This window comes from Aotus nancymaae, unplaced genomic scaffold, assembly GCF_030222135.1.
Source record: "Aotus nancymaae isolate 86718 unplaced genomic scaffold, 86718_ANA_hifiasm-v0.15.2.pri h1tg000018l, whole genome shotgun sequence".
Classification (NCBI taxonomy): domain Eukaryota; kingdom Metazoa; phylum Chordata; class Mammalia; order Primates; family Aotidae; genus Aotus; species Aotus nancymaae.
The window spans coordinates 15,530,471-15,805,811 of NW_026988430.1; the positions used below are offsets into that span (position 1 = coordinate 15,530,471).

The following is a 275,341-nucleotide window of genomic DNA, read 5'->3' on the forward strand; positions in this document are numbered from 1 at the left end:
TTGAATATGATTTGATTAGGTCCTGAACCGATATACTTAGAACAAAGACTCTCATAAGTAAGTTCTGAATCAATGAAATTTTATATTTGTTTGTCATCTATTTCAAAGCATTCTGCAAATCCCTAAGGAACGAGGAAATAGAGAAAACAGTCAAAGCAACATGACTTTGATGGTTCTAGTCCTCTTGCCCTCCCATCTCTGAGGCTACAGGACCTTTCTCGTACTAGACATCCAGGTGGTGGACAGGAAGAGTGGGGTTCACGCAGGGTTCACATAGCTCTCTCGGTGGCCTGTCAAGCTGGCCCACCTCTTCTAAGAGCTGAGGCAGGGATGGGTGAAAGAGGGTAGTGGGGAGGAATGGTATTGGAGGAGACACCACTCTCTCTCTCTCATTTCTCTCTCTTCCAGGTCTCAGTCGTCAAAATTAAGATTACCTAACCTTACCGAATATACAACATCATGTATGTTTAAGAGTTGACTCTGGAGGTGGCCCACCGGGTCTCACTCCCCATCTGGGCCTCCCAGCTCTTTGACCCTGAATAACTTGCTACAACCTGGAAGAGGGCCCTCACCAAAACCCAGCCAGGCTGGCTCCCTGATCTTGCTCTTCCAGCCTCCAGAAATGTGAGAAATAAATGACTATTGTCTATAAGCCACTCAGTCCATAGTACTTTGTAAGAGCAGCCTGAACTGACTAAAACCGTAGGTATTCAGTAAAATTCAGATAGTGTTATTATCTTTGTCACAGAAAGAGAGAATTTCAGGCTACAACCATAATGCAACAATTCCCAAATCATCGGTAAAAACAGCTTTACGTTTGAACCTGTGAAACCATATGTAGACTCTTTCGGGTAGGACATAGATATCTGATTTCAAACAAAGGCTACAACATTTTGGCAACCAAGTGCAGGGTCTTACCCATAACATTATCGTAATTATTGTCACTTAAAATTTTGCTCAGAATCCAAGCAAGAACCTACCAAAAGTTAGGTAAGAACCCCAAGTAAATAATTCTGGGAGCAATTGCCAAACTCCCCTGGTGGCTTATGCGCTGGGAAGAGGGAAGAAGAGGCCAGTGGAATGTGCCTGCAGGAATTGCCCTTCCCCCAGGGGAGAGGGCGTGGCTGCTTTCTGGGACAGTCAGCGAAACCAGACTAGCAACTGGCACCGGGGATGACCCATGGTCAAGGCCAGAGCAGCTGCTTTCAGGCGCACCCCAACAAACAGATGAAAGGGAATGGGGCTGGCCTGTGGGAGAGCCTGTGTGTGTGAGAAGACACAGGCCAATGTGGGCAGAGTGCGTGGAGGTGGCTGATGTGTGGCCAGGCAGGCTGCCGGAGAATGTGGAGTGCCCACTCAGTCTGGAGGAGAAAGGGGTGGCTAGAGCTTGAGGCCAACGCTGATGTGGGGAAGGCATGGGATGGCTTACAAAGCCTTCTCCCAAAAGGCTTGTGAAAGACAACACTGTTCCAGGCTGGGCTCGGTGGCTCATGCCTGTAATGCCAGCACTTTGGGAGGCCGAGGCAGGTGGGTCACCGGAGATCAGGTGTTCGAGACCAGCCTGACCAACATGGAGAAATTCCAACTCTACTAAAAATAGAAAATTAGCCGGGCGTGTTGGTGCATGCCTGTAATCCCAGCTACTCGGGAGGCTGAGGCAGAAGAATCACTTGAAACCCAGGAAGCGGAGGTTGTGGTGAGCTGAGATAGTGCCATTGCACTCCAGCCTGGGCAACGAGAGTGAAATTCCATCTCAAAAAAAAAAAAAGTAAAACAACACTTTTTCATTCATCCACTCAGTGAGACTCTATGGAGCATCAGTACACACGGCGTCAGTGCTGAGCTGGGCCCTGGGGAGCAGAAGGGTGTGAACAAAACAGACAAAATTTCCTGCATTCTGGAGCTCCCCGTGCCAGGAGCAGACAGGCCACAAACAAGGGCATCATCAAATGAGCAAGATGCTGTTGGATCGTGATGAGGGCTATGCAGCCCAGAAAGCAGGTGAAGGAGGAAGAGGAGGGGGCGCTATTTAGGATTGTGGCTGCGGGAGTCCTCACTGGAGAGGCAACATTTGTGCTCAGACCTGAATGAAGAGGAGGCAGCCACGTGAAGATCTGGGACAGAACATTCCAGAAGGGGGAAGGGGAAAACGAGGACAGAGGGGCTCCCTGTGGAGGGAGGCAGGCAGTGTGAGCTGGAGACCGCGTCTCACCTCTTTCCACCTCCCCTCTCTCCTCTGCACGCTGGCTGCCCATTGAGCTTTGTCAGTCCACCATGTGGTCTGACTTACAGCCTTGTTGGGTCACATCTCTTGCTTGGTTGTTCTTCCTGATCTCTTTGGCTCACACGGCTGAAGCTTGTTCTGTTTTGTTTTTTTCTAATTTCTTGTGATGTCTAGTAGCTTTTAAATCAAGTTCGTAAATCAAAATACAGTAAAGTTTTAGTTCTACAAAATGAATAAATTCCTGAAATCTGCAGCACAGCACGGCATCTCTAGTTAACAACATGGTATTGTGCACTTAAAACCTTGTTAAGAGGGTAGATCTGACATTACGTGTCTCAGGAGTCACCATCAGCGCCCAGCTTTACAAAACAGAAAGCTGGCGGTCCACCATGACCCCTTCCCTTCCCTCATCCCACATGGCATCCAGCACTGTGTTCTGTTGACTTCACTCCCTGGCAGGCTCCCAGATTGATGGACCCATTTCCACCCTCACCGTCCTCACCCTCCTCCTGCCAGCTCAGCTGCAACTGCGCTTGCTGCTTGCCACACTCCCCTCTGATCTCAGCCCCTTCTGATCTGTTCTCTGCACAGCAGCCTCTTTAAAAAAATATGGATTGCTCAAGTGGGTTCCAAGTCTTTGCTATTGTACACAGTGCTGCAATAAACATGCATGTGCATGTGTCTTTATAGTAGAATGATTTATAATCCTTTGGGTATATACCCAGTAATGGGATTTCTGGGTCAAATGTATCCCAGAACTTAAAGTATAATAAAAGAAATTTTTTTTAATTTAAAAAAATATGGATCACATCTCCTACTGCTTAAGACTCTCCAACAGCTTCCCAACACTCCTAGGAGAAAGATGTTAGCATGATTCTTTGCCCTTCCTCCTCTCTGTCTCAGCCACATGGCCAGGCCATCTACCACCATCAGTGCTTTTGCACACTCCTGCCTTACCTGGGAGCCTCTTCACACCCCTTTCCCTGACCTCACCTGCCCATCCTTTGAATCTCAATTCCAACAGCAGATCCTCAGAGAAGCCTTGGCCTGTGTCCTCTTTATCACATTCTCATAGATTATGGTCGTTCACCTCTGACTGCTAATCTCTGATCTCTGTCATATTTACATGTTACTTTACATGATTAGTTCATGTCTACTTTTCCACTGTCCTTTCTCTCCCCACTTTAAGCTCCCTGAAGGCATGCACCATATTCCACTTGCTCGCTTATCCCTGGCTTTGCACATCTTTAAAGACGTCTCGGCAGCTCAGGAGTGCTGGACCCCAGCTCCAGGAGGAGGTCATGGGTGGAGAGGCAGTTAGGCCTGAGGCTCTGGCTCTGAAGCTGTGGGTGGAGGTGGCTGGGTAGGGCCTCTGGAGTTTGGCCCTGGGCCTGGCTGTGGGAGGAAGGGAGCGACAGCCAAGACCTCTGGCAGCTTAACCGTGGAACTTTGCAAGCAGGCTTTGCACCTGATTACTCCTGGGGCAACCCGGTGATGCCGGAAAATGGTGACAGAAGGATTGGCTTTAGCACCTAACCCATCTGCTCTCATGGTGAAGCTTCAGGATTTCCATCTCAACATCTTGTACAATGTGCCCAGCAATGAACTTGGAGCTGAGTGTGAGCAAAAACAGGCAGCAAAATTAAACGGGTGTGGGGGGGACCCACAATCACAGACGACTGAAGCTTTGGATTTCCCTGCATGATAGGATTTCAAGGTATTATCGTGGAAGCAATTTGATAGGAGGTAGCTGGGAGACTACTTCCCCAGAAATGGGGAGGTGGGGGGAAGAAGAGAGGAACAACACAGAGGGACTTTGAGTAGAGCTGAGTAGAGTTGAGGAGATTTGGTGAAGCAGCCTCAGCTTTTCCAATAAACTGGGAATGTCCCAGGAATTATAAAGAACGAATCTACTCAATGAACACCAGGTGCTGGGCTACCAAGGAGAAGGCAGAGATGCTTCTACCGAAAGGGATGCCAAGCCTCATGAGGGAGCAGAGAACTAAACAAACTACTTCAATCAATGTGACAGGGACTATTATAAAAGCAAATAGGAGTCCAGTTTTCACTTTAGGATAAGATAACTATTATCAAGAAAACCAAAAACAACAAATTTTGGTGAGGATATAAAGAGACTAGAACCCTCCTGGGCCACTGATGGAATTGTAAAATGGGGCAGCCACTGTGGAAGATGAATGGGTTCCTCGAATGAGGATGAGTTCCTCAAAAAAATTAAACATAGGCTGGGCACGGTAGCTCACGCCTGTAATCTCAGCACTTTGGGAGGCTGAGGCAGGCAGATCACCTGAGGTCAGGAGTTCAAGACCAGCCTGGCCAACATGACAAAACCTTGTCTCTACTAAAAATACAAAAATTAGCTGGGTGTGGTGGCACACACCTGTGATCCCAGCTGCTCAGGAGGCTGAGGCAGGAGAATCACTTGAACCCAGGTGGCAGAGGTTGCAGTGAGCCAAAGTAGTGCCGCTGCACTCCAGCCTGGCAACAGAGTGAGACTTCGTCTCAAAAAAAAAAAAAATTAAATATAGAATTACCATATGACTCAGCAATTCTACTTCTGGGTATATACACTTGTACCCAAAGAAATTGAAAGCAGGGACTCAAATGGACATTCATATACCCATGGTTATAGCAGCATCAGCCACAGGAGCCAAGAGGTGGAAGCAACCCTTGGCTAAGCAACTCCACAGATGAATGGATCAACTACATGCGATAAATACACGCAACAGAGTGGCATTTAGCCTTAAAAGGAAGAAAATTCTGACGCATACTTCAACATGGATGAAACTTGAGGACTCCATGCTAAGCAAAAAAGCCAATTACCAAAGGTCAAGCACAGTATGATTTCATTTACATGAGGTAGGTAATTCAAACTCACGGAGACAGAAAGCTGAATGATGGCGGCAGGGGCTTATGGGAAGGAGGTTTAGGGGGTTAGTAGTAATGGGAACAGAGCTTCATTTTGGGACAATAAAAATGTTCTGGACATGGATGGTGGTGATAGTTGCACAATGTGAATGTACTTTGAAAGGTTAAGGCAAGCCGGGCATGGTGGCTCACGCCTGTAATCTCAGCACTTTGGGAGACTGAGGTGGGTGGATCACGAGGTCAAGAGATCGAGACCATCCTGGCCGGCCTGGTAAAACCCTATCTCTACTAAAAATACAAAAATTAGCTGAGCATGGTGATGCACGCCTGTAGTCCCAGCTACTTGGGAGGCTGAGGCGGGAAAATGGCTTGAACTCAGAAGGCAGAGGTTGCAGTGAGCCAAGATCGAGCCACTGCACTCCTGCCTGGGCTACAGAGCGAGACTCTGTCTCAAAAAAAAAAAAAAAATGGTTAAGGCAGCAAATTTTTATGTCACATACATTTTCTACAATTAAAATAGATAATTTTTAATTAAGAAGTTAATTAAAGGCCGGGCACAGTGGCTCATGCCTATAATCTCAGCACTTTGGGAGGCCAAGGTGGGTGGATCAACTGAAGTTGACTGTTTGAGACCAGCCTGGCAAACATGGTGAAACCTGGTCTCCACTAAAAATACAAAAATTAGCCAGGCGTGGTGGCATGTGCCTGTAATTCCAGCTACTCAGGAGGCTGAGGCAGGAGAATCTCTTGAACCCAGGAGGCGGAGGTTGCAGTGAGCAGAGATGGTGTCACTGCACTCCAGCCTGGTCTGGGTGACAAAGTGAGACTCCATCTCAAAAAAATAATAAGAAATTAATTAATTAATTAAATGGGAATAAGAAAGAAACTAACTTGATTCTCCAAGGATTTGGGAAACAATGGGCACAAGGGTTGGGAGCAAGCAAGGGGGAAGAGGAGAAGTGGTGTTGGTATTTAAGGCCCATTAGACAGCAGGACCAGGTTCTAATTGCAGCTCTGTCACCTACCCACTGTCTGAACCTCGGCAACTCTCTTAACAGCCTTCAACTCTGGAAGAGGAACAGCGCTGCAGGGAGGTCAAGGAGATGCTGGATGTCCATTGTACAGAAAGTGCAACACAAATGCATGGAAATATTATTATCTGCTGAAAGGGAGCAAGGGTACCAACCTGCAGAAAAGGAAGGTGATGCACGACAAGGAGGTGGTAATGGGAGGATGCTTTTGAGATCTGGGCAGGAGTCACGAAGGTTCAGGTCAGCCCAGTGGGGAATAAGGTAGGGAGACCAGAGGAGAGGACTAGAGTTTCCTGAGCTGGAGGTAGGGTCCCTGAGTATGGATTCCAGAGGTCTAGGCAGCACACTTTGGGGAATTCTTATAAACCCCCCTGGTAGTCTAACAGAGGAGGAATGAAGAGCTCTGAAAATTGTCAGGGGCCACTAAGATAAGAGTGAATACATTTCTGAAAATACTGACCCTAAATCCCAGCCTGGGAAAAAAGGAGGAGTAAATGAAGATTGATTGGAGAGCATTGATCAGTGACAATATTTTTCCAAATTCTGGCACCACACCCTGGCAGTATGGAAAGTGATTTCCGTTGGCACACAGGCTCACATTAAAAGGCATAGTCATTTCAATTTTTATTCAATCTTTCCTGTGACTTCCATGACAGAGCCGCTGGTTAGTGCTATTATGTTTTATGCACCTCTCTAAACTTTGTAAGTCTTGGGCCTTTATTTGAGAAACAGAGGAATTTCAGTAGGCAACAATGTCTAGTTTGGAAATCAGCAAATCTGGCCTACTACCTGGTTTTGTAAATAAAGGTGTTTTGTTTTGTTTTGTTTTGTTTTGTTTTGTTTGAAGATAGAGCCTCACTCTGTCATCCAGGCTGGAGTGCAGTGGTGCAATCTTGGCTGACTGCAACCTCCACCTCTCTGGTTCAAGCAATTCTCCTGCCTCAGCCTCTTGAGTAGCTGGGTCTATAGGCATGGGCAATGACGCCCAGCTATTTTTTCACTTTTAGTAAAGACAAGGTTTCACCATGTTGGCCAGGCTGGTCTTGAACTCCTGACAGCAGGTAATCTGCCCACCTCAGCCTCCCAGAGTGCTGGGATTACAGTAAATGCAGTCACACTCATTCATTTTCATATCATCTCTGGCTCTTTCACTATGCATTAGTCCGTTTTCATACTGCTATAAAGACATACCAAGCCTGGGTAATTTATAAAGAAAAGAAGTTGAATTGACTCACAGTTCAGCATGGCCAGGGAGGTCTCAGGAAACTTACAATCATGGTGGAAGGTGAAGGGGAAGTAAGGCACCTTATTCACAAGGCAGCAGGAGAGAGAGGTGCCCAGCGAAGTGGGATGAGCCCCTTAGAAAACCATCAGATCTCATGAGAACTCACTGTCACAAGAACAGCATGGGGAAAATCACCCCAATGATCCCATTACCTGTACCTGGTCTCTCCCTTGACAGGTGGGGATAATGGGAATTATGGGGATTATAATTTGAGATGAGATTTGGGTGGGGACACAAAGCCATGACATATCACACTACAATAGCATTGTTAAATGGTTGTTACAAAGACCAACAGGATTGTCTGCAAAGCCCAAAATGTTTACTATCTGGCCCATTACAGAAAGAGTTTGAGTACTCCTGGTCTGATTTAATTATAATTGTTTTGTTTTCAGTGTATTTATTCCCAAGTACTTTCTGTTTGTTATAAATCATACCAGTTTTTCACTGATGGTGACTATAACCAATTGCAGTTTTAAAAAATCCAAAAAAACCACAAAATAATATAATATTAACAAACATGCAATATTCTGTAGTAAGTAAGATTCGTAGATTGCAGGGCATGGTACCCTTATACAATAAGTGAGGCTTGATCAACACTGGATTATGGGAGTAGGGAACGTTGAGGGATTTGAGGATGATGAAGATAAAGAGCCACTTTGGTAAAGGTAAAAGATCTGAAAGACAAAATGGGTCTGGGAAGGGGATTTCATGAAAATAAAGTATTTGTACCCATTTAAGAATGGAGGGACGGCACTGCACATCCTAATAGATTTAGCAAGGGTGGTGTGGGGAGGCCGAGGGATGGGTAACTGCAACCAAGTGATGCCAAGGTTGGTAAAGAGAAAATGATGGTGCCAGGAAGTCATGGATGGATCCCTTCCAACCTGGGGTTTTCTCTACAGAAGTATCATGTCAGAAATGTAAAGATCCCAGTGACAACCAGAACAATAACACTCAGCCCTGTTTATAGAGTGCAGGTTCTAAGCCCTTCACACTCATAAACTCACTTAATCTGCACAGTAACCCAATGAGGAAATTGAGGCACGGAGAGGATAAGTGACTCGCTCAAGGTCACATGGCAGGTGAGTGGCACAGCCAGGCACTCTACTAAGTTCTGCAGCATGGAAAGGCAGGCAGACCTGATGAACAGGCTGGTGTGGCTAGATTCACCCAACATCTGAGCCTGCCATCCAGGAGGTGACGGGGACTTTGTCATTCATAGAGTCAGGTCTGGGATCTGTGACGCTGGGTCAGCTGAGCACCTGGCTAGCCCATCCTGGTCTCAGTCGCCTGTCCTTTAGGATTCGGGTCATGGAGAGGCTGTCATCTGGTGACATCACAGATGACAAATCATGATGACTTTGCCAAGGGAGTGACAAGGTCTCAATTGCCAAGAAGAGGCGGAGCTGTGAGGCAGCAGCAGAAAGACAAACCTTTCAGAGGCACAGGGGTGGCTGCAGCCCCAACAGCCCACAGAAATCTCAGTAGAGGAGCAGAGGGGCCCTACGTGACCAAATTGGAAGCTGTAGGCCAGGGGCTGGGCGTCTGTATGTGCCTTCCACACCATGTTATGGTTCAGAAAGCAAATGTCCAGAGCAGTGTAACAGATACATCCTGTCTCATACATTCCTGTTTTTGCAATTTTTTTCTATCCTATATATCACCATCTGAAATTGTATCATTCACGTGTTAATTATTGCCTCCGCTCTTAGCATGTTATCTCTGTGATGTTAAATTCTGCACTTGGTCTTCATCCTGCTGCCCGACCCCATAGTAGGTGCTAATAATATTGGTTTAATTTAAATCCCACTTCAGCTCAAACTTCTAAATGTGTAGGGGTCACTTAGGGTTACCCACTCATGGAGAATGAGCACCTTGGCTTGGTGAACAGAGGGGACAGCATCCAGAACCCAAGCAGGGTGAGAAGACCCCGCTTTCTCAGCCTCTCTCCCAGGGACACAGGACAGCCAGCAGCATGTCTGTGTCCCCGGGGGAGACGGGGAGAAGTTGACGCATTTCTCCTGGTGCCTGGTGGCATAGTGGGCCACCTTCAATGGGCTGCTGACTTGGCAATTATGTTTGTTTCTGAAAACTTGGTTTGAGAGTCTAAATTTTCTATCTATACTACAGCTAGAAATCAAAGGATGTCCACATAAGCAAACAAACCTTTTAGCTATTGCTATGGGCTGTGGGTTGAATTCTGTCTTCCCAATTTACACACTGGAGTCCTAACCCCCAGTAACTCGGAATGGGACTTTATTTGGAAGTAGGATCTCTGCTGACATAATTAGTTAGGATGAGTTCATACTGGAGTAGGATGGAGTTTCTTATAACAAGGGAAATGTGGACACAGACATGTGCACGGGGACATGCGCACATCTACAAGGCAAGGAACGTCAAAGATGGCCAGCAAACCACCCCAAGCGATGGCCAAGGCCTGGAGCCCATTCTCCCTCACAGTCCTCAAGGGAACCAGCCCTGGAGACACCTTGATCTCAGACTTCCGGGTTCCAGAACTGGGAGACAATCCATTTCTGTTGTTCAAACCACCCTGGCAGTGGTGCTTTTTTATGGCAGCCCTGGCAAACTACGCAGGTATTTCCAACCGTGGATCCAGCCTCAGCAAGTGAGCGAGTCACAGAGGATCCCCGTGGGAAGAAGAGGGTGGCAGTGTCCTTCTTGCTAAGGGGGTGCAGTAAACTGCTCTCTGATCACCTGCCCCTTGTCCCCGCCCGCCTCTGCCCAGCCAGTTTCTGGTTCCCACACTTGGAACCACTCTCCCTCCTCACTTTTGTCTCCCTTCTTTTCTTTTTAGCCTGCCCACCTCCTGGGTTCCAGGCTTTGCATCAAACATCCCAGTTGGTCTCTCCCAGCTGTACAAATACCAAGGCTGCCTCAACACACAGGAGCATCAACTCTGGGAAACAAGAGTAAGAAAGACACATGGGGGCAGAGGTGGAGGGGCACCTCACAGTCTGGCCAGTCACCTGGAGGGGGCCATGCCTAGCGATTTGCCAGATTGGCCAGGTATCATGAGAGGGAATGCAGACTGCAGAACTGAGAGTACGATGCAGCCCATTTATGTAAGGAAGAAAGGACATGTTTATGGTTCTGCTGGATGTATCCCAAGGAGTTCATGCTAATTAGCTCTGGATGCTGAAATAGCCAGTGGTTTCATTTTTACCCCTCTTGCTCGTAAATATGGCATAGTATTTTAGCAGGAAACGTGTATGTAAGCATGTTTGTGCTTGCAAAAATAGTAATACAGTCAGCCCTCTGTATCTGGGGGTTCCATAACTGCAGATTCAACCAACCATGAACCTAAAATACTCAGAAAAACTACAAATATAAATAATAATACAATAAAAACATTAATAAAAATACAGTATAACAACTATTTACATAGCATTTACATTGTATTAGGTATTATAAGTCATCTAGAGGTAATTTAAAGCATATGGAGGGTGCAAGTAGGGTTTTTTTGTTTTTGTTTTTTTTTGTTTGTTTGCGTGTTTTGTTTTGTTTTGTTTTGTTTTGTTTTGTTTTGTTTGAGACAGGATCTCACTCACTCTGTCTCCCATGCTGAAGTGCAGTGGCATAATCACGGCTCATTGCTGCAGCCTTGACCTCCTGGGCACAAGCAATCCTCTTGCCTCAGCCTCCTGAGTTGCTAGAACTACAAGCATGCACCACCACACCTGGCCAATTTTTGCATTTTTTGTGGAGATGGGATATCCCTATCTTGCCCAGGCTGGTCTCAAACCCCTGAGCTCAAGCAATCCACCTGCCTTGGCCTCTCAAAGCTCTGGGATTACAGGCTTGTGTCACTGCACACAGCTACGCATAGATTCTATATAAGGAACTTGAGCATCCATGGATTCTGGTATCCATGGGATCCTGGAGCCGATACCCCACAGATACGGAGAGACAACTGTACTGAAAATCATGAGTAGATCAGAACCTAAGGAATCAGACATTTCAGTGTCTGCATCAAGTGAGGCTGAACTGAAGTGGGGTAGAGGGGGAAGCTTTCTTTGTTATCCGCTTCTCTTTGACCCAGCAAGTTAGAGGAGACTACATTGACCAACCATCCAGATTGACCTAGAACCAAGGGATTTCCCAGCACGCAGAAATCTTAGTGCTAAATTGTTGGCCACGGTGGACTAGAGCCGCACACACAGGACTCTGAAAAGGTACCTGAGAAGCTGTATATGGCTAGACCAGGACTCATCAGCCCAGCCCTGCATAGACACAGTAGGAGTGCTTGTCCTGGCCCTAGGGAGAGGCCATTGCTGTCCATCAATAGTTTTTCCCAAGGGACTTTCTCCTACTCAACACTGAGAACAATACATTGAAAGAGTAATGGCTTCCCCAGCAATGGGAGGTGTTCCTGTAGGTACCTGGCCCCTTCTGAGGACCTAGTGGGACAGGAGGCAAGTACTGGGAGGGAGATTGGCCTCAGCGCTTCTTACTTTGAGATGTTCCAGAGTGTTTACCTGCTTTGGCTCAAGTCTCGTGGAGTTTCAGATCCTAAGAGCTATGGTTTGGGTCATCCCCTGCCACCTTCCCCAAAAGATTTCCTCAAAGTTTCTCTCTCACTCTGGCTTATTTTACACATAGAAAACAAAAGCCAGGCATGGTGGCTCATGCCAGTAATCCCAGCACTTTGGGAGGCCAAGGCGGGAGGGTCACCTGAGGTCAGGAGTTCGAGACCAGCCTGGCCAAGTAGAGTTTGAAACGCCATCTCTACTACAAATACAAAAATTAGTCAGGCATGGTGGCACACACCTGTAATTCCAGCTACTCGGGAGTCTGAGGCAGGAGAATCGCTTGAACTTGGGAAGCAAGAGGTTGCAGTGAGCCAAGATCGCGCCATTACAACTCCAGCCTGGGTGACAAGAGTGAAACTCCATCTCAAAAAAAAAGAAAAGAACAAAGAAATTGGATCTACCTACTTATTCTCACCCTCTGGGGAAAGCAAAAGTGAGGGTGAAAATTATTTTCCTCATTCATCTGGGGAAACCGAGGCCCAGAGAGGTTTGGTGCCTTGTTCGAGGCCCCCTGTGAATCAGGGACAGAGGGTGGCTGTCCGTAGCCCAGCCAAGGGCTGCCACTGCATTTTCCTCATTTGATGTTCGCCCCCACACTCCCTGTGAGCAGCCACGAGGATAAGATGCTCCATTCCATACAGAAGGGATGCAGGCAGTGTCTGGAAGGGCTTACAGGTGCCATCTATTAGGAGAGAGAAAACCTACATAAAGTGAGTCCATGTAGAAAACACGGAGGCAACAGTTCCGGGAAACATCACTTGACTTTTGCCTGGGTGTTGTCTTTTGAGCCACACAGAATCCACTGCAGGAAGAGGCCAGAAGTTTCTTCTCACCCTATTGTCCTCTCTCTGCCCCTTCTGTCCACTCTGTCTTTTCCATCTCTGCCCCTTTCCTGCCCTTATCCTTCCTGTCCGTTATCCTAGGAACCTCAGATCCTTCTGTCTACACAGTGAGGACCCTACAAGAAGTCAAACCTTCTCTTGCTAACACGGACCCATTGTTAACAGCAACACTTCAAAGTCGATTGATGTTACAAACTCTTGTCTATGAGTAAAAATATTGGTTTACATAAAAGCGTCCTTTACATAAAAGCGTTCCCAGCAAGGAAGAGAGTAGGGCAGACAGATGAAGAGAAATGGAGACCCCACCACCCCACCCCACCTTACTAGATGAAGGAGCCGTGTCTCAGAAACAGGGCAGTCAGGCTCTCTGGCTCCCAGGTTATAGAACAAGGCACAGAACAGCCCCTCCCCCAGAATCACAGGACCCCTGACTTGGCAAATTTATCCAAGGGCACCCTGGCTCCTCTGCCACGTGGATTGTTGGTTCCAGCAATGAGCAGCCCAATTAACAGTGATGTCAGACTGTTTGGGTCCAGATCATTCCTGAGCCATGAAATAGTTAAGAAATATCCTGCCCCACTGGCTGCCGTGCTCATAAAGGTAAACCAACGTGTACTTCCTTGTGGCTCCAAGACGCACTGGCTCACTCATTTGCTCACACCCAGCACACCCAGCAGGCAGAGAAGGCAGCAGCAGGCAGGACCGCCACCCTCCCATGCAAATCACCCCTAGGAGTGCAGCTGGGCTCCTCCCGCTCCTCCTGGGCAATGCTCCTGGGGAGTCTGTGGGGAAGATGCCATCCCGGGCGCTGTGCGCTCTTCCTTGTCCTCGCCATCCTGCTCGACACAGTCGGCCTGGTCCTTTTGCTTGTGGGGATCTTGGCCTCCCTGAGTTACTGGGACTTCCTTGTCTACACAGGCGCCCTGATCCTGGCTTTCAGCCTTCTGCTCTGGATCATCTGGTATTCCTGCAACATTGAGGTGTCCCCTGAGAAACTGGACCTGTAGTTTGGCCATGGGAAGAGGAGGAGAGACGCAGCTGCTGTATGCAGACATGTCTGTGAACCTCGGGCTCTTGGGCACCAACACGTTGCAGCTTCTACCTAGCAAGCCCCGCCGGGACCAGGTGAGTGCACACAAGACCTACCTGACAGGGTGGCCAGAGAGGCTTGGACAAGCAGGGGCACAACCAGGCCTCCTGAGGCTGCATGAGCAAGCAGCTGGACACTGCGCCCCTAACTAGGGATCCTGGGACCCTGGCCTCCCGTCCTGCTGGGTGGACCAGCCAAGAGGGTGTGGGGCAGGGGTTTTCTCCTCTGGGTCTTTTTCCTCGCCTAGGCTGGAAAGAGAGTCTCCACAGCCCCTTCCACTTCTGATATGCCACGAATAATCCTGCCTGCCAGGCAAAACGGGAAGTTATCCCTTTAGCTTGGAACTTGGGGGAAAAAAGACCCCATCTGGATTCTCTGCTGGGGAGAATCCCTGCTGGGGAGACAAGTCTTTAGCACAGGAGAGGATGGAAAGTTCCCCAATGGCTCTTGTGCCCTCGCATGCATGAAGGGGTGTGAACTGAGCTGCGGTAAAAGCAAACAGAGCAGAACCACCCAGAACGGTCCCTCTCACTCACTTCCTCCCTGCACCTGCCCAGATGGGATACGTGAAGGCGGGTAGAGACTATTTCCCTCCATGCCCGCTCAGTGCACACACCTCCTCTCGCTGCAGTGCTCCCACCCCACCTTCACTCACTGTCACGCACAGACAACACATGTGCCCAGCCAGCCTCCAAGACCCAGAAGTCAGGAGCCTTGGGCTTCATGGATTTTGTCAGCTGAGTTGCACGTCACAGCTCAGTCTATTGCATGCAGCCAAAGAGGCAGATAGCTGTAAAATTTTTCACATCAAGACAGAGTCCCAAAAGTAGAGTGGTCTGGTCCTTACAACCCTGAATTAGATATGGACAGCTCTCCCCAGGGAACTGAAGTCAGAGCCCCTGTTCACTGGGCAGCCATACCCTCGTCCCCAGGTGGGCCCAACCTGCACACACGTTCTTACTCCCTTAGCAAATTTAAGAGCAAAGGTCGTTGCTGAGTTGGAAGAAGGAAATAATAATTGTGTTTTTTCTGGGAGATTACATCTGACTCTCAGAACTCGGAGAAAAGAGCAGCAAACTGAAGAGGTCTCAGTAGAGTAAGGAAAGCCCATACCTAGCAAATGATGTAGAAAGAGATGAGAAGTCAGTCCCACTGTGATCCTCAACACTTGCTAGCTGGGTGGCGATGGCCAGATTGTACACTCTAAGCCCGGAATTCTCATCTGTAAGATGAAGAGAATATCCCTGGCCCTTATTGCTGTAAGGTTCAAAAAGAGATGAGGCAGGGAAAGGCTCCAAGGTTGTTACAGACGTCAAGCATACAAAACACACAATCTGGGATGAGTTAACTGACCCAGAGTCCAAATGTGAAGTACCTTGGTGTCTCTCAAATTGGCAGTGGTGCGGGTCAACTCACACTTTGCATCATGAAACTTCAAAGCAAAAAGAGACCCCTGATTTGCGTGCTGGTACGTTGGAATGCGTAAGGCACTGTGCAAGACCCTGGGGATACGACATGAGACACACGGGCCGGGCGGGGTGGTTCACGCCTGTAATCCCAGCCCTTCAGGAAGCCGAGACAGGCAGATCACTTGAGGTCACAAGTTCAAGACCAGCCTGGGTAACATGGTGAAACTCCATCTCCACCAAAAATACAAAAAGTTACCCATACATGGTGATGCACGCCTGTAATTCCAGCTATTCAGGAGGCTGAGGCAGGAGGATTGCTGGAGCCCAGAAGGCGGAGGTTGCAGTGAACTGAGATTACACCACTGCACTCCAGCCTGGGCAACACACTGAGACCCGTTTCAATTTAAAAAAAAAAAAAGAGACACAGGACACAGCGGCTCTACTTTTAGGGAGTTTACCATTGGGTGAGAAAGACAGACATTTACTAAAAAGTCACACTGACAGAAGTAAAATAACAAAGTCAGCTCTGTGCTAGGAAGGCGAGGAGTATCCTCCCACGAGATGCTCAATAGAGAAACTGACCCAGAAGGTGGAGTCAGGGAAGGCTTCCTGGAGGAGGTGATGTTAGGCTGAACACCAAAGGAAGCATGAGAGGTAAGTGGAAAGTCTTTCAGTGAGAGACAAAGTCTTGGGCAAATGTGGAATAACAGGAAATAAAAGATGATGGGGAAATTGAAGGGCAGAGAGCAAATGTCAGAGAGGGTTAGGGCCCTGTGGTCAACAGAGGCCAGATGTGCCACAGTCTTGAGGGCCCTCTGAAGGATTTTGGTCATTACTTTAAGAACAATAAGAATCCATTGAAGAGCTGTAAGCAGACGTAGGGGCTTAACATAATAGGACCTATGTTTCCAAAAGACCACCCTGACCACAGTATAGGTTATTATGGTTATGATTATTACCAGTTGAAACCCATTTTGGGAGCCAAGACAAGTGACCGAACAACACAGAGTCCACAGTGTGCGGCTCCGTGCCCTGCACACCCTTTCCTCATTCAACAGAAGTTCACAGCCCAACGTTGAAGAGCATGGGCCATACCCAGACTGCCTGACTTGAATCCAGTTTTATTCCTTTCTGGCAAAGTGACTTGGGGCAAGTTCCTTCACTTCTCCATACCTCACTGCTCCAAATATGTAAAATGGAGATGGTGCTAATAATAGCTGCTACGTCATAAGGAGGTTGCACAGATTAGGTGGATTATTTGTTCAGCACTATGCAAGTGATGACTAAATCAAGCGCCAGTCACGATGCAGGTAGCCAGCACATTACAGAGGGTGTGGTCTCCCTCCAAGGTACACACCCCTTGAAGCGTTAGGATCAATCCTAATGGCAATGTACAGCATTAGGATTTTTCAATAGGTATGAGACTAGATGCTGCTCCAGAATGCCAGGGTTTTATCCTGGTTCAAAGGGCCTTCAGAAGTTGCAAGAAGTTCTTTATTGGGGTCAGGTGCGGTGGCTCATGCCTGTAATCCCAGCACTTTTGGAGGCCAAGGTAGGCAGATCCCAAGGTCAAGAGATTGAGACCATCCTGGCCAACGTAGTAAAACCCCATCTCTACTGAAAATACAAAAATTGGCATGGTGGTGCGTGCCTGTAGTCCCAGCTACTTGGGAGACTGAGGCAGGAGAATCGCTTGAACCCAGGAGGTAGAGGTTGCAGTGAGCTGAGATTGTGCCACTGCACTACAGCCTGTGTCAGAGTGAGAGTTTGTCTCAAAAAAAAGAAAAAGAAGTTCTTTGTTGTATTCTTTATTGAACCACCATCCCCTGCCACATTTCAGGGATGGCCCAGAGTGACAGATTCGTGTGTGCTGAGACCTGATGTTCGGGAGGCTGCTCACTTATGAAGCTGCCCAACCCTCCTCTCACCATGGCCTTGGGCGAGTCATTTTACTTCCCTGTAGAACGAGAGATGTGGTTTCCAAGGGAGTTTCGAACTGTGCTTTGCCGATGTCCCTGGGAGGGGGTTGGGGCTGTGGTGAGGGGCAGAGGGAGGAGACAGGAGTCCAGCAGCCCTACCCACCCCACAGCACACATTTCACCCAGAACAGTGGAGTTCTCAGCAGCTTTGCACATTAAACTGGCACGTAAGGCTTTATATGAATGCAAGCTTCTCATGCCAAAAAATTTTCAAAAAACAACTCATCTCAGTTCCCCTACAGTCTATGACCTTTGGCCTGCATGTCAACACCAGACATATTCACAATTTACGGGTAGATTGTGACTGGCTTCGCCAGCTCTCTCATTCTCAGAGCGGGGTAAAAGGAAAGAATGTGGGCTCCTTGGATTCAGAGTTGATGCCAACGTTCCCAGCTCAGCCTTCAGAGGCTCTCTAAGACAAAGTTGAGGCTGGGTGTGGTGACTCACACCTGTAATCCCAGCACTTTTGGAGGCCAAGGCCAGAGGATCACTTGAGGCCAGGAGCTCAAGACCAGCCTGGCCAACATACTGAAACTCCGTCTCTACTAAAAATACAAAAGATAGCTGGGCATTGTGGTGCGTGCCTGTAATCCCAGCTACTTGGGAGGCTGAGGCAGGAGAATTGCTTGAACCCGGGAGGCAGAGATTGCAGTGAGTCAACATCATGCCACTGTACTCCAGCCTGAATAGCAGAGCGAGACTCTATCTCAAAAAAAAAAAAAAATGAGTTTGATAGAACCTGCTCCCACCCTGCCCCAGAGATGAGGAGGTCCCATGCCTGGTCAGGACAAGCCTTCTGCCCACAGCCTGCATGGTTCCCCAGAGACAGAGGGCAGGGTGGCTGGCAGCTAAGCCTCAAAGGCCCCCCCAAGAAGTTTCAGGGTGAGTGGCTTATTTTTATAGCCCAACTGTGCTCCAAGAGAGACAGGCTGCCATTTGATTTTATCATTTGGTCGCTGTATTTTCAGATTTTTTTTTTCCCGCTCCATTTTCCACTTCTTGGTCATTTCCTGCAGATAAAGATAAGTCCCCAGGCAAAGTCAGATAAAAACTCTTGTCCTTTTATAATAGAGGGTTCAAGACTACACGCCCAAACAATACACACACACTAACACCCCACATGTACACACACATCCCTCCTCTACTGCACATGTGTTCATGCACACACAAACACACCCCCACACACTCACACCCACCACACACACACCCGGAAACACGCACTCACAGAAACAAACACACCCACTCCCACACCAACTGAAGCCAAAAGGCATGGAAGGCTCACAGCCTTGAGCCTTGGAAAATGAAACTTGTTCCTCCACTTCGACTTTTTCCAACAGGCAGCCTCTCCCCACTGCCCACGGAGGAGGCCAGTGGAGCTGCCAAGTCAGCTCAAAGGTGAGCCCGGTAAAAAGCCTTCCTCACCTCCTCACCTCCTGGCCCCTCGCAGATGCGGTGCCAGGGCTGCACGGAGGAGCAAACATTTCTCTAATCTCTCCAGGGATTTTTAATCTAAGGGGAGAGATAAAGCATGTGCATGATACTTTACAAAGTCTACACGGGAAAATGCATTGCGGGAGATAAGCATAGTCTTCCTGTAATCCCAGCACTTTGGGAGGCCGAGGAAGGTGGATCACAAGGTCAAGAGATCAAGATCATCCTGGCCAACATGGTGAAACCCCGTCTCTACTAAAAATACAAAAATTAGCTGGGTGTGGTGGCACGCACCTGTAGTCCCAGCTACTCGGGAGGCTGAGGCAGGAGAATTGCTTGAACCCGGGAGGCAGAGGTTGCAGTGAGCCGAGATCGTGCCACTGCACTCCAGCCTGGCGCCTGGCAACAGAGCTAGACTCTGTCTTGAAAAAAAGAAAAAAAAAGGCATAGTCTTGCCAGGGCTCTGAAAGCGGAAAGGAGGCACAGAGCCTCCTGGCTGGGGGGAAGCATGCAGTGTGCCGTTCTGGCCAGGCTCCTGAGGAACAGGTAAGAATGTGACAAGCAGAGATGGCACAGAGACAGTGGTGGTGGGCTGTGGGTAGGGAGGCAGTCCAGGCAAAAGGAATGACTGCAGAAACGGAAGAATTAGGGTGTTCAGGAAAAGCAGGCACATTTCCCTTTGCGCTGGGGTCTTCAGTGCTGACTGTGCAGGACTTTGAACACCAGGCGAGGATGCTGACACTGGGTGAGGAGGGAGGAGCCTTCAATGGCTTTACATACCAGAGAGAGGCATGATCAAGCTTTGCCTGTGGAAGAGTAACTCAGCATCGTGTGCAGAACGGGTGAGAGCAAAGCAGCAGTGAGACAGAGGCCATTCAGTAAGCTCAGGTGGCAGGTAATAAAAGGGCTCGAGCTGAAATCATGGCCACAGAGGGGAGAGGAGAAGAGCAGAGACTGCATGAGTGGAGGATGGCCCGTCCTGTTCTACAGCAGGTCAGGGGTGGCATTGCAGAAAGTGCCCCCGGGGCATGGAGTGAGGGAGGTCAGGAGGAGGCATGAGTTTGTTTAAAATAATGCATTTTGCCCATCCATGATAGATGGATAAAGAAAATGTGGCACATGTACACCATGGAATACTATGCAGCAATAAAAAAGGATGAGTTCATGTCCTTTGCAGGGACATGGATGAAGCTGGAAACCATCATTCTCAGCAAACTAACACAGGAACAGAAAACCAAACACCACATGTTCTCACTCATAAGTGGGTGTTGAACAACGAGAACACACAGACACAGGGAGGGGAACATCACACACTGGGGCTTGTCAGGGGGTGGGGGGCCTAAGAGAGGGATAGCAGGCGGTGAGGGGATTGGGGAGGGCTAACATTAGGAGAAATACCTAACGTAGATGACGGGGGATGGAGGCAGCAAACCACCATGGCATGTGTGTACCTATGTAACAATCCTGCACGATCTGCACATGTACCCCAGAACTTAAAGTATAATAAGAAAAAAAGAAAAAAAAGACGCATTTTCTTTTGAACATGCAGAGTTTGATATGCAAATGGTGTATGAGCAGAACTACGTAATTGGCATTGACTCTGCAGATTTGAAACTCCAAAGAGAAACCAGGTGTGGAGAGGGAGGTAAGGGTTGGAGACGACTGTGGGTGAGACTGCAGAGGGTGAGCAGGTAGAGAGAAAAGGGATTGGGAGAGTGAGAAAGGGAAGGAAGGAAGAAGGAAGGAAAGGAGGAAGAAAGGAGAGAAGAATACTAAGATTCACTGAATCAGGCCCTAGGGTTGAACATTACCCAATTTTACCCCATCAACAAGGCCATGAGGAAAGTATTATTATTATTATTATCATCATCATCATCATCATCATTATTCCCCTCATACAGATAAGAATAAGGAGGCCAGGCACGGTGGCTCACGCCAGTAATCCTAACACTTTGGGAGGCTGACACAGGCGGATCACCTGAGGTCCAGAGTCCCAGACCAGCCTGACCAACATGGAGAAACCCCGTCTCTACTAAAAATACAAAATTAGCTGGGTATGGTGGCGCATGCCTGTAATCCCAGCTACTCGGGGGCTAAGGAGGAGAATTGCTTGAACCCGGGAGGCAGAGGTTCCAGTGAGCCGAGATCGCGCCATTGCACTCCAGCCTGGGCAACAAGAGTGAAACTCTGTCTCAAAAAAAAAAAAAAAAAAAAAGGATAATAAGGTGTATGGAGGTTAAGTAACTTGCCCATTGTAATGGAACTAGGCAGTGATAGAGCCAGATTGTAAAACAGGGTATATCTGATCCTAATGTTTATGCTCTTTCCACAAGACGGGGGATTGGCAACTACAGTCAACCTCCTGTTTCTGTAGATAAGAGTTTCACTGGAGCACAGCCTGGCTTATTCACTCACGTGTTACCTATAGCTGTTTCATGCTATAGCGGCAGGATTGAGCAGTGGTAACAGAGACCATGTGGCCTGTAGAGCCTATGACATTTGCTACCTGGCCCTTGACAGAAAACATTTGCCAGCCCCTGGCCTAGCCACATATGCTTCCTATAAGAGCCAGGGCAGAACCTTGAGCCATGCCTGCATGTGGGGAATGGGAAAAGGAAGGCAGATGGAAGAGCCCAAATGGAAGTTCCCGGTAATAATAAGGAAGAGACGTTACGCCAATGGCAAAGAGGACAAAGAAGGATGCATTATCAAGAGTGAGGGGAACTGCCCATCAAATGCTTCAAAGCCATCAAAAAAGGCTGAAGCCTGAGGAGAGGCAGTTAGACAGACCTAGCAATGTGTCTTTCTCAGTAAATGGTGGGGACCAGACTGGGCACGGTGACTCACGCCTATAATCCCAGAACTGTGGGAGGCCGAGGTAGGTGGACCACCTGAGGTCAGGAGTTCGAGACCAGCCTGTCCAACATGGAGAAACTCTGTCTCTACTAAAAATAAAAAATTAGCTGGGTGCATGCCTATAATCTTAGCTACTCAGGAGGCTGAGGCAGGAGAATCGCTTGAGCCCGGGAGGTAGAGGTTGCCGTGAGCTGAGATTGTGTAATCATTACACTCCAGCCTGGGCAACAAGAGCAAAACTCCCTCTCAAAAAAAAAAAAAAAAAAATGTTGGGGACAGAAATCAGATGATGCTACTTATGAGGTGGCTGAAGATGTGTGAGGAGTGAGCACACATTCATCTTCAAAGTATTTGGTGATGAGATTAAGAGGGCAGGGCAGTCATCTGCTGGCATAACTGTGCTAAGGTGCAAATTTTTAAAGAAGGGATACGGAGAATTGAGCAAGATGATAAGTGGAGGAGAGAAAGTCAGTAGAGAGGAAAAAAGGATGCTGAAGTGACAGATGAAGATGAACCTGTGATCACATCCAAGGTGGAGGTGGGAGACAGAATTCAGAGACCAGAGAGAGGTAGGCACCAGCTTTGCCTGTAAGGAAGGGTAAGGAGAGGGAACTAAGATTTGATGAGAATCTTGATATATATTAAGCCAATCACTTATTTTCATGATCTCATTCAGTGCTTACAACTCTGTGAGTTAGAAATTCAAATGCCCATTTTGCAGGCAAAAGAAACAGTCTCACATAGTTTCAGGTCTAGCCCACGGTAACAGTGTCATAGAGAGGCAGCTCCAGCATTCAAACCTAAGTCTGGCAACTCCAAAGACTATGCTGGTTTCACCACACGCAGGCTTGAAATTGATGGATTTGGGGTGGGGACTGATCCGTTTTATCTTCGTTTGTTCCACACAGGTCCCATCTGATAAAGGAGAATCCATTCAAGGAGATGAGCTCTCTTTACAGCATACGCTTTAACAGCATCCAGGAGGAACGAGAAGCTGCAATGCGGAGGCTTTGAAAGTATTCACAAGGATGCCCAAGAATGGCCGTGATGCCAGGCTTCTGGCAGGTTCCAGGCTCCATCACGAGCCCAGAATCCCTGCACCAGATCTGACATCGTTGCTGCTGTCCCAGCTGTCTATGAAGGGCCTGAGTAGCTGTCAAGTTGTTATGGCAGCAGCTCTGCAGGGGGCTTAGACACCAAAAGAGAAGTCTCATCCTCTGCAGTTCTTCTTGTCAATGTCCTGGTGTCAGTGTCAAAACACTGAGAACCAAGCACAAGCACCGGAGTCTAAATGGGATCTCCTGCGAGCACATATCAAGCAGTATTGTTGCTGTTTCTCCTCGTTGGCTCTTTGGACAGACTGTGTGGGCTCCTGGAAGGCTCCACTGTATCTATCCTTTGATACTGTCCAGTTGGCACATGGTGACATATTCCAACGTGTTGATTGCAAACGTGAATGTACAGCCAATGCTGTGTGTGGGAGGACTCTCTCCTCCTCAGTGGGGGCCCCACTTGTTTGCACAGCCTGGCCATGCAGTGGCTCATATTGAGCTTTTAACCAGCTGAAACCTCCTGTGCGTTTTTCTGACAAGCCGGCGAGGCCTCTGCTATGCTGTCCTTGTGTCGTTCATGTTATGACCTTAAGGGCAGTACTGTTTTTATCTTAAGTTATGTCTGGTCAAGTACAGCCCAAGGACAGCAACTCTGAGGGTCAAGCCTGATAGGCTAACCAGATAGATATGCTCGGCTTCGTCATCCACCAAAGCCTGACTGCCTCACTAATTTATATTTCCCCTGGTCTAATGTTGTATTTTTTATTTATATTTCACCCTTAGAGTATATGTGTTTCTTATAAGCTGCCTCTGATCTTTCATGGTATGAGGCGGTTACCTAAATAAAGAAGTAGATTTGGTCTTTGTTTTCATGTAACAGGACATATTCACGAGTCATCCTCTTCCCAATTGTTTATCTGGCCCTGGTGCAAATCCTGGAATTCTACCCTTAGTAAGGTGCCTCCGGGGAAGGAACACATAGAACATCATGTGCTAAAGACAGCAAGGCCGGGCGCAGTGGCTCGCGCCTGTAATCCCAACACTTTGGGAGGCTGAGGCAGGTGAATCATGAGGTCAAGAGATTGAGACCAGCCTGGCCAACATAATGAAATCCCGTCTCTGCTAAAAATACAAAAATTAGTTAGGTGTGGTGGTGCGCGCCTGTACTCCCAGCTACTTGGGGGAGGCTGAAGCAGAAGAATTGCTTGAACCCGGGAGGCGGAGGTTGCAGTGAGCTGAGATCTTGCCACTGCACTCCAGCCTGGGGAACAGAACAAGACTGTGTCTCAAAAAAAGAAAAAAAAAGAACACAGAGCACAAGTTATCCTGACACCATGGAGTCTTCTGGCATCTCTGTGCTCTGCCACCAGCCTAGCGTCTCTGAATTGGGCTGGCCTCAGAAACCTGATAAGCTATCACAAAAGAACATTGCAGCTATGGAATTCAGAAGAAATATTTCTTTCCTACTCAGAATCTTCCTCAACCACTTGTAATCCTCTCCATCTTCCCAATTGGACGTCTCTGTGCCTGAGCTAACTATACACTGTGAGGGGCCAGAGCCTCTTACTTGGGGCTCTAAAATTCACAGGGAAGGAAAAGTCGCGTGTAATCAAAACCAGTCTGAAAAATTCCTTGGGAAGACGTTGTGTGGGAGGTCACATGACTTCTCTTAATGAGACCAGCATAGTTGTTTTGCTTTAATTCTAGAAGTGGAACCGTTTTCTGTTTTCTTTGGCTGGGTACCAAATGCAGTCGTTGGCTTTCATTTAGTAGAAGCCAAATTGTTGAAAATCTGCGAATCTTAAAAAACTAGGATCCCACTCTGGCCAGAGCGTATGTTCACATCTAAGAGAGACTGAAGGAGCTGAGTGTGGCTGAGCAGCAGATTCCGACCTCACATGTCACACTCACTCTAGGGAATTTCCCGCACTGTTTACGTCACCCTTTTTCACACACTTGGGCTGTTAGTCTGCAAGTTAAACACAAATATGATGGTTCTCCATATAGACCATTTGTTCGACTCAATTAGAGGCCATGCCGCTTGGGAGAATGACTATAGAATAAATCTGTGATAATAGGAGTAAGAGGCGAATTAAATGCAGTCCCTGCTGATTACTTACTAGTCTTTAGCCTGCAGGAAGAAAAGGGAGGCCCACAGAGGAGGATTTCCTGGAATTTGTCATTGACCACCCAGCAACTACATTAAAGAACTGGAACTCAGCTGGGCATGGCGGCTCACGCCTGTAATCCCAGCACTTTGAGAGGCCGAGATGGGCAGATCACAAGGTCAAGAGATCGAGACTATCCTGGCCAACATGGTGAAATCCCATCTCTACTAAAAATATAAAAATTAGCTGGGCGTGGTGGTGAGTGACTGTAGTCCCAGCTACTCGGGAGGCTGAGGCAAGAGAATCGCTTGAACCCGGGAGGTGGAGGTTGCAGTGAGCTGAATCACACCACTGCACTCCAGCCTGGGCGACAGAGCAAGACTCCATCTCAAAAAAAAGAAAAAGAAAAGAACTGGAACTGAGAAGGGCCACCTAGCCAGTGCATGTGGAAATTGTAGAGAAATCCCTCCCGGGCAAGGCTTTATCCAATAGCTGAGCATCTGCAAGGAGGACACCATTCAGAGACTCCTAACAGTACAGAATTAGAGGACAGGAGCCCTGAAGCCATCTTAAAAACCGCGAAGCCGTGCTTCTCCAACTGTATGCAAATCACTTAGGGATATTGTTTAAATGCAGATTCACTGTGGCTCCTGCTTGGAATCCCAGCATTTTGGGAGGCCGAAGTGGGTAGATCGCTTGAGTACAGGAGTTTGAGACCAGTATGGGCAATGTGCTAAAACCCAGTCTCTACAAAAAAATACAAGAATTAACTGGGCCGGTTAGCATGTGCCTGTAATCCCAGCTACTTGGGAGGCTGCGGCAGGAGGATCACCTGAGCCTGGGGTAGTTGAGGCTGCAGTGGGCCGTGATCGCACCACTGCACTCCGGCTGGCGTGACAGAGTGGGATCCTGTCTCAAAAAAAAAAAACAATACAGATTCAGATTCAGTAGATCTGGGGAGGGGCCCAAGACTGCATTTCTAACAAGCTGCTGCTGCTACTGGTTCCTGAGACAATTTGAAGAGAGAGGCTCTCAAGCAATCCCATCATTTCAGGGGTGGGGAAATTGAAACTGCAGGCAGAGCGTCTTTACCAAGTTCAAGCAACTGAAAAGTGACAGATCCAGGTCTGGAGCCCAGATATCCAGGCTGCCAGTCAAGTCTTCTTGCCTCTCCATAAATGGCTGACTGGTTTCTCCCGAACCCTGCGGAGCCTCAGGCAGAACAAGCAAGCGAGCAGGTCAGCAGCTGCGGAAGTGAGGCACGCTCATGCTGCGGATGAGTCACCCACCTTCACCCCTCGGGCCTCACCCGGGCTGTGCCGCGCACCCAGGAAGGAGCAGGCCTCCACGCTGCTCTGTGTCACTTCACATGCCACAGCGCTGAGGCCATGGATGCTCATCACGCAGGGCAGGGAGGGAGGAGGAAATAGCAAGGGCCACAATGCCACCAGGCAGGGCCACATTAAGCTGGGCTACATCTGATCTGGATTCGTCCTCCCAGAAAGCTCTCCACCAAAGGGTTAGGCATGGGGAGCCTCTTACTGTTCTCCAGCCCCATCTCATGGCCCCTCCTCCTGCCCATTTCCTCTGGAAGCAATTGGGTCTTTTCAGTGACCTGAACTCTGTCCACTCTGCCACTTACAGGCTGAGTGACTACAGGTAGCCCTCTCCTATTAGGAGGCAATCATAATGACATCACAATCACAAATGAGCCAGCACTGGCCTTCAGGACTTCTGCAACCTCCTGAATTGGCAAATACCTTAGAAGGTGTCATTTTCCCTTTGTAGAAATCAAAATATAGAGGTGTAAACCCTAGGCCATCTCTTCCTGATTCTAGGGCTATAGACCTGTCATTTTTAAAGCTATTTAAAGTAAGGTCGGTTGGGCGCAGTGGCTCACTCCTGTAATCCCAACACTTTGGGAGGCTGAGGCGAGTGGATCAACTGAGGTCCGGAGTTCAAGACCAGCTTGACCAACATGGTGAAATCCCATCTCTACTAAAAATACAAAATGAGCCAGGCAAAGTGGTGCATGCCTGTAATCCCAGCTACTCTGGAGGCTGAGGCAGGAGAATCACTTGAACCTGGGAGGCAGAGGTTGTGGTGAGCCAAGATCGCGCCATTGCACTCCAGCCTGGGCAACATGAGTGAAACTCCATCTCAAAAAATAAAAATAAATAAATAAAAATAAAATAAAATAAAGTAAGATCTGCCATAATGATCAAGTTCACATTTCACACAACCTCATCCCCATGGCTTATTGCAGAGATAACCAACAGGACCCACAAAACCAGGGGAAGGTGGTCATACTAGGTGGAAGGTCAGCCTACCCCCCAATCAGTAGCCTCAAAGTCCCTCAGGTTGAACTCATCTCTCAGTGAAATTACAGTACGGTGGAGGAAGGGGAGCTTAGCCTGCCTGGATCACAAACTGACCTCCACCACTGAGGAAGGCTCAGAAATGTATTTGCATGAAGGACTGAAGAGCCTCCTGGGTAAAAACAAACCCTAAGGGTACAGAGAGTCAGGCAAACCAGCTTGGCCTGGTATCAGACACTTTATACAGGTATGTTCAGCTTCCTTTACCTTCCAACTGTGTTTGTTCACAGGGAAAAGGGCTGAGAGAAGGGATAGACTGAATTGGGTTGGGGAGCAGGGAACATACTCTATATGATACTAAGACATAATCTCAGCACTTGAAGGCATCCAACATACGCTTGTGTCCATTCCCGATAGACACGGTAATAATCTGGCAGAAAAATAAAACAATAGGTGCCAACTAGTAGCTGACTGAAGTTGTTTATGAGCTGAATCGGTTCTTCTAAGACTTCCAGAAGTTTCTTGGCAGGGCAGGCCCACAAGGAGAATAGGTACCAGCCAGGAAAACAAGGATAACAACAAACTACGCCTTGTCAGGAATACTGAGAAGAAAGGCTCAACTACCAGAAGCTGAATCTGAATCTGGGAAATGCCAAAGCTTTGCTATGTGAGCAAATACATCTGTGCACTGTATTTCATTGCCTGATGTCCACACTCTTGTAAACTATCGTTTTATGTGTCTTTGTTTGTTGATTTGTTGTTTGCTATTTCAGGCAGGAGCATAAATCCAGTCTTTGTTCTTCCATCTTAGCCAGAAGTAGAGGGGGTCCTTGTTTCACCACCAGGCTTTTGTCTTCACTCAGAGAGAGAAAATCGGAATGGCAGAAAGAGCACTAGGTCAGGAGTCAGCAAGTGTGGGTTCCAGTCCAGGCCCTGTGGCCTCTGGTGAGTCTTTTTACAGCTTAGAGTCATTTTACATCTCAGCTTTCTCACGTGAAGTTTGCATAAGAGTGGTGCCTCACCCAGGTACAGTGGCTCACACCTGTAATCCCAGCACTTTGGGAGGTCGAAGCGAATGGATCACCTGAGGTCAGGAGTTCGAGACCAGCCTGACCAACATGGTGAAACACCATCTCTACTAAAAATACAAAAATTAGCTGGGCATGGTGGCAGGCGCCTGCAATCCCAGCTCCTTGGGAGGCTGAGGCAGGAGAATCATTTGAACCCAGGACGTGGAGGTTGTGCACAGATCCAAGGACTAAACAAAGGGAATGGCCAGCAGCAAGTGCCTCTGACATTACATCTGCCACATGGTCACAGGCTTACATGCATTCCTTTATTCAACAAAGGGTCATCTCAGGCCTCATTCCAGCCTGGGTCCCAAAGACTGCCTCCACCAGAACGTGGAAGGTTCCTTAGCATTTAACGCTGGTAACTTTCAGAAAAGGAAGGGGGAAGTAGGGTACAGATTCCCACTGGGGCCACCCCACCACTGGACCTCTCTGCCATAGCCCATACGGCACTGGTCTGTGTGTACCCAAACCCCCCAAGTCAGCATACGCACAAATAATGTGCATGTCATTTCTACACACCATAAGTTAACACCTCAGAGGCCGAATTTGGCCTGCCTCTGCTTTCCAAGTTTAGGCACCCGGTTTACAATTATCTCTTTTCTTTCCTTTCTTGGTTCTTTTCCTTCAAACTGGCTGCTCCTGCACCAGCCCAAGCCCTCAGGAACAACTCATACCTATTTTACCCGCTTCACTTCCAGCCCAAGCCACAGGCTTTTCCCACAGTGAAAAGGACAGAGGGCCTCCTCCAAAGCTTTTCAGTGTGCTGGGCATACACCCAACACGCACAGCTGCAGCTTGGATGTTCTTTCACCCCTGACCCCATCTTTCTGACTAATCTCCTCCACCCCCCATCAATCTGCGGCTCTGCGGCCCTCCTTTCCCAAGTTCACATCCCTGGCTGCAGCTATTCAGAATCTGAACTCTGACCCCTACCCAGAACCTCTCACTCTGAAGAAGAGTCTGGGGCTATAACACCCAACTCCAGACCTCCGTGGCTCCCTGGGAACAATAGAGCAGTGATTCTCAAAGTGCAGTCCCTGGACCAGCAGCCTCAGCCTTCCAAAGGATCTTGCTAGAAATGCAAAGACTTAGACCAGGCACAGTGGCTCACGCCTGTAATCCCAGCACTTTGGGAGGCCAAGGCGGGCGGATCACCTGAGGTCGGGAGTTTGAGACCAGCCTGACCAACATGGAGAAACCCCGTCTCTACTAAAAAATACAAAATTAGCTGAGCGTGGTGGCGCGTGACTATAATCCCAGCTACTTGGGAGGCTGAGGCAGAAGAATCGCTTGAACTGGGGAGGCAGAAGTTGCGGTGAGCCAAGATCTCACCATTGAACTCCTCCAGCCTGGGCAACAAGTGAAACTCTGTCTCAAAAAAAAAAAAAAAAGAAAGAAAGAAAGAAAGAAATGCAAAGACTTTAGCACTCTATAGGGAAACCAACTCATCCCAGTTTTTCTAGGGTTTTCTTGGTTTCAGTATTGAAAATTCCACGTCCTGATAACTCTGATCAGCCCTGGGCAAACCAGACTGGCTGGTCATCCTAACTTTACCTGGACCTGCTAAAGAAGCAGCTCGGGGGTAGGGTTCAGCAGTGGGTGTTTAACAAGCCCTCCAGGGGATTCTGATGCCTGCTCAAGTGTTAGAACTTCACCTTACAGGTCTTTTGATGCTGAACTTGTGCCTGCCTGGGGGCTGCCCTCCAGCCAAATCCCTCTTTTCCATCCTCTCGCTGGGCACAGAGAGCAAACCTTGTCACCTGGAGTCCTCCCCAGGCAGCACCAGCCCGAAGCAGCTCTATCAGCTGAGAACCTCATGTCCTGTCCAGCTCATACTGTCTTAAGTCACCTGCAACAGGTGTCCTCACCAGCTAGGGGGACGCACTCGTTTCTCCTCCCATCTGTTTTACATTTCAGTTTTCAAGAAAGTCGAGTTTCCCTTTGTTTAGGGAAAAAGTCATGTGGGATGCAGGGAGATTGCTGGGCCTAGTGTACAAAAAAGGCGGGAAGAGGCAGGAGAGGCATCTGGGTGGGGTGGGGGAAGGGGAAAGGTGTTGAGGGAATGACATTGGTGAGGGGAGGATTAAAAGAAGGCTGGGGAGGATTAAAAGAAGGCTGGGAAGGAGAACAGTAGCGGCAAAGCCATGGAGGGGAGAAAGTGAGATGGGAGTAAATGGGAAAAAGGTGATTCTCAAAGTGTGGTTCCGGTGAACCAGCCGCCGCAGCAGCCCCTGGGTACTGGTGAGACATGCAGATTCTCAGTCTCACCACAGACCTACTCAATCAGAAACTCTGGGGCTGGGTCCCCATGTCTGCATTTTAAAAAGTCTTCCCAGCCAGTCACGGTGGCTCAGGCCTGTAATCCCAGCACTTTGGGAGGCCGAGGTGGGCAGATCAGTAGATGGAGACCATCCTGGCTAACAAGGCGAAACCCTGTCTCTACTAAAAATGCAAAAAGTTAGCCGGGCATGGTGGCGTGCGCCTGTAATCCCAGCTACTCAGGAGGCTGAGGTGGGAAGATCGCTTGAACCAGGAAGTGGAGGTTGCAGTCAGCCAAGATTGCGCCACTGCACTCCAGCCTGGATGACAAAGACTCTGTCTCAAAAAAAAACCCCACAGTCTTCCCAGTAACTCTGATGCAGGCTACAATTTGAGTACCGCTGGGAAGAACAATTCTATTTCTTTAAGCAAGCATCTTGCCCGCCTTGAAGCTAGGTTTTCTCCTTGTTTTCAAATTTCTGCCTGGTCATAGTGGCTCAGGAGAGAGATGGGGATTCTTCTAATGTGGCTGTCTCACATAACACCTCTTGCTGCTGACCTAAAGACTTCCCGAATCACACATGGGGACAAATGGCTGTGACATCTGGCTTTCCCTCCATGGCTCTCGCTGTGCTACTGGTCCCACCAGCCTAGGGCAGCTCTAGACTGGGCTGCCTCTGGTGCTGCGTCATTTCCAAATCTCGTCAATATCAAACACTCCCTTATAGTTTTATCTCCTCTCTCCCTGGTCTTGACATAGGTTGTCTGCCAAAGACACTGTAATCATTAAGGAATAATTAATTCATTTCCCCATGATTTATTAATCAAACATATCCATAACCCCGTAACTGAGTATACAAAAAGCATAAGACAGATATATTATGATTTCCATTAGAGTTTTTGAAACATTGAAAACAATCCATTACAATTTCCATAAACCCCTGGGGATCTGGGAGGAACAAATGAAACCAGAGATTCAGATCTCAAAGGCCTATGAGAACAAAGGTAGCAAAAGAAGCAATCAACTAAATGCATGTAGGCTCTTGTCACTCTCCCCCAACCTCAGCTACTCAGGACTTTGTCCCCTTTCACAAACCCCACCTCTTCCCTTTTCTGGGAATCCCCAAATGGCATCTCACATGGGCTCACAAACACAGCCAGTACTAACCCAGTGGTCTGTGGGCTGGCTGCTACTTTGCATGTCCCCGGCTGCTCAGCCTTTCCCAACCTGGCAGCCCCTGCTAGACCCCACTTCTACCTCCTGCAAAATAGGGCTTTATTCTTCACCATTAACTCCACCAGACGGATGCAGCGGCTCATGCACTGTAATCCTCGCACTTTAGGAGGCCAAGGTGGGAGGATCACAAGGTCAGGAGTTCGAGACCATCGTGGCCAACATGGTGAAACCCCATCTCTTCCAAAAATACAAAAATTAACTGGGCATGGTGGCATATGCCTGTAGTCCCAGCTACTTAGGAGGCAGAGGCAGGAGAATCACTTGAACCAGGAAGGTGGATGTCGCAGTGAGCTGAGATTGTGCCACTGCACTCCAGCCTGGGCGACAGAGTGAGACTTCATCTCAAAAAAAAAAAAAAAAAATCCACCAGAAAATGCCAGACTTCATGGCAGTGTGGCAGAGTAGGGAGGCAAGGTCCTGTGCCCCAGTGGTCCCTTCTGTCACAGCAATCTCAGAGTCACGCTGCTTGGGCCACAGTATGATTCAAGGTGCTAGAAAACTATATTTCCCATTTCTACCCCCAGGGCTCTGATCACACAGGAACTCACGGCAGACTGGAGCAGGGAGGCAGAGGGAGTTATGGAGACCGTGTGCTCAGGATCCCTCTTCCCCTCCCATGACAAAGGCTTTGCCCCTGCTTCCGCCTGTCCCCTCCTTGCTTGGGATACTTGTCAACCAACACATCTTAATAACAGAGGAGAGAAGAATCAAGACCTGGGGATGGAAGTGGGAGACGCCTGCCTCGAACAAGGAATATCTTGAAAACCTCTTTTTATCATTAAAATATATGACTGTTACCTTTCACTCCGTCATACACTTGTGCTTGTTCACTATGTTTTAAATGTCCTCAGATCTTCAAGTAAAATGGCATTGATCTACCTGTGAGTTTTACTTTCCTCCAGCAAAGTGATGTGGACCCCCAGATGGCCACACAGCATGGCTGAGAAGGAATTCTCATGGCTGGCAGCAATTCTCTGTCGTAGGCTGATAGGCTGTTGATTAAGAAGTTTCAAATTAATTAGGGCTCAAGATCAAAAGGCACCACTTTTTTTTTTTTTTTTTTTTTTTTTTTTTTGAGATGGAGTCTTGCTCTGTCACCCAGGCTGGAGTACAGTACATGATCCCAGCTCATTGCAACAACCACCTTCCGGGTTTAAGCAATTTTCCTGCCTCAGCCTCCTGAGTAGCTGGGATTACAGGTGCCCACCACCAAGCCTGGCTAATTTTTGTATTTTCAGTAGAGGCAGGGTTTCACCATGTTGATCAGGCTGGTCTTGAGCTCCTGACCTCTGGTGATCCACCCGCTTCAGCCTCCCAAAGTGCTGGAATTACAGGTGTGAGCCACCACGTCCGGCCAAGGCACCATGCTTATGCAAGCTTCACGTGAGAAAGCTGAGATGTACAATGACTCTGGTCTGTAAAATGACTCACCGAGGCCACAGGGCCTGGACCGGAACCCACACTTTCTAACTGCTCACCTACTGCTCTTTCTGCCATTCCATTCTCCCTCTCTGAGTGAAGGCAAAAGTCTGGTGGTGAAACAAGGGAAACAAGGACCCCCTCTACGACTAAGCCAAAGCACCTGGTCAGTGCAACAGAGGGGTGAGGGTGTGTGCCTGGGCAGCCTCGGTGTGCCTCTTCTATGGAGTGGGAACATTAATGCCAGAACTATAGACTCTAGATGATGGCCCCAGACGTCTGCTCAGTAGTAACATCCATACAAGGCTTTGGAAACATGTAAGTATGGAACAAAATGGGTTGTGGCTCTTGATACCCCTGCCGGGAAGGCTTGGGTGAAGCTTTGCTCCTTCCAACCTTCTCCCTCCTCTTGCCCTGTTTACTGCACTTCCTTCAGCAAACACATGGGGTGGAGCGTGGGGAGCTCAGGAAAGCCAACTCTGTAACAAGGATGGCAAACACCTGGCCCATGAACCGGCCACACTCCAATGCCAGTGTAAGGCATCAATATAGGATCTTATAACTGCACTGCTGGGCACCGACATGGCCTCCACCCATGACTGCAAAGCCACCACCAGGCCATTGAAACTGGCTCCAGAGATGAAATCATTTATCATCACTATTTCTTGGAGTTCATAAAAGCCAATTGCCAGGGGTCAATTATGCAGGTGAACTTAGATCAGCTGCCATAACGAGGGAACACCAACAAATCACTCCTCCCACACCCTGTGCCGCAAGTGATTCAAACTGGAAAGAGCCCTGATTAATCTGAAACTTATTAATCAATGTGGTCCTACATTACAGGCATAAGGCTGGTATTTGTAGTGTCCTTCATTCCAAATTCTTCTCTTTTTTGTGTGTGTTTTGTTTGTTTGTTTTTTTTTTTTTTTTTTTTTTTTTTGAGACGGAGTTTCTCTCTTGTTACCCAGGCTGGAGTGCAATGGCGCGATCTCGGCTCACCGCAACCTCCGCCTCCTGGGTTCAGGCAATTCTCCTGCCTCAGCCTCCTGAGTAGCTGGGATTACAGGCACGCGCCACCGTGCCCAGCTAATTTTTTTTTGTATTAATAGAGACGGGGTTTCACAATGTTGACCAGGATGGTCTCGATCTCTCGACCTCGTGATCCACCCGCCTCGGCCTCCCAAAGTGCTGGGATTACAGGCTTGAGCCACCGCGCCCGGCCTGTTTTTGTTTTTGTTTTTAATAATTTTTGACCAGGACATCCAACCAAATTCTCTTTGATCTAGTTTACATGGTGAAAATCTTCATGCTTTTTATGCATAACTTTTTAAATGTGCTTGATAGACCCTCTACTAAAGAGGAAAAAAAATACCGTTTTTCCCAGAAGTCAAAGAAGTTTAAAAAGAGAACTCAACTCAGAGAAGTCTGGAGATGGAATTAAAGGGTAAAAGCATGAAAGGGTAATTAGAGAGGTGGATTATTTGAAATAGGCAGTTAAATGCTTCAAGCCTGAACCAAACAGGTAAGTTGAGTGGCTCAGGGTTGCGTGACTGTAACTTACCTCGTCTATAAATAGATCCTATTCTGTATTACAAATAGCTTTACACTTGAAGAGTTTCTGAATGTGCCGTACATGGAACTGGGGATCAAAGTGAGGGACATAGCAAAGGAACCAGATCATAAATCCAGAGTCCTACCCTCCCTCCATAGATACACATACTTCCAATTTCCTAAATTTTGAATGCAGGGGGCATCAGTGGAACTCCTGCAACAGGGCATTTAATTTGGAATGCAGTCTAGGACTTAGCATAACATAAAACCCCCTAGTTTGGAGGAAATCTCCACAAAGTTAAATGATAGAGCTGACTCGTCCCTCATCCAAAATGTAATGCAAATTTTCCCCTCATTAATGCAAACACACACACACACCTGGGGTTCCTCTCTCCTTGCTGGTAACCCTCCACCTTGATATCAGAGTCAACTGAGGAAAGAGAATGCTTTGTACTAGAAGTCAGACCGGGTTCCTGTTTCAGTCACTTGCTGGCCAAATGACCTTGTGACTATGCCTTCCTCCAAGGCTCCAATTTCATCTGTAAAATGGGCAGTTCTAACTATCAAGGAATAAAGTACATACAATAATAACTAATGCCTACTGAGGGCTTACCATGTGCCAACATAATTTATTCCCCTTAATAGGTATCGTAACCTTACTTGTCACTAATTGTAATCTCAGACAAATATTCTAACTTCTCTGAGCTATATTTTTATGATAGATAAGAGATTACACTAGTGACAAGTGGAGATGGGACTGAAACCAATCAATCTGACTCCAGAGCACTTTGAAATCTATAAAGAAGACAATTGCAAGCCAAAGATGGAAGGATGTCTGAAGTCAGCACTTCTGAAATTGTGGCCAGAGTACTTCACTGAAATGCAGATCATTTTCTCCCTCTGCAGACATCATATTGCTGTGTGGGAGCATCTGTACTTTAACAAGCTTCATCAAGTGATTCTTACATACAGCAACTGCAGACCTTCTGAATGAAGATTAGACCCTAAAGATCCACTTCTGGCTAAGATGGAATAACAAAGACTGGATTTATGCTTCTGCCTGAAATAACAAAAAAAAAACAAATTAACAAACAAGACATATGAAATGATAGCTCACAAGAGTGTGGACATCAGGCAATGAAATACAGTGATAAATGAAAGATGGGGAAAAAAGTGAGATTAGCCCAACCATTGCACCAGGTTGCTGCATTAAGAGTTTCCAGACCACAGTACAAGGAAGGGGAACATAAATGGGGGCTGGAAGACCCCCCCAAGTTAAGAAGGAAGTGAGAGGCAGGGTACAGTGGCTCACGCCTGTAATTCCAGCACTTTGGGAGGCCGAGGCGGGTGGATAACATGAGGTCGAGAGTTAGGGACCTGTCTGACCAACATGGAGAAACCCCATCTCTAAAAATACTAAATTAGTCAGGTGTGCTCGAGCATGCCTGTAATCCCAGCTACTCGGGAGGCTAAGGCAGGAGAATTGCTTGAACCTGGAAGGTGGAGATTGTGGTGAGCCGAGATTGTGCCATTGCACTCCAGCTTGGGCAACAAGAGTGAAACTCCATCTCAAAAGAACAAAAAAAAAAAAAAAAATGCCGGTGCGGTGGCTCACATCTGTAATCCCAGCACTTTGGGAGGCCGAGGCAGGTGGATCACCTGAGGTCAGGAGTTCGAGACCAGCCTGGCCAACATAGTGAAATCCCATTTCTTCTAAAAATACAAAAATTAGCCAGGCATGGTGGCGGGCACCTGTAATGCCAAGCTACCTGGGAGGTTGAGGCAGGATAATCGCTGGAACCCAGGAGGCAGAGGCTGCAGTGAGCCAAGATCGCACTGCTGCACTCCAGCCTGGGCAACAGAGCAAGATTCCATCTTAAAAAGAAAAAAAAAAGAAGGCAAGTTAGAGTCCAGAGAGAAAAAGTCAGCTATGGTCCAAAGGGCAAAGTAACAGATAGGAGGAGAGAGCTGCACAGATAGAAATCTGCAGAGTCCCAAAAGATTATTCAGCAGAGTACTGCTTGGCATGTGTGTATGAGGAAACTACCCAAGGCTGGGAAAAGAACCATGGAAACGATTAGAGGGGAGAGTGCCAGGTGTTCAGCAGAAGCAGGAAGGATGCCTGGTCCAACAAAACACTATAAAAACTCAGTGATTCATGCATTAAGTGAAATACTCAGTACTTAATAGTGCAGAATAATTACTCCTGCTACTCTAGTCTTGCATAACAAGTCTAGAAACAATCCCCGTCCAAAGGAATAAATTATTTCCAAGTAATTTAACTGTGTCCCAGGACAAAGCTCAAAGATGTTTATAGAAACACAAAAATATCTAGCACCACCAAACAAGATAAAATTCCCAATGTCTGGCCCCCCCCAAAAAGATTATCAGACATGCAAAGAAGCAGGAAAATGTGACCCATAATGAGAAGAAAAATCAAACACAAGAACTTGAAGCAAGCTATACTAAGGCACATCATAATGAAATTGTTCAAAACAAATAAAGAGAGAAACTTAAAAGCACCAGAGAAAGACATGCTACAGAAGAACACAGGTAAGAATGGCAACATATTTTTCATCAAAAACAATGTAAACAAGAAGACAATGTAGCAATATCTTTAAAGTACCGGGGAAAAAATTACAACCAAAATTTCTTTACCCAGCAAAGATATTTTTCAAAACCAAAGGCAAAATAAAGATTTCTCAGACATTCAAATACTAGAACAATTCATCACTAGCAGCCCCACACTACAGAAAATAATAAAGGAATTTCCTCTGGCAGAAGTAAAATTACAGATGGAGATACAGATCTACACAAAGGGATAAAGAATAGCCGCAAGGTAACTTCTTGGGTAATACATAAGACTTTTCCTTTTTATTTAAATCCCTTTAAAAAATAAGTAGATGTTTAAACAAAAATAAGAATAGTATATTGTGGTACTTATATGCATAAACCCTTCTATATCTACATCTGAAATAAATGAAAACTAAATAACACACTTTTATGAATTTGTGAGTCAAAGAAGAAATAAAGAAATGAGAGAAATTGGAAAGTATTTTGAATTAAATAAAAATGATACACAGCTTATCACAAGTTGTGGGATGCAGCTAAAGCAATACTTAGAGGGAATTTATAGTTGGAAATGCCTATTTAGAGAAGAATTTGTTGAATCAACAACCTAGAATCCTATCCTTTAAAAAGTCAGCAAAATTACTGCAAAAGAAACCCAAATGAAATAGAAGAATGGAAATTACAAAAATCAGAGCAAAGACCAATAAAATAGTCAATTAAAAAATAGAAGAAATCAATGAAACCCAAAGCAGTTTCTTTGATAAGTTAAATTTGTAAACCACTAGCCAAATTGATTAGAAAAAACAAGAGACACAAATTACCATTATTAAAAATGAGAAAGGTGTCATGCTGAAGATTCTGCAAATAGTAAAGGATACTAAATGAATATTATGAATAATTTCATGACAATAAATTAGACAAATAAAATAAAATAGATTATCTGGGAAATGCAAACTATAAATTCTTAGGAAGAAATAGATAACTATCGGTAGCAACTATTAATAACAGTGACTTATTAGTTACTATTATTGATAATAGATACCAGAATAGCTCTCTATATATTAAATAAATTGATTTTTCAGTTTAAAACCTTCTGAAGAAGAAAGTTCTTTACACTGAGAACTATAAAACATTGCTGAGAGAAGTTAAAGAAAATCTAAATAAACGGAGAGACATATGATATTAATGTGTCAGAAGATTTAATACTTTTGAGATGTAATTCTCTCCAAATGGATATATAGATTCAAACAAACCCAATAAAAATCTCTGCAGGATTTTTTTTTTCTTCTTTTTCTTTCTTTCTTTTTTTTTTTTTTTTTTGAGATGGAGTCTTGCTCTGTTGCCCAAACTGGAGTACAGTGGCACGATCTTGGCTCACTGCAACCTCTGTCGCGCAGGTTCAAACAATTCTCCTGTCTCAGCCTCCAGAGTAGCTGGGACTACAGGTGCATGCCACCACACCTGGCTAATTTTTGTATTTTAGTAGAGACAGGGTTTCACCATGTTGGTCAGGCTGGTCTCAAACTCCTGAGCTGAGGTGATCCACCCATCTCAGCCTCCCAAAGTGCTGGGATTACAGGAATAAGCCACCGCACCCAGCCACTCAGCAGGATTTTTTAAAGAAATTTACAAGTTCATTCCAAAAATTCACATGGAAGTACAAAAGAATTAATACTACCTGACCTCATGACTCATTATAAAGATATATTAAACAGGATCATATGGTATTGGCATTAAGAAAGAAAATTAGATTAACATGACAGAATAAACAATTCAACAATTGAGCAACAGATATTTAGAAAACTGATTTTTCACAAATTTGCAAAGCTAATTCAGTCAAAAAAGATAGTCCTTCCAATAATTGATATTGAGATAAGCAAATATCTACATTTCTAAAAAGAAACTTTGATTTATATGTGACACCAAATACATAAATTAATTCAAAGTGAATCACACACCTAAATGTAAAACCAAAAATAATGAAACTTCTAAAAAAATAGGAGAAAATGTTTGTGAACTTGGGTTAGGCAAAAAGTGGTTGCATGTCACATCCAAAGCATAATCCAACTTTATTATGTGTTAATTTTTAAAATAAAATAAATTAAATCCTTGAGTTGTTTAGGTTTTGTATTTCCTGAACTCTGCAAAAGGATCTCTACATGTGGGCCACAGCAAAATGTCTTTGAAATATGCTTTCTCTCCCATCTATTTACACAGTCTGTTTGTAAACCTTTCTCACACTTCATTTTCAAATCCCTCTATCTGGTGCTAAAGGGGATTGGCGGATAAGGCGCCTCCCACAGTCTCATCTCCTTATTCATTTTTTAATATTGACCATAGCCATGCCCAATGTCAAATGCAGTCTCGAGTTCCTCACTATCAACTTTTCTAGCCTCCCATGCTTTCCAGATGGAGATCTGGAGCAGGCTATTGTCCCCAGCCTTCCCTTTCCCCTGTATCCTGAGTCTGCACAAGTTTAAAAGAATCCTTCTGGAGAAGCAGGACCTGCAGTGGGTGTCGCGGGCTAAGGCAGCATCCCCTTCAGACGACATGGGGATAGTGGGATTTAGAAATCCACCTTAACATGGAACGTGTGCATTCACATGAGTCCTTCAAACAGCCAAGCTGCAAAGCTGCAGGCCTGAAACAGTCATGCTGCTGCCACTGCCCAAAACATCTCTAAGAAATTTTTTTAACATCCTCCAAGCTAGTATGTACTGCACACGGACTCCAGTAATAGCCATGAAGATCCTAGCCACATACATGTATATATAAATACATATGCAAATTCATTTCATCTTTGCAACAAATCTATGAGGAAAATATTTGTTTAATCCCCATTAGATAGGTGAGAAAAATAAACTTGATGAGGTCTGTGCTGCTATTTTAAGTGATGAAGATTCTGCTTTGAACCCAGGCAAGGTAGCTCCAGAACCCTAGGGTCTCCACTCTGTCACCTAGGATTGAGTGCAGCGACACTGTACACAGTGTACACTCTACAGTGACATCATTGCTTACTGTAAGCTTGAATTCCTGGGCTCAAGCCATCCTCCTACCTCAGCCTGCCGAGTAGCTGGGATTGTAGGCACACACCACTGCCCCCAGCTAATTTTAAAACATTTTTTGTAGTGACAGGGTCTTGCTATGTTGCCCAGACTGGTTTCAAACTCCTGGCCTTCAGTGATCGTCCTGCCTCTGCCGCCCAAAGCTCTGGGATTACAAGCATGGGCTACCATGCCCATCCCAGAACCCACACTCTTAATCATTGCAGCTTATGTGTATATCCAGTGTCCTCATTTTATATAAATTATTGGATTTTTCAATCCCAAATTACATTAATTACTTGTTTCTGACTGAATTTTTAGCCTTTTCTAAAGAGTAATATTCTCAGCGAAAAATTACCAACATAGAAGAAATTCAGAAGAATTTGCGGCAAGCTCTGGAAGTGCTCCCAAAGAAGTTTCACAACTGCTGTAGTAATGGTAGCCTTCCAGAACTGTGTGTTCTGCCGAAGTACCCTGGATTGTATTATTGACTCTGGTATGCTAGTTAAAAATAAGGTGGCTCACGCCTGTAATCCAAGCACTTTGGAGGTCAAGGCAGGAGGATCACCTGAGGTCGGGAGTTCAAGACCAGCCTGACCAACATGGTGAAACCTTGTCTTTATATTAATTTTTTTAAAAAAGAAAATAATAATAATAATAATAATTCAGCCAGGCACGGTGGCTCACACCTGTAATCCCAGCACGTTGGGAGGCTGAGGTGGGTGGATCACCTGAGGTCAGGAGTTCAAGACCAGCCTGGCCAACATGGTGAAATCCCGTCTCTACTAAAAATACAAAAATTAGCTGGGTGTGGTGGCACGCTCCTGTAATCCCAGCTACTTAGGAGGCTGAGGCAGGAGACTCGCTTGAACCTGGGAGGCGGAGGTTGCAGTGAGCCAAGGGCATGCCACTGCACTCTAGCCTGGGCGAAAGAGTGAGACTCCATCTCAAAATACCAATAATAATAATAATAATAATTCACCACATTCCTTTATTGTCATACTTCAAGACAAGCAGGCACATATATGGCAGGTGAATGGTGCGTCTTCCAAGACCCTATACCTACTTCCTTCCCTGGAGTACTCAGTGAGATGTGAATCAAATTCCCAAATGCTCCTCCCTGCCTCAGACATGCGTGATGAACAACTCACCATCTAGTTAGCCCCAAAGTAAGAATATTTCTTTCTTTTTTTTTTTGAGACTGAATCTCACTATCGCCAAGCTGGAGTGCAGTGGTGCATTCTCAGCTCACTGCAACCTTCACCTCCTGGATTCAAGCAATTCTCCTGCCTCAGCCTCCCGAGTAGCTGGGATTGCAGGCGCCCGCCAGCACGCCCATCTAATTTTTGTATTTTTAGTAGAGATGGGGTTTCACCATGTTGGCCAGGCGGGTTTCAAACTCTGGACCTCAAGTGATCCGCCCGCCTCGGCCTCCCAAAGTGCTGGGATTACAGGCATGAGCCACTGCGCCCGGACAGTAAGAGTATTTCTGCCCAATGTCTTTGGTGCCCTCCAAGCACTGGGGTGGAAGTCAGGGGATAAGCAAAACGTTGTTCAGCTATCAGCACCTTCTCACTCCTCCAGGCTGGAGTTATGCCCACCCTGAGGCTTTACTCACTCCTCTCCCTTGTTTCCAGATGAAACAACACCTTTCAGATCCATGGAAACTCTACAGAGACCCTCACTCTGGGACTCAAAGGTGTCTGGGACCAGGCTGGACATGGCAATGGAAGCAAGCTGAGGGAATGGGGAGAGAGGGTGGGAGTCAGGAGACCTGGGATCCCAGAGAGAAAAGCATGAGCTCCCTGGGAAGTTGCTAAAACATAAGGATTCCTGCAACTCCACCTCAGGCATCGTGAGGTCCAAGCATCAGAATTATTAAAAGCTCTCCAAGATGATTTTCCTAGGCAGCCAGAGTTAAGGAGCTTCCCTAGGTCAGGGGTCAGCAAAACTCTTCCATAAACAGCTGGATATGAAACATTTTAAGCCTTGCAGGCCACATACAGTCGCTATTACTATTTCTATTTTTCCTTGTCCTCTTCCTCATCCTCCTCTTCTTTCCTCTTCTTTTGCTCCTCCTTCCCATCTTCCTTCTGTTTGTTCTACTTTTCTCCTTCACCTTCTTCCTCTTTCACAAGCCTTTTAAAGTATTACAATCTATTCTTATCTCATGGGCAGTACAAAAGCAGGCATAGTTTGCCAACCTCACCCTCGGTCAACAATTCTCTGGCATTAGTCTTTGGGTCAGAGATGAGCAGACTTGGTGGCGAGCAGGTAAACAGGCTCTCAAAAGCCCTAATTTGTAGCATTTGCTGATATCATGGTGTAAATACTCCCACTGTGCTCCATTTCAATCTACCAATGCATTGTCACTGGACACAGAGTTGGGAGAAGATACTCAGAAATGGCTCTCACCAGCCAGTGCCAGCTGCCTCCAGTACGTCACTGTATTGGAATTACCTGGGAAGCTGGTTAACAAAACACCCCTGGAAATTCTGGTGTTGCCACGTATGGTAGACACTGTCCTCGGTTACATGAGGAAACAATAAATGGATGTAATCATTCAACAAACGTTTGTACAAGGCACTGTGCTAAACTTTGGGGATCCAAAGGTGTATAACACACGTCGTCAACCTCACGGAGGCCACAGTCTAAAGGAGGAAACTGTACAAACAAACAGGTATTTACAGGATAAAAAGAGACGGTGATAAATGAGCTCAGGCACTATGGCAGCCAGAAAGAGCAACCCTTGCCTTGGGCTTGTGGTCAGGGAAAGATTTGTTTAGGAAAATGATCAATGACATAGAAATAAGAAAAAAAATGATTATGTGACCTATCATCCATGCTAGAGCATTTTCTTTTTTTTCTTTTTTCTTTTCTTTTTTTTTTTTTTTTGAGATGGAGTTTAATTCTTGTTGCTCAGGTTGGAGTTCAATGGTGCTGTCTTGGCTCACTGCAGCCTCCACCTCCCAGGTTCAAGCGATTCCCCTGTAGCTGGAATTACAGGTACCCACCACCACGCCTGGCTAATTTTCATATTTTTAGTAGAGACGGGGTTTCACCATGTTGGTCAGGCTGGTCTCAAACTCCTGACCTCAGGTGATTCGCCCACCTCTGCCTCCCAAAGCAGTGGAGTTACAGGTGTGAGCCACCACTCCGGTTTCACCATGTTGGCCAGGCTGGTCTTGAACTCCTTACCTCAGGTGATCTGCCCACCTTGGACTCCAAAGTTCTGGGATTATGGGCATGATCCACCATGCCCAGTGAGCATTTTCTAAAAATCCTACCTGAGGGTCATCTGACTATCTTTTAGGCAATGTACCTTTATCTGATACATTCTTGGTAAGGGCCTAGACATAAAATAAAAAGTTAACTTGTATGAAATTGATAAAGGGGTTTTCTTTCTGTCCAGTAAAGAAGTGTAAAGATAAAAACTGACACTGAGACTTTCTCATTGCAGTATTATTGCATTCTTTATCTACTACAGCTAGAAAAAAAAATTAAGCAAAAATAACAAAATCTTCCTGCCTGGCTCAGGTCACCTACATCACAAAACCTTGGCAATTTCCTACAAACCTAGGCTCTTTAACAAAATCATCTTTTCCCTGATTTTTGTTATGCTGATATCTGAAGATTTGCTGTGACCTTTGGGATTATGAGAATGAGATGAGAAATATGATGTTTTTCACCATGAAAACGTTCATGTAAACTTTACAAGTGGTCATTTTGTCTTTTTTTTTTTCTTTAAATGCTCGTTGTGTTTTGTATTTGGCAAGCCAGTCCTTCTGAAAAGCCTGACTCAGTGACGCTCTTTAAAGATAAAAGTTTTCTTTCATTTCGTAAATTCCACCATCTCTGAGTCTTTGAGATAACTCCAAAGGTTACTTTTTATTGCCTGGTTAGGTATTAACCAGTTTTACACAGAATTTTGCAGTCTTATTTCAACATTCTTTTTTCCCTTCACTGTATAAATCCCAGTTCCTCATATCTTCAATGAACTAGTTTGCTGTTTTTTTCTGCGATTCTCTCATGTATCAGTCAGCCACAGCTATGTAACAAAGTACTCCAAAATTGAGTGGCTTAAACAAGAATGCTTTCTTTGTTGATGATTTTGTGTGCTGGGAAGTTCTTCTGGTTGGGGTGGCTAATGTCTGCTAGGTTGTTTACACATCTATAATTAGCTGGCAGGACACTTGGAAACTCATTGATCTAAAATGCCCTCACCTACAGAAGGGACAACTAGTCCCTGTGACTCTCACTATCTGGCAGGCAGGCCTGTGATTTTTATGTGCTACTTGCTGGGTTCCAAGAACAAGAGCAAGAGTAAGCAACAACATCCAAGTACTTTGAGTGTCGGCCCATATTTTATTTGTCATGTCCCATGGGTCAAAGCAAGTCACATGGGCAAGCAGGGTGGGAAGTTGTAGACACAGGGAGGTGTGGATAAACTGAAGACCATTACTGTAGCAGCTCACCACACCTCACTCGTGAGTTGAATAAAAGTCTGGCATGTGCTAACAAAATACTTTGAGAATCATGCATTTCCAGGATGAAGAGATGACCTGAAGGAACCCTGTAAAAAGAAAGGAATGGGAAAAATGAAGGGATGGTGAAGGGAAGGGTGCTCCGAGCAGCAGGAATGGCAAGTGCAAAGTCCTAGAAATGGGGTGGGCCACACCTGCTCCATAAAGCTGCTCACTGTGGCCGGAACAAAAAGAAAAGCAAATACACCTTGATTTATAACTTTGGTTTTATTCAGATTCGCTTTTATTTAAACACAAAGAAATAGGCTATCGCCAGACCGTTGCAATATGAAACTTAAAAGGTTGTGAGATTAAGACCTGCCTGCCTTAAAGAAGGAAGATCTGGTCTTTAGTGATTTCGAGTTAGGTCTAAGAGGTCATCATGATCTATAATGAAAGAACAAAGCCAGGCATGATCGTGCGTGCCTGTATTCTCAGCTACTCAGGAGGCTGAAGCAGGAGGACTTCTTGAGTTCGGGAGTTCATGGTTGCAGTGAACTGTGATTGCACTATTGCATTCCAGCCTGGGTGACAGAGTGAGACCCTGTCTCAAGAAACAGAAAAAAAGAAAGAAAGAACAGGAAGGAGAGAGGGAGAAAGACTTGCCTCTGGAGAAAGGAAGAATTTCTCAGAAATGGAAAAGGAAACTCCAGAAAGAAGGGAAGAGAGAAAGCCAGGTGTTATCAGAATGGATTGACAGAGAGTTGGGTGAAGATCCCACAGAATTTGCTCAAGCAGGGGAAGGGAATCCAGCTGGGAAGAAGTCGGGGGAGTGGGAAAGATGGCAGTCAAGGGTCTTGTTCTAGAGTCCAGAAACTGCATGGGCTCATGTCTACACCGGGTGACCACAGACGCTTTTCCTCCCACTGGAGCCCATGAGGACTTTACTCTTACAGCATCTGGCATCCAGCAATTTGCCCAGTGGCCTCCTTCCTTGGTTTCTGAGTACCTGACCTGGAAACCCCACTCTATATTCCCGTGAAGCTACAAGAAAGGATAGCTGGGGACCTGGTCTGCTTGTGTGACCATAGGGTGAGAGAAGTCCCCTCCCTCTAATCCTTTTCTCTAAGACCTGAGGGAGTGAAGATAAGATGGCATTGAGTCACCTAAAGTGCCCCAAGCTCCCTGCCATAGAAGATTTGCTATGAGAACATGAACCAACTCAAACATCCAGTCTCGTCCCCAGAGGCAATCATTGTTCATCCTTCCATGTGCATCCTTCCAAAAAGTTTGTTTTTATTTATACCAGCTGACCCATAACATCCGCAATTGTGTATTTCAGATGTGTTTTCAAACAGCTAAAAAAAGAGGGAAAAAAATGAACAAAAAAATTACCTAGACTCTTAGAAGAAAACCGGGTAGCAGTCCCTGGGTTGGTTCTATGAAAATATCGAATTATTTTATGCAAAATAACTTGTACCCAGGGGTGAGTTTCAAAGGCAGGGGGAATGAATGATTTGGCTTAGTTGCCAAAGTCACGCTTCCCTAATTGCAGAAAGAAAACATGTCAGTCAGCTTTTACAATTACCCTCCTTGACATCTACATCCCGTTTTCCTGATCACAGAAAGGAAAGAAAGCTAAAGTGGCTTGCAAAGAATGGGCCCCTGGGAGCAGAAAATGAGATTCTCTCCTTAAAAGCAAGGGGGAGGGAGGAGCGGAGAAAGCCAGATTGACAGAAAGAGCAGCTCAAGAGCTAATTAAGTCTGCAGAGGAGCCAGATAGGCCTCCTCCCTGGTTCACTGCCAGCAAGCAAAGCTTTTTGATGTTGCTCTGGAATCTGAGTGGGCAGGCCCCACTTCAGGCCCAAGAAAAGTTTTTATTACAAAGGCCAGAAGAATCAAGAGAGGAGGAGCATAGGAAGGGATCTTGGGCAGAATGAAAACCACCATCCGACTGCTCAGAGAGAGTGTGCGAAGGGCATTTAAACTCTCACCTTAATATCTAAATGGCTGGTGTAGTAAATTATTTATTTTTATTTTTATGTATCTTTTTTTTTGAGACGGAGTCTCGCTCTGTCGCTCAGGCTGGAGTGCAGCGGCACGATCTCGGCTCACTGCAACCTCCGCCTCCCGGGTTCAAGCGATTCTTCTGCCTCAGCTTCCTAAGTAGCTACAGAGGTGCGTGCCACCAGGCCCGGCTAATTTTTTATATTTTTAATAGAGACGGGGTTTCACCGTGTTAGCCAGGATGGTCTCGATCTCCTGACCTCGTGATCCACCCGCCTCGGCCTCTCAAAGTGCTGGGATTATAGGCGTGAGCCACCGCGTCCGGCCTATTTTTATTTTTTTAAATACCACATCTCACTCTGCTGCCAAAGCTGGAATGCAATGGCATGATCATAGCTCACAGCAGCTTTAAACTCCGGGGCTCAACAGATCCCCCTTGTATACTGCTGGGGACAACAAGAGGGAGCCATTCAGCCCAGCCAAAATATTTTAACCAAAGGGAACAGGAAATTGTCAAATGAGAGCTTTGCCCTCGATGCCGTGAATCGGGCACCACCTGGTGTCAGCTTCTGGAATTACAAGCATAGGCGTTCCTGGTTTTGGCTGGTCTTGGGAAAACTAAATTAAGAGTAGCAGGATGTGCCCCTTGGCTTTTCTTTCACTATGATCTTGTTGTAATTGTACACACACCTCTGGTCTCATTTTTTTGTTCTCTACAAAGGGCTAACCCAAACAATGCTAATAATACTTTCTTGCATTCTTGTATCCTTTCAGAATGCACAAAGCCCTTTCACACATTTGACCTCACAACCATAGGCAGGAGGCAGGCAGAAAGGTGCAATTATCTGCATCTAACCAAAGAAAAAAATATTAAGGAATCAGAAAGAAAAAGTGACCTGCTCAAGGTCAAAGACAACTTAATGATGGAGCCAGTACCCAAACCTCTAGGCTTCAATTTTAGTGTGGTTCCCCCTAAACCTTACTAAAAGGTCTCAGCACACACCTTACAGCAGTTGAAATTAGAGTCACATGTCAAGGTTCAGAAACATACCAGTGCCCTGGTCCCACGTCCAGAGACTCTAATTTAACTGGTGTGCCGTGAAACCTACACACCAGTATTTTATAAAGCTCTTCAGATGGGGCTAATGTGCAGCCAGGGTTGAAAACCATTGTTAGAGAAATAAAACAGGAGGACAGAAAGCAATTATGCTTATATCTCAGAGAGCTATATTGCCACTAAAACACCATGCACACCAGAGTCCATCTCGAATGCCATGGACAAGGAACCCAGAACTGCCCCTCAGATCCCCATTTCTTCAACACACAGAGACACACACATGGACACACAGACACACACACAGAAACACACACAACCATGGACACATGCAGCTGACAACGTCACAATATGCGAGGGACACAGCCTGCTTTCCTGGCTAGGACTCTCCCTCCTATAATCCACACCCAAACCTAACTGGGAGTGCCCTAGGTTCCTACTCTCCCACTCCAAGATTAAGGATCTCCTTTGTGTTGATTGAACACTATTCATCACACTTGTTTGTCAGACATCAGAATTCAGGAAAATCTCCCAAACCTCAGTCTATTCTCTGCTATCTCTGATCGGAGGGATGAAACACCCAGAATGATCTCAGGTCAAGCAACACGTGCCACCCAGGAAAATGCTCCCCCTCAGTCATCCACACAGAAAACGGGAGCAACTGGATTTATGGAACTTTAAGTTTCACTGGTGCAAGTCATACAATGTTTTCTGTATGTGGCAAACACCGGGTTAAATTCAAGTCTCCAGTCAGACGCCTGCCTTCCTCCCAAGACCTGTCTAGCCAGGCCCCTGGCCAAGCTGGAGCAGGCTCTGGCCATACCTGCCTTGAAGCCAGTGATGCTCAGGTTAAGGGAGATAGCCGTATGTTCAAATTCAGGCTCACCTCCACACTCAGGGCTCGGATGGCACCAGCATCAAGACTGCAGCTCCCCTGAGTATGAATGCCAGTCATCCATGCATTCATTCAATAAATATTCACTAAGCACTCCCTATGTGCCAGGTACAGGGTGCATAGCAGCAGACCAAACACACACAATTATGGGAGTTCCATTCTGGTTGAATGGAAAGACAGAAAACAAGATAAATAACAGTACACACACACACACGCGTGCACACACACACACACCAGCTAGTGATCAATGCTAAGAAAAAGCAAGAAAAAGCAAAATGAAGAGTTGGAATTTAAGGCCGAGCGGCAGAGGAAGTGCCATCTGAGTGAAGGTGGTTAAGAGGCGGTATGCCTGTAAGGTTTGTTTTTCGGTTCTCACCGCATTTAAAATGAAGAAACTGAGGCCAGCATGAAAACAATCCAATGTGAAGGAATTTATTCAGGCTCCCGCGTGAGGTTCTGCGGTCCGGATGGGAGGGGCCGCAGAAGTCGCGCGGACTCCTCTTAGACGTGGGGTTTTATAGGGAGTGGAGGCGTTTGATTGGTTGTGCCCAAGGTGAGTGAGACAAAAATGGACGGGAGTGGGATCCGGATGGAACAAAATGTCAGGGAGTGGGGCCCAGATAGGACAAAATGGTAGGTAGGGAGTGGGGCCCAGATAGGACAAAATGCTATCAGGTGGGTCCCAGGGGGACCCCCCGGGGGGGGGTGTCCGAGCTCCTGGCGAGGGAGGCGCGGTGTCCGAGCTCCCGGTGAGGCACCCGGCCTTACAATGCCAACATCTGGGCAAAGAATGGAGACAGGATATGCAAAGATCCTGAGGCGGCAGCCGGCCTGCGGTGCTCAGGAAACAGTAAGAAGATGAAGTCAGAGAGAAAACAGACAGGATAGCAGATCAGTTGAGGTGCTTCAGCTTTGCAAGTTTTCGGCTTCTTCTTGAGTGAGCAGGGGCCACTTGGGGGAGACAAGCAGAGACAAAGGGGGAAATGAGAAGGAGAGAAAAACAAAGCATGGAAAGAAAACTATGCAGAGGTCCATGTCTGAGAGGAAGGCAAAGGGGAGACAGCCAGTGGTGCCAGCTCTTCTCTCCTGCTTCCCACTCTCCTTCCCTCTGCGTCCTGTCCGCTCACCCCGAGACTGCAGAAAGCCTGAGCAGGCTCCAGCCATCTCCTTCCCTCGCAGCCCTCAGCACTGCCCAGGAGGATCCTGTTCACCTCCAGAACTGGATGTGGCCCCCTGGTCCCTGACCTCTTTTCCGATGGACCAGTTCTTCTTGGATGTTGGAAAGCAAGGAAGAGTGAGGGGAGTAGAAGGGCTGAGGAGTCTCTGCTGTCCCAGCTAGAGTGCCCAAGGTTGGGTTCCACCTGCTGGAGGTTGAGTCAGGAAGCCAGGGAGGGCTTCATCCCACACCACCCTCTTTAAGGGTCTCACCCACACCCCAGCTCTTAATGGCCATGGGTTGAAGAAAGAATCTAAGCTGAGAAGAATCACTCCCCAACCATCTTCCTCACCCAAAATGGAAAGATGGATTGGGGTCCTTGTTCTCCTGGCAGTGACCCATGTTTGCTGAACTCCAACATCCAGATCCAGTGACAATTTTTTTTTTTTTGAGATGGAGTCTCACCCTGTTCCCCAGGCTAGAGTGCAGTGACATGATCTCTGCTCACTGCAACCTCTGCCTCCTGGGTTCAAGCGATTCTCCTGCCTCAGCCTCCCGAGTAGCTGGGATTACAGGCGTGCGCCACCGCGCCCAGCTAATTTTTGTATTTTTCGTAGAGACGGAGTTTTACCATGTTGTTCAGGCTGGTCTTGAACTCCTGACCTCATGATCCGCCCGCCTCGGCCTCCCAAAGTGCTGGGATTACAGGCGTGAGCCACCACACCGGGTCCCCAGTGACAATTTTAAGGTCACCCTGGCCAGAAGGTAGAGGAGGGGACCAACCGCTGGCCAGGACCAGCATGACTAACTAGGCCCAAGGAAGAAACAGATGCCTTGAGGTAGATAGAAGCCTCGTAGTGAACGAAAGGCCATACAGCGTGTGAAATGACTCGATAGGCAAATTCACAGAGACAGAACACGGATTCATGGTTGCAGGGATTGGGGGACGGGAGAAATGGAGAGTAATTGCTTAATGGGTGTGGGGTCTCCATTGGAGGTGATGAAATTGTCTTGAAACCAGATAGGACTGATGGTTGCTGCCGCTGATGCAGAGTTGTGGCCTTGTGGGAAAATGCAGGCCCAGCTCTGCACCCTCAGACAGCAGGCAGTGGGCAGGGGTGGCTGAGGGCAGCAGTGGTGACTGGTTGGCCTGGCCTCCCAGGCACAAGGAGTGGGACTGTGTCTTTTAGGCAGCAAGGAGTCACCAACCACGGGCCCCAGGAGCAGAGACTGTTCGCCTCCTGTTCCAATGCCTGATTAAACTGACCTTTCTTTTTTTTGAGAGAAAGAAAGAGAAAGAAAAACGGGGAGAGAGAACAGGATTCTTGCTCTATTGCCCGGGCTGGAATGCAATCTAAAAATATGTATTAAAAACCTCTTTTATGCTGATAATTGTGCTTAACAACGGAGACAGGAAGGAATAAGGGAAGAAAATAACAAACAAACAGCCAACCAATATTTCATTTAAGTCTGTGAAATGCTATGCAAATGCTGAAAAGTTATTTACTTCCAATTTTCCAATTATGTGGTCACTTTCAAAATAGGTGTCATGTGATATTGAGAAAAATGTATGTTCTGTGGACCTGGGGTGGAGAATTCTATAAATACTCACTAAGTTTACTTATTCTAGGTCTAAGTTCAAATCATAGATGTCCCTATTAATTTTCTATGTCGTTGATCCATCAAATATTAACAATGTGGTGTCAAAATCTCCCGCTATTATTGTGCGGGAGTCCAGGTCTCTTTATAAGTCATTAAGAACTTGTCTTATGTATCTGGATGCTCCTGCATCGGGTGCATATATATTTATAATCATTAACTCCTGTTGTTGCATTGATCCTTTTACCATTATGTAATGTCCTTCTTTGTTTCTTTTAGTCTTTGTTACTATTAAAGTCTATTTTGTGAAAGACGAAAGTTACAACTCCTGTTTTGTTTTTTTTTCTTTTTCTTTTTTTTTTTTGCTCTCCATTTAATTGGTGAATCTTCATCCCTTTGTTTTGAGTTGCTTGTGAAATAGATCTGGATACAGCATACTGAAGGGTTTTGACTTTTTTATTCAATTTACCTGTCTGTATCTTTGATTGGGGCATTTAATCCATTTAAATTTAGAATTAATATTAATATTTGTGAGTTCAGGATTGTCATTTAATGCTAGCTGGCTATTTTGCCCATTAGTTGACGTAGATTCTTCATTATAGAAATACTCTTTATGTTTTGGTAAGTTTTTGGGATGACTGATACTGGCTGTTCCTTTCTGTTTGTAGTGCTTCTTTCAGAAGCTCTTGTAAAGCAGGCCTGGTGGTGATGAAATCGCTGAGTGCTTGCTTGTTTGCGAAAAATTTTCTTTTTCCTTCACTTATAAAGCTTAGTTTGGCGGGATATGAGATTCTGGGTTGAAAATTCTTTTCTTTGAGGATATTTAATATTGACCCCCACTCTCTTCTAGTTTGTAGGGTTTCTGGTGAGAGGTCTGCTGTGAGTCTGATAGGCTTCCCTTTATGGGTAACGTTACCTTTCTCTGTAGCTGCCCTTAGAATTTTCTCCTTTATTTCAACCCTAGTGAATCTAGCGATAATGTGTCTTGGAGTTGCTCTACTTGAGAAATATCTTTTAGGTATTCTCTGGATTAGCTGGAGTTGAGTATTGTCCTGCCTTACTAGATTAGGAAAGTTTTCCTGAATAATATCCTGAAGAATATTTTCCAACTTGGGTTCATTCTCTTCATGACATTCAGGTATACCTATCAATCGTAAATTAGGTCTTTTCACATAGTCCCATATTTCTTGGAGACTTTGCTCATTCCGTTTTACTCTTTCTTCTCTAATCTTGTCTTCTCATTTCATTTCATTAAGTCGGTCTTCGACTTCTGATATCCTTTCTTCTGCTTGATCGATTCGACTGTTAAAACCTGTGCATACTTCACGGAGTTCTCGTATTGTATTCTTCAGTTCCATTAATTCACTTATATTCCTCTCTAAATTGTCTATTCTCGTTAGGATTTCTTCAAACCTTTTTTCAAGGTTCTTAGTTTCTTTACATTGGGCTAGAACATGTTCTTTTAAGTCACTAAAGTTCCTTATTATCCACTTTCTGAAGCCTAAATCTGTTAATGGAACACACTCATTCTCCATCAGGTCTTGTTCTCTTGTTGATGAGGAACTGTGATCACCTGTAGAAGGAGAGGCATTCTGATCTTGGGTATTCTCAGCCTTTTTACGCTGGTTTCTTCCCTTCATTGTGAGTTCATCCACCTGTCGTCTTTGTAATTACCTACTTTCAAATTAGGTCTCTGAGTGGACATCCAACTTGTTGATTCCCAGCGCCGAAATCTGAGCAACCCACTACGCCAGCCAATACAGCGGCATCAAGATTCATGGTGCTTTTCTGCCCGGGAATCTCCAGTCTGGCTTCCCTCTTGAGTCCCTTCTTCAATCAGGTAAATGGGCAACTCTACCTTCCCGGAGCTCCAAACATCGATCAGTCCCGTTTACTCTGCACCAAAAACCACCGCACAGGGGCGCTGGCAAAACCGCAACGCCGACCACAAGAGTCGCCCTGATGACCCGTGGGGCTCCTCCGCTGGGAATCTTCCGGTCCGTGGGTAACAAAAATTTGTCTGAAAGTGTGACGTTCTGTGCACTTTCTCCGGGAGCTATAATCCCAAGCTGCTAGTGATCAGCCATCTTGGATCTCTCTAAACTGACCTTTCAGGACAACTGGGAAAATACCACAGAGGAGCCTGCTGAGTACTGGTTTCAAATGCAGGCCAGATTCTATCTAGGAACAGGGCCCACTTGGGAGCAAGACTTTGCCAGAGATGAAAGAAAGGTATTGAAGGAGGAAGGAAGGCCAGGATGGTGAAGAGCTTGAGAAGCTTTCTTTCTAAGAGGAAAGGCCAGAAGAACAGCGAGGTCTTAACCAGACAAGGGGAAAGTTCAGGGAGTCCATGAGTGACGTCTTCAACCATCAAGACACCAAAAAGAAACTAGATTAGTTCCACATGAACCCCAGACAATAGAATTAGGACAGGAAATTAAAGAGTGAAGGTTTTACTCAACACTAAGAAAAACACCCTGGCTGGGTGCAGTGACTCACACCTGTAATCCCAACACTTTGGGAGGCCAAGGTGGGAGGATCACCTGAGACCAGGAGTTCAAGACCAGCCTGGGCAATACAGCAAGACCCCATCTCTACAAAAAATAAAAAATAAATTAGCCAAGCATGGAGGCACATCCCTGTAGTCCTGGCTATTCAGGAGACTGGGGCAGGAGGATCACTTGACACCAGGAGTTTGAGGTTACAGTGGTCTATGACAGTACCACCACCCTCCAATCTGGGCAACAAAGCAAGATCCTGGCTCTAAAAACAAAAACAAAACAAGAACAACAAACATGTTCTAGAAACTTAACATCTGTGAGCAGGGAGGCAGCTAGCCCATAGCATGTCCCTGTAGGAAAAAGGAAATGGTGCTCCCCTGGCAAGACCACTTACAGAAAGGCACCCCTTCAGGCTAACAGAGCCCTTAGTTCTGGACCAGGTGAGCCCAGAGCCTATGCTGAGCCAAAGCCTGGGTGAGCAGCCCTGTATGTGAGCATAATGGGCTGTCCTGGAAGCAGTGAATTCAGGATGTACCAGTTACTATGGCTGCATAACAAACCATGCTGAAACTCAGTGGCTTAAAACAATAATATCATTTATTTTGCTCAGAAATCTACAGATTGGACAGGGTTCCACAGGGATAGGTTGTCTGTGCTTACTCAGCATCAGTTGGGATGGCTTGCAGGCTAAGGCCTGAAGTCATCTGAAGGGCTCTCTCTCTCATGCATCTGGTGGTTGATGCTGGCTGATGGCTGAGATTCAAGCTGGTGTGCCTGCCAGAACATTCACAGATGCTTCTCCATGTCACCTGGGCTTCCTTACAACATGGCGGCTAGTGTTTCAAAGGTAAGGGTGGCTCAGAATAGAAAGAGCCAGGTGGAAGCCATGTTGCCTTTTAGAGTTCGTCTTGGAAGTCACATGATATCTTTCTTGCTGTAGTCTATCCATTGAGGCAGTCTTAAGGGGAAGGGAAATAGACTCCACCTCTAAACTGAGAGACTGACCGGGCTCTAGAAGCATAGGTGGGACTGGAAATATTGTCGAAGATGCTTTTTGGAAAATATAATCTGCCACAAGGAGGAGGCGATGTGATTACCTGTCTGGCAGGAGCCTGGTTGCACATATGAAGGGGCAGCTACTGCCTCAAGCCACCCAAAAAGCCAGGTTCCTGAGAGACCAATACTCTGATACTCCATTTCTTCCTATAGGCTATCACTGCAGGGTACCAGAGCCCCACCAAAGCAATCAGTACTAAGGGGTCTCTTCTTTCCTATGGAGAGGAGATCTCTGAGTCTGCATCCTGATACCTCCGCAGTTATTCCAAAAGTGTGGGCTTTGGAGATAGCCCAGATTGGGTTCAAATCCCATTCTGCTGCTGTGTGCCTTTGGGAAAGCTAGTTGAATACTCTGAGCCTATGTCCTTGGCCTATTGTGAGGATGGAATGATATATTCTGCATGTCCATATATAATACAATGATATATCCTTGCATCGGAGCCCTGATGAGGTCAGGTATGGCATTGAGAATGGTGCTGTTGGGGGGACTTCTGCAGAGAGGGAAAGTGGTACCACCTGGGTATACAACTGTCACACTGGCCCATCCAGATTCAGTCCTGAAAACTTCTGCTCCATTCCCACCACACCATGGCCACACTTGCACCACATCCAAGGAGCAGCTCACCCAGAGGCAGCATCCCTGGACAGGGAGCTGTCTGCTCCAGAAGTTTCCCTTCTGCAGCAGTCCCACAGGAGCTGAGGAGACCAATAGGATTAGGTTAATGAGGTCCTGGTCTGGGTGACCTTCCTGTTTATTAGGTGGCTGCTTTTTCCAGACAGTGATTAAGAGGCAGGCCCTGCAGGGTGGAGGTCCATTCCTTCCCAAGTAATTGAATCTCCTCCCAGTGGCCAGCTAAGGCATGGAGAGGTTAAGTACATTTCCCAAGATCACAAAGCCAGCCAGGCTGCCATCTGAGCTCCTTGGGGACAGTTCCCAGATGCTGGGAAGTGTCAGATCCTTTAAAAGTGTGCTTGATTAGAAAGCTACTTCTGCCAACTGGTGGCCCACCTGGCATAAACTACAGATGAAACCCCAGCCCCTTCTCCCCAGCATCCACCCAGTGCTGTCCACAGCAGAGGCTTTGAGCTCAAAGTGCAAGACTGTGTTCTCACTGACAGGGGTGATGGGAATGAACTTGGAGGTGGGAGTGGCCTGGGGTTGGGGCGGGGGGACTTCAGCTGAGCTGCTGGGAAGCAGGGGCAAGAAGCAGGGGGAGGCAGCATGACTAGGTGGTGAAGTGCAGGATTCTAGAATCCAAACACTGCCATTTACTAGCTCAGTGACATTGAACAAGTAAGGACTGCTCTACCCCACCTCCCTCATCTATAAAATGGGTATAATAAAGATATCTCACAGATAAGTAATTTTATTATACCCATTTTATAGATGAGGGAATAATTTTATTATACTCATTTTATAAATGAGGGAGGTGGGGTACAGAACCTCTATTTTGTCTCATAGATAAAATTACTGATCTCATAGGTGTACCTCACCTCTCTCATCTATAAAATGATAAAATTACTTATCTCATGTGGTAAACATTTAAAAAGTAGTTGACACAAAGCCCTGGCCAGGTCTGCTGCTGGACTGCTCTCTTGGCCTCTGGACTCCCAGAGGTTTTGCCATTGCAACTATCTACAAGAATCCAGGTTGCACTTCACCCCTTTCTCAGAACTGAGCGGGAAGACAGCAGCAGCATTAGTTGCTCATGTCTGAGACTCCGTGGGATGTGTGATAAGCACTTACTATGCTCCAAATACCGAGCTAGGTGTTTACTTACAAAGTCTAATGTTCCCTTTATGACGTCCAAGGCAAGTGAATGTTATATGGGAACAGGCTGAGACACTTGGGAGGTCAGGACCTTACCCAGGGCCTCCCACCTACAGTCAGCGAGTGAAGGGGCTGGCATTCAAACCCAGGTCTTTTGGACTCCTGTGTTCATGTTCTTGCCTATAATTGATGGTGGTCATATGTTCCAGGAAGAATCAACAGGAGAGTAGTCTGAAGAGGTTTCATTCTTCTTTGTCAAGGGAGCACATGAGCCTTAAGAAAGGAAGAACAGCCTATACTATTAACATGTAATTTTTGTCTGCATTGCTTTGCTTTACTTCTTATCCAGAATTGACCCAGGAGTCCGAATATTCCTCACATCACTTTGTTTGTGGTAGACAATAAATTTCCAGGAGGATCTGACATATTAAGGCAAGCTGTCTTTAATAAATGAAGGTCTGGTTTGCAATGGGGAAAGCACAAAAAGCAAAAGGGACTTGCCAATTTCACTAACAGTTACCACAAGTTTTCTTCATCTCAGCACTACTGACATTCTACTGCAGATAATTCTTTGTTGTGGGCGACTATGCATTACAGGATATGTAGCGGCACCCCGGGTCTGTAGCTACTGGATGCCAGTAACACACACTCCTCCCTCCTCACTACTAGTTAAGACAACCAAAAATGTCTCTACACAGTGCCCAACATCCCCTGAGGGGCAATGGTGGTTGAGAGCCACCGTGCTAAATTTTAACACTGTAAGTATGAGCCACTACAATCAGACCAGAAAATGAAATAAAGTTAGTTCACTTCCTTACATGACATATTAAATTAAACTTCAGATGAATTAAAGAATTTAAGGCTCTGGTTGGGTGTGGTGGCTCACACCTGTGATCCCAGCACTTCGGGAGGCCAGGGCGGGAGGATTGTTTGAGGCTCAGGGGTTCGAGATCAGCCAGGGGAACAATGTGAGACCCCAATCTTTATTTGTAATATATTCATTTTTAAATTTAAAAAATTTTAAAAATTAAAAGTAATCAAAGAAGTAAAATAATAATAATAATAATCAAAAAAGTAAAAGATATAGGTGAATGTTTATCTGGCCCCATGGACTTAAAAATTAGGATGTCCATAAAGCAAAAACATCATAAACAAAAGTAAAATTCAATATGACAGATACTATATGACACATAACATATATGCATATCTGACAGTCTACATTCTAAATGACATATAAAGGATTAATAACCCTACATTATAAATAACTTTTACAAATAGATAATGAAAACCACTTCTCTAACAGGGGAAAAATAAAATGCAAGGAGTATGAATTGGTTATGTGTAAAAGAAGAAAAGCAAGTAGACATTGTGTTTGTTTTTTAGTAACCAAAAAATGCAAATTAAAACAATTGCAATGTACCTCCCTGCATATGCAATTGGAAAAAAAGATGCTTCTAAATAGTAATATCCCATTGTTGGGAAAATGTGCAGAATCTGGCACTGCAGATGTGAATTTATGCAGTTTTACCTTTGCAAAGAAGAGTTTGGTGTTAAAATGGGCATATATTTTAACCAAAACATTTTATTTCTATAAATTTATCTAGAAAAAAATCATGAAGGTGTTCAAAATGTATCATCAAGACTGTTTATCACAGCAGGAGGCTGGCTGGTGCATTAATGATGTTACATCCGTAAAGGTAAATTCTATGCAGTCTGTTAAAGGGATGTGTAGACAGTGTTTTGCAAACTGGCCTTTTCTGAGTCCAAGTGGCTCCCTGAGGTGTTTCGGTGGTTGTGTCTGGTGGGAGGGTGCCAGGGGACAAGCACACGTGACTGGCAGCTTCGCACTCGTATTTGAACCAATCCGGTTCAACTTTCGTCTGTTTCACCTATTAAGCTTCTGGAAAAGCTCCCTTAATGCATTCCAGAGCTAAAAAGAGCTTGCAAAACACTGTTATAGAATAATGTAATTATGGGAAGAGCATGAGTTTGGAGTCACACAGATCTGGCTATCATCCTAGTTCTGCCACTAATTTGATTGTGACACTAAGCAGTATACTGTCTCCCTCTGTGAAATAGAATAGCAATGGTTCCTATCTTATCATTACTGTTGTGAGAATTGAGATAATATGTGAAGTGCACAGAGCCCATCGCATAAAAAGCAACAGTGGCCTGGCACGGTGGCTCACACCTGTAATTCCAGCACTTTGGAAGGCCAAGGCAGGCAGATCACAAGGTCAGGAGAGCGAGCCCATCTTGGCTAACACAGTGAAAGCCCATCTCTACTAAAAATTAAAAAAAAAATTAGCCTGTTTTGGGGGCACGCACCTGTAGTCCCAGCTACTCAGGAGTCTGAGGCAGGAGAATCGCTTGAACCTAGGAGGCGGAGGTTGCAGTGAGCCGAGATTGCCCCATTGCACTCTAGCCTGGGCGATAGAGCGAGACTCCATCTCAAAAAAAAAAGAAAAAGAAAAAGAAAAAAAAAAGCAACAGTGAAGGTTAGTTGTGATGATTATTTGCAACGAAATGCAAAAATGTTCACAGAGACACTGAACAAGACTTATACACAGTATGATCACACGTGTGGAAAGGTGTACACGGATCATGTGTGAGAAAGAAGGTATATATAAAAGCTGCCATTCATTTTTGCTGGGGGGTTGACTTATCGGTGGTTCGTAGATAACTTTTTGCTTCCTCTCCTAGAAAGTGCTTTTATAAATTGCTAAGACAGACCCTGCATCTCTGTATCAGCAAGGGAGGTCATCTGATACTGACCCACATTCCTTTCTGCTATGTCCCCACCGTCAGACAGAGCTAGACTTACCTCTAGCCTACATGAGAGGTAGGATTTATGTCATCTTCAACACTCATCTTGTCCACTAATGCTGGACATGTAGGAGATGATATATTCATGTCAATATGATATATTTGGGGATTGCTTAAACCCAACAGAGAATTTCTCGTGGGAGCTGATGGAAGGGTGCTATACATCACAAAATGCCAGAGTCTCCTAAGCCCTGAGGACAGATTTCTCCAAAATGGGGTGGGGACAAGATTGCCAAATGTGCCAGTTACTTTTTCTGTCTGCTTTGACATAAATGCTTTTATTTATTATGGGATGTCTTTGATATTGTGATAGGAAAGGACAGAACAGAAAAGGGATTTTAGAATGTGAGAAAGGGCATGGGCCATATAAAACGATCTCAGTGCTGGGCGCGGTGGCTCACGCCTGTAATCCCAGTACTTTGGGAGGCTTAGGCAGACAGATCACTTGAGGCCAGGAGTTCAAGACCAGCCTAACCAAAATGGCAAAACCCCATCTCTACTAAAAAAAAAAAAAAAGCCGGAATTATGGCAGGCACCTGTAATCCCAGCTACTCAGGCGGCTGAAGCAGGAGAATCGCTTGAACCTGGGAGACAGAGGTTGCAGTGAGCAGAGGTCACGCCACTGCACTCTAGCCTAGATCACAAAGCAAGACTGTCAAAAAAAAAAAAAAAATCTCAGTTTTATATGAGGCTACATTATCTGGCAGCCATCAGGAGGTCAATGAAATGTTCTAAGAATTTTCAAATCAGTCTGACCCCTGTCCTCTCTACCCCAGGAACATCACAACTACTGATGGGAGTGTGGGTGAGTGTGTTTTGCAGAGAATTCAAGCGTTGAAAGGATCCAGGTCAGGTATTCAGGCCTAGTGCAGAACTGCCCAACAGAACTCTCTGGGAGGGTGCACATGTTCTATATCTGTGCTATCCCACAGAGCAGCCACTAACCACATGCAGCCAGTGAGCACTTGAATGTAGCTCACGGAACTTGATTAACTTTTTGATGTTTTTCATGTTAATGAACATATATTTAAGTAGCTGTATGTAGCTCGTGGCTACCTTATTGGGTAGCTGAACATAGTGGTTAAAAACACTCTCTGAATCCAGATTGCCTGGGTCTGAATGGCAGCTATGCTCACCTGTATTACTTTGGGTAACTTATTTTACCTCTCTGTGCCTCACTTTTCCCAATCCTTAAAATGGGAATAATACTAGGCCAGGCACAGTAGCTCAGGCCTGTAATCCCAGCACTTTGGGAGGCCAAGGCGGGTGGATCACGAGATCAGGAGTTTGAGACCTGCCTGGCCAACATGGTGAAAGCTCGTCTCTACTAAAAACAAAAACAAAAAATTAGCCAGGCATGGTGGTGGGCACCTGTAGTCCCAGCTACTTGGGAGGTTGAGGCAGGAGAATCGCTTGAACCCGGGAGGCGGAGGTTGCAGTGAGCCAAGATCGCACCACTGCAAACCACCCTGGGCAGCGGAGGGAGACTCCGTCTCAAAAAAATAAAATAAAATAATGGAAATAATGCTAGTACCTAAGCAGAATCACATGAGTTTTCATACACACTGTGCTTGTAACAGCTCATAGAAAGCCTTCTCTATGCTGTTGTGTGGATTTTCTCTATTTGCCCCTTCTGATCCACTCTCCGCTCCTCTCTGCTCTGTGCCGCAGTAAGTTAGTCTTTATGGACCACATCAGCGGTGCTCATGCCCTTGGACTTGCAGCTGGCTGGACCAGTAAGAAGCACTGACAGGAAACTGAAGGCAGGAGGGAGGAGACAGAGGTCAGGGTATTTACTTCCCGTTCCCTCCCTGCCAGGTCCCAGTGGTGCACCACTCCATTCAAGGCCACAGCCCCAGCCAGGCAGCCCTCTCCTCCAACAGTCCTCTCCAGATTCCAGTTCCAGCTCCATCTCCTTGTCTAGGAGTGGTAGGGATTGGTTCCTGGTTATTGTCCGCCCTGGTGCTTCCTCAAAACCCTTAACTGGCTTCTCTTCATCCTGTCCATACCTTTGTAAAGAGTTCCTGTGGCTGGGCGTAGTGGCTCATGCCTGTAATCCCAGCCCTTTGGGAGGCCGAGGCAGACAGATCACCTGAGGTCAGGAGTTTGAGACCAGCCTGGCCAACATGGAGAAACTCTGTCTCTATTAAAAATACGAATATTAGCTGGGCATGGTGGCAGGCGCCTATAACCCCAGCTATTCAGGAGGCTGAGGTAGGAGAATCTCTTGAATCTGGGAAGTGGAGGTTGCAGTGAGCTGAGATCATACCACTGCCCTCCAGCCTGATGATACAGCAAGACTCTATCTCAAAAAAAAATTTTTTTTTTTTTGAGATGGAGTTTCGCTCTTGTTACCCAGGCTGGAGTGCAATGGCGCGATCTCGGCTCACCGCAACCTCCGCCTCCTGGGTTCAGGCAAGTCTCCTGCCTCAGCCTCCTGGGTAGCTGAGATTACAGGCACGCACCACCGTGCCCAGCTAATTTTCCGTATTTTTAGTAGAGACGGGGTTTCACCATGTTGACCAGGATGGTCTCGATCTCTTGACCTCGTGATCCACCCGCCTCGGCCTCCCAAAGTGCTGGGATTACAGGCGTGAGTCAAAAAATTTTTTCAAAAAAGAGTTCCTTTACTAAACTCTCCACAATGGCCCCATTTGAGGGTGCTTTTCACTTTCTGCCAGACCCCGACATGGAGTTATTGTTCTGCAACTGTTACCATTTCACCAGTGCTCAAACAGCAAGGCAGCCAGTGAGTGTGCAGGGGCCTTAGAGGCATCCGAAGCACTGGTTGGCTTTCTCTTTCTGATGCACTTCTAAGTCTTATTCACTGATCTCAGCTGGTTGGCTGGGGACCTTTAGACATGGGAGATGATCATCAGTGAGAAGAGGATGTGTTTTCTCCACGAGAATCCCTATCTCCAGAGGACACAGTTGGATGCACTTAGTTCGCCAGCCAAAGCCACAGACATTCTAATTGCTGCTTTTCTGAGTTTTACATGGGGATATTGAAAGCCTAAATCCATTTATCTATTTTCCCTGCCCCAGTGGAAGCAGGTCTGTACCCCCTCCACAAGACTGCCTGCCTGTCACACCCTTACCCATAGCCATCCTGAGGACAGATGGGATTAACTATGTTTCCCTAAAGAAGACACACAAGCTGTGACTCTGCCATTGGGCCTTATTGGCTGGAATGACAAAGCCAGCAGCCAAGGTGAAGGGTGGTTGCCAGGTGCTTGAGGTGGGGCCAAGGGTGAACTTAAATGAGATTGAGATGAAAGCTGGAACGGCAGCACTGAGCTTTGGACTGATTGATCCACTGTATCAGCAAATATTTACCATTTGCAAGGCACTGGTCTATCTGTGGGGTTTCATATTTGTAAATGTCAAAGAAAGTCCACTCTGGTAAACTTAAGGAGAACGGCCAGCAGTGGTGGCTCACACCTGTAATCCCAGCACTTTGAGAGGCCAAGGCGGGTGGATCGCAAGGTCAAGAGATCGAGACCATGGCCAACATGGTGAAAACCCGACTCTGCTACAAATACAAAAAATTAGTCAGGCATGGTGGCATGTGCCTGTAGTCCCAGCTACTCAGGAGGCTGAGGCAGGAGGATCTCTCGAATCCAGGAGGAGGAGGTTGTAGTGAGCCAAGATTGCGCCACTGCACTCCAGCCTGGCAACAGAGCGAGACTCTGTCTCAAAAAAACAAAACCAAACAATAAAAACAACAAAAAGGAAAGGATATCGAGTGGGTCCCCAAATGACCACAGAACAGAATCTGGAGAGCCAGATTCTGAGAATGGGCAGCTGATGGGGAGGCTAAGGCAAGCTCATGCCAAAGAACCAGTCACCCTCCCCTGCCATGTGAGCGCTGGGGTCCCCAACTCACCACACCTGCTGTGGCTTCTGGGGACTTGACCCTTGTAGATGCTACCACCAAAGCATTCTCCACCCTCTCTGCTGCTTTGGGTCACCAGCTCCCAATTCAAAGGCTCAGGCTGGTGAGACAGCTTGGCTGAGACAAGACCACGTGCCCATGTCCCCTGTGCCAGGGGACCGGGCAAGCAGAATTTTTCAGGTTGTATGGAGAAATGAGTTCTGTCTCCCATCAAGATGCTATGGCAGGATTAGATGCACATGGTGGCACACACCTGTGGTCCTGGCTATTCAGGAGGCTGAGGCAGGAGGATCGCTTGGGCTCAGGAGTACAAGGCTGCAGTGAGCTATGACTGTGCCACTGCACTCCAGGCTGGGTGACACAGTGAGACTCTGTCTCTAAAAAAATATATAAATAGGCCAGGTGCGGTGGCTCATGCCTTTAATCCTAGCACTTTGGGAGGCCGAGGTGGGTAAATCATCTGAGGTCAGGAGTTTGAGACCAGCCTGGCCAACATGGTGAAACCCCATCTCTACTAAAAACACAAAAACTAGCCAGACGTGGTGGTGGGTGCCTGAAATCCCAGCTACTCGGGAGGCTGAGGCAGAAAAATCGCTTGAATCCAGGAGGCGAAGGTTGCAGTGAGCCAAAATCATGCCATTGCACTCCAGCCTGGGCGACAGAACAAGACTCCATCTCAAAAAAACAAAAGAAAGAAAAAAGAAAAAATAAATAAATAAGTAATAATTTTAAAATTAAAAAGTAAATTTTAAAAAGATATGGCAGGGAATTCCTCAAGAATAGGACAGGGTGAGATGTTGGAGATCCATTACAACAGCATGTAGGTAGATGAATACAGAGCCAGTAGTAACATGGAGGAGCTGACAGTCCAGACCTGTACGTCTCCAGTGTTAACGTGCATGTGCATAAGAGCACCTGGGTAGTTCAGCTGATGTCCAGATTCACCGCCCCACCTGAGTAGGCCTATGGCAGGGTCTGGGAATATACTTGACTCTGAGACAGGTAGTTCCCAACTCAAGGTCCTCTGAGAGTACAGACGAGGCTCTGACCTATCCCAAGGAGATAGGCTGAGTCTTAAAGAAGAAAGGGGGCAGAGGAAGCGAAGAGGAAGAGGACAATTCAGGCAGGTGGAATGCGATGAGCAAAGGCACCAGCGTGATTCTTTTATGTGCCCTATGCTGGGTACATAAAGGAATCATAAGGAATTCAAAGAGACAGAAACTTATAAGAAACGAAAACAGCAAGAATGGGTGAGGTGTAGGAGGTGAGTAGGGGCTGGGTTACCAAGGAGGCTTCGATACCATTCCAAAGGAGTTTGGCTTTATCCTTTAAACCAATATTTTTCACACAGATTGTGACCCTCTGTGGATCATGAAATCAGTGTACTGGGTCCTTGGCCAGCAGTTTTTCAAAGTGATACAGAATATAAACTCAAACTCAGGTCAGTTTTTATTTGTTTGTTTTGAGATGTCGCACTCCGTTACCCAGGCTGTGCAGTGGCATGATCACAGCTCTCTGCAGCCTCGACCTCCTGAGCTCAAGCGATCCTCCCACCTCAGCCTCCCCAGTAGCTGTACTACAGGTACACACCACCACACCCAGGTAATTTTTGTATTTTTTGTAGAGACAGTATGGTAAACATACTGCCCAGGCCTGGTCTTGAACTCCTGGGCTCAAGCAATCCTCCCACCTCAGCCTCCCGGAGCGCTTCGATTACGGGCATGAGCTACTGCACTTGGCCTCAGGTCAGTATTGATTCTTCTAAATTTTATTTCTGTTATATAAATAAGTGTATTGTAAAATCAGCTGCAATGTAAAATAAATTTCTTTCAGTGGGTCAAGTTCACAAATCTGTGAGCTTCTCTGTGCCCTTCCCATACCTGTCCTTTTTGATTAATTTTGCCAAAGCCATTTTCTTACCACCAAAAAAAAAAAAAGCCATTCCTTACCGCCCAGCCTAGTGAAAAACCTGGATTGGTAAGAAACGCCCACTCTGTTGACCTTGTACCTGTGGGTGGTGATTAATGAGCTCGAGTTTCAAAGGGCCCTGCAACTATTTAGTGCTGAATGGGTGTAAAGAATTAGAATCAGCCCACACTACCATCTCCCCTAAGTCCTTAGGATGCCATTTATTCATTTGCTCACTTGGAAAATACTTACTGTGAACTTCCAGGGAGGCACTGTGGTGCTAAATTTGTCTATAAGAGTACAGAGATGAATACTGCGTGGTTCTGAAACCACGCACACGCACAACTGCTGCCCACAGTCAATCGTGATCTATGATCCCCCTTCGCAGATGAGGGAGCATTTGTGTGGCTGTGAAAAAGCCAAGGTGGGATTTGGATTTGGAGGGGCCAGGAGACAGGAGGAGGACAGTGACCAGGCAGAGGGGACAGGCATGAGCGATGTCCCAGAAGGGGCAACCCTGCCGGACTACTCAGTGGCTGCAAACAGCTCGGCATGCATTCCTTGTGCTCTGGACAAGAGAAACAGCGTGAGGAGGGGCCAGCTGAGGCCTCTTTGATGGGGGTAGAGGGCTAAGCTCAAGGGGGTATGAAAATCAGGGCACAGACTTGAGCTGATACATAGCTGGAGCACTTAGGAATGAATCTGAGGGGCTTAAAAGCTATTACATGAAAGGGAGGGGAACAGAGTAGAATCGTGGCTCAAAAATAGGTATTGAGTGTCTTGTCTTCAAAGCCCTCTCCAACTGTACTAGCAGGGCTGGGTTAGAGCCTCCTCCGTGTCACCCCTGTGCTTCCCCAGGGTAATCATCCCTTCCTTACTCATTTCCCCCACGCTGCAAAAATCCAAGAGGACAAGAACTGTATCTTGTTCACTTGCCCTTTATATGGCACCTTGGATTCAGCAGCTGCTCCCTAAATGTCAAATGAATGAATGAATCAACTGGCCCAACGTTCCTCTTCCCCAGTCTTTCCTTTGACACATCACACCCAAATGCTACATACACTTCCACTCTGCCTCAGAATCTACCCCCTTGGTTCCTTCTCCTTGGGGCTGTGTGCAAAGTTCTCGTTTATCCTGTAGATAAGCAGAGCCCAGGTCTGGTCAAAGGGAAGTGAGCACATGGCTGTGAACCAGGCAGTGCTGGAAAATCCCGGCCTGGTCCCAGGCTGCTCCGCCCAGTGCCGTCCCCAACCCCCTTCCCGGCACACATGGGAAACTCCTGGGAATAGAAGACCTTCAGGGGCATGAGGGCAGTCTGGGTAGGAAGAACAGGGTGATACAGTCCTTCAGCCTGGAGGACTACTCTTCCCTTGGATGGAAGACAGTGGGTGGGCATGCCTGCCCAGGTTTCTTCTACCACATCATATTCCACCAGACCCCTTCAGAGTCTGAAAAGGGGTTGGCCAACTTTTTCTGAAAAGGGCCAGATAGTGAATGTCTCAGACTTTGCAGATCAGACGGCCTCTGTTGCAGCTACTCAGTTCCACCCTTGTAGCAAGAAAGCAACAGAAAAAAGATGACAATGGAGGGGCGGGGCTGTGTGTTCCGGGAACCCTTATTTACAAAAGCAGGTGGCTGGCCTGAGCGGCCTTGAGGGCAGTCATTTAGAACTTGGTGCTGCCAAGTCCCCACAAAGTCCACTCCACCCCCGGGAGAAAGGGTTCTAGAGCAGCAGTTCTCAACGTGGGGGGATGTTGCCCGCATAGGGGACATCGGACAAGGTTTGGGGACATTGCTGGTTGCCGCATCTGGAGGGGGATTACTACTGGCATCTGGTGGGTCAAGGCCAGGGATGCTGCTCAGTCTCCTACAGTGCACAGGACGGTGCTCACAACAAGGAATTTCCCAGCCCAGAGGGTCCACAGCGCCCAGGTTGAAACACCCAGCTCTAAAGCAGTGGCTCTCAAAGCGGGGTCATTATCACCTGGGAAATTGTTAGACTTGCAAATCATCTACCCATCCCCTGCACTGAATAGGCAACCCTGGGGGTGGGGCCCAGCAAAGTGTGTTTGGACAGGCCTTCCAGGTGATTCTGATGCTTGCTAAAGCTTGAGAACGCTAATGCTGAAAGAGACCAAGAGGGGTGGAAGAGAGGAGTGGAAGGACAGGGAGGAAAGGCAGGCAGGACGGGCAGACGCAGAACCCCCGCCGCCGTTTGCCAGGCTCTGAGCCAGGGAGGGGCCTCCAGGGCAGTGAGACGTTGACAATTGGGAGACACAGAGAGAAGCCTCAAGGTGGCAGCAGGTGAGGTGGAGGGGCATGGAAAGGGCCCAGGCGAGGCTCCCGGGATGAGAGTGCTCAGCTAAGCCTAGAGGAGATGGAGGAGATGCCAGATCAAGGGGGTGAGGGCAGGCTGGGTGGGAAGAACAGGGTGATATAGAAAGGCAGAGAAACCAGAGAGAGAGAGAAAGGGAAAGAGTGGGGGAAAGGAAAAAGAGGGGGGAGGGGGACAGAGAAAGGGAGAGAGAAGAAGGGGGTAGAGAGGAAGAGAGAAAGGGAGAGAGAGGAGGAGGAAGGATGAGAGAGGGAGGAAGGGAAAGGGAGAGGGAGGGAGAAAGGAAAAAAGGGAGAGAAGGAGAGAGAGGGAGGGGAGGGAGATGATGGAGAGAGGAAGAGGGGAGGGGGTAAAGAGGAAGAGAGAGAAAGGGAGAGAGGGAGGGAAAGGGAGAGGGAGGGAAAAAGAGATAGGAAGGGAAAGAGAGAAGGGGGAGGGAGAGAAATGGGGAGGGATAAAGAAGGAGGGAGAAAAAAGGAGAGAGAGAGGAAGGGAGAGGGGCAGAGAGAGATCCCTCTGGGAAACTGCAAGATGCTCAGCAGCCTCTAAGAGGCAGGGCTGCGAGGCAGGAGTTGGAGTGAAGCCAGACAGAATGACAACAGCCAGGACAGAGGGGCCCTGTTGTTGGCCAAGCAGCCTACAGTGGTTCTCAGCCCTGACTCAACCCATGAATTACCTGGGGAGCTTTAAAAAACATAGCCAATGCCCTAGTCTCACTGAAGATCTGCTGAGTCAGAAAGGCAACCAGACCACAGGGCAGTGTTAAGATTTTGTTTGTCTGTCTGTTTTGAGACAGAGTCTTGCTCTGTCGCCCAGACTACAAATCCAAAAAATTAGCCCAGCGTGGTGGCGCACCCCTGTAATCCCAGCTACTCCGAAGGCTGAGGCAGGAGAATCTCTTGAACCTAGGAGGCGGAGGTTGCAGTGAGCAGAGATCTTGCCATTGTACTTCAGCCTAGCGACAGAGCAAGGTGTTTTTAAAGCCCCAGGTGATTCTTCTAGGCAGCCAGGGTGGAGAGCACCTGAGCTGTAGCTGAGGGAAGAGAAAGACATTCAAGGGAAGCAATGCACACCCACTCTTTCCTTTGGCTCTCAAGGCACTCCATTTCATAAATAAAACATCAAGGCTCAGAGAAACTCAGTGACTTTTGCAAAGTCACAGAGCAAGCTGGTGATGGGACGGGGATTTCAGAGTCGTGGGACTTAAAGATCCCGGGGCAGGCAGGAAGAGCCCAACAGAGCTCCTTCGACCGGCTCTGGGGTGGGCAGGGCTTAGTGATGGAGAAGGGTACAAGAGGATCTCATATCCAACCACAGGGCGAACAGCGTGAGCTGGCAGAGGCCTGGGCTCCCTGGCATGTGGCCTTTTGGGACTCTTCTCCAAAGTGGCACAAAATGGGCTCTGCATCCACTCCTTCCCCCATGCCTCTCTCTACAGGCTGGACCTGGGCATGCTTCACTTTTTGGTGAGGCTGGTTCAGTTTTGCTACGACAAATGCAGCCCTCACAGCTAAGGGGCTGTTGGAAGCTCTTTGCAGTTTGCAAAGCGATTTCACTGGCATTAAGAGGCGTCCCGTGGGCTGGCTCTGTGCTCAGAAGAGGATTGTACAGGCGGTCAGCTTTCCAGTATAAGACATGGGAATGTCATGAGATAACAATGCGACCAAGGGTAGCCTCAGGTGTTCCAAACGGTACGGGTAGATGAGGTAGAGGAGCCTCCAAGAGTGCACACAGACTCAGAAACCTGCTGAAAGGAAGGACAGCTTGAGAAAGGAAGAGCAGGGCCCCCAGATGGAAGAGGAGGAAGGGGAAGAAAGGCCTTTTACATAGTCTTATTTACTCCTCACAACAGTCCTGAAAGGTAGGGCTATAGTCTCTATTTTATAACTGAGAAAACCGAAGCTTAGAGAGGTTATGTAACTTACCCAAGGTCACACAGCAAGGACCTGGCAAAGCTGAGACTCAGCCTCCTCAGGAAGAAGCCCATGCCCTCTGCTGGCAGCATGGAAGTGACTAGAAGTCAGGAGGGGACTTGGAGCATGGCTTTTACCTTAGGGGCCTGCAGAAAGACAGAGAGCAATCCAGTTACCGAAGTAGCCAGAATATCTTCAACACACCTCCCTTCCCCATCTCAATTTCTATAATTTCTCCTTCAGAGGAAGATCAGCGAACTGAGGCAATTATTCCAAGTTGCAAACAGACATAACCCTGGGAGGTGAGGACTCTTGTATAGGTCTTTTCTTTGTGAGGGACTTCACAGGGGCCTCCAAGATAACCATTCCTGTTCTTCTCCCCACCCCCTGCCTGCCCCTGCTGATATCCTAAACTGGAAATACTTCTGATTCGAATATTCTCCCTGTGTCAGTTTTCTTCCCTGGCATGCTTTCTGTGAGATTTCAAGAGGGAACCAAAGATGTCTATCTTTGCAATTTAATTAAAATGTGTTTGCTTGATGATTAATAAAGCAAGCTTCATCACTGCTCACACCTTTTTCTGTGCACTTTCCTAGCCATTTGAAGCATCCCCTCGATGGATAACTGGGCTGGGCAGTTATCCAAGGGAGTAGGGATCTGTCCTGCCAGAAATGCAGCAGCCAGAGCCCCAACCGCCTGAATGATGTCAGTACAGGACTCCCTAGTTGGGACCTAAATTAACCAGAAAGGAGGACATACTGGGTGCATTAGAAGAGCAAATAGCAGCAGGCACGGTGGCGCACTCTTGTAATCCCAGCAGTTTGGGAGGCTGAGACAGGCGGATCACAAGGTCAGGAGTTCGAGCAGCCAGGCCAATATGGTGAAACCCTGTCTCTACTGAAAATACAAAACAGTTAGCCGGGCATGGTGGCACACGCCTGTAATCCCAACTACTCAGGAGGCTGAGGCAGGAGAATTGCTTGAACCCGGGAGGTGGAGTTTGAAGTGAGCCGAGATCATGCCACTGCACTCCAGCATGGGTGACAGAGCAAGACTCCATCTCAAAAAAAAAAAAAAAAAAGAAAAGCAAATAGTGCAAATGTCATTCTCTCTCTGCACAAAAGTAAATTGCCCAAGCAGCGGACGTTTCCCTTAATGGGTGGCTTTGAGATCATGGGAGAGAAAAATGGAAAGAGAGTGAGCAGTCACTGTCTCCCAGGCAGTCCTTCCCAGCCAGCCCCTTGGGAGAAAAGCACAGACTCCTGGAAACAGCCAAAGTGCCAGGATCTGCACGGTTACCTGGAACAAAGAGGGTCAGAAAAAAAGTCAGCAGCCAGTGTCCCAAAACACAAGCCTCCTGGATTATGTTCCTTATCCAAGCTGACTCGCACACCCTCGCCAGGCCCCACCCAGCCCCACCCAGCCCCATCCAGCCGCACCCAGCTGCAAACCAGCGAGTCCTTCATGTGGTTCTTAGAGTGAAGGTATGAGACAGACAGAGCAGATCAAACAGCCTGAGTAGTCCAGCCAGCCCCCAAGTTCAAGTACGGACTTCACTTCAGACTTGGCTCTTAAAAGAGCATATTTTCTAGAAAAGCGGAGGAGGAGGGAACATGAGGACAGCAACTAGGAAGCAAGTCGGAGAATGTTTGGAGGCAGCCAGGCTGGCTGTTACAGAAAAGGGGGTCAAATCCTCGAGTCATCAAGCCCTCGTTGTCTTCGGCAGAGGCATTATATTGGGGCATGTTCTTCACTTCTCCAAGCTCCGCATTCCTCATCTGTGGAATGGGCCAGTTAAGCTCTTCCCAGTCTGCACGGGTGCTAAGGGGCTCCCATACGTGAGCACACAATAAAGGCTGCTCCTCCCTTGCTCCATCCTCCTCCATCGCAGGCGCTGGTAATTTCTCCCGCGTGCTCCTGCTTTATGGAAAATTCATATTAGTCCTTAGCTTTCCTGAGAGTGGATGGGGCTCCCAAACCAATAAAAAAAACTACTGGAGGTGGGCACAGTGGTTCACGCCTGTAATCCCAGCACTTTGGGAACCCAAGGTGGGCAGATCACCTGAGGTCAGGAGTTCAAGACCAACCTGGCCAACATGGTGAAACCCCATCTCTACTAAAAATACAAAACTTAGCTGGGCATGGTGTCAGGTGCCTGTAATCCCAGCTACTCGGGAGGCTGAGGCAGGAGAATTGCTTGAACCCGGGTGGCAGAGGTTGCAGTGAACCATGATGGCACCATTGCACTCCAGCCTGTGCAACAGAGCAAGACTCTGTCTCAAAACAAAACAAAAGAAACAAAAAACGACTGGAGGTCAAGGAATTTTAAATTCCCCACTGTTGCACAGTATATTCAACCCGTGTCTCCACAAACTTAATATTCCCAGAGATGTACATATATTAGTGGCTCAGTAAATAGACACAGGAGAGGCACAAGGTATACCTACTGAACAACTGAATGAATAAGTGAGTGAGTGAATGAATGAATGAATGATGCCTCCTCCTCACCATCCTTTCTCTCGGCCTTTGCAGCCCAGAGCTCTGAGTAATGGCTCCAGTAGGTTGGGCAGGGCCCAGGTTACTGTCCTCCAGAGAGAAGGGTCACAGCACAGCATGTCCAGGAGCTCCCCAGAGTAAACATAAACACTGACACAATGCTCACAATGAGGATGGCAAGACTCTTTGTCTCATGTGCCCTTTGTCCATGGTTCATGTGCCCTGGGGCTGCTAGGAGCCTGTGCCGTTACTAGGGAACCACCTCACTGAGCATTCAGGAAAGAAGGACCTTCCAGGGGTCAGAGGCCCAGGCCTGCTCCCTGCTGTTGAGAGGACCCTGTGGGGATTAGTGATGGGATCAGATAAGCCCACACCTGGACCATCCCTTGTACTAACTGAGAGCTTTGTCCTGTGCCCAATACAGGTTACATAAGGGACGGAGTTAGATGCCCAGGTTCTCCTGGAAGGAAACAATGGCTGCCAGGCCCTCCCTTCCAGAGAGAGAGAGCAGTGGTGCTGAGTCCCATCTAGTGAGGAAAGTGATGACCAGGCCGCAGCCTCAGGGAGGCTGGGAAGTGTTGAGTGGTGTTTGTGCCTTGATGTGTAATCCCCAAGGAAATGGATACGTGTTTTTTCCTGCTCCCTTTTTTTAATTTAAATTTTTTTTTAAGAGACAGAGTCTTGTTCTGTCACCCAAGCTGGAATGCAGTGGCATGATGATCATGATTCACTGCAGCCTTAACCTCCTGGGTTCAAGCAGTCCCCCCTCAGCCTCCCTAGTAGCTGGGACTACAGGCATGAGCCACCGCACCCAGCTAATTTTTAGATTTTTTTGTACAGATGGGGTCTCACTGTGTTGCCCAGGCTGGTGGTCTTGAACTCCTGGCCTCAAGTGATCCTCTTGCCTCTGCCTCACGAAGTGTCAGGATTGCAGAAGTGAGCCACCATGCCCAGCCCCCTCTCCCTTTTTAAAACCACTGATTCTCCGCCAGGGGTGATTTTGACTCCCCCTCCTCCACAGGGACATTTGGCCACATCTGGAAACATTTTTTTATTGTCCTGACTTGGAGAATCTTACCAGCATTGAGTGAGACCGGGAATGATACTTAAACTTCCTACCACGAACAGCACAGCAACCCACAGTAAACAATTACACAGCCCAAAATGTCTCTAGTGCTGAGGTTCAGAAACTCTGACCTAAGTAAGTGAATGAATGCATGCACACAACTGATATCTGTGTGCCCTACAAAAATGCAGGTATCTATATCTATGTACCTATCTTTTGGACCATTTTTGTGTGTGTGTGTGTGTGTGTGTGTGTGTGTGTGTGTGTGTGTGTCTCTCTCTCTCTCTCTCCCCCCCCCTCTCTCTCTCTCTCTCTCTCTCTCTCTCTCTATATATATATATATATATATATATAATCTCAGCACACACATAGCACCACAGTAAATATGCGGCAGAGATGGGGATAAGTTGACGAGCAGAAGAGAAGATAATATTTATTGAGCATCTACTATGTGCTAGGAATCACACCAGGCTGCCCCTGGTAAGAGGCATGACTTTGGGACAGGCTTTTTTTTTTTTTTTGAGATGGAGTCTTGCTCTGTCACCAGGCTGGTGTGCAGTGGCGTGATATCGGCTCACTGCAATCTCTGCCTCCCAGGTTAAAGCGATTCTCCTGCCTCAGCCTCCCCAGTAGCTGGGACTACAGGTGTGCGCCACCACACCCAGCTAAGTTTTGTATTTTTTAGTAAAGACAGGGTTTCACCATGTTGGCCAGGATGGTCTCAATCTTTTGACCTCGTGATCTGCCCACCTCGGCCTCCCAAAGTGCTGGGATTACAGGCAAAAACCACCACACTTGGCCAGGACAGGCCATTTTTTTCGGGTGAGACAATCCAGGGCTGACAGCTGAAAGCCACCTCTGGCAGCACTCCCAGGAGCTGGGCAAATAAGTCCTTCATTCCTGAAGAAAGGTCTGAGGCATTTCACAGCATCTACCAGTCACCTCACTAATAAAGGCCGGTTGTGGAGTTGTGTCCAGATCCTCTGCTTGCCTCTTCCCTTTACCCTCAAGTCTCTGCCTTCAGTCCCTGATTTACAAGGGGACCAAGAGGGTCAGGATTGACTGAGACCAGAGTCAAGACGGCATCGCAGCTCAGCGTTTCCCGGCCCTTCCTAGCAGTCCTGCACACTGAGCTTTGTCTCAGGTTCAGCTTCTCTGGAAACCCAACCTGCAACCCTGCTCTTCAGCAAGCCCCTTCAGCATTGTATGCCTCAGTTTCCTCATCTGTAAAATGGGGATTATCTTGACCACACTGTATGCTATTGTAAGGATTTAAAACACAAAGTTCCCAGGAAAAGAACTCAAGAAGTCTCCGTGACTGGAGTTCAAGCTGGACTAGAACTCAGCTCCAGGAGTGAGGGCTGGACGAGAGAAGCCCAATTGTGGAGCTTAGGACGGTGCAGCTGCAGGGCCCAGAAAGAGAACTCACTCCTGGCCACAGGATGGACCACCTTTATGCCCTCAGACCCCATAGTCTGACTTGGCCCCCTGCACTCTCTCTCCCTCCAACCCCCTACAGACCGACCCTTGCAAGATGGTTCCATCTCATTGTGCAGGACTCAGAACCTAGAATTTACATCACCATATAGCACTGGAAGTTAGTAATCTCCAGTGTTTTCAACTGAGGAGTGGAAACCCAGGTGTGCACACTGTGTTCTCAATAACATGTGAGTAACTCCTCTGGGGACACAAAGCTAGAGGTGGGACTCGGACCCAGGTATCCCAATTCCAAGGTCCTGGCACCAGGTGCCATGACACACTGCAGCAGGCAGCAAGGGAGAGAGACAGAGTTGCTTTACCAGGCACTGCCTTGGCCTTCCCTCTCTATGTTCATCCTCCTGTACTCCTCAAACAGTGTGGAGGTAGGCTGGGCACAGTAGCTCACGTCTGTAATCCCAGAACTTTGGGAGGCCAAGGCAGGCGGATCACAAGGTCAAGAGTTTGAGACCAGCCTATGGTGAAACCCTATCTCTATTAAAAAATACAAAAAATTAGCTGGGTGTCGTGGTGCACGCCTGTAGTCCCAACTACTGAGGAGGCTGAGGCAGGAGAATCGCTTGAACCTGGGAGACGGAGGTTGCAGTGAGCTGAGATCAAGCCACTGCACTCCAGTCTGGTGACAGGGTGAGACTCCATCTCAAATAAAAAAGTGCAGAGGTGAAGACCTCCTCGCCCATGAGCTCTGCTCATTCCTGCTCATTCTCGGGTCTCCTGTTCCCTAGGAGGTTTTTTGGACACCCCCTCCACGACCCAGGCTAGGTCAGTTCCCTCCCCATTCCTCATTTTATTCTCACATGACATGTTGTAATGATCCGTCATGCATATGACTGTTGTGGTTAATCATCCACTGTGCAATTGCTTATTCAATGTCTGTCTCATTAGAATGTAAGCTCCTGTGACTGTGGGACCAGAGCTGTGTTATCCCAGTGTGCTCTCTACCACCGAGAATGACTGAACTAATGAAGAGTCCGTGCTGTCTTATATGTTTTCCAATTCTTTCATTTCTTAGCCATGGTTGTCCTGACTTTTTAGACACACGTCACATGCCTCAAAGGTGCAGAATGAGATTTAATGAGTGTCCCCACCTCCTCAGCACCTAGTCCAATGTCACACAGCGTGGCCAATCTCTGATTGAGGGATGATTGCTTGCTGCCTGGGCTTCTGTAACATGCTGCCAGGAAAGGGAGTGAGAGATTCTTGTGCTTCTGCAACAACTGAAGGGCAGAGGCCTCAGAAATTTCTGGACTGAGCCTTGGCAGCGAGGAAGGAATTAGCTCAAATCACATTAACATGGTTCTCAGGAAATGGCTGCTGAATTAGACATTCCAGCCACAGCAGCAGCCTCTTTTTAATAGGACATTAATGCTCATTCTGAGCAATTACTGTATTTGCAATGGTTTCTTAATGTTCAGCTTCTAGAGCCCTGAAAGGAAAGGGCTTTGTGCTTCCTTCCAGTAACCAGCAGTAAGACAAAGGAATGAGCTGGGGAAATGCTCCCGGCCAGATCAGGGAGCCAACGCCCCAGACGGTCTGGAGAAAGGGCCAGGGACTCCTTGCTCCTGTGCCTGCCTTGTCTAACCAGCTGATACCCCCAGGGCCTTGCTAAGGGTCTCTACGCATAAGGGAGCCTCACTGAACCTTCTCTTCTGCTCCCAGCAGTTATGCAGCTGCCTAAATCCAGTCCCTGCTAAGTGCTTCTAACAGCAGCCTTACCTCTCCCAGCACAATGCTTACCATACTTACCATTTTGATTCTAATAGCATTTCCTCTCTTGATTTTAGAGTAATTAAGGTTCACTGCAAAAACAAAGCGAAGTGTAAAAGAAGCCAGCAGATCACATCTCTAAGGTTTTCCTATGCATAGACACACATAAAGATATGCAAAGACTGGCTTCTAAAAATGGAGCCAATCCAACCATCCACTCTGCTTGGAGACAATGGGGTGACCACTTTTGTTTTAATTGCTTATGTAATCGTCTGCCCTTCCCTATAAGATGTAGTCTCAGCGTGGGCAGCACCCAGGCAGGCTTACTACTGCTTGTTGGCAGACCACCCAGCACATGGCAGTCACCCCACAAATGATAGCTGGCTAAATGGCGTGCAGGTAGGATCCTTTGGGTTGCAAGCAACCCAGTTAGAGCACCCAGTTAAAACTGGCTAAAGAAATGTAATAGCTAAAAAATCTTGGATGTTCAGAAATAGTTCTAGCTTCAAATGAGACTTGATCCAGTGACTCAAACCACATCATCCAGTACCTAATCAACCTCTCCCTTTCTCCCTCTGTCTCCCACTCCCTCCTATCTTGTGTGGCTCCTTGGATTGGCCCAGAACATCCAGGCAGACAAGATCTTATTCTTACACCACATGGTCCAGATAAGAACCAGCTCTTAGGGCCAGGCGCAGTGGCTCATGCCTGTAATCGCAGCACTTTGGGAGGCTGAGGTGATTGGATCCCAAGGTCAGGAGTTTGAGACTAGCCTGGCCAACATGGTGAAACCCTGTCTCTACTATAAATACCAATAAATAAATAAATAAATAAATAAGAAATTAGCCAGCTGTGTGGTGGCACATGCCTGTAATCCTAGCTACTCAGGAGGCTGAGGCAGGGGAATCATTTGAACCCAAGAGACGGAGGTTGCAGTGAGTCTAGATTGTGCCATTGCATTCCAACGTGGGTAACAAAATGAGACTCCATCTCAAAAAAAATAACTAGTTGTTCTCTCATTAGCCTAAATTGGGGCATGCGACTTTCTCTGAAGCCATCCCAGTGGCCATGCAATGACTAGATATGGGGTGGAGTCAATCCCACCAAAGGCCCATGGGAGGAAATGGAGAAGGGAAAGGAAAGCAGATACCCACTAGCAATGAAAGACGGCTAGACCAGTGCAGCATTCTCTCTCTCGGGAATCTGACTACGACGCTAGGAGTATGGGAATGCGGCAGAAGAGGCAGAGAGGCCGCAGACAGGAGATGGTAGCAGGGAACAGAAGAGAAGAAGCCGGCGGGGGGGCGGGCGGTGAGGAAGCCTCCCCATGTCCTCCCTGACATGCCATCTAGCCAGCTAGCATTTGTGGGGTGACTGCCATGTGCTGGCTGCTCTGCCCACAAACAGTAGTGAGACTGGCCGGGTGCTGCCCATGCTGAGACTGCACCTCATAGGAAAAGACAGACAATACATAAGCAATTAAAACAAAGTGGTTGGGCCTGGTGTGATGACTCATACCTGTAATCCCAGCACTTTGGGAGGCTGAGGTGGGCAGATCACCTGTGGTCAGGAGTTCGAGACCAGCCTGGCCAACATGGCAAAAACCCATCTCTACTAAAAATACAAAAATTAGCCAGGCATGGTGGTAAGCACCTGTAATCCCAGCTATTCAGGGGGCTGAGGTAGGAGAATCGCTTGAACCTGGGAGGTGGAAGTTGCAGTGAGCCGAGATCATGCCATTGCACTCCAGCCTGGGCAACAAGAGCAAAACTCCATCTTAAAAAAAAAAAAAAAAACAAAGTGGTCACCCATTGTCCCAAAATAGGGGCATGAGAATGAGTGGCCAATGGACTGTTCCAGCAAGAAGCCACCAGCTCCTGCTTCTGAAGACCGAAGGGGACGTGGCTGTTCCACCTCCAGGAGCCACACCGCACCGGATCCTGCATTCAAGAACCCACTCTTTTACTGTTCTGAGATTTTTGTCTTCTCTCTTTGCCCACTATTATGCTTATAATGATTGCTATATCCCCTGTCCTGTTTAACTTGTTTCTTGAGCTATCCAGAGTGATGTTTTCTTCCTTCCAACCAAAGGAGCTAACCCAATAAAATGTCTTCATTAATTTGACCAAGCATCAATATTAAGAATAAAGTTATTGGACTGATAGAACTAGTTATTGAAGGAAATGTTAACTTCTCCTTTGATTAGCAGTTAGCAACAGCTGCTTAATCTAACCTGAGTTCCCCATCTCTGAATTAACAGTTACAAAGGCAGTTACTGAGTGCATTTTCTTTCTCTCTCTTTTTTTTTTTAGATGGAGTTTCACTCTTGTTGCCCAGGCTGGAGTGCAATGGCGCAATCTCAGCTCACTGCAACCTCCGCCTCCTGGATTCAAGTGATTCTCCTGCCTCAGTCTCCCGAGTAGCTAATTTTGTATTTTTAGTAGAGACGGGGTTTCTCCATGTTGGTTAGGCTGGTCTCGAACTCCCAACCTCAGGTGATCCACCCGCCTCGTCCTCCCAAAGAGCTGGGATTACAGGCATGAGCCACCGTGCCCAGCCCAGTGCATTTTCTAAGTGCTTCACACATATCCACTCGTAACACTCTCAACCCTAGGAGGTACATCTGCTTCCACCTATCCACTTTACAGATAAAGAAATGCAAATCGTATGAGGCATAGCTGAGATTTGAGCCCATGGAGTTCAGTTCTAGATCTGTGTTCTTAGTTACTAGGTTTTACAGTCTCTCAGTGTGGACTACCCTTTCGAATGTACCCTACAACTGTTGTATTTTCAACCCTCTTTTTTCTGTCAACCTATTACAAGATCCGTAATGCAGAAAAAAAATTCTGGTGTTTCAATCTGCCATCTGCAGTGGAACCACCACCAAAATAGAGATTTTTAATAAAAAATCTTTATGAGGCTGGGCGCGGAGGCTCCTGCCTGTAATCCCAGCACTTTGGAAGGCCAAGGCGGGCGGATCACCTGAGGTCGGGAGTTTGAGACCAGCCTGAGCAACATGGAGAAATCCCATCTCTATGAAAAACACAAAAAATTAGCTGGGTGTGGTGCTACATGCCTGTAATCCCAGCTACTCGGGATGCTGAGGCAGGAGAATTGCTTAAATCTGGGAGATGGAGGTTGCAGTGAGGCGAGATCATGCCATTGCACTCTAGCCTGGGCAACAAGAGTGAAACTCCATCTCAAAAAAAAATATATATATATATATCGCCGGGCGCGGTGGAGCCTACCTGTAGTCCCAGCTACTCAGGAGGATCAGGTGGGAGGATCGCTTGAGCCCAGGAGTCCTGGGCTGTAGTACGCTATGCCAACCAGGTGTCTGCACTAAGCTCGGCATCAATATGGTGACCTCCCGGGAGTGGGGTACCACCAGGTTGCCTAAGGAGGGGTGAACCGGCCCAGGTCGGAAACAGGGGAGGTCAAAACTCCCGTGCTGATCAGTAGTGGGATCGCGCCTATGAAGAGCCACTGCACTCCAGCCTGGGCAACATAGCAAGACCCTGTCTCTAAATATATATATATATATATATATATATATATATATATATATCTTTATGGGGAAGACCATCACCCTCAAGGTTGAACTCTTGTATATGACAGAAAATGTAAAGGCCAAGACCCAGAATAAGAAAGGAATTCCTCTTGATAAGCAAAGGCTGATCTTTGCTGGAAAGCAACTGGAAGAAGGTGGATATGCTTTGACTACAACTTTCTCTCTCTCTCTCTCTCTCTCTCGTAAGAGAGAGAGTCTTGCTGTGTCACCCAGGCTGGAATGCAGTGGTGCAATCTCAGCTCACTCACTGAAACCTCCGCCTTCTAGGCTCAAGTGATCCATCCTCCTACCTCAGCCTCCCGCATAGCTGGGACTACAGGCACACACCACCATGCCTAACTGATTTTTGTATTTTTAGTAGAGACAGGGTTTTGCCATGTTGCCCAGACTCGTCTTGAATCCCTGAGCTGAAGTAATCCCCCAGCTCGGCCTCCCAAAGTGCTGGGATTACAGGCATCGGCCACCATGCCCAGCTGACTACAACTTTCAAAAAGCGTCTACTCTTCATCTTGCGTTAAGACTTCATGGTGGTGCTAAGAAAAGGAAGAAATCTTACACCACTCCCAAGAAGAATAAGCATGAGAGAAAGAAGGTACACTGGCTGTCCTGAGATCCTATGAAATGGATGAGAATGGCCAAATTAGTTGCCTTCTTTGGGAATGCTCTTCAGATGAATGTGGTACTGGAGTGTTTATGGCCAGCCACTTAGACCAAAATTACTGTGACAAATTGCCTGACTGATTGCTTCAACAAACCAGAAGACAAGTAATTATGTATGAGTTAATAAAAACACATGAACTAACTTTTTTTTTTGAGACAGAGTCCCAGTCTATCCCCCAGGCTGGAGTGCAGTGGCGCAATCTCGGCTTGCTGCAACCTCTGACTCCCGGGTTCAAGCAATCTCCTGCCTCAGCCTCCTGAGTAGCTAGGATTACAGGCACATGCCACCACACCCTGCTAATTTTTGTATTTTTAGTAGAGACGGTGTTTCACTATGTTGGTCAGGCTGGTCTCGAACTCCTGACCTTATGATCCACCCGCCTTAGCCTCCCAAAGTGTTGGGATTGCAGATGTGAGCCACTGCTCCCAGCCAACATTTTTTTTTTTAAGTCTGAGCAGAGCTGCTCTGATTAAAGATGGGCCCGAGAGTCACAGCTGCTTCGGTGCCTCCCTCCTCCCCCGCAGGAAGCGTGGTTTGAAAGTGTGGGCAGAAACAGGGGAGCTGAGAGTCTGAACTGTAGGATTCCAGGGGAGGTCCCCACTCCACTCGCTCTGGGATCCTGGCAAGCCATGTCACCTCTCAGATTTGAGAGTAACCTCCTACAACTCACAGAGGACCAAACTCTCCCTGCCCATCCCAGGGTACTGCTTGCTGGTTCGGCCAGGCTGGTGACAGATTATTTTCTGCCCAGATAGGCTAGAAGCTAAAAAGAGGAAAATGAAAGGAAGGAAATAGCAACTCTTACTCTGCCCCTAGCTCCCAGCTCACCAAATAGGTACAGGAGTGAAATACAGTAACGCCCGCAGCCATCATCAGCTGGAAGCCTTTCCATCTCTCTCAAATTCGAAGAGTTATTTTGTCTCTCTCTCCCTCTCTCTCCCACCCTTTTCCTCCCGTTCTTTCCCTCTCTCTCCCCTCCTTCCTGTCTCTCTCCCTTTGTATCTTCCCCCTCTGCAATCTGTGTGTGTGTATGCGTGTGTGTGCATGTGCGTGTGTGTGTGCATGTGCATGTGTGTGCATGTGCGTGTGTGTGTGCATGTGCGTGTGTGTGCATGTGCATGTGTGTGTGTGTCAATCTCCACCTCTATTTTGCTCCTTTCCATCCAGTATTTGAACCTCATCCAACAGTCACCGTACGATCAGCAGAGTAGGCACCGTATATTTGTTCTGTGATTGTAGAACCTACAATCTCCTTTCTGATAAAGGAATCCTACTTGTTTCCATAGACTATGACGTCCTCAAAATACACTTACACAGAACATAATTCAATTTTTTAAAGAACTATAAAGCAGGTCTCCCCACAGAGATCAAAGGCCCACTTCCTGGCTGTGGTACATGGGGCCGTATCTCTTTGTCTGCAGAGATAAGAGGGTCCAATATCCAAGCAGAACTAATTTCAAAGCCTGCTCAGCAGACTTCTGATAAATGTCTTTTAACGGCTTTGTTGAAATGTGTAACAGCACTGTCTTTTATTTTTTATTTTTTTAAGAGATAAGGTCTTGCAGCCACTGGAAAGCTGTAGCCTGGAATCGCCGGGTGGTGGTATGCTCATGCTTAGGATCATTTCAAATAAATGCATACAGGCCCCAACTTGGGCAACATAGCAACACCTCATCTCTACGAAAATTTTAAAAATTAGCTGGGCATGGTGGTGTGCGCCTGTAGTCCTAGCTGTTTGAGAGGCTGAGGCAGGAGGATCACATGAGCCCAGGAGGTCAAGGCTGCAGTGAGTTTTGATAGAAACACTGCACTTAAGCCTGGGTGACAGAGTGGGACCTTGATTCCCCAAAAAAAAAAAAAGAAGAAGAAGTAGAAGAAGAAAGAGAGAAATAGGAAGGGAAGGAAAGGAAGGAAGGAAGGAAAGAAGGAAGAAAGAAGGGAAAGAAGAAAGAAAAGAAAGGAAGGGAGGGAGGGAGGGAAAGAGGAAAAAAGAAAGAGAAAGGAGAAAAGAAAAGAATGCACTTTAGGCAGAAAAAAGGAATCTGGAATCAGGTGAGGAAGGAATTTAGGCAGGAGAACAGAACTATTGGCCAGAATAGTTCTGGGCAGTAATTTCTGGGTCATGTAATGACCTATCTTCCAGGCCAGAAAAGCAACCTCTGACTCACACTAATAATGAAACTGCCCAAAGGATTAAGTATTTTTCCATTCAAGATTTTTAATTTTAATCAAAATCAAGTCCTTCCCCTCTAATTCTGCCCATTTTCTCCATAAAGGACCATTATGATGCTACAATAATCATTTTGTGGGTGCATTTTCTAGGCTAGGCACTAAGTGAGGCATATTTTTCACTCACTCATCCATCCTACAAATCTTTATTGGCAAGCCACCTGGCGCCAGGCTCTGTCCTAGGTGTTGGGAATACAGCGATAAGGAATATATTTGAAGTCCCTTTTGTCATGTGGCTCATGTTCCTGTAGGAAGACACATAATTGTTTTAATGAGCAAATAAATACACCATGCCAAGAAATAAGAAAAGCTAAAAAAAAAAAAAAAAAAAAGCAGAATGAGGAGATTGAAATAGGGTGCGATTTCAGATAGAGGAGTCGAGAGAGACTCTAAGATGAGGTGCAGTTTGAGCAGGAATCTAAGAGCAGAGGGAGATTCAGTCTTCTAGATATCAAGGGAAGGGCAATCCAGTGGAGGGCATGGCACAGGGAGAGGTCGTGGGGTGGGAGCGCACTGGTTTGTTGGAGGGGCAGCTGGGAAGTGAGCGGTGATGGAGCAGAATGAGCAGAAGCAGGGCATGAGTCCAGCTCTGGGAACATCCTGGGGACACGGATTTTATTCTGAAGCTGTTCGAGAGCTTTGAGATGAAGCAGAGTCATGATATCTATAGGTTAAGAACAATTCTCATTACTGTGAGGAAAACAGGGTTTAAGCAGGCAAGCGTGGAAGCTGAGAGACGGGTTAGGCAGCAGATGCAACCGTCCAGGTGAGAGGAGTTAGGGTTTGGGTCAGGCTGCTAACCGTGACGGTGGACAGGAGTCGTCCAGTTGCAGATATGTTTCCAAAGTGGAAGCAATGAGACTGTTGTTGAATTAAGTATAGAAGAGAAAAAATAGGTCAAAGGATGATTCCAAGATTTTGGCTGGAAAAACCAAGAGAATTGATGGTGCCATTTACAAAGAGAAGACTTACAAAGAAAGGTTGTGGGGAGGGTGTCCAGGATTTGACTTTGGACCTGTTTGAATGGAAATCGCATAGGAGCTGGGGCTGGGTGTAAGAAGAGCCCAGAGGAGGGCTGAGGACTGGGCCCTGGGGTTAGCCCAACTTGTGATTTGGGCAAAGAGGAGGATTCACCAGAGAAGGATTCAGTAAAGGAGGCTGAGGAAGAGTAGCCTGGGAGGTTAGGAGAGACCTAAGAGAGAGTAATGTCCTAGGCAGAGAGCAGCAGGTGTTTCAGGGAGGAGGGCCTGATCAACTGTGTCACAAGCCACCAACGAAGGGAGCAGTAGGGGACTGAGGCTTGACCTCAGATTTGACAACACACAGCTGACCTTGATAATGTCATCATCTGTAATTCTGATACCAACCCTGCAAGCTAAGTATGATTGTCTTTGTTTTACAGATAAGGCAACTGAGGCCAGGGGAGGCTCAGTGACACACCCAGGGCCACATAACCAGTGAGTGCTGGGGACCAGATTACGATGCCCATGTCTCCAGCCTTCTTCTACCACTGACGCCATCACATTGACCATCCGGGCAGGCCCCTCCCACCACCCCTTAGAGTGCAGGCTTGATTTCACTGCCAAGTCGGGAATGTCAGCAACAGCACTTACAATGTTGGACCATAAATCAAGCCAGTTTTGAGAGCGAACTGCCACCCTAGAGGCCTCAGGGAGGAGGAGGTTGCCCTCAACGGTTCAGTCTTATATTCTGTAACCTCTCTACCCTGAAAAGGATCCCACCACCTGCCTCTTCTTCCAGATCTTCCAAGAATTAGGCATCTCCCAACCCCACTCCCAGGCCCCTACACATCCTCCCTGCCGAGCATCCCCTTTAAACTAATTTAAAAACAAAAACAAAAACAGCGAATAGGCTGGGTGTGGTGGCTCACACCTGTAATCCCAGCACTTTAGGAGGCCGAGGTGGGCAGATCACTTGAGGTCGGGAGTTCGAGACCAGCCTGACCAACATGGTGAAAACCCATTTCTACTAAAAATATAAAATTAGCCGGGCATGATGGCACGTGCCTGTAATCCCAGCTAGTCAGGAGGCTGAGGCAGGACAATCGCTTGAACCCTGGAGGCAGAGGTTGCGGTGAGCCGAGATAAAGCCATTGTATTCCATCCTGGACAACAAGAGCGAAACTCCATCTCAAAAAAAAAAAAAAACAGTGAATAATTTTCTATCATACATCTTTGGATTGTGGATTGATTACCATAAACATCAGCTGCTTTTTGAAATGCATTTTTTCAGCTTACCATAGTTGGCTTTTTTTTTTTTTTTTTTTTTTGAGACTAAGTCTCACTCTGTCACCCAGGCTGGAGTGCAGTGGCTTGATCTCGGCTCATTGTAATCTACGCCCCTACCAGGTTCAAGCAATTCTCCTGCCTCAGTCTCCCCAGTAACTGAGATTACAGGCACCCACCACCACCACGCCGAGCTAATTTTTGTATGTTTAGTAGAGACGGGGTTTTACCATGTTGGCCAGGCTGGTCATGAACTTTTTTTGACATTTTATAATGAAAATTTTCAAACATACAGAAAAGTTGGAAAGTTTTGAGCAGTGAACAGCCATACTCCCCCCAACCAGACTCTATACATAACATTTTACTCTCCTTGCTTTACCCCGAGTCTCTCCATCCATTCCTCCCTCTGTCCACCAGCGTCCATCTTATTTTTGTTTTGTTTTTTGTTTTATTTTGTTTTATTTTGAGACTGAGTCACCAGGCTGGAGTGCAGTGGCACAATTTCGGCTCACTGCAACCTCTGCCTCCTGAGTTACTGGGATTACAGGCACACGCCACCACACCCGGCTAATTTTGTGCTTTTAGTAGAGATGGGGTTTCACCATATTGGCCAGGCTGGTCTCGAACTCCTGACCTTGTGATCTGCCTGCCTCGGCCTCCCAAAGTGCTGGGATTACAGGCATGAGCCACCGTGTCCGACCCCATCTTATTTTCTAAACAAGCTGCAGATGTCAGTATACTTCACCCCCAAACACTTCAGCATGCCTATCGCCTACTAGAGTTCAGTATTGGTTTAAGGGTTTGTTTGGTTTCTTAGATAAACTTTGCAAACAGAGAAATTAACACATCTCATGAGTATGGATGCTGAATTTGGACAAATACATACACAAACGGATTACTGAAACCTCCAAAAAGATACAGAACATTATCATTGTCCCAGAAAATTCCCTCATGCTCTTTCCCAGACACTCCCTGCCTCACCCCAGAGGCAACCACTGACCTAACGGCTCTCACCAGCCATGGTTTTTGCCTCTTCTGGAATTTCACGTAGAGCCATACAGCATGTAGTGTTCTGTATCTGGCTTCTTTGGTTCAGCACATTTTTGCAATTCATGGATGCAACAGCATGTTACTAGTAGTTTGTTCCTCTTTTTTGCTAGTGGTATTCCATTATGTAATTATATCACATTTGTTTATCCATTCTCCTGCTGTTTGCAATAATTATTTTAATAAAATAAAATCATTCTTTAATGACTTTCTAGTTAGGATGCTTCTGACTTTCTTTTAAGAATTCTCTCATCATCTTAAGCAAAGTGGGCTTGAGTCATGGCTTTTTAGAGCCTGATCTTTGAAATCAGAAAGCTCTGAATTTCTTTCTTTCTTTTTTTTTTTTTTTTTGAGATGAAATCTCACTCTGTCACCAGGCTGGAGTGCAGTAGCGCGATCTCGGCTCACTGCAACCTCCGTCTCCCGGGTTCAAGCGATTCTTCTGCCTCAGCCTCCTGAGTAGCTGGGATTACAGGCACATGCCACCACGCCCAGCTAATTTTTGTATTTTTAGCAGAGATGGGGATTCACCACATGGTCAAGCTGGTCTTGAACTCCTGACCTTGTGATTCACCCACCTCAGCCTCCCAAAGTGCTGGGATTACAGGTGTGAGCCACAACGCCCAGCCAGAAAGCTCTGGACTTCTACTTCAGTCTCCACTGTTACTAAGACGGTAACCTTGGGCCAGTTACCTAACCACCCTGCACCTGTACCTTCCTTTTACATCTATACACTGGGCACAAAAATACCTAACGGATGGGAGAGGCTTTTTAGGATTTAAATAGTTCATTTATTCCTTGACTCTTTCCCGTAACAATAGTTCATAGGAACCCACTGCGATCAACCCTGCTAAGCCTGGGAAGGTAGCAGGAAGCAAAAGCAGAGAGAGACATTGTCCTCATGGGGCTGTCAGACTGTGGGCTACACAGACGCTAAACAACTCGTTGTACAGTTAATTATTTAATGGTCATTGTGATCAGTGCTGCAAGGGAGATGTGACAGCCGCTAAGAGCCTGTGACAGGCTTACTTAAGGAGGCTGAGAGTAGAAAAAGGACAAAGTAGGCAAAGAGTGACCCTTCCAGACAGAAGGAACTGCAGTGTCTGAAAGCTCTCTGGTGGGAAGGAGCGCTGCCCTTTGAAAGGACTGAAGAGGCTGTGTAGCCACAGGGCCTGGTATGTGTGACTGTGTGCGTGTGCGTGCACGTGCGCGTGTGTGTGTGAAGTGGTAGAGAAGGAAGGTGAACTGGAACCAGTAGAGACTGCCCAGGCTGTATGCAGGGCTTTGCAGATCAGGTTCAAATGTGGGTCTTTAACCCCAGAGCCATAGGCAGCCAGGGGTGCTGGACTGCAAGCTTCACACAAGAACATCTGGTAGGAGTTACCTGTTTTGTTCACTGCTATATCCCTAGTGCTTAGATGAGTGCCTTGGATCCATTTGTGGGAGAAAGGAAGGAAGGGAGGGAGGGAGGGAGGAAAGGAGGAAGGGGAGGGAAGGGGAGGGGAGGAGAGGAGAGGAGAGAAGAGGGAGAAGAAGGGAGGAAAGAGAGAAAGGGAGGGAGAGATGAAGGGAGGTAGGGAGGGAGAGAAGAAGGGAGGAAGGGATGGAGGGAGGAGAGGAAAGGAGGGAGGGAGAGAGGAAGGGAAGAAGGGAGGGGGAAAGAAGGAAGGGAGGAAGGGAGAGATGGAGGGAGAGAGGAAAGAAGGAAGGAAGGGAGGAAGAGAGGGAGGGAAAGAGGAAGGGAAGAAGGGAGACAGGAAGGGAGGGAGAGAGGAAGGAAGAGAGGGAGGGAGAGAGGGAGGGAGAGAGGAAGGGAGGAAGGGAGGAAGAGAGGGAGGGAGAGAGGAAGGGAGGAAAAGAAGGAAGGGAGGGAGAGAGGGAGGGAGAAAGGGAAGGAGGGAGGGAAGAAGGGAAGAAGACTCTTAAGCAGAAGTTAGAGATTTGTGTCTCACACAGTCACTGGCTACAGTGTGGAGACCGGGTGGGAGGGAGCGCAGAATGAGTATTCTTCTCCTCGGGCTGCCCAAGTAGTATGAACTAGGATGCTTCAACATTGATTGCCTCACAGCTCTGGTGGCTCTAAGTTTGAGATCAAGGTTCTATCAGGGTTGGTGTCTGCTGAGGCCTCTCTTCCTGGCTTGTAGATGCCTCTTCTTGCTGTGTCCTCACACGGACTTTCCTCTGTGTGGGCCAGGAGACAGCGAGCTCCGGAGTCTCTTCCTTGTCTTGTAAGGCTGTAAGAATACCAGCCCTGCGGGATTAGGGCCTCACCCTTATTGCCTCATTGGCCTTCATTATCTCCTGAAAGGCCCTATCTCTAAATAGTCAACATTTGAACTTGGGGGTGCAGAGGGAGCACAATTCAGTCCATAATAGGGTGGATGCAGGCAAACCAGTTAGGAGGTTTCTGTGCTCAGAGGGGGACCAGTTGTCAGCAATAAAGATGGGGGACTATTGAGCAGAAAAGTCACCAGAATCAGTGGTGGACTGAGAGGAGGAAGGAAGAGGTGTCAGGAATAACTCGCAGGTTTCTACAACGATCACCGTGACTCCACAAACACCTGTCTGCATCCTAACCCCTGGAACCCCTGGGACCTGTGAATGGGACCTTATTTGGAAAAAGGGTCTTATTGAACATTGCATTGAGGATCTCAAGATGAGACATCTTGTGTTGTCCAGGTGGGTCCTGAATCTGATGATAAACCACCTTATAAAAGAGGAGCAAGGCCGAGCTCGGAGGCTCACACCTGTAATCCCAGCACTTTGGGAGGCTGAGGTGGGCGGATCACCTAAGGTCAGGAGTTTGAGACCAGCCTGGCCAACATGGTGAAACCCCATCTCTACTAAAAATACAAAACAATTTAGCCGGATGTGGTGGCGCGCTACTGTAATCCCAGCTACTCAGGAGGCTGAGGCAGAAGAATCACTTGAACCTGGGAGGTAGAGGTTGCAGTGAGCTGAGATCGCACCATTACCCTCCAGCCTGGGAACAAGAGTGAAACTCCATCTCAAAAAAAATAAAAAATAAAAAAAAAAAGAAGAAGAAGAAGAGCAGAAGGACAGACACAGAGAAAGTAATGTGAAGAGTTTGGAGTCATGTAGCCACAAGGAGCCACCAGAAGCTGTCAAAGCAAAAAAGGACTTTACCCAAGAGCCCTCAGAGGAAGTACAGTCCTGCTGATACTTTAACTTTGGATGCCTGGCCTCCAGAACTGTGAAAGAATAAATTCCTCTAGTTTTAAGGCAAGCTTGAAGAAGTCTAATTTCTGACTCACTTATTTCTTTATAAGGCAAGTGTGATCATTTGCTAAGGCAGCCCTAGGCAACCAATACAAGCAGCTCTTGAATAGGTGGTGGTGCCATTCATAGAGGGGGGAAACCGGAGGGGCTCAGGTCTTGTGGGATAGGAGGATGAGTATGAGTTCACATGTGGAAATTCAGACATTGTGGTGCCTTTCAGATGTTAGGAGATGAAACAGCAGTAGCCGGGCTTACAGTAAATACTCAGCAATTCATAGTTGTTACACTCTTAGAGTACTCCTACATTAGAAGGGATTGCTCCTCTCAAGCATATCTGATTTCCTGGACTACGGGCATGGCAAACAGTTTTAAGCTGTGCCAGCACTACAGCAAAGCCTAGCGCTTTTCTTGCAACATCCTTGTTTGGGCATAAATATTTCCTGGTACAAAGTTCTATTTGAATCTCTTCTCTGCCTATTGACTAAAATCAAGTGTAAAGTTCTGTTTGCACTTCTTCACCTCAAGCTGATACCAACCTCGTACCCACCCAGAAGTCTACATCATAGGCTTCCTGGGAGAACCGAGGGGAGGCACAGCCCACTCTCCTCTCCTCCCCTCCTTCGTTCCACGCTCACACGACTCCATTCCCAGCAGAGTTCCGCCATCTGGTGGACACACACAATTCCAACAGCCCAGGTCTAAATCAGAAAGTCAAGATCACGGAGAGAGAAGATGGCTTCAAAGTCACTCAACTTCTCTTCCTACCTCCAAATACAGCTTCAACTAATTGGCTCTAAAAGTCAAGAGCATGAGTGAAGATGTAATGGTCTTTCAAATAGCTAAGATGTTAAGAAAAATGGCATCAAAGGAGATCCTCAAAGACCACCCCTTCGGCCTTTGGAGAATTGAGCCCCTGGTCTACAGATGGCCCCTTCCACCCTCTCCAGTTCATGGAAACAGAGAAGCTGTTGAGTGAAATATTCCACTCTCATGAGAGAGAGAGAGAGCCCACTTCACTCACTGCCTTCGTAAACCTGCAAGAGGCCTCACTATGAGCTTGAAGAAGTCTCGTTTCTGACTTACCTATTTCTTAATCAAAGTACTTAAAAGCTAGGGTATGCCCTTGTTTCTCTATCTGTAAAATGGGGTAATAGTATTATCTACCTAACAGATGTGTTGTGGGCACAAGATGAGTTAATATATATGAAGTGATTAGAATATTGCCTAACTCAGTAAAATCAGGATGTTGCCCATTATATCCCCCACCACCAAATGCAACGTTCCTACAACGTTTCAATGTATCCCCACTCACCTTGGATATTGTTGATATCCAGGTATATCAGGTGTTATTGGAGAGAAGGAAAAATTAATAGGTTTTAGTCCTTACCTCCTGCAATTTGTGGTATAGTCTAAGAGTATGAACAACACACATACATATACACGGAACATAATTGCGAGATTAAAACTAAGAATTAACATTAAAGGGGAAAAAAAAGCAAAAGTATAAGGAGAAGAGCATTCACAGTCTCACCTAAGGAGATCAGGTGACTCTAATCGAGGTCAGGTAGCGGCTAGCAAAGGCTGACACTCAGGGATTCTGGATGGAACAAAGGCAACACGGGAAGGGCTTTGCCATTTCCTTGAAGAGCTCACTACCTTCTGCAGTCTGTCCTCAGCTATGCAGGATCAAAAACTTGTCTTTTTAAGTGACTTTCTATCAATTATTTTTATTTATTGTGTAATCTGCCATGTATGATTTTGAAAATACTCTTTTTTTTCTTTAATGGGTCTTGCTCTGTCACCCAGGCTGGAATGCACTGGTATAAATCACAGCTCATTGCAGCCTTGAGCTCCTGGGCTCAAGCAATCCTCTTGCCTCAGCCTCCCAAGAAGCGAGGACCACAGACACATCCCACCACACCCAACTAATTTTTAAATTTTTTTGTAGAGATGGAGTTTTTCTATGTTGCCCAGGAGGTCTTGAACTCCTGGGCTCAAGTGATCCTCTTACTTTGGCCCTTCAAAGCACTGGGATTACAGGTGTGAGCCATAATACCCAGCCTCGGAAACTTAATTTTGTCATCAGATGAGGAGTGGAGGCATTTTTTTATTCCCTGCATACGGCCCAATTGACTTTATCTCCCCAACATCGCTCATTCATGTTTCTTTTTCTCCACAGCCACTGCTACCCTGAGAGCCCTGGCCAGCATCATCTCTCTCCTGGCCTACTGCACGCACCTCATGGCCAGTCTCTGCTTCTTCTCTGGGCTCTCCCCAGTGCATCCTCCTCCACAGGGCAGGCCAAGCACGCCTCCCATCATGCACTCCCTGCGCAGTGCTCTAGGGGCTCTTCAGCACACTTGGGATAAAACCAAACTTTTTCCCTGCACCATGCCAGCCTCATCTCGGTCTACTTGTACTCTCATTCCCTGCTAGGCCCTGAAGACCTTCAGGATTTGGGGTCTTCTCATAAGCACTTCTCTCTCGGCCTTAAGTACTGGTCCATTAAGTCTTCACCTGTCCTCACCCATTCATCTTTTTCAGGGGACACCTGAAAATTACCTCCTCAAGAGGTTTCTGGAGCCCCGGGAAGAGGTCAGATTTCCTGTTTTCACACACTCTCATAGCAGCGATCCCTTCTCCTTCGTAGCTCTCACCACCATTGCTGGCTGGAACCCCCACCTATTCGTGTAATTGTTGTTTGGCCTATAAGCTCTACAAGGGCAAACACCATGTCTCTTGAGTTCGCAGTCACAGCCTCAGTTATTAGCATAGCGCCTGACACATAGGAAGTCATTCTTTTTTTTTAATGACAGAGTCTCACTTGTCACCCAGGCTGGAGTGCAATGGCACGATCTTGGCTCACTGCAACCTCTGCCTCCCAGGTTCAAGTGATTCTCCTGCCTCAGCCTTCCAAGTAGCTGGAACTACAGGCGTGCACCACCACGCCCAGCTAATTTTTGAGTTTTTTAGTAGAAACAGGGTTTCACCATATTGAACAGGTTGGTCTCGAACTCCTGACCTCACGATCCACCCACCTCGACCTCCCAAAGTGCTGGGATTACAAGCGTGAGACACCATGCCTGGCCATGAAGTCTTGACTAAATGGATGTGACTGGATAGAATAAATGGCTCACTGAGTGTTTCATGCCAATGAAGAGAATAGAGTGGATATAAATACATGCAGGGGGTTCATTGAACCATATTCTCCTTCCAGTGGCATAAGGGGATATTTGAGGAACATTATTCAAGCCGAGTGGTTTTCATTGTCAATCAATATGTGTAAGCTTTAAGACTTCCACAACATGGGCTATGTTTTGCTAACAGTAGAAACCCGAGTCCTTCCTAGAGACCAGCTGGGTTTTGTGAAAGCAAATCAATCCTTGCTGTGCTGAGGTGCTTTTCTGATTTCAAATACTTTAGCAGAAGCGTCTGGCCCCTGGTAGAATACCCCCACTTCCTCTAATAGAATTCCTCCACTGTCCTATTCCAACCCTTTCCTGCTCCAACACTTCCTTCACATGCAATCAGCAGAGCCTGGAGACAGCACGGCCTGGCCTTTGCTGATTGGGTGTGCTGGACAGAGGAAGGTAGATGGCCCAGGCAGCGGTTTCTGATCCTTGTAGCCCTTGTTCCCAATATGTCACCTTAGGACCATCACCAGCACACACACTGCGGACATCCAGCAGAGGCAGGGTCCACTCACTGGTGATGACACTGTCTCCGACTTTGTCCAGCCTCCACTTTCACAACATTCCAGAGTAGATAATGGAGACTGCTACAAGAAAAACAAGCCTATAAAAGAGAATGGCGGGAGCATTCTGTTGATGTACACTTTGAAATACAAGTGCGCATATTCGAAGAGCCACATATTCTCCACTCTGTAGGCCACCAAGGTGGGAAGCCAAAGTCTCTAAAATTGACCTTCTGGAATCACAGCAAGGGGAGGGTTGAGCTTGTGAAATTTTCAACCCACGTCAGCCCCCAAGAGGTTGGCCCGACCAAGAAAATGTGTGTCCACACCTGGGGGAGCAAAGCACCCTCTCCAGTCTGTGCGAGGATGGACTTGGTCTACGCTTGCCTTCCAGATGACGTAACTTTGGGTCTCCGAGTCCATCAGTCCCCATTTGCTGACATTCTTCTTTTACGTATTTTCATGCATTCATTCTCTCTCTCTCTCTCTCAATCCTGTGACCCTGGGAGGCCATTTGTGCCTTTTTATGAGTTTCCTGTCTCTCCTCCATTTCTTAGCATTGAATTAATAATTCCTACTCACAGGAAACAAGCAAGCACCTCTATTGCCAAGTTCTCAGAGGAGAGATGTCCAGCCATTCTCGGGATCCAGCACAGAAGTGAGTCCAGCTCGCCTTGCTCCAGTGCCTCCAATTGCTTTTATGATGCTTTCACTGATCAGGCAGCCAGGGAGTGCCCAGCAGAATAAAGGGTCCTTTGTGCTGCCCTTTCTGCAGAGGGAAGCCGGCTTTGACAAGACACTATTCCCTTGAAAACCTCATCTTTTCTGCAGTATTGTAACATCGCCTTTGTTAAAAAAGAAGACGAAATTACCCTTTAAGCAGAGCTGTCTGAGATATTGGATTCACTTAAACATTTTTCTCATTACTTTTCAGACTAAGCTTTCTCTTCCGTGTATCTGCAAAGTCTGGACAAACTTACAGCAGGAGGTTTGAGAGGATTTCATGCATTGCCTTAACTATTGAATCACAACTTTACAAGTCATCATTCTTTGCTGCAAATTACAAAGAACCAGTTCACACGGGCTTATGTAAAGAAGAGACTTTGTTGGTTGTGAGATTGTTCCAGCTTCAGGCATGGCTGGATCCAGAGCCTCCAGCAATGCCATCAGGTACTGCCTTTATCTCAGGTCCACTTCCTCTACAGTGACTTACCCGTGGAAAGCCTTGCTCCCTGCATGGCTTTCTCCTGACAACTCTAGAATCACATTCTACCAGCTCCACACATTCAGCACAAAGAAAGCTTCTCTGTAATAGTCTGACTAGGGTTGCCAGCTTTAGCAAATATTTGGAACACATCCTTGATGATCCAAAATTCAATTTAACTGAGGTTGTCCTTGATTGATAACCTTAGGTCCCATATAGGTCCTAGGATTGAATCTGGGCAATTTGGATCCTACACCCATCCTAGACCCAATCACAGTGGTCAGCAGAATGGGATATGTCAGCCAGCAGGCCAAAGTCACCTGCCTATTCCCGGAAGGAGGGGAGTGTGGTCAGCCCTGTGGTCCACATGCACCCACAGTGCATGTGGTAACCCACAGAACTAAAGACACGGATTGTAGAAGAAAGGGGACTGAACCCTGCAAAGGAAGAAACCAACAGACACTCACTAAGGTGACTTTAAAAGTCCCAGAAAACAGCAGTGAAAATTGTAAAACTTCATGGTGGCTGGGCCAGGTGTGGTGGCTCACGCCTGTAATCCCAGCACTTTGGGAGGCCAAGATGGGTGGATTGCGAGGTTAAGAGATCGAGACCATCCTGGCCAACATGGTGAAACCCCATCTCTACTAAAAAAACAAAAATTAGCTGGGTGCGGTGGCATGCACCTGTAGTCCCAGCTGCTCAGGAGGCTGAGGCAGGAGAATCAATTGAATCTGGGAGGCAGAGGTTGCAGTGAGCCGAGATCGCACCACTGCACTCCAGCCTGGCAACAGAGTGATACTGTCTCAAAAAAAAAAAAAAAAAAAAAACACAAAAAAAAAACCTTCATGGTGGCTGTACGACATTCAAGAGCTTAAAAGCCTTCCATGCCATTTTCTCCTTGTGGGTATTATAATCATTCCCTGTATTAATGTGCTAGGGCTGCCCCAACAAAGTACCACAGACTAGGTGACTTAAACCCCAGAAATTTATTTTCTCACAGTTCTGGAGGCTGGAAGTCCAAATTCAGGATGTCGGTGGGTTGGTTTCTCATGACGCCTCTCTCCTTGGCTTGCAGATGGCCGTCTTCTCCCTGTATGTCCATGTGGTCTTCCCTCTGTAACTGTCCCCTCTTCATATCAGGACACTAGTCGTATTGGATTAGGGCCCACCCTAATCACCTCATTTTAACTTAATCATCTCTATCAAGTCCCTGTCTCCAAATACAGTCCCATTTTGAGGCACTGGGGGTTAGGGCTTCAGCATATGAATTGGGGGTGCAGGGGGAATGCAAGTCAGTCCCTAACACTCCTGCTTTCCTTTTTTTCTTTTATGTAAGTGTTATATGTAAAATTTTCAGTGCCACAAAAGAAGTAGCACTGGAATATGAATTTCTTCAGCAAGGCAATTTACTTCTACAGAAGGGTGCAGCTCACAGATGGAACAATTGGCGAAGGCACACCTGGACAAGGGAGGGGAAAGGGTACTTACTCCTGACGGAGGTCGCCCCTACTGCTATGTCATTCCCCTATTGGCTAGGGTTAGACCGCACAGTCTAGTCTAATTCAGATTGGCTATTTTAAAGAGAGCAGGAGTACAAGCCAGAGTGGTGGGGTGGGTAGTTTGGTGGGAAGGATGGTTCTGGGCAGGTGAGAGCATGTAACCAGGGATCAAAGCAGGTGACCAGAGCAGGTGACCTGGATGAGTCAGGAGACAGCAGGGGAGGGTGGGGGAACAGATGTGAACTATTGAGTAGAACTAGTGGAAAAGGTTTTTACTGAAACTACAAGGAAGTTAAACTTTGAAACGGAGAATTAAAGAATAAGAGAGCTGAGCATACTGACATACTGATTCTTTGAAGAGAAACTTGGAGTTCACTATATCTAACATAAGGAAAAGGACAGCGAGGGTGGTCTTGGCTTGTTTCCAATCCCAGGGCTGATTTAGTGGTGGAACTCCACCCAGTGCTGGTCCCGCTGTCCCAGTCACACCTCTGCAAACACCGTCTGCCAGCCGCCAGGCTCCCCGCCTGGTCCCAGCACCAGCACAGAGCAGACAACGTTCTTGAAATAAGAGTTTCGTGAAAAGAATGAAACTGAGAGGGAAAGAAGAAAAAAAAAACCTAGACAGTTTTAGGAGATTTAGCTCAAAGGAAAGGAGGACAGGCACACAAGCTCCTGATTTGAAGCAATAAAGGCTCTTCAGAACAGCAGGAATGAGGCCTATGGATGTGTAAATGAGCCCCAGGGAATAACTAAGCAGAAGGGCAAATCACAAAACAGAAAAAGAGGAAAACAGACTGGGGGAGAACAGTGAATATTTCAGTGTCTTCAGTTCATAAGAAATTCATGAGCGATTTTAGAAATTTTGTTGGTTTTGGTGGTGGGAGAGAATTGTAAATATGTACAATATGTAAATATCTTTTATAATAAAAGCCCATGAAGATAAATGAGCCTGTCTGCGGAAAAGCTGTGAGCCGTATAAGATGTTAATATAACTGTCGTCACTCTACAAATTACCATAATGCTTACAGGGATTTCAAAGTTCCTGAGCTAGTAAGGAAATGCATAAATACTAAACAGAATACACACACACACACACACACACACACACACACACAGTCTCTCTCTATTTAAAAACAATTTATTATTATTACTATTATTGAGACAGAGTCTCACCTTGTCGCCCAGGCTGCAGTGGAGTGGCACAATCTGGGCTCACTGCAACTTCCGCCTCCCGGGTTCAAGCGATTCTCCTGCCTCAGCCTCCCCAGTAGCTGGGATTACAGGCTCCTGCCATCACGCCCGGCTAATTTTTTGTGTGTTTTTAGTAGAGACGGGGTTTCACCACATTGGCCACTCTGGTCTCGAACTCCTGACCTCAGGTGATCCGCCCGCCTCGGCCTCCCAAACTACAGGCGTGAGTCTGTGCGCCCTGCCCTTTCTTTCTTTCCTTCTTTCTTTTTCTCTCTTTTTTTTCTTCCTATCTCCCTGTCCTCCCTCCCGCCTTCCTTCCTTCCTTTTTTCCTTTTCTTTTTCTTTTTTAAAGATGAGGAAGGTAGCTTTAGTGAAAACAGGCTTTGGAGTTGAACCTATATGGGTTCAAATTCGACTTCCGTCCTCCGCCGAGACACGTGCGACCTTGGGCGGGCCCCGCGCTCCCAGTGGGACTCGCTTTCCCATCTGCGAAACGGGGACGGCGCCGCCCACCCCTCGCGGCCTTCGGGGCGGGCTGAATGGGACTGAGTTTGGCTCCAGCCACGCCCTTCGCTCCCGTCCCGGCGCGGACCGCGGCCACTGCAGCGCCCCCTGGGGACCGAGGCTGGGGCGAGGTCTCGGTCCCTCCGCAGAAGGAAGAGGCCGGCCCGGACGAGGCAGGACTTGCCGTCCGGCCCCACGCTCCCCGAGCCATGGCGCCGGCCCTGTGGCGGGCCTGCAACGGGCTCATGGCCGCCTTCTTCGCGCTGGCGGCCTTCGTGCAGGTCAGGCGGCCGCGGTGGGAGGGGGACCCGCTGGGCTCCCAGCTCCACCTGGCCTGGCGGGCGGTGTAGACCGGCGAGCCGGTAGAGTCGCAGGGGCGCTCTGTTTATGGGGAGGACGGGACTTGGGATTCTGCTTGGGGAACCCCTAGCCTCTTCACCGTCTAAGAAACGCGGTGTGTTCATGGAAGCGAGTCACACCCTGGGATCTGGCCTGGCAAGCCCCTCCCGAGCTCACACCCTGGAAAGGGCTAGTTCAGCGCGCGGAAGTTCCCAGGGGACCTCAGCAGAAGCGGCCCTTACACCTGCCTTAACGTCCATCGGGGGAGGCACAGAACACATCTCAGGGCCTAGGAGACGAAGCAGGACAAAACCCTTTATAGCATCGTTAGCCCTTCAAGTCGGCTTGGGGACCCTCTTCATAATAATTTCCCTCATTTCTTGAGACTGGTGGGGGTGGGGGTGGAGGGCCCTTAAAATACCCATTCTGGGTTTGAAGAGTCCTCTCCAGAGCTCCTGTGAAGGCTTTTCAAAAGCATGAGGCTGCCTGTTAAAAACATCTGTTGTGTCAGCCAGAAAGAAACCCCTTCACCCATCCTCATCTACTGGACTATGTCCTGTTCAGATTTTGTATCCATGGTGCCTACTGCAGTGTCTGGCACTTAACAAATTAATTTTTTTTTTAAGTACTTAACGAATGAATTTAAAAGGAATGGAACAGGACAGGAGGATGTCTGCTAACACCTTGGTGTTCTGGCATTCCAGGTAAATGACCCAGATGCAGAGCTGTGGGTGGTGAGTATGAGCCTCTTCCAGGCTTCCATTTGGAAGAATTGGGGAATGGCACAAAACACAGGATTTTATGTCTTTACCTCTGCTCCCTGCTTAATTTTCTTAGAAACTTAAAAATCAAACCCTTGGTAAACTCTTTTTCCTAAAATATCAGTAGGCAGGATCAGAGTTCTAATGTCATGTGTGTGTCAATTTCGAACTTTCTGGAAACAGGTCTTTCTGCAGTAATCCCTTTGGGTAGATGGCTCAACTGAGGACACTTTGTTTAGGACCTAGAGTAGGCCTCTCAAGACCAGTTGAACCGTTTCTTACTAGTTTCTAGCCAGAAACTCAATGCAAACCTTTGACCAGGAAATAGCAGGCTTAAGTTCTGTGGTTCTGCTAATTCAGTTACTTATATTTATAGAAAGTATTAACTCCTGGTTGGGCAAAGTGGCTCGCGCCTATAATCTCAGCACACTGGGAAGCCAAGGCAGGTGGATCACTTGAGGTCAGGAGTTTGAGACCAGCCTGGGCAACATGGTGAAACCCCGTCTTCACCAAGAAATACAAAAATTAGCCAAGCGTGGTGGCATGCGCCCGTAGTCCCCAGTCACTCGGGAGGCTGAGGCAGGAGAATTGCTTGAACCCAGAGGCAGAGGTTGCAGTGAACCAAGATTGTGCCACTGCACTCCAGCCTGGGCGACAAAGTGAGACTCCATCTCAAAAAAAAAAGAGAGAGAGAGAAAAGAAATATTAAATCCTGCAAAACCTACAATCTTCATAAAAGCAGTGCTTTGATTTGAGCCATTTGCAGGAGGGGGACATTGTCCCATACATCTTCTAAATACTTTTATCTTCTAAAATATCTGAATTTTGCCCAATTTCTCTCAATATAGATACACAAGACTGTATAGTATCACCAAGGAGACTATTCTTAGGCTTTAGAATAATATTGACTGAGGAGTAACAAGGATGACGGCATTTGGAATTATAACACGATATTCTATCCAGTTTTTTTTTTTTTTTTTTTTTTTTTAGTGCAGTAAAACCACATTCTGATATTTCTTATCCAGATCACTATGCCTCTGAATCAAATCAAACTGCCTTTGCCCTGGCACCCTGGTCCTTATCTTGAATTCCAAATATTATTTCCCTGCAGACAAGTCTCAGACACCCAGCTTAATGGTGAATTTCCAAAAAACTGCTATGTATATTCACCTTCATGTCACCCTGCTCCTCAAATATCCGCAAGGGCCTACCTAGCATCTTTCCCTCCAAAATCTATTCCTTCTCCTGACTCACCCATTTTTGTTATCAGCAGAATCATTCTCTGAGTCATCCTTGTTCAGAATCTCAGTCACTGTTAACATTCCTGTGTTCCTTACCAATGCCTTGGAGATCCCCTCAAAAAACAAAATAAATTTGAGCTGGGCATGCACGGTCCGTAGTTCCAGTTACTCAGGAGACTGAGGCAGGAGGATCACTTGAGCCCAGGAGTTCAACGCCAGCCTGTGCAACATAGCGAGACCCCCATCTCTAAAAAATTAATTAATTAATCGGCTGGGTGTGGTGCCTCATGCCTTTAATCCCAGCACTTTGGGAGGCAGAGGTGGGCAGATCACCTGAGGTCAGGAGTTCGAGACCAGCTTGACTAACATGGAGAAACTCCCTCTCTACTAAAAATACAAAATTAGCCAGGCATGGCGGCACACGCCTGTAATCCCAGCTACTCGGGAGGCTGAGGCAGGAGAATCACTTGAACCCAGGAGGCAGAGGTTGTGGTCAGCCCAGATCATGCCATTGCACTCCAGCCTGGACAACAAGAGTGAAATTCCATCTCAAAAAAAAAAATTAAACAATCTAGGTCTAATTGCTTACCTATATAGTACCTGCACATTTTGTCTTTCATTCATGCTCAGATGATATAATAGGAAGAATAGACCCCACATCCCCATAGACATCCTCCCTCATTCACAGTTCAGCCCTCCACTACCTCCCACATGGAGCCCTGGAACCGCTTCCCAACCCTTCTGTCTGCCTGCCTCTAATCTCTTCTGTTCCTAGAGCATCTCCTGTATGTTACTTTCTGCTTCAAATGCTTTTGTCATGTCCCAAGATCTCTAAGTTGAAACTCTCCAACTTGGATTCAAGGCCCACCACAGAATGGCCCCAACCCACCTTCCCGGCTTGGTCACTGAAGCCTAATCCAGCAATAACAGTTACTGTGCCTTGCCCTGGAATTCCTGTATACCATACTCTCCCCAAGCTTCAATAGCTATTGCAAATGCTGTCTCACCCAAAAAATCTCTCTGCCTTTCTCCTGTAGGCTCCAGCCATTCTTCCTTTGGACCTTTTCTGTTGTGCTAACACATTGGGCTTTGCATTAGAGTTGGCTGTGTGTGTGCCGGCTCCCGCAAGGACAATAATCATTCTTCCTTCTTCTTGATAGTCTTCAAGCAACCCTATTAGAGCATCCCTTATAGAAATCCTTCCTGTAGTGACTCTTGAATGAATGCAAGAATGAATGGGTGCACCAGTGAGCAAATATTAGGCCTTGGGGGCTGGCCCAAGTCATTTCTGTGTTCTCTGCTTCACCTTACTCATGGAGGGTATTTGTATCAGAATGCATACAGCAGCAAATAATGGGAACTTGACCAGCATCAGTTTATTAAAATACAGAGTATCTCACTTAAGAAGTCCGGAGGTACCTATTTAAATCAACAGCGTCATCAAGAACCTGAGCTTTCTGCCTTTCTTCTCTGCTATCCTTAATCATTCGGTGATATCTCCTCTTATGTTCACAGAATGGCTGCTGCAGCTCCAAACATCTCATCCCCAGAAAAGAGCATCCCAAGTAGGAAGAAGCAAGGCAAGAACAAAATAAGTTTTCCTCCTGGGCTTTTTCCTCTTCTGTCAGAGAGGAAAACGTTCCCAAGAAGCCCCTTGGCCAGGGCTGCTATTTAGTTTGTATATACCCCTATGGCATATTCTTAGGGTTCCATTCTGATTGAGCTGTATCCATGCATGTTAACTGTTAAATGTTGTATGGGCCTTGTCCCTGAAAGATTTCTCCTCCCATCTCACTACTGAAACATGACCACCCCTACCTTCAAGAAGTCCAGAGGTAGCTGAGAAATTGACTTTTTCAGCTTTTTTAGTGGCAGGTGGACAAGGAGAGTGATATTAGGAATGACTGCCATAGTACTCAAGGACTACATGTTGAATTAAACTAAATATTGTAAATGAATACTATGATATACTTAGTTTTTGTTTGTTTGTTTTGGTTTTTGGGATAGAATCTCGCTCTGTTGCCAGGCTGGAGTGCAGTGTCGAGATCTCCACTCACTGCAACTTCCGTCTCCCGGGTTTTTAAGTGATTCTTCAGCCTCAGCCTCCTGAGTAGCTGGGATTACAGGCATGCACCACCATGCCCAGGTAATTTTTGTATTTTTAGTAGAGACAGCATTTCACCATGTTGGCCAGGATGGTCTCGATCTCTTGACCTCATGATCTGCCTGCCTCGGCCTCCCAAAGTGCTAGGATTACATGCATGAGCCACCATGCCTGGCCTACTTAGTTTTTTTTAATCCACCAACAAAAATGCAAAAGACCATTATAAGTGGGTTCCACTGATCACATTATTATTGGTACTGTGCATGGGTTTTTAAATTCTTCTTATTATTATTTCTTTGAGATGGACTTTCGCTCTCATTGCCCATGCTGGAGTGCAATGGCGTGATCTCAGCTCACCGCAACCTCCACCTCCCAGGTTCAAGTGATTCTCCTACCTCAGCCTTCTGAGTAGCTGGGATTACAGGCATGCGCAACCACACCTGGCTGTCCTGTACATTTTTTAACTTGTGTATTAGAAACAATTATTTTCAGTCTCTCTGGCCTCAGATTTTTAAATTTTCATTCAAGATAGAGAAAAGCATTAACAGGATTAAAAGGATTAACAGGTCACAACTGCTTGGGAAACTATTATTTAAAGGATTGTTTTGTTCATGTTTACAATACGAAGACAATACAATACAATATAATATGAAAAAAAAGATTCTTTTGAGACAGGGTCTCACTCTGTCACCCAGGCTGGAGTACAGTGGTACAATCACGGCTTACTGCAGCCTTGACCTCCCAGGCTCAGGTGATCCTCCCCGCTCAGCATCAGCCTCCTAAGTAACTGGGATTTTGCATGCACACCACCATGCCTGGCTAATTTTCTGTATTTTTTGTAGAGATGGAGTTTTGCCATGTTGCCTAGGCTGGTTTTGAACCTCTGGCCTCAAGCCATCCTCCTGTCTCAGCCTCCCAAAGTGCTGGGATTACAGGCATTAACTACCATACGTGGCTTTTTCTTTTTTTATTTTTATTATTATTTTTTGAGAAGCATTTCTTATAGAGAGCACATAAATATTGCATGATGCTTGTGTGTATGTTTGTATGCGTGTATTTAACACTCTCTCTGTGGCTGTCATGTAGTTTTTCACAGGGAGAAAAGTAACCTCTTACTGCTCTAAGTGTGGTCCTTGGGTCAACAGTAACAGCAGCCCGACAGCTAACGAAACTCAGAAACTTGTGCCCCGCCCCTGACCTCCAGCATCACAATTTACATTTTAATAAGATCCTCAGCGATGTATGTCCACCTGTGAGTGATTACCTGACATGGAAATGTCAATATGGGCCAATATTCCAATAACCATTAGAGACAGAATGGGAAAGATGAAGACAGAGTCTGTAATCCAAACACTTCCTCTCCCCTGGGTCGAGATAGGCGTGTAGTAAAATCAGATCACTTAAATGTGCAGCTCTGACAACTTCCAAATAAGCTAATGGTCTCTGACATAAGCACCAAAAGCCCCATCCTTCTTATAAACCCACCCTCCTTACTTGCTCCCTGCCAACAACACATGCCCACACAACAGTAAGTTTGGCTGAAGCCTACTTGCTATGAGCAAGGCTTAGGAATAGGGCCTCGTTAGGGCCAGTCTTCTCATTTCCAGACAATTTATCAGCAGTTTCCAAAATGAAGAGCCTGACCTTATTACTGGGCACAGGTGATTGTGTATGCATTCTTAGAAAACTTTCTGTGGTCTCACAGAGATGCAGTACTGGGCTGGATGGTCCACTGGGTCAAGCCCAGCAGGGCTGTCTAGCATCGTGGCTGCTTCTAACCTTCTTTTCAAAGAACATTTTCTTTTATGCAAGTGGGGAAAGGCCAATATTTGGGCATGAAAGTTGCTTGGGAGAAACTGGAAAGTTAGCGTGTATTTTTTTTTTTTTTTTTTTTTTAGTAAAAGGAGATTTATTTGTTATGAAGGGAAACCCAGAGGATGTTAGAGTGTCTTAAGACCCAAACTCTGTGCTCAGTGCTAGAGGTTGAAGATGAATAAGGCCGGATACAGTGGCTCACACCTGTAATCCCAGCACTTTGGGAGGCCGAGACAGGTAGATCACAAGATTAGGAGTTCGGAACCAGACTGGCCAACATATTGAAACCCCATCTCTACTAAAAATACAAAAAACAAAAAAAAAAAATTAACCAGGCGTGGTGGTGCCTGTCTGTGATTCCAGCTACTTAGGAGACTGAGGCAGGAGAATCACTTGAATCCAAGAGGCGGAGGTTGCAGTGAGCCGAGATCAAGCCATTGCACTCCAGCCTGGGCAACAGTGTGAGACTCTGTTTCAAAAAAAAAAAAAGGAAGAAGAAAGAAGAAAGAAAAGAAGAAGGAGGAGGAGGAGGAAGAAAAGAAGAGGAAGAGGAGGAGGAGAAGAAGAAGAAGAGGAGGAGGAGGAGAAGAGGAGGAGGAGGAGAAGAAGAAGAAGAAGAGGAAGGAGGAAGAAGAAGAAGAAGAGGAAGGAGCAGCAGCAGAAGCAGCAGCAGCTTCTGGAATAGCCTACAGTCTAGGAGGAAGGTAGATAAAATTGCAGGCAGACATGGTAAGTGGCACAAAAGCAGAATCTACCACTTTGTCCATCACCATTGAAACCTACAAGCAAATCACGAAGCACAGCAGCCACTGATCTCATCTTTCTTTACTTCCTACATATCTCTGAACATCTCATGTATTGGGCATACATCTTAACTCATGTAATTTTCTCTGTTTGCTAACAGGTGGTGTACACAATACCTGCAGTACTGACCCTGCTTGTTGGACTTAACCCTCAAGTCACAGGTATAAGACTTTCTTTCTAAATGGAGCAAATCGGATTTCCCATGATAATGCGGGTCTATCTGCCCAACTCCCAGGAGTAAAACGGAGCTCTCTAGGCCTTTCTTCTCATTTCTTATAATAAGAGGGGCTAAATCTAATCATCCTCACCCATCTTCAGGAAAACGTCAGAATGATCTGCTGTAAAACAGCATCTTCTGTTTTATAGAAATGACAGGACAGATTCTTCCCTTTCTTTAAAATAGCTTCTCCTAGTGGGGCTCGAATGTTCTCAGGGGTCTTAGAATAAAGACTAATGAGTCTCACCATGGTGGGGAAAATTCTAGTTCCCTAGATGCCTGGGCTTCTTGTACAGGCTCCTAGAACTCCATCTACATCTTTAAGGTAGATCAGTTAGGGCTCCTTTAAATACAAACTAGAAAAAGAACTCAAATGTGCTATGAGCTAAGAAAAGTTGGTACAGCTGACTGAAAAGGTGAAGAGTGGTGCTGGCATCAGGCTGGTGGACTGGGAATATCCACTTCTCTCCACCTCTCAGTTTCACCATCTGTCATGCTCACTTCACTCCCGGGCTCCACACAGTGGCCTTGCAGCCCCTCCCCATTCACATCTTCACGATACCACACCCCATGGAATATAGCCTGTGTTTCGTCACTCTACCAAAGTCTCAGAATGCAGTTGCTGGCTCTGATTGGTTGTCTGTTTGTGCTGATCCAAATCACTGTGGCTGAGGAGATAACATGCATTGATTGACCTAGCCAAAGTCCAGTTGGCTGGGAAATGTGGGCTGGGAGTGTTAGTGTGGTGGATCCCCAAAGAAAATAAGGGTAATCGGGCCGGGCACGGTGGCTCATGCTTGTAATCCCAGCACTTTGGGAGGCCGAGACGGGTGGATCACCTGAGGTTGGGAGTTCAAGAACAGCGTGGCCAACATGGTGAAACCCCATCTCTACTAAAAATACAAAATTAGCCAGGCATGGTGGGGCATGTCTGTAATTGCAGCTACTTGGGAGGTTGAGGCAGGAGAATCCCTTGAACCTGGGAGGCAGAGGTTGCCATGAGATCGTGCCATTGCACTCCAGCCTGGGCAACAAGAGTGAGACTCTGTCTCAAAAAAAAAAAAAAAGAAAGAAAAGAAAGAGAGAGAGAGAGAAAGAAAGAAAGTAAGACAGAAAGAAAAAAAGAAAGAAAATAAGAGTAATTGTCAGAGGAAGGGGAGCTGCTGAGCAACCCAAACAAGAAGTGGCCATTGCAGTTTATAATTACTGCTATGACCTCTGTGTTGTCCTAAAAAAAGGGTGCCATGGGGGTGAGGGGGTCGGAATGTCTTTCTGAAAGCCAACTATGGCAAAACATACAAAAAGATCACTTTTCTGTGGGCTGTGATTCCATGATTTAACAACATCAGGATGTCTATTTTTAGGTAATGTTATTTGGAAAAGTATCTCTGCAATACACATGTTCTTTTGTATGGTGTGGGCTGTCGGCTTGGCGTACTACCTCATGCATCATACACAACAGAACATCTTACATGAGGAAGAAGGCAGGTGAGCGGGGGCTTTTGCCCTGTGGAGGGGTGTTGGGCATGCATGGGAACATATTCAAGCTTCTGTATAAGGCATGTGAGGTCAGGGCATGGAAAAATACTGAGGCACTGTATATATGTTGTTTGTGCATGAGTCTATTAGATTTCATTATCAAGGCTACTAGCAGTCATGACATATATGATATTACCATCAGGCCATTGGACTTTGGCCCCCTTGTCACTAGGAAGGGTATTATACAGTAATACTCAGTCCAGTATAATATGGTGATGACTCTGTCAGACTGATTCAGTTCTGGTTTAAGCCAGAATCTTATCTACAAGTATGATCAGCCATCTCAGAGGTCAGTACTTTAAGTCAGCCTGTTAGATGCGCCCTGGTATAGCTTTTATCATCTCCTTGTCATGACCACTTGCTCCTTTTTTTTTTTTTTTTTTGAGATGGAGTCTCAAAACAACAGTCTGCACTATTGTCAGGCTGGAGTGCAGTGGCGTGATCTCGGCTCACTGCAACCTCCGCCTCTGGGGTTCAAGTGATTCTCCTGCCTCAGCCTCCAAGTAGCTGGGACTACAGGCATGCACCGCCATGCCTGGCTAATTTTTTTTTTTTTTTTTTTTGTATTTTTAGTAGAGACGGGGTTTTACCATGTTGGCCAAGATGGTCTCGATCTCTTGACCTCGTGATCCACTCACCTTGGCCTCCCAAAGTGCTGGGATTACAGGCGTGAGCCACTGTGTCCGGCCCACTTGCTCCTATTTTATCACCTCTTCCTTTGCTTCCTCCCACCCTTGTCTCCGTAGGCTTATGAACAGGTCCTTTCCTTTCTTTTCTACCCCTACTGACATCTGCCAACAATAAAACTCATAGACCTGTAAGTTAAACATCACTGAAAAGGTGATTCTTTGCTATAAGCCCCAATCTTTAGAAAACTGGAAAGCCAATCTATAGGTTGAGTCTATAGCTGAGAATGTAGACCAGATGGGCTGAATCATTTCCAGCGTGAAGCCCATGAGTTATAGTGAACTCAGGGTGGGCTTCTAGTGGTACTATGGCTGAAGTGATTGCTTTTTATTCTATGTAAAAGATATGTACTTGTAATACATATATCTAGAAGCATACACCCACCCCCAGATTATTAGTCTGATTTGTACTACGAGTCATTCCTCTCCCCTAAGAAGTGATCCAATCTCTTGCAGGATGTACACAGATTATGTATTGGTTTGAGCTCATTCTGCCTAACACTGAAACCTCTTTAAAAATGTAAAAACAGTGACTGATCAAATCTGGGATTTTCTTAGTTGCACTGTTTCTTCCAGCGACCTGAAAAAAGTGATATATCTGTGGTTTTTAAAAATATTCATTTTGGGGTGATCCACTTATAAATTGGGGCATAGTCAGGGATCTCATATCTGCCTTTTAAGATGAAATGTATTTTCATATAAGGCTTTAAATTTCCTGAAAAAAAGTAATTTATGAATCATAGTCAGACTTGAAACTATGCCATGGATTCCATAGATCTTGAGGGAGAGTCACCCAGTCAGAATGCACTATCGGGTGGTCATGGAGACAATGTGATGATATGCATCTCACTTGTAGCCACTTCCAAAACCTGAAATGTATGCCATTTTATAGGGAGCTGTCTGGTCTGGTGATTATTACAGCGTGGATGATCCTGTGCTGCAGTTCCTCAAAGTAAGTATTCAACTCATTAGTTAAAATCACATCTTCAAGGCTGATAAAATCAGGTAGTAAGTGAACATACTGCCATACAAGTAAAAACAGGAATCTTTTGGCCGGGCGTGGTGACTCACGACTGTAATCCCAGCACTTTGGGAGGCCAAGGCAGGCAGATCACGAGGTTGAGAGATTGACACCATCCTGGTCAACATGATGAAACCCTGTTTCTACTAAAAATACAAAAGTTAGTCAGGCATTGTGGCACATGCCTGTAGTCCCAGCTACTCAGGAGGCCAAGGCAGGAGAATTACTTGAACGGGAGGCAGAGGTTGCAGTGAGCTGAGATCACACCATTGCACTCCAACCTGGTGACAGAGCAAGACTCTGTCTCAAAAAAAAAAAAAAAAAAAATCTTTTGAAAGAAATCTTCCTTTTTCTTAAGGGAAGCTAATAATAGTTTATTTAAAAGTTTCCTGGTCACTGTTGTCCACGAAAACCATAGTTTTTTACATGGCCCATTGTAGTCATAGGCAGTTGTCAGTCTAAAGGATGTTCTTCAGGGTGAAGGAAAATGATCTCAGGAGGAAGCGTGGAGATTCAGGAAAGAATGAAGGGCAAAGACAATATAAATGTGTGTGTACATATCAATGAATGTTAACTAAACATACCTAGGATAAAAATACATGACAACAGTGACATAAAATCTGGAAAATAGTGAATGGAATTTAAGTTTTCTAAGGTTCTTTAATTGTGTGAGAAGTGGTGAAAGCATCCATTTATATTAGACTTCAGTAAGTCCAGGATTCATGTTGTAATTGTTAGAGTAACCACTAATGGCATTAAAATGAGTACAGAAGGCAGGAAAAGGTGAAGGGGGAACAGAAAAAAATGAGGACCAATAGGAAACGTGTTAAGATATAGATTTAAACCCAGAGATATCAGAAATTACATTAAATGTAAAGATTTCAGTTAAGTGCCAAAGATTTTCAAAATATATAAAAAGATTTAAAACCCAACTTTACACTGCTTACAAAAGATAACCCTTAACTATACTGATATAGAAAGATTTAAAGTCAAAAGATGAAAAAAATTTACAAACACCAGCCAAATGAAATCCAGTATTGCAATTTTAACAACAAAGTAGAATTTAAGGCAATTATTGGAGGAAAAAAAACAACTTTTTATGAATATTTTTAATTTTTTGATTTTAACTATTTTGAATTTTCAAATATATATAAAAGCAGAGAGATTAATATAGTGAACCAGATGTACTCATCACCCAGCTTCAGCAATTATCTAAACTTTATCCACGCCACACTTCAAACTTTTTTTTTTTTTGAGACAGAGTCTCACTGTTCCCCAGGCTAGAGTGCAGTGGGGCTATCTTAGCTGACTGCAAACCTCCACTTCCCAGTTCAAGTGATTCTCCTGCGTCAGCCTCCCAAGTAGCTGGGATTACAGGCATGTGCCACCACACCTGACTAATTTTTGTGTTTTTAGTAGAGACGGGGTTTCACCATGTTGGCCAGGCTGGTCTTGAACTCCTGACCGCACGTGATCCACCCACTTCAGCCTCCCAAAGTCCTGGGATTACAGGCATGAGCCACCATGCCTGGCTTGCTAAACTATTTTGAAATAAATCCCAGATATCATATTGTTTCCTTTGTATATCAGAATGCATCTCTAAAAGATAAGCGCTTAAAAACTACCACCATCATACAAAAAATGAAGGAATAACTTCAGTATTCTGAGTTTTAAATGTTCGTCCTTCTGTGCCTTATATTTTCTGTAAATTGGTTGTTAGATCTAAAGACTTGATGAGATTCTGGCATTGTTATTATTATTGATTACTTCATGTTAAGTAATGATGTTATATATTCCCATCATAATACACATAACACCCAGCTGCTTATCTGTGATGTTAATAGTCTTTGATGAGTATTGCCTAAATCCATTAGTTGGTTTGGTTTGCAAAACTGTGATATTCTAATTATAATATATCACTACTTGTTTATTAGCTGGAAAATGTCTATAAAGAGAAATGTCCACTTATTTATCCGTTGGCTACTCCAAGGTACAAATCATCAGAAGAAAATGAAAGAAAAAGAAGTTAATTCTCTCCCTTAGTTAACAGTTTCCTTTTTTTTTTTTTCCTTTTCTTTTTTTCAGACAGAGTCTTGCTCTGTTGCTCAGGCTGGAGTGCAGTGGCATGATCTTGGCTCACTGCAACTGCAACCTCTGCCTCCCAGGTTCAAGTGATTCTCCTGCCTCAGCCTTCCAAGTAGCTGGGACTACAGGTGTATATTACCATGCCTGGATAATTTTTGTGTGTTTCTTTTTTTTTTTTTTTTGAGACGGAGTCTTGCTCTGTCACTCAGGCTGGAGTGCAGCGGCATGATCTCGACTCACTGCAACCTCTGCCTCCCACTTTCAAGCAATTCTCCTGCCTCAGCCTCCTGAGTAGCTGGGACTACAGACGGAGGCCACCACTCCCGGGTAATTTTTGTATCTTTTACTAGAGACAGGATTTCACCATATTGGCCAGGCTGGTCTCAAACTCCTAACCTCAAGTGATCCGCCCACCTTGGCCTCCCAAAGTGCTGGGATTATGGGCAATTTTTGTATTTTTAGTAGAGACATGGTTTCGCCATGTTGTCCAGGCAGGTATCGAACTCCTGACCTCAGGTGATCCACCCACCTTAGCCTCCCAAAGTGCCAGGATTACAGACATGAGTCACCGTGCCCGGCCTAGTTACCAGTTTTTAAAATGTATTGTTTCTTACCTGGGCATTCTCCAAAGGTGACCAATGAGTCTTGTTTCTTTATTTTTGTTTGGTACCATTAAAAAGTCATGGATTTAAACATACTTTTTTTTTTTTTTCAGACAGAGTCTCACTCTGTCACCCAAGCTGGAGTGGTGTAGTGGCAGGATCTCGGATCACTGCAACCTCCACTTCCCAAGTTCAAGCAATTCTCCTGCCTCTTGAGTAGCTGGGACCACAGGCGGACACCACCACACTCAGCTAATTTTTGTATTTTTAGTAGAGACATGGTTTGACCATGTTGTCCAGGCTGGTCTCAAACTACTGACCTTATGATCGGTCTGCCTCAGCCTCCCAAAGTGCAGGGATTACAGGTGTGAGCCACTGCATCTGGCCAATTTAAACATATTTGATGTGTTTCAGTCCATGACAGTTATTGTCTTTATTGATGCTCACATCATCCCATTTTTGGCCAGTGGCACTTAATCAGGTTGGCTCCTGAATTCTTTCTGACATGACCCTAGTAAATCTTTGATAGCTTCCTTGCTTTCTGGTATGACAAGATGTGAAACCAGAAAGTGCATGTTATACCCAGGATCATGTTTTACGCCACAGACCTGGAATCAGCAGTGTTTGCAATGTTTATGAATTTATATATATGTCATAAAGGTATATGCATAGATACATATATATGTACATGTATACATTTAAAGTATCTTATGAGTTTATACTAACTACTCAAATTCAGAGGCACCAGTTCTCATTAACCTTATTGGACATTTTATATCTGTATCTCCTTTTAATCATGGCAAAATCTCTAGTCTCAGTGACCTCAACATAATCACCCATTTGATTTATTCTACAATGCAAACGCAATCTCAAAATAATAATATGACTAATGAAAACAGGTTCGTTTGTTTTTGTTTATTAGAGTATAACCTACTAAGGGATGTACACTCAAATTGCTGGGCATAATTGTTCTGTATGCTAATGCCGCCAATTGAATACACAGGTTCATTTATTTCTAGGGATAACTGTATTGAAAATATACTGATATTATTTTATAATTATGTAAAATATCTGCATGGCTTGAAAGTCAAATCTATAAAATAAGATATATTAAAAGAAATCTATCCAGTAAAACCAGGTGGAAAGAGAAAGAAAAAAAAAAACAAAAGAAATGTAGCTTCTCAAGCCCCCAACCCTGTATCTTCCCTTTCCCTATGGGGGAAACTTTTTTCAGTTTTATAGTTTATCCTTTCATGATTTTTCAGTGGAGCAAATGTGTGCAGTTAGTTCTATTCCTGCTTATCTTAGGTAACTGGCAGTGTATTGTACACAGTTGTATTCCACTTGCTTTTCCACTTACATCCTGGAGATCATTCTATAGTATAGAAAAACTTTTCTTATTCTGCTGATAGCTCCATAGTTTAATCACCCAGTCCCCTGCTGTGTAGAGAGTAGACAAAGCATGACTCTGTCTCATCAGATAGTTAAGGCCAAGGCGGGTGGATCACAAGGTCAGGAGATTGAGACCATCCTGGCCAACATGGTGAAACTCAGTCTCTACTAAAATAAAAAAAATAAAAAAATAAAAAAAAAAATAGCTGGGCATGGTGGCGTGTGCCTGTAGTCCCCGCTACTCAGGAGGCTAGGCAGGGGAATCGCTAGAACCGGGAGGCAGAGGTCACAGTGAGCCAAGATCGCTCCACTGCACTCCAGCTTGGCAACAAAGCAAGACTCCATCTCAAAGAAAAAAACTTTCTATTTACTCCCAAATTCCCCTTCATATGGCTCCTCCATTTTGCATCCCCACCAGCCATGGCTAACAGTGTCTGTTTCCCCATAGCCTTGCCAACAGAGTTATATTATCAAAATCTTGAATTTTTACTCATCGGATAGTTGAGAAAGGGGTAGTTTTAACTTACATTTCTCTTATTAAGAGCAAAAGTGAGCACATTTTCAAATGATTAAGAGCCATTTGTATTTATTTTTCTATAAAAAATCTTGGTCTATCTCTGAGCAATGTAGGTTTAACCTGATTCTAAGGTTGTTAGTCTTTTCTGTTTTTAGAAGCTCCATCATCTGTGATGTAAGCTGAAAAGATTTTTTTGCAGTTTGTTATTTTCCTTTAACTTTGCTTAGGCAAAGGCTTTGCCATGAAAAGGTCTTTTTTTTTTTTATCTTTTTATTTTACGTAATTGTACTTATCAATTCTTTTCCTTAATTGCTTCTGAATTTGGAGTCATAGTTAGGAAAACCTTCTCTCTCTCAGGTTGTAAAGTAACGTACCTAAGTTTTCATCTAATACCTGTATGGTTTCATTTGTACATTTAAATATTTGATCTGTTTAGAATTTACTCTGGTGTAATGGTATGAAGAACAGGTCCAATTTTATATTAGAAAGTAGATTTAATATGCCAAAGGAAAACACTTTTTTTTTTTTGAGGCAGAGTCTCGCTCTCTCAGCAGGCTGGAGTGCAGTGGCGCAATCTCGGCTCACTGCAACCTCCACCTCCCAGGTTCAAGCAATTCTCCTGACTCGGCCTCCTGAGTAGCTGGGACTACAGGCGTGTGCCTCCATGCCCAGCTAATTTTTGTGTTTTTTTGTAGAGACCATGTTGGCCAGGATGGTCTCGATCTCTTGACCTTGTGATCTGCCTGCCTCAGCCTCCCAAGGTGCTGGGATTACAGGCGTGAGCCACTAAACCTGGCCCAAGAAGACACTTTTTAATGACAAAAGGTTCAGTTCATCAAGAAGATATAACAATACTACATTTGTATGGACCTAATAACACAGCCACCAAATAGATACAACAAAAATTGACAGAACTTAGAAGAAAAATGGAAAAAGCCACAGTCATTTTGGGAGACTAACAACACACTTCTCTCAGTTACTAACAAACAAACACAAAAAATAAAAATAATGATATAAAAGATTTTAATCACACAATATGAAACCAATAATGGCAGAATACACATTCTTTTCAAGTGCACATTGAGTATTTTACAAAATGACTATATGTTTGGCCATGAAATAAGTGCCAACGAATTTCAGAGGACTGAAATCCTACAGAGTATGTTCTTTGACCACAGTGCAATTAAGCTAGAAATCATTACCAAAAAGATAATTAGGCAATTCCTGTATATTTGGAAGTTAGGAAATACAGTTTCAAATAACACTTGGGTCAAAGAAGAAATCACAATAGAAATTAGAAAATATTTTGAACTGAATAAGGTGAATATTATATATCAAAAAGTGTGAGATGCAGCTAAAAATCATGCTTAGAAGGAAACATATAGCCTTAAGTACATTTTTTTTAAGCTTCCAGGAGTTAGGAATTTTTTATTTCAAGACATTAGGAAAAGAACAGCAAGTTAAACCCCAAAGAAACAAGAAGAAAATAAACATAAAAACAGATATCAGTGAAATAAAAAAATCAACATAAAAATAGAGAATTAAGGTCAAATATTGATTATCTGAAATGAATTATAACACTGATAAGGACTGACAAGACAAAAAGGAAAAAAAGATCACAAGGAAGTACAAATAACAAATGTCAGGAATAAAAAAGAATACTACCATGTATCTAATAAGTATTGTAAAAATCATAAGTGGATATTATGAAGAACTTTACACCAATAAATTTGAAAATATAAATTAGACAAATTTCTTGAAAAAATACAGTTTACCAACATTTACACAAGAAGAAATACTCAGAATGGTCCCATAACTATTAAAGAAATTGAGTTCATAATTTAAATTTTATAGCTGGAGAAGTCTACATAACATTTAAGGCAAAAAATAACACCAACTTTCAATAAATAATTCCAGAGAACAGAAAGAAAAGAAACACTTCCCAACTAATTTTATGAGGACAGATAATCAAAACTTGATAAGAACATGACAAAAAAAGAAAAAAAGAAAGAAATTACATGGCAATCTCACTTATGACCACAGATGGAAAATTCCTAAACAACACATTAGCAAGTCAAATCCTGCAATGTATAACCCAACCACCAAGTCTGGTTTATTCTAGGAATGCAAAGTTAGTTTAACATTTAAAAAACCAACCAGTGTTTTCCACCACATTAATGGAATGAAAGAAGAAAATAAGTTATCTTCTAGATCCATAAAGAAAGAGCATTTCATAAAATTCAACATCCATTCATGTTAAAAACTCTTAGAAAGTGAGTGTAGAAGGGAACTTAACCTGATAGAGGATATCTGCACTAAAGCCTGAGACTTAATGGTAAACAGTTGAAAACTTTCTCTCTGAGATCAGGAATGAGATGAGGTTGGCCATATTGCCACTTCTATTCAATGCCATCCTAGCTTTTGTCCCAGCCAGTAAAATAAGGCAAGAAAAAGATATAAAATGCCCAAGGATTAGACAAGAAGAAATAAAATTTTCATTATTTCTGGGTGACATGCATAGAAAATAAAAAAGAATCTAAATAATTACTAGAATAAGTGAGTTTTGTATGATCAGGATACAAAAATCAACTGCATTTCTATCAGCAAGTAACAAGTGATAAAACAAAAAATTACTATTTATAAAAACATTCAAAAACTCAACTCCCTAGGAACAAATCTAGCAGAGATATGCAAAATCTCTACACAGAAAACTATAACACATTATGGGAGAAACTGAAGAAAACTGAAATAATTGGAAGGCTAACCATATAATGGCAAATGGATGAATAAATAAAATGATAGAACAGAGTAGAATTTAGAAACAGATCTATACATATGTAGTTTTGACTTATGACAAAGATGGTACTTCAAGGTAACAAAGAAAGGCAGTCTTTTCAATAAATAGGCTTAGATAAATTCAATATCCACTTAGAAAAATAGTGAAACAACCCCTACCTTCACAACTTCATAAAATCAATTCCAAGGGGATCACAGATTATAAAAAAGCAAAACGATAAAACTTATACTAGAGAATAGAATACCTTCAAGACTTTGGTGAGGGAAATTCTTAAATGGAACTGAAAAATCATTAGGAAAAGATCAACTTTACCACTGTCAAATTAATCAAGGACTTCAGTTCCTCAAAAGACATCAAGTGGGACAAGGTATTTGTAACACATATAAACAAGGATTTATATCTAGCATATATATAAAGAATTTCTACAAATTAATGAGTTATATTTCTATAAAACAAGTGAGATGAGAACATACTAAAATGTAACTATGTGTTTTATCAAGTCAATCTTTATACTTCTTTCCAAAGCAATCCATACTTTTTATTGGATTTGTATTTATAATAATTTTTGTGTCTTTATAGGAATCCAGCTGGTGGAAGAATTCAATTGGCTATTGCCATTGTAATCACACTTTTCCCATTTATCTCATGGGTCTACATATATGTTAACAAGGAAATGCGGTCCTCCTGGCCAACTCATTGCAAGACAGTAATTTAAATAAATTCAAGAATTTCGTTTTTAAAATGAGTGTTTTCGGTCAATTTTTTATAAACATTAGGGGAACAAGCCAGTTTTCAGTTTATTTCAGGTAATTTGGGCTAATAGAGTTTTTAAAAATTCCAAATAACTTTTTAAGGCTGCACACAATTTATTTGATATAAGATTGGATGGGACAAGTGAGAAAAGGTCTGATATTTTCTGGAAGCCTTTCTGCAGGGTCTTGTGTCATAATGTAGTGGAAAAAGCTAGAGAATAGAAGTTTAAATGCAAGTTCTAATTACTCACCTTTGTAACTATTTAATTTCGGCAAATATATAAATCCCCTGGTGGGTATTTCTTTATCTACAAAATAGGATTAATACCAGATCTACTTATATAGTTGCAAGGATCAATCTAGATAATGTAAGAGCACTCTGAAGATACAAAGTGTTCAGAAAGATTACAGAGGGCTGCAGGTGATTAAGATGGAGGGGAGCAGGGATTGGGTAATATACTGAAATAGAGGATCAAGAGAGGGTTACAGCCCCCATCTTTTTTTTTTTTTTTTTTTTTTAAAGACAGTCTCACTGTCACCCAGGCTGGAGTGCAGTGGCATGATCACAGCTCACTGCAGTCTTGACCTCCCAGGGTTCAGGTGATCCTTCCGCCTCAGCCTCCCAAGGAGCTAGGACCACAGGTGTGCACCACTAATTTTTTAAAATTTTTTGTGGATACAGGGTTTTGCCATGTTTCCCAGGCTGGTCTTGAACACCTGAGCTCAGGCGATCCGTCCACCTCAGCCTCCCAAAGTGCTGGGATTATAGGCATGAGTCACCCGCCTGGCCTCTAAAATCTTTCACACCTCCACATTTTTCTTCCATTGTTCTCTACTTCACACAGCTCAGAAAATTCTAAGGGCTCCACACCATCTGGCAAGTTAAAGTCTAACTCTTGGCTCATCATTCAAGACTCTCCGTAATATGGCCCCAGCCTATCCTTTTCTGCCATATTTCTTGCCGTATCCGCCTGCCTCCAACCTGGCACCTTTTTGGTGAATCGTCACAGCATGACTTGCCACATCTAACTTCAGTATACCTTTTGATGCCTCTGCTTTTGCTGTTCTACTTGATATACTCTTCTCCACTTATTCAAGCCATTTTTCTTCATTTTGCATGTCATCCCCAATCCCTTCAAACAAAATTAATCTTCCATGTTCCCTTGGTCCTTTGTGTGACCACAAATTTCACATATTTAAATCATGGATGTCTGTTTAATTCATGGTAAGGTCTATGAGTGCAGGAGTACATTATAGTCACCTCTGTGATCAGCTGAACAACTATATCCATGTCCTAATCCCTGGAACCTATGTTACCTTATATCACAAAATAAATTCTGCAGATGTGATTAAGCCATCCTGAGATGGGGGTTACCTGGATTATCTGGTTGGGTCCCAAAGGTTACTACAAGTGTCCTCGCAAGACAAAGGCTGAAGTAGATCTGACTACGGACAGCAGAGAATATGACGACAGTACAGAAAGATCTGAAGATGCAACACTGCTGGCTCTGAATGTGGAAGAAGGGGCCGTGGGCCACAGAATGCAAAAGTACAGCTCTGGAGGCTCAGAGGATTCTTCCTAGACCCTCCTCAGGGAGCATGGCCATGTCAACACCTTGATTTCAGCCAAGCGGAAATGATTTCAGACTTCTGACCTCCAGACTGCAAGAGAACAAATGTGTTGTTTTAAGCCACCAGGTTTGATTTCTAACAGCAGCCATAGAAAGCTAATACTCCTTTATACCCCTATAGTGCCCATGTATTCAACTGGCATGCTTATTTCTTATCGTGTTTTGGGCGCTCCATCAATTTTTCTCCACACCTGAGTAGTCCCCATTTGCCATCTAGTGTTTCTGCACATAAGCCTTAGCATATATGAAAACGGTGTTAAGCATCTCCCATTAGTGTACAAAGGGAGTCAGTGTAAAGTCATTTACCTGCTGTAGCTTCACCCAGCACTAGCTGGTGACCCAAAGAGACCAAGCTGGCTGGCACACGGCTGCACTGCCACTTGGTCCTATGAATCACAAGAGGACAACATGACTTTTCTGAAGGCCCTTCTTACAGGGATGGGAGCGCCACACACTCACCGTGAAATATCTGTTGGTAATTTTGTTTACAAAATGGGAATACAAGCCTATAAAAATCCAAGTGTAGGTGTTCTGAGCAAAAATTCTCCAAAGCTCAGTTACACAGCAGGGTGAACAGAAAAAGTTTACCTGAGCTTATATGGTGAACTTGAAGTTACATAGTTAATAAACGTGAATACATTCTCCCTATAAAAAGTTAAAAAATCAGGTTAGGCCAAATAAAATCCCTCATGAGGACTATATGCCTCTTATGAGGACTATATACCCCTGCTCAGTCTCCTCCCTAGTTTACTGTGTTTCTAACTTACAATGGATACATTATCCAAAATGACATTTCTGAATACTTTATCAACCAACACACACTGAAACTATGAATAACATTTTGTTATGCAAGCTGAATACTAAACAATGAGACTGAGCATTTTTATTTTTTTGTTTGGGGGGACAAACACAAAGCTCATTTGCTATCAAGTTAAACAAAATAAATTAGACTAACAATGGAAGGCTCTTCCTTTTTTTTTTTTTCTTTTTTTTTTTTTTTTCTTTTTGAGACAGGGTTTCACCATGTTGGCCAAGCTGGTCTCGAATTCCTGACCTCAGGTGATCCGCCCACCTCGGTCTCCCAAAGTGCTGCGATTACAGGCGTGAGCCACCACTCCCAGCCTCTTTCTTGTAATTCATAATTCTGTCTGGAACTCTGCCTCTCCCTTTCAACAGCATTTTGTCAGGATAGACGTGAACTGTGCCAAAAGCTTGGCTGTCTGGAGCTGTTTCAATAACTCCTTCTAGGTTGACGTGGTATACACCAAAAGGATCCTCAGAGTAGCCACCATCATGGGTGTGACCAGCAAAGAAACACACCACACACTTGTGAGACCAAATGACTGCCAAGGCATCTCTGTAGTTCCAGGCCAGACACACACTGTCAGAGGCGTCAGGGTAAATGGGAAGATGGCCTGTTAGTTAAAGAAAAGAAGAGTTATGAGCCAATTAAGAAACCTCTCTTCTATAAAAACAAATGGCTAAAAGCTAGCGCTCAGAAAAAGAAAAAAAATTGCTATCTCATTATGCAAATAAACTGAGACCAGAGGGAATTCACACCCAGGAAAACACTAGGCCACCTACAGCCACGTCTCTAAAGCATGGAAGAAGGGTGAGACAGTTCACAAGATGTGCAACGAGCTGCTGTAGAAGCAAAACCTGAACCTCTGAGGCCTACGTCATCTCAAGTTGCCCAAACACCAAGGAAGACTGAGGGTGTCCTATGCGGGACAGTCTGCAGAGGCAGCCAGAAATTGGGCAGATGCTGTGCTGGAATCCAATCCCACTGATTTCCTTAAATGTGAATGAATGTTATATACACATAATTATGTAACATCAACTAAACGAAGAGGCCAGGTGCAGTGGCTCATGTCTGTAATCCCAACACTTTGGGAGGCCAAGGCAGGCGGAACACCTGAGGTCAGGAGTTCAGGACCAGCCTGGACAACATGGTGAAACCCTGTCTCTACTAAAAATACAAAAATCAGTCAGGCGTGGTGGTAGGTATCTGTAGTCCCAGTTACTCAGGAGGCTGAGATAGAAGAATTGCTTGAACCTGAGAGGGGGTGGTTGCAGTGAGCCAAGATCACACCACCACACTTTAGCCTGGGTGACAAAGCGAGACTCCATCTCGAAAAATAAAAATGTAATATAAATGAATGAATGAATGAATAGTTTAGGGAAGGACCATGGATTATGTGTCACTTATATAAACAGTGTCGCAGAACTGATTTATGGGATTTTAAACACACATTACATCAAGGTAGCCATACCCACTTTACAGATGAAAAACTGAGTTAAAACAGAGAAGATTTATTCTGGCGTCCACAGGAAGTATGCGGAAGCAAAGTTTCAAATTTCTAACGGCAACACATCTATGAGCTTATACCATACATCAGGCCATGGTGCTTACTCTGAAGTACAGCTCACATTGCATCTTCCCATTAAATCACTTTTTTTCTATTACTGTTCATTTTTATTCTAAAATTTAAACATACTTCTGCTTAATACCTGTTTGTAATACAAGGTTTTTTTAAAAAGTGCTTACATGCGCTGATTACCACCTAATGGCTAAGCATCCAAAGGCATGTGAGTATCTGGAAGCCATACTGACTCATCTATCAAGTCCTTGCAGCATTTGACACAATTAGTTGTTCCCTTCTCTCTGAAAAACTTGGCTCTCAAGACACCACTGTTTTTCCTAGTGGTGTCTTCCTAGTTTCTCCCTAACTTCAATGGCCACTAATTTCCAATCTCCTTTGCTGGTTTCCTCTCATTTCCCCAAGGTCTTACCAGGAGTGCCTGAATGCTTGGTCCTTGGACTTCCCTATGCATACCTAATGCATTGGTGATCTCTTAGTGATTTACATGCCTTAAATGTCATCTATATACTCTTTCAATTTCCACATTTATATAGCTAGCCCAAATCTCTATTCTGAATTTCAGACTTCTAATGTCTGAACTGCCCACTCAGCATCTCCAATGATGTCTAGTAAGCATCTGAAACTTACATTTCCAAACCTGAACCCCTGTCCTCTCCACTCAAACCCCTCATCCTGCAGTGTCCCCTATCTCAGCTAATGGCAATTCTGTCCTTCCAAATGCACGGCCAAAATTCAAAAAGTAGGATGACCTCGGAGTAGCCACAATGAAGGTTAAGAAATCTATTACACTTTAACTTTTAAACTTTACTAAAGAAAACTTGAATATTCAGTTGTTAAGTTTGCTTTTCCAGTTTTTAAGCTTACAGCAAATAGTAGAAGAAACTTAAGAGATTGCTAAATTAGATAGGATTAGGTAGGTGTACTGCCATGAATTAAAAAAAGGGAAGAACCCAGCATCGCATGGGAAAGGGGACTGAGACATAAAGCATGGATTCTAATCACAGTGCTGTCAGTAGCTGCGTGACTCTGCTATGCTTCAATCTCTTCGGGCTTCAATTTCTTTATCTTTAAAATTCAACAAGTTGGCTATATGATCTCTAGGTTCCTTTCAGCTCCAGTACAGGCTGGCAGTGGAAAACTTAAAAGCAGACACAAGAAGTATCCTAGTTTCTCGGATGACTTATTATAGAGCCAAAAGGAGTCACATCATTCCAACAACCCGAGGGCGCGCATCTCTTCCAACCTTTGAATGACACTTGGTATTCCAATGGTAGCAGAAACACTTCTGCTCCATCTACATGTTTTTACCACATCAGTGGAAGATTAATAAGGAAAAACTACATTTATAGATAGAAATATAGGTTTATCTAATCATCTCTCTGAATGCCCTATCATTTTCAAAGGGGTTTCATATTCATAATTTCATTAGATACACTATTGAGAACACTGCTGTTTGTAGGTTCACTATTTGCCCAGGAACACAGTTCATAAAAACAAGAGCCAGAATGGCATCCTGTCCATCTGGCTCTCAGTCCAGTCTTCTAAACTATTATCCAACACCATCTAATTCTAAAACAAGGGCTCTAATCTCAACCTCCAAACCAAGTCTCCCAGCCATGCTGCAAATTCAAGTTCAGTTCTGTGTATGCGTTTTCACGCATGTGCGCACACATATGTATGTTTTAAGCACCCCTAGATTCCTACAGTCTCTGATGGCAGTGTATCCACTAAAAACAATTCTAAATGAAAATAATATAAATCTAACTTCCTTATGACCGTGTGGGAGGCACAGCTAGAGAATGGAAAGTGCTCACTGCCAGCTAAGCCTGTACCACACATCCCCTGTGGTACCATTTTTACTGATCTAGGCAGCAGTGGCCTCTGTTCGGTGGCCACTTTGCTGATAGGCAGGTCTCTAAGGCTGAGATTTGGTATGGGCCCAAATTGAATTTCTCACTTTGAAATTACTTCATTAGAGTTTAAGAAACTCAGGGCTTCTACTTTGAGGAAAGGATCCAAGCCCTGGTATTGACTTCCACTAATAAATTGTTTAGTGTGGTGTCTCCTTTATTAAGCTGATCGCAACCTGGATTCCACACATTAGAATTCAGCTTGTTTTTCTTTTGTTTTTGTTTTTGTTTTTTTGAGATAGGGTCTCGCTTTGTCACCCAGACTGGACTGCAGTGGCATGATCTCGGCTCACTGCAACCTCTGCCTCCCAGTTCACACGATTCTCCTGCCTCAGCCTCCCAAGTAGCTGAGACTACAGGCACGTACCCTGCTAATTTTTTCATGTGTTTTTAATAGATATTGGGTTTCACCATGTTAGCCAGGCTGAATTCAACATGTTTTAATTTTGAGTCAAGTTTCTTGGCAATTTTTATGTCTTGGTTATCACGGTGAAGTCATTTCACCTTTTGGTTCTTGCTTCTCTTATGGAGAGAAGGTTTAGAAAAACCTTCTCTAAAAAACTTGGAAGGTTTTAGAAAACTTAGAAGGTTTAGAAAAACCTTCTCTAACAAAAAAACTTAGAAAAAGCCAAACTTTTGGAGTTTTTATTTTTGTATTAATGTCAATATTCTGCTTGTGATATTATACTAAAGTTTTAAAAAATGTTAACATTGGCGGAAATGGGGCAAAACAGCTAAGTGATTGCTCTGAATTATTTCTTTTTCTTTTTCTTTTTTTTTTGAGACAGAGTCTAGCTCTGTCGCCAGGTGCCAGGCTGAAGTGCAGTGGCACGATCTCGGCTCACCGCAACCTCCGCTTCCTGGGTTCAAGCAATTCTCCTGCCTCAGCCTCCGGAGTAGCTGGGACTACAGGTGTGCGCCACCACGCCCAGCTAATTTTTGTATTTTTAGTTGAGTCAGGGTTTCACCATGTTGGCCAGGATGGTCTTGATCTCTTGACCTTGTGATCTGCCCGCCTTGGCCTCCCAAAGTGCTGGGATTACAGGCTTGAGCCACCACGCCCTGCCGCTTTGAATTATTTCTTACAAATGTATGTCAATCTACAATGATTTCAATAATAATATTAATGTTTAAAAAAGAAGTTACTTCATAAACTGACCTCATTTGAGGAAATTCGACTTAGAACCTAAAGGGCCAACTCACAGGCTCCATATATGGCAAGAAGTTTCTGTTATTTACGTTTCTTTCTTGATTCATCCTTAAATGTTCATCTTACATTCAGGTGGTTTCTAAATAAAAATTTTTAAAGTGTCCATTTTATAGAAGGAGGATATCGAAACACAAATATTGTTAGTACGCTTTAATGCCTAACTTTTCTGAATCTCTAAAATGTTAGTGTAATCAGGTAATTTAAATACTTACTCACAATCACCACCTTTTCTTGGTTTGTATCAGAGAACGTAAGCACTTCATTCAACCAGTTTAGCTGTTCTTGGCTGAATCCTCCATTAAACTGGACAAACTGGGGCTCAGAAAGTCCTGAAATGAATTCAGTAATTTTAGACCCATCAAAAGTCATTTTTCCCCTCATTTGGACATGCAAATTTAGTTAATGTAAGGATGCTTGTTTTTCTTTAGGAATATTTGATTAGCAACAATCAACTTAAAATAGGAAATCACAAGCATTTAGAAAAATATATAAATGAATCACACTGCATCTCACTCCTAATCTTGACAGTCCCTACTAATTTGGCTGGCTTTCCATTATATTAAAAATGCAAACTTCTTATTAAGTCCACTGAGCCACTACATATTCTTGGCCCTGTTTACACTCCAAAATCATCTTGTACCCCACTGTCCCTTTCCTGTAGTCTTCAAAAACGCTCAAGTCTTAGTCCATTTAGTGCCTTTGCATGTTTTTCCCTCTGTCTGCTAAATCCCTATGGCCATTCTTTCCAAGGAAGACTCCTCCTTGTCATTTAGGTCTTGGCTTAAATATCCTTCTCCTTGGAGACGCTTTCCCTGATCACCTAATCTAAAATAGTAACCCTAATCCTTTTTGATAACACTCTATAACATCATACTCTATTTCCTTGGTAGCACTTATGACCGTAGAAATAATCTTGTTTCTGTTTCATTTATCATCTGCCTTGCCCATTTATTGTGTTTGTTCCCTCCATTCCATCCATCAAAAAAGTGGTATTGTATTGTTTACAGCTCTGAATAGCAAGCCCTAGAAAAACTGCCTGACCTAGAACAGGCATTTAAAATATCTGTTTGATTTTCAATCTTGAATGAACTGTAACCAATCCATGTGAGAGCAGGCTTGTGAGAAATCCTGACCCTGAACAAGTGACAATATACTTTTATCTTAATTGTCCATCTTCCTGCTGAATAAAAGGTAGCTGAAGAATTTAAAGACAATCTATTAGATTCTCAGCTCAAAGGAATAATTCACCTTGAGGACTATTCAGTTCCGTATTTGGATTGTGCTCCTTCAATATCTTCATACACTGCTGGTATTTTGGAGAAGACTGATCCACGCCCAAGACACTCAAGTCATATGCATCAAGTAAAATGAACCGGAATTTAGGGAATGGTACAAAATGATAAGCATAGTAATCCTCTGAAGGCATGGTCTCGGGATGATGTTCAATCTGGTCTTCTAGAAACTTTGTGTTAAGTTTAGAGTGTGTTAAATACTCTCTCCTGAAGTTATAGAATTCATGGTTTCCCCACGTATGATGAACTGGAACATTAAGCTTCTTGAATGTGTCCATAACAACTTTTAAGGACTTTTCCGATGCATTATACTGTGCATTATATCCATCGATTATATCTCCAAGCTGAAGGACACAACAGGGTGTGCTGCTTTCATTATTCCAGACTTCAATGGCACCCTGTAAGTGAAGAAGACTATGCCTGTAGTATCGCCGCCTGGTTCCTTGGAAATTAAAGCCATCTTCCAAGTCAGCATATTGAATATCTGCGATAACTCCAAAGGAGAAAAGATGCTCTGAATTCTCATTTAGGGCTTCAGGATTGGGTTTATCATCCATAACCTCCTAACAGGTTTCTAAATAAACTAAAGTAAAAAAATAATAATAGTAACTAAATTATAAACATTTTAATTTCCCAATTTCACTGAAGAAAATGATAGAGAATATTAAAGGTTAATTCCTTAGGCAGCTTGATACAGGAAAAAGTATATGGGTTTTAGAGTCCAACAGTCTTCGGTCTAAATTACTAAGCCTCTAAAATGCTTGTTTTCTCTTCTGTAAAACAGATGATAGTATCTATTCTTCAGAATAGTAACAACTGATAAAAGGGTAGTATCCTATCAATAAATAGGGATTCTAATGCTAATAAAGACAAATTTAAATCTGGAATTGCTGATTTTTGAGAAATACATACTCATTTTAAACACACACACAGACGCAAAACCCCTCTCCCACAAACACCAAATAATTCTATCAAAACTTCAAGATTTTTTTTTTTTGGAAAGCTATATATGACATTCATTCATTGTATGTATGTTGTAAAAGATTCCTATTATGCATTATTTTGTGTCGGGATGAGTCTTTTCTCTTACTTGGTGAGAAGGTCACCCAAAATAAGTTTCTCACAGTTTATATCTGAAGTAATGGATGAGGGAGAAGCAATAAATTCTCCTGAGCTTAAAGCTAAATCAAATTGATTTTCTGTTATTTGATATCAAAAGCCTCTCAAATACACCTTCCACTGGAACACAGTTCAGTTTAGAAAAACTCAAAGCTATCCTAAGAGTTGTCAATTTTTAAGGAAAGTTAAGCAATGTGGAGAGAAGCACCAAGGGGCACACACTTCAAAATAGCAATGTGTTCTGGGGGAAAAAGAAAGACCCAAAGTGCTGCATACATACAGCTTTTAAAAGTAAAGTTAGGGGTAAGGAGGCAGCCATTTAGACAGGCTGAGTATCCCCTTATCCAAAATGCTTGGGACCAGAAGTGTTTTAGATTATGGACTTTTTCAGATTTTGGAATATACTTAATAGTTGAGAATTCCCTTTTTTTTTTTTTTTTTTTTTTTTGAGACGGAGATTCACTCTTGTTGCCCAGGCTGGAGTGCAATGGTGCAATCTCAGCTCACCAAAACCTCTGCCTACTGGGTTCAAGCAATTCTCCTGCCTCAGCCTCCAGAGTAGCTGGGATTACAGGGGTACGCCACCACACCCGGCTAATTTTGTATTTTTAGTAAAGACAGGTTTCTCCATGTTGGTCAGGCTGGTCTTGAACTCCCGACCTCAGGTGATCTGCCCGCCTCAGCCTCCCAAAGCGCTGGGATTACAGGTGTGAGCCACTGTGCCTGGCCAAGTTGAATATTCCTGATCTGAAAATCCAAAATCCAAAATGCTCCAATGAGCATTTCCTTTGAGTTTCATGTTGGTGCTCAAGTTTCTGACTTGGGGGCATTTCAGATTTCACAAACGTATTCAGGGACAGACAGTCAGGATCAGAAGTGAGTAAGGCAGGGCAAAAAGAACCAAGTGGGCAGGGAATTGACTCTCCTGGCTAGTTCAGCCTTTCCTTTCATGGTTCAGGGAGATGCTGGGGGAGCTCAGAAAGATTGGACCTGGTGAACAGAGAGATCAAAAACTCAAAACCACCTCCAGCGAGGAAACTTAGAATTAATAAGCATTCTAATGTCAGGAAATTTTTTCAAAATAGCCCCCTCCCTCTACCAAATACAGACACAAAAAATATCAGTGAGTAGAGGATAATTGAAGTTAGAAATGGGTAGATAAGGTTTATTCTAACTACTTTTATGTGTGTTTAAAAATGTGTATGTAAAGTTTTTTTAAAAAAAAATTCAGGCCGGGCACAGTGGCTCATGCCTGTAATCCCAGCACTTTGGGAGGCCAAGGTGGGTGGATCACGAGGTCAGGAAATCGAGACCATCCTGGCCATGGTGAAACCCAATCTCTACTAAAATACCAAAAAAAAAAAAATTATCCAGGGGCCTGGTGGCACGCGCCTGTAGTCCCAGCTACTCAGAAGACTGAGGCAGGGGAATTGGTTGAACCCAGGAGATGGAGGTTGCAGTGAGCCGAGATCGTGCCACTGTACTCCTGCCTGGTGCCACTGCACTCCGGCAAGACTCTGTCTCAAAAAAAAAAATTTCAAAAATTTAGAGAAAATCAAATCTGGAAAAATTAGAAGACCTAAGGAAATATTTTGCTTTTGAATAGAAAGGAGAATGGCAAGTTTTTCGTGAATTTTGTTTTCAAAGTTTGCCTGCACCATTTATTATATGCTACATTATCTAAGTTTTAAAGAGGTATTATAAAGTGCTGAAAGCTATGAAATTAAAGACCCAGAACTGAATTATAGTCCCCATGCTTCCTAGAGCAAAATAACCCTCAACAGGTTATAGTGAGATTCAACTGAGTTATGATCACAGTAAACTATTACTTTGTAAATCCCCATAAACCATAAAGTACTATATGCATGTTAAGAAAATAATTTTTGAATTAACATATCTGAAAATTGTCTGTCTAATGAGCCTCAGATAACTGAAACTACTGCAACATTTTAATAGAAGAGAATAATGTAGAAAACTTTATAAGAGTTTCTCTCAAATTCCTATCAAGTCATGGTACAGGATAAGCAGCCAGCATTTTGTGAAAACCGCCTTAGGCATAAGAGATTTTTTTTTTTTTTTTCTGTGGCAGGGTCTAGCTCCATTCCCCAGGCTGGAGTACAGTAGCGCAATCATGCCTCACTGTAGCCTCAACTTCCTGGGCTCAAGTGACCTCCTAACTCACCCTCCCTGATAGCTACAGCTAGGATTACAGGCACGTACCACCACACCTGGCTTTTTGTTTGTTTGTTTGTTTTTAGAGATGGGGTTTCGCCATGTTGCCCAGGCTGGTCTCAAGCTCCTGGGCTCAAGTGATCCATCTGCCTGAGGCCTCCCGTACCCAGGGATGCTTAATTGCTGAAAAGCTGCTACAAGATCATAGTAAAAAAACTTTTCTAATAAAGACTGGCAGAAGGCTGAAGTTCCTTGTGGAAAGCCTTCAAGCATCAATAATGAACTTGTGAAAGAAGGTAGCTCTACCCTGAAATACGTATGTTTCCTTCACTCTATTGTCAAAGGTGAAGGGGGCAGCAGGGGAAGTCCAGAGATTAATAAAGAGAGACTTTGTTGAGAGAAACTATTGTAACAGAGGGTCCTAGCCTAAGGGTGCAGGAAGGTGGGTGAGCAAGCCTTTTATAAGCAGAGACCATACAAAGAGAAAAGGAAAGTTGGGGCAGGAAATGTCTGTGGTTAGGGGTTAGGCGCAAGGGGCAAGGGTCTGGAACAAAAATGAAGCAAACACATTACGGTGCTGGGAAGTTCACAAAAAATTAGCCGGGTGTGGTGGCGAATGCCTTGTAATCCCAGCTACTTGGGAAGCTGAGGCAGGAGAATCTCTTGAATCCAGGAGGCGGAAGTTGCAGTGAGCTGAGATGGTGCCACTGCACTCCAGCCTGGGCAAAAAGAGCAAAACCGAGGTAGGGGCGGGGAGGGAGTGATTAGTATTGCGGATATTGAGACATAAAGGCAGAAAGAATGAAGTTAGACTTTCACCAAGAACGAAAAACCTACGAATGCTCTTAGCCTCATTAATATGGGGATGTACCCACGTAACATAAGCAGTTCCAGATGAGGAACCCATTAACAAACTTCAAATCGCGAAACTGTAGGGAGCAAGGTAGTCTGTGAGAGTATTTTAAGAAACTGGGTCGCAGAAAGACTAAGTTAAGGGATGGGGTATCATGCCGTCTACACTTCTTTATACACTGCTATGCTTTATTAATCAGGTTACATTATAATATTACGCGACTACAAGTGCTGGGCATTTAAAGTCTTCCAGGCCACCCTAACTACTCAAATTATCCTAATTAGCAATTTTTTTAAGTTAAAAATGGGAGTTCTAAATGAGTCTGTTTCTATATCAAGGACGCAAAGGAGTCAGCAATCTTGCACTTCCTCTTGGCCGGCAGGACGAGGTTAACAAAGCTGGCCAGACATGGTAGGGTTAACGGGGCTGCCAAGTCCCGCGGGCCTCTAGGCAGTGTTTTCTCTCTTCTGAGCTGTGGGTGTCCCCGGGGCGAGAAGCCAGCTGCGCTCACCTAAGCCCGCGAACAAGGCGGGGCGCCTCCAGCGCTCGGGGCTGCCGGGCCTCGGCCCAGCCGCGCAGCCTGGACCCCTAAGCCAACCCCCTTCCCAGGGCTCCGCGGTCCCCAGGTCCTGCGCCGCCCAGCCAGCGCCGGACCCGCCTCCAGCCGCAAGGAACTACCTACCGTGCGTCGGCCCCACGGCTGAAAGGCCCTGGACTACCAGCTATGCAACCACGGCACCATCTAGCGGGACGGACAGAGCGGCTCCTTCCGACTTCCGGAGGAAGCGGAACGTTACCGGAAATCGCGGGGAGGGTCAAAGGAGACCTGTCTCCGAGGCTCATGGCGATGCTGGTCCTAGTACCCGGGCGAGTTATGTGGCCTCTGGGTGGCCAGTTTTGGCGCCGCTTGCCTCGCGGTTTCGAGCTCTGGGGCCCGGCCGAGGGGACTGCGAGAGTCTTTCTCAGGCAGTTCTGCGCGCGGCAAGAGGAGGCGTGGCGGGCCTCGGGGCTTCCTGGCTACTCTCTGGGAAGTCGGCCCCTTTGCACGGCCACGCCGCCACCCCCAGGGTCGTCCGGGCCCGAGCAGAAGATCCGCGGAGACCCCAGGCGCCCCTCGAAGCCCGGGGTGAGTGCATAACCCTTCCGATGCTTGTCGCGGCTGTCGCCAGCCTAGCAGCCACATCTCACTTGGTCGTAACCTCAGACACTACCCCGCCTGCCCTGAAGTTTTCCTCAGCTTGGGCGGGTTACCTGGGTCAAGGAATCTCATCCTGCATTTCCCGTATTTTGCCGGGAGTCCCAGTCCTCAAGAGAGAACTTGAGAACTTACACGCTCTCCACGTGGCTAGGTGCCTGGACTTGGATTTTATGTTAGCTTTTCCGCCAAAAAATCAAGTTTTGTGTTTTCTTAAAGGTGTGAACCTGAAGTTTACCGTGATTGAAGAGTCAGAACACTTTCATAATTTGTCATCTGAACCCCCTCCAGAGGTTCCATGTATACGTTGAAATTGAAACAAAAAGTGGAACTTAGTTATGTGTGGATATGCCTTTTTTGGGGGGTTTCTCTCGAATTCTAGTTCTGACCCAGAAAGAACTTGAGAGCCACTATCCTCTGTTAAGAGAAGTGGGTTTTCGGAGCTGTGGGAAGGTTAATGAGTTAGGCCTAGTTCCCCAACATCTTCCTTATTTGGGGACTTGAATAAGGGTACAAAGAATTAATGCGTGTGATTTGCAAGAAGCTCCACTTTTACATGCCCCTTCTAGTTTGGATTTGTTACTTCTGGAAGTCAGAGTTAGGTTAACCTCCCAAATTTGGTTTGGTTTATTTGTATTCTCAGTATCAGCACAAGCAGATAATTATTTTTTTGTTTGTTCGTTTTGTTTAGTTGTTTTTTTGTGTGTGTGATGGAGATTTGCTCTGTTGCCCAGGCTGGAGTGCAGTGGGGGCGACCTTGGCTCACTGCAACCTCCGCCTCCCGGGTTCAAGCTACTCTCCTGTCTCAGCCTCCCGTGTAGCTGGGTTTATAGGCGCCCGCTATCACGCCCGGCTAATTTTTATATTTTTAGTAGAGACGGGGTTTCACCGTGTTGGGCAGGCTGGTCTCTTAACTCCCGACCTCAGGTGATCCACCCACTTCGGCATCCCAAAGTGCCGGGATTACAGGCGTGACCTACCGCTTCCTGCCATAAATTGGTTTTTAAATCACAATTGGAGCCAGGGTCACACATAGTCACAATTATGGTACTTGAGCTTTTGGGGGTTGTTTTTTTACTCGAAGAGAAACTGACTTACGGAACTTTCCTCTGGAGATGAGTGTCTTTATAATTCAGGTTTCAAACGAAACTGCATCCACAGAAACTTTGGGCATTTTCTCATCCCTGAAGCATTTTGCACATTTAACAACATCGTGGCCTGTGTATATGTATATTAAAAACCACTGTCGAAAGTTTATATGGTTAAATGTTTGCATCTTACTAGAATTTTTATTTTTGAAATCCCTGCCCCAGTAGCCGGTTTCCTGGAAGTCATTAGCAATCACATTTGCTGTTGGAGGAGCTTTACTGGCTGGAATGAAGTACATCAAGAAAAAAAAGGCAGAGGGTAAGCAGATATCATCTGGTCAGCGCTGAATAAAGTTCTTCCTGGCTATGGACTACCACCTTTTTTGTTGTTTTTAAGCTTTTTGTTTTGAAACAACTTTAGATTTACCAAAAAATTGCAAAGATAGCATAGATTCCATATACCTTTCACCTAGCTTCCCCTAATACTAACACCTTGCATAACCATGGAACATTTTTCATAACTAAGAAATTTAAAATGGCACACAACTATTAATTAAATTACAGATTCTATTTGTATTTCACTTGTTTTTCTGTCAGTGTCTTTTATCTGTTCCAGGATCCAAGCTAGGATACCACTGCCTAACACTATTAAAAGATATACAGTGGGCAGATTTGACTGGGCAAGATGAAGTCTGGAGGGTACAAAGATGACTAAGATGCAGTCGAGTCTTTGAGGTGCACATGGCAGGAAAACAGACAAAGAAGTAAAGGATTTTACTAGATGCGATTCTGCCAGGCCAGAAGGAAGCTTAGCATGTTCTGTGAGCAAAGGAAGCCCCAGCCTTGGGATTTGAGAAGGCTTCCTAGGGATGAGGCAAGGAGCATATTGTGAGTAGATACTGCATACACCCTGTGAATAAAGGGGAGGTGAAGAGAGCCTGATCAGGAAATGCCAGGAACTGCTCTGGATTAGCGTCTTGAAATACTTAGAAATTGTTTATAAGAACTTTATATTTTAGTGAATATCCTAGGACTTTTAAGATTTGGTTTAGAAGTTTTTAGGTAAATCTTTATTGTTTAAATCTTTCTGTCCTTTGGAATCTCTAATTAGCAGTAAGTTCCTTTAGTTTCACAAAGAAACAAAAGCTAAGAAATTTGTGGCGGGAAAATTCTAGAATATAGAAGTTTTTTTTGACTTTAGTTTGGAATTTCAAGTGCAATGTTAACATTGGTTTTATTGAAAAAATGTATTGTGAAATAATCTTTAAAGTCTTCCTAAATAATTCAAGAGTGTTTATTTACTGACATGTTGCCTCATCAGTTCCAAATACTTTTTGGTGTATTTCCTACAAACAAGGACCTTCTCCAAAATAACCACAGTACAACCATCAAAATCAGAAAATTAACACTGATATTTTACTACTGTTCAGTCTTCAGATAGTCTTCAGGTTTTGATTAGAGTTCAGTCTTCCAAGTTTTGCTACTTCATGTCTTTCATAGCAAAAGGATCCATTTCAGAACCATATACCTTGTACCTAGTTGTTAGCTCCTTAGTCTCTTCCTAGGCTTTAACAATTTCCCAGGCTTTAACTGACTCCCATGACCTTGACAGCTTTGACAGTTACAGGAGAGTTATTTTGTAGAATGCCCCTTAGTTTGGATTTATCTGATGTTTCCTCATTCAGGTCATTCAGGTTGTGTACCTTTGGCAGGAGCATCACAAAAGTGATGCTGTGTTTTCCTTGCATCTGGTCACATACCACATAGTACCAGTTGTCCCATTACTGATAATGCTCAGTTTGTTCACTTGGCTAATGTGTGTCTAACAGGTTTTCTACTGAAAAGTTACTCATGTAATTAATGGTCTTTTGTGATTTGTATTTATATGTGTGTACTCACATATTCTATTCCCCATCAAACTCTCAGTGTATTCATTTATTTATATCTATGGACTTGTTTGCGATGTATTCATTTAGTTTTAATCCATATTCTCCTTATTTTGATGCTCAATTTGTCCCAGATTGACTAGTGGGAGCCCCTTCGTGCAGGCTTTGTGTTTCCAATGTTCTCTGAGTTCTGCTTTCCTTCTGCCACAACAAGAGGTTCTAGCCTCATTTTACACTTTCTTTGCTGCAACACTGATGTCAGCCATTTCTCCAAACAGCTGTTTCCTTTTAGTGAAGAATGATATTTAGAAGTCAGGGTCTAGAGAGATCCAAGATGGCTGATCACTAGTAGCTCGGGATCGTAGCTCCCAGTGAAAGCGCAGAGAACGAGAGGACGCCACACTTTCAGACGAATTTTTGTTGCTCGCGGACCAAGATTCCCAGTGGAGGAGCCCCACGGGTCACCAGGGCGACTCTTGTGGCTGGCGCGGCGGTTTTGCTGGCGCCTCCGTGGCGGCAGTTCTTGGTGCAGAGTCCAGAGATTCCCGGGCAGAAAAGCACCATCAGTCTTAACACCGCTGTTTTGGCCGGCGCAGTGGATTGCTCAGATTTCGGCACTGGGAATCAACAAGTTGGACGTCCGCTCAGAGACCTAGTTAGAAAGTCGGTAACTACAAAGACGACAGAGGAATAAATATATAATGAAGGGAAGAAACCAGCCTAAAAAGGCAGAGAATACTCAAAATCAGAATGGCTCTCCCTCTACAGGGGCTCGCAGTTCCTCATCAGCAACGGAACAAGGCTTAATGGAGAACGAGTATGTTCCATTATCAAAAGCAGGTTTCAAAAGGTGGGTGATAAGAAACTTCTGTGAATTAAAAGAACTTATTCTAACCCAACGCAAAGAAACTAAGAACATTGAAAAAAGATTTGGCGAAATGTTAACGAGAATGGACAATTTAGAGAGGAATATAAGTGAATTGATGGAGCTGAAAAACACAACACAAAAACTTCATGAAGTATGCACAAGTTTTAACAGTCGAATTGATCAAGCAGAAAAAAGGATATCAGATGTCGAGGACCAGCTTAGTGAAATGAAACGAGAAGACAAGATTGGAGAAAAAAGGATAAAAAGGAATGAGCAAAGTCTCCAGGAAATATGGGACTATGTGAAAAGACCTAATTTATGTTTGATAGGTGTACCTGAGTGTGACGAAGAGAATGAATCCAAGCTGGAAAATACTCTTCAGGATATCATTCAGGAAAACTTTCCCAACCTAGCAAGGCAGGGTAATATTCAACTCCAGGTAATACAGAGAACACCACAAAGATATTCTTCAAGAAGACCAACCCCAAGGCACATAATCGCCAGATTTATTAGGGTTGAAATGAAGGAGAAAATACTGAGGGCAGCCAGAGAGAAAGGTCAGGTTACCCACAAAGGGAAACCTATCAGACTTACAGCAGATCTCTCAGCAGAAACCCTACAAGCCAGAAAAGAGTGGGGACCAATATTTAACATCCTTAAAGAAAAGAACTTTCAACCCAGAATTTCCTATCCAGCCAAACTAAGCTTTACGAGCAAAGGAAAAATTAAATCTTTTGCAAACAAGCAAGTACTTAAGAGATTTCACCACCACCAGGCCTGCTTTATAAGAGCTTCTGAAAGAAGCACTATACATATAAAGGAACAACCAATATCAGCCTTTCCAAAAATATATCAAAAAGCAAAGAGCATCAACACAGTGAAAAATTTACACCAACTAATGGGCAAAACAGCCAGCTAGCATCAAATGGCAGTATTAAACTCATATATATTCAAATTGGATAAAAAGCCAAAACCCATCGGTATGCTGCATCCAGACCCATCTCACATGCAACAATACACAAAGACTCAAAGGGATGGAGGAAGATTTACCAACCAAACAGGGAGTAAAAATAAACAAATAAATAAAAAGCAGGAGATGCAATTCTCGCCTCTGATAAAATAGACTTTAAAGCAACAAAGATCAAAAGAGGCAAAGAAGGACGTTACATAATGGCAAAAGGATCAATGTAACAAGAAGAGCTAAGGATTCTACAGATCAGCGAGACAGAACAAGGACATCCAGGACTTGAACTCAGACCTGGAACAAGTAAACTTAATAAACATTTATAGAACTCTCCACTTCAAATACACAAAACATACATTACCACCTCACACCTATTCCAAAAGTGACTGCATAATTGGAAGTAAATCACTCCTCAGTAATCGCATAGCATTTCATAGGTTTAAATGAAATATTGGTTGGCTGCTTGTTTGTTATTTTCTTCCCTGATTCCTTCCTGTCTACATCATTAAGTATAATTATTGGTATTAAAGAGGTTCTCAGTACCCATTTCTAAACTGCATTCTAGCCTGGGCAAGAAAGCAATACTCCCATTTTCTCTCTCTCTCCCTTTTTCTTCCTCTTCTTCATTCTTTTTTTTTCTTGCTTTCTTCCTGTTTTTTTGTTTTTTTAAAAAAAAGAAGTCAGGTTCTGGGCTCATAGTTCTTGGTGTATGTCTGCTCCGTGTCCTCTCAGTGGACATGGTGAGAAAATAGATGTATTTATGTACATCTGTATTTCTTTTATATGTATATCTATATAGATAGAAGCTCACACTAGCACCTCCAGTTTATTTCCAGTACTAGTTGACTCCCTTTCCTATTGTAACTCTTTTGTCTTTAATATATTCATTTATTTCATCAATTTCCTATGTGTAACTAAGGTCCCATCACCACTCTCCTCTCCTCATGCAGTTGACCTCCTCAGCACCCTCAGGACCAGACTCCCTATGCCCTGTCACCCACTGCACCCTGCTTGGGTTCAGACATTCAGCTCTAGGCCACCGTGGCTCCTCCCTGCCCCAAGTGTGGACACACCTAATGGCTTAGGAGTCAACTGTTGCTGAAAAAGAAGAAATTTTTTTACAACATGCCATAGCATTTCATTTGATTTTATTGTAATGTTTTGTGCTTATTTTTCTGAAAAGATTTTTTTAGCTTGAAAACTGAAACTAGTTTTTCCACATTTTATGCCCCCAATGTGACTAGCATAGTACTAGCCATGTGTCAGGTATTTGAGTACCTCTGGTTAAACTGACTTTTTTTTTTGGTGTGTATGTTTGTGTCTCTTTAAGAGGTAGAAAAGGAAATGCACCGACACATCGGCAAGCCTTTACTCGGGGGACCATTTTCCCTCACAGCTCATACTGGGGAGCCTAAAACTGACAAGGACTACCTGGGTCAGTGGATATTGATTTATTTTGGCTTCACTCATTGCCCTGATATCTGTCCAGAAGAACTAGAAAAGATGATTCATGTCGTGGATGAAATAGGTAAGAAAGCCATCACTAACTATACAAAGTATATGTTTACTCAGTTTTGCTGTGTTTTTCACATTCTTGTTTTATTGTTAGGTGGGGTTTTGCAATTATGTGATTTGTGAGAACATAAAATCTCAGCATTTGGCTTGTTTGGCATAATTAGTGGTATTGATAAGATTTTCATAGTCTTAATAAGCAATAAGTTCCTTTAGTTTGAATCCTGTGACCTTATTCTCCACTGAAGGAAGCTTGTTAAATGTTAGATCACTTAAAAAAATGTCAGCCTGGTCTCCCTTACCTCTGCTTTTGTGTCCCTTCCTTTATTGTAGCCTTGCATCACTGATACTGCCATTGCCTCTTCCCCAGTGACTGTGACAATTAGATTAGGAACCTTTGCAATGGTCTACAGTCTGTGGCATTTTACTAGTACTAGTAAGGAGGAAGGGTGCCTCCTCCATAAAGTGAATTATTTCAGGATATTCAGTTCTTATTAACAGTTTACCTTCTTGCCCTTGAGATACAGTGGGAGTGAGAAAACCTACAGATATTGGATTGGATTACGAGTTAAGTAGCCACGTGATATTATCCAGGGTAAGAACATTTAAGCACTGGTGCAGGCATTTGATAGGATGTGCATCCTTCTATTATCCACCACAGATAATACTACCATATATGGGTCTGCTTCTCCTAAAGGCCATCCCATCCCTTTCCTCTTCCTCTTCATCTGAATGTTAAGATGTCCCTCTGAGGCTGGGTGTGGTAGCTCATACCTGTAATCTTAGCACTTTGGGAGGTAAGGCGGGTGGATCTTCTGAAGTCAGGAGTTCGAGACCAGCCTGGCCAACATGGTGAAACCCCGTCTCTTAAAAAAAGTTCCTGTTTCCAAAACACCTAGCTGTCTAGCACATCCAATACTCTCCTCTTATTGCTGGTTTTGTCTTTTCCCTTAGGGTATGAATACTGACTAATTGGAACTCTCTTTCAGATAACATTCCAACTCTGCCAAATCTAACTCCACTTTTCATCAGCATTGACCCAGAGAGGGACACAAAAGAAGCCATCGCAAATTATGTGAAAGGTATGTTTTATTAATAATACTTTACATTTATTTAGTTCTTTGAGTTTTTGAAACATCAATTCACTTGAACCTTACAGTGCCTTGTGAAATAGGACATATGGTATTATCACCAATTTTATGGGCGAATAAAAAGTTGAAGCTAGAAATTGTTATTATGGATAGTCAATGCATAAATAAGAAACGGGTTTCTCAATTCCTGATACGGTACTCTTTTTATTTTACCAGAGAAAAGATTTGAACTTGGCCTTCATGTATCAACTAAGTTAATAGAGCCTTGAATTGAGAGTAAGGACACATTGCTTCTAATTCAGTGCTGTGGCTCATTGTCTCCTTTTTAGAATTAGCACAAACATATATTCTGGAAGTATGTTCATTGGGAGATTAAAGATGAATAATTAAATATAAACATGTTTTGAACTCAGCACATGTTTTAAAATGTAAAACATTTATTATGACAGGCTGAGCATGGTGGCTCACGCCTGTAGTCCCAGCACTTTGGGAGACTGAAGTGGGTGGATCATGAGGTCAGGAGTTCGAGACCAGCCTGCCCAACATGGTGAAAGCCCGTCTCTACTAAAAATACAAAAATTAGCCAGACTTGGTGTTGTGTGCCTGTAATACCAGCTACTCAGGTGGCTGAGGCAGGACAATTGCTTGAACCCAGAAGACAGAGGTCACAGTGAGCTGAGATCACACCACTGCACTCCAGCCTGGGTAACAGAGCAAAAACTCTGTCTTAAAAATAAATAAAACATTTACTATGACAAACACATAACTTGTTTAATTGACACGTAACGGTTGTACATATTTATGGGGTACAGAGTCCCTGTCCTCCCCTACCCTTTCCAGCCTCTTGTATCCACAGTTCTCTCTGCTTCTATGAGCTAACTTTTTTAGCTTCTACATATAAACGTGAACATGCAGTATTTTTCTGTGCCTGACTTTTTTCGTTTAACATATTAATAGTATCCTCCAGGCTCATCTGCATTGCCACAAATGACAGGATTTCATTCCTTTGTATGGCTGGATAGTATCCTGTGACATATGTATACCACATTTTCTTTATCCATGCACCTGTTGATTATTGTTGGATTTCATGTCTTGGCTGTTGTGAATAGTGCTGTAGTAAACATGGGAATGCAGACATCTCTTCAATATACTGATTTTATCTCCTTTTAATATCTACCCAGTAGTGAGACTCCTGGATTGTATTGCAGTTCTGTTTTTAGTTTTTTGAGGAATCTCCATACTGCTATCCACAATGGTTGTACTAATTTACATTTCCATCAACAGTGTGTATGAGGTATCTTTGCTCTGAATCATTGTCAGCATTTGTTTTTTTTTTTTTTTTGTATTTTTGGTGATATTCAAATTGGGATGAGATACCTAATTGTGGTTTTGATTTGCATTTCCCTGGCGATTGGCAATGTTGAACATTTTTTCATGTACTTGGCCATTTGTATGCCTTAAGAAATGTCTATTTAGATCATTTGCCCTTTTAAAAAATGTTATTTGTATTTTTGCTGTTGAAACGTTTGAGTTCCTTGTGTGTTGTGGATATTACTTCCTACTCAGATGAATAGTTTGCACATATTTTTCTCCCATTCTTCAGGTTGTCTCTTCATTCTGTTTATTGTTTCCTTTGCTGTGCAGAAGGTTTTTATTTTGATAGGATGACATTTGTCTGTTATTGCTTTTGTTGTCTGTGCTCTCAAAACTTTATCTATAAAATTTTTTCCCAGATTAATGTCCTGAAGTGTTTCCCTATGTTTTCTTCTAGTAATTTTGTAGTTTCACGTCTTAAATTTGTCTTTACTACATTTATATTTGATTTTTGTATATGATAAAAAATAAGGATCTAGTTTCATTCTACTACATAGAGATATCCTGTTATCCCAGCACCATTTCTTGAAGAGATTGTCCTTTCCCAGCATATGTTCTTGGTGCCTTTGTCAGAAATCAATTGGCTTAATTTCTTGGTCTTCTATTCTGTTCCATTGGTCTGTATGTCTGTTTTTATGCCAGTACCTGCTGTTTTGGTTATTACTATGGCTTTGTAGTATGTTTTAAAGGCAGGTGGTGTGATCCTGCCAGTTAGTCTGCACTTTCTTCTTTTTGTTTAAGATTGCCTTAGGCTATTATGGGTCTGTGGTGCTTTCATAGGAATTTTTGGACTGTTTTTTTCTACTTCTGAGGAAGGCATTTACTTTCGATGGAGGAGTTTCAATCAAACATCTTTGTACGTTTGTTAAAAGCTGTTAGGCACTTTTAAAGACTATGCATTATAGTAGAATTAAGGATGAATGCTTAGATTCTAATTCAGCTGTGAGAGTGGGCAAATTTAACTTCTCTAGACTCAAGTTTCTTCAGCATATGTGCTTAAAAATCAGGAATCTGGGCTAGGAGCGGTGGCTCATGCCTGTAATCCCAGCACTTTGGGAGGCCGAGGCAGGTGGATCACTTGAGGTCAGGAGTTCAAGACCAGTCTGGCCAACATGGTGAAACCCCGTCTCTATAAAAAAATACATACATATATGAAGAAAAAAATCAGGAATCTGAATTTTAATTATGGTAACATTGATTTAATAACTGTAAGCACTAAAGAGTAGTTTTATATTTATGTTTATTCTATGATACATTCACATACATATCTTCTAAAACTTTGAGGTTATTTAAAAATATGTTTTATGAAGGATCTGCTGTATGTATAATTACTTTTAACACATTTATGAAGGTATAATTGACATGCAATAAAGTATAGATATTTGAAGTATATAATTTGTTGCCTTTTGTAACTGAAACCATCCCACAATCAAGAGAATGAACATACCCTGTTACCCTCAAAAGTTTTCCTTTCCCTGTGTTAATCTCTCCCATTTTCCCTCCCCAGCCGCCTGTCTGCAGAACTGCTTTCTGTTGATAAAGATTAGTCTGCACTTTCTGTGTATCATAGTTCATTCCTTTTTGTTGCTGACTAATAAATAGTCCACCAATGGACATTTGAGTATTTTGCATTTATTGGCTATTACAAATAAATCTGCTAAGAACATTCATGTACACATTTTTGCGTGGACACATGCTTTCATTTCTTTTGAGTAAATACTTAGGATTGGAATGGTTGGATCATATGGTAGATGTATTTTAACTTTCTAAGACAGTGAGAAACTGTTCTCCAAAATGGTATATTTCTACATTTCTGCCAGCAGTATGTGAGAGTTCCAGCTCCTCCACAGCCTCACCACTCTTGGTGTGGCCAGTCTTTTTAACTTTAGCCACTCTAGTAGGTGCTTAGTGATGTCTTGTGAGTTTAACATACATTTTCTTAATGACTTAATGTTAAGCTTCTTTTTATGCTCTTATTTGCCATCTGTATTACTTTTAGTGAAGTTCGTATATTTTGACCGCTTTTTATAGAGTTCTTTGTTTTTGCATGTATGTGTATTATTTATATTCTGGATGCAAGTTAGATATGTGATTTGCAAATACTTTGTGCCAGTCTGTGGCTTATCATTTCAGTCTCTTAACAGTGCCTTTCAAACAGCAGTTTTCAATTTTAATGAAGTCCAAATTTATTAGTTTGTTGTTTTAATATAGTGCTTTTGGTTTGGTATGTAAGAAATCTTTGCCTAACCCAGGGTTACAAAGGTTTATGTTTTCTTCTTGAAGTTTAGAGTTTTTACTACATATACTTAAGCAGAATTTATATCTACAGTTTACAAGTTTGTCAGAAATTTGGGCAATAGCATAGTCATTTCATGAAGCAGTAAAAACCAGGTATTTATGAACTCATTGAGTTATACACAGTCTTTAATTTAAACATGTGTTACATCACAAAAATCACATATTATTAATCAAACCATAATATCCCCAAATGAGTAGACATTTGAGTTGCTGTACCTAAACAAAATACCAAACTTTATGGTAATTTCCAACAGCACATAGTGATTGATGATGTAGTCATTACTAGTTGCATTTTGGGGAGATTTTTAAAACTTTAAGTTGGTATTTAGAAAAAGTGCAGTTTCAGGAATTTAGTTTTTAAAGAAGTTTGAATGTGCAGCTAACTCAGGCTTCGTTCACCTTTTTCTTTATTTACTCAGAGTAGGAAAAAAAAGCCTGTCTTTTCAGTATCTGAACAATTTATCATTTAGAATGAGTTCATCCAAGGAAGAAAAATTAGCATCTGTACCTAAGGAACTACTGTTAAACGTTGGGCTGTCATTTCAGTAGTTTGATGAAGCCAGGTGTTTTAAGTGACCTTTACCAGTTCACTTACATAAATTCCAAAAACTTAATAGCAGATACATGCTATGAATGATTTGCCCTTATTTCAGAACTTTGTTATGATTGCGATTTGGGAACGATTAGTATTAATTAATTGACCAGTTCTTTATCAGAAGTAAAGAGTAGAACCTGATACCAGTGTTGAAATTATTTGCAGGAAAATAAGATACAGGTATTTTGACCTGATAAGAACTTAGTTGTGAAGTAGATTTTTTTCCTCATATGTTGCTGTAAAAAATTATAGTACTTAATTTATGATAATATTTTTAAGCTTCAGTATATCTCAGAATTACATGTAACTACTTTTTAAAAATTAATTTAAAATGTGATTTAAGTAATTAGAAAATATTCCCTCCAGATCTTTACTAGATAGTCATAAAAGGATTTGACTTACATATTACAAAGGAGAATTTTCATTTGCTCTTTGTGAATTTCTTTTTCTTTGAATCATGAAGAAATGTTTGTGGACTCACAGGAAGAAGGTGGCAGTAGACCTGCTTTACAGCTGATACATTTTTTTGAAGTAGAGATGATTGTTTTACTAGCTTTTCATTTTTCACTGTTTCTCTCATTGTTTATTTAGAATTTTCTCCCAAACTGGTTGGCTTGACTGGCACCAAAGAAGAGATCGATAAAGTGGCCAGAGCTTACAGAGTGTATTACAGCCCTGGCCCCAAGGACGAAGATGAAGACTACATAGTGAGTAAATAAATGCCCAGGTTTTAACCCATGCACCAGCTTCCAGATCCCAGATACCCATACATACAGCTTTAAGTGACTGACTGGGTTCTCAGAAGAAGGAAAACCTAAGATTATTGCAAATTCCTTAGGATATATATTTTTTTGAGATGAAGTCTCACTCTTGTTCAGGCTGGAGTGCAGTGGCGTAATCTCAGCTCACTGCAACCTCCTCCTCCTGGATTGAAGCGATTCTCCTATCTCAGCCTCCCGAGAAGCTGGGATTACAGGTGTACACCACCACACCCAGCTTATTTTTTATGTTTTTGGTAGAAAAGGGGTTCACCATGTTGACTAGACTGGTCTTGAACTCCTGACCTCAAGTGATCCACCGGCCTTGGCCTCCCAAAGTGCTGGGATTATAGGCATGAGCTACTGCACCCAGCCTCCTTAGGAATTTTGAATATTTGAAAGGATAATAGAAGCATTTTTCTTATTTTTTATTTTTTTGAGATGGAGTCTCACTCTGTCACCCAGGCTGGAGTGCAGTGGTGTAATCTCTGCTCATGTCAACCTCTGCCTCCCGGGTTCAAGTGATACTCTTGCCTCAGCCTCTCACATAGCTGGGATTATAGGAATGCGCCCCCATACCCAGCTAATTTTTGTATTTTTAGTAGAGATGGGGTTTCACCATGTTGGCCAAGCTGGTCTTGAATTCCTGACCTCTAGTGATCTGTTCACCTTGGCCTCCCCCAAAGTGCTGGGATTATAGGTATGAGCTACTGCACCTGGCCAGAAGCATGTTTTTTAAAAGATGCTTGTTTGATTTATATTCATTGTTCTCATAATTTAATTGCCTGTTTTTCTCTTATAGTGGCACATAGGATTTTAGGGCAATTTTTTAAATCAGGTACTTGGGTGCCATGTTGGACATTAAGAAGAGCCATCATTTGGAACAACACTTATTTTAAAGAGATTGTATTGGTTCTCACTATGTCCCCAGTGTAGAGGTATCAGAAATTGCTCCTTTGGAGAACCAGTTTTAGGCCATGGAGAACTGCATTTTTAGGTTGAATCAGAATTCTGAAAAGCAAAAGATAAATTATCGTAAGATAGACTTTCTGTATGGTTTATTTGCCCATCAACTATATGTCTTGCACAATTAGGTGTTTAATATGTGCTTTTTAATGATAAGGAACAGAAATTCTGTTGTACTTGTGTAGCTCTTATATTAAAGAACTATCTTCATATTCATCAGCACTGTCCAGAAGCCTTAGTTAGGGTCATGCTCAAGTTATTTTATTACTTATCAGTGGTTCACAGTGAAGCACCAAAAAAGGGCATTAGCACCACCACTATCCACCAATTTTCTTCTCAATTTAGACATTTTTCTCCTCTCGGATTAAAAGTTGGCATTGTATTTTAGCATTATTTCAAGTTTTTTTCTTTGTTGTCATACTCTGTTTTTTTCTGTAATATTGGTTGGGCATTGTAATCATAAGAGTCTTTCTAGCTGTGAATCTGGTTTTGTAGAAAGAAAGATGGGCAAGACTCTGAATCACTGATCCACCAGCTCCCCATGGCCCATCCCAATAGTGAGATGCAGAGGGGATGGGATGTCTCACTGCAGTGCTTTGTCTCTACAGCCCACTCTGGTTTCTCTGTCACCTTTGAACCTGGAACACATGTGCCCCTGGAGCCTACAGCCTAAATTAAAAGCAAACTTCTGGCCCATTTACCTGAATTAAGCCTACATAGTAATCCTGTCTTCCAGGTGTGCTGCTTTTATTAGAATTAGGGAATTAGGGAAACTTGGATTCCTTGGAAAAAAAACGAGCATTTTCCCTTAAACCTTAAGTGTAAGGAAAGTAGAGGGACCCTCCTCTGTTTTCCACTTGCTGTTCTAGCAGAATGAGAGAAGAGCAGAGGGCTGCAGTGGCCAAGAGAGGAAACCATAGAAAAAGGACTTCCCAGACTTCTTTCTTTATAGAGAGTTGTATTAACTGGTTTTGAGTTTATCTGATGATGATAGTAGGAATAGGTGACCTCATCAGTCTGATTTCCAGTTAAATGAGTTATATTAAATTGTTTAAATGTATACAATCCTAAACTAGGTAACACTCCTTAGTCTTATGCTTAGATCTCATAATTCAGAGTCAGAAAGTCATAAGTCAGAAAGCAGTTGTACAAATAAACAGCCTGTAAAACTTAAATTTAAGACATTCAGTTACAGTGACGAGATTTTGCGAAACCAAAGTGCTGCTTACCACAAGAATGAGCTTTTGGTCAGACTGCTATCAGATACCCAGCTCTACTCAACTGCCCCTCTGCATTTTCAATTTAAAATACTTTAACAGTATTTTAAATTGAAGTTAAAGAACTGTGTAGCCTGCCTTACCTGGTTAGTATTGATTCGGCAAGAATGTATCGTTCATGTCTGCCTGTAACAGCAGTGGACAGTTAGGTGCCAGTGAGATCATAAACAAAGCAAACAGGCCTGGGCACTGAAATGTATACTTACAAGGCAGATAATCCAGAATATGGATATTAATTTTTTTAATCTTACAAATGAAAATGAAAATATATAAATCTTATGGACACTTCTTAGACCTTTTATAATGTATTTTTGACCGCATTTTGAGAAATACTGGCCTACTGCCATAAGAATTTGACTTTTAATGAGATTCAATGAGAAATTCATTGCTGTACATTTGCTAAACCATCCAGTAGGGGGAGACACTCTCCAGCTCCTTAGGTTTTTCATTAGTATGACTTCTGTCCCTTGGGGTCACAGATTTTCATCCATAGAATAGTTTGGGAAACTTCTGTTAACATTTAAGGACCTGCAGGAAGTAAGGGGGTACCTTCAAGTTTAACCTTGAGATGTAGTGGAATGAAGTTTTCTTAATCTCAAACAGCAGCAACAGAAAGTAAACTTCTGGCTTCTGAGTAGACTCTTCAGACTGATTGAACTGGGTTTACCAAACATTTGGGACACCATAGAAAGGTGGATCTGTACATTATTGCACTATATATATATATATATATATATAAAATGCAACAATATTACATAGGTATTAGAAAATACTTGTCAAAAAAGAAAAAATGGCTTTCAAACCTAAATGTTCAGTTTCATAATAAAAGAAATGTGAATTGTATAATGAGGTAACATTTATCATCTATTAGCTCAGCAATTGTTAGAAGATTTGAAAATTTATTGTCAAAATTAGAAAAGCAGAAATATACCATTGGAGTGAATTTGGAACAACAGGCGGCACTCTCATGCACTGTTGACAGGAATTAAATTCATGCACCCTCTTCAGAGGGCAGTTTGACAGTATTTCTCACGTTTAACGTGATATACTTTTTAGGCCAGAGATTCTACTTTTTGGACTTTATCTTACAAATATACCCTATGGCATTGTTTGTAAAGGGAAAAGACTGAAAATCCAGTAACCATTTTTTAAGTACTGTATATAAACTAATATAGAACAATGTCCAATATATTGTTAAATGAGAAGGCAAGTACTGTATAATGTATTGTTACTTGTGTCTATAAAAAAAAAATCAGTGGTAATGAATATATACATGTGGTAGATGCAGAGAATTTCTCTGGAAGAACACAGAAGGACCTGGTGGCATTGGTTGCCTCTGAGAACTGAGGCACTCTGGGTGTGAAGAGGGTAGGAACATTTTCATTGTATAAATCTACTGGGTATTTTTCTATGTGCATATATTACCTTTTCAAAAAATAACACTCTAAAACGTAACTGCACATTCGAAAAACTGAGTTGCTGCTCTCCAGTAGAATTGGAGCTAGAGGCAACATGGTGATAAAAGTTTGTGGACTTTGAAACTGGACAGATCCTAGGTTTTAAAATTAGGTCTGGCACTTAGCATTTGTATAATTTGCTCTTTCCAGTGTGTGATGTCATTTGTGGAGGAGAATACCTGTTTGATGGCTTAAGATGACATGTGAAAGAATTTGTCAGTGAATGCTAGTGTCCTTTTTCTATACAAGGAAGTACTAGAACTTGGAAGACGTCTATATTAGAATAAATGTCAGTTTGCTCTGCCACAATCCAAAGGAATATTGAGGAGTGACCTCTGACAAGTTCAACACATACAGGTGGAACAATATTTTTATTGTGTACTACGAAGTAATTTATATTAAGAACACTCAGAAAATAAGCCCCGTATACTGCAATTTGTTTTTTTAACAGAGAATAGAGGAAAGGAAGAAATCGAGAGAAAGACAGATGTAAGCTACAGAGTAAGAGAACTGGAGATTTAATTCTGATTTCTGTATCAAATGTGTGGAGAAACATAGACCCTCTCTCTTGCTCCTATAGTGAATTATTCCACAGCACTTGGAATCACCAGTTGTTGGTGCTCTTTTGGTATACATTCTTTCCTTATGTGGGTAGGCAAGTGCTCTTTCCATTTGCTATCTTAGGAATGTGTGTATAAAAAAATAATACCCTCACAGACATATAATGCATACTGGGGTATATTTGGGAGGTGTCTCCAGTTTGGTATGTGTAGTCACATTCCTGTCTTTCTTTGTCTCTCCAAATAGCAATCAAGCCTGCAGTCAATTCCAAGGATTCTAAGTGCCAAATCTCACTTAAGATTGGATTTTATGGAAGTGTCTAACTAAAAAAACTGATGACTAATCTAAATTAAAGTTAGAGCTGGGAATATTTTAGGACTTTGTGGGGAAAGTGGATGCTGAGTTTAAGATGACTCCATGGTTGAGGGGCAGCATTTATGGCTCCCAAGGATTTGCCTTCCAGGTGATTGATTGATTTCAGATAGGATTATTCAGTGGAGAAGGAAAAAATATCCTTGGGGAGAAAAATGTTTATTTTCCTGTTTCTATTTGAATTACTAATATTAAAATTAAATATTATTCAAATATATAGATTATTTAAACTAGTGGTTACTTTTCTGGTTTCTTCTCATAAAGTATGGTAAGCAGAATTTTGGCAGTAACGAGTGACAACCAGTTTTTTCTAAAACATAAAGGAATATACCCAAGAACTTACTAAAGAAAGCAGTTTTTCACCAACACTTAATTCCACGTGATGTCTTTTTGTAACATGTTTAGGGTCTGAGGAGATATCTTGCTCAAAAATAAAGGTATTTCCCAACAAGCATTGCTATTCCACAAACATTGACTGCCTTATGAAGGCCTGCGGCAGCTATTTCTTAAAAGATGAATTCTTTTCTCAGAGAGTGTGTGGATAAATATGTTAAGGATTAAACCAAAGGAACTTCAGGTTCTAGCTGATGCGACAAGCAATAGCCAGTGCAGATGTCTAGAACACAAAAGATTTAGACAATCCTTGTTAGAAATTTGCTATAATAGGCTTAAACCTGTTCCATAAATAATAGATGCTACAAAGGTTATTTAAGCATTAATGTAAAGTTCTCTTACCTTGCAGCATATATTCAGTAAAATAAGCAACTTATTTTGGTAATCTTTGTCACATCCTCCCCCCTTTTCTCTGCAGGTGGATCACACAATAATAATGTACTTGGTTGGACCAGATGGTGAGTTTGTAGATTATTTTGGCCAGAACAAGAGGAATAGAGAAATAGCTGCTTCAATTGCGACACACATGAGGACGCGCATGAAAAAGAGCTAGTCGAAGCAGTGTTGCTGGATGCAGTATTCTCTTGCTAAAGAGGAAGGACGCTTTGTCTTACATAGGAGCCTTTATAAATATAAACATATGTACATGCAGTCTACAGAATGGCCTTCATGCCATGAGAACATTTCTATTTTGGATGGGGATGTTACCCTTGGGTTCAGCCAAAATAGATTCTTGAAACTGTAAAGATGACAACCCAAAGTCTCCCGGGAAGCTGTGGTGAGACCAGAGGACCAAGTTGAAGTGCAGCCAGTGAAGAGCAGACCCCACAGAAGGAGCAGGGAGAGGCACAGCCGGTGCATTTCTGCCTGTGAACAGCCCTCCCAGCAGCTTTGCTGCGTCTCCATGTCTTGGACCCTTGCTCAAATAGCTGTGGGACTGAATTTCATGGAAAAGAAGATCATGTCCCCAGTGCTCTTGCTTCCCTCTTCTTGAGTTCTTTGTTTTTCTGGGTTCTTGGTGGCTAGATTAGGGTCTTTGCCATTCAGAGTTGATACTTGAAAACTTGAGTTTTCCTTTTTAATGAATATCACTATCAGATTTAACTAATGAAGAGAAAATTTATGGTTTGGGGGAAAAAAACATCAGTTTGATTTCTCTAGGGGAGCTTTCATGTGATTTTTAGCTAAGCGGTATACCAGGTTTTCAGTGACATACCAAATGGAAATAGGAAGATATTGATCATGATTGTGATGGTGAGTGCCTTTCTGCATATACGGGATTGTACTTTGTGTAAAATAAACGTATGTTCAGTTTTGCTTTTCAGACAAGCATGATCTTTCTCATGCGTGATGGGTGGATGCATAGATGGCCACACACAGTTCTCAGGGAAGAGACCCACAGGCTCCAGAGGGCAGGTGGATCGGATGCTCGCTGAACTGCAGGTTCCCAGACCCAGAGCTGAATTCACTGAGTCTGCAGTATGATGCAGAGAACTGCTTCCATAACATATCCCAGGTGACTCAGGTGCTGGTAGACCGGGCACCATGCCCTAAGAATGTGTTTTCTGGGGAAATAACTTGTTTAGCATGATGGCTAATGCCTATAATCCCAACACTTTCAGAGGCCAAGGCCAGAGGATTGCTTATGATTGCTTCAAGACCAGCCTGGGCAACACAGTGAGACCCCCATCTCTACAAAACTTTTTTCTAAAGTGGCAAGGCATAGTGGCACATGCCTGTAGTCCCGGCTACTCAGGAGACAGAAATGGAGGATCATTTGAGCCCAGGAATTCAAGGCTGCAGTGAGCTATCATCACGCCACTGCATTCCAACCTGGGCAACAGAGTGAGACTCTGTCTTATGTAGAGATACATAAGTTAATTAAAACTAATTTAAAAATAAATAAATTTGACCCATCTTTTGGTGTGTCAGCCATTAAAGAAAATGATTATTGAGTTATAGAATCTTGGCTTTTGTTTCTAAATTTAACTGCCATGGATGCTAGGGTTTGGCCTTTTTCCGCCAGAAGCTGCTGCCCTGGGGGCAAAGGTTTCTGAACGTTTTTCAGTAAATCCTAAGATGCAACAAATATAATGCCTAGCTATACAACACATTCTTTTTACATGTTTCTACCTGCATATGAGACAGGCCTTTTGGCTTCTAAATTCTCTTCTCAATACTTACACGTTAAACCTAACTATTTATATCAAACTGAAAGTACGTGAAGAAGAAAAAACTATACTATAGGTTGAATAATGTCCCCAAAATTTATACATTGAAGCCCTAATATCAGTACTTGAGAATGTGACTGTAACGAGATAGAGTCTTCAAAGAGGTAGTTAAAATGAGGCTGCTAGGTTGGTCCTAATTCCATATGACTTGTGTTCTTAAAAGAATAGGAGATCAGCTGGGCATGGTGGCTCTTGCCCATAATCCCAGCACTTTGGGGGGCCGAGGTGGGTGGATCACCTAAGGTCAGGAGTTCGATACCAGCTTGGCTAACATGATGAAACCCGGTCTCTACCAAAAATACAAAAATTAGACAGGTGTGGTGGTGGGCACCTATAATCCCAGCTACTCGGGAGGCTGAGGCAGGAGAATAGCTTGAATGTGGGAAGCAGAGGTTGCAGTGAGTCAAGATTGCACTCCAGACTGAGCGACGGACGAGTGAGACACCATCTCAAAAAAACACAAAACAAAAAAAAAGGGCCGGGTGCGGTGGCTCATGCCTATAATCCCAGCACTTTGGGAGGCCAAGGCAGGTGGATCACCTGAGGTCAGGAGTTCGAGACCAGCCTGACCAACATGGAGAAACCCCATTTCTACTAAAAAGTACAAAAATTAGCCGAACATGGTGGCAGGCGCCTGTAATCCCAGCTACTCGGGAGGCTGAGGCAGGAGAATCTCTTCAACTCGAGAGATGGAGGTTGCAGTGAGCCAAGATCACACCGTTGCACTCCATCCTGGGCGGCAGGGAAAGACTCTGTCTCAAAAAAAAAAAAAAAAAGAATAGGAGATTAGGACACAGACACAGTGAGATGACCATGAGAAGCCAGAGAGAAAACAGCCATCTACAAGCCAAGGAGATAGGGGTTGCCAGATAAGAAGAACCCACCAACACCTTGATTTTTGCCTTCCAAGCTCCAGAACTGTGAGGAAATAAATGTCTGTTGTTTTAGCCACCAAATCTGATAAGGCGGCCCTAGCAAACTTACACAACAGCCTGCTCCTTAATAAACATGTGCAAGATTTAGTTTATAGAAACCAACTCAGAGGCAGTTGGTTTGGAATGACTTTCCTAGGAATCTGGTTAAGAAAGTGAGGAACTTACTAAAAGACTATTCTCATTTAACAAGAGATTAAGTATCTCAAAGGCCAAATCTTTAAAAAGATTATCTGTTTTAAGCCACAAAACATTTGTGTGGATCCCTTTGCAGCAAGTTTGCTCTTAGATAAAACTCTCAGCTGTTGCAGGTTAAGGCTTGTGCAATGATCCAAAAAGGGAACAGCAGCTTTTGGAGAAACCTTTTATTTATTCTTCATTCTAGTGTCAAGTTTAAAGACTTGAAGTCAGGATGTTAGAAGTGGGGAAGGGAACCTTAGAGATAATGTCTTCCAAATGTCCCTGTTTATGCACAAGGGGCCAATCTCAGAGAATTAAGGTGCAAAACTCAGGCCCTGGTTTCTAAGTAGGTTCCTGCTTGTTTTGCTGCTATAGTGCGCTTATGGTGACTATGTGAATCCAACCATAATGGAGGTGCCATGTGTCAGTGGGGCAAACTTTTTCAATGTGAATCTTGGGAAATCAAAAGCAAGACTGTCTTTCAGTGGAAACGTCTTGCAAATCTTTACCTAGGAGGGTTAGAGTGTTTTCACTAGACTTTAATAGAATTAGTATTGTAAGAAATGCCATTTGTTTATTTGAAAATTACAAGAATCCTGTCAATGCAGTAGGCGTGAATGTACTTCATGAGTCTGGCTGTTCATGAAGCAGCTGATATCTTAAGTGTAAGAGGTGAGATTTACTGACTACCAGTAAAACCGGAGTTGGGAGGCTAATGTGTACCCAGTGAAATGATTTTAAGTTGTAAATGCATCTGTATAAGATTCTTTAAAATAGATTTTATTGTTCTTAAATTTATGCTTAAAAGAAATTAATATTTCCAAACCTTTCTTGTTTTATATTTAGCACAATTTAAATTTCTGTATATGTGTATGTGAGCTATCTTTAAAAGAGCAGTCACCATGCAAGCATTTTTTTACCCATTTCATTTGTACTTTGTTTTTTTTCTTCTGAGATGGAGTCTTGCTCTCTTGCCATGCTGGAATGCAGTGGTGCAATCTTGGCTCACTGCAATCTCCTCCTCCCAGGTTCAGGCAATTCTCCTGCCTCAGCCTCCTGAGTCGCTGGGACTACAGGTACGTGCCACCACACTTGGCTAATTTTTTGTATTTTTAGTAGAGACAGGGTTTCACCATGTTTGCCAGGATGGTCTCTATCTCCTGGCCTCGTGATCTGCCCACCTCAGCCTCCCAAAGTACTGGGATTACAGGCGTGAGCCACCACGCCCAGCCTAGTTTGTACTTTTTACTTACCAGTTAGGGGTTATATTACTCTGTAATGAAATGGATGGTTATTTCTATTCATTAAAAAGATACAAGTAATAGCCTCTTTAGCCACATATTCCTTAATAACACCTTTAGAACTTATGGGGGTAATTATTTTTTCTTCACTTTTCCAATGTATTTGAAAGTTTGTTGATTCTTCCTCCATAATTATACTATATTCTCAGTAAAGAAAGTTTGGTATACAGAAAAGTTGAAAGAAGAAATTTTTAAATCACTGTTGTTCCACTACCAAGAAATAATACTTGGAGGTATTTCCCTTCAATCTTCAACATGAAGATGCTAATGTCCCCCCTCATAAGGAGTTTTAAAGTCACTCAGTCTGTGTACTATTTCATGAGAACATTTATGTGGGTATTTAACTGAAAGAAAACTTGAGTTTTCTTTTTTGTTGTTGTTTTGGATATTTTGAAACTTATTCAAAAAGTGGAATGGTTAACTAATTAACTTCATGTACCCATCAGCAAGCTTCAGTATTTACCAACATCTAATTTTGTCTGCACCCCTACCCACTGCCACCCCAGCCCATTCCCAGCATGCGCCTCTGGAAGAGACCAACTCTGTCTTTTACAAACAACCACAGTTAGCCAGTCGCGATGGCTCACACCTGTAATCCCAGCACTTTCGGAGGCCTAGGTAGGTGGATCACCTGAGGTCGAGAGTTCGAGATCAGCCTGACCAACATGGAGAAACCCTGTCTCTACTAAAAATACAAAAATTAGCCAGGCGTGGTGACACATGACTATAATACCAACTACTCAGGAGGCTGAGGCAGGAGAATCTCTTGAACCTGGGAGGTGGAGGTGGAGGTGGAGGTGGAGGTGAGCCGAGATCGTGCCATTGCACTCCATAGTTTCACCAGCACAGCAAAAAGGTTTTTGTTTTTGCTCTTGGATTTGTTGTTTGGTATCACCAAATAGCTAGTCAGTGAAAACTTGTTTATAATTTGGTCCTTTAATTTCAAGGAACCACGATACAATTCTTTGTGGAGGCATATTATCTCCATGTCATACATGTGACTGTGTCCTTGTTTGCACCCAGTTCAAGGAAGACATAACCCTAGCGAAAGACACCCCTCTGGCAAGGCGCAGTGGCTCACACCTGTAATCCCAGCACTTTGGGAGGCCAAGGTGGGCAGATCACAAGGTCAGGAGATCAAGATCATCCTGGCTAACAAAGTGAAACCCTGTCTCTACTATAAATAGAAAAAAATTAGCCAGGCATGGTGGCACACACTTGTAGTCCCAGTTACTCAGGAGGCTGAGGCAGGAGAATCACTTGATCCTGTGAGGTAGAGGTTGCAGTGAGCCAAGATCATGCCACTGCACTCTAGCCTGGACAACAGAGTGTGACTCTGTCTGAAAAAAAAGAAGAAAGACAACCCTCCCCGCCAAGCCTCTCTTCCCATTTTTATACATAGGGTGCTGGTATTCAGGTTGGACCAGATTAGAAAGACTAACCCACTTGTCTTCATTGTTGGGTCTTTTTTTTTCTTTGAATTTGTACAACAGGAATAATTGTGTTAGGATGAAATATGACGCTATGAGAACAGGGAAAACTAGCCCATGGTAATAGAAGTCAGAATAGTGCTGACCTCTGCCAGGAGTTGGGATGATTACTAATTCAGAAGCGGGTGCAAGGAAAGCTTCCAGAGCTATTGAAATGTTCTGTAGCTTGATCTGGGTGATGACTTACATACTTAAAAATGTATTAAACGTTGAACTTCAGATTTATGTCTTTTACTGTTTGCACCCTATAACTCCAAAAGAAAAGTGGAGGGGAAAAGAGTCCCTGCAAAAGGCAGGCTTGAAAGAAAAGTCTGTGATGTGGAGAATGCATTGGACAGCTCTCAGCAACTTGCTGTAGCTTAGGCAGAGTGATATAATGCTAATGCCAGCATCAGGTTGCCCAGGCGAGAGAAGGCCTGAAGGAAGACGGCATGGAGGAAGTGTGGGGGCCGATGGTAGGAGAGAAGGCCTGGGGTGTGGTATGGACAAAGCATGGTTGCCACCCTTAAGCCCCAGAGACAGTGTCTTCTCATCCCCACTTGAAGGGACAGGAAATCATAGTTCGAGTGCCCCCCAAGCTGAAGGTTGGGACCTAAAGCTGCCACAGCTTTGAGAGGCAAAGAAGTTTGCTCAGAGGCTTTTTTTTCAAGACCGAGTCTAGCTTTGTCGCCAGGCTGGAGTGCAGTGGCATGATCTTGGCTCACTGCAACCTCCACCTCCCGGGTTCAAGCGATTCTCCTGCCTCAGCCTCTCGAGTAGCTGGGACCACGGGCACATGCCACCACGCCCAGCTAATTTTTGTAGTTTTAGTAGAGACGGGGTTTCACCATGTTGGCCAGGATGGTATCAAGCTCTTGACCTCGTGATCTGCCCGCCTTGGCCTCCAAAAATGCTGGGATTACAGGCATGAGTCTCCGCGCCCAGCCACTCAGAGGCTTTTAGAGGCTTCTAGGGCCCTGGGACCCTGACACAGAGGGAGGAACAAGCTGAAGGAGCAAGTGGGCACATTCCTCGTCTGCTGTGTTGAGCAGGTGGTCATTGTCAGTCAAGCTCCGGACCGCTCTGATGATGCTCACTGCATTTTGATGTAGTAAGCCAGGGATATTACCACTGTGCCTGAGCCATCTGAAGTATTCCTGGGTGGGTCTACAGTTGGCAGCTCATGATCCTTTTTCCATTCAAGGATGACGCAAAGGTAAGGGGCCAAGGCTGAACTCTGCAGATGCCTGTGAGAGCCTCCTGGTCTCAAGAGGTCATACCGAGAGGCTTGGCCACCAAGGTTTCGTGAGGACCTTGAGGTGGTTCAGCCATCACAGTGTCAGACGTGTTGGACGCCATCCGGTATGGCCTCATTGTATAGAGGAAGAAGTACCCAAGTGGTTTCTTATCTATAAGCTTGTAGCAAAGCTAATACTAGAACTCCCTCTGCAGCTTTGCTACTCAATATAGTCCATGGTCCGGGAGTGTTACACCACCTGGGAACGTACTAGAAATGCTGCATCTCAGGCTCCACTTCAGCTCTGCTCAATCAGTCTGTATTTTAACAAGATCCCCATGTAAGTCATGCACATTGGTTCTGTCCCACCCCCTGTACCACAGAGTCTATTATTTACCCAATAGGGAAGGGAAAAATGTCAAAGAATAATGAAGTTAATAAGGTAATCTTTCCTCTTCCAGGAAGCTCTTTATTTAATTTTGCTCCCATGAAACACAATTTGAAGAGTCTCTCAGGTAAGCAAAGTCCATTTTCTGATAATTATTTAATTGCCCCATTTTTAAAATTTTTCATCAAAGATGACTGTCACTCCCTGTCAGAATTTCTATTCGGCACAGGATACCAAGCATTTCTCCATTGAGTTGATGTAATATGATCAAAAAGCAGAGAGAGATGCTGCTTGGTCACCCCGTGGGGCCTTATCAGGGCTCAATGCAGTCTTTCCATGTAGGCATTCTCAAATAGTTGAAACCAGATTGAGGATCATTTGATCTCTGTCAGCCCTACTGCAGTAGGCGGCCAGTGTAATAGACTGAGAGAGACTAACTGCCTATATCCTTGTCAGCTCAGGCTCTGCAAAGGCACTCTTAGTTACGGAAAAAAGTGGGGCCATAGAGCCCTGCAAGGATTAAATTCCACTCCTGATGGGGACAGGCAAGTGTTTAGTGCCCAAAGCAGGGCAGGCCTTTGGATGGCTCACTTTTCCCTCAGCCAGCCTCAGCCCCATACGTTCAGAAAGCCTGGTCGAGAACATGAGGGATCAGAGCACAAGACAGTCATTCACTGATTCATTGATTGCATCAACATTGCTGAGTACCTATGTTAGACTGAGTACGAGGGATATAAAAACTGGGCCCCGGATCATGAGGTCAAGAGATCAAGACCATCCTGGTCAACATGGTGAAACCCCATCTCTACTAAAAATACAAAAATTAGCTGGGCGTGGTGTGACACACCTGTAATCCCAGCTACTGGGGAGCTGAGGCAGGGGAATTGCTTGAACCCGGGAGGTGAAGGTTGCAGTGAGCCAAGATCACACCACTGCACTCCAGCCTGGTGGCAGAGCAAGACACCGTCTCCAAGAAAAAAATTAGGCCCTGGGGCTGGGTGCAGTGGCTAGTATCTGTAATCCCAGTACTTTGGGAGGCCAAGGTGGGCAGATCACCTGAAGTCAGCTTGATCAACATGGACAAACCCTGTCTTTACGAAAAATACAAAATTAGCCAGGGTGGTGGCGCATGCCTGTAATCCCAGCTGCTTGGGAGGCCGAGGCAGAAAAATTACTTGAACCCAGGAGGTGGAGGTTGTGGTGAGCTGAGATTGTGCCATTGCACTCCAGCCTGAGCAACAAGAGCAAAACTCCGTTTCAAAAAAAAAAAATGAGACCCTGGAGAGTGCCTCTGGGATGCAAATAACCAGACGAGATAAAGAATAGTTCAGCTTTTAGACATGATGCCCAACCAAAATGCCAAGTAGTACACCTAAGCTTCTACTCCTTTTAAGTGTTTTATGTATCTAGTCAGCATCTAGTTATAACTATGCAAAAATCAGTGTCTACTGTATTTTTAAAAATTCACAATCATCACACAGAATCTATAATAAATAGAGTAAATTTAATAATGATTCAGATCCAGAGGAAGAAAATTGTAAAATTTTGGAGAAAATGTTGAGATATTAATGAAGAAGACAGTTTGTTCCTTGGTGAGAAGACTCGATGTAAATATGTCAGTTTTCTCCTAACGTAAGTTTTCAACACGGGTTTAATAATACTGCAGTGGCAAATGGTTGCCAGGGGCACAAGGGAATTTTAGGAAGTGGTGAAAATGATCTGTGTCTTAGTGGTGGCTGCACAACTGCATACATTTGTGAAAATTCACTGAAGTGCACACTTTAAAAGGGTGAATTGTAATATATATATCTCAATAAACTTTATTTAAAAATTACAGCTTTTTTTTTTTTTTGTAGCTCAACAAAAAGATTCTAAAATCTGAAAAAATAAGAGCAAGGAGGAAGAACCTGCCTTATCAATAGTAATGTATGTTGCTAAGCCATAATTTTTTTTTTTTAAGACAGAGTCTTTCTCTTGTTGCCCAGGCTGGAGTGCAATGGTGCAATTTTGGCTCACTGCAACCTCCGCCTCTCAGTTTCAAGCGATTCTGCTGCCTCAGTCTCCCGAGTAGCTGGGATCACAGGCACCCACCACCACGCCCAGCTAATTTTTGTATTTTTAGTAGATATGGGGTTTCACCATATTGGCTAGGCTGGTCTCGAACTCCTGACCTCAGGTGATCCACCAGCCTTGGCCTCCCAAAGTGCTGGGATTTCAGGTGTGAGCCACCGCACCCGGCCATAATGTTTTTTTAAAGTGTAGTACTTACATAGCATTTAACAGAAAGATCCAGTTGGAAATAAAAGAATGAAAATAGATCCATGTTACATAAAACTTTACTATGTAACAAAGAGTATACTGATCAAGATGATTAAAAATACTGGAACAATGATGAATGAAATGAAACAAGTTAGATTCTTAGTCTGTGTCCTCCCTTAAAATGAACATGAGTTTTACAATACCCACTGTCTCCTTCCCTTCTTTCTCTGAAGGTTCAGAATGACCCTGTTTCTTGTAACCATGAAAGTCAGACTAAAATAGTAGGGATGGTTTTTGTGAACATGGCAGCCAAGGCAGAAAGCATAAAGTAAGCCATTGCTAGGCTTGATGAAAAATAAGAGTTACTACCACCAATATATAAGCAATGTTTATAAATCCTTAAGGAAATAAAAGATGAACACCCTAAGAAAAAGCAGGGCAAAGGACACCAACAGCTTCAGAAAAGAGGAATACAAATAGTTAACAATTTAATTCAAACTGGAATTTTTGTCTCCATTTGACAAAGCACTAAAAGAATGATGTTACGCATTGAGGATGGTGGTGATATGGACTCTCCCATGGAAAGCAGTGGAATATGAAGTGTGGCATTCTTTCTGGATAGCAATTTGTTGATATACAGCAAGCGAGCTATTCCATCTTTTTGCATTTATTAACAGAGAGAAGCAGAGATATGCACAAGAATTTGTTCACTGCAGTATTTTTGTAATAATCATGGAAATAGTAAATGGAAAGCAACCTAGATGCCCAACTCTAGGGCATCCATAAGATATGCAGCTACAGCAGAGGCCGGGTATGGTGGCTCACGGCTGTAATACCAGCACTTTGGGAGCTGAGGCAGGCAGATCACCTGAGGTCACGAGTTCGAGACCAGCCTGGCCAACATGGTGAAACCCCTCTCTACTAAAAATACAAAAAAAAAGAAAAAATGAACTGGGTGTGGTGGTGTGTGCCTGTAGTCCTAGCTACTCAGGGAGGCTGAGGCAGGAGAATCGCATCAACCTGGGAGGTGGAGGTTGCACTGAGCCAAGATGGTGCCACTGCACTCCAGCCTGGGTGACAGAGGGAGACTCCATCTCCAAATAAAACAAAAACAACAACTACAGCAGATAAAACAGTGGCACTCTCATAAGTGGAATGCCATAGAACCATTAAAATCAGCTACTGATTAATATTTGATGATCTGAAAAGATATCCAATATGTACTTCGAGTGAAGAAGTAAGCTGTAAAAGTTTGATCCCATTTTTTGCATAAGCCCAAAAAATACCCAAATCTTAACAGAGTTAATAATGGTGGTATGTTTTTCGATGATTTTTATTTTCCAACCCTTCCTAAATGAACATATATTAACTTAGTAGTAAGAAAGAGTCATTACTAACTGGGCACTGTGGCATGCATTTATAATCCCAGTGACTTGGGAGGCTGAACTAGGAGGACTGTTTGAGCCCAGGAGTTCAAAACAAGCCTGGGCAACACAGTGAGACCCCCATTTCAAACAAACAAACAAACAAAATGTGAATTTCACTTGGAGAAATTGAAAGTGAAAAAAAATATATCATTAGGAAAAATAGTCTAGTGCCAGTAAGATAGTTTATCCCTGGGTCAATTTCAATCAAGTCATTTGCTTCCTACCAAAAAGCACTAAGTAGGATTATGAAGCTGTGGCCAGGCTCAAATGTGTGCTGTGATCCACTAGTGATGCCTGCAGGGGTTGTGGGAAAAAGTAGTATCTCCCTTGATTTACTACTCTTCAGCCATGAAACAGAAATGCTGGAGTTTATTGTTGCAGTGTGTGCTTGATTGCTTTTGGTTAAAGCGAGGCATTTCCAGGACTCAAGCCTATGAGGAAAGTGCTGTTGGTAACGTGCTGTCATAGACATTCACCCTGGAGAATGTCATACATGGGACTGATAACCCGGCCAGCTCCCCGACTCCACCTTCAACATACACACGCTTTGAGATAAAGACAGTGCTTCCATCCAAGTAAATCTCTCTTGTGCCTTAAATCACAGAATCAGAAGACAGCAGAGCCGAAGATGACTTTTATTTTATTTTATTTTTTATTTTTTGTAGAGACTGGGTTTCAACATCTTGGCCAGTCTTCTTGAACCCCTGACCTCATGATCTGCCCACCTCGGCCTCCCAAAATGCTGGGATTACAGGCATAAGCCACCATGCCCAGCTGAAGATGATTTTTTATTTTATTTTCTTTATTCCTTTTGAGACAGGGTCTCACCCTGTCACCCAGGCTGGAGTGCAGTGGTGCTATCATGGCTCACTACAGCCTCAAATTTCCACGTTCAAGCGACCCTCCCACCTCAGCATCTGGAGTAGCTGGGACTACAGGCATGCACCACCACACCCAGCTAATTTTTTTGTTGTTTATTTTTTGTAGAGATCAAGTCTCGCTATGTTGCCAGGGCTGGCCTCAAATTCCTGGGCTCAGGTGATCCTCCCATCTCGGCCTCCCAAAGTGCTGGGATTGCAGGCGTGAGCCACTGCACCCAGCCTGAAGAGGACTTAAGAGGTCATTTAGTTCAACTCCTCTTTTTTTTTTTTTTGGTGAGAGAGGAGGATATTGAGGCTCAACTATGTAAGAAGTTTTAATTTGTATAGGGAAAAATTATTTGTCCCCTAATTTTAAATGATGCCATTGGGACTCCCATCCCTGCAGGGCAGTAGGACATCCTGGTGCGTGAGGTCTTCCCACAGCTCTGTTTCTCTGGGCAAACATTCCCCATTGAATCATAGTTTCCCCATCAATCAAGTGGGGATAATTCCACCTGCTCTGCCTAACCCCTGGGATTGTTGAGAGGTTCAGAGGAGATAAGAAACAAATGGGGAAAATATCCGCAATATACAGAGTGATGACCAAAATCTTTGCTATGTGAAAGTTCTCAAAATAGAAAAGCATTAACATCTGAAGAGAAAAAGGGCAAAGGATATGCAGACTATTCACAGAACTACAAATGACCAGCAAGTGTGTACGATGAGGTTCAACCTCACTTGTAATAAAAGAAAAGCAAATTCACGCATCAGAAAATTACTGATGTAAACTCATCTATTTTCTTTTTGTTTGAAGTTTGTCGTATTAGTTATCTTTCTCCAAATATTTCAGTCGAAAAATCCTATAAGTAAGCTCGGTTTCCTTCATAACCGTAATGCTATTTACACACTTAAGGAAATTAATGAATTGCATGCACATCATTTAATATCCAGTTTATATTCAAATTTCCTCAATTCGTCCTCCAAATGCCTCATCAGATTGTTCTTTTTTCCCTTCCATTGTTTCTTCTTTCTTTTCAATCTAGGACCGTCTCTACTAAAAATACAAAAATTAGCTGGGCGGGATGGTGCGCACCTGTAATTTCAGCTACTCAGGAGGCTGAGGCAGCAGAATCACTTGAACCTAGGAGGCGGAGGTTGCAGTGAGCCAAGATCATGCCACTGCACTCCAGCCTGGGCAACAGAGTGAGACTCCGTCTCAGAAAAAAGAGAACTGCAAAGAAATTTGTTCATGTAGTATTACATTTTGTTCTATCTCTTTGCTCTCTTTCAACCTAAAATAGGCTCTAGAATTAAATAGAATGATAGGTAGGGGGGGAGAGAGAGAGAGAGAGAGAGAGAGAGAGAGAGAGAAATAAGATTCATTTTGAAGTATGTGGGCAAGTATTTTGCATAATGTCCCATGTTCTGGATTCGACTGATGGTTTCTTCACTTTCCTTCATTTCCTGAAAACATGAAGTTGTGCCTAGAGGCTTAATTAGATTCAGATTAAACTATTCTTTCTTCCCTTTCTTTCCTTCCTTTCCTCCTTCTCTTCCTCTCTCTCTCTCTCTCTCTCTCTCTCTCTCCCTCTCCTCCCTCTCCACCCCCCCACCTCCAGGCTCAAGCGAGTCTCTTGCCTCAGCCTTCCAAGTAGCTGGGACTACAAACGCACACTGCCACACCCGGCTATGATTTTCATTTTTTTGTAGAGATGGTGGCTCATCCTGTTACCCAGGCTGGTCTTGAAATCCTGAACTCAAGCGATTCACCCCCCTCAGCCTCCCAAAGTGTTAGGATTGCAGGTGTGAGCCACCATGCCCAGCCTAAACAATGTCATAAAGGATCGTGCGGCTCAGATTGCATCCTACTAAGGTGTCAGGCTGTCCTCTTCTCAGCGGTGCTGTTTCATCACCTGCTTAAGGCGGTGAATATCCTTTCCCCAAGACCCTTCACCCAGTGGTTTTAGCATCTATTGTTGATCCTTGCTTGGATGGGTTTTTATATTGAGGATGACAAAATAATAATTTTTCTAATTTTATCAATCTATGTTTAAGTGGCATTCTTCTGTAAAAAAAAGAACTTTCCTTCCTCCCTACTCCCATTCCCCCACCCCATCTCCCCACCCCATCTCACCTTAGGACGCGCAGGTTATTCTCTAAATGTGCTGATAATCAAATACAGTCGTTATGTTTTCAGATACCCGAATTGATCCATACTAATCAGTATTTTCTTTACCATACACTGACGAAAGTTAAAATCAAGGTTCTAGCTCCAGAAAAAGAAAGTGTTGGTATTTTTATTGGGACGGCATTAAATTTATATATTAGCTTGGGGGTAGTTGACATCTGATAGTGAATCACCCTATCCAAAGCAAGGAATGTCTATTTTTGTGTCCTTCAGCAGTTTAAAGTTTAGCACATGTCTTGTTAAGTTTATTCTTAAGGATTTTATCCTATCTGTTGCTATAGTCTTTTCTTCCAGAAGGGGTCTTATGTCCCAGTTGTTCATACAAAGCTTTATTCTTTTTAATGGCTCCTCAGGTGATTCTAAGGGATAGCCAGGTTGAAATCACTGCTTTAAATGAAAATTCAGTGTTAACTTAAAGGTTATAGGCTGAGTGCAGTGGATTTCACCTGTCATCCCAGCACTTTGAGAGGCTGAGTTGGGTGGATCACTGGAGGTCAGGAGTTCAAGACCAGCCTGGCCAACATGGTGAAACTATCTCTCTATTAAAAATACAAAAACTAGCTGGGCATGGTGGTGAGTGCCTGTAATTTCAGCTACTCAAGAGGCTGAGGCAGGAGAATCACTTGAACCTAGGAGGCAGAGGCTTCAGTGAGCCGAGATCGTGCCACTGTGCCTTAGCCTGGGTGACAGAGTGAGACTCTGTCTCAAAAATTAAAAAAATTAAAATTAAATAAAGGAAGACAACCAGGCCGTCTCCATCTGTATCTCCCTGGAAATACCAGGTACTGTGTCTGGCACATAAAATGTCCAATAAATAATGGATGGCTTACATTTTAATCAACCCCTCCCCTGCAAATTGGCCACCTTTCTTCCAGATTCTCTATTATCATGGTCCCAGTTGCTCCCGATTTCATCCCTTTGGTAACCTCACAGTGATCTTTGATCTTTCCCTTCCATGCCTGATATATAGCTGGGAGACTAATGTATCTGCTTCCTTGTCTATGGCATCATTCGGGTTCATCCATTACCTTTAATTCCTGTCTCCAAATCCCCTGGCACAGTTCTAGGCCATGCCTGCTTCCATTTTTTCCCTTGGAATCTGTCTTCACCTGTTCTGCTCAAATCATTCTTTTCTGCTTCAATCATGTTGCTCTGTGCTCCCTACCACAAGGGTCCCATCAATCAACTGAGTTCAATGCAGCCCGCGACGGTGGCCGCCACCTGCCCCACCACAGATATGAGGTCATCTACTTTTTGCCAGCCAAGTGTCTTGGACCTGACTTGCTCGCTCGTCTTGAGTCCTCTCCTTAGGTTTCCCCGTGGCGTCTGTGGAATCAGCTCCTTACTTGTTGACCTTTCAGCACCAGCTCTCCCTGTCACTTACAGATTGAGGTTTGACATTTTCAGGAAATTTACTCTGATTAACTTTGCAAACTTTCCAGCTCATGTCATAATTCCTGAACCGTCCATCCCCTAATCTCTTCTCATATATTAATAGTTACAGAGGTGGTTCACTGCAGGGTTCTGACATCAAACTGGACTCCAATCCTGGCCAGTCACTCACTAGCTACATACCCCCAGCAAGTTTCTCTACCTGTCTTGTGCCTTTCTTTCCTCTTCTGGGATATGTAGCTAATCATAGTGCCTCCCTCGCAGAGTTTACATGAGCTTTAGATGAACTCATGCTCACGATATCTTTAGCAGCGCAGAGATGAAAATGTGCTAGCAATTTCTACTCCTGCATTGACAATGAGTACTTATAAGATGCTACATAACCTTCTTGAAAGCAGGTATAATCATTTTTATTTTATTTGCACGGTGAGAAGCATTTTTCATACTAGACCTTTTTTTAAAGTGTTAATTTTTGAAATAGGTAACACATATACCAAGCACATAATTCAAAAGTTACAAAAAGGTAAATAGTAAAAAGCCAAAAGACCTGTAATCCCAGCACTTTGGGAGGCTGAGGTGGGTGGATCACAAGGTCAGGAGATCATGACCATCCTGGCCAACATGGTGAGACCCTGTCTCTACTAGAATACAAAAAAAAAATTAGCCGGGCGTGGTGCAATGCACCTGTAATCCCAGCTACTTGGGAGGCTGAGGCAGGGGAATTGCTTGAACTGGGAGGCGGAGGTTGCAGTGAACTGAGATCTCACCACTGCACTCCATCCTGGCGACAGAGCAAGACTCCATTTCAAAACAAAAAAAGGCAAAAGAAAGTCTCCCTCCTGCCCTGTGTCCCCTCAGTCACCCATTTCTCCTCCCAGAGGAAAGGACCCTTCTGAGAAATCAGTCAATGTCTGATGTCTGTCGACTTGGCTTTTGCTGTAGCACTGCTTTCCAGGAGGCTTTGTTTCCTGGGTCCTCTGTGAGCTTTCCCACTTCCGCCTTTATCCCTCCTATCCCCCTGCTGAGGATGCTTTCCTGCGGCCTTGACTTCTCAAACACTCTTCCTACACGAATGCCTCTTCACAGAGTGCCCTTGCATTCCTTCCCTGGGGCTACCTTGTCCCGTGAGATGTTCTTTCTCCCTCATTCGAAGGCCATCGGCTTGTGTGCCTTTTTGATCTACTCAACACCTTAATCTTGTACCACACAGTTCATTTGGAGGAATGCATCCTCCTCTTCTCACCCTTAGACACGAACACCTTCTCAAAGACAGGGACCAGGCAGTCTCCATCTGTATCTCCCTGGAAGTGCTGGGTTCTGTGGCACATAAAATGTCCAATAATGTTTATTTCAGTTTATTTCATTTTGAGGCAGTCTCACTCTGTCACCCAGGCTGGAGTGCAATGGCATGATCTTGGCTCACTGCAACCTCTGCCTCCCAGGTTCAAGGGATTATCCTGCTTCAGCCTCCCAAGTAGCTGGGATTACAGGCACCCACCACCACATCCAGCTAACTTTTGTATTTTTAATAGAGACGGGGTTTCACCATGTTATCTAAGCTAGTCTTGAACTCCTGACCTCAGGTGATCCACCCGCCTCAGCCTCCCAAAGTGCTGGGATTGGTGTGAGCCACTGCACCCGACCCCAATTATTTCTATATTACTGAAAAATAAATAAGATAGAAGGAATGATCCAGACTAAAATGAAAGAGTCATAACCACCAAGTATAACACGTTAAAGAAGATTATATCTTTTTTTTGAGACAAAATTTCGCTCTTGTTGCCCAGGCTGGAGTGCAATGGTGTGATCTCGGTTCATTGCAACCTCCGCCTCCCAGGTTCAAGCAATTCTCCTGCCTCAGCCTCCTGAGTAGCTGGGATTACAGGCACCTGCCACCACGCCCAGCTAATTTTTGTATTTTTAGTAGAGATGGGGTTTCTCCATGTTGGTCAGGTTGGTCTCAAACTCCCGACCTCAGGTGATCCACCCTCCTCAGCCTCCCAAAGTGCCGAGATTACAGGCTTAAGCCACTGAGCCCAGCAAGATTCCATCTTTATTTAGGGAGTGGGGAGAACCCAGCTATACCATTGTTGGAACAACTGGACAAATTTACATGCAGACTGCATAAGAGATGACATAGAATTATTGTTAATTTTATTTGGTAAAACAATGGCATTTTGGAGACTGTCCTTTTTCTTAGGAGATACATACTGAATATTTAAGGGTGAAGTTGCATAATGTCTACTACTTACTCTCAAACGGCACAGCAAATTAAGGCTTAGCTACAGAGAAAGAGAGAGGAGGGAGGGAGAAAGCAAATTGGCGGAGTGTTGACAGTAGTCGCATTTAGATACGGATGTTCATTTATTATGCTTTGACCTTACCTATATGCTTAACATTTTTCATGATAGAAAGTTGAGGGACAGCCACAATGGCTCTTGCCTGTCACCCCAGCACTGTGGGAGGCCTAGGCGGGTGGATCCCTTGAGGACAGGAGTTTGAGACCAGCATGACCAACATAGCAAAACGCTGTCTCTACTAAAAATACAAAAATTAGCCTGGCATGGTGGTGCCTGCCTGTAATCCCAGCTACTTTGGAAGGTGAGGCATAAGAATTGCTTGAACCTGGGAGGCCAAGGTTGTAGTGAGCCAAGATCGCACCACTGTACTCCAGCCTGAGTGACAGAGTGAGACCCTGTCTCAAAAACAAAAAAAAAGGAAGTTGGGGGAAGTGCATACAGTCGAATTGAACTAAAAGGAGAGAGTTATGGCCTCTCTCTGTTTGACTTTCTTCTTGGGCCTCTGGGCATTGGCTTAGGACCCCCACCCTTCACCTCAGTGCCAGGGAATGGTCTTGGCTCAAGATAACCAAGTTCCTCATTTCCAGTGACACCTAATCCCCATCAGAGCGGGGCATGGAGAAGGCACTTGATCCAGGAGCCATGTGCTCTCTAAGGCTGACTTCATGCTCTGGCAGAGAGCAGTCCTGGGAATGCTGCTGTGAGGCTGAGAACCTCAAGTGTCCATTCTCAGGACTGAACATCAAACAGTGGCAGTGGAGGAAAATAGCTGGGCAGGAAGTGACCGGGCGTTGGGAAGGAGAGGGCAGCTGCCTGACTTGTTGCCTGCTGAGCCGGCCTGCATTCTTGAGACACAATACATACCTTTTCCAGCCCATCAAGGGATAAATGCAGCTCTCTGCCTTGGCTGTGGGATTATCCTGGGCTGTGTGATGGCTGAAAGAACAAGGGCCCCTTCTGTCCCCAAAAGCTGGCCAATAATATACCAGTAAGTCATCTGTCCCCTGTTCATCAGAGGAGGAATTCCAAGAGACGATCCAGTTCACTCCTGAAGCTGCCTCTTGAAGCAGCAAGAGGTTCTCAAGATTTTTTTCTTTGGTGGATTTTTTTTTCAAGATGGAGTCTCAGGCCGGGCGCAGTGGCTCACGCCTGTAATCCCAGCACTTTGGGAGACCAAGGCAGACAGATCAACTGAGGTCAGGAGTTCGAGACCAGCCTGACTAACATGGCGAACCCCTTCTCTACTAAAAATACAAAAATTAGCCAGGCACAGTGGCACATGCCTGTAGTCCCAGCCACTTGGGAAGGTGAGGCAGAATTGCTTGAACCAAGGAGGCGGAGGTTGCGGTGAGCTGAGATCACGCCATTGTAGTCCAGCCTGGACAAGAACGAAACTCCATCTCAAATTAAAAAAAAAAAAAGATGGAGTCTCATTCTGTTGCCCAGGCTGGAGTGCAGTGGCAAAATATTGGCTCACTGCAACGTCTGCCTCCTGGGCTCAGGCAATTCTCCTGCCTCAGCCTCCTGAATAGCTGGGATTACAGGCACCCATCACCACATTCAGCTATTTTTTTTTTTTTTTTTTTTTTAGTAGAGAAAGCGTTTCACCATGTTAGCTAGGCTGGTCTCAAACTCCTGACCTGAAGTGATCTGCCTGCCTCAGCCTCCCAAAGTGCTGAGATTACAGGTGTGAGCTACCACACCCGGCTGGATGGAATTTTTTTTTAATATTACATGTGTCTCTTTCTTCCTCCCCATCTCAATAAGACATATATTCAGTGTAATTTACTCAGGGTTCTCATTAAGAAAACCAGTCACGCTGTGCTGTAATATCTTCAAGTACAGAAGAAAACTTACACCTGGCAAACACCTGCAATTGACCAAACACAGTGTGAGGCGTGGTGTGCCCGATGTTGGGGTATCCCACTGAATGCACATAACGAGTCTGTGAGGCAGGTGTGTCACCCCCATTTTACAGAGGAGAAGATGAAGACTCAGAGAAGCATACTGCCTGCCATCACGTGGTGTGCGAGCGGGCAAGCTGAGGTCCACACCCAGGCTCCATACTCCTCTGCTCTGATCTGCCACTGCAGAGCTCCATGCAGTTCTAGACGTTTCCAAATGGCCAGACCTTGTGATTCCTGATATCCAGCTTTTCAACTGCTGCTCAGACTGTGATGAGTGCCGTCCCTCCCAGCCACCCGGGATTTCTCCTGGAGAGCTGACCTCCATCCCGGACGCTGGCCCTCTTCCCACAGCCTCCAGCAAGCTTCCTGTGGCTGCTGCCTTCGATTTCCTCATCTGAAGAGAGAGCTCAGCCAAGGAGATCGTTCAGCTGGACGTTGTTTCTCCCTCATTCAAACACCATCAGCATGTGTGCCTTTTTGATCCACTCATCACCTTTGATCTGGTACCACACAGTTCATTTGGGGGAATGAGTCCTCCTCTTCTCACCCCTGCAGATGAACGCCTCCCTGAAGGCAGGGACCAGACCATCTCCAGGTGTATCTCCCTGGGGGTGCTGGGTTCTGTGCCTGACACATAAAAAGTGTCTGACGTTGTTTATATTACTGAAAAATAAATACGATAGGAGGAACGATCCTGACTAAAAGAAACTGCCAAGACCTCACAGCTGAACACTCTAGGAATCTACAACATTTTCTCCTAGATTCACTTACATTTGTTTGCTGAAGATGAAGGATTCTGATGAAGAGAAGGAAGGAACGATGGGTCAGTGGGGAAAGCCGGGCAAGAAGTCATCAGCATTCTAGAGCTTGTGTTCGGTACTAATGTGATATGGGTGCTCTCTTAAGGGAACTGAAAGAAATGTTGAATGGAGTATTTCTTTTTGAGATGGAGTTTCGCTCTTGTTGCCCAGGATGGAGTGCGATGGTGCAATCTCGGCTCACTGCAACCTCTGCCTCCTGGGTTCAAGCTATTCTCCTGTCTCAGCCTCCTGAGCAGCTGGGATTACAGGCATGTGCCACCACGGTCAGCTAATTTGGTATTTTTTAGAAGAGACGCGGTTTCTCCATGTTGGTCAGGCTGGTCTCGAACTCCCGACCGCAGGTGATCTGCCTGCCTGGGTCTCCCAAAGTGCTGGGATTACAGGTGTGAGCCCCCACACCCAGACTTGGAATATTTCTTTTCTGTCTCCTGGAGGTGGGAATGGATGTGGTTATATAGATAGATGAGTAAATCGGTCACTGTAAAAGGGAAAAAGCAAAACTGCCCCATATTTCATTTCCACACAGTTCCTCCTGACAGTAGGTCTGGGTGTTGAAGTAGGAACTGCAAGCACCAAAGCCCACCCCCGCCCCACCCACGGCCTGCCTTGCAAACGCCACTGCCGGAGATGTAGCCAGGACCACTTGCACTGTCCCCTCACCCCACGGAGCCAGTTAACACCACTGCTCCCCTCGGTGATATTTACCTGTCCGTGGCTGTCCTGACCAGGTCTCCCAAGGAGACAGCCCGCCAATCACACAGCAGCCTCAGCCAACGCATCACTGGACCCACAGGGCAGAGCCCCAGGAGACCACTCCCTTCAGGACATGGATGGACACTTCGGGAGTGACAGTTACCCTCTTCTTGGATGATGAGGGGCTCCAAGGATGGATGGACATGTCAGTCTCACCTGGAGGAAGAGGGACAGTGGGCAGGGGCAACTCTTGGTGGCTGGTGGGCAGGCAAGGGGTGAGTGAGTGCTGCTCAGCTGACTCCCTTGGCAGCCACTGGCTTTGCCTGGCACTCAAAGAACAGGCACTTCATAAACATGTGCTACTTTGACATGAAATCACCTCAATTTTGTAAACGAGTCTGTAGCGTCCACGGGACTCATCATCTAGAATACAAACCATTAAGGGTAAAGGCTGCATCTTCCCTGTCCTCTGTGTCTTCTAGAAGCACTCTGTGTAGGGTGTAGGGGCCAGAGCACAGTGGGTGTTTCGAACATGTACCTTCACCCTGAGACCAGAGCCCTGCCTCCCCGGTCCCACGCACATCTCATGGAGTGGCCTCCACATCTGGGCTTGGTACCACTGTGTGCGGGGCTGGGGAGGTGCGGTTTCTATTCCCAGTTGGGAAACATTGACACACAGTTCTATTTAGAATAAACAGCCACAGGATGCCCACCCAGCCATCCTCCCAAAGATTTGTCAAGAAAAAAGAAAAAAGTAGAAGGAGAATGGGCAAAAGCCTCTGACATACTCTTTTCTTGAGGCTTTATTTTCCCACTCCTGATTTAGAAATGACCACATTTGTTAGACAGCCCCCCTTGTCCGCCCTTTCTCCGCAGGCCACCACCGTCCCCCCTACCCCATCCCTGCCAGCAGCTGGTCTTTCCTAATTGGTAATCCATCTTAATAGCCATGGGTCCTCAGGCAGCTGTCGCAGGGAATTCGAGCTGGCGGCATAGCTCCCTCTCACTAATGCACTCGCTGGTCCTATTAGAGCTTAAGAAATAATTAAATTAATAATGATACTGAGAACATTGCATAGGAGAAAAGAAGAGGAAGGAGGAGAGTAGAAGGAGGAGAAGGGAGAAGAGGGCAAGGTGGGAGGGGAATTATTACTATTAATCATTATCATTAATTATTCCTGTCACAGGTTTTGCTATCACAACCCAAGGTTGTGACAAAATATTGCTCAAAATTCCAAAAGGATTTCAACTTTGCATCCTCAGTCTTACTCATTTTTCTGTGTGATGAGATTTCTAAGCAAGCCGCCCGACTTCAGTCCTCGGTCCACATGAGCTAGGGGCTTACACCGGGTTTAGGATGTGATGACCACCTGAGAATGCAGGCTGCTGCCCGCCCCTCTCAACCAGCAGCGAGGCTATCCCACCACATCAGGTGGGGGAGCACCGGCCCCAAGTTCAGAGAAAGGCATCCCAAACTCCCGACGTCCTACAGTCGGAAAACGGTGATGGATTCTGCTCATTTCTAATTATACCCCTTTCCCTTGGCAACGACCAAAATACGTGTGGAAGAAGCTGGTTCTCGGCTTGTGGGGCTGCTCATCCTCTTTCCAAATATAGAGAAGGAATGAGCCACGGGGGTTAGCAATGGCCTATAAAAGCCTGGGGAGCGGCCAGCCCTCTGTGGCTCGCTCGTGGGTGGAGGTAAGTCACAGGCTCCTCTTCTCGGTCTCAGCTGCTTGGAGCACACCCACTCGGTGAGCACATCCACACCCTGTGCATGGTGCCCTGGCCCTGCCTGGCTTTGGTAAGGTGGTGCCTCATCCCTCTCTGAGTTTTCTTTTCTTTTTTTGAGATGAAGTCTTGCTCTGTCACCGAGGCTGGAGTACAGTGCCGCGATCTCAGCTCGCTGCAACCTCCACCTCCCGAGTTCAAGCGATTCTCCTGTCTCAGCCTCCAGAGTAGCTGGGACTATAGGCACATGCCACCATGCCTGGCTAATTTTTGTAATTTTAGTAGCGACGGGGTTTCACCATGTTGGCCAGGATGGTCTCATCTCTTGATCTCGTGATCCACCCGCCTCGGCCTCCCAAGTGCTGGGATTACAGGCATGAGCCACCGCGCCCGGCCTCCTCTCTGAGTTTTCTTAGAATAAGCTCGGTGTAGAGAGCGAGGTTTCCCTGCGCCCAAACACCCAGCACCCTCTGCCTCCAGCACCTTCCACAAGCAGGGGCCCTGCAGGTTCTCTTTCCCCACCCACTCTCCCTGTCCTCCTCTCCATGTGTCCTCTTTGGCAGGATCCTTTTGGATGCCCCCTGGGCCCACCTGCCGGGGGTCCAGCTGCCATGACTGACGTTCTCCCATTGTCTCTGTGACCCGGGAAGAGTTGACGGGACTGGGGGCCTCGCCCTGCCCTCACCATCTCCACTATTTGCCAGGTGTCTTGTCCTCTCAAGACCACCCTGGCTGTGGCCATTGTGTGTAGATTGATCTCAGAGATATTGCCTGCTCACAGGCAAGGAGACCTGCCCCTGCCCTGAAACTAGAGGCTTTTTAGCTGGGATGCCATCTCTGGGGTCCGATTCTAAACAGGAGGCAGGAAGACTGAAGCAGGCGCCATTGCAGGCTGGGAGAAACCAGATTTCTGCACAGCTGAGGGTGTTTCCTCCCTGCATGGCTACCTGTGGGTCATGTCCCATCTGCTCCTCCAGCCTGTGTTTTTGTTGTTGTTGTTGAGATGGAGTCTCGCTCTGTTGCCCAGGCTGGAATGCAGTAGCATGATCTCGGCTCACTGCAATCTCTGCCTCCCGAGTTCAAGCGAGTCTTCTGCCTCAGCCCCTCTAGTAACTGAGACTACAGGTGATAGCCACCGTGCCAGGCTAATTTTTATATTTTTAGTAGAGACGGGGTTCCACCGTATTGGCCAGGCTGGTTTCGAACTCCTGACCTTGTGATCCGCCTGCTTCGGCCTCCCAAAGTGCTGGGATTACAGGCGTGAGCCACCATGCCTGGCCCCAGTCTGCCTTTAAATTATTAGTCCTTTATCCTTTTGAGTTAACTCATCAGAAGCTGATTCAACATGGAAGCAGCCACCCCAGGTGCCGCTAAGTTGGGTATGTGCCTATTATTCCAGGTCCGGGACCTCCTGGCTGCTGCTGCTTTTGGCTCTCATCCTATAGGTGGGACTCTCAGGTGAGAAGCTGGGCCCTGTCCATTGGCTGTTGGAAGTCTCTAGGTGATCCAAGCTTGCCAGTTCCTTCCTCCTCCCACCGGCCATAAAGCGACAGACAGAGAGACAGAGGAACTAGCACATTTAGACAAGGACAGGTTCAGATGGGAGAGGAGGTGGCATTTGGGGGACTGTCAAACAGATGCTGATGTTAGATGTTTGCTTTTGTTCTTAGCAACCCAAGGAAGCAAAAGGCAGGTTCCCTGGTGAGAGGATGTAGCCACCTTGATTGAAATGGTTCAAAAATTTCTTTGCTATTTGCCATTAGCACGCTATCTTTGAAGAAGACATGCATTTTTTAATGGTGTTTATTTTATTTGCTTGTTTATTTATTTATTTTTGAGATGGAGCTTTGCTCTTGTTGCCCAGGCTGGAGTGCAGTGGTGCAATCTTGGCTCACTGCAATCTCCACCTTCCTGGTAAACGATTCTCCTGCCTCAGCCTCCCGAGTAGCTGGGAATATAGACACTTGCCATCAGGCCCAGATAATTTTTGTATTTTTAGTAGAGATGAGGTTCCACCATGTTGGCCAGGCTGGTCTCAAACTTGTGACCTCAGGTGATCCACACACCTTGGCCTCCCAAAGTGCTGGGATTACAGGCATGAGCCACCTCCCTGGCCTGGTGTTTATTTTTAAATAAACAGCAATACCTGGGTTTCACAGAAGAGGAAAACGAGGTCCCAAGAGGGGTGTTCACTTCCAAGGTCCCTTCACCAATTCAAGCCTCAGACGCTTGAGGAGCTTGGGTTAAATAGGCTGTAAGCCTGTCGCACAGAGTAGCCCCTCAATAAACATGTGCCTGTGTGATTTCCTAGCACTGAAGCTCTTTGGGTGGAGCTCCTCGAGGCATGAGGACAGCCTTGTTCCTGGGACCCTGACTTTGAGGGCTCCTGTGACTGAAGTGGGACAGAGCAGATGCTGAGACAGCCTGGAGCTGCCGGGCGCCCAGCAAGGGGGCAGCTGAGCTCACTGGGTGGGTTTGCTTTCCAGCTGACACCATGAGCAGTGACACTGAAATGGAAGTGTTTGGCATCGCCGCTCCTTTCCTCCGGAAGTCAGAAAAGGAGAGGATCGAGGCTCAGAACCAGCCCTTTGATGCCAAGACTTACTGCTTTGTGGTGGACTCAAAGGAAGAATATGCCAAGGGGAAAATCAAGAGTTCTCAGGATGGGAAGGTCACCGTGGAAACTGAGGACAACAGGGTAAGACTCCGCACCCTCCACAGGCCGCTGGTCCTCCACCGAGTTCTTGTGGTTGCCTTGGGTATGCATCTGCCCAACCCCAGCCACCTCCAGATGTGGCTCCAGCACTGGAATGCCACCTACGACGTAGCCTGCGGCTTCCCAGGTGTCTTCAGAGAAAGCAGGGTGGATACCGGCCTCAGGTTCACGGGTGGGAATAGAGGCTGGCTGTGGCTGATGAAAACAATTAGTTTTCAGGTATTTTTGTCCATGTTCACTGTAGGCCAGAGGTGCCCAGCTCAATTCGTCCCAAGGGTGTGGAGGTGGGAGTTCAACACCAATGAGAGCTGTTTTAGAACACCCTCCTTTGATAGCCTAGATTTCTCCCAAATTCTTCTAGCAATGGCCATCTAACTAAGGAAGAAAGGAAAACAGGTAAGGGATCCTAGGAGACCACAAGCTCAATGAAATAGCAGCTTCCTTGTATCATGAAGGTGATGAGCACTGCAGCCCGATACATTCTGGCCCGAGCCATTGTGGGGGTGCCGTGAGAAATTCTGGACCTCGCTAGTTTCTAAAACCTAGACCAGGAGAATCTGGAAATGTCCCAAGAAGGAAGGAAGGGAGGAAGGGAGGAAGGGAGGGAGGGAAGGAAAAGAGGAAAAAGAAAATGCAAGAGACTAGTAAATAGTATCATTGGATTGGGCATAAAGGAAAAAGGCATCGAAAACAGCCCGGCAGTGCTACTAAGCATTGGCGCTCCCAGAAGGTGGCTCTCTGTGTATTTCAGATAAGGAGCTAAGAATGGGCTCCTAATGCGTCAGTGAAGGCGGAAGTTAGACACAGTGAATGATAATCTAAGATGAGCCCAAGAGGCCACCATAGACAGTGAGGGCGCCTTGGTGGGGATGGTTTGAATGAATCCCTGCTTGAAGGCAGGGAAAAGGCAGGTTTCCTGTTCACACTGCCCAGAGACAGGACCAGGAAAACTGATCCTTTCAGAGGAGGTCACAAAGAAAAAGGATGTGAGGACAGGGCAGGGGAGAGGAAGATAAGCTCCCTACCCCCAATGCCTGGGGTCCTCTAGCCCCAGGAAGCCGGAGGGTGTGGGGGTTGAGAGAAGTGGAGAGGAGACACCTGCCTTTGCTCAGAACTCTCATGGTGCCGTTTGCCTGGCTTATAACACTCTGACCCCCGAAAGGACAGGAAAGGAGTGAGGGGGCGGCTGGGGGGCCCTTTCATAAGCATGCTGGGGGTGGGTGGTGAAGGTGGAAGATGTGGGCTGGGGACTAGACAGCTGCTTTCAGAGAGCTCAGAATGTTGGCAATCTGCGGGCACCAGCCTGGCGATCCAATGCCCCTCATTCTCTTTGGTCTCTGCTTCAGGACTGCAGGGGACATACGTGTCATTTTCTCTAGTAGACGACACAGAGCCAGCTGCTAGAGCTGGATTTTGGTCCAGGCAGTGTTACTGACAGCTGAAAGTTTCCTGTGGCTCCCGGTCCCAGGCACCATTACCCACATCCACCCACAGAGATCCTCTTTTCCCACTTCTGACATCTGTCTCTCACCTCAGGCCCACTGGAGAGGAAAAAGAAAGCCCTGAGTAACAGAGACAAACCCCATTCCATCAGCACCTCCACAAGCCGCCCCAAAGCCTTTCATCCTTTTGCTGAGAGCTGGGCTTGCTCTAGCACTCGGCACTTCCCTCTCAGCTCGAGAGTCTCTTGGTCTCCTCGTGGAGGCAGCAGACAAGACGTGCAGAGAATCTTAGTGAAGCACTGTGACTCTTCCCTTTTAGACCCTGGTGGTCAAACCGGAGGATGTGTATGCCATGAACCCCCCCAAGTTCGACAGGATCGAGGACATGGCCATGCTGACGCACCTGAACGAGCCGGCCGTGCTGTACAACCTCAAGGACCGCTACACGTCCTGGATGATCTATGTCCGCGAGGGCTTTCCCCGTGGTTTCCCCGGGGCATTTGACTTGGGGGCGGGGGAGGGAGGCTGAGGTATGTGTGCGGGCCATGGGATTCTGGAAGATGAGTGCTTGCCTGGCTGATGAACAAAAGACAAACAGGGAAGAGAAAGAAGGCAAGAAAGCCAGAGGTGGATGGGCTGGAGGAAGGAAGGTGGGGAGGAGGATCAGGAGCCGGAGAGCAGGGAACCTGGGGCCAGGCTTGGTCATGGGGGCGCTGTGACTTACCAATTGTGGGAGGGTCGGTTACGCCCCTTTTTGAGTCTCAGTGACTCATTATAAATAAAAATGGTAGCTTCCCCCCTTTACAAGTTTATCCCAACAAAACATGAGGTAAGAATAAAGGCAAGGGGTTTCACATACCCACAGACATGCATATACACACGTATGTGTTTTTCCTCCCACAGACCTACTCGGGCCTCTTCTGTGTCACCGTCAACCCCTACAAGTGGCTGCCGGTGTACAACCCCGAGGTGGTGGAAGGCTACCGAGGCAAAAAGCGCCAGGAGGCCCCGCCCCACATCTTCTCCATCTCTGACAACGCCTATCAGTTCATGCTGACCGGTGAGTCTCCCAGGAGGAAGCATGGGATGCTGGGGCAGGGCCTGCATGGAGAGGTGCAGGGCAGCTGGCCCTGGGTCCCAGGCTGGTCCCCATCTGGTGTTTAGCACAGGGAAAGGAGGAAGGAGGAGCCAAAAGAGGCAGAAAGAGGCTGCATCATGTAGGGCCCCACAGGCCAAGATGATGAGTTTGGATTTAATGCAAGTGAGAACATGCAAAACTGATGTTTTCATGGGTTAGAACCCAAGACTGACCATTGTATATAGTTCAGCTTAATACAAAGAGAAGCCACTGGCTGGTTCTGAGTAGAGACATGACCTCTCTGAGTCTCAGTCTCAATAAGGAGGCTCTTGATGTTGACCAAAGGATATGGCCGGACAGGAGGAATCTGTGCTGGTGATCTGTCCCACACAAGGGAGACTCTAGACTCTGCTAGGTAATAATGCATTGCACAGTTTGAAAAGGCTAAAATAGTATATTTTAAATGTTTTCTCCACAAGAAATAAGTATGTGAGGTGATGGATTTGTTAATTAACTTGATTTAATCATTCTGCCATATATATATCTATCAAATCATCACACTGTACCATATATATATATATATATAATTATTATTTGTCAATTAAAAATAAAATGAAAAAGGCAAGGCATGGTGACTCACGCCTGTAATCCCAGCACTTTGGGAGGCCAAGGCAGACAGATCACTTGAGGTCAGGAGTTCGAGACCAGCCTGACCAACATGGCGAAACCCTGTCGCTACTAAAAATACAAAAACCAGGCCAGAGTGGTGCCGCATGCCTGTATTCCCAGCTACTTGGGAGGCTGAGGCAGGAGAATCGCTTGAACCCGGGAGGTGGCGGTTGCAGTAAGTCAAGATTGTGCCATTGCACTCCAGCCTGGGTGACAGAGCAAGCGTCTCAAAAAAAATAAAATAAATAAAATAAACCAGATGGAGGCTCTTCAGATTCCTACCTAAAGCTAAATAAAAAATTTAAAGGAAGAAGAATTGTACAGTTTAACTCTGTCTGCTTGACAGTTGAGTAGAATCAGGAGCCTTGTCTTCTAAGAAATCCCAGGATCTAGTTGACAATCTTTTTATATTGCCATCAACTATTTTATTTTTTCCTCTGGCAGATCGTGAAAACCAGTCCATTCTGATCACGTAAGTATCCCTGGCATAGAGTGGTTTCATAGCTGTGACCAAATATGCTACTGGCTCTATTCTCTTCATTAGAAAGTATTTGGAGCAAAGACTATAATAAAAAGATCAATTTGGGGATGGGCAGGAAGGTCTGCATAAGGCCTCAGAAAAATGGAATGACCCATCCTTGGGTCAACTGAGCAAGTGGCTGTGGCATCTGTGCCCTGGGCTTCTGCCTTCTCGAGTGATCTGTCACATTAGTTTGGTAGGTGTGTGTCAGAGGTGGCTCAGACCATGCCCAGGCCCCAGTATGACATCCTGGAAAGCCTGCTGATACTAACAGACTTCTTTCTTTCTCTCTCTTTCGATCACTCTGCACAGCGGAGAATCCGGGGCAGGAAAGACTGTGAACACCAAACGGGTCATCCAGTACTTTGCAACAATTGCAGCTACTGGGGACCTGGCCAAGAAGAAGGACTCCAAAATGAAGGTACGGATGGGAGAGAAAGGCTTGCTTTGCTTCCACTTTTAACCGTTGTCTTAATCTCTGAATGAGGGAGCCAAACGTCCTCACATTCCTCCCTTTTCAGGGAAGGGAGAGCGGGCTGGGATTTACTGTCTTGAAGGACAGTTAGTCATCTTAGATGAGGAGTTGATCCTGTAGGACTAGATCCCAGGATTTCTTAGAAGACAAAGCTCTAAGGCTAAACTAATAAAGGTCAATCTGCAGACAGCTCAGAGAGTTTGTTTTTTTTTTTTTTTTTGAGATAGAGTCTCACTCTTGTCCCCCAGGCTGGAGTGCAATGGCGCGATCTCGGCTCACTGCAACCTCTGCCTCCCGGGTTCAGGTGATTCTCCTCCCTCAGCCTCCCAAGTGGCTGGGATTACAGGCGCCTGCCACCATGCCTGGCTAATTTTTGTATTATTAGTAGAGACGAGGTTTCACCATGTTGGCCAGGATGGTCTCGAACTCCTGACCTCAGGTGGTCTGCCCGCCTCAGACTCTCAAAGTGCTGGGATTCCAGGCATGAGCTACCATGCCCAGCAGAGAGTGTGTTCTTTTATGGCAGAATCACATACACCAACGTGAGTGAATCACAGCATATCCTGGCCTTTGGAAACAAATGCATTATAGCAGTATGAAATGAATATGGACAACTGACTAGAGAATCAAGGGATCGGAGTGTTAGAGGAATGTTCAGTCAAGACACCCAACTGTAGCGCCAAATATAACAAAATGGCAAAAGTGTTTTGAGTAAGACATACTTTGATTTGGTTGGCCTCAGATTGGAAAGTCAAGGAGGGTGGGGCTCTATCAGGACAAGCCAGAGTCACAGAGTGGGTGAGCAGTTTTTACTGTCATTTTGTGGCTTACAAAAAAAATATTTCCTCAGGCCGGGCATGGTGGCTCAGGCCTGTAATCCCAGCACATTGGGAGGCCGAGGCAGGCGGATCATCTGAGGTTGGGAGTTCGAGACCAGCCTGACCAACGTGGAGACAGCCCGTCTCTACTAAAAATGCAAAATTAGCTGGGCGTGGTGGTGCACGCCTGTAATCCCAGCTACTTGGGAGGCTGAAGCAGGAGAATTGCTTGAACCCGGGAGGCGGAGTTTGCGGTGAGCTGAGATTGCTCCGCTGCACTCCAGCCTGGGCAACAAAAGCAAAACTCTGTCTCAACAGACAAACAAACAACAAAATGTTTCCTCGTCCTCACTCAATTTCTTGCATTAGGGGACTCTGGAAGACCAAATCATCAGTGCCAACCCCCTGCTGGAGGCCTTCGGGAACGCCAAGACTGTGAGGAATGACAACTCCTCCCGTTTTGTGAGTCTGAGTTTGGTTATGGGGCGATTTGCTTTGTGCCTCACAAGATAGGCAAGAGGCCTGTCCTCAAAGAGTCACCAGGGGTGACAGGTGATGAGAAATGAAACAACTCAAGACCATTTCAGAAATTCAGGCCAAGTTCATTGAACAGCGTGTGTGAGAGAGGAACTGGGAGCCAGGCTCACTTTAGGCAGGGTGGGCAGGGAAGGTCTCTCTGTGGGGCTGGCTCGGGAACTGAGACCAAAGCACGAGAAGGCACCTGGCTTGAAACTACAAGGGCAGGGGGCGGCGGGCGGGGATAAAGAAAGAACAAGTTCATTCCCTGATGTGGGGAAGGGCCTGGAGCAGTCAGGGCACCTACAGAGGGTCCGTGTGGCTGTAGGGAGGAAGGCAGGGGGGCCAGTGCCCTGAGATGAGGTGGAAGAGAGAGAAAGAGATCTGGTCATGTGGGAGCTGTGAGCCTTGAGAAGAAGCTTGGATTCTATTCCAAGTGTAACAGGAAGTTACTGAGGGATTCTGTAAGCCAGGGAGTGATAGGATTCGATTTACATGTTGAAACAATCACTCTAGTTGCTTTGTTGACTAGATACGTTGAGATGGAGGAGAAGCATAGAATAAAAGGGATAAATAAAAGGAAATAGGCTGGGCGTGGTGGCTCACGCCTGTAATCTCAGGACTTTGGGAGGCTGAGGCGGGCGGATCACGAGGTCAACTGATCGAGACCGTCCTGGCCAATGTGGTGAAACCCCGTCTCTACTAAAAATTCAAAAATTAGCTGGCGTGGTGGTGGGCGCCTGTAGTCCCAGCTACTCGGGAGGCTGAGGCAGGAGAATCACTTGAACCCCAGAGGTGGAGATTGCAGTGAGCCGAGATCACACCACTGCACTCTAGCCTGCTGACAGAGCAAGGCTCTGTCTCAATAAATAAATAAATAAATAAATAAATAAATAAAATTTTAAAAAATAAGAAGAAACACTAAACTGGAAAGAGAAGAAGAGAGAAGAGGGAGGACATATCTAATTTCAAACTGTAGGGGGAATGGGCTCCTGTATACATTGCCCAGGAGACAAAGGAACTATCGGGCCATGGTGGAACCTGGTCTCCTCCTCAATCCCACCCCGTACAGGGCAAGTTCATCCGAATCCACTTTGGAACCACGGGGAAGCTGGCCTCTGCAGATATTGAAACTTGTAAGTAAATCCATGGGGATTAGATGGGGTCTCAGAGAGGCCGGGAACAGTTTGAAAGAGAGTCCCGCGTTTGTGTTCCAGATCTGCTGGAAAAATCAAGAGTCACTTTCCAGCTGAAAGCTGAAAGAAGCTACCATATCTTCTACCAGATTCTTTCTAACAAGAAGCCTGAGCTCATAGGTGAGAAAGTCACCAATGGGGATGGCCTTTTAGGCAGTTTGACTCTGGTCACTAGACTGAGAAGAGTTGTATCTACATATGGTGACTCCACAGTCAATAGAAAAAGTTTTATTATTTACTTTGAGATAGGGTTTCACTCTGTTGCCCAGGCTGGAGTGCAGCGGCACAATCACAGCTCATTTGCAACTTTGACCTTGCCAGGTTCAAGCAATCCTTCAGCCGTAGCCTCCTGAGTGGCTGGGACTACAAGGTGCATGCCCCCACACCCAGCTGCTACCTTTTGTATTTTTTGTAGAGATGAGGTTTCGCCATGTTGCCCAGGCTGGTCTTGAACTCCTGGGCTCAAGCAATTTGCCTGGCTTGGCCTCCCAAAGTACTGGGATTACCAGCGTAAGCCACTGCACCTAGCCAGGAAAAGTTTATTTTAGAAACGGGATGTGACTATCTTGGCAGTGACATGCCAATTAGAAAAACCTGATCAAATGGAGAGTAACAAGCTCTGGTTTATAAAAAACTTCTGATCAACTGAATATCTAACTGTCCTTTGGCGCCCCCTTCTGTTCTGGCACAGAAACAACCTATGGCCGAACGCGATACCAAAGCAAACAGCCAAGCCCATGCAGGCACTGCACGCTGCCCCTTGTCAGCCCCTCACAGAGGTCTCCATGCATGCTGCTTTCCTTGCTCTTTGGCTGTGTTTGCTCAGCCTTCTGGTCTCCAGCTTGGAAACAGGCTGCAGCCTTTCAACAGATTTTAGAAAAAAGGCTATAATTATACCAAACGACCTGGGTGGGCCCTTGTCCTGACCCACATTCAGCCAGTTTTCCCTATTAACTTCTCCCAGCTGACACTGATAATGCACCATTAGTGTGCAAGGAAAGGGAATTTAAAGGTTCTCTCTAAGGTCCTTCAGCTCCATTGTGTGGGCGACTGAAAAGTCTTCCCTGGACTATATTTTCCATGACAGCCTGAGTATTGTACTGCTGTCCAAAATATTTTTCTTTTTTCTTTTTTTTTTGATGGAATCTCGCTCTGTCACCCAGGCTGGAGTGCAATGGTGTGATCTCAGCTCACTGCAGCCTCTGCCTCCCGGGTTCAAGCAATTCTGGGACTACGGGCACCCACCACCATGCCCAGCTAATCTTTGTATTTTTAGTAGAGACGGGGTTTCACCGTGTTGGCCAGGATGGTCTCGATCTCTTGACCTCGTGATCTGCCTGCCTCGGCCTCCTGAAGTGCTGGGATTACGGGAGTGAGCCACCGTGCCCAGCCTGTCTAAAAGTTTTTTAATTCCAAGTTCAACTTGGGCTCCAGCGGTAAAAGTTCCAGCCCAGGGTGCAGGAGCTCAGGTCCATTGGATGGGTTTTTTTCTTTGCATCTGCATGGCCTCCTGGAACTACTTGTCATTTCAGAGCTGCTGCTTATTACGACCAACCCCTATGACTACCCATTCATCAGCCAGGGGGAGATCCTGGTGGCCAGCATAGATGACGCAGAGGAGCTGCTGGCTACGGATGTAGGTGGAACCAACAGAAGGGGTGGGTGGGTGTTCCTCCTCCATCACCAGGGCCAACTGACTGATGCACTGCCCTTTCCATGCCAGAGCGCCATTGATATCCTGGGCTTCACCCCAGAAGAGAAATCTGGGCTCTACAAGCTGACAGGAGCCGTGATGCACTATGGGAACATGAAGTTCAAGCAGAAGCAGCGAGAGGAGCAGGCGGAGCCGGACGGCACCGAAGGTACAAAATCAGTGTGGCAGGCCACAAACCAGAGTGGGTGGTGGATCCACTGAGGTCACTCGGTGCTGCTTTTGAAAGCAATTAATCCACTCAGGCGCAGTGGTTCACACCTGTAATCCCAGCACTTTGGGAGGCTGAAGGAGCCAGATCACTTGAGGTCAGGAGTTCGAGACCAGCATGGCCAACATGGTGAAACCCCATTTCTACTAAAAAAAAAAAATTAGCTGGACATGGTGGTGCATACCTCTAATCCCAGCTACTCAGGAGGCTGAGGCATGAAAGTCAGACAGAGTTTTGCTCTGTTGCCCAGGCTAGAATGCAGTGGCTTGATCTCAGCTCACTGCAACCTCCTTCACCTGGGTTCAAGTGATTCTCCTCCTCAGCCTCCCGAATAGCTGGTATTACAGACACACACCACCATGCCTGGCTAACTTTTTTGTATTTTTAGCAGAGACAGGGTTTTACCATGTTGGCCAGGCTGGTCTCAAACTCCTGACCTCAAATGATTCGCCTGCCTCAGGCTCTCAAAGTGCTGGGATTACAGGTGTAAGCCACCATGCCTGGCCAGCATGAGAGTTTCTTGAACCCAGGAGGCAGAAGGTTGCAGTGAGCTGAGATCACGCCCCTGCACTCCAGCCTGGGCAACACAGTGAGACTGTCTCCAAAAAAAAAAAAAAAGAAAGAAATTGAAAGCAATTAATCCTTCTTCCATCCAGAGAAGTGAATGACCCTTTCTGGGTCTCAGATGCCCATAGCTATTGTTACCACTCGCTTTTGCTGAATCACTAAAGTGCTCTTATTTCAGATGCAGTGAGGGATGACCAGGGCTTTCTGAAGCCCAGCCCTGCCTTTTCATCAAGTCCATCATATTCTCTGAGTCACCTAGCTTCCCTTGGCCATGTATATGCGGTTCAGCCACAGGGAACACACAGCATACCGAGATGAACCTAGCCAAGCTTTGAAACATCTGGGTGATATTCCAAGTGGCTCTTCCCCGTTTCTGAGCGCTGTCCTTGTTTTCTCACCAGTGGCCGACAAAACAGCCTATTTGATGGGCCTGAACTCCTCGGACCTCCTGAAAGCTTTGTGCTTTCCCAGAGTGAAAGTTGGGAATGAGTATGTTACCAAAGGTCAAACTGTGGATCAGGTAATGGCTTTGAGGCCGGGAAAGGGTGCGGGGCTGTGCTGGCCACTGCCTTCATACCCATTAGCTGATCTTTCCCTGGATAGGTTCATCACGCCGTGAATGCTCTTTCAAAATCAGTCTATGAAAAGCTGTTCTTGTGGATGGTCACCCGCATCAACCAGCAACTGGACACGAAGCTGCCAAGACAGCACTTCATTGGTGTTTTGGACATTGCAGGCTTTGAAATCTTTGAGGTTTGTGTTACTTCCATTCATGTCTTCATATGGCTTCATATGAGGGAAACTGGTTTTCATGATCCTCAAGGGAAGATCGTAAGGTGGCTTTTTTCCTATAGGAAACTAAACTTGTATTAGTTCTGTTTTTGGCTTTTTCTTTTTTGAGACAGTTTCACTTTGTCACCTGGGCTGGAGTGCAAGTGGCACAATCTTGGCTCATTGCGACCTCCGCCTCCTGAGTTCAAGTGATTCTCCTGCCTCAGCCTCCTGAGTAGCTGGGATTACAGGTGCATGCCACCATGCCAGACAAATTTTTGTATTTTTAGTAGAGACAGAGTTTCTCCATGTTGGGCAGGCTGGTCTCAAACTCCTGACCTCAAGTGATCCATCCACCTCAGCCTCCCAAAGTGCTGAGATTATGGGTGTGAGCCACTGCACCCTGTTGGGTTTGTATTATTTTTAAAAAGAGAAAGATGTCTATCAAGTGGAATGTTAAAGGACATTTTCAAATGAATAAAAGAAAAAAGAATTAAATGCAATTACTAATTTAGGGACTGCCAAAAAAGAGAGACAGAGAATTTGAAAAGTTAATCACACACTATTTTCTATAAATATCCCACTGGTTCTGTGTTAGACGTGCATAGCCACTCATCAAAGTATATATTTAGCGTTTACCAGGTGCAAGACATGCAGATGAAAAAAAGATGAGCTTGTAGTCCAGTATTCTCTAGTAGAGAAGAAATAGAAGTCTATATGGCACATTGAAGAGTAACTACAAATAAAGTACACAAGCGATGCCCAGCCCGCGGAACTCAGGAGAGGGAGAAACACCTTCTAACTGGAAGTCTACAGAAGACTCCAAGGAGGAGGTGTGACCTGAGGCAGGCCTTGAAGACTGTGACTGTATCTGAGAGTATTAATGCATTTGCCAAGAGCCTGGGCAATGAGGAGGAATGTTGATGGTCTTTGATTTTGAAAGAAGTCTAACTTTGCACACAAACATTGTATTTTGTTGTTAGTATAACAGCCTGGAGCAGCTGTGCATCAACTTCACCAACGAGAAACTGCAACAGTTTTTCAACCACCACATGTTCGTGCTGGAGCAGGAGGAGTACAAGAAGGAAGGCATCGAGTGGACGTTCATTGACTTCGGGATGGACCTGGCTGCCTGCATCGAGCTCATCGAGAAGGTAACCTGTTCCATCCCCACAGTCAGCTCTTCTCATAGACTCTTCTGCTGGTTACTACAGCTCATGTTTACCCCTATGCACTCTGCCTTGCCTTCAACCCAGCCCATGGGCATCTTCTCCATCCTGGAAGAGGAGTGCATGTTCCCCAAGGCAACGGACACCTCCTTCAAGAACAAGCTGTATGACCAGCATCTTGGAAAGTCCAACAACTTCCAGAAGCCCAAGGTGGTCAAAGGCAGGGCTGAGGCCCACTTCTCACTGATCCACTATGCGGGCACTGTGGACTACAGTGTCTCAGGCTGGCTGGAGAAGAACAAGGACCCTCTGAACGAGACTGTTGTCGGGCTGTACCAGAAGTCCTCCAACAGGCTCCTGGCACACCTCTATGCCACGTTTGCCACGGCGGATGGTAACAGGAGTGCTGTGTGTTCATGTGGTCTCCCTCCCTTTGTGCCACGGTAACAAAAAACCTTTTAGATTCACCTACAGCACGTGCCCTCCTTTATTGCTTTCAGCTGACAGTGGGAAGAAGAAAGTTGCCAAGAAGAAGGGTTCTTCCTTCCAAACTGTCTCTGCCCTTTTCAGGGTAAGAAAAAGACAAGTTTATTTGCTTTTAATTGGTTTAAGTCATATCAAAATGAGCAGTGTTGAGCTTCTAAACTTGACCTATTCAAGAGTAGTAGTGTTGTCTTGATCTGATTAGTGTCACTTACTGAGGTGAAGTGACAGGTAATAAAAGATAATAAATATGGTCTAACCAATGTGGGATGAGAATATCACTATTATCTTTTACCAAACATAGCTGAGTTGGCTGGTCTGGGGGATGAGTTTCCAGGAAAAACTGTCCAATTTTCCTAAAGGACACCAGCAATAGACCTCACACCCCCGGTGGATCCATACCCTGAGTTGATTTCAGACAGGATTTTGTACTTGGCGAGCCTCTGGCTCACTGGGAGACAAAAGACAATTGTATCAGTTACTAGCCTAGACCTCCAGCCACAGGACCATTAAAAGATAGAGCTAAATCATTTCACTATCCTTTAGAACTTACGATAAATTTTAAACACAGATCTTATTTTCATTACAATGGATCTCTGTCTTCATAAAAACCTCCAGTAGAATGGCAAATGTCATTTTTTTTTTCTTTTAGGAAAACCTGAACAAGCTGATGTCAAACTTAAGAACTACTCACCCTCACTTTGTGCGTTGTATAATTCCCAATGAAACCAAAACTCCAGGTGAGACGCCTGCTGGCTCTCCATGCGGTGCTCGGTTTTTAAGAAACTCTGTGTAAGGCTGACATCTTGCTTCTGTTCCCAGGGGCGATGGAACACAGCCTTGTCCTGCACCAGCTGCGCTGTAACGGCGTCCTGGAGGGCATCCGCATCTGCAGGAAAGGATTCCCAAACAGGATTCTCTATGGGGATTTTAAACAAAGGTGTGTACTAAAAATGTTCTATATGCATGGTGATGAAATGTACAGACACAGGAATTTGAGAGGGAGAAAGATTGGTATGAAAAGACCCATTTCAAAAGAACAGTTACAGACCTCCATGTAAACTGAACAACTAGTCATTTGGCCGAGGTATACATATTTGTTTCTTGCACGTTTTTCTCTGGAATTTATCAGATGTACAAAATGGTAGGAAAAGCTCCAGCCAAAGAGTCAAGAGACCTAGATTCTAGACTGCTGTCTAGCAATGTGACTCTGAGCTGGTGTCTTCATCTCCCAGGACCTTGGCCTTCTGCCTATGGGAAGAGAGGCCTGAACTGCATGATCTCCAAGGTTTGTGTGTTTGCCAACAGTCTGTGATGATTTCCGTGTCTACAATGCAGATACCGAGTGCTGAATGCCAGTGCGATTCCCGAGGGACAATTCATTGACAGCAAGAAAGCTTGTGAAAAGCTTCTGGCATCCATTGATATTGACCACACTCAGTACAAATTTGGACACACCAAGGTAATGCGTCAGTGTGAAGAGTAAGACAGATACAACAACAAAATAAAAGACAGATGCTGGCCTTTTCGTCCTCTCGACACAGCCTCTCCAGGAAACTGACTCATGTCGCCCTTCTGCCCCCTCAGGTGTTCTTCAAGGCTGGCTTGCTGGGAACCCTGGAAGAGATGAGGGATGACCGCCTGGCCAAACTGATCACCCGGACACAAGCTGTGTGCAGAGGGTTTCTCATGCGTGTGGAATTCCAGAAGATGGTGCAAAGGAGGTCCAGCAGGGTCTTTGTTCAAACATGAGCTCTTTGGGGAAGGTGGGGGGTTCTCTCTCAGAAATAAGCAAGGTCTTGTTTTTAGGGAGTCCATCTTCTGCATCCAGTACAACATTCGCTCATTCATGAACGTCAAACACTGGCCCTGGATGAAACTCTTCTTCAAGATCAAGCCCCTCCTCAAGAGTGCGGAGACTGAGAAAGAGATGGCCACCATGAAGGAAGAATTCCAGAAAACGAAAGATGAACTTGCCAAGTCGGAGGCAAAAAGGAAGGAGCTAGAGGAAAAACTGGTGACTCTGGTCCAAGAGAAGAATGACCTCCAGCTCCAAGTACAAGCTGTATGTGTTTAGCAACCTTTTTTTTTTTTTTTTAACTCTTGTAGATTTGATTATTTATTTAGAAAAACTGGGATTTTGATGGGCATTTTTGCTTTTGTAGTTGAAATGCTTCATAAAGAACTTCATATATAACAAAACGCTGGAATGTCATAAGCCTTATATCATTAAAGGAAATTATTATTCTTTTTTTTTAAGGAAAGTGAAAATTTGTTGGATGCTGAGGAAAGATGTGATCAGCTGATCAAAGCCAAATTCCAGCTCGAGGCCAAGATCAAGGAGGTGACAGAGAGAGCCGAGGATGAGGAAGAGATCAATGCTGAGCTGACAGCCAAGAAGAGGAAACTGGAGGATGAATGTTCAGAACTCAAGAAAGACATTGATGACCTTGAGCTGACACTGGCCAAGGTTGAGAAGGAGAAACATGCCACAGAGAACAAGGTATTCTCCTTGTAGGTGCGTCTAGGTTGATATATTGCAAACTAAATTTTATGCTTATACTTGCTTGTGGATTCTTCTTAGGTTAAAAACCTTACTGAGGAACTCTCCGGGTTAGATGAAACAATTGCAAAGTTAACCCGGGAGAAGAAGGCCCTCCAAGAGGCCCACCAGCAGACCTTGGATGACCTCCAGGCTGAAGAAGACAAAGTCAATTCTTTGAACAAAATCAAGAGCAAACTGGAACAGCAAGTGGAAGACGTAAGTAAATAATGCTTATTGGGAGTCCCAGAACGCCAGGGTTGGAGGAGCTCTCAAGGGTCCTCTTGCGAAGCATTTGTTCCCAAAAGGAAATGGTGCCTTTTTTCAGCTGGAAAGCTCCCTAGAACAAGAAAAGAAGCTCCGCGTAGACCTGGAAAGGAACAAAAGGAAACTGGAAGGAGACTTAAAGCTTGCCCAAGAGTCCATATTAGATCTGGAGAATGACAAGCAACAGCTGGATGAAAGGCTCAAGAAGTATGCCCTACAACCACTGGCTTCCATTCTGCGAGTTCCTGTGTATTTTGTCTTCATGCATTCTACATTTCTCTTCACAGGAAAGATTTTGAATATTGTCAACTTCAAAGCAAAGTGGAAGATGAGCAGACACTGGGCCTCCAGTTTCAGAAGAAAATCAAAGAGTTGCAGGTCGGAGGCCTTTGCATCTCTCTTTTCCATGTGGGGTCACTTACAGTGAGCTGGGTGCTGTCTGCTGTAAGCCATTTAGAGCAAGTGGACGAGACTGTGGGGCCACCTGCCCCGTGGTTCCCTTTCTGCTAGGCTGGCCTGGCAGTGATGAACCGTTTTCCCGTAACATCTGACAAAATCCATAATTAAAGTGTTCGAGGTCACTGGTTTGATCACTGCAGGGGTAATTACTATGTTGGGGCAGAAAAAATTCATGTGAAAGGAAATTTGCAATATTCACTGGGGGGAGTCTAAGACTCAATTTGTCTAATGGGAAGGGAAGCCAGCCTGTTCTTGACAATGAGTCCCTGTGGGGAAGCGACTGCCTGCCGGGTAAATGGCTGCCCTCCACAGGCTCGAATTGAGGAGCTGGAAGAGGAGATAGAGGCGGAGAGGGCGACCCGTGCGAAGACCGAGAAACAGCGCAGCGATTACGCCCGGGAGCTGGAGGAGCTGAGCGAGCGGCTGGAGGAGGCGGGAGGCGTCACCTCCACGCAGATAGAGCTCAACAAGAAGCGGGAGGCGGAGTTCCTGAAGCTGCGCAGGGACCTGGAGGAGGCCACCCTGCAGCACGAAGCCACGGTGGCCACGCTGAGGAAGAAGCATGCAGACAGTGTGGCCGAGCTTGGGGAGCAGATTGACAACCTGCAGCGGGTCAAGCAGAAGCTGGAGAAGGAGAAGAGCGAGTTCAAGCTGGAGATTGATGACCTCTCCAGCAGCATGGAGAGTGTGTCGAAATCTAAGGTGCTGGGGGTGTGGGGAGGCGCGGGGGCGCTCAAGGCCTTCCGTCAGAGAGACTCCATGGTCATGCAAACCTGACTTTGCCGACTGACTTTGTTCCCTCTTCCGAATCCTTCAGGCAAATCTGGAAAAAATCTGCCGAACCCTGGAGGATCAGTTAAGTGAGGCCCGGGGCAAGAATGAGGAGATTCAGAGGTGCCTGAGCGAGCTGACCACACAGAAGTCTCGTCTGCAGACCGAAGCTGGTGAGCCACATGCAGGAAACCCGTAGGGCCAAAACCTCCTGGCACCCAGCAGCGCAGCTGGCTGAAACCAAGGGCAGGGTGTGTTTGGGGGAGAATCTCCAGGGAGACATCTTTTCAGGAGAAGAAATTGAAATAACTCACAGAAAGAGCCATTTGAAATACCCCGAAGGGAGAGAATATTGAGAATTGAGTAAGAACAAGAGAGAGAGACGTAGACCAGAATGAGAAGGGGCTCAAATTATCATCTCATTCAAACTCTTTCAAAATTAATATAGACTTGTATCAAACAGACTCTGATGGGCAGAAAGGAGACTAGAAACTAAGAGCCATGGTCTTCTACTTCTTTCTGCACATTAATTCAGATATGCACTGTCTGCATCCAAGTTTTTGAGAACAAAGAGAGAAACGTGGCCAGTGTTTAAAGGTCTTGGTGTATAATAAAAATGTAAGGGAGGCTGGGTGTGGCGGCTCACGCCTGTCATCCCAGCACTTTGGGAGGCCGAGGCGGGTGGATCACCTTAGGTCAGGAGTTCGAGACCAGTCTGGTCAACATGGAGAACCTCTGTCTCTACTAAAAATACAAAAATTAGCCAGGCATGGTGGTGGGGCACCTGGAATCCCAGCTACTTGGGAGGCTGAGGCAGGAGAATCACTTGAACCCAAGAGGCAGGGATTGCAGTGAGCCGAGACTGCGCCATTGCACTCCAGCCTGGACAACAAGAGTGAAAGTCCGTCCACCTCTGCCCCCCTCCAAAGAGTAAGGGAATGTTATTTGGGGCTTCCGCCTAGAAAGTGTGGCTCCACCCAGCCCTGGTGCATCCTCACAGGTGAATGAATCCTTGGCTGGCAGTCACAGCCAAGGCAATGAAGAAGAGAAATTTGGTAGCCACTTTTGCACTCATGTTGTGGGGATTCACCTCTGGAGTCATAAAGCCCCATTCCACGTTTTTCTCTTACCTCTATGTAAGCATATAAACTTGAACTTACCCTAGTCACCCAAGAGTCTAACTAGAGATACAAAGCTCTAAGTATTTCTCTAAGTATTTGTTAACAAATCAACAAGCAGCTGGAAACACCTGTCACTGGGGAAGTCTGATGGGAGTAATTAGGTGCTCCTGGTAATGTTTACATTTACAGTTCTTCTCAATGGATTTTTTTTTTTTTTTTTTTTTTTTGAGATGGAGTCTTGCTGTGTCACCCAGGCTATAGTGCAGTGGCACGATCTCAGCTGACGGCATCCTCCACCGCCCAGGTTCAAGCGATTCCCCTGCCTCAGCCTCCCGAGTAGCTGGGACTACAGGCATGCACCACCACGCCCAGCTAATTTTTTTGTATTTTAGTAGAGATGGGGTTTTACCATGTTGGCCAGGATGGTCTCGATCTCCTGACCTTGTGATCTGCCTGCCTCTACCTCCCAAAGTGCTGGGATGCCCAGCCAGATTTTTTTTTTTGACCGAATTCAGTCCCACCTTCCAGTAGTTTACAACAATATCTTATCAGTTCTGCCTTCAGTTTCCTTTTCAGAACAATAGAACTTTTCCCTCAAGAAAAAAGCACATCTTATTTCTTCTCTCCCTAGATCTTAGCACAGTGCCTTACACGTAACAGAAACTTGGTGAGTGAATGAGTGAATGAATGAACTCAAAGTATTTCCTTCTGAACACAGGTGAGCTGAGTCGTCAGCTGGAAGAAAAGGAAAGCATAGTGTCCCAACTTTCCAGGAGCAAGCAAGCATTTACCCAGCAAATAGAAGAGCTCAAGAGGCAGCTGGAGGAAGAGAACAAGGTATATCTTCGAAGGGAGGCTTCTTTGCTCTTATTTTCAAATTATCACCTGCGGGAGGAAAAATAAAAGGCAATTTCATTCAGTAGCTGGTGATAGAAGGAACAAACTTGGATTATATCATGCACTTGTCACTAGATATGTGAGGCGCTCTTCTCTTTTTGACTTCTGCAGGCCAAGAACGCCCTGGCACACGCCCTGCAGTCCTCCCGCCACGACTGCGACCTGCTGCGGGAACAGTATGAGGAAGAGCAGGAAGGCAAAGCCGAGCTGCAGAGGGCACTGTCCAAGGCCAACACTGAGGTTGCCCAGTGGAGGACCAAATACGAGACGGACGCCATCCAGCGCACAGAGGAACTGGAGGAGGCCAAGTGCGTAGCTCTGTTTGCTTTAGAAGAACTACTGGGGAATGAATTCAATGAATTTGTTTTTGTTACTAGATGTTTCCCATCTTATGTATCTTTAAATGTGGTGCTGAACCATCCGAGGGACCTGGCGTTGGCACGTTTTATTAAAACAAACAACTTTGATCTTGGTTAGACACAAAGCAAGTTATCGATCCCGAGTTTTGAGTAGACGGGAAATTCTCCTGGGCGTTTAAAAACACATGGGCGTCTGACTCACACAGATGAGTGATTCCAGCTTGATGAGTCGTGATGTTCAAGTGGATGGAAACTTAAATAAACAGCTGCTTCTCTTTCATATTCTTTAAGGAAAAAACTTGCTCAGCGCCTTCAAGATTCCGAGGAACAGGTTGAGGCAGTGAATGCTAAATGTGCTTCGCTGGAGAAGACCAAGCAGAGGCTGCAGGGAGAGGTGGAGGATCTGATGGTTGATGTGGAAAGAGCCAACTCCCTGGCCGCCGCTCTGGACAAGAAGCAGAGAAACTTTGACAAGGTGTGGGGTCCGCTCTGTGCTGGCTAAACGCCATGATGTAGGGGATTTCTAGTAGCTGTGGAAGGAAGGGAATGCATCCCAGGCCTGACTGCCCTCACCAGCAGTGTGGCCTTCAGACAAGTGCCTGAACGTCACTGGACTGTAATTTCCTCACCTGCAAAACAGAAGGAATGGGCTGGGGGTAGAGGTCCCTTTCAAATGTTGCCTGTGGAAACAACCCAATTTCTACAATGTTGTGCAGCCCTAAGCATTTTTCCTTTCCCGATACTGCTGGTCTGTCTAAGCTGAGGTCCCATTGGGAGGCTTTCTGGAAGCCCTTCTTTCAAGATGGCAGATAAAGTTGGTTGGAACCAAAGCTTTAATGAAATATTTAGAAGTACGGGGCCATTTTCATATTAGGAAACGGGCAATTATACCCAGCTAATTCCTTCTTGAAGAATCGATTTGCTCTTTCAAGATGGCAGTTGTCCCTGACTCATTACCTTGAGTACATTTGTGGAACAAAGTCTTGATTAGCCCCATAATCAATAACAAGGAGCCAGGCAAGTGATGCCAAGGGTGGCCCTAACTCTACATTTAATTTAGTTATTTAGAATTTAGTTAGAAACCTAGAGGAGAGCTCAGAAACAGAGAGACTGTCCATCCCGCTGTTTTCAGGTGTTGGCCGAATGGAAGACAAAGTGTGAGGAGAGCCAAGCAGAGCTGGAGGCATCTCTGAAGGAGTCCCGCTCCTTAAGCACGGAGCTCTTCAAACTGAAAAACGCCTACGAGGAAGCCTTAGATCAGCTTGAAACTGTGAAACGGGAAAATAAGAACTTAGAGCGTAAGCCATTTGAAACCATCTGAAACCTTTTCCTTTAGTTCTCTTATTGCCCAAGAGCATGCTGGCATGGGTGTGGCTTCATCATTCAGATTCCTACACACATGTGCAATAATGCACACACAAAGTGTTCACCATCTGATGGGTTACTTTTTAGTCTGTCTCTATACGATATCTTATCCCCAGGAAATAGGAAACCTTAGGATGATAATAAAAACTAGGTAAAAAGCATGGAGTCAACCCTTTGCATGTCTGGAAACCCATGCAGAGGCGCTCATATGCAATTGAAACTTATTTCTTGGCAGAGGAGATAGCAGATCTCACCGAACAAATTGCTGAAAATGGTAAAACCATCCACGAACTGGAGAAATCAAGAAAGCAGATTGAGTTGGAAAAGGCTGATATTCAGCTAGCTCTCGAGGAAGCAGAGGTGAGCGCTGGGAGGTGAGCGCTGGGAGGTGAGCGCTGGGAGGTGAGCGCTGGGAGGTGAGCGCTGGGAGGCGGGTGCAGACACAGTCGTGGTGAGCGGCTGCAGGGGAGGCAGGCTGCTCTGTGATGTGTCTTCATTTTTGCCTCTGTCAAATCACAGTCCTAAATCCTGCTCATTTTCTGTCATTTAGCAAAACCATGAGGCTGAATAATACCTGTGAATTATATTTATTGGAGAAGACTGTCATATTAAAATAGGCTTAATGATGAGATTTTACAAAATCTTAGATGAATTAAAAATATCTAGAAAGTGCTTTACGCACCTAAGAAATATGACGATTTAAGCATTACTATTGGTTGACGGCATAATCAAGACCAACAAGCAATGAAACATAGTTTTGTTTCTGCATTGAAGATAGATTTGGGACTTTTAAAAGTGAGTTGTGAGAATCATAGGGTTAGATTTAGGATTATTCCACTGAAGCGTTGTTACCCTGCAGGGTAGTGGAGCTGGCGCTATACCAACGCGGACACTATTTGATTTGGTTTTGCTTCCTAAAGGCTGCTCTTGAGCATGAGGAAGCCAAGATCCTCCGAATCCAGCTTGAACTGACGCAAGTGAAATCAGAAATTGATAGAAAGATCGCTGAGAAGGATGAGGAGATCGAGCAGCTGAAGAGGAACTACCAGAGAACGGTGGAAACCATGCAAAGTGCCCTGGACGCCGAGGTGCGGAGCAGGAATGAAGCCATCCGCCTCAAGAAGAAGATGGAGGGGGATCTGAATGAAATCGAGATCCAGCTGAGCCACGCCAACCGCCAGGCTGCGGAGACCCTCAAACACCTCCGGAGTGTCCAGGGACAGCTGAAGGTTTGAGAGAGCTCCGTGGGGAAAAGCCTCCTCCCATCCTCATATATTCAGAGATGCAGGCTGGGCACAGTGGTACACGTCTATAGTCCCAGCACTTCGGGAGACTAAGGCAAAAAGCTTGCTTGAGCCCAGGAGTTCAAGACCAGCCTGGGAAATACAGCAAAACCTCATCTCTACAAAAAAAATTAAAAATCAGCTAGGCATGGTGGCACGAGCCTGTAGTCTCAGCTACTTGGGAAGCTGAGATGGGAGGATTGCTTGAGCCCAGGAGGCAGATGTTGCAGCGAGCTGAGATCATGCTACTGCACACCAGCTTGGGTGACAGAACAAGACCCTGTCTAAAAAAAAACAACAAAAAAAGAAACTCAGAGATGTAGATGAGGCTCATGGTCCTAATGCCTCAACTTCAAATAGAATGTTCCTTTTTCCTCTGGCTAGGATACGCAGCTCCACCTGGATGATGCCCTCCGTGGCCAGGAGGACCTAAAGGAGCAGCTGGCGATCGTGGAGCGCAGAGCCAACCTGCTGCAGGCCGAGGTGGAGGAGCTGCGGGCCACTCTGGAGCAGACGGAGAGGGCCCGGAAACTGGCGGAACAGGAGCTCCTGGACTCCAACGAGAGGGTGCAGCTGCTGCACACCCAGGTGAGGGAAGGGAGAGGAAAAGAGGTGAGGTTCCAGCCTCAGACGCACCTGGGTAACAGCTCTCCTCTTGACCTAGAACACTAGCCTCATCCACACCAAGAAGAAGCTGGAGACGGATCTCATGCAGCTCCAGAGTGAGGTGGAAGATGCCAGCAGGGATGCAAGGAACGCTGAGGAGAAGGCCAAGAAGGCCATCACGGACGTAAGGCATCTCCTTCCCGCTGCTCTCGGGCTGCCAGGATTGCACTGCGTTAAAGTTCCCACACAGTTAGACAGGTGGGGTCTCCCCCAGACACACCTGGTGCACACTCTGCTCCCCAAGCTCTCCCATCTCCGCCAAATCTCCTGGTCCCACCTGCACTTTAGAGGAAGGGCATAAGAAAAAAAGGCAGGAAGGGATTATATCCTAGTAGTTCTGCCTGGCTCAGAGAGGTGTGCGCATCTTTCTGTCAACATCTGACTTATTCTAAATATGAAAACAAGATCCTGGCTGGGTGCAGTGGCTCACGCCTGTAATCTCAGCACTCTGGGAGGCCGAGGCAGGTGGGTCACTTGAGGTCGGGAGTTCGAGACCAGCCTGACCAACATGGAGAAACCCCGTCTCTACTACAAATACAAAATTAGCTGGGCTTGGTGGTGCATGCCTGTAATCCCAGCTACTCGGGAGGCTGAGGCAGGAGAATCACTTGAACCCAGGAGGTGGAGGTTGTGGTGAGCTGAGATCACACCATTGTACTCCATCCTGGGCAACAAGATCGAAACTCAGTCTCGAAAAAAAAAAAAAGAAAAGAAAGAAAACAAGACCCGGAGGTGTCAATATCCCACACCTTTCTCCCTTCCTGGGTCTCCGAGGCTGTCTCCTGGTGGCCCACAGCACTAATGGTGCCACCTGCTGCCCAGCGGAAGAACTTTACCTCAAAACGACTGTTGTTTCTGTACAGCCTTAATTCTCCCAAGTCAGACTACTCTTAAGTCTTAAGCTCCTTTGAAAATATATATTGATGATAATTAAAAAAAGAATTTCCCTGGGGCAGAGGAGGCTTTCAAGGAGGCCAGCTTAAGAAGGGGAAGAAACTGTTTCCCAGCCTGTCCCTGAAGGTCTCATTGCTTAGGTTATTTTATCTACTGGGTGTAGCTCTGGCCCTCTTCCAGGGTAGCAGGGTATACTTAGTCACAGTCTCACCTATTGTCCTTTATCTTTAGCACGGTCTCTGGTCCTCTGAGGTCCCTGGGTTTTGACAGTTCTGAGGCACTGGAGCTTCCTCGGCATCCTAGAGAGTCCCATGTGCTTTTCAGGCTGCCATGATGGCCGAGGAGCTGAAGAAGGAACAGGACACCAGCGCCCACCTGGAGCGGATGAAGAAGAACCTGGAACAGACGGTGAAGGACCTGCAGCACCGTCTAGATGAGGCGGAGCAGCTGGCCCTGAAGGGTGGGAAGAAGCAGATCCAGAAACTGGAGACCAGGGTGTGTGCAGGAGGAACCCTGCCTGTGCTGCCCTTTCCAGCCTCCTGATCATGCTCCAGCCCCAGACTAATTTCCCCACCCTCTCCCCCAGATCCGAGAGCTGGAGTTTGAGCTTGAGGGGGAGCAGAAGAAGAACACAGAGTCTGTTAAGGGTCTGAGGAAGTATGAGCGGAGAGTCAAGGAGCTGACGTACCAGGTAAGCGGAAGGCAAATGCCATGATCATGTCCTCTGTGAAGTGCAAATGCCACCGAACCTTGGGAAGAAACATGTGAGCCCAGAAAGCGGAGCGCGCCACGTGCAAATCTGCCCCCTCCTCTCCCGTGACATCCCCACTTTCTCATTTAGAGTGAAGAGGACAGGAAGAATGTGCTAAGATTGCAGGATCTGGTGGATAAATTGCAAGTGAAAGTCAAGTCCTACAAGAGGCAGGCCGAGGAGGCTGTAAGTGAGATCAGTGCTGACTGCGGCACGCAGCCCAGGCTGTTTCCCACAGGGAGTTCTGTGCTGATCTAACCTGCCTGGGCTCTTTGGTTTTAGGATGAACAAGCCAATGCTCATCTTACCAAATTCCGAAAGGCTCAGCATGAGCTGGAGGAGGCCGAGGAACGTGCGGATATTGCAGAATCTCAAGTCAACAAGCTCCGTGCTAAGACTCGAGACTTCACCTCCAGCAGGGTGAGGCGCTGACTTGGCAGAGCCCCCAGGGACTGTACAAACTTCTGAGCTGGAAGGAACCTCAGAGAACCCCTTACTTTAGAACTGGGGAATCTCAGGCTCAGGAAGATAAAGTGCTTAAAGCCACTTAGAATCCACTTAAAGCCACTTAGAAAGCCTCACTAGAATCCAGGCTGTGAGTCATAGTGAAAACCACCATCCTGCACATACACACCATGGAATACTATGCAGCCATAAAAAGGAATAAGATCATGTTTTTTGCAGGGACATGAATGAAGCTGGAAGCCATCATTCTCAGCAAACTAGCACAGGAACAGAAAACCAAACACCACATGTTCTCACTTATTAGTGAGAGTTGAACAGTGAGAGCACATGGACACAGGGAGAGGAACATCACACACTGGGGCCTGTCAGGGAGTCGGGGAGAGGGGAGGGAGAGCATTAGGACAAATACCTAATGCATGCAGGGCTTAAAACCTAGATGACGAGTTGATGGGTGCAGCAAACCACCATGGCACATGCATACCTATGTAACAAACCTGCACATTCCGTACATGTATCCCAGACTAAAAATTAAAAGAACAAAAAACAAAATCCTGCCATCCTGAAAAGGAGCGAGCGGGTCCCACTGAGCTCGTTCACGCGCCCCCTGCTGGTACCAGAAGGCTGCTGCAGGCGCTCCCTCCAGAGCCCGCTGAACTCAACATCAGACTGTAGGTTCGGGCTGCCCAGCTGTCCTGCTTTTCAGGGCTTGCTCTTTCGGAGGGCCAGTTTCTCAGGCTATGGAGTGACTCCATGTATACAATCGTGCATTTTCCCCAAGGTCCAATGTCCTGTGTCCCACTGAAGTAGGCAAGCAAGCAACTCCCTGATGCCAGCCGGCAGAAATTGGGGGCGGGAATCTCTGCCACCCGACTTGATTCCAGGTGTCTATTTTATTCCCAGATGGTGGTCCACGAGAGTGAAGAGTGAGCCAGCCCTCCTGAAGCAGGACAGAAGATATGCAAAATGTATATTTTCTTGGTTCCTGACCCTCGATACCTAATGTCCATGTGACTCTTTTTCACATGCAATAAACTTTGCTTTGTTTCAATCTGGGGCTGTTTTGCCGTATTTATTTTCCTCTTCCCCATGTGGAAATGGTTACTAGTTTGATGGTTTCTGTGCTCAGAGGTAGAATCTCTGTGAGCAGATGGCTTGGTAAATTCCACTGGTCTGTGTATGTGCGGAGGGAGAGATGGCTTTTTTACTTAAATCAAAAGGGGGGGAAAAACCACTTCTAGGTTAACCTTTGCTTTGGTGGGGAGTGGCGGGGAGGGCTTTTCAAAAGAGTCATCTCTTAATATGACATGAAGGAAACACAAGGTAGGTTCATGAAAAGCGCTTGTCTCAGTTGAATAGGGTTATAAAGCGAAGGCCCACATTCCCCTTCTTCACATTCTACTGGGGAAATACATCTGAAATCTAGTATTTGTTGAGCAGCTGTTCATGCAATCTCTGTGCTATCAGGGATACACGAATGAATACAAAAGAGGCTGACCCTTCAAACACTCAGTCTAAATCACGACTGTTATCTTAGCTAAATGTGCACTATTTCAGAGCTGCACAACAGAAAATCTTGCCCCTGACCCAAGGTACTCTTGTCTTTACCTTAAGAGGGAAGGGGCTGGGCATGGTGGCTCACGCCTGTAATCACAGAACTTTGGGAGGCCCAGGTGGGCAGAACACCTGAGGTCAAGAGATCAAGACCATCCTTGTCAACATGGTGAAACCCCATCTCTACTAAAAATATAAAAATTAGCTGGGCGTGGTGATGCGGGCCTGTAGTCCCAGCCACTCAGAAGGCTGAGGCAGGAGAACCGCTTGAACCAGGGAGGCAGAGGATGCAGCGAGCTGAGATCGTGCCACTGCACTCCAGTCTGGTGACAGAGTGAGACTCTGTCTCAAAAAAAAAAGGGGGGGGGGCAGGAAGTCAAGAAAGAGCATCTTGTAGCCTGGGATCCTTTGTTTATTGTCATCATTAAATTTATTATCAGTAGCTGCCAAATTCCCTTCTTTGTCTGATTCCAGGAGTTTAGGGGACCCAGTTTGATTCAGGTGAAAATTAAAGGCCAAGGGGTGTTCTCTTCAGCCACCAGCACCAAGTTTAGCATTTCCTGGGATTTGCCATTATAATAGAAAGGGGTCACTTATCCATGTCAGATTTGGCCTGTCAGTGACTTCAAGTTGTTTTTCTCAAAGACCACATCACTTGCTTTCAATACTTGATGGCAACACTGTGACTAAAAAAATGGCATGTCCTTCTGGTGATGGCTGTCGCCGACAGGAGATCGCCACAGCGAGAACAAGTCTGACCCATGCCCTGGCCAGAACCAGTGACACAAGGACTACAGTCACTCAGGTCCTCTCGGAATTTATGAGGACTCTGTAGACCGCCTTCCAAGGAAAGCCAGCAATAGAGAAAGCAAATGGAATTTCTCATTACAGAGGTATTCCAAATGAGAAGTCAAAAAGGAATGGAATAACGAATATCACCAGAATTCGGAACGCTTAGTGAACTGTGGCTACCAGCAACACAAAAAAATAGACAACCAGGCATACGTGACCCCAATGGAAGTACACACCATCACCTACAAAGAATTCCATCCACCTTGAGTCTGCTCACGCCTCTAGATGTGACTACTACCAATTTATAGGAAATCTGGGGGACAGAGACACAAGATGCAAACAATAAAATCCAGGATGTGGGGGAACTCAACAAATCGTCTAGCTTTTTCAATACATTAATTGCAAAGAAAAACGTATAAAAGAAATAGAAGGGGGACCTGTAGATTAAAAGAGACTTAGTAGACATAACCACCAACTGCACTGTGTGGACCTTGTTAGGATACTGCTTTGTACAAACACGCTGTTAAAAAGTAGACACACACACACACACACACACACACACACACGCTCCAATTGGTAAATTTGAATATTGAGTGGATATGGATGGTGATATGAGATTATTCTTCATTTTAAGGTAGAATGTGATATTGAGATTATGTTTTCTAAGATAGTCCTTATCTTTTAAAAATACGTGATAAAGGCCGGGCGCGGTGGCTCACACCTGTAATTCCAGCACTTTGGGAGGCCGAGGTGGGCAGATCACGAAGTCAAGAGATCGAGACCATCCTGACCAACATAGTGAAACCCCATCTCTACTAAAAATACAAAAATTAGCTAGGCATGGTGGTGTGTGCCTGTAGTCCCAGCTACTTGGGAGGCTGAGGCAGGAGAATCACTTAAACCAGGAGGCGGAGGTTGCAGTGAGCCGAGATCATGCCACTGCACTACAGCTTGTGGACAGAGCTAGACTCTGTCTCAAAAACAAAAAACCTGGTAAGGCCGGGCGTGGTGGCTCACACCTGTAATCCCAGCACTTTGGGGGGCCGAGGCAAGCAGATCACCTGAGGTCAGGAGTTTGAGACCAGCCTGGCCAACATGGTGAAACCCCGTCTCAAAAAAAAAAAAAAAAAAAACAAAGGAATCTGAAAGTCTGAGATGACAGCAGGAAGAAGGTTTTATGAGTCCGTAAGTTGCACTTCTGTTGGCATGCCTAATATGTCACGTATTTATGTGTTGTGTACACAATGTTTCACTACTGAAAACATATTTTTAAAAAAGAGCTCTAATTAATTGGCTTAAAGAAAAATAAATAAACACACATGGCAAAATATGTACAGATCAGAAAGGAAGAGTGAGAGATTTTTGAAGTTAACTTTTTTTTACAGAATTTAAGACTTAAAGAATGAATAAAAGAGCCCCCTGATGCATTTTATGCAGAACTGGAATGCCTCTGAACTTGCAAACATCTAGGGCCATGGGACCCCCATGTCCACTTATTGGCAAAGTGTGACATTTCCCACAAAGAAGAGGGTGTGGAGTTTGATGCTGGAAGTGACCCATGACTATCTCTATTAGGTTCTGATTTTGTGAAGGATATAAATGAAAAGATTGCTTTTCTAGGAGTGAATATTATGACCAAAGTCACTAGTGTTCATTTATTCCATAAAACAACAGATGCCCACTACTACAGAAAATGTAAGCTGCATTATTAAGAAGTTTAATATGAAAGCACGAATTCCATTCCAAATCAGGAGCTGCTGTGCCATATGAGCAGGGCAGGGGGTCTCGTCCATCCATGGAGAGGAGGATGAAATCAGCCACTATTTAGTGAACTCTACACACGTGCCCTCGGCACGCAGACTTGGTGATGAAGAGATGGACCTATCACCCCGCTTTAAAGATGAAGAAGAGATGAAACATTGAGTGATTTGCTCAAAGTCAAAATGGCAGAGCTGGGATTCTCTCTAGATCCTGACTTCTTTACCCAACAAAGTATTAACCTTCTACCAGAGCAGCTGGCCGCATAGGAGAAATCCCTAAAGGAGGTGGAGCACAGGGAAAGGTGTGTTGAAACTGGGCCGATAGAACCCAAAGCATACTTCTTGTTTTCTCTTTGATGACTGTTTCTGTTAGCATCTTCCAGGCGTTTCCCTATAACCCACCTCTTGTCCACCAACCCAGCCCACCCCATCCTCAGAGAGCCTCTCTTAAGACAGGACCTTCGACCATTCGGTAGGAACTTGAGTGACTTTAGCTCATTTGCAATATCCACCGGCTCTTTCTTACATGGGTTCCAGAACAGGGCGGCAAAAGAACGACGGGCGCCTTCTCTTCAGGCTCACTTCTTTGGGTGGAATCCCACTTTCTCCAAATTAATGGCCATTTCTTATTTTATTTTTTTATTTTTATTGAGATGGAGTCTTGCTCTGTTGCCCAGGCTGGAGTACAGTGGCACGATCTCGGCTCACTGCAACCTCTGCCGCCTGGGTTCAAGCAATTCTCGTGCCTCAACCTCCTGAGTAGCTGGGACTACAGGCGTGCGCCATCATGCCTGGCTAATTTTTTTGTATTTTTAGTAGAGACGGGTTTTGCGATGTTGGCCAGGCTGGTCTCAAACACCTGACCTCATGATCCGCCCACCTTGGCCTCCCAAAGTGCTGGGATTACAGGCGTGAGCCACCATAAGGTCATTGAGGGTCATTTGTAATTGCTTTTCCCTTTCATAAATAGCCTTGCTTTTTCTCTTTTATTCTTTTTTTCTGGTGTTGAGGCATGGAATTCATTACCTTTCTCCCTGTAATCCTCACACTATCCCAACCTCTGGCTTTCTGAATGTTTTTTATTGAGTCTTAAATCTCTTAGCAGTGGATTTGTATTTTTTATTACCTTTTATAATTTTTTAATTACATAAGAAATACATGGCCACGCACAAAATTAAAAAAAAAGATCTGTCAACTATAAAAGGCCCGCCAGCTAGGAGGGTAGATTCTTTATTTGGAACAGATGAGATCTTGATTTATGATTGGCAGATAGATGGCCCCCTTCTTAAGGACATGTGAGGGATGTGGTTTCTAATAGGAGTAACATGTCCTTATGGGGGAAAATTGGTTGCCATTTGCAGCCCTGCCACCAGTTGGTGAAGGCGGCCTTTCATTTCTCCAGGCCTGGGTCACCCGACAGCTGAGAGCTTTAATAAAATGAGAGTGCCTAGGAATGTGGGGCGAGTGAGCCACCCAGAGCACAGATGTCTATTTACACCCCTACCAATAATCCCGGTGCTAAAAACAACAGCGGCAGGGAGGTTCTGAGGCTGCTTGCTGGACCCGAACAGCTATCAGATTACCCTCAGCAATGCTGAGATACTCTGGAGGTGGTCCTGCCCAAACTGCAGGCCATCTGGAGCCAGGGGCCTAGGGTGGCTCAGATTATTTTTATCGAAGACGTTTCAAGCTTTCCATGACAGTGAAGAGCAAGAACTCCCAGCTCCGGGGCTTTGATGAGTCTTCTTTGTGTTATATTAAATGGGACATGGCCCTTGTTCCAAAGCCCTGGGGACATTTAGGAGGGGGATGATAGACACCCTTAGGTTGCCTTCATGGGGAAGCCTGACTCGAGCTTGCCGAGAGAAGGGGCAGCTTAGGAAAAGGACATGGAGAGATGTCACTGACACAGACTCCTCAGTGACTCACGGATACGGAGGCAAGACAGGTGGAGCCTCACACTCAAGGACGGTAAAGGCAATATAACTTCCTGAACAATAATGATGAAAGAACCAAACCCAAACCATAGGAGTCCTGTGTGATGGATGACAGCGACAGTGACATGCTTTTATAGTCGGAGACCAAAAGAAAGCCCACCTCTTGGGTTGAGTTCCTAGCAGGAAAAGTAAAGTGTTGGGGCAATCTGTGTGCCCTTGGGGAAAACAAATTCTTTCTATGTTGACTTTCTGGCTCCCCATTTCGGTAATAAAGAGAATAGGCCAGGCGCGGTGGCTCATGCCTGTAATCCCAGCACTTTGGGAGGCCGAGGTGGGCAGATCACCTGAGGTCAGGAGTTTGAGACCAGCCTGGCCAACATGGTGAAACCCCATTTCTACTAAAAATTAAATAAAATAAAAATAAATACAGAGAGAATAATAAGGCAGAAGCAGTAGTTCCTTACAAATTTGTGAGCAATCCTGGCCCTGAACTTGGTTTTCTTGGCCTGGGGAGTGGGCATGGCTGTTTGCAATTCACACTGCTTGGAAGCCTAAAGAGAGTATCATCTTGGAAAAGCCCTGGGGGAGAGGTGCTGCCATGAGAAGCCAGGACACCTTAGCAAAAAGCCCAGGCCAGCCAGAGCTTCCTGCTCCAAGCTGTGCTGCTAGAAATTTCAGGTCTGTGTTTTCTTATACCTGTATTCATTCATCTGTCACCAACTGCCTATGACATGCCCAGGGGATGGGAGAAGCAGAGATACCCAAGAAAGACTGGGAAGAGGGATTGAGGAGAGAGCTCACATCTTAAAGCCCTAAGGCTCTGAATGAGGTTGGGAGGAGGGATGGAGGGAGACATATTTCCAAATATGACCCAGTCTCGGCTCCAGGAGGGCGAGATAGCAGCTGTGCCTATTTTGGGCCTGGGGTCTCTGTCCCAAGGACAGCAGGTGTTGAGACCTGAAGCACAGGGCATTGTACACGGGCGTTTATTTTGGGGGGCTCCCTCAATGGGGCATCATTTCCAGAAACAAAGGCCAGCTTTTCAATTCATTATCTCCAGCTGGAATTCCTTATCTGCTTCCCTAGCGGCCCACCAGCCTGTGGCTATCAGAGCCTGCCTCACCACACAGGTGCACTCAGCGAACTTGCAGCTTTCTGGGAAGGGGATAGGTTTGGGCTGTGTGCCCCGCTCTGCGCTGGTGAGGGTTGAAACACACATTCTCCTCACAATCACATTCTGCTCCTGAGAAGGCCACATAGATACAAGCCGGCCCTCGCTTGCCACCCCACCCCAAGGTCTGGTACCCCCAGCACCTGACTGTGCTGACAACAGAAAGACAACAGCAGCCACTCGCAAAGAATGCTATATAAACACGAGGATAATTTCCAGCACCGTCCCACAAGGCAGGCAGAGGCCGCGAGCCTTCAGGTGTGATGTTCCCTGTTGAAAGGTAGATTAAAAGGACATGAATTTTTACCTTTTTAAGTGACTTGCTTTCAGCCCCACAGTAAATCCCGGCTGTATCCCGGTCTTTCATGCAGTGAGTGACCCATAAATACACACTGATTACACCTGATACGGCCACAGTTGATCTCCCGTGGCCAAGAGCACGCAGCCCCGTGGGGCTCACTCTCAGCCTTTGACAATGAGGGTCATTTTCTCTGGGAAGCCGGCTCTGCAACCTCAGCGGGTCCTGTTGCAGGCAGAGGGAGTCCTCGAGGGGGTGTTTTCTGATCCCTATTTCTTCTCCCCGCTACTTCTCCTGTGCCCACCTTACGGAGGGATCAGAAGGGCAGTGCCAGCCCCAAACCTGGAATGGGTGCAGCAACAAGGGACCCCAAAATTCTAACGCCCAGAACAGCTCTACAGGCTGGGATTTGAATTCCTGGCTCACAGCCCAGGGACATTTCCACCGCTTCCCAGCTCAGGGCGTTTCCGTCGCTTCCCGGCTCAGGGACATTTCCACCGCTTCCCAGCCCGGCTCAGGGACATTTCCACTGCTTCCCAGCTCAGGGCGTTTCCATCGCTTCCCGGCTCAGGGACATTTCCACCGCTTCCCAGCCGCTTCCCAGCCCGGCTCAGGGCGTTTCCACTGCTTCCCAGCCTGGCTCAGGGCGTTTCCATCGCTTCTCGGCTCAGGGACATTTCCACCGCTTCCCAACCCAGCTCAGGGACATTTCCACCGCTTCCCAGCCCGGCTCAGGGCGTTTCCACCGCTTCCCAGCTCAGGGCGTTTCAACCACCGCTTCCCGGCTCAGGGCTGAGCAGAGTCGACATTCATTCAACCTCAGTTTCCTCCCAGCCTTCTTCAAGTTCCGTCTTGCCTTGTAATCCCGAGAAATCCATTGCCTTTGTGTCATCGTCTGAAATATGGGAGTGGAGATGAACGTGGGCTTTTGTGTGTGTTTGTTTGGGTGGCTCTTGCCACCTCTGTAAGGAAACGTTAATACTAGGTCTATAGCTTCAATCATCCCGTGTTGCTGAGTTAAAAAGACAGTTTGAATATTGAGTGTTATGGAGAAAGGAAGAAGCCATTTTGGCAGTCTCTCACTGCATGTCATGGCTCAGCTGAAACCACTTTTTGGCTTTTAAAGGCTGGTATATGAAGATCTGGTGGTCTGAGGTACACATGGTTCACCAGCCATTTGGCCCCAAGTGTGTAGTGTTCAAGACAAACAATATCACAGCTGAGTCCATTCAAGTTAGTTAATAAAACTTAGTCCTCCTTAGTCAGGCCTGTTTGAAACACAACTCTGACCCATCACTGCTCTGCCAGACACTGTCGATGCTCCGCCCGGCCCATCAATCACTACACTTGCTTCAGACGGATACTTAACTTGGCCTTCCCCGAGTGCCTGCGGACTTGGCTCCCCAGTGCTACTCCCACCCGGCCACCTCCACCTGCAATCGTAACATACCTCAGGCTGTCTTGGTCTTCCTCACCCACCAGTGGTTACGCCCCTACCCTTTGTGCACCTTTCTAGGGGCATTTTTAAAAATTCCCTCTGCCGGGTGAGGTGGCTCACGCCTGTAATCCCAGCACTCTGGAAGGCCGAGGCAGGTGGATCATGAGGTCAAGAGTTCAAGACCATCCTGGCCAACATAGTGAAACCCCATCTCTACTAAAAATACAAAAATTAGCTGAGTGTGGTGGTGCGTGCCTGTGGTCCCAGCTACTCAGGAGGCTGAGGCAGGAAATCACTTGAACCCGGGAGGCGGAGGTTGCAGTGAGCGGAGATTGCACCACTGCACTCCAGCCTGGGCAACAGAGCGAGACTCTGTCTCAAAAAAAAAAATTCCCTTTACTCTCCCTGAGTAGCAGTCATGACTTACACTGTCTTACTTACCTTTGTTTGTATGACAGTTCCTATTTCCAATACTTTGTATTTTCCAAAGCTACACACACACACACACACACACACACACACACACACACAGTCACTGGAAGAACACTCAAGTAGGAATGTTCTGGTCTTAACTTTCCTTCCAGTTTCTTTCATAATCTTTGGCAACTCACCCTCCAGGTTTCCGGTTCCTCACTTGAAAAAGGAGGGGCCTGAACTATTCCAAGGGTTTCTAAACCTAGCTGGGCATCAGCACTGCCTGGTTTACTTTTTTTAAAAGAATTCAGAATGTAGGGCTGCACCGTCAGAGATTCTGATTCCGTAGGTTGGGTTGGAGCCTGGGAATCTGCATTTAAAGGCTCCCGGGTGATTCTAACGATCTGCCTAAAGGTAAACTCTTAGAGTGGATGTTTTAAAAAGCAGATTCCTGGGCCGGAAGCCGGATCCACAAAACAGGCATTTCCAGGGGAGAGACCTGGTAACTCGTATAGTTCATAAGTACTCAGGTGACTTTCATTATAAAGCTTGCCTGGGAAACACAGGCCTAGATCCCTGCTACACAAAATTTTGCAAAGACCTGCTGGGTCTGTCCCGCAGACCCTGGCCGACCTACGGATGAAATGAGTACTCAGACACAGGTATGCAGTGTAAGAGCAGCTAGGGGACAGTCCGGCTCTAGTGGCCAAAGAGCAGCCTTGAGAAGCTGGAGCTGCTTACTTTTATTCAGTCCAGGCACAATGCTGAAAGCATGGAGCAAACACAGTCTGCGGGTAATTAACATTTATTGTTCCCCTTTTAGGGACCATCAGCATATGTTCAAAGGTCAGTTCCTGGACAACATAATAAACAAGCCTGTTTAAGATAAATTCCCCTACACTCCCTTGTACTTGCTCCTTGCCCTCTGCCTCAGGGTTAGCGAACAGTCGCCTTCAGCTATTCTCCCTGGAAGCTTTGCAGAGCCTTCTGACCTTTCCGAAGGCCTGCTCCTTTTCCTAGTTTCTCCCACCACACTGACCCCGATCTCCTACAAAGGCCAGCAGTATTGTGTTACCTGGGAGCTTGCCAGAACTGCAGAGTCTCAGACCCCTCCCTAGGCGACTGAATCAGAATCTGCATTCTAACGAGATCTCTGGGTGACAGGCAGGCACAGAGGGGTTTGAGAAGCATGGCTCTGAATCAGTGATTCGCAAACTTGAACATGCCTCAGAACCCTCTGCGGGGCTTGTTGGCTGAAACCCACCTCACCAGAGCCCACCTTCCAGGTTCTGATTCTCAGGCCTGGAGTGGGGCTCAAGGTTTTACATTTCTAGCGAGTTCCCTGGTGATACTGATGCTGCTGGTCCAGGGACCAGCCTTTGAGAACCAGGCCCTGGAGGATTTCTCAAAACTCTACATCCAAGAGTGAATCCTCTCCATGTAGAGTCCAGGCCTGCAGGGTCCTATGAGCCCCTCTCTGCAGGTGTGGAGACGAGAAACTGTGGAAATAAAAGACATGAGACACTGAGAAAGAGAAAACAGAGTTTGGGCCTGGGCTCCACAGCCAACCAAAGCACAGAGTCCAGCAGTGGCCCTGAGTGCCTGGACATTCTGACTTTTACTGAGTACAAAGCGGGGGCGGGGTAGGTAGGGTGAGGTAATGGTGGTCAGTGATAGGGTCAGGTAAATCACGTGTCTTGGAGGTAGGGGTCCAGGTCTATCAAGTAGCCGAGGGGAGGAGAAAACCTAAGGCGTTAGCACTTTTTTTCATACTTGTCAAGAAATAACAAGGTCATTAAGATTTATGTTACTATTACTAATTCTTACCTTCTAAGAAAAAGAGGAACCAGGTGCAGAAGCAGAACTTGAAAGTAGACATGGAACGTGACCGCTGAAGCACAGCATCACACAGAGACAGTTAAGCCCCCAGATGTCTGTGGGCCTCCCTGACAGCCGTCAGGCCTATCACAGGAGCTTGGGGGAGCGGAGTTTTCTCCTAACTCCCCCAAGGAAGGAGACGTCTCGGACATTTTGGATGTCTCCTTCCCTAGCTGACTAAACAGCAGGTGCTTTCCCAGCACGGCCGCTGCCGCACAGCCAAAGCACCCTCCAGCAGCCCTTATGCGGGCGTGACAGAGGGCTTAGAGCATCTTGCCTTAGGATCACTTTGTTCATAATGTCACCTCAGTTCCATACTTCATTACTCGATAATCATCAGTAAAAATAAAAGGTTGTATTGAGTATATATGTATATCTTTATGATTACATGTGAATAACTAAATGATTATATATGATTACATATAGCAATAACTATGTGCTTATAGTTCTAACTGTTTTCTAATTCAATACTCATATGGGAAAAGGCTGAGGCTTCAGACCCTTGCCTTGGCATTTGCGGGGTTCCCCACCCCACATCTCCATTCTGTTTTTTTTCTCTTGCTCACGACAAATCCACTCTCCTGGACAGCTCCTGGCCCTCTCTGTTGCTCAGTCTGGCATCACCCTCCATGCCTTGGCACCAGAGCCCGCCACTAGGTGGCACTGCTGCTCTGCTATGGATCTGGGTCCCCAGCCTGGCTTCACCCCGAGTGGGAAAGTTCTTGAGGCGCCAAAGCTGACTGGTGGCTCTGGCAAGGTGTGGGTGAAAAGTAGAAGACTCCCTTAGAGAAGTCCAGAGCCCTGCTGTGCCACAGAGGGGTAAAGGCAAGAGAAGCCAGTAACACTTATCCCGTCTTAATTTAAAATTCTGTTCATCATGGGTGCTTTTTGCATTAACCTTGATTTTTTTTAAAATTGCAATACAATATAATTAATTTTGATTACTGAGGTTTTTTTTTTTTTTTTTTTTTTTTTCCTGATATGGAGTCTCACTCTGTCACCCAGACTAGAGTGCAGTGGCACAATCTCGGCTCACTGCAACCTCTACCTCCTGGGTTCAAGCAATTCTCCTGCCTCAGCCTCCCAGCTGGGATTACAGGCGCCCGCCACCATAGCTGGTTAACTGGCTAATTTTTCTATTTTTAGTAGAGAACAGGTTTCACCATGTTGGCCAGGCTAGTCTTGAACTCCTGACCTCAGGTGATCAAGGCCTTGGCCTCCCAAAGTGCTGGTATTACAGGTGTGAGCCACCGCACCCAGCCTTGATTACTGAAAGTTTTTTGCAGTCCCCTTAGATTTTGTGCCTGAAGAGGGTGGCTTACTTGCCTCCCTCTAGTCCTGGCTCAGGCCGCAGCAATGTGGTTTGTGTCCTAGCATCTTGAAGAGTTATGGCAATAGCTATTTTCTGCCCTTATGGAAGGCCCTTCTCTCTGTGAGATCCCAGCGCTGAGCTGGGGCAGATGTGAGGGCAGCCACCATGCCTCGGGACAGAGGCGTTGGGCTGGGTCGGTTCACTCTCACTGGCTGGAGCCAATTCCCCAAAGGGTAAGTCCTGCCTCCCGAGGCCCCTTATTCTCCCTGTGGCTCCCCTTCTGCCAGCCCATACCCGCAAGTCCCCAGAAAGTCCCGAGTTCCAGAACTGCCACCGCCTGGCTGCATGTTGAAGCCACTGCCATTGAAAGAGGTCTCTGGCCCCTAGCCGGCGTATGACCCGGCCTTCTGAAGCATTCCCCTGCCCTCTGCCTGGCTGGAGTAAGTTCACTTCCTGGGGGAGTTAAAAGCCTGTAACTCCTTCATGGGCACTGTTTAAGCTCCTGTTTCTTTCTTGTTTTTACAGGGACCTATTTTATTATCTCTATCTTAATGAGTTGGTATGTTTTGTAGCTTCTGGTGACATCTCTTTTAATGCTCCTACTTTCTCTCTGTGGGTCCAGTCTCCACCTGCGTCGGTCCTTTCTTCTACAGTGAAAGAAAATCAAGTGAAACAATCTGCCCACTGAACCCACAGAAATGGTAGGGTCTAAGCACTCAGTCACTCTGAACCTTGGCTTAGAGCCACCTGAGGAGCTTTCAAAAATCCCACTGCCCCGGTCCCACCTACAACCAATTAAATCAGAATGAGGTGCGGCCCTAAGCATCAGTAAATTGCAATACCCTGAACTTCCAGATGAAAACAATACGCAGCCAAGGGTGGGAACCAGGACACCAAAAACAGACCCAGGTCTTACAGAGCCAAGGCTGCCCCCTACAGGCAGGACTGGGTGCTGCAGCCCACTGGTAGGATCACAGATTGGGAGAGCAGACTATCAAAGGCTTTGCTGTAGCGTAGGGTACAATCATGGCCAAAGCAGCCTCAACCTCACAGGCTCAAGCAATCCTCCAGCCTCAGCCTCTGGGACTACAGGTGCACGTCACCATGCTTTCTACAATTTTTTTGTAGAGACAGAGCCTCACTATGTTGCCCAGTCTGGTCTTGAACTCCTGGGCCCAAACAATCCTCCAGCCTCAAGTCTCCCAGAGTGCTGGGATTACAGGCATGAGCCACGGCACCCTGCCATAGCTTTAAGACTTTAAAACCCAGTCTTCTCCCCACCACTGACTCTCCTGTATAAACTCCCCAGTAACTTCCAGCCCAAGCTCTTTCAAAGTTATCCCAACTCCACAAGCCCACTTTTTCCACCAGAGGGCAGCCCCTCCTGGCAGCAAGATGCTTTGTCACACAGCTGAACTCCCCTTTCGAGAACTCCACCTCTTGGCCCTGGGTCTGGGCGCTGGAGACACACATGAAATAAACCTGCTCTCTTGGATCTTCCATGGTCGTTAGGCAGCTGTCGTATTTCTACGAACCCCTGTTCTCTCAAGGTGAAGGAGCCCCAGTTCCTATATCCTGCCCCTTCCTTCCTAAACTGGCAAGATTCCTTCATCAGGGATGATACCCAGAATTTAGTCTAAAATTTTAAAAAGGATTATAGAGATGAAATATGCTCATCATAAAAATATATGTGTAAAAAATATAAAGTAGAAAGTGGTCCTCCCTGTTCATTTTCCTCAATCCCACTGTCTGAGGGATAGGGTGGGGTAAGGTGGGGATGTACCCTCATTAAGAGATTGGTGGCACCAGGGCCAGGTGCAGTGGTGCACGCCTGTAATCTCAGCACTTTGGGAGGCTGAGGCAGGTGGATCACAAGGTCAAGAGATTGAGACCATCCTGGCCAACTTGGTGACACCCCGTCTCTACTAAAAATACAAAAATTATCTGGGTGTGGTGGTATGAGCCTGTAGTCCCAGCCACTTGAGGGACAAAGGCAGGAGAATTGCTTGAACTGGGGAGGTGGAGGTTGCAGTGAGCCGAGATTGCGCCACTGCACTCTAGCCTGGTGACAGAGTGAGACTCCACCTCAAAAAAAAAAAAAGAAAAAAAAAGAGATCGGTGGAACCCAGAACTGAAGGTCACATTCTATCTATCAATCTATCTATCTATCAATCAATCTATCTATCTGTCTATATGCAACAGGGTCTCACTCTCTCACCCAGGCTGGAGTGCAGTGGCGCCATTTTGGTTCACTGCAGCCTGAACCTTCCTAGCTGAAGCGTTCCTCCTGCTTCAGCCTCCTCAGTAGCTGGGACCACAGACACACTCCACTGGGTCTGGCTAATTAAAAAAAATTTTTTGTATAGACAGGGTCTCACTATGTTGCCCAGGCTGATCTTAAACTCCTGGGTTCAAGAAATCCTCCCCTATCAGCTTCCCAAAGAGCTGGAATTACAGGTGTGAGCCATTGCACCCAGGTGAACGTCATATTCTTGCAGCAAGAGTGAGAGTTCCTCTCTGAGCCTCAGTTTCCTCCTCTGTAACGTGTGAATAATTATAGTACCTACCCTCAAGGCTTTCTGCTATGAAGCAAATAAAAGGCCAAGCACGATGCCTGTCACGTTATAACTGAATTGTCTCCGACAATTATGGAGGCTTGAAGTACATTGACTTTTCCTGCTTATTACACTCACGTCACAGCAGAACTGGGTTCATGTGGGTTAGTAAAATTAGTCCCAAAGCCCCAGTGCTGAGGACATCCACTAAGTGCTAAGGAAAAGGAGCGCCCAAACCAATCCTTTTAAACCGAGGTGCAGTTGATGGAGATGACCACCAGAGGGCAGGGCCGCATCACTTTTGAAGGGAATTACTTGAATTACTTCATGGTCAGTCAAATGCAGGCCCACCAGGGTAGGTAGCTTCGGGGGAGGCTGACTCAATTCTAACCGTCTTGGGTTGAGCCTGGGGGTGTCCTGTCTGCTAATCTGCCCCGGTCTGAGCTCAGCAGAGTCCCTTAGTGTCAGGTTATCCAAAAGTGGATGTGCCCAGACTCTTCTCTTGTTCCCATCTGCAATTGAGGGCCACTTCGGTATCTTCAGACCCCAGTTCTGACGTACACAACGGGTCCTGCACCTGCATCGCGCCCCTTCCACTCACTCACTTGCACCCGTGGCAGACCAATCATCAATTACACCATTTCCCGCCAAGCCTGGCCTGAGAATCTTTCTCAGCATCTCATGCCAGACGGTGGCTAACGACTGCTCAGCGACATTGGCGGCACCATCACTCAGCAGATATTTCTGGTACCTCTACGTGCCAAGCACTGTCCTACTTGACATCCCTTCCCTAGTCCAAGTCAGACCCAAGCAAGGGTTGGTTTCTCTGACAGACTGAAATTTCTTGGTTTCTCCAAATTCAGAATGAACCTGGGCTACTCTCTGCAAGGGTGTCCTCACACTTATGGGCTTACCCTGACAACAGGCACAAGATGAGAAGCCCCCAAACCTGAAATTCCCATACTATACTTCTAGTTTGACGCTGTCATGCTCCCTTAGCCAAAATCAGAAGAGTAACTACTCCCTCCCTGCCAAGCTGACTCATCCAACCCCATAAGAGTCTGACCCAGAGCTGTGACAATGCCCTAAATCAGACTCTTCTTCCTTCACTGTATTCCTACCAAGAAGTAAAGAAATACTTACAGAGACTCTACTTCCCATGACAGGTTAGATGTCAAACATACTCTCCCTTCAAACATTCAAATGCTCTTGGAGTTGGCAGATAGATGCTGTGCAGGCTTAAAGGCTGCCTGCAGGTTTGGATTTAAGAATGTTTTGAGAATGTTTGCTCCTCAAGGAAAACAAAGGAAAATGTTCTTTTAGGATGATGCAATTTAGAGAAAGGGAAGCTGATAAGGTCCTTGACATGAGCGCTGCAGACTATTTTAAGAAAGGGGAGAGGAAGGATACAAGGAATCAAAGTGTTTAACACTGCTTAGATCAGAGAGATCACAAAATATTTGTGGGGGATTTATCACTAAGATGGAATTTAGCTGACTGAATGATACAAGATGCTGAAGATAGCAATACAAGAAGAAATGATTTCAGCCTGTTTAATCACTCCAGGAGCAAGACAGAAACACCCCAGAGAGGTTCCCAGGGCAGTTACCTTATGAGGTTGGGTCAAGAGAAGGCGTAAGGGCTGAGGCCTGATCTCATTTCTGTACCTATGAGCCAACTTTGCAGAAATAGGGGGAACCAGAAAGGAAATGATGGTTAAAATGACGGTCCAGGATCATAAGACAAACTGTTCAGCTGTCACCTGGTGGCCCAGCCACAGAGCCCAGAGGGAGCCACGTGCGCATGAATGGGCCATGGAATCTCCAAGAGGCAAACAGGGCCCCATCTAAATATTTCTTCAGGTCGCCATGAGCTTGGCACCATGTCAATCATAATAGGCCTAAATCATAAAGGAAAAGCAACATGGTATTAACTGCACTCTGTTTAAGAGGTTAGGACAACAAAAGACCACACATTGTATGAGTCTAATGTGAAATGTCCAGAATAGGCAGATCCACAGAGAAAGAAACAGATGAGTGGTTTCCAGAAGGAGAGAGAAGGGGAGAATGGGACTGAGTGCTTTAATGAGTGCAGAGTTTCTTTTCTTTTCTTTCTTTTTTTTTTTAGATGGAGTCTTGCTCTATCGCCAGGCTGGAGTGCCATAGCATGATCTCGGCTCACTGCAATCTCCGTGTCCTGGGTTCTAGCGATTCTCCTGCCTCAGCCTCTCAAGTAGCTGGGACTACAGGTATATGCCACCACACCCAGCTAATTTTTGTATTTTTAGTAGAGACGGGTTTCACCATGTTGGCCAGGATGGTCTCCATCTCTTGATCTCGTGATCTGCCCGCCTCAGCCTCCCAAAGTGGTAGGATTACAGGCATGAGCCACTGTGCAAGGCTGAGTACAGAGTTTCTTTTGGGGGTACTGGGGGTGTTGAAATGTCCTAAAATTAGTTCGTGGTGATGGTTGCACATCTCAGTGAATATTCTGTGCTAAAATCCACTGAACTTTTAATAGGTGAGTGTTAAGGCATGTGAAATGTGTCTCCTCAAGCTGTAAAAGAGGAGGGAGGGGTATGTAATACAGCTGTTAAATATTCCATTATAAATTACTTCAAATCTCAACAACATAAAGGGATTAGATTCATTTACCTGGAGAATTCAGTGTGGGTAATTTCATTCTCAGGTAACGCTAGAAAAATGAAGTGTTTCTATATAATCATCAGAGTTGAATTCAGTAAAGTAAAAAGATTAGAGAAAGAAAATATAGAACATAGCTCCAATTTAGTGGCAATGCAGATTCTTACAGATGGGACTCAGAAGATCATATGGTCATGCAGATCTAATTTCTTATTTTATTTATTTATGTATTGCCTCCCAGATTCAAGCGATTCTCCTGCCTCCACCTCCCAAGTAGCTGGGATTACAGGCGAATGCCACCAAGGGCAAGTCTGGCTAATTTTCTGTATTTTAGTAGAGACAGGTTTCACCATGTTGGCCAGGATCGTCTTGATCTCTTGACCTCGTGATCCTCCTGCCTTGGCCTCCCAAAGTGCTGGGATTACAGGCGTGACCCACCGCGCCTGGCCTCTAATCTCTTATTTAATGGAAGAAAGAACAGTCTAAAATGGCGCAAAAGATCTGAAAATAAAAATAGTTTCTTCTGTATCCCAGTTCATCCATGCCCCTCCTTAAAGTACTGTTTGCAGTTTCTGGTATGTCCTTCCACGAATGTTCTGTTCACGTGTAAGTACCTACACACACACACACACACACACACACACACACACACCCTACAATCCAGTCAGACTGAAGGTGTAGGAGAAAAATATATAAATTAATTTCCAGTAAAAGCTTGCTGAATGTACGAGCAAGTCCTCAGAGTTAATCTAACATTTTTACATGGTAGAAGTCCTTCCTTTTATTTAAATACACTCAGAAACAGGCAGGGAGTGGCGGAGAACCACAAGTTTCTGCCTGGAATCAGAGCTTGGCAACCTATTCACACACGAATGGCTCTGAGTGACACACCACTGCTGGAGTCAATGGCATGAAAAGATGTTCCTTGTGCACAGCTCCGAGTGGACCTGCAGCTACACCTTCCACACTTTTCTCCAGACAAACACCAGCTCCTAGGCAACACAATACATCTCTGTTTCTAGGCAACACAATACATCTCTGATTCTCTGATCCTAGGCTTATGTGGAAGACCTCAAGTTATACTGCTGGGAGTGGAAGACGGAGATGGTATGTGGAGGATTGTGGCCGACATGCATGGATGGAAGCTTCCATTTCCATGAGGGAAAACACAGCCCAGGCATGGTACGTGGGGAAGGTGGCTGAATCTGAATACGGTGGCTAAGCAGTAAAGGTGCTGTCAGGAAAATCACTCTTGGGTACATTCAAGGGGCAAGGCTAATCACAAGGTTTCACGTCAAGACTGGCTTCCGATCAACTAGAAAGTGAAATATTCCTCTGGCAGGTAATGCGCAGCCCAACACAAGACCAAGGCTATTGCCTTGAAATATGGTACCAGAATAGAAGGAAGACAGGCCAGCTTGCAAAGTCCCCTTGAAGATTCTTCACCCTCCAAAGTATTTTTAGTCATGGTAATTGTAGATGACAGGCAAAGTGCTACAGCCCTCAAAATAAGATGGCTCTTAAAAATCTGAGGTCAGCAAATGCCATCTCCGTAAGTCAAGCCTGCAAGAAGGATGGGATTAGCTGTTTACAGGGCAGCTTTCCAGAAGTAACCCGTCTTTCAGAGTGATTTGGAGTGACCTTGCAGAGGAGATTAAAGTGTTTCTCTTGAGTATGTTATTAGCAAGCAGCAAAACAATCCAACACTTAGGAAACTGTGTGTTGTGGTAACAAGAGTGTGAACGGCAAGGTGGTGGTCGTATGAGTATTTGCAAAGCGGAAGCTGGAAAATGAAAATCTATCAGTGTGTCACCAGGAGGTCCAACACAAACTCCGGTTCTGGATGACTGATCCTGACCCTTTACATAAACACAGGCTTACAGAGAAGGAGGCCCAGCCATCAGACCTTCAGAGCTTGACGGAAATTGCACATAAGAAGCTCTAACTTTTGGCCAGGTGTAGTGGCTTGTGCCTGTAATCCCAGCACTTTGGGAGGCTGAGGTGGGAGGATCACCTGAGGTCAGGAGTTTGGGACCAGCCTCGCCAAAATGGTGAAATCTCTACAAAAGTACAAAAATTAGCTGGGTATGATGGCGGGTGCCTGTAATCCCAGCTACTGGGGAGGCTGAGGTGGGAGAACTGCATGAACCCAGGAGGTGGAGGTTGCAGTGAGCCGAAATCTCGCCACTTCACTCCAGCCTGGGTGACAGAGAGAGACTATGTCTCAAAATAATAAAAAAAAATCTTCTGATATTGTTTACTACAAAGAGAATGCTCTGGAACAGAGTTTGGTTTCACTTCCTAGATCCAGAAGAGTTCCCTTTATAAGCTAACAATGAACAGGAATTCTGGTAGAAAAATCAGTGTCTTGTGAGTTTGAATAGTATGGACCAATTTCTGACCACTCGAGCAATTCCAGATGCCCTAATAAATCACGTTCCTGAACTTCAGTCTATCATTCTTTCATCTAACATTTATTGAGCACCTATTCTCTACCAAGCACTATCGTAGGAACTGGTAAAACCCAGATAAAGGACACAGAGTCTGCCCCCAGGGAGCTTCCACACCAGTGTTGACCCAGTCCTGGAGTGTGAGTAAACATAACACTTGTTATGGCTGAGCCTGAAAGAGACAACGAGCCTTCTCCGCTGTTACTGATTCAGAACTTCCTTTGCATTTACAGTCTATCCATGGGACCAGAAAATCAGTCAACCTCAGATCTGAAAGGAACCTCAGACATCACCTTATTTAGTGACTCTTCAACGCTACCTACATATGACAATCACTCAATCACTGGAGGAACTTTTAAAAAATACTGATGTTGGCTGGGCACAGTGGCTCACGCCTGTAATCCCAACACTTTGGGAGGCCAAGGCAGGTAGATCACGAGGTCAGGAGACCGAAACCATCCTAGCTAACATGGTGAAACCCCATCTCTACTAAAAATACAAAAATTAGTTGGGTGTGGTGGCATATGCATGTAGTCCCAGCTACTTGGGAGGCTGAGGCAGGAGAATTGCTTGAACCTGGGAGGTGGAGGTTGCAGTGAGCCGAGATGATGTCACTGCACTCCAGCCTGGGTGACAGAGTGAGACTCCATCTCAAAAAATAAAATAACATAAAAATTACTGATGCCTGGCCTAACCCTATCCCCACCTCAAATTGTTAATGAAATTGGTTTGAAGAGGGCCCCAAATGCCAGTATTTTTCATATTTGTCCATGTGATTCAAAGGTGAAGACAGGACTGAGAATCCGTGATCTGGTCCAATGCCTGTATTTTCTGAAAGAATGTGCCCAAACAACATTCACTCACATGAATTCAGGGACTTATCTAGGACCCTAAGTCAGAGTATACTTTGTATCAGTCTATGTCGCCTAGATCTAGTCATTTGAATACAGTCTTCACAATACTGCCACAGCCACCTGCATCTCTATGTACTTTTAAATTTATTAATTAATATATTTGTTTGAGACAGAATCTTACTCTGTCACCTACACTAGAGTGCAGTGGCGTGATCTCGGCTAACTGCAACCTCTGCCTCCAGCGTTCAAGTGATTCTCCTGCCTCAGCTGAATCCCAGAGTAGCTGGGATTACAGGCATGTGCCACCACACCGGGCTAATTGTTGTATTTTTAGTAGAGATGGGATTTCACTATGTTGGCCAGGCTGGTCTCAAACTCTTGGCCTCAAGTGATCTATCCACCTTAGCCTCCCAAGTGCTGGGATTACAAGTGCTCTATGTACTCTTAAAAAAAAAATGATTTTAAAAACGTAATGCTGTTTAGCGTTGTCCTTGGCAATAAAATCTGTAAAAGACACCTCAAAAATTAAGGACAATTAAAATGTGATGGACTTAGCAGTCGGCCACCTTAGCTCCTGCTGCACATCACGCCTTGTGCGTGTATCACACTTTGAAACACAGAAGACTGAGGTACTGGGAGTGCTGGGAAGATCTGGGAAGGTCTAGGGCAGGTGTTGTAGACGTTTGCCCTGAGTCCCTCACATGTGGGGCTGAAGAAACTGCAGGTGACCACAGGACCAGGAAGCAGCTGGTCCTCATGGAGTCTGTCAGTCCTCGGCAACACTCAGATCCTGAAACCTGAAGGTTAATGATGGGACCGGGCCGAGGAAGGAGGAAGCGACAACCGGAGGGTTTACTTTACCTCTCCTGGAAAGGCTACGGGTCGCCCTGTACCAACAGACTATTAAAATGAAGCTGCCTATCCATCACCTGGAATCTGCTGATACAAACACGCTGAAATTGATCTAGCAGGAGGGGAAAAATACCATTACAGAAGGCTCATAAAGTCACAGCGCAGGGCTGCACTCACACCAGAGGCCGTCCTTCAGCCCGGGTTTAAAGATTCAGAATTTCAAATTTATCATTCTACTTACCAGGACTTATTTTCTTTTTTGAGTAAGTTCATTACTCTTGATACGTTGTTTAATATACTCTAAAGTAATATGCAATATTCTGAGAGAAAGAGAGAAAAAACAACGTAGTCACCGGTGTCCCTCTCGGTTCAGCTTCAAGATAAGTTAGTTCTCTGAGTTTGAACAAATTCTCCATGATCAGGGCTTTAATGAAGAGGTTTCCCAGTTTTTACATTGGGGAGAACAGCGATGAAAGGAATTGGAGAAGTCATACTCAGGTACAATGAGATGACCTAGAATCCTTATCTAAATCGTTATCCAATCTAAAGAAAACCTAAAGACTTTGTTCATTTCTCTTTTTCTCTCTCAGTTTTATAGTTAAAAAGACTTTTCAACTAACCTAGCAATTCCACTTCTAGGAAAGTCCCTTGCATGGATTCTGATTCAACTGCACAAGAAGACATGAACAAAGATGTTCAATGCTGAATTTTTTTGTGTGTGTGGATCACCTGAGGTCAGGAGTTCGAGACCAGCCTGACCAACATGGTGAAAGCCCCCTGAATTTTTTATAACAGAGAAAAATTAGAAGCACCTTCAATGTCCATTAACTGGATAAACAGAATAGATAAATTGTGGTAGAGTCATATATGAAATGCTATACAGCCATGAAAATGAATGAACAGCCAGGTGCGGTGGCTCACGCCTGTAACCCCAGCACATTGGGAGGCTGAGGCGGGTGAATCACGAGGTCAGGAGTTTGAGACCAGCCTGGCCAATGTGGTGAAACCCCGTTTCTACTACTAATAAAAAAAAATTATCTGGGCATGGTGGCAGGTGCCTGTAATCCCAGCTGCTCAGGAGACAAAGGCAGGAGAATTGCTTGAACCTGGGAGGCGGAGGTTGCAGTGAGCCGACACCATGCCACAGCATTCCAGCCTGGCCAACAGAGTGAGACACTGTCTCAAAAAAAAAAAGAGAAAGAAAATGAATGAACAAGTGTTACATATGTCTCCAAAAAACTGATGAAAAACAGCAAAAAAGTTATATATATATATATAGAGAGAGAGAGAGAGAGAGAGAGAGAGATAGTGGCATACTATTTTGGTATAGTTTTAAAATAGAAAACACTTGTGCATAGTGCTTATGGATATAAACACATACAATAAAAGTGTAAACATTGGGCAGGAAGATACACACCAACTTTAAGGACACAGTTGCCTCTGGGATGTAGGCAGGAGATAACTCCAGTAGTTTATTATCGCAATTATTTTAAAGATCTGAAGCAAATATGAAAAATTATGTTTGTTAAATCTAGATGGTGGGCCATGGGGACTTGCTAAATTATTTTTTTCAAACGTTTCTGTCCGTTTGAAACTTCATAGTTGAAAAATAAAGTTGTTTAAGCCATTGAAGCCTCTGGTTTTTGTTGTTGTTGTTGCTGTTGTTGTTGTTGTTGTTGTTGTTGTATGGAGTCTCGCTCTGTCACCCAGGCTGGAGTGCAATGGCGTGATCTTGGCTCACTGCAACCTCTGCCTCTCGGGTTCAAGCAATTCTCCTGCCTCAGCCTCCTGAGTAGCTGGGATTACAGGCGTGTGCCACCATGCCTGGCTAATTTTTGTATGTTTAGTAGAGACAGGGTTTCACCATGTTAGTCAGGCTGGTCTTGAACTCCTGACCTCGTGATCTGCCTGCCTTAGCTTCCCAAAGTGCTGGGATTACAGATGTGAGCCACCACCCGGCCAGCCATTGAAGGCTCTGAATCAAAAATATATACATGAATTCCTCGGATAGGAATATCTGATGATGACAGAAAGCCTGTATTGTCCTATTGAGAGATAAATGCAAAATTTAATTTTTCTCAGGTATGCTGACACACAGAAAACTGGCAGAAGGAATCTGCTAAGGGTTTAATAAAACAAAGTCCAAGGGCCAAGCATGGTGGCTCATGCCTGTAATCCCAGCACTTTGGGATCCAAGCTGGGAGGATGGCTTGAGCCCAGGAGCGCAAGGCTGCAGTGAGCTATGATTGTACCACTGTACTCTAGCCTGGGTAGCAGAGTGAGACCTTATCTTTCTTTTTTTTTTTAAAGTTAAATTAAAAATTTTATATAACTTAAAAAATAGTGAGATAAAAATATTTCACTTAATCAGTCCTGCTTTTTAAAAACACACAGCAAAATAATTCTTTTAACTTTCTTTTTTTCTTGAATTTGCTTAAAAAGTTAGAAAAGTAATTGGTATTCATTTAACAAGTCAGGCAATACAGAGACAGTTAAAGAAGACTGTATCTCATCTCTCATTTCAATTTCCCCATCCCACAAGTTGACCTAGGTTAGCAATTTAACATGTATCCTTTCATCCCTTTCTCTACAAAAATTTTTTAAATAGTTTTGAGAAATTTTTCAAACCAATTCAATTTTTTATTTTATGTTATTTATTTATTTATTTATTTTTGAGACAGAGTCTTGCTCTCCCACCCAGGCTGGAGTACAATGGTGTAATCATGGTTCACTGCAGACTCGACCTCCTGGGCTCGAGTGATCTTCTTGCCTCCTTTGGCCTTCTGAGTAGTTGGGACTAAAGGCACGAGGCACCATGCCTGGATAATTTTTTTCTGTTTTTTTTTTAGAGATGGATTCTTGCTATGTTGCCCAGGCTGGCCTCGAATTCTTAGCCTCAAGCTATCTTCCTATCTTGGCCTCCCAAGCTGGGATTACAGGCGTGAGCCACTGCACCTAGCCAATTCAATTTTTATAATTAAAAATCATTATTTTTTTCATGAATAAAGCAATCCATAGTTGTTTTAGAAATATACAGAAAATGGCCAGCCATGGTGGTTCACACTTGTAATCCCAGCACTTTGGGAGGCAGAGCTGGGTGGATGACCTGAGGTCAGGAGTTCGAGACAAGCCTGGCCAACATGGTGATACCCCATCTCCATTAAAAATACAAAATATTACTGGGCGTGGTGGCAGGCACCTGTAATCTCAGGTCCTCGGGAGGCTGAGGCAGGAGAATTGATTGAACCCAGGAGGCAGAAGTTGCAGTGAGCCGAGATCGTGTCATTGCACTCCAGCCTGGGCGACAAGAGTGAAACTCCGTCTCAAAAAAAAAAAAAAAAAAAAATCCAGAAAATTCAAGTGAGTAAAACCAAGGTAAAATAAAAGTATGTAAATGGGCATGATTTTAATTCATGGCTTGGGTAAAATACATATTTAAATCCTGAATCAAAGACTTGGGACAAATGCCACTTGCTAGCCCACAGGTGGCTAGCTTCATTTACAGCAGTCACTTAATGATCCCCCAGGGGAGTCAGGCAGAATGGCACCACTTTAGGCAGGGTATAATTTGTGTTGGTAAATCACTAATCATACCCTGAGGTTTAAACTAGGGTGCCCCCCCTTGTCCCCTAGAGTACAGCAGAGGGTGCAGGCAGAGCAGGATGTCCCACTCCCTTCCGCCAGGCTGCGGGACAGCTGTGGCTCTTCAAGTCCTCCTTCAGTTTTCCTTGCTCCCCACCCTCCTGTCACTGTTCTTCTCTTCACCACCTCCCTCCTCCTCCTCCTTCTCTTTCTCTAACTGGCAAAGGAAATGTCCGTGCCACTCCCCTCTAGGGTAACTGGAGCCCTTCAGCTGTTTGGGTCCCTGTTTAGAAGAACATCTCAGCATCACCTGGGGCTCCCGGGACAGCCAACCTCCCAGAAGGCTTCATCTGTCAGAACAGGAGCTGGCTTAGAATTCCTTACAAGAACACTGCAAGAGCAATTAAAATAAGTTATCTTAGGTGATGAAAAAAGTCTCTCCAGAGGAGCCTCCGTTCCTTCCTGAGACTTCCACCTCAAAGTTTGGTGGTGGGGGTGGGCGCTCATCCTGCAGCCCTGGAGGGCGTGCAGGGAAAAAGCTGTAAGGAAAAGATGAAAAGGCAGCACTATTGCTCCAGAAAGAGGGTGGTAAGGCAGATGTAGGGAACAGGAGAAGAGTGTGAACATCTTAGGCGAGAACTGAGCTAGCCTCCACCTGCCGAGAGCTTCAGAGATGAGGGGCGGTGGGGGGGATCGGCCTAGGTGAGTGGACAGTCTTTTCTCTTTTCTCTCTTTCCTTCTTTCCTCCATGCCTTTATTTCCTTCTTTTGCACTTCCACTCAATCTTAAACCCTTCTCCAAAACAAGTTATTTTGAAATAAATTAACATCACCAGCCTTGCCCCAAGCTATTAGAATAGGTTTCCCCAGGACAACGACTGGTGTAAAAAGCCAACGACTCCCATAGAAAGTGCATCACCAGGAGCGAACTCTAGTGTACACTGTGGACGAAGGGCGATGACGATGTGTCAGTGGACTACAACCAATGTGCCACGTGGCGTGGGATGTTTACAGCCGGGGAGGCTATGCTGTGTATGAAGGCAGGGAGTATATGGGAAATCTCTGTACTTTCCACTAAATTTTGCTATAAATCTTAAAATTGCTCTAAAAATATAGTGTATTAAAATATTTTTAAATTTCAAAAAAAAATTTTATAGAGATAGAATCTCACTATGTTGCCTAGGTTGCTCTCAGACTCCTAGCCTCAAGCGATCCTCCCACCTTGGCCTCCCAAAGTGCTGGGATTAAAACATTTTTTAAAAGTCAACAACCTGTCAGGCGCAGTGGCTCAAGCCTGTAATACCAATGCTTTGGGACCACCTGAGGTTGGGAGTTTGAGGCTAGCCTGACCAACATGGAGAAACCCCATCTCTACTAAAAATACAAACTACAAAAAAATTAGCCAGGCGTGGTGGCGCATGCCTGTAATGCCAGCTACTCAGAAGACTGAAGCGGGAGAATCGCTTGAACCTGGGAGGCGGAGGTCGTGGTGAGTTGAGATCACACCATTACACTCCAACCTAGGCAATGAGAGTGAAACTGTCTCAAAAAAAAATTTAAAAATAAATGAAGTCAACAACCACTGCCAGGAGACATAAATACACACCATTCCCACTTGCACAATGCAGCTATTAAATAAACAAAGACATGAAGGTGAAAGAAACAAGGACTTTCAAGACAGTCCCCAGGGTCTAATATCAGCAGGCACCTAGTAATCGATGTGGGGACAAGGAGCCTTGGCTGGGGGCCGCATGCCCTTGCCTGGTGCCAGGATCCTTTGGCATTATCATTTTACACAGGGAGATGCAAGAATGTCTTTATAATCCAAGGCTTGGGCCTCCCCTCCTTGATCCCCATGGGGTAAGAAATCTGAGGACAGAATGAGCCTGCCAGCCATGTCCTCCTGACATTGCAAATCTGGCCAAGAGATGGGGCTGAACTTGCAAATCCCTCCGGGGCTATTCTCAGAAACCAAGTGATGGGGAAACTTGATCTCAGCTGATCTACCTGACACTCTGGGTTTCTCTACTGACCCTGACCAAGGCGATGTTATCCATCACACATTATTCATCTGATACTATTGATCAAGTATTATTACAAACTCAGCACCTGTTGATTACTTACTGTGTGCCAGTCACAATACTGAGTCCTTCACATGCATTCTTTCACTCTCTCCTTTTGTTCCTACTTAAGAAATAGGTACCATATTTATCCCTATTTAATAGATAATGAGCTTGAGGACTGAGGTTTAGAGAGAGTAAGTAATTTGCTAAAACCACAAACACTAGTTTGGAGCTCAGAAAGCCACCCAAGTCTTCCATGCACCAAGGTTCACACTCTTCCTTCCTACATCCCACTTTTGGGGTTTCAGTGGTATTATGGCCGTAACAATGAGTGGGAGAGAGAGCCCTTTGGGTTTTACTAGTCAGTTCCATCTGTTTCTTAGTGTCCAGAGCTGGATTAACTGAAGACCCTTTGACTCCCACCTCTACCTATCTCTCCAGATTCTTCAAGGCTCACTCTCCCTGCCATACCCTATACAGCAGCCACCCTGGACCACTGACTTTTCTCCAGACTTATCAAGCTTTCCTACCACTCCACGTGGTATTTGGTGCTCGTGTGGTTCCACCTTCTGGGAATGCTCTTTCTCCATTCTCTGTCCACAAAGCCCTCTTTCTTTCTTCTTTCTTTCCTTCTCTTTCTTTTTCTTCCTTTCTTTCTTCTTTTCTCTTTCTTTCCTTCTTTTTCTTTCTCTCTTCCTTCTTTCTTCCTTTCTTTCTTCCTTCCTCTCTTTTTCTCTTTCTTTCTTTCTTCTCCTTCTTTCACGAAGTCTCGCTCTGTCACCAGGCTGGAGTGCAGTGCATGTGCAGTAGCACGATTTTGGCTCACTGTAACCTCCACCTCTCGGTTCATGTGATTCTCCTGCCTCTGCCTCCCTAGTAGCTGGGATTATAGGCATCCGCCACTACAAAAATACAAAAATGCCTGGCTAATTTTTGTATTTTAAGTAGAGACAGGGTTTCACTATGTTGGCCAGGATGGTCTCGATCTCTTGACTTCATGATCCACCTGCCTCGGCCTCCCAAAGTGCTGGGATTACAGGCAGGATCCACCGCGCCTGGCCCACAAACCCCTCTTTCAAAAGTAAATTGCAATGTTGTCTCCTCTTCAGGGAAGCCTTTCCTACCCTTGTAAGAATTACTTTTCCTCTCCCCACTCTGTTCCTGCCACACTGTGAGAGACTCTCAAATCTAGCTCCTACCATATTGCTGTTTGCTGTTTTTTTTTAATTAATGAGTCCTTCCCACTAGACTCTGTGGGGGCAACAGTTGTCTGCCTCCTGCCTTATCTTACTTTTATAGCGAGTAAGACAACAGTCCTATCATACTAAATGCATCTTGGAGGCTCAAAATATCTATTGTCCTATCTATTGTACAAATGAATACATAAAATGAGCTTTAATTAGGAAATATAATGAGGACATTGGAGATGAAGGCTAGCATAGGATTTAGTTTGCATTTGCAGACTCTACGGCTCACGGTAATTGGCTCAGAGTCACACTACCCAAAGCACGAAAGAATTAAGGGGGAAAGCTAAATTAAAACCAGTGTCAGTCTGTTGAGCAAACCTTTAGCCTTAGATTGGAACCTCCCGATTGTGAATTTTTATGTGGTCCAAGATGGAAGGTTTGTCCTGAAAACCGGCTATGATGACATGTAGGGCTCAATAGGAAGATTTTTATTTAGAAGGATTTAAGGAGACACTTTCCCCATTTATTGACTTCCAATAGTCAAATATTTCTTTTTGGGACCACGTGCAAAAGACAGGATATTGCTTATTCTGGAAATTAGTAGAAACCGAATAGCAATGTGTTATATTTTAACTGCTTGGCAAATAATACTCCTTCCTAATGTGCCCCCATGTGGCTACGAGAGACTTTCCAGCGCATTCCAGACTGGGTTCTACACCAGCCAGAGAAACCATAGACTGTGTGCGGGACAGTCCATTGGTTGCCTGGCATAGAAGGCACCTGGATCACGGGCCCTGGGGTGTAAGAGACCCTCTGATGTTATTGACTGGCCAGTGTTTTGGGGATGTGACTTGTGAAGCAGGAAATATTTGGGGAATTTAGTCACCAAACTGGACTCCAACTCAACTGGCAAACAGGTGTGTCAAAGGATTAGGTCCATCACTAACATGTATCTCTCTAATCTCAAACTCTATCTCAAGCATTGCCTGCTAAGATAGTAATTGTGAGGTGGTAAAAGGGGATAAGCCAGAAGGTGTGGACCCTACCATTTCATCCCAACTCTTCTTCCCACTTTCGTCAGTTATATCTTACTGTACACACAATATGAAACTCTGGCCACTTCCAGGTCATGGATGGACCGGACACTTAAAGTCGATTGGTAAAAACAACAAGGTTGTGTTAATTAACGCTGTTGGGCAAAAATAAAGCTTAGCTCTGAACTTCGGGTGGCTCCTGGGTTCCTTGACTGGCTGTTCACAAAGGGAAGTTCTCTGCACGTGGTTTTAGCTCCTCCTGCCATCAGCAGTGCTAACAGCAGCAGAGTGCTGACAATGAGAATCCTTTTTAGGAAATATCACTTGTAAAGCGTCTACTTTTTGCTGTTTAGGGAAAATTTGACCTCTTCATAGGGTGAACTGGTTTGTCTTGGTTTTGTTGGAAGGAGAGCATCATAGTGCTTTATCCATATGGGCCTCGGATTCTCTATTTGAACAAAGTGGTCCCTATCTTTACTATTTTATAATTCCATATTCTAATCCACTGCCATAACACTGAAAGAAGAGATTAAACATTTCAAAAATGTACACAGTAGTTTAGTGTTTTTTTTTTTAGATGGAGTTTTGCTCTGTCACCCAGGCTGGACTGCAATGGCGTGATCTCGGCTCACTGCAACCTCTGCCTCTTTGGTTGAAGCGATTCTCCTGCCTCAGCCTCTCAAGTAGCTAGGATTAGCGGCTCCTGCCACCACACCCAGCTAATTTTTGTATTTTTAGTAGAGAGAGGGTTTCACCATGTTGACCAGGCTGGTCTCGAACTCCTGACCTCAGGTGATCCATCCCCCGCCTTGGCCTCCCAAAGTGCTGGGACTACAGGTGTGAGACACTACACTTGGCCTACGATAGTTTTAAGCTTCTTTCATTGCCACTGAAAACCAAAGTAGGCCTGCAGTTTCAACTATCACGGTTGTTGTTTTGAGGGGGTGGGGAGGTTTTGTGGAGGTTCCTGACTTTTAAGAAATCTTTTGATTCTATTCTTTATTAAACCTGATGCTCTTGAAAAGTGATCTTACCACATTATTGCTTCTATGAATGAACTGTCTCTTCCATACGCTAAAAACACCGTGCCAGTAGGGATTACTTTGAATGAGTGTAACACGGGCTTCTCCATGAGAGAATGCAAGAGAAGAGCCAGATGGGAGCCCTGGAATTAGTACAACAATAAACTCAGCAGCAGGGGAGGTAAAAGAGTGCCCCGCTAACATGATGGAATGCTTTATCTACATTCCAAAAGCTTAGAAGAGGTGCTGGCTTTGGAAAAACCACAGTGGCGAGGGCAGGGACTGGTCACACTGCATTCCCACTGTTGCATGGGTAAAGTGTAATATACAATGACTTCTGGCTTCCTGCCTGCTGAGCCATGCTGTAGGAATTATCTGAATTTACTGAGCTGCTTCCAAAAGTTCCAGACATTTCCTATATGCGATTGCACTTAACTGTACAATGTTCCTCCAGAAAGGAAGTGCCCTGTTCTTACTTCATTCAATGAATGGTGACACTAAACCATAGAGACAGAGATTTGAGAGAAGCGGGCTCAGCACAGACTAACATCTAGGAGATGATGGGGTTATCTTGTCCATTCTGGTTCTGCTGCAAAATGGCTGTCAGATCAGAGATAAAGCATTCAGTTACTCAATGAAAATCCATCCACGCATTCATCAATTTGAGTGCCTGTATGTGCCAATTACTGTGCTGGTCATGGAAGGAAGATAGGCATGAAATCTACCCTTCTGGAGCTAAGAGTCTTGCAGCTGATTGCTTTAGTATGTGAAAGATGATGTAGGAGGAATACAGACATCTTTAAAAAAATCTTTTGCCTTCTAGGAAACCTACGATCACCCACAATCCAAGCTCCTTCCTGCCCCAGGGCCTTTGCACTTGCTCTTCCCTCTGCCTGGAATGCTCTTCCCCCTCACTGGCGTCTTCTATCATATAGATTTCAAGTCGAATGTGTTCTCCTCAAAAGATCTTCACTGAGCAGCCTCTCTCCTCCTTAGTCACTTTATCTCATCACTTTGCTTCATTTTCTTCACTCTTTGGAATCATTAAACTTATTGTGTATAGTATTTATCCTGCCTCACGTGTTTGAAGATAAGCTCCATGAGAACAAAACTTGTTTATATCCCCAGAACTTGAAGAGTGCCTCGAATATAGTAAGTGCTCAACATACATCTACTGAGGGCAGGTACAATACTACCTTTCATAGAGAAGAATCTTATGAACAGAAGAGACAAGTTTTTGCAGGCATGCAAAGGGGACTCAGCACTGTTGATGGGGTTGATCGGCAAATGAAAATCTAGATTTCTGAAAAACCTAGATTTGGATCTGGATGATGATGAAGAAAATAAATGAACATGGTAGGCACCACATGAGGGCAAGTTAGCAGAGCATGAGTAAAGACTCAGAAGAAGAAAGGGATTTTAATAAGGAAAAGCACACCAATGTGGCTGGGGGCAAGAGTTCATGGGAGAAAGCAGTGAGACATGAACCTGCAAAAAGAGGTTGGACCAGCCCATGAAGGGGCAGGCTTCAGTGCCAGTTGCAGAAATTATTATTCCAGATGGGAAAGGACTCAAGAATATCCAATTGCATCCCTACTGAATAAAATCCATAGTTTTTTTTAAAAGGAATATCCATCCGAATTTCTTAGATAACACCATATAATACTTAGACCTTCTTTTCCTACTTAGAATGAAGTACATCCATGGGAGGCTAGAGAAAGGAGAAATAAATCCACCTGTCATCAACTTGTCCAGAGCTCTCTCAAACCTGCTATAGGGTGAGCATCAATGAGCACCTGGGTGGACCCAGAGAGAAGAGGTTGACAGTGCTTCCCTGGGAGGCTTGTGTGCAAGGCGTCCATGGAAAAGGCAGGTACATCACATTTAATCAGACTTACTACCCAAGAACCATAAATCTATTGGCAGCTCTGGGACTTAATAAAAAGTAGGTTACCAAGGAGCTTCCCTTTTATGAGAACTGGTTTTGCCATTTAAGACAATTTAAAGTAGCCTTAAATAAGGCAAATAAAAACCTTCATGCTGCAACCACATTGGAAGAACAGAATATCGATTAAAAATCTAGCAGTGGAAAGATAATCTTTTCTTGCCATTTTCTTCTTCTTTTAATATCTATATCTATGTATCTGTCTTTACAGCCAAGTGGAAAACACTGAAAAGGGTCTGTGTGCATGTGAAGAGAGAATGACACTGCAGAACTTAAAAAAAGCACCTGATGATGCCTAGGAGCACATGTGTAATGCCTGAAGCTTCCTTGACAGATCAGCTTCTGTTTGCAGCTCAGCAAACCATATGCTACATTCACTCACTCCTCAAGGATCATCTGCTCCTTTCCAAGTATTAAGATGTCAGCGAAAATCTACCTTCTGGTGAAATTTAATCTGCAGAAGAGCTGCTGGCGCTCATAAAAATAGCTGTCAGACATTATGACTCCTCTGAGACACGTACGACAAAGAAGGGGTCATGGACCCCAGGGCAGGAGAGCAAAACTACTTAGAACCCTTAAAGACTGGGCAGCCCAGAAGTTCTCAACCTGGGGTCAGGAAGCCCTAAGGGGTCTATGAGTGGGATTAAGGATATCTAGAAATTCCCTCGAATTGAACAAAAATGTTCATTCCTTTGTGGGGGAGGGGAAACTTTTGTCAGATTCTCAGAGGTTCATGACCAAAAATGATTAAGTGTATCATAATATACCATCAATCTAGTACATTATTTCCACAGATTTTTTTTTCACTCCCCAAAATTATTTTTTATTGCTCAAAAAATACTTGGATACTGAATCTTAGCAGAAATTTAAAAATTATAGATAAGGCTGAAGTCTCTTTGTCCACACCTCCATTCCAGATCTGTCTTCCCCAGCACATTTTACATAGACCACATACCATATTTGATCCGTGTGTGTGCAACTTGCCTTTGCATTGCACAATGTCTTGGGGACAGTTCCACATGTGTACATGGAGAGCCACCTCATCCTTGTCCTTGCTGCCTAGTACTCCATAGTAAAGCTGGGCTCAGGGTACACAGGCATTCCTCTACGGATGACACTTAGGCTGTTCCCAGTTTCCTCCCATTACAAACAACAGCATGATGAGCATGATGCATGTGAGGATCTTTTATTCATCATTTTATGCACTAGTACAAGTGTATGTATATATGTATGTGTTTTTTTTGAGGTAGTGTCTCACTCTATGGCCTAGGTTGGAGTGCAGTGGCACAGTCTCAGCTCACTGCAACCTCTGCCTGCCAGGTTCAAGCAATTCTCCCACCTCAGCCTCCCAAATAGCTGGAACTACAGGTGTGCACAGCCACACCTGGCTAATTTTTGTATTTTTTTGGTAGAGTGGGGGTTTCATCATGTTGGACAGGCTGGTCTGGAACTCCCGACCTCAAGTGATCTGCCTGCCTTGGCCTCCCAAAGTCTTGAGATTATGGGCAGTACAAGTGTTTCTTCAGCAGAGAGGCCAAGACGGGGAATTGCTTGGTCCTGGGATGTGCACATTTATAATCTGCAATCAACTGACAAGCTCTCTATAAGGTGGTTTACCCCTCCACTAGTTGTATACAAAATATTTTCCTGTCTCCTACTGTCACACTGGATATTATTAATCATTTTAATTTTTGCCAATCTGAAATATTTAAAAGTGTATCTCATTGTTACTTTTTTTTTTTTTGAGACTGAGTCTCACTCTGTCGCCCAGGCTGGAGTGCAGTGGCATGATCTCAGCTCACTGCAACCTCCACCTCCCGGGTTCAAGTGATTCTCCTGCCTCACCCTCCTAAGTAGCTGGGATTACAGGCATGCGCCACCACGCCTGGCTAATTTTTGCATTTTTAGTAGAGCCGGGATTTCACCATGTTGGCCAGGCTGGTCTTGAACTCCTCACCTCAGGTGATCCGCCTGCCTCAGCCTCCCAAAATGCTGGGATTACAGGTGTGAACCACTGTCCTGGCCCTCATTGTTACTTTCCATTGTATTTTCCTAAAAGTGGTTGAACATCTTTGCATATGTTTATTGGCTACTTGTATTTCCTTTTCAGTGAATTGCCTGTTCTGAGAACAGTTCTTCTCACACCTCACCATGCATCAAAATCAACCAGAAAGTTTAAGACACAGTTTCCGGGCCCCACCTTCTGGGTTTCTGATTCAGTGAGTTTTGGGTGAGGTCCACGAGTTTTCATTTCTATTATGTTCCCAAGTGATACTAATGTTGGTAGTCCAAGAACCAGACTTAAAACCCACTGAACTAGAGAAACCACCGCATGCATCTACCTCTCCACGGTTTTAGCTCAGTGGTTCTCAACCCTGGTTGCACATTAGAACCACCTGGAAAGCTTTATAATGGTACTGGTGCCTGAGTCCCACCCAAAACTAATTATGCCCAATGCCCTTCCCATCCGTAGTTTTTTAAGCTCCCAGGTGGAACCGATGTTCGGCAAGGACGGAGAACCATTGCCAGCTGATACTAGTTGCCTTAAAGGAGGGCAAAGTCCTTCGTTCTATTTCCTCCTCCCTTGCAGCATATCATAGTTGTACAATGCTTGGTGGGGGCCATCTCAAAACATTCTTGCCCTGTGTTTTACACAGAGGCACAGTCCTGTGAATTTACAGCAAAAAACCTTATATTTGTTCAAAATGTTTATTGTGTATTCTGTTTGGGGACAACCCAATATGGTAGGCTTTTAGACCCTGCCTCTTATTCCAATTCTGCAATTACCAGCTGCATAACACGTATGCTAGTGATTAAGCTTTCATTTGTTCATCTACAAAATGGAATTCATTAAAGCTACCTGATAGGCTCATATAAATAAAATGAGATGTATTAGGTGCCACAGACAGACAGACAGACAGTGTGTAGCTCAGCAGGAATCCAACAAATCCACACTTGGATCCCTTCCCACTTTGTGACTCGTTTGAGATAAAAATCTGGCTTCTGGATCACCTCCTCACAAATGTCACAACTCTACTTTTGCCCATTTTGAAGAGCAATTGCAAGTCTTTTTCAGGTCTCCAACCAAAATCTTCATACTACTCTTAAAATTTAATTACCTAGGCAGCTTCACTTTTACCTAATTGGACAGAAATAGAAAGACAGGCTGTAGGCTGCGTGCGGTGGCTCACCTCTGTAATCCCAGCACTTTGGGAGGCTGAGGCGGGTGGATCACGAGGTCAGGAGTTCAAGACCAGCCTGGCCAATATGGTGAAACTCCATCTCTACTAAAAATACAAAATATTAGCTGGGTGTGGTGGCGTGCGCCTGTAGTCCCAGCTGCTCAGGAGGCTGAGGCAGGAGAATTGCTTGAACCTGGGAGGTGGAGGTTGCAGTGAACCGAGATTGTGCCATCGCACTCCAGCCTGGGCGACAGAGTGAGACTCCAGCTCAAAAAAAAAAAAAAAAAAGGCTGTAATAAAAATATTTTTGTTATGGAATGATAAAGGATAATTAATCAATATTATTGAGTTTCTATCACATGCATGGCTCTGAAGGAGTTCCAAGAAAGATACCAATCCCATCCTCAATAACTTGTAATGAATTTAGGTAGACTTGAAACATAAAGACAATCGACGAAAATCAGGCAACTACAATGGTAAGTTATAACAAACTCAAATGAGTTCCAGCAAGCGAAAGAGAAAGGTCCCTTAGAGCGGGATGGTCAGGAAAATATTTAAAGGCTTTGAAGAAAAAGCAGAATGTTGCTAAGTAGAGAGAAGAAAAGTCTCTGTTGAGAAATGTGGAGTAATCAACAGCAAAGTAACTGAAGTACTGAGTACTTTGCAGGGCGAGGGGTAATCCAGAGGGATAACCAGATACATTGATGAAGGGGATGGTGAAAAGCACAGCCGAGAAGACAGAGCATGAGAACAGCTTGCGGAGGCCTTGAAGACCAGGGAGGGCATTGGGGTGTCATTTGATACATTGGATTTTTGATAGGAGTAACTTTGTTTTCCTGAGATTGAAAATAAACATGATTAAATTGCTTTCATTTTATTATTTGCATTTTTTTAAAGTTTAATTTTTTGATGAGTACAATTGTGTAGCCCAAAACAAAAAAGGAATTATAGTAAAGAGTGCCCTCCCACCCCTGTCCCTCAGCCACCTAATTCTGTTCTTTGGAGTCACTGGTGTTACCAGCTTTTTATACATCCTTCAGGTGGGCTTTCCACATTAATACAGTCAATTCTCACTGTTTGCAGTAGCTATAAAGTTACTGTGGACACTGAATTAGTGAATACAGAACCATTCCTCCTAGGGGAAATACAGGGTTCGGTTCCTGTAAGCCTCTGGTCACATTTTCACCACCTGACCAATACATAACTTTGTTTCATGTGTGTTTCTATTTAAAGAGAGTTATATATTGTTTATTTATTAACACCGAACTCATGGCCAACAGCACTGTAACACATGCCCAAACAAAGCTCGTCTAATATATGTATTTTCTTCACAAGACACATCACAGCCTTCTTGCACTTAGGGACACTGGGCAGAGCTTCAGCACTACACTTGGGAGCTACTTGTAAGTCACCAATAAAATGCACAAAACTGCAGAAAAAAAAATTAGTACTAAATAGACCACAAAAGGACACTTGTTTATACCATGAGAGCCAAAATAAGAAGGCCAAATGCCATCTTGCTTGACCTAAGCTGAGAACATGCAGGTTTGTTCACTCAAATTTTTCTCCATCTTGCACACGGCCTCAGATGATCACAGTTTATGAGTATCAATTTGGAGATTATGAATAAATTCTGACAACTAGATGAATTCACAAATATGAAATCTTCAGACTATATGCCAGTCATTTGAAAGATATCATTTGTCCCCACTTTCACATAAATGATGAAGGCTACGATTAAGAAAGGTGGATGATAAGCATGATGAGGGTGAAGGGACATGGGTAGAGCATACCCCACCCTCAAAGCACAGAGCTCTGGAAAGGAGGACAATGACATCGGTGTTTGCTGTTGGGTCACCAGGAAGAGTGGCTGTACTGCCAGCATGGAAGGCAGGGGCCATGATGGGCACTGCACAGGGCAGAAATTCTCAACCTGGGAGCAATTCCACCATCACCCCCACCCCTTCGGGAGACATTTTGCAATGTCTGGAGATATTTTTGATTGTCACATCTCAGGGGAGGGGGGTGCCACTGAGAGGAAAGGGCAGAGATGCTACCAACATCCTACAATGCACAGGTCCGCCCCCTACAACAACTTGTCAATAGTACCAAGGTTGAGAAGCCCTGAAGAGGAAGATCAAAGTTACTTTGTTTACTCTGCTACAGCATCTTGTTCAAAATGTATTTAAAATATATTGAAATATATATCAATTGTTACTTCTAGTCAATCTGCTGACAGGTCATTATCCATATAAGTCACAATTTATAGTTCAGGGTTTGACATATGAATGGCAATCCAAAAACACATACATAGGAATTAACTTTAGGGATTCATACTTTCTGTCACACTTTCTGCATTTCCCTTTTCAGGCTTGCACTGCTGATTCAATAGATTTCCTTATTTTATCACTATGTCCTCAAAACTGTCACCAACAATGATACCGGATGAAGCCGACATGAGCTCATTTAATGCAGTCTGAGACTTCACATGCTACTGATCCCACCGCCAGACCAGCAGAAGTAAGAGATAAGACTGTCGTCGTTGTTGTTTTTCACAGTATTTACCTTAGGACAGCATCAAATGTCTAAGTGATAAAGATATCACAGCTGACTACTCACTTAAAGGGATGCATTAATAGTGCTGTATATAAGAAATAATAAGTTAGGAGATAAAAACCGTTCTAGGAAACACTATTCTTATTTTCTTATGAGAAATTCCTAGGGTTTTGAAAATGATTTTCTCTGCCTTAAATGTCAATTTAAGCAAACATCTAACTATGTATCTTGGACATCGGACTAGGAAGCATGCTATATCGTGATATGAATCACCTGGGGATCTTGTTAAATGCAGATTCTCCTGTAATCCCAGCACTTTGGGAGGCCGAGGCGGGTGGATCACGAGGTCAAGAGATCGAGACCATCCTGGTCAACATGGTGAAACCCCGTCTCTATTAAAAATACAAAAAATCAGCTGGGCATGGTGGCGCATGCCTGTAATCCCAGCTACTCAGGAGGCTGAGGCAGAAGAATTGCCTGAACCCAGGAGGCGGAGGTTGCGGTGAGCCGAGATTGCGCCATTGCACTCCAGCCTGGGTAACAAGAGCGAAACTCCGTCTCAAAAATAAATAAATAAATAAATAAATGCAGATTCTGATTCAGTGCCTGCGGCATGGCCAAAGATTCTTCATTTCTAATATGCTCCCAGCTAGTGCTGATGCTGCTGGCCCACAGACCTCCAAGTACCACCAGATTGTAGAGGATTCTAAGTAGCACTTTGTCAGAATGTGTCACTATTTTATAGCCACAGGGTCATAGTATCTAGTATTTATAAATCACTTCCATTCTCTCACTTTCTTCATTATGCAATGAGACAGAAATCTTGAGTCTTTGCTCCTTTGAGGATCTAGAAAAAAGAAATATTTATATGAGCTGAAGAGGAATAGAGGATGTTTATAGATAATAATCATTAGGTACTTTTTTTTTTTTTTTTTTGAGACGGAGTCTCACTCTGTTGCCAGCAGTGCAGTGGCACGATGTTGGCTCAGTGTAACCTCTGCCTCCCAGGTTCAAGCAATTCTCCTGCCTCAGCCTCCTGAGTAGCTGGGATTACAGGTGCCCACCACCATTCTCGGCTAATTTTTGTATTTTAAGTAGAGACAATGTTTCACCATGTTGGCCTGGCTGGTCTCGAACTCCTAACCTCGGGTGATCCACCCGCCTCAGCCTCCCAAAGTGCAGGATTACAGTCGTGAGCCACTGCACCTGGACCATTTGGTGCCTATTTTGACTTGAAAGATGTTCCTTGTCCAAAATAAATGTCAAAAATTTGATGTAGTGAAAAACTCACTGGAGCTGGAATTAGTAGAACCAGGTACCATTCCATGTCTCTGGGTCACCTTGGAGAGTCAGGTAGCCTCTGTAGGTCCCAGTGTGAAATGTACGAGGTCCCTCTACATTCTGAAAGACCTCAGCTCTAAGGGGAGAAAAACTTGGAAGGGATAGCAGGAAGGGGCACACAGGAATCTTTAAGGGCAAATACCTTTGCTGGGTGTTTCTTAAACTAGCTGGAGGGTACCACGTGTTTATGTTATGATTTAAACCACACGTATATTCTATATATGTTCTTCAGTATGTATGAATAGTTCATAATATCAACAATTATTTACAAAGTCAATTGGTGGGCTGGGAGCAGTGGCTCACACCTGTAATCCCAGCACTTTGGGAGGCCGAGGTAGGTGGATCACCTGAAGTCAGGAGTTCGAGACCAGCCTAGACAACATGGTGAAACCTCATCTCTACTAAAAGTACATAAATTAGCCAGGCATGTTGGCAGGCGCCTGTAATCTCAGCTACGTGGGAGGCTGAGACAGTAGAATTGCTTGAACTCAGGAGGCTGATGTTGCAGTGGGCCAAGATCATGCCATTGCACTCCAGCCTGGGCAACAAGAGCAAAATTCTGTCTCAAAAAAAAAAAAAAAAAAGTCAATTGGTTACATGGTCAGCAATTAGAGACTGTTATTCTGTTTTTAGGTTAATGTCTTATTTAATCTGTAAATAGGTCCAGCTGAAATTTCCTATAGAATGCTGATATTTGCCAAACATGTACCTCAGGGCATAAGCCTCTGAAGGGGCACTTAAATATCTCTTTAAATATATATGTGAAAGCTATTGCAGTGTAGCTAATTATCTGCCTATAAATGTAGAATGCAAATCATAATTGATAGAGATTTGGAATGAAGGACTTCACAGACCCGCAAGGCACTCTAGCCCTGCCTTAGTGGTTGTGGCTTCAGTGGGGTCCCGACGTAGGCAGGGATGGCATAAATGAGTCTGATGCACAGAATCTGGGGGAGCTTTTCTTACAATATGACATCTGTTGACATCCTGGAAACAGGAAATGGATGTTTCAAGTACACATTTAAGGAGTAAACTTTGACACAGTCTTACATAGGTTATGACCCCATTCTTACTTCATATTCCATTCTCAATTACATCCTTTCCCATCACCATAACCACCAGCAAAACAAATAGTAGGGATATTATAAAAAAAAAAAAAAAGGCAGTGAGTTTATAAAACAACCTATACTCCCTGGTTTGGAAGTGCTTGTCCTTGGATTCTTTGGTGTTTTTGTTTGAGACAGGGTCTCACTCAGTCGCCCAGGCTGGAGTGCAGTGGCACAACCACAGCTCACTGCAGCCTCAACCTCCTGGGCTCCAGCGATCCTCCTGCCTCAGCCTCCCAAGTAGCTGGTATCACAGGTGTGTGCTACCATGCCTGGCTATTTTTTTTTTTTTTTGTATTTTTCATAGAGACAGGGTTTCACCATGTTGCTCAGGCTGGTCTCAAACCTCTGGGTTCAAGCAATCCACCTGCCTCGGCCTCCCAAAATGCTGTGATTACAGGCATGAGCCACTGCACCCAGCCCCTCATCCTATATGATGATTTTCTCTTCTTGAATTCTTAGCATTTTGTTACATTTGGCTCCTGCCTTTGGGCAAAAAAAAATTTCCCAGATGAACCTGATGGCCCTCAATCTCACTTCTCCAGTATGCAGCATTAAGCAAACACCATAACTAATCTAATAATAAGAATTTCAACTCTCTCTCCCCAGTGACAATGGGAGTCAACTGTCAGAGAGAGCCCCAAGTCTTGGCATGATGAAAGCCCTAAGGGACTAACGGGAAGGGAACTAGAGAGAACACTGACAAAGTCAAGCTTGAAATGTTAGCAGAACTCTGACATCCACCCCTTAAACTGGGAACCCAGAATAGTTCATTGCATTTCCACTGAAGAATCAAGCTTCTTGCAACGGCAGGTTTTGCTCAGTGAGTAGCTAGAAAAGGCCCACTTCGCACACCATTATGTCAATCATGCTCAAGACACTCATGCTCTAATAGATATTACTGAAAACTACTTAGGTCTAAACAGATGCTGAATGTCTTGGTACAGCTGCTTCTAGTTAAAACTAGGGGTGGCAGTGGCAGAAGAATAAGATAAATGTTGATAACATGACAATTTAAAAAAGTTGGAGAGAAACGAAAAGAAATAGTTTTACATAATTATAAAGGAATCATAAAGCACCGGAAAGTGATTTATTCTCCTCCACTACCATTAGATTAAAAAGATTCACATTTCTCTTTGAATTTCATGTCATAAAAGAATTGACTAATCCACCCGATTTGAAAACTTACGTCCGCACAAAAACCTGCATGTGAGTGTTGATAACAGCTTTATGAAATGACTAAAAACTGAAAGCAGTCAAGATATCTTTCAGTAATTAATGGATACACAAACTGTGGTACCTGCATACAATGAAGCATTACTGAGTGAAAAAAAAATAAATGAGGTATGGAGTCATGGAAAAGACATGGAGAAACATTAAATGCATATTGTAAGTGAAGGAAACCAACCTGAAAAAGGTACATACTATGATTTGAATTATATGACATTCTATAAGAGGCAAAACTATAGAAAGAGTTAAAGAAATCGGTGGCTGCCAGGGGCTCAGAGAGAACGGGTGGAATGAACAAGGGATTTTTAGACCAGTGAAACTGTCCGATACTGTAATGGTAAATAAATGACATTATGTATTTGTCACAACCCATAGAACTTATAGCACAAAGAATGAACCTTAATATATGCAGACTTTAAGAATCATTTAGGAGGTCAGGGGATCCCAGTAAGGAACGCCGACTATGACAAGAGAATCTAACTATGTGACAAATTTACGAAACAACCTCACTGAAGGAGATGGGGAGAAAAAATGCTGGCCTAAGTAGCTTTGGAGATGAGTGGCATCTGTAAACCTAGAAGCAAAAGGAACTGCGTATGAGCACTGTACTCTACTTGATCAAGTTGTTTCCCAGGGAGGTCCAGGGTAGTAATTCTGATACTGCTATGCATGTATATTGGGAGTTGAACAGCTAAGTAAGTGGAAGGGAACTCTGGAGTCAGGTTTCTCACCCTTGAAGTGGAAGTTGACAGATAAGCAAGAGGAGGAAGCTAGAATGGTCCATGTGGTAATGGATTATAAAGTTCATCACTATGAACTCATGCTGAGTTTAACGTATAGATTGTTATATATAGACACGTGTATATACACAGGTTAGTATGCACACATTTATTCTTTGCTCTGTCAGGTGAAAAGGCCTAAAAGAAATGATACCCCAGTAGCAATGAGTATATGTAGAGTCTAGGTATTGGTTTCTAAAGCGATTATCCAATAAAGGGAATCACGGTTCCTTGGAGAAATAGTTGAATTAAATACTGGGAAGGGAAATATACAAGATGAGCTTGGAACATCTTGTAGTACCAGAAAATAAGAAAGTACTCAAACAAATGAATAAACAAAGAACCTACACACACAGAAATGGGGATATGTCAAAGGAGCACAGGAGCTAAATGAAAGAGCCTCCAGGCCGGGTGCAATGGCTCACACCTGTAATCCCAGCATTTGGGGAGACCAAGGCGGGTGGATCATCTGAGGTCAGGCCTTCCAGACCAGCCTGACCAACATGGTGAAACTCTGTCTCTACTAAAAATACAAAAATTAGCTGGGCATGGGGGCACATGCCTATAATCCCAGCTTCTCGGGAAGCAAGGCTGGAGAATCTCTTGAACCTGGGAGGCAGAGGTTGCAGTGAGCTGAGATCATGCCACTGCACTCCAGTCTGGGTGAAAGAGCCAGATTCCATCTCAAAAAATAAAAATAAAAAATAAAAAATAATAAGAACCTCCAGTGGCTAAATATGCAACAATTTGAGAAAAAAAAGTAACACTGCATCATAACTGAAAGTATAAAATAAATATCCATGACTCTGTACTGATATAAATACATGACTGAATAAATTAATGAAAGGTGGAGAAGAGGCAATTCCCCATGCAGGAGAATGGCCAAGAATTTATGTAGGTATTCTGCCCTAAAGGAGTGTGGGCTGCCCATAGTGACTTCCTTCTAAAGAGTACAGTATGGAAAAGGTGGAAAAGAAGCGACTTTAGAGTGGAAGACTCTGCACCTACCTCAGCCAGGTGACCAAAGGTAACATTAAGTCATAGCTCATGTTGATGGTAGGATGAAAATGGCACTTTTCCTCTGTGATCTTTGTTCCCAAGCCCCATAACACGGGACATGAGAAAAACATCAGAGAATAGAGGAGCATCCTGTCAAATACCATCGCGGTACTCCTCAAAACTGTTAAGGTTGTCAAAAGCAAAGAAAGTCTAAGAAACTGCCAAGGCCAGGAGGAATCTAAGGAGATACAACAACTAAGTGTAATGTGGCATCTGATGAGATCCTAGGAGAGGACATAAGTATCAGGTAAAAACTAGAATAAATCAGGAACTTTATTTAATAATGATGTATCAATATTGGTTTAAAAATTGTAACAAATGAATGATTCTCATATAAGACATTAATAATAAGGGAAACTAACCAGTTTTTTTTTCCTAGCTCTAATATTTTATTGCCAAATTGTTAAACTTTTCAAGAAGTCAGAACATCACCTTTTCTGGGCTCATGCCTGTAATCCCAGCACTTTGGGAGGTTGAGATGGGCAGACCCCTTGAGCTCAGGAGGTCGAGACCAGCCCGTACAACATGGGAAAATCCCGTTTCTACAAGCAATATCAAGGTGTAGTGGTGTGCATGTGTGGTCCTTGGCAGGCTGAGGCGGGAATCACTTGAGCCCAGAAGTTTTTTTTTGGTTGTTTGTTTGTTTGAGACTGGCTCTGTTCCCAGGCTGGAGTGCAGTGGCACTATCTCAGCTCACTGCAACCTCCACCTCCTGGGTTCAAGTGATTTTCCTGCCTCAACCTCCTGAGTAGCTGGGACTATAGGTGCATGCCACCACGCCCAGCTAAAGTTTTTTTTTTTAGTAGAGACGAGGTTTCACTATGTTGGCCAGGATGGTATCAATCTCTTGACCTCGTGATCTGCCCGCCTTGGCCTCCCAAAGTGCTGGGATTACAGGTGTGAGCCACCACGTCTGGCCAGAGCCCAGGAGTTGAGGCTATAGTGAGCTATGACTGTGCCACTAAACTCCAGCCTGGGTGATAGAGAGAACCTGTCTCAAAAGAAAAAAAAAAAAGCAGCGGGGGAGCTAGATGCAGGGTATATGGGAACTTTCTGTACTATTTTATTTTTCTTATAATCTAAAACTTTTAAAGAATACATTCTATTAAAAAATAAAATGTGTTAGATTTTAAAGTCTTGAGCCGGACTCTCACGCCTATAATCCCAGCACTTTGGGAGGCTGAGGCGGGCAGATCACTTGAGGTCAGGAGTTTGAGACCAGCCTGGCCAACATGGTGAAACACCATCTCTACTAAAAAATACAAAAATTAGTCAGGCATCGTAGCAGATGCCTGTAATCCAGCTACTCAGGAGGCTGAGGCAAGAGAATCACTTGAACTGGAAGGCAGAGGTTGCAGTGAGCTGAGATTATGCCACTGTTCTCCAGCCTGGGAAACAAGAGTGACTCCATCTCAAAAAAAAATTATTAAAAAGTGGAGGTCGGGGTCCGGGGTCAGAAAAAAGAATTGTTTTCATTGAATAAACTAACTGACAAGGGTTTGGCTCCATTTATATAAAGAAGTTCAAATTTCTAAAACATTTCTTCATATTCTTCCTTTAGTCTATTATGAGGGCATCGAGATGGAAGCAGGTTCTAACAGTAAACAGTGATGTGGCTAGTCTCCTTCAGTGCTGTTTCCCCCAGTAAGAAGGCTGGAGAGTTCCAAGACCATGGACCCTACAGCCCTATAGCTGTCAATCAGCAGCTACATATTCTTCTAAGTTTCTAAGTCAGACTGTATTAGAGTCAGTCGAGTTTCTGTGGCTACAACAGTCTGCCAAGAGTTGGCTTATCTACCGCAACGAGGGTGCTGAGGGCGTGTTCTTGTAAATCAGCACCCAGCACCTCAGCAAGTTTCATGACGATGTCAAGTTTCCGTATTTTCAGCAGTTCTTTTGAAACAAATCCTTAAATGCTCTCACAAACATGCCCAGGAAAATGAGCAGCAGTTTTATTTTCTGTGATGTGTATCTTTAACCAACAGGTGTAGTTATATTTATTAGGCCTTATAATTTATTCTACAAAGGACTTGGGAGTGTGAGGCTATAAAATTTCAAAATCTTGTAAGAGTATATCCCCTCACTGGGTGCTTTATTTAAATGTACAGAATGAAAAATAAAAATAAGCATGAGAGCAAAGAAATAAAATGGAGAAGGGGAATGCAATTGGGCTTTCCAATTTATGAAAACACAGGTAAAATCAAGGTAATTCTAGGATTTTTAAATCTCTTACATTATTAATTCAGGAAAAGGACATTTTAAGCATTACCCTCTTCTCACTGTTTATATCTTGTCACTCTCTGACATGAAGAAGTATAAATCCATCATGTTCACTGCAAATATATGTTCTTTGGAAATATTTCATCTAATTTAAGGAGTGCACTTTGCTGAGCTAAAGAGTTTGTGTTAAAACGAACAAGAAATCAACTAAAATGTTTCCAAATGGGACAGCTGGCAATTTCTCTCACATGCACTTTTCAAGCACAGTCAAAGCATCCTGCATCCACGAATATCATTTGTGAAATGCTCTGAACAATGGCTGGTGTTTGCAGATGGCTATTTAGTGTCTCTATCTGCACCTCCACCTGTACAGCCCTAGAGAATGTTATCAAGATTTTGGATTAAGCCTTCTCACTACTATCCAAAATCATCTACTCCTCAAAGGCAGGGTGGTGTAAAATATTCATACCCACTACTGTCACTACTAGGGAAGACCAAGGATCCACTTACGAAATGCCTTGGGAAATACACAGTGCCTTTCGGGCACTTATAGTAGGCATCTTTAAACTCATTAAAAAAAACTCATTCATTATTCCTTTCTTTACTTAGGTTATTAGCACCTACCTGTGCTAGGTACTGTTTTAAATGCTAGAGGGGAAAAAAAGATAAAAATATAGGCCCTCATGGGGATAAGAACACGTATAGATGAACATATATAGCTCTATTTCAAACTTTTAAATATTGAATATTAGTTCATTGCATGGGTATACGTAAGTTTTCAGTCTCCCATTGATGGGTATACAAGAGTTTTTCACTTTTTTACCTTATTATAAACATCACTACAATGAATCTTGTGTTTATATATTGCACCTATGCAACTAAATTTACAAGCAAAATTTCTAGAAGTAGAACTCTTGCCCAAATGATTTGTGCATTTTGAGTCTTCATAGATATTTCCAAGTTGTCTTCTTAAAGATGTTGCCTCAGTCTATACCTCCACCAAAATGATTAGAGAACCCCTTGCCACAGGCATTTTTAAAAGGTGAGGAATGGGCCACAGAGGACGAGAGCTGTACCAGGGCAGGAAGATAATCTAATCCAACCCCCTCAGCAAATGAAAATCCTATTTCTGGGGGAGCAATTACCCTGTTTACTTCATGGTTGCTATGTGACAAATGTGTCCCCAGCTCAAATTTACAAGTTCCAGATGAAGGTGGCTTGTCTTTCAACACAAGCCATCTTTCACCAGACTGATCGTTAGCCTCCCGAGGGCAATATTCTACTTAGCACTCTGTGCTCAGGACGTGCCTTGGTAGGAGAAGGAACACTGTAAAGTCCCAGAAGAATACATAATATTTTCTTTCATTGTTAGCAGATACTTTTTGTTTCTTAAACTGAGGTATTTCTTGTCCATCCAAACATACTTAATTCTTTCAGGAAGATAACACTGGGGCCATTTCACCTGGGATATTTAAAATCTTTGCCCAAGACCCTTATATCTGGATGAATTGATAAAGAATAAATCTTCACAAGGCATGTTTATAATTATTACCAGTTGACAGCAAAATACACAATATCAATATCTTAAGTACTACTGGAACACTTGACAAATGAAAATATCCCTTTAAGCTGATCAAACAAATGGACTCACTTTGGTTTGATGCAGGACCATCCCTTCAGTTCTCTGACTTAGACTTAAGTGGATGAGACAGAATTCCTTAATTTTTCTTAGGAGAGTAAATGTTTATTCACAAGTCAGGAAACCAAGCTCTTTCAGTAAACTGACAGATGATGCTCTGTATCCAATTACCTTTCGAGACATGCTAGTTCTCCAAGTGAGCTATTTGATTGCCAATACTCTACAGACAGGGAGGACACTGGTGGGTTTACAGGAAACTAACTTCACTGTTCTTTTCTCCCTTTTCTATCTACCCTACTGCTCTTGGCGTTACTTTCCTTCCATCCCTGGATACGATAGTATCATAAGGTCCTCTCTCATTGCAAGAGCCACTTCTCATCTTATTTCACTGGAATTTCCTCCTGCCTGCCTCCTCTTCCTTCACGTTTCCTCTCCAAGCCTTCCAGGTCATCACCAGTGTCCTCACGTCTAAAATCTGCACTGGTCCTCTCTTGCCACTGGCCTCCTCTAGCTTCTCCGGCCTGCAGCCTTAACTCCTCCCTCTATAATTTAATTGGTCTCCAATCACCATTCACTCTCATGGTTTTCCACGAACAGAAGCACATTTATGTAACTTCTCTTGTCTTGGACATGGCAGATATCTTACCATTCTGAACCTTCAAATGACTGTCTTTCTATTTCACAGACTGTAGATACAATCCCACCTTTACTGTGGATACAAACTTCTCCTTGAAATGCTAGATTTCCACTAGTGCTTTTTGACAGACGGTGTGAAAGTGTCAAGGACCATCTGTTACATTTCAATTACCCTGAATGGACATTTAAATGAAGGCAAAAGGTAATAAATCTAAAATGTTGAAAATAAGCCACATTTGAAAGGGGAAAAATGCTATATTTAAACCATCTTTGATAGAAAAACATAAGTTTTGAAAACCAAAGAGTAAGATCCTCTCAATATTCAAGTTTCTCTATTATATACTATTCAAGTTCTTTCTTATCAAAAGTTAAAAGCTTAGGTTGGCACAGGTATTCCTACTGGCATAAGTATTTCTTGGGAAGTATAAATTGTACCTGCAATAATCACAGCGCAATCAGAGAGTTACTTAAAAGTTGACATTCACAAATGGGTAGCCACTATGAAAAACAGTATGAAGGTTTCTCAAAAAATTAAAAAGAGAACTATTAAATGATCTAGCAATCCCACTTCTGGGTATTTACCCAAAATAACTGAAATCAAGATCTCAAAGAGATTGTACTCCAGAGTTCACCACAGCATTATTCATAATAACAAAGGGATGGAAACAACCTAAATGTCCATTGGCAAGTGAATGGACAAAGAAAAATGTGGTAAATACATGAAATGGAATATTATTCAGCCTTAAAGAAGAAAATCCAGTCATAGGTAACAACATGGATAAACCTGGAGGACATTCTGCTAAGTGAAATAAGCCAGTCACAGAAGGACAAATACTACATGATCTCACTTATACTTAGAATCTAAATTAGACAAACACATAGAAGCAGAGAGTACAACAGTGGCTGCCAGGGGCTAAAGGGAAGGGGAAATGGGGAGCTGCTGTTCAATGGGTATAAAGATGTAGTTAAGCAAAATGAGTAAGTTCTAGAGAGCTGCTGTACCACAGCATGCCTATGGTGAATAATACCGTATTTTACACTTAAAAATTTAAGAGGGTAGGCCGAGCGCCGTGGCTCACATCTGTAATCCCAGCACTTTGGGAGGCCGAGGTGGGCAGATCATTTGAGGTCAGGAGTTCCAAATCAGCCTGACCAATATGGTGAAACCCTGTCTCTACTAAAAATGCAAAACAAAAAATTAGCTGGGCGTGGTGGTGCGCACCTGTAATCCTAGCTACTTAGGGGGCTGAGACATAAGAATTGATTGAACATTGAATTGATTGGGAGGTGGAGGTTGTGGTGAGCTGAGATCATGCCATTGCACTCCAGCCTGGGTAACAGAATGAGACTCTGTCTAAAAAAAAAAGAAAAAAAAATTAAGAGGGCAGATTTTGTGCTAAATGCTCTTACCATAGTTTAGTTTTTCTTTAAATTGACATTCACCAGACTTTTTTGGCTATTGGTGATATTCAGCCAAATAAACGTCAAAGTCGGCTGTACTTCTGATAAATATGTGTGGGCTGAATTGATGGTGTGCAGTTATGACTGAATGCACACACAGAGCAACACCTGGCCTGGTCCCAGGAGCCAATGTATGGTTGGAGAAAAGGGACCAGGGAAGTGTTGAATCGCCTGGGATCAGGCAATCCAATGGCAACTACTCTCTTGGTGCTCAGCTCCAGCAGACACCAAACAGGCCAGGGAGTCAGGGAAATTGGAGGACAGTCCCCTCCACCTCAGCCTAGCCATCTGGTCCCCTGGCGTGATAAACAACTTCAGCAAAAGCAACTCCCATGACCTTTCAGCTTCCTATCTTTTTTCTACAATATCCCTTCCCCAGCCTTTTCCTTCCCATTACAATTCTCAATTGCTTCTTCTATCCTACCCCAGAAACACAAGTAACTGTAAAACTAATAGCTACCCACTGATGTATTTATGTAATACTATTTTGTATTTATATTTATGTGGCTATAGTACTTACTGCCCATTTACTATTTCCAAATTCAGATGTCTTACTCCCATCTCAAAATCCATTTACATAAATATGCATATGTTTGTTTATTGGATCGAATTATATATATTTATATATTTATGTAGATTGACAGGTTCCAGATCTGCATTGATATACTAATAAAACAGAAATAAATTAAAATAATAAAAACAAACATATAAATGTTCTATAAAAATATAGGGCCACTGAGTAAATATTGCTGACATTATTATTTGCATTAAATGAAATAAAAAGAAGGGTTTCTTCTACAATAATCTTTACAAGGTACAACACCTTAAAAAGCTATTAACAGATAACCAGCACTTGTAAAGTATATATTTAGTATCCTGAATCAAATACTAAGGTACAGTCTCCACTTTTTTTTTCTGTTATCTAATATTTTGCTTCTTTGTTCACTCATTGCTGCAATAAAGATCCATATCCTTTATATCTCATCAATTTAGCCTTTCATTTGACAGATTCTGCTTATGTACCAAAGGAAGAAAATTATTGCTATGGGCAATTCAGATTTTTGCTTAAAGATGTGTTTTTTGGAAGCAAAGCATTTCTGAAATCAGTCTTCCAGCAGTGAAATACTGACATAACCAAGTTAACAGTGGACTCTAAAATTACATCACATTATTTCAAAGGCAGACTACATGTTTTTGGTAGACTTATCCCTGAACTGGATTAAGCGTAAACATGATCAGAAAAACACACAGAAGCAAGCTACTGGAGTGCTGGCGAGGTACCCACCTTTACTGTGAGTACAAACTTCTCCCTGAAATGCTATTTAAATAGCTGGTTTTCAACCTGGATGCTCATTAGCTGGTTGTATTCAGTTGGTGAAAATTCATCAAATTGTCATCTGTTGAAAGTTCAACAAATATGTTTACTTGTTTGCATTTTGTATCATACTCAATAAAGAGGTTTTTTTCAATGCTATCTTAAGATACTGGAGAAGTGGAAATCTCTATGGATATCTTTTACTAATAGCCTATCTGGTTAAACTTCTGTAATACTTGCTGCTTGAAACCAAGAAAGGGTAAGTTCAGGGACCCAATCTTATAACCTTGATATGCATTTTTATATGTCCGGGCATAGTCAACAATAAAATCCTTTTAGAAATAATTAAACAGATAGGTTTAGCTCTCAAGTAGCTTGAAGCTATAGCTGTGACTTGACCTCACAGAAAAAACTGCTCTGTAACCACTGCAATCCTCAAGAGACTCTGCCCTGAGTAACCAGCTGTGCCTGTCCATCTATCAGGCAGTTCAAGTTCAGGATATCAGAGCCAGTTGCCACAATCTAGTTACAAAGCCACATACCCACTGTCTCTCTCTGTCTAAATCCTTTCTCTCCCCCTTCACCCCCAGGACATCTCAAATGAATTCTAGACTCCAATTCACACCATCCCCCCTTTTCTGCCCCCAAACACGCACGTATACTCTCGATCTAAAACAAACATTGAAAGCTTACCTCCTTTCAATGGCTTTCCCCTTGTCTTTGTCAAATGCTTGCCTCTGCACCAGCAATCGCTCTTCCCCCTTCCCAACACCCTCAGATTTTTGTTGGGCATCTATACAGTTCTAAGGAAGGTGACTTTCCTTTTGTCAGCTTCAGGGATGGATGGGGCATATGGCCTAAGCCACAGTCTTCAATTTTGTTTTTCCTGCTCATGTGTACCTACAAGTATAAGTTACAGGGCAGAGCTGAGAGGCCAAAAGGATCTGAGTTTTTTGATAGCATCACTGAGCTTCCAGATTGAGCCTTGCCTTATGCTAGTCCTCTCTCTGATCCTTCCAGATATATTAGCTGACACATTTACTGTTTCAGCTTCTTTGAGTTGGAGTTCCTGGTACTTTTAACAAAAACACAGCAATGGATACACTTTAATAAATTTCTTGCACAAATAATCCATACCCATTGGCTCCATTCCCTTATCACTTCCTCTTGACCTACCTAAAATCAGCTTAGCTAAGGGGTAGAGATACAAACCAACTGCCTCTCTCTGGATCCACAGCCTTTTATTTTTATTTTTATCTTGGAGACAGGGTCCCACTCTATTGCCCAGGCTGAAGTGTCATAGTCTTTTTTACAACGGCATTTATTTCACTTTGTCATGTGTCATCTAGGTCCGCCATCCCTTATCTACAAATCTGAAATCCAAAATGCTTTGAAAAGAAAAAAGTTGTTTTTGTTTTTGTTTTGTTTTTAATTTTTATTTTTATTTTTAGTAGAGACGGGGTTTTACCATATTGGTCAGGCTGGGCTTGAACTGCTGACCTCGTGATCTGCCTGCCTTGGCCTCCCAAAGTGCTGGTGTGAGCCACTGCACCTGGCCACAAAAGCTTTTTTTAAAAAATAAGTTTGCACTTTCCCAACAAAACTTGACTGGAAGTGGTGTAGAGATACTTCTCTCTCTTTATCCCATTTAGTGTGAATATTTATGTGCAGAGATTATTTCGCTGCAGAAATATTAAGTTGTTTGATTCTGAGGTCCTCTCCCAGATTCTGCTGGGGATGTTAGGGAATGTAGAGCCACAACTCCAAATCCGCAACCTTTGGGGCTAGGTGCATTTGGAACTCAGTATTTTAATAACTTTGTTTTACAGTGCACATAACACATATTACCCTGCTAGGAGTATGACATAATATTCAGTAGTTCTTTAGGGGGAAACTGCCTGCAAAGCAGGAAGAACATTCAAAGCTTCTGGAAGAACAGTGGGAATCCACTGATTTCATTACAGGGACAGATGCCTGGTAGTCATGCTTGGTAGTCAAAGAAAATTCCTTCATCCATACAGCGTTAGTCTACACTGCCTCTGAAGAAGAAATGAATATCTATGTGATACTGTAATGGTCGATGTATGACATTGTCAAAACCCATAGAATGTACAACACAGAAAGAACTCTAATGTAAACTATGGACTGCTGTTAGTAATAATGTATCAATATTGGTTCATCAATTGTAATGAATGTACCACACTGATGGAAGATGTTAACAGTCAGTGAAACTGGAATGGGGAAGGAAGAGGGAATAACAAGATTTAAAATTTTCTGCTCAATTTTTCTGTAAACATAAAACTGCCTTCCTCGGTCTGGTGGCTCCCACCTGTAATTCAAAACTTTGGGAGGCCGAGGTGGGTGGATCACGAGGTCAGATCGAGACCATCCTGGCCAACGTGGTGAAACTCCATCTCTATTAAAAATACAAAAATTAGCTGGGCGTGGTGGCACACATCTGTAGTACCAGCTACTTGGGAGGTTGAGGCAGAAGAATCACTTGAACCTGGGAGGTGGAGGTTGCAGTGAGCCGAGATCATGCCACTGCGCTCCAGCCTGGGCAACACAGCGAGACTCCGTCTCAAAAAAAAAAAAAAGGCTACTTATATATCTCTTTAATTAAAAAATTAATGTGCATTTTTGGGATATGGGTCTACTTTTAATAAATCATTTATTAAAGACACTAGCAGGCCCACAGTGAATGAGAACTTTTTGTGGAGGGGTAGAGATCTGTGTCCACCTCTAACCTTGAAGCTGGTGTCCTCCTCCCCAAGCCTGAGCATTGATGAGCATCATTTCTTATTTGCCTGGAGCTCCAAATATTATTCAACCTCATGGGACTTACACTTGGGACAGTGTATTGGGAACAAAGACACGTAGAGTGGGACTCTTCTGGTGAGACAGGGTAGAGTTTCCCATGGAAAGAAAAGTGGAAGTTTTACATGGAGAGAGCTGAAAGTGAAGGAGCTTGGGAAAAAGAGGCCCAAACTTTAGCACACAAAAGCTTAGGACTGGGGGGAAATGCAAGGCCTCCTTGGGAAGGTCTGAGGCTTAGGTGCTGTCTTGAGAGTCCACAGACAGCACAGTGATAGGGGATGCTGGTTCTGAAGCCACATTTGCTAGACTAAATTTCAGCACCACCACATAGTCAATGTGTGACTTCAGGGACATTACTAAGTCTCTCTGGGTCTTGGTTTCCTCTTTTGTAAAATTAAGATTATAATAACAACTACTCCATAGGGTTGTTGTAAAGATTAAACAAAATCATGCACAGAAAGCTGTCAGTACTCTGACATACAGTAAGTACTCAATAAAGCATATAGTAAGTACTCAATGAAGGCTACCTATTGGTAGCTTTTTACCTGCTAACATGACGATTCTCTTTTCTAACTCTTCAGTAAAGAAATGTTCACGGATCATGGTCAGCGGGTTAATTTTGAGGAGACTTGGGGAACAGAGTGGTAAAGAGTTGAATACAGGAGGAGCTGTTTCCACCTCATCTCTTCCAGGGCTCCACCCAGGAGGGGTAACTGGCCTTCTAAGAGGTTTATAGCTCCAATTTTAGGTGGACATCTGTAAAGAGAGGCAATAAAATAAATCATGTAGTTTACAGAATGCACCCTCCTAAAAGAGTAACTAGAGAAGCCAGCGGACACCTGGATATAGCTGTACAAGGAAATATTTCAAAATGTGCTTACTAAATGTAGACATATTGTATTGGGTAGTAGATTGGATCGGATAACTTCAAGGATACTATCTAGCCTGTCCGCGATTCCTCTCTTTTAGACTGTCTCAGAGTCATCCTGTATCTATAAGCCCTGCCCACACATTCAATCAGAAATCGCATACGCCTCTAATCTCCAACTTGAACTCTTCTACCACAGTCTACACTATACTTCCAGATTTGCTTCTCCAACCTACTGCATTCTTCTCCCTCCTTTTTCCTCAAGACCTTCAGGGACTTCTATTCCTTACTGAGCCAAGGCCAGAGGGTTCCCCTGGGCACTTAAGGTCTTACTGAATTCAACAGGTATTCCTTTACCCATGCAAACTTTTAGATCACTCTTTTTTCACAAGAGCCCTCTATTAAAAGAAAATACCTAAGTGAGTATTTGTCAAAGGAGCCCTGACCCCTTTTCCTCTCACACCTCTCCACCATTTACCATTAGCTGATTTGAAAAGCGTCCTTTTAGGTTCTTTTTGTCATTAGCACAGTCACTCAATTCTTATGCATTCATCTTCTCTTAGCTCCTCTGAATTGCTCTACCCTTTCAAAAACTTTTCGGTTCTAATCTAACATTTCTCTCATGGTCATTGTACTTACTAATTAGTGCTCTCTGAGCTTTTAAACATCATTTTCCAAAGGAGAATCCTTAATGAATTATACTCCCTCTGAATATCTGATCTGTATAAGTAGCTCTAAATTTGGGTCCCACACATTTAACAGTGCATATTATCAGATTCATCAGTAGGAAAAATTAATTGTCCCACTGTTTTTAATAGAAGATCAGAGGGAGAGGAGATCATTTTCTTGACATATAAAAGCACCATTCAATCATGAACAATTTAGCTAAAAGAAAAGAATTAACTTGTATTTGAAATATGTCATTTTCTTTCATTCCTGGAACCTAGAAAAGGGACTTTTCCCCTGAGATCAAAACTCAGAATGCCGTTTTTCTCGATGTTGGTCTATTTTATCTTTCATCTTTGTCACCTACAGGTTTTATTTGTTTGCTTTTCATCAAAGCACATGCCAGCAAACTAACATGAAGCTTCAAGCTTCTGCAGTGTCTCATCTAAATATACACCTAAGATTTCAAAGAGTGAATCAATGTTCCTCTAGTCTAGTTTTGTTTGATCATTTGTTTGAGACAGGGTCTTGCTTTATCAACCAGTCTGGAGTGCAGTGGTGTAATCATGGCTCACTGCAGCCTTGAACTGCTAGGCTCAAGTGATATTCCTGCCTCAGCCTCCTGAGTGGCTAGGACTACAGGCATAAGCCACCATGTTCAACTTCTTCTTCTTCTTTTTTTTTTTTTTTTTTGTAGAAATAGGGTCTTGCTTTGTTGCCCAGGTTGGTCTCAAACTCCTGGCCTTCAGTGATCCTCTGTCCTTGGCTTGCCAGAGAGGTAGCATAACAGGTGTGAGTCACCATGTCCAGTCCCCAGTCTTTGATTTTGTTTATTCTGACTGCCAAAAATAAGCCAGAGGACAATTACTGTGAAATTTCTTTTAAAGGTCAACCAATTTCTTGAGTGACTTGCTACAGATGAAGACTTGAGGATTGTTCACATCCAGTAGCCTCAAGAGAAAAAGAACTTTTCTATAAAATAGCCTGTTCTTCAGCAATTATCACCCAAACTTTTCCAAGCAAATAAAACCAATATGAATTTTGACAATATTAAAGGAAGATCTGCCAATGATATAAATTGACATAATTAGATATAAAGTAACGACTTCCTAGATGGGATGGTTATTTTTTATTTATTTTTTGAGACAGAGTCTTCCTCTGTCGCCCAGGCTGGAGTGCAGTGGTGTGATCTTGGCTCACTGCAACCTCCGCTTCCCAGGTTCAAGCAATTCTCCTGCCTCAGCCTCCCGAGTAGCTGGGACTACAGGCATGTGCCACCACACCCAGCTAAATTTTTCGCATTTTTAGAAAAGATGAGGTTTCACTGTGTTAGCCAGGATGGTCTCAATCTCCTGACCTCGTGATCTGCCCACCTTGGCCTCCCAAAGTGCTGGGATTACAGGCATGAGCCACTGTGCCGGGCCAGGATGGTTAATTTTACGGGTTAACTTGGCCAGGCCACAGTACCCAGTTTCGGGAAGGAAGTCTAGACATTGCTGCGAAAGGATTTTTATTTTTATTTTTTGAGACAGTGTGTTGCTCTGTCACCCAGGCTGGAGTACACTGCTGTGATCATAGCTCACTGTAGCCTCAACTTCTTAGGTTCAAGTGATACTCCTGCCTCAGCCTCCTAAGTAACTAGAACCACAGGCATGTGCACCATGCCCAGCTAAAATTTTTTATTTTGTAGAAACAGGGTCTCACTCTATTGCCCAAGCCGGTCCCTAACTCCTTGGCTCAAGCTATCCTCCCACTGTGGCCCCCCAAAGTGCTGGAATTATAGGCAACAACCACCATGTCCGGCCAAAGAGATTTTTAAAGATATGATTAACATTTAAATCAATAGACTTCAAGTAAAGCAGATTACTCTCTATAATGTGGGAGGGCCTCATCCAATCAGTTGAAGGTGTTAAAAGACTGAAGTCACCAAAGGACTTAAGATGCAACAACTTTTCCCTGGCTTTTCAGCCTGCTAACCCTACTCTGCTAATTTCCGACTCACCAGCCTCACAACAGTGTGAGCCAATTCCTTCAAATAAATCTCTTACTTTCTAGGGGTGTGTGTGTGTGTGTGTATGTGTGAATGCTTTTGACTCCTTGGAGAACCCTGACTAATAAAGCAGATATGCATACTTATGGTTGAGGCATACAAGTGAGAACATAGCAATGTGATATAGAACAGACAAATTGTAGTGCTTACAAATAGGAAAATTTCTTGAATTCATCCCCTTCTCCCCCAGCTAAGGTCCAAACTTTGCCAGATGTCCTGGAAAAGTCAAATTGGGAGTATAGGCAGAAACAGGAAGTATAGTAGGGACAAGAGCCTTCCTTCCTTACTTCCTTCCTTCCTCCTTTCCTTCCCTCTCTCCCTCCCTCCCAAGAGCCAGCTTCCTTCCTTTCTTTCCTCCTTCCCTCCCTCCCTTTCCTTCCTTCCTTCCTTCCTCCCTCCCTTCCTGGGAGTATAGCCAGAAACAGAAAGTATAGTAGGGACAAGAGCCATTTCCTTCCTTCCTTCCTTCCTTCCTTCCTTTCTTCCTTCCTTCCTTCCCTCCCTTCCTCCCTCCCTTCCTTCCTTCCCTCCCTCCCAAGAGCCAGCTTCCTTCTTTCCTTCCTCTTTTTTCTTTTTTTGAGATGGGGCTGGAGTGCAGTGCTGCGATCTTGGCTCACTGCAACCTCCGCCTACCGAGTTCAAGCAATTCTCCTGCCTCAGCCTCCGGAGCAGCTGGGACAACAGGCGCACTCCACCATGCCCAGCTAATTTTTTTGTATTTTTAGTAGAGACAGGGTTTCACCGTACTGGCCAGGCTGGTCTCAAACTTCTGATCTCATGATTCACCTGCCTCAGCCCCCAAAATTGCTGGGATTACAGAAGCGCCTGGCCTGCTGCTCAGAATTTCTTTAGGCAACTACCCTTTCCCCATTCCCACTCCCCATAATTCTGAGACTGACTCATTCTCCAAGATTCAGAAATCCATCATCCTTTTGGCCACAAGTGATTGGCATAGGAATTAGGTTGCCAAATTCAGTAAATAAAAATACAGGATGTTCCGTTACATTTTAATTTCAGACAAATACCTTTCTTTTTAGTATAAGCATGTCTCAAATATTTCATAAGGCATACTTATAGTAAAAAAAAATTGTTTTTCTGAAATTCACATGTAACTGAGAGTTCTGTATTTTATCTGGGAACCTTACTTAGTGATGAAAATGTGACATTAGCCAGGCCAATCAGAACCCTTCCAGAACTGGTATTGGAACTCCTGAGAAAAGGCTTTCCCTTTTCCTTAGACTCTCTTTTAGGACAATGAAAGCCTCAAGTTGCCATGGACTAGATTTCCCACCATGGACTAGATTTCCGACCACAGAGAGGGAGCCTCTTGCAGGTATGAAGCCAATACAGAGAAAAGCACAGTCAAGAAATGGAGAAAAAGAGCAGTTCCTGGAGGTGTTATTTGAATCCCAAGATTGAAGCCAGAATACATTTTGTTTGTCTGTTTGCATTACATTGATTTGGGTTTCCATCACAACCAAAATGTCCTAACTAACTAAAGTGTAAGCAGCCAAGGCTAGGAAAGATTTTAAAACTCATTCCTGGTCTTTTCACCTCTGAGTGCATGTTTCTCCTTCCTGATTTTACAGCCCTGCTCTCTCTTGACCTTCAGCTTTTGGGGATTCACTGGCTTCCAATTTTCATCCTGGCTGTACACAAACTCTCTTCTCAGCTTGCTTTGGAATCCCCTTTCTATCTTTTTTTTTTAAAAAAAATATGTACTTTTGGTTCTCCTTATCCTGGATTATTGCCATTTTTATGAATCCACTGTAGGGGTGAAGGGAATTTTCCTCCTCTGCCCTCCCTTGAAGGTTTGATAATTTAAATCTATAAAACAAACTTACAATAGACAAATGGGAGAAAAGGCATACAAATTATAAACACATGTACACAGAAGCCATGCAAAATATGAAACTCAAGGGAAGGCCAGATGGCTGAAGGTTTTATACTGTACAGAAAGGGACAAGGACTCAGGACTCGGGGCTCCCATAAGGTGACAATAGTTCATGGGATGGGAGGGAGGAGATACTCTGTAAACAAAGGTTGTTGTCTTATGCAGATGAAGTCACTCAGCTGACAGCCCCCAGAAAGAATAGATGGTAGGCTGTGTAGAAGTTTCTCTGTCAGACCTGTAAATTGTCAGAGCTCAGTCTCCTTTTCCTCTGAGTTAATCTTTCCTAGATCTGGATAAGGACAACTCAGAGAAAGCCCCTGCATCCGTTGTTTACTTCATTAACGTACATTTCCTCTACAGATGCAGAGCTCCCCCACAAAAGGATAGCTTTTCAGAGCTATTCGTGTATCTGCAGCCTCTCTGAAGTGCCATCTTGAAATATGCCAAAAGAAGCAGACTTTGGGGTGTCAGATTTTAATCTCCCACACCACATTTGCCTATAATCTGATTCAGGGGCATATTAAGGGACTAGTTATTTCCTTACTAGAAATTAATCAGGACTAAGCAGCTAGCCCTAATCCAAGGACAGATTAACATTCTAGAGGATAAGCATTGAAAAAAAAATGTCCCTTCTATATAATTTCAATAAAAGGGGAAATGGAGGCCACCCATTATAAGCGTGCTTCTTTCAAAGGGAAGGACTCACCCAGACCTCTTTGAATCCTAGCTCTGCCCCTTCAAACTAGGCATCATTGAACAAGGTATCAAACCTCTCTAGGCTTTAATAGCATAGTGAAAAAAATCAAGAAAATGATGCCCAGCAGAGGATTTCCTCTGCCGGGGAAAATCAGGGGAAATCCTCTGTATGAAGGACCTGGTATCTGGTAGTTATTCTGTAAATGTCATTTTGACTTCAGTCTCATGGTTTGCTTCAACCTTATTGGCTTTCCTTCATTTAAGTGATTGCTCCTTGCAAAACATGTATCTGACAAAGAACTCAGTATCCAGAATGAATATATATATATATATCACTTAAAAAAAACAGACAAAGATTTTGAATGAGAACTTCCTAAGAGAAGATAAACAAATGGCTGAGAATGCATTAAAAGATACTCAACATAATGAGGTTCTAGGGAAACACAAATTAAAACCACAATGAGATACTTCATTAAGCCTAGCAGATAAAGCTAAAGCTAAAATTAATAAGCCTTACAGTTCCTTGTGTCAGAGAGGATGTGGAGAAACCGTAGCTCTCATACCTTGGAGGTGCAACTGTAAAATGATAAAACCAGGTTGAAAAGGTGTTTGACAATTTATTATAAAGGTAAACAGACACATACCCTATGACCCAGAAATTTCACTCTTGATATTTATCCAAAAGAAATAAAAATATAAGTCCATGTAAAGACTCTTACATATATATTCATAGACTCTTTCTATAACAGTAACAAACTAGAAACAACACAAACGTCTGACAATAGGAGAATAAACAACCTGTGTTATATTTTTACAATAGAATGCTACTCAATGATATTTAAAAAGATCAGAGTACTGATATATGCCACAACATGGATACATCTCAAAAACATTATGCTGAATTACAGCAGGCTGGGAAGGGAGGTGGGGACAGCCCAAGGGTGGGAAACTGGCACCATTTGCTGCTAGGTACTTGGTGCCATTGTACTCAGCTGTGGGTTTTAAGAGCTAATTGCATCAGAAAAAAAAAGATAAACACATTTTATCAGATGATATTCATTCAGCTGCAAGTATCAGACTAGTTTAGTGACATTGCTTTTAAAGATGTGTTTTATTTTTCTCACATAACAAGAAATCTTGAGACCACTGCCGATGTCAGCTCAGTGATTCAGTAAGGCCACTGGGAACCCAAATTCTTCTTTTCTTTCAGACTTTTTTTCCAAGCAAACTTTTAATTTTGGAATAATTTTAGATCCATAGGAAAGTTAAAAGACAGTACAGACCTCTCCCATACCCTTCACCCAGTTGTTTTGTCATGTTAACATCTTGTAAAACTTTGGTACATGTGTCAAAAGTAGAAATTAATATTGGTGCATTTCTACTAACTATAAACTTTATTGGGATTTCATCTGTTTTTCCTCTCTTATCCTTGTCCTGTTCCAGAATCTAATCCAGGGTACCATTCATTCTTATGCCTCCATACTCATCTCTCGGCTGTGACAGTTTCTTGGTCTTCACTTGTTTTTCATGATCTTGACAGTTTTGAGGACTACTGCTCAGGTATTTTGTAAAATGTCCCTCAGTTTGAGCTTGTTTGGTGATTTCTCATAATTAGACTGTGGTTGTGGGTTGGCAGGGAATACCACCAGGGTGGAGTGCCCTACTCATTGCCAGGGGTCCTGATATCAGAAGGACTTATCACTGGTGATGTTAACTTTGTGATAATTGGCTGGTAATGATAAATTTCAAGACTACAACCGGCCGGGCGCGGTGGCTCAAGCCTGTAATCCCAGCACTTTGGGAGGCCGAGGCGGGTGGATCACGAGGTCAAGAGATCGAGACCATCTTGGTCAACATGGTGAAACCCCGTCTCTACTAATACAAAAAAAATTAGCTGGGCACGGTGGCGCGTGCCTGTAATCCCAGCTACTCAGGAGGCTGAGGCAGGAGAATTGCCTGAACCCAGGAGGCGGAGATTGCGGTGAGCCGAGATCGCGCCATTGCGCTCCAGCCTGGGTATCAAGAGCGAAACTCCGTCTCAAAAAAAAAAAAAAAAAAAAAAAAAAAAAAAAAAAAAAAAAAAAAAAAAGACTACAACCATAGAACACTGAACAAAGCACTGGGTCCCTTTGAGGGTGGAGCCCTGTGTGGCTGCACAGGTCTGAAGATGCCCTGCTAACAAAGGAAGTATCCAGAATATATAAAGGACTCACAATTCAAAAGTAAAAAGACAAATAACCCCCTTTAATAATGGGCAAAGGATTTGAACAGACACTTTACCAGATGAAAACATGTTCAATATCATTTGCCATTAGAGGAATGCATGTTAAAACCCAAGTGAGATACCCCTATACATTGCTCAGAATGATTAAAATAAAAATATACTGACCATATCGAGTACTGTTAAGGATATCAAGGAGCTGGCACTCTTATACACTGCTGGCGGGGATGCAAAATGGTACAGCTACTCAAAAAATGTTTTGCAGTTTCTTACAAAGTTATACCTATGCTTACCATATAACCCAGCAATCGTACTCCTTGGAATTTACTCAAGAAAAATGAACTTGTGTTCATACAAAAACCTGTACATGAATGTTTAAGATAATTATCTATTCATAATGACCCAAAGCTGCAAAAACCTAAGTGTCCTTCAGCAGGAGAGATTGGATAAACTGTGGGACCTCCATACAGTGGAATACTACTCACCAAAAAGACAGAACAAACTACTGATACAGTCAAAAGCTTGAATGAATCTCAGGGCATTTTGCTGAGTGAAAGAACAGTCTCAAAAGCTTACCTAATGTATGATATCAGTTACATAACATTCCCTAGAAGACAAAACTAAAGTGACAGCTGATAGACAGTGACTGCCAGGCATTAGGATTGGAGAAAGGTGTGACAGCAAAGGTGTGATGGCACAAGGGAATTTTTTGGGGTGACTAAAATGCTTCTGTATCCTGACTGTGGTGGTGCTTATACAAAATCTATACATGTGCTGACGGTGCGTGGTGGCTCACGCCTGTAATCCCAGCACTTTGGGAGGCTAAGGCGGGCAGATCACCTGAGGTCAGGAGTTTGAGACCAGCCCGATCAACATGGTGAAATCCCATCTCTAATAAAAATACAAACATTAGCCAGGTGTGGTGGCACGTGCCTGTAGTCCCAGCTACTCGGAAGGCTAAGGCAGGAGAATCACTTGAACCTGGGAGGCAAAGGTTGCAGTTACCAGAGATCGTACCGCTGCACTCCAGCCTGGGTGACAGAGTGAGACGTCGTCTCAAAAAAAAATAGTAATAATAATAATAATAAACAAATCTATACATGTGCTAAAACTCACAGAATTATATATCTCCCCAAAAGCCAATTTCACTAAATGTTAATTTTTTAAGTTTTCTATATAACCTAAATTTTTTTTGATTTTTGACATATAATAATTGCACATATTTATGGGGTACATAGTGTTTCTATACATATAATGTATAGTGATCAGATCAGTTTAATCAACATATTCCCTATCTCAAACATTTCTTTGTGATAAGAATGTTCAATATCTTCCTTCTATTTAAAACAAATATAATTTTTAAATGGAACCTGATAAGCTAATACTAAAGTTTAGCCAGAAGAGAAGATGTACAGGAACAATGAAGGCATTTTGAAAAAGAACAGCATTTGAAGACCTGTCCTACCGGATTTTAAGATCATTATAACTGGAAAGTATGGCATCAATACCGACAAATACATCCACAGACAGACAAATGCAAGTCAATGCAAGAATCAAATAAATTTGCAGAAATACATGCAAATATAGTTCATGACAAAGTTAACATTTTAGTCCAGTGGGAAAAAGAAGAAATATTCAACAAGTGGTTGAAACTAATGGACATCCATTTTTTGTTTGTTTGTTTTGAGATGGGGTCTTGCTCTGTTGCCCAGGCTGGCATATAGTGGCACAATCTTGGCTCACTGCAACTGCCTCTCAGGTTCCGGTGATTTTCCTGCCTCAGCCTCCCAAGTAGCTGGAATTACAGGTGCCCACCACCATGCCCGGATAATTTTTGTATTTTTGGTAGAGATGGGGTTTCACCATGTTGGCCAGGCTGGTCTTGAACTCCTGACCTCAAGTGATCTGCCCATCTCGGCCTCCCAAAGTGATGGGATTCCAGGCGTGAGCCATCTTGCCTGGCTTAGATATCCGTTTTTTAAAGTAAAGTTAAATTTTTACATCACATTAAATAAATGTTACCTGCGTTAAAGAGCTAATTGTATAAAACAAGATTATGAAAGTGTCCTTCAGATATATGTGTATGAATGTATATGAGCATACGTTTCTGTGCATGAATGTAGAACAGTGTGTTTGTTGAAGCACTGTTTGTAATAGCAAAAAGAAAGAAGAACGAGAAAGAAAGGAATGTTCATCAGAAGTTAAATAACATACCTGTATATTACGGAATAGATATATCAATATATGTTCTGACATGAAAAGATTTTTGAAATGTAGAACAAAACAGAACGGTCTCTTTATTAAAAAAAATTTCTTTTTGAGACAAAGTCTCATTCTTGTCCCCCAGGCTGGAGTGCAATGGTGTGATCTTGGCTCACTGCAACCTCCACCTCCCGGGTTCAAGCGATTCTCCTGCCTCAGCCTCCGGAGTAGCTGGGATTACAGGCACATGCCACCACACCCAGTTAATTTTTTGTATTTTTAGTAGATACGGGGTTTCACCATGTTGGCCAGGCTGGTCTCAAACTCCTGACCTCTCAGGTGATCCACTGCCTTGGCCTTCCAAAGTGCTGGGATTACAGGTGTGAGCCACTGGGCCTGGCCTGTTAAATTTTTCTATATGTGCATATTAAAACTGCATACAAATTGATCCGGAAGGCCATGCTTCAAACTGCTGTGTGGGATGAAGGGGAGAGAGGGAAATGAGGACATTCACTTTTTAACTCTATATACTTACATACTTAATTTGTAAAATGTTATCACTGCATATAGCAGGGTATTATTTACTGCAAAAAAAAAAAAAAAAAAAAAAAAAGAAGCACAAAAAACAAAAAACCTAACTATTCACCCTGCCACACAATCAACACCGGAAAGAGGTCTGAATAAAGTGCCATGTCAGACTAGAGAAAGGCTCAATGGAGTTTGTGAGAGGCTGTCACAAGAGAAAGGACATTTGTGCTAGGTCACTGCCAGATCTCTCTGGGACACCAGGGCATTTTGCTCAGGCTAGACCTGTCCCTTTGCCATCCAAGGCTCCAGTTCCTCAGTTAAGAAGTAGTTGTTGAGGAATAAGAGGATTCTTCTAGCTAAGATCCAGAGTCAGTAAGTGTTTACTGATTTGCATTTTCCAATACTTTCTAGTAAAAACAGAAAAGCAAAAAGCAAAACAGTGTTAAACTGGGAAAAAAATATCTTGTACTTTTAAATATGATGACTAATCATAGTCAGTCTTACTAGCTGAGGCTTAGAGAGTGAGTAACTAATGACTAGTTCCACTGAAATGCTTTGGTAACCATTTCCTGTGGGATTTATAAGGAAGCCATTGGGCTGAACGCAGTGACTAACACCTGTAATCCCAGCACGTTGGGAGGCCAAGGAGGGTGGATCACGAGGTCAGGAGTTCAAGATCAGCCTGACCAACATGGTGAAAACCTATCTTTACTAAAAATACAAAAATTAGCTGGGCATGGTGGCGTGCACCTGTAATCCCAGCTACTCAGGAGGCTGAGGCAGGAAAATCGCTTGAACCTAGGAGGCAGAGGTTTCAGTGAGCTGAGATGGCACCACTGCACTCCAGCCTGCAAAGAAAAAAAAAAAACAAACCATGAACAGACACTTTTCAAAAGAAAACATATGAAGCCAACAAACATACGATAAAATGCTCATCATCACTGGTCATTAAAGAAATGCAAATCAAAACCACATTGAGATACCATCTCACACCAGTTAGAATGGCAATCATTAAAAAATCTGGAGACAACAGATGCTGCAGAGGATGTGAAGGAATAGGAACACTTTTACACTGTTGGTGGGAGTGTAAATTAGTCCAACAATGGTGGAAGACAGTGTGGTGATTCCTCAAGGACCTAGAAATAGAAATTCCATTTAACCCAGCAATCCCATTACTGGATTGTCCAAAGGATTATAAACTGTTGTCCAAAGGATTATAAATTGTTGTCCAAAGGATTATAAATCGTTCTATTATAAGGACACATGCACACGTATGTTCACTGCAGCACTGTTTACAATAGCATAGACCTGGAACCAACCCAAATGCCCATTGATGATAGACCAGACAAGGAAAATGAGGCACATACACACCATGGAATACTATGCAGTCACAAAAAAATGATGAGTTCGTGTCCTTTGTAGGGACATGGATGAATCTGGAAACCATCATTCCCAGCAAACTGACACAAGAACAGAAAATCAAACACCACATGTTCTCTTTCATAGGTAGGTGTTGAACAATGAGAACACATGGACACAGGGAGGGGAGCATCACACATTGGGGTCTGTTGTTGGGGAACAGGGGAGGGACAGCAGGGGGTAGGGAGGTTAGGGAGGGATAACATGGGGAGAAATGCCAGATATAGGTGACGGGGGATGGAGGCAGCAAACCACATTGCCATGTATGTACCTATGCAACAATCATGCATGTTCTGCACATGTACCCCAGAACCTAAAGTGCAATAAAAAAATATATATATATAAGCAAGCCATTAAAGAACATTAGCAGCAATAACTTACACATATGTATATATGTAAAATATGTATATATATAATATATATATATTTATATACAGTCATGGACCACATAACAACGTTTCAGTCAACAATGGACCACATGTACAACGTTGGTCCCATAAGATTACAATGGCGCTGAAAAATTCCTATTGCCTAGTGACATTGTAAACCTTCTAGTGGGACAAGACGTGCAGGTGGAAGACAGTGATATTAATGATCCCATGTAGGCCTAGGCTAATGTGTGTGTTTATATCTGTTTTGTTTTTGTTTTTGTTTTTTTTTGGAGATGAAGTCTTGCTCTGTCGCCAGGCTAGAGTGCAGTGTGGCATAATCTTGGTTCACTGCAACCTCTGCTTCCTGGGTTCAAGTGATTCCCCTGGGTTCAAGCGATTCTCCTGAGTAGCTGGGGCTACAGGTGTGTGCTACCACGCCTGGCTAATTTTTGTATTTTTAGTAGAGACGGGGTTCCGCCATGTTGGTCAGGATAGTCTTGATCTGTTCATCTTGTGATCCACCCTCCTCGGCTTCCCAAAGTGCTGGAATTACAGGCATGAGCCACTGTGCCCAGCCTATGTCTCAGTTTTTTAACAAAAAAAGCTTTAAAAGTAAAAATAATTTTAAAAATAGAATAAAGCTTAAAGAAAAAAATATTTTTCCAAAACTGCACAATGTGTTTTGTGTTTTAAGCTGTGTTATTACAAAATAGTCAAAAAATTATAAAGTAAAAAAGTATGGTGAGCTAAGGCTGACAACTGAAGAAAAATACGTTTTTATAAAATGCATGTAGCCTAAATGTATATAAAGTCTGCAGTAGTGTACGGTAATGTCCCAGGCCTTCACATCCACTCACTACTCACTCACTGACTCACTCAAGGCAACTTCAGGTCCTGCAAGCTCCATTTATGTAAGTACCCTATAGCAGTGTACCATTTTTTAAGCTTTTATATCATGCTTTTTCTGTAGTGTTTCTATGTTTAGATATGTTTACATACATACTTACCATTGTGTTACAATTGCCTCCCGTATTCAGTATTGTAACATGCACAGGTTTGTAGCCTAGGAGCAATAGGCTAGACCAGATGGCCTAGGCATGTAGTAGGCTATACCATCTAGGTTTGTGTAAGTACACTCTATGATCTTTGCATGATGAAGAAACTGCCTAATGACACATTTCTCAGAATGTATCCCCACTGTTAAGTGATGCATGGCTGTATATGTATATACATATTTATACATATGTAGTGTTTAGTGTTATGCTGATACAGTGCTATATATACATATGCTGTTATACATACACACACATATGTATATATAGTTTTTCCACTTATGAAACACTTTGTCTTTCTCTGTTTCATGTTATAATGGTGTTTCCCAGACTGGATAATTTATGAAGAAGAGAAATTTATTTCTCAGAGTTCTAGAGGCTGCGAAGTTCAATACCAAAGCACCAGCATCTAGTGAAGATCTTCTTGCTTGTCATCCCATTGTAGAAGACAGAAGTGGAGGAGATCAGGAGAGAAGCAGGGAAAACGATGCCCAACTTATCCCATCCTTTTATTAGGAACCCACTCTTGCAATACAGCATTTAATCCATTCATGAAGGCAGGGCCCTCATGTCCTAATCACCTCTTAAATGTCCCACTTCTCAATACTGTTGCGTTTGGAATTAAGTTTCCAACACATGAACTTTGGAGGACACTGTCAAACCACAGCACCCTTATACACAATTTTTTATTTGATCTGTAAAGTAGGACGGGTGTTACAATTCTGACCTTACCTATAGAGCACTAGAAGCTTGGAGAGTTTCATGATTTAACAATTCTCTCACCAGGTCTCATGGCTGTCCCAGGTGGGTGGCTAGGCATCTCACCACCAGAAAGTACATCTCACAGAACACGTGAGAAGGAATCTTGCAGCTTATTTAGAAAACTCACAGAAAAGACCATCTCATTTTACCAATGGGAAGAAAAAGTTTGAAAAACATGGTTCTAAAAATATTTATTTAGTGATTAAATATAACATATATATCTATATGTACAAATAAAAACTTTTTGTTAGAATTATTGATGCCTAAAATAGTAAGAATGGAATTTAAAATTACTTCAACAGACTAAACAATAATACTCTTAAGGTAAATAAGTCTTGTCTCACGTTTTAAAGTTATTCTCAGTCACGTTAATTTTACTTGTAAAACCAAGGAGGAAATTCTTTAGCTGTGCTCCTAATTTTAAAAGTCCTTTAATGTTGCTTGGGTAAATTGGAGTTATATTTGGAAGTCATGGTGAGTTAATTATCACAATGTTGTTGGGTAAAATTATCCTCTTATGAAAAAGATAGTTTAGCACTTTGAGGCAGCTAAAGAGCCTTCTACAAAAATAACAATAAGAACATAAATTTCATGTAACATATACAGTTTTTCATAAAAATATTTGTAATTTCAAAGTTTTAAGTGAGGAGTCCTTGGAACTAGTGAAATACATTTTTCAATACTATGGGACATTTTTTGGCTTATCTTAAAGAAAAGACTTAGAGATAAATTAAACTTCAGGTGAGACAATACAGACTAAGTATCACTGGAGGAGGCAGCAGCTGTCAAAAGTTAAGCAACGTGGTTAAGACCACACAGCGTCAAGTTTCAGAACCAAGACTTGAACCCTGCAGATCCATGTGAATCCAGAGCATGATTCTTCATCAGAGAACATGAAAATAAATGCCTCAGTGTGGGATCTAATATTTTAAAGGTAGTAATTCATGTGTCTAACTTTGTGTTTCCTTCACCGGCATTCCATTCAAGAAATATTTATTGTGTCCACCAGCACCAGGAAATATCCTCAATGCCAGTCAGATGTGGTAGTAAATGAGGTTTCCTTCACTTACGTTCTAGTGAGGAGGGAAGACAACAAATTCACAAATAAGCAAACAGATAAAGAAAAACATTGGACAGGGCTCTATCGACTAAGGAGGATCAAGAGGGATTGTAGTTATTTGTCTTTCCTGCTTTCATTTCTCTGCTGTGTTGTGAGCTCTCTGAGAGAAGGAATACCTTTCAGCATTCTCTGTTTTGTCTTACACCACAATTTTCACATAGTAGAATCAATGCATCAATGACAAGCTGCTTAAAGAACAAAGTACACTCTCTGACAACTTGTTATTTGAATATATATAATGGTCTCTTGGAAATCCTAGTCTGCCGTAGCTTTAGTTTATTCTACCTATATTTTGAAGGTGAAATGCAGAAGATTTTTCTTCCTTTTTTCTGTAGAGTACAAGAGCTCATATTGTCTTCACTGTAGTCAAGAAGATGAGAAATTCCCAAAGAACTCAATGTGGTAAGTGATCCTGATAGAAAACAAATGGAGGCCAGGCAGGGTGGCTCACGTCTATAATCCCAGCACTTTGGGAGGCCAAGGCAGGTGGATTGCCTGAGGTCAGGAGTTTGAGACCAGGCTGGCCAACACGGTGAAACCCTGTCTCTAATAATAATACAAAAAATTAGCTGGGTGTGGTAGCAGGCGGCAGGAATCCCAGCTACTCGGGAGGCTGAGGCAGAAGAATCATTTGAACCCAGGAGGTGGAGGTTGCAACGAGCCGAGATTGCGCCACTGCACTCCAGCCTGGGCAACAAAAGTGAAACTCCGTGTCAAAAAAACAAAAACAAAAACAAAAAAATCCAAGGTTACCTTTAATTTGGTAAAGGCATTTAGGTTTCTAAGGTCTGACCTTTTGGCTTGTTTTTCAAAATTCTCTCATAAGCCAAATCACTAGTTGGAGCTACTAGATGAGCCACAAGTGCATCATTTGTTAAATAATTGATGTCTTGCAATAAATGGCATCTTCAAAGGGAATATTTATCTTCCAAAGGACTTGTATCTAATTTCTATAAAAGTCACCAGACACTGAAAAATATAGTTGCCTATACGTGGGCCTCACAAACTGCATTTCTTTCTTTTATTCAACAAATACTCTCTAGTCCAGACCATGTGTCAAGCACTAAGACAGGCACTTGAGGTATAATGGTGTACAAAATTGGACCCTACTTTGACCTCATGGAGTTTGCCAGATAATGGTACTTTTTCCATAAGTTTTCTGAATTCCACTCCATATCTTCTGAATCGGAGTGCTTAGCACAGCAATTCTCAAATCTTAGGAGATTTCAAAATCATAGACTGCTGGGCCCTACTCCTAGAGTTTCCGATTGTGTAGGTTGTGGGTAGGGCTTGATAAGTTGCATTTCTAACAAATTCTCAGGTGATACTGATGCTGCTGGTCCAGGGAATCACACTTTGTGAACCAATGCCCTAGGGAATAGAACCCAAACATCTGCAGGTGATTCTGATGTGTGTTCAGGGTTGAGAACCACTGGAGTACCAGGTGCCCATCAGTATGCTGGTTGCAGTTGAGGTAGGGAATTTCAAAATAAGCAGAAGTCCATTCCCTGCTTGCAAGAAACCTACATTGAGATAGGAGAGGTGAAACACAAAGTGGAAATGTTATGGACAACTGAAGCAGCTTGCTGGGCATTATCATTATATGGACACAAAGGTTTCAGAAATGTTTAATCTCAGTGGGGATTGTAATGGGTGGAGAAATCTGCTTGGTCTTGAAAAGTGAGCAGTCTTTGGACTGGGAAAATATGAAGTTACTAAGAAAAAATTAACCTGCAGTTCATTTCCTTCAAATATGGTATGGGAAACAAATCTAAGTATCTAGATAGATAGATACAGATATCTTTGGCCCAGTCAATTTGATGCATTAAATTAACCATCACAGTTATGAAGATAAATCATAGTCACCAAGATAAATATTCATATATTTCAGTAGTTGTAGATATTTTATTTTTTTGAAAAAGTCTCTCTCTGTTGCCTAGGCTAGAGTACAGTGGCATGATCTTGGCACGCTGCAGCCTCTGCCTCCTGGGTTTAAGCAATTCTCCTACCTCAGCCTCTCGAGCAGCTGAGATTACAGGCACCCCCTACCATGACAGGCTAATTTTTGTATTTTTAGTAAAGACGGGGTTTTACCATGTTGGCTGGGCTGTTCTTGAACTCCTGACCTCAAGTGATCCACCCACCTTGGCTTCCCAAAGTGCTGGGATTACAGGTGTGCCCAGCCAGTGGCTGTAGATATTTTGAAACATTGTTTATAGGCATCAACACTTTGAAACTACCATACAGTCATGCACCATGCAATGGCATTTGAGTCAACCAATAAAAACATTTTGTTCCTAAGTTTTTGTCCACAGGACCTGATAGCTCAACCAGCATCACAAGATTCAATTGAAGATAGTTTCCAGAAATTCAGTTTCTTTATTTCACTTAAATTACAGATTTTCCTGAATGCCAAGTTAGAATCGTTTTTCTTTAGTAAGATCTTAGCAGGGAACACTTATCTGTTTATATACCCAGCTACCCCTTGATGAGTCTGAATCTTCCAAGAAAAATAAGTAGCTCCGCCGTTCCTGCCTTTCTCCTAACTACACAGGGCATTTTTAGTTAAGCACATGCACAAATGCTGGGCACACATAAAGACACAGTGCACCCACATGTATACACACCAGCATCCGATCTTTGTTTCATCAGTTCTTCACATAATTTTTACTTTGACGACTATTCAGGATTGTCCGGCTAATATTTTCCCACAAGGATATGATGTATCTTGGGGGTTTCAATGGTCATTTTTGTTCTTATTGCTCAAAGAAGAAAGAATTTAGATATTAAGCTAGAGCCTTCCACAGGGCAATCAAAACAAAGCAAATGGCTGTGTTCATGAAAGTTTATAAAAGGGACAAAGGATGAGAAAATCCATGATAATGTCTGCCATCATGTTTTTCAAACAGACCAGAAGAATGACTAGGTCTCCAGCATTTGGCTTCCTGAAGCTTGGCCTTTGGCCACATTCCTTTTGAAGTGCTTCTTGAGTCATGCCAAGTACCAGCTTCTGCACAGGACTAGTACTTTGGATGACATTACCATCCTTTCCTTCAAAAAAAAAAATTCTTCCTCAAGACCTAAAAATACTCCTCAGCCTTGGAGTACAGCCTTGTTTTAATCAACTCCTATCCACTGAACCAGTTGCTTGACCCGAGACAAGCCAAAACCACAAAGAAAAAGCAGGAGTTTTGAGGAAGTTGATCCACATTTGGGAATCTTTGAAATGTCCAGCTCACAGAAATAGCAAAAATCTTTCCTCCCTCAAACATGAGAATTCCACTCCCACCCCAAATCATACTTCTTTTTTTCTTTTCTCTTTTGGGGTTTGGGTTTGCATTTGTTTGTTTGCTTGTCGGGGGATGATTTTGGCAGGACAAGATGAAAATTATTTTGATCCAGTTTTTATTCTTGCAACTGAGATAAAATGGAATTGGGTTAATTGAATACTTTTTCCATTCCTAAAAATTGACTTTGAAAATCATCACAGTCAAGTAAAATTAAAACTTCTCAAAAAAATGTTGGTTGATTTTGTTTCAAAGCAAGTATGAGATAATTCTGGTGCTCAGTGATATAGCATTCTAAATTCATGGAAGTGTTGTTTTGGCAACAGCCCCATATTTGGTGGATAACTTTTTAAAATTTTTATTTCTGTGGAGATGGGGTCTCATTGTGTTGCCCAGGCTGGTCTTGAACCCCTGAACTCAAACAATCTTCCCACCTTGTTCTCCCAGAGTGCTGGGATTACAGACGTCAGCCATCATGTCCAAGCCAAGAGGGTTAAATATTTTATTCAAGTCAAACCCTGGTGTCAAACGTTCAAGGCTCATTGTTGTCACATGCTGAGTGGACTTGGCAGGGCAGGAAAAACAGTCCGTAACTGTTTCCAGCTTCTACAGGTATCAGCAGGAGGAAGGACGTGGGTCACGGAAGTAGGAGAGGGTATAGGTGCCCTGACAATAGGATCAAGCATGGTCAAGGGAGGGAGACTGAGAGTGGAAGGAGGCCAAAGGGGGAAGCCAAAGTGGCTGTGTGGATGTGGGGGATGGAGAACTAATCTGAAAGTGTAGAACCCAGTGAAAAAATAAGGAAACAAGCAGTCTGTGGTTTGAGAACAAAGATAAAAAGAAGCTGCTCTGGTTAGCCTCAGTTGGAGTTCTGGGCCAGAACATTTGTTCTTAATGAGTGAGGTCTGACAATGGCTGCTGATGCATCTGGCCCCAACTGTCTCCCTAGACTTCTTCCTTACACTTACGGTAGACTCCAGTCAGACAAGACTGCTCTCTCTTCCTCAAAGAGACTTCAATTTTTCTTCCTCCCACCTTAGTTGTTTCTGTTTCTGTTCCTGCACCTAGAATTTCTTTCTTCCTGGATCTCCATTTGTTAAATCCTACCAATTCCTTCATGGACCATCTCAGATGACATTTCTATGTGGCCTTCCCTGATCCTTCAACAAAATGCTACTTCTTCATTAAAGAAATCTGCAGTATATATTTGGCTGGGAACCGTGGCTCACGCCTGTAATCCCAGCACTTTGACAGGCCGAGGCCAGGAGTTCAAGACCAGCCTGCCCAAGACGGTGAAACCCCATCTCTACTAAAAATACAAAAATTAGCCAGGCATGTTGGCAGATGCCTGTAATTCCAACTACTCAGGAGGCTGAGGCAGAGAACTGCTTGAACCCGGGAGGCGGAGGTTGCAGTGAGCCAAGATCACACCACTGCACTTCAGCCTGGGCGACAGAGAGAGACTCCATCTCAAGAAAAAAAAAAAAAGAAAAAAGAAATCTTCATCTATTCTCTCAGTCAGTGTGCTAATTTTAAAGAGACTGAGCAAACAAGATAGCAAAGGCTTTGTGGGGAACAGCTATTCCATGCCATCTCCTTTGGAGCGCTACACTTAAAATTTTCTACATTCTGCAATAACTATTGGCATATTTATCATTTTATCTTCCCCACAATATCGTAAGAAGCCTGGGTAAGACTAGCAGTTTATGAATGTACATCCTAACAATCAACCTAAAAGTGTTAGAGCAATTCTGGAGTGAACTGCACTCAGAGTTACATATATTAGGCATTAAAAGCAATAGAGAATGGGGCAAGAAATCTTGAGTTCCACCCTCATTAGGTAAGCCACATAATACCCCTCTAGATCATGGTTTCTCAGAAAAGAAAATGAAGAGAATTTATCTGCCCTATCCATACTTCAGAGCTGTTGAAAGAGGCTCATTTTACAGACTATAAAATGCCAGGGAGACAGTGGCATTATCAGAATAATGCTTATTCCTTTGTCATCCAACCAATATGTATTGATGCCTATATTTGACAGGCATGAGGACTATTGAGTTCATATACATACTGATTATGCCTGTTAATTGCATAATCAAATTAGCCTAATAAAAGATGGTAAGTAAATGTTCAAATGTGCAGAAATGAATGCATTTTTTTCTACACTCACTAGTAAGAAATCATTTCTCTTAACTTTCATTCTTTTGTTGTGCTTCTTCCAAACTTTTAGAATATCCATGTACCTATTTTACTTTTGAAGTGAGAAAAACAAACAAACATTAATTTATTCTTCAGGGAGTTAGTTTTGCTTCTCCCAAAGTTTTCCATGAAGGATCACCAAACTCCCTTATTTACATCCAGATTATGTGCTTTGTGCTGGTGGAACTACTGAGAGCTAGGCCCACTTTCCTCTTTCTGAAGCACTTAATAGAAGCTTTACATACAACAAGTCTTTGGATTCTTGGATTTTAATATAGCATCCATCCAGCAACTTCCTGTACAATTCTACCCATGAGTGCAGATACAAACTTTCTTTCTTCCCACTTATTTCAAATTAGGACTAAACAGTGTATTCTTTGAAAGCTAAATTTGGAACTAAAAAGAGTCATGTAATATATGATTAAAATTATATTTGTAATTTATATAAAAATGTATTTAAATACATACATAAATTTGAATATATTTATATATTTTTATTCAAATTATAAGTGGCTCTGAATTATGTATTTTGACAACTTTATGAGCTCTCCCACAGGACTCTTACTAGCCAATTTTTTTCTTTATAACGCAAATTTTCAGAAAGTTCTATAATTAGACATTTGGATGTAAAGCTCTCTATTGATGGGGCTTTATACGTGTGGGTTACTGGTGCAAAGGTACGAAGTTTGAACCAGAAAACCAATGCATTCCTAGGAAACAATATCAACACTCATTAACAATGTGGATTGATGAGGCTGGAGTTCAGTCTATGGAAAAAAGACAGAAGCAGTCACTGCAAAACTTTCATCTTGAGTCCTGACTCTTCTAAGGCTTAATCTGCCATCTCTTTAATTCTGTGGCCGTATTTCTTTTAATCCCTTTTTTTTTTTTTCAATTTTTAGAGGGGATCCTGTTTCTACAAATCATCAATTTTAATTTTTAAAGCAATAATACATGTACCCAGCATAAAATTTTGAAAATACAAAAAGGTATGGTATGAAATGTCAGTCTCCCTTCTACCAAGTTACTTAACGTTCAGTGCCCCTCTCAAAAAATCAGCAGTTAACCAATTTCTTAATCAGTTTTCTATTTCCACCACCAACTCCCTAGCCTGGGCCCTCATTTCTTGACACCTTTCTTAATGTAACAGCTAAGTGTTTGTCTCTCTGTCGGGGCCAAACTGCCTTTTCTCTATCTGAGGGAATAATTGAAAAAAATGTCTGAATAAGAGCTGAGCTTGATTTTGAATTAAACAATAATATGAAAGACAGGAGGGCATTCCATGGTGGCAGTAGGGAGTCTACCTGAGAACTTGCCGTATAGCTGTGCTGTGCAAATGTTTATTCAGTAACCGAAATGATTGAGGGAGCATATCTTGTTATAGAAATCAGAAATAAAACTAGTTTCACTCCAACAGAGACTTCAGAATAAGAATTAACAAACTATGGAGGGCTATAGTAATCACAATTGTTAATATCAGTTGAATGAGTGATGGGTACCTGGCACTGTTTTCAGCTTCTAAGCACTTTCGTGTCTTATTTACTCCTCATAAACCCCTAAGAGCTACCACTTCCTTATCCCTTTTATAGAGCAGGAAGCTGAGTCTTGAGAAGGTTTAGCAAATTTCCAAGGATATCCAGATGGTATGTAGTCAAAAGTTAAATCCAGGTCCCAATTTCAGTTGTTGGGGACAAGAATGATTAGGATAAAGAAACCTGGAGCCTCTGGGAATTTATAAACTAGAATTTAAGGGGACTTTCTATATGTCAGTACTATCCTAAGTGTTGACGAGGATCAAGTAGATGCAGAAAATATGGATCCTTTTTTGCAAAGGATTTGTACGCTGTATCTTTTAAAGGCTGCCATCATATTGTTCTGAAGGTGACTTGAGTCATCTATTAGTGCTCTCTTGATTTCTCAGATTGTAACCTTCCTGAAGACAAGGTCAGTGGCTGCTATTCTCTCTGAATGGCATAGACAATGCAAGGAGATTCAGAGAGTAGCAGCACTCAATGAGTAGCTGATGCTCATTCCCAAGATGTCACCACCCCAAAACGTGACAGATATTCCCAGATGTGAGCCATGCAAAGTAGAAAGCCCCTGACTTATTGCAGCAGTGGTAAAAATACAGTGAAATCAAGAAAAAGATGCAAAATGACTGTATGTCTTTGACCTGTTTACAGAATGGAAAAGATGATCCTGAATGACATATTCCTTAAGCCCACGTTCTCAGAGAACATTTTATAGTCATAAATCATGAGCCAAGTGGCACGAGAACAACTAAGATGTGTCTCTCAACCACTGGTAACAAGGCTTTGCATGTTCTGCTTTACAGTCAAAAACAATGTATTAGACAGCTGCTACCTATAGAATATAGTATTCACTGAAGGAGTTTACCAACTGAGGAAACAGAATACAGAACCGTGAGTTGACTTAAAAGTGAAGATCAGGCTGGGAGCGGTGGGTCACGCCTGTAATCCCAGCACTTTGGGAGGCCGAGGTGGGCGGGTCACTTGAAGTCAGGAGTTTGAGACTAGCCTGGCCAAGATGGTGAAACCCCATCTCTACTAAAAATACAAAAAATTTGCCGGGCATGGCGGAACGCGCCTGTAGTCCCAGCTACTCAGGAGGCTGAGGCAGGAGAATTGCTTGAACCCAGAAGGCGGAGGTTGCAGTGAGCCGAGATGGCACCACTGCACTCCAGCCTGGGTGACAGAGCGAGCCTCTGTCTCAAAAAAAAAAAAAAAAAAAAGTGAAGACCATTTCATAAATAACATTAAATATTTATTAAAACATAAGGAAAATGTCTATTGGCAGCAGAGATGGAACAAGAGAATATTAAACTATTGCTGTGGGCACTAAAAATGGCAGTCTAGTTTGAAAAAACAGCTCCACAACTCACCTTAAAACAGAGCTTCCCAACCAGTGTGCCTTGGCATCAAAAAGGTAACTGATGTGCCATAAAATGTTGACCTCTTCAGTCTCAGAATGGCTGGATGGGCAGGGGGGACCACAGCTTTGGGAAGTGGCTCCCAGCTGGGAGAAGGCTGACCAAGGGTTCCTCAGAGTGTTGACTAGGCTACA

General features: G+C 44.5%; 5 protein-coding genes and 1 long non-coding RNA gene across 23 annotated transcripts; 4 read left to right on the forward strand and 2 right to left on the reverse strand.

The window, feature by feature from the left end:
- Positions 1 to 13,438: 13,438 nt before the first annotated feature.
- Positions 13,439 to 24,313, forward strand: TMEM238L (transmembrane protein 238 like). The gene is made up of 2 exons (XM_064378295.1): positions 13,439 to 13,943; positions 22,492 to 24,313. Exon 1 carries the CDS (start codon positions 13,586 to 13,588, stop codon positions 13,823 to 13,825), a length of 240 nt encoding a protein of 79 aa, XP_064234365.1. The 5' UTR covers positions 13,439 to 13,585; the 3' UTR covers positions 13,826 to 13,943; positions 22,492 to 24,313.
- Positions 24,314 to 32,560: 8,247 nt separating this feature from the next.
- ADPRM (ADP-ribose/CDP-alcohol diphosphatase, manganese dependent) lies at positions 32,561 to 129,451 on the reverse strand. 16 transcript variants are annotated; one of them, XM_064378303.1, is made up of 6 exons: positions 129,375 to 129,451; positions 124,505 to 125,131; positions 123,469 to 123,585; positions 69,607 to 69,740; positions 56,814 to 56,990; positions 54,435 to 55,642 (listed from the first exon to the last, which is right to left on the reverse strand). In XM_064378303.1, the coding sequence occupies exons 2-4, from the start codon at positions 125,103 to 125,105 to the stop codon at positions 69,733 to 69,735; spliced, it is 726 nt and encodes a 241-aa protein (XP_064234373.1). In that variant the 5' UTR covers positions 125,106 to 125,131; positions 129,375 to 129,451; the 3' UTR covers positions 54,435 to 55,642; positions 56,814 to 56,990; positions 69,607 to 69,732. The 16 variants fall into 16 exon arrangements, with proteins under 16 accessions (XP_064234374.1, XP_064234373.1, XP_021531721.1 ...); XM_021676046.2 differs by lacking the exon at positions 54,435 to 55,642 and adding an exon at positions 55,653 to 56,261 and having other exon boundaries at positions 56,391 to 56,990; XM_064378298.1 differs by lacking the exons at positions 54,435 to 55,642; positions 56,814 to 56,990; positions 69,607 to 69,740 and adding exons at positions 117,750 to 117,783; positions 118,341 to 118,397; positions 118,708 to 119,167.
- Positions 97,659 to 116,637, forward strand: TMEM220 (transmembrane protein 220). Of its 3 annotated transcripts, XM_064378306.1 has the most exons (6): positions 97,659 to 97,730; positions 98,493 to 98,522; positions 104,614 to 104,674; positions 106,095 to 106,218; positions 107,848 to 107,907; positions 115,949 to 116,637. In XM_064378306.1, the coding sequence occupies exons 1-6, from the start codon at positions 97,659 to 97,661 to the stop codon at positions 116,082 to 116,084; spliced, it is 483 nt and encodes a 160-aa protein (XP_064234376.1). In that variant the 3' UTR covers positions 116,085 to 116,637. The 3 variants fall into 3 exon arrangements, with proteins under 3 accessions (XP_064234376.1, XP_064234377.1, XP_064234375.1); XM_064378307.1 differs by lacking the exon at positions 98,493 to 98,522; XM_064378305.1 differs by lacking the exon at positions 98,493 to 98,522 and having other exon boundaries at positions 110,062 to 116,111.
- A 55-nt stretch (positions 129,452 to 129,506) lies between the features above and the next one.
- On the forward strand, positions 129,507 to 148,676 carry LOC105717716 (protein SCO1 homolog, mitochondrial). Its single transcript, XM_012453065.2, has 6 exons — positions 129,507 to 129,818; positions 131,204 to 131,294; positions 136,024 to 136,221; positions 137,195 to 137,287; positions 142,155 to 142,270; positions 147,766 to 148,676. Exons 1-6 carry the CDS (start codon positions 129,534 to 129,536, stop codon positions 147,898 to 147,900), a joined length of 918 nt encoding a protein of 305 aa, XP_012308488.1. The 5' UTR covers positions 129,507 to 129,533; the 3' UTR covers positions 147,901 to 148,676.
- A 103-nt stretch (positions 148,677 to 148,779) lies between these two features.
- On the forward strand, positions 148,780 to 197,893 carry MYH3 (myosin heavy chain 3). Its single transcript, XM_064378309.1, has 42 exons — positions 148,780 to 151,766; positions 154,913 to 155,212; positions 172,063 to 172,121; positions 173,150 to 173,361; positions 175,141 to 175,284; positions 175,725 to 175,881; positions 177,013 to 177,040; positions 177,401 to 177,509; positions 178,751 to 178,843; positions 179,970 to 180,033; positions 180,115 to 180,213; positions 181,626 to 181,729; positions 181,817 to 181,955; positions 182,984 to 183,102; positions 183,186 to 183,335; positions 184,337 to 184,507; positions 184,610 to 184,916; positions 185,023 to 185,093; positions 185,658 to 185,745; positions 185,828 to 185,945; positions 186,344 to 186,467; positions 186,593 to 186,729; positions 186,815 to 187,070; positions 187,266 to 187,508; positions 187,590 to 187,766; positions 187,876 to 188,021; positions 188,102 to 188,192; positions 188,586 to 188,975; positions 189,091 to 189,217; positions 190,884 to 191,002; positions 191,174 to 191,370; positions 191,713 to 191,896; positions 192,554 to 192,719; positions 193,022 to 193,146; positions 193,707 to 194,015; positions 194,454 to 194,657; positions 194,734 to 194,859; positions 195,954 to 196,124; positions 196,216 to 196,320; positions 196,471 to 196,566; positions 196,663 to 196,800; positions 197,746 to 197,893. Exons 4-42 carry the CDS (start codon positions 173,158 to 173,160, stop codon positions 197,770 to 197,772), a joined length of 5,823 nt encoding a protein of 1,940 aa, XP_064234379.1. The 5' UTR covers positions 148,780 to 151,766; positions 154,913 to 155,212; positions 172,063 to 172,121; positions 173,150 to 173,157; the 3' UTR covers positions 197,773 to 197,893.
- LOC135275756 (uncharacterized) lies at positions 176,471 to 204,690 on the reverse strand. The gene is made up of 7 exons (XR_010343332.1): positions 204,364 to 204,690; positions 195,841 to 197,782; positions 194,706 to 194,903; positions 191,624 to 191,803; positions 190,957 to 191,050; positions 185,700 to 185,894; positions 176,471 to 185,084 (listed from the first exon to the last, which is right to left on the reverse strand). It is a non-coding gene; the product is annotated as an uncharacterized LOC135275756 (long non-coding RNA).
- Positions 204,691 to 275,341: the final 70,651 nt, after the last annotated feature.

Bases quoted from the DNA above. Each gene is read 5' to 3' on its own strand.
- TMEM220 (XM_064378305.1), top strand. From the start codon at position 97,659: ATGGCGCCGGCCCTGTGGCGGGCCTGCAACGGGCTCATGGCCGCCTTC. The intron at 97,731-104,613 runs GTCAGGCGGCCG...GTTTGCTAACAG, and splicing joins CGCTGGCGGCCTTCGTGCAG to GTGGTGTACACAATACCTGC. The intron at 104,675-106,094 runs GTATAAGACTTT...GTCTATTTTTAG, and splicing joins ACTTAACCCTCAAGTCACAG to GTAATGTTATTTGGAAAAGT.
- LOC105717716 (XM_012453065.2), top strand. From the start codon at position 129,534: ATGGCGATGCTGGTCCTAGTACCCGGGCGAGTTATGTGGCCTCTGGGT. The intron at 131,295-136,023 runs GTAAGCAGATAT...TGTCTCTTTAAG, and splicing joins CAAGAAAAAAAAGGCAGAGG to AGGTAGAAAAGGAAATGCAC. The intron at 142,271-147,765 runs GTGAGTAAATAA...TTTTCTCTGCAG, and splicing joins ACGAAGATGAAGACTACATA to GTGGATCACACAATAATAAT.
- ADPRM (XM_012453061.3), bottom strand. From the start codon at position 125,105: ATGGATGATAAACCCAATCCTGAAGCCCTAAATGAGAATTCAGAGCAT. The intron at 123,586-124,504 runs GTGAATTATTCC...AATTCATTTCAG, and splicing joins GGAACTGAATAGTCCTCAAG to GACTTTCTGAGCCCCAGTTT. The intron at 119,168-123,468 runs GTAAGTATTTAA...TTTAACTAACAG, and splicing joins AGAAAAGGTGGTGATTGTGA to GCCATCTTCCCATTTACCCT.
- MYH3 (XM_064378309.1), top strand. From the start codon at position 173,158: ATGAGCAGTGACACTGAAATGGAAGTGTTTGGCATCGCCGCTCCTTTC. The intron at 177,041-177,400 runs GTAAGTATCCCT...CACTCTGCACAG, and splicing joins AACCAGTCCATTCTGATCAC to CGGAGAATCCGGGGCAGGAA. The intron at 183,336-184,336 runs GTTTGTGTTACT...TTTTGTTGTTAG, and splicing joins CAGGCTTTGAAATCTTTGAG to TATAACAGCCTGGAGCAGCT.
- TMEM238L (XM_064378295.1), top strand. From the start codon at position 13,586: ATGCTCCTGGGGAGTCTGTGGGGAAGATGCCATCCCGGGCGCTGTGCG.